Source organism: Tinamus guttatus, unplaced genomic scaffold (assembly GCF_059628265.1).
Source record: "Tinamus guttatus ecotype Peru unplaced genomic scaffold, ASM5962826v1 Tinamus_guttatus_pri_ptg000058l, whole genome shotgun sequence".
Lineage (NCBI taxonomy): Eukaryota > Metazoa > Chordata > Aves > Tinamiformes > Tinamidae > Tinamus > Tinamus guttatus.
Genome location: NW_028288592.1, coordinates 3,129,590 through 3,408,093, shown reverse-complemented (window position 1 = coordinate 3,408,093; position 278,504 = coordinate 3,129,590). Strand labels below are relative to the sequence as shown.

Sequence of the window (278,504 nt, the reverse complement as noted above, 5' to 3'; positions counted from 1 at the left end):
AGCAATATGGAAGGAACACCACCAAATACTTTTTAAGTACGTGACTGAGCCTTTAAATACCAAGCAACTGAGAACACTGCAATGGGGCACCATCGAGATGAGCTTGGAAAGATAAGATGTGCTGCTGCTTCGCAGTGAATTCTGCCTGGAAACACTTGAAAGGCCTGGCAAGCGCCTTCAAGGATTTGGTGAATATATATGTTTGCATAAAGATAATTTAAAAGTGTTGGCTTTCTGAATTCTACCTCAATTTATACCCAAGCTTATTCGTAGGCCTAGAGTTCTGTTTCTTTGTACTTCAAAAAGTTGCAGATGCGCTATTTCCTACTAAAGCTGATTTATAATACATAGCAAGTAAGTAGCATGTAGAGTGCAATCTGACCTGCAGTCATCAGTGAGTAATAAACACAACATCTGCCCATTTTTACGGGCTACTGCTTAATGGAGCAACCTCTCGTAACACAGAGCAGAGTGCCAGGAAAGTCTGTTCATCTCATCTCACAAAAAGTCAAAACAAGGCCTCTCTCCAATGCTTTTACAGAGCCAAAATAAATTCTACACAGCTTCTGTTTAGGGAAAACAAAAAGAAGAACAAAAAAGAAAGAGTCCTCATCTGTTTGGAAGAAAGTTATTTGCCTAATTATGATTATTCAGTCCAACAGAAAGAGATTAAATTCAACGATCCCAGGAAGAGTTTCAATAGGTCTCCTCAAAACCTTGTTTTAAGTATTTTGAAAATAGGCAGCAGCAGCACATGCACCTCAACTTTTGATGAGCATGCTCCACACATTCCAGGAAATAAGTACTCACAGCCTTAGCCAGGACTTCATGCATTTATTCTTCATATATCCTCAGGTTCCTGTTAAATTGTAAGGCAGAGCAAGGCTGAATTGTGTTTCTACAGCTTCCATTTTTCATTTCCCATTTCACAGAATGAAACTACTAAAATAAGGGTGCAGCATAACAGAACACCACAACACTCATTTTTCCTCATGTTTGGAAACAGAGCAGCCTTACAAAAGGCAAGACTTGAATTCAGTGTTGCCTGCTTTTAGATAACTCCTGCCCCTTGGCACTACATTTGCAGAGGCATTTATCTCAGTTCCTGCTAAGAGGCAGTATCTGCAGTAATTTACTGGGAGCTCTTTAGGACTGCTAGGAATTTACAGAAGGCTCCTGGCACTCAAGCAGTTCTGCCCCATCCCCAACATCATGAGGGATGGAGGGACAATATTGAGAAAGGACATCATCAAACAGAGAAAACATGTTCAGCGGCCTTCCTTTCCTTGGAGGTACAGACATGCAGTGCTTAAACTTCCTTCCTCATCTCACATATCTAATCCTCTCAAAGGAACATAGAGCTCCTCAGTTCCCACACTGCAAGAGGACAGAGAAGAAAATGCCTATTTACTTAGAAGAGAGCTAAAGACTCTACCAGGAGCTTCCATCCTACTTTGGCAACTTTCACTTGCTTTAGTAATGGATCATGTTGTATTGGCTGGTTTCTCATGCTGACAAGTTACAAACCTCAATCGTAGGAGCCATGACTAGTCCATCTGGTTCCATGTGAAACCATTTGCAGGCAGCTTCTAAATCTCATTTCCTAGATAAGCAAGATTTATGAACTGCATTATCATATCTTCTCCATAAGCTTCCAAGACCCAAATCTCCCACTAACTTTGGCAGTGAAGCGGTGTCTGAGAAGTGCCGTTTAATTTTAAATTCTTCCTTCGAGAGAAGGGAAGAACAGAAAGTCACTGGATAAGTCAGAGACACCCACACGAAGGAGAGCTGTTGAGCATTTACTCATAGCATAAACAAAACATACACCCAAGGCATCTGTCCTCCTTAGCTGGCCAATACACGTACAAAACTAAGTGCAAAACAAGTATCAGCTCCAGCTGAAAAACACTGCTTCCTGCCCAAAGTAACTGGGGATGCAGAAGACCTAAAAAATCAGAATATTTAAAACCAACAATAACAAGAACACTTTGTTTCACAATGCTGTATATGAAAGAGTTTATACAAAGCTTATCGGATGTTTTATTCATGTCTTTCTCCCTCACTCTTAGTTGTACTTCATCTCACTAGATGATTTTACCTTCTATTCTACCTACCTTTACAGGAAATGCTGCATCCAAGCGGGTTTTGAAGATCTCAAAAAGTAGACTCCACAACCTCTCAGGGCAAATGCTGAAGGCCCTGCTGAGCTCTCCATCAAAAGAGAAATCTTGTGCCATTGTAGTAAAAACAACTTCTTACTGAATAATTTCATGCGAACAGTACCACATTATTCATCATTTCAGGCACGATGAAAAACATTTCGCTTTGCAAGTTCAATTCCTCTTCCCTACTCCCTCAGACCCACATGTTGGACTGATCATACTTTCATAGCTCTCTACAGTGTAACCCAAGTGATTCAGCTAAAGAGACCACCACACAATATTACAGTTAAACTGTTCCATCGGGATCCACTACAAACAACAAACACACAAATACATACAAGCACACAAACCTTGTTTGCAAGAATCCATCTGCTGGCTTACGATTCCCTCAGTTTTGTACAACAGTGACATCTATTAGGGTGTAGAGCTAGCTGGTTAAGCAAGTCCCTGCAAAGCTGACTGAAAGGTGACAGAAATAGCAAGGCTCTTTTATTCCAAGTGTTCTCTTTCCCTCTCGCTCATACACTACTTACTAGTGAGTTTTCATGGTAAACTGCAAGTTGCTTCCAGATAAAAGGACAAAAGAAATGAACACTTCTCCCAGATCTAACACTTAAGAGATGTTAGTCAGTGCCACACAGAGAATTCAAATCTCTCCAGATCTGGAAGGACTAAGGATGGAGCTGAAGTCAGCTCTCAGGCCCGCAAGGAGGAAGGATAACACACCTTGCACAGTGCCCTAGTGAGCTCCGACCATGAAGCCCCAGTAAAGCCACCCTGCAGGCTTGTACTCCTCACAGCTACCTACTGGCCACCCAGTAACTAGGAAATATTCCTCCTCACTAACCCCACACTAGTTTCAGGTATTTAGCATGACCTGTTTCTACATGTAGTAGCGTGTCATTCAACACTACCTAAGAACACTGAAGTCACCTCACCGTGTTTCCCCAGCTTGGATACTGCCTCCAAAGGCAGATCAACTGCAACGGCTACAGTCTGTCCTTCCAACAAAGGCTTCCTCTGAGGAGCAACCAGGTGGACGCGTCTCCACAGTGGCACACCAGTGAGCCCAACACATCTCTACTAGCACAGCTTGCACGGTCTGGGGAGGCTGCTGGGCTTTAAAACTTGGCATTTTCTGAAAATGCAACAACTAGCCTCACTTCCAGTCCCTACAGTATTTTCAAGGATAAGCAGCACTTCACTAGTAAGATGGAATATCTACTGCATGCCAAAAAACCTGATGTGCTCATGAATTTGAGTTTAAAGACTTTTATGCAATGCCCATGCATTCAAACAATCCTTAAACTCTGACAGAGACCACAAGTATCTTGTAAGAAAAATACAGCACCACAGCTACTTAAAATAGAGTCAAGTTCAATACTAAAAAAGAGATGGGTCTTACTGAGGTATTTGTTTTTCCATAGAAAGATGAACTACTCCAAACAGCACGTAATGCATAGATGGACTCAGTCATGGTAGCTTAGTCGGTGGTCTTCAAATTCTAGATAGTTTGCTGTTTAAAAATGTTAGGCAAAATCTCACACAGATTATTTTTGATGAAACAGTTTTGATGAACAGTTCATGCACACATGCAATGTTTCTGGGACTCTCAGTCAAAGTGAGATGCCTCAAGCCTTCAATGAGACTATCATAGGTAAAGAGACTGGATTAATAATTCAGTGTGTGATAAATAAAAGATGGAGAAGAGTTTTATTACAACATGTGAATTGGGTATCAATCAGCAAACATCTGATATAGGGCATAAAGAATATTAATGCTATTATTTCAGCATTTCTGCTTTTTTCTTTTATTTTAGACACAGCAGAGTATATCAGACCCGGAAAGAAAGACTCGAATACTCAGACTCAGGAGGTCTGCAGAAGATAAGCCTTGCCAAAGGCAGGTACCTCTCTCTCAATTGATTCAGCCTTTCCCCTTCCCTCACCTCCCCCCCTCCAAATTCTTGGGGATAGAAAGACTCTTGATCTGAAGGGGAAAAATATCCCATAGGTTCAAGTTTTCAGAGCAACTGCAGAGTTTTTCTTACTCAAAGAAGAGATTGTGTTGGCAATTTCATTACTGACAATGGAACAAATTATGGAGGTAGAGGGGGGAAAATACAAAAGAGGTCAGTGAGAGGCAGCTACTGTGATGACAATACAGTAACCTGTAGGACAGAACAGAGCCTGTTCACTGGAGGTGGTTTGATACTACAGAGTCAACCTGAGCATCTTCTAACACATCCACCTGGAAAACAAGACATAGCTAAGGCCCCAGCTAATAGAGCTAAACACACCAGTTGACTCTCTCTCAAAGTGCCGTTACTCAAGTATGTCAGTACATGTATCACCACCTGAAGTAACTTCAGTAGGCTTTTTGCACCCCTTTTTTCCCGTGTCCCTCATCAACACAAGTAGAAGACACTCTCCTATGACAGCTTGGTTGCCAAGAGGAACAAGGACCTAACAATGAGTAGGTACCCAGGGTTTTATCTCCAAAAACATTATTTATGCATATTATATAGGCTTAGACCTTTCCTAAGACAGTCTTTCAGCAAATCTTAAGGCAAGAGGCAAAAGATGCTGTTACAAAGCACTGCAAAGTTTAATGAGGGATCTGGTTTCCAGTGGAGGAAGAGCGGGCAAGGAGACCAGCTCTCCAGGAGCGCCCGTTCTGACGCAAAGTGGGCACAAGGGGCTCTTCACAGCTCTTATTTAAAGGCCTCCGTGAACAGTGTTGCTACTTCTAAAAGTCGCACCTATGACACAACATTACCTACCTGGACTTTGTTCTTGAAAACAGTAACGAGTCCAGAGGAGAGGGAAAAAAAAAATCTTGTTATGTTATAAAATATTATTACTACAACAGTGATTCAGACTGACAGCCTTTCCAAAACCATCTACATAGACCAAAGAGGCCTTGTGCACCAAGGAGCAAGACTGATAAAGGTAAGCAACATGGCTTCAATTGCAACATGCAAACTAAAGTACCCCAAACAAAAGTGTTTTCAGACAGACTGAAGCAAGGCAAGTTAATTCTTGCTGATGGAACATTTATTCTCATGCGTGTGAAACAATGTTTTAACAATAACTTGCTTAAATTGTTATATTAGGACTAAGAAGGTCAGAGCCACACGACACCCAGTCAGTGGAGCCTTTTAAAACCCTTCTTTAAGACCCACGCTTGCATCTAAGTACCTGAAAGGAAACATGCAGCCTCCCTCGAGGATGGGAAATAGTTTTTGGCATAAGTGACTAATTCAAAGTAAATGCCCAAAACCAGGGGATCACATTAGACAGCCTGATCACATATTGGGCCAGAAGGGTTCCTAATGAAAAAAATCATTCTCTAGTCTTTTCTCCTGCCCTTTTGAGTCAAAGTGTATTACCAAAGAGGCTCAAAATCTCAACAGAAGCAGACTTAAGACTCTTAAGTAGCTCAAATAGCAAGGCGAGCGCACCTCCCCATTGCACTGTTATGAGGCAGCACTGGCCTTCCCTGCTGTTTCTGCACCACGGGCATGCCCGTGGCTCTGCGTGCTGACACAGTCACCCTGTGCCAGCTGAGGCAGGTTACACCTTGTGCATTGCTGCTTTGAGTAAAGACCTGCCATGGTGACGTTTCCGTAGAGCTGTCAGGACGCCAGCACTTCTGCTGCAAAACAGAGAAATCTGAGCATGGCCTGGAAGAAGCCATGCTCCAGCCTGCACCTAGGAGAGACACAGGTGGACTTCAAGGCTTCCCACGCAGCCACCAACAACCAAGGAAAGAGAGGGCAGGTTTGAGACGTACTCAAACATCTACTAGCTCCGAGGATCCCAGGCACCCACTATGCACACCAGGAATACGGCTGCCATTCAGCCAAGCCTCTTCTGTGGGAAACCAGGCAGCAGAAGGGGAAAGAAGAGGAGGAGTCTTGTCACCTTTCACTTAATGCCAAGACAATAACAGCATACCTGAACTCAAGAGACCTTCAATCTACCACCCCCAATGTAAAGAAATTGGTCCTCTACCTGGGAGCAGAGTGAACACTGCCCTGCTCTTTTCCTAGAAATACCATAGTTGCCCAACTTACCTTCTTCCTCTTACAAAGTCAGAGGGATCTACATTTGAAGTTTAATTAAAATCATTCTTCTTAAAAAGTTATTTTACTGTTTCTAAGCATAGTAGGTATTAAAACAATGGGGAGGGGGAAGAAAACAGGAGAGAAGAAAGTATTTTGTGCTTTAGCTGCCAGAAGGCGCTGAACAGAAATATCCTGTCATCTTTCTCTTCCCTTGAAAACCTGTACCTACTGCAAACCACAGACTAGTCCCACTGAACACCAGAGAGGTTCCATTCTACTGAGTACAAATCATAGAATAAATCGTGAATGCTTAAGGTTGGAAGGGACCTCTAGAGGTCATCTAGTCCAACCCCCCTGCACACGCAGGGTCACCTAGAGCACGTGGCACAGGACTGCATCCAAGCGGGTTTTGAAGACGTCCAGAGAAGGAGACTCCACAACCTCTCTGGGCAGCCTGTTCCAGTGCCAATAGACATCATGCAAGTTTATGGAGTCAGTTATTCAACAAAGAACTCCATGTGCATGGTGTCACAAGTGATTAGTCACATGGTGCCCCTCAATTTCTTCATTTTGGGACAGGTTGATGAGGACCACCACATCACACTCACCTTTGGTGATGGCTGTGTAAAGAACAACATACACCAGACGGGTGACCGCTGCTAATGTTCACCAAGAAAAATCCCCTTCGAGCTCCCAAATACTGCCAACATTTTTATTTTTTTGTTACACAACTGCAAGAAGCAGTTCAGCTCCTGCTGTTTGTGGATTTTCTCTGCTGACAATTGCTAGAGACTTTTTCCTACTGTGTTGTGCAACAATGGGAATGATGAACGCACCCAAGAGCAATATTTGAGTCTGAGACTTGTGATGTCAAGTGCTGGAGCTTGGCATGAGATGAGCCGAGTTCTGCTGCATTATAGACAGCTTCTCTCTGCCAAAACCCTAACCTCATTTTCTAGAAAACAAAGCAAGCAAACAAAAAAACAGTATAAGTAAAGCACTCTATTGAAGGTTTTCCATTTGAAAGATATAGCTAGTCCTCATTATTTGTTAGGCATTGACAACTGAACCCTTGCATTAGTATAAAGTTGAGAGAAAATGAGTAGCATAAAGACTTGAGCTTTACACAGGAACGCTGCTCTGCTAGTATGGGGCAGTAATGGTCACTAGTGTGCTTTGCTTGACTTGCTTTTTAAACGGAGGCTGTTTGTTTACGCAGCCCTTAGGAACTGGGTGAAAGTACAGCTCTGCTTAGGCAAACTCCAGTCACCATCAGCTCTCCCCTGGGAATCATTGTTCGCAACCGCAAAATTTGCTTATCTTAATATTTCAGTATATTCTCCCATTTGTACTGAACATCCTTGATATCAAAAGGCACACATACCGGCGTGTTATTTGAAGCACTTCAAAGCATTGCTGTCTAAAAGCAGCTACACAGGCAGATACCAGTGGCAAGCAGCAGCTCTGGGCTCTTCTGATCCAGCGTGGGAAGCACCTCGGCCCCTTGTCCAGGCAGGAGGGCAGCACTGGGAGAGGACATAGGAGGGACCCACTGCTTTATCAGGACAAGGATGATCCCCAGCAAGGTAGAGAGGGAGAAGGCTCAAGAGGAGTGACACACAGGCTGTGTTAAGGACTTGCATTTAACATTTACTGCTCAAGTGACATAAACCTATACAACTGCTTACTGACTGTGTTAAATACTAAATACAAGCCACTGCTAAAAAAACAGATACAGAGCATGAGATGCACGAGAACAGGACATGTTTCAACTAAGGTAGCTAGAAGTTCTTCATTTCTGATGAATGATGTACTCATTCTTTAGCATATCCACAGGTTGAAACCCTTCAGCTTAAGTCATTTCATATGAAACAGTAGTTTAGGCTATAGACTCAACTGCTGTTAGATGTGCCTAGTTCTCTCGCTTCCCAACTTCATACGGAGCTCTCCCCAAGCACCTAGAAACTTAGCTGTGATTAATTCACTTGTTTGCTCCTCATACATGGCTACAACTGCCTCCAAGCTCCACTCGAAAAATTCACTCACTTGGAAACAGCGTGCTGGACCTTTTCAGCAGAAGACAACCTACAACACAAGGACGAACCCCCCACGAGGGAATGGCAGGTAATGACATCTAGATGCTCTTGAGGCAGAGCAGACTGTATACTGCAGTAACTGAATCCACATGGCTTTATTTTTATTCAAACAGAATACTGAAAACGCTATGCATTTAGTAATAACTTTTTTAGCCTTCTCTCTCTAAAACAAACTCTTAATTTCTACAGATTTTACCTTTAGAGAAGATATTTTACATCATTACAGTTTCATTTCAAGTAAAAGCTACCAACTGGATGCTGTTCTAATACAAAATCTAAAAACAGAGTTGAAAAAAAAAAAACACTAGAAAGAGTTAATACTGCTTACATGTTCAAAAATAATGTTGGTTATTTTTCTGTAATCATTTTCTCCATGTATAATGTAGATGTCGACTACCGCAAAGCGCCCTCTGGGCACCTATATCTTGCCTGCCAGCCTCACCATCCCTCTCCTCAAATGGGCTCTCAACAAATTTGATTTGGTAGAACGTGTCTTGTCAGCTATGGAAGACACTGGCGGCAGTTAGAAGACTCTGAGCTGGACCCTCCCACTGCACATGGCGTGCATTGCCCACTTCTGAGATTACTTGCTTTCTCGTTTCTTTTAACAGTTAACTAAAAAGATCTCTTTTGAGCTACTTTAAAGTCTCTGAAGAGCACCTTCAGTAATTTACTTCCCATCCTTCACATCATTTAGCATCTTTCTTTCACCCAGCGAGGTTAAGTAGTTGGCAAGGTATTTCATCATGCTCTGAAGGCCACTGAAGTAAAATCCCTTGAAAACTGTTTTCAGATGCCTTTCAGTTTGACTCCACTTCCAATTTCCCCCCGCAGTCTCATCCTTGCTCACCCACACTGTGCACACAGACCTGCTTTCAGGCCCCCATCGGTGCCAGGCAATCTTGCCTGGTCTGCTTCATGTCTCACATTGGAGCAGGCTATGAATAACCTGCTGCATGGCCCCTTTGAGATAAGGGGCAACAGCAAGACCACATCTGATTTGATGCCTTCCCCTCTAAAATCAGCAACAGCAGCTGTCAATTGCGGGTTTGCACCTCCAGTCACCCCTTACCCTCCCTTGGCCAAATCTCAGGATGTTATGGCCACCTCAACATCACCAAGGCACTCTGGCGGCTGGAACCCCCAACCTCATGTTTGAGGACCTGTGAACCACACAAAGCACCTATTCCTGGGGTACCCTCGGAACACCTATTCCTAGGCACCCACAAACCCCCCAAACCACCACACAACAAGGGCACAGCCAGGGAGCCACAAGGACGAGTGTGAAGTCAGGACTCGAGCCTGCTTGGTGGTTCAGTCCAGAACCACCTCCCAGGGTGGATGCCTTTAGCAGGATGTGTGTTAATTCATACTGGAAGCTCTTCAAGGACAACCTCATGCCTTTGTTATGCCTGCACAGAACTCACTGCAATGCAGCACTGACTAGCATCTTAGCTGTTTTGCTGTGCATCAGCTACACTGTAATTAAATCTGTCACTCAAAACAGTACTCCACACAGAACACTCCCACATCCAGCAAGGGGCATGCTAATCACAGTGTCATTACTTTCAAAGAACATAATACTAGTGATGCCTTCACATGCTTCTCGGTATCAATGCATTTAACATTCACCCTTTCCAGAAGTGTTTAGGCATTTTTGTTCTTGAAGAAGGAGTACAAAAGAACAGGAGACTGAACAGCAGCCACTGAATTTAAGGGGAACAAGTACCCACAGACCTGAGCTCTGCTGCTATCCAAACACTGAAAGGTTGTTTTGATGAACTGCTGCACCCTGTGCCCTTGATTAAGGTGGCATTTCATAAAGGCAGTGCTTTGTGAACTACAATAACAGCAGGGCAGGGGAGGAAACACTACTCTGCATGCTCCAATCTGACATCCCAGATATCGCAAGGGTTGCTCTTTGAGCCAAAGACAGTATTAAAAAAAAAAAAAAAAAAAAAAAAAAACAAGCAATAACTTGGCCCACTGAAACCTACATCTCTGAACCACAGCAGAGTCATTTCTGGTGTTAGCTTTTGCCATCTGCCAGTACTAGGGGAATGAAGGACTTAAAGGAACATGGGTCTTCTTCCCAGCCCACTGAGCTTGGGTTGGTGGTCAAGGGCACTCCACAAGTCCCTTGCATCTCCAGGGCACGGCAGCAGGAAGGCTTTTGGACAGAGGGTCAACATTCTACAGATCTCTGAATGGAGAAGAGGGGTCTCCATTGACAAGATTTCACTTTATGGTGTGGGCAGCCTTTAAACGTGTGCTTAAACCTTAACCTTCTCCTTAGCCCAAACACATCTGGGGAACTGCAATCTTCCCTTTCTCTCGTTTTCATAAATTTGAGGCACTAGTTTCATCGCACTGATTCTCAGCTCCAGAAGATACCTCAGCATGACCTTCCCTGATATCTGTGCACAAGGCACACAGCAACTCCCGATTTAAGCAAACACAAATACTTACCTATGCAGACATAGGTTTGCTCTGACTTTTGCATTTATCTTTGCTTTTTCTTGTTTATGCCCACCCCTGCTTTACTCAACAGAAAATAATTTTCCATCGTTGTTGTAAATATGGAGCCCCATCAACACAGCTATTCCTGTCAGGGCTTCCTATTAAAGGACAACTGATTTTAGAATTGCTCTCCAGAGGGGCTACTCCAGAGCACTTTATTTATAAGCACAACCCCCACAGCAAGCTGTTCTGAAGAGCCCAATCTACCACCAAGATCCCAAACAGTTTTACCAGGAAAACCATGACACAGAAATTTAGTAACAGGCCAAACAGAAAAACAAAGGCAACTGCAGAAAACCAAGAAATAACAGCTTTATGGCAGAGTATAGATTGTTGTTTTGGAGCTCCAATGCAAAAACTGATACAAGCAGTCTCCATGACTCTATCACATTTTTTTGTTTGTTGGCTTTTTTTTTTTTTTTTTTTTGCCTTTTAAACAGCTTCAGTCCCTCTTTGGGGCAATAATGACTTGGCTGGAAAATCCTATGCATAAAAACCATTAATATTTATGTTTTTATTCTTCCCTAAGGGCTTTATAGTTGACAAAGCAAGCCAAGGTTTAGCCACTTATTGCCAAGGGCAAATGTTAGTTTGCATGAAGACAAACGCTGCACAGATGGGAGTAAGAGACACACCTCGATAGAGTATCATCATTAACAAAAGAGCTAGCTGGAAAAGGGGGGAAGTGAAATAAATAGGGACACAACATCAATTAACTGCAGGAACATTCTAGCTAACTAGAATAATCTTTAACATCTGACACCTTGTTAAAAAGCAACTACTAACCCCAGAGAGTTTCTTTGATTTTCTATTTTTCTGTACTTTACAAAGTCTGCACTTAAACACAAAACAGAATAACAAAAAAGGGGGAGCGGGGGGGCAAAAACTTACTTTTGGAAAAGATGCTTTTTTATACCTATTGATATATTGAAAAACACCATAAATTTCCATTTGAAACATACCTAGGAAATAAACAGAAAGAAGCTCCTGTACTTACAAATAGACTACTACACCAGCCTAACACATAGCCTGGCTCTCTTCAGGACTGCTAGCCCTTGAGAAGGGCATTAAGGACGTGGAGTTAAGTCCTCATATAGAAAACACCTGATATCACCTTCAAAGGCTTAAATAAAGCATTTCCTACAGGTGATACTTGTTTAAGATTTATTCTTTATTAATCATTTTTCATTGTTTTTGGTTTTTGTTTCCTTTTTATATATTTATTGACTTTTTTTTTCCCCTCTCTCCTTTCTTATTCCTCCTCCTTGATTTTTGTTTCTCTCTTTAGGTACCAGAATTAATTCCAAAAACATACAATGCTTCAGTTCTCTGAACTAGAAACTCATGGATTAGTCTTAATTTTGTTTTAAAAATAATGAAATAATGATTTGTTTTTGTAAATGAGATTACTTTCAATGCTTAGTGATGATAAGATAGCCAGAAAATGACTTTCCTTAAATTTCTGTGGAAATATATTGACATAAGGCCTACTGTTACATCCCTAAACAGCCAGGTCTAACTTTGTGTTAGTAGCCAAAATCTAGCTCAAGTCATCATGAAATCATAAATACTATTGCTTTCTAGTTTTGAGAATGGGAGCTTATATCTGAATGATACTTTGCATGTTTTAAAAGCCTGTTTTTTACACTAGAGTGCCATGGGTCTTCCTGACTTGCTCTGTACTAGTTGCAAACTGTACCTGGCTTGTACTGGGTAGATGAAAGACCTAATGTGTCTCAGGTGTTTAGAATGATGCTAACAGATCTCTCTTTTTTTTTTTGTTTTTCCAGATTGATGAGTTTGCATGACTGGTCTTATGCTATCTGATATCCTGTCTAACTTTTTAATCCTTTCTGAAAAACAACTACCATGTTATACCGTGTATATGTGTTTCAGTAAGTTCTCCTTTACTTCAGTTGGTCTTCTGAGCAGCTAAATGATTCTATGCAGTCCTGGAGTTACTCTTAGTGTACATTAGGGTTTAAAAAACAAAAACAAAACCACTTTCTCCTATTGCACAGCTTGATGCGTGTGCTACAGCGACAAGTCAATGTGCTACAAAGACCTGCGGATTACACTGACCAAATCTCAAAGCCTTCTAAAAACCAACCTATGGAGTTAGAGCATTTCTCATTAATTGCTCTCAAAAACTGCCGTGCTATGCTTGTTATAAAAACTTGTTTACCTTCTCTCCTTTTGCACAAAATCAGGCTCTAATAATCACTATAAAGGTGTGCTTGATCTTTTCCCACCACGGAGCATGGGATCTTGGATCAGTAGGCTCTTGTCCCATGCTCTGTTCTGGGAGCTGGTGATCATGGATCTGTATTGCTGTGGTATTCCAAATTAGATACTAAACCTGAAGAAACATCTAAAGCTGAAAAACAATATATTTGGCCGCAAATTCACAGATGATAGTGCACAGAAAGCTCTAGCTTGGAAAAGATGAATAATCTCAAAATATGGCTAGCATAATTTTATTTACTATATGATGAATCAACAAATGATGACTTGATAAGAGCTGTTTCTGTTAAAAAAAAAAAAAAAAAAAAAAAGACATCAACTTCCAACAGTTATCATCAATGACAAATTTACAGGTTCTAACAGAAAACACCCCACAAGCCTACAAAAGTAAACACTGTTTTCTTAAGCTAACTTTAATGCTGTTATGCAAGAGATTACAGATGATCAAAGTCTTGCTATACAGAGCTTTGCCTACAAAGGCTTAAAATTGAGGACGAAGTAGTAGAAACCAACTGGAAAAGCTGGAGGAAAGGAAATTTACACTGAAAGAAAAGCTGCAGGTGTTTTTTGTGGATTTACTTTTAACTGAAAAGGAAAATTCTGCCAAGCTTCTGCAGCGTATTGTCCTATAGCTGTGGGTTCTGCCTGGAGCTTCATCAGAGGCACCAAGGGCAGAGCCTGCAGAGCCCAGATACCCTTAACCTTGCCCACCCGGGAGGCACAGCAGAGCCATTCTCTCCAGTCGCCAGTCGGCCTCTCCAAATATTCTGAATATTCCATCGATTGTGTGTTGGGTTACAGCAACCTGACTGTCCTTGCTTTGCAGCTGCTGCTCGAGCCCTGTCTGCAGGGACCTTTTCACCGCAAGGCCAGACGGAGAGCTCTGCTGCAGGCAGGGCACAGAACAGAGGGTCCGAGCCCAGGCCCCAGCAAGGTCCTACCGCAGCGGCCAGGGTGCAGCAAACCCTCATGCTTCATCTAAACCAAAAAGGCTACAGCCTGCATTAGAAAAAGTTGTACCATCCAGAAAAAGAAGCTTGGGTGGATGGTCCTTGCTCATTTAGCAATTTTAAGGCAAACTGCCTGCTGTAAGTATCTTACAGACATGCGAGATGTGGTAAAATACAGAAAATGATAAGGCACCATAAAAGCTTTGGGTTCAATTAAAGTTAAAAAATGTCACCATCTTTTGTAGTTTAATGTCTGGACTTCTATTCATCTATTGCTGTCTGTGGAGAGGCTCAGCTAGTAGGTTATATTAACCTACTCCATCTAAACTTAGATGTGAACATCCCTTACGTTTTTCTCGTTTCTTTAGATGTCCCAGAACTCTTTTTTTTTTTTTTTTGCATTTTCTGTTGCTGTCTTGGCTGTTCTGCATCACACCTTCTCTCCCTACAATTCGGTCTCTTCCTAAAAAACACCAAAGTTTTTAAAAAAGTATTATAATAGATACTTAACAGTAGTAGCAATAATAATAATAATAAAGCTGAAATGAATGATACTATTCCCTGATTGTTTTTGTCTTACTTTTTTTTTTTTCTTCATTTCTAATAGAAACATGTTGCTTTTCCTGGGCTTCTTTTTGTGGAAACTAGCAAAATGCACACTTTTGTTGTTTTGCAATTATGCAGTTAAAGCTATTGCATTATATTAAATAACTAGCTAGCTAATCTGAGAGTTACTATTTTAGCATTTTTAATCCAGTAGGAGAAATGCTTTGATGAATGTTTTTTAGATCACAGAGACTAGGAGCATGTCTGCAGTCGCAAAAAGCGCAGAACCTTTCAAGAAGTCTTAAAATTGCAATTCATGCCACATATAATAATCTACAAATCCAGATATTTCAAAAAATGTGCCTATCTGCTAACATTTTCTCTAAGCACACTACTTTAATGCTTACTGTCAAAATTAATCCTGCCTAACCATCAGTCATGGCATAATTTACCTGGCTTTTCCAGGAAATAACAGCACTATGTTATTGCTTAAAAGCATCATGTGTCATCTTGCAGTTGTATTCCAACTAGAGTTTAAACTGCAATGTAACTAAATATAGGAGCAGATGGGACATAAATAACTTCAAATGAATGACTATAGAAGAAACATCTTCATGGTTTATCTTTATTTTATACAGCTTTAGATTTAAAAATGTCAAGTCACCATTCAATGTATTTTGCTGACGCAAGGCCTTAAGCCTGCTTGAGAATCTGTCTTATTGTAAATAAAATGAAGTTCAGCAACGGAGAGAAACAGCTGGAGAAATATATCTGAAATAGCTGTTTAATACCTACATCCCAGTGCTGTATTAGTGCAACTAACATCAGTGTTAAAGTAGATTAAATTTCTGATAAAACCTTGGAGGAAGTCTTAAATAGCTGGATCCTTCCCCTCCAGTCCAGATACGATAGCTTAGATTATACCCAAATTGAAACACCACAACCAACAGCCTACTGACAATTAGAAATATTGGGAGCTTTAACACAGAGTGCCAGCCTTTCAGACGACGTTTTCACTGCAAAGGAGTTTGAAGGGAAGAAAGCACAATGATACTTGGCATTTCTTTTTTATCTACCTTCCCAAGGTGAAGGTCTCTCCAAAATATTTTTCTCATAAAATCCTTATGGATATTTCTAATTCCTCCAAAGGAGAAGCAGCATATAGCTTGTGATAGGAAGGCATTCAAATACAGGTGGAATTAGTAAGCAATGTAATACACGCTTGCCACAGCTTCCCCTAAGCAGCTGCTACTGTTACTGGATGGAAAAACACCCTAAGGAACCACTGCCTCTAAATGCCCAGGACTTGGGTGTTTCTCCAAACAAGGTGCTGTTGTCCTCGTTTAAATCGACGTGTCAAGGAACGAGGTGGTCTTGGAAGTGCCTGCATCATTTCTGCAGGAAGGTGACCAAAGCAGTGAAAAATCCTAACTTTCTAGCAATGAAGAAGCTGTATGTGAGAAAAAGCAAGCTGTGCTGGGCTAATGCTCCATGTAACTCTGCCTTCACAACTGTTCATGCGCAGAGTTACATTTAATCACTTCAAAGAAACCTCTGGGGTGTAACTGGCAAGTTTCTGTTCCGCTTCTGAGAGACTGACACTCATTTTGCCAGTAAAAGACCCTGTTATAGCTGATCATTAGCAAAGACACCAACAGCTTGAGCAAATCAAGAAATACACATACCTGTGACTTCTGTCACGTTTGAACATGCCAAAGAAAGGCCAGCAGGCTTAATTTTTCTTGCACCATGCCTTCTCTAACTACATTTTGTTCTTTTCATTAGTTTTTTAAGAGCTATATGGCATCTCAGAACTTTAACACTTGCAAAACACCCATTTGGAAATCTGACTATCACACTTCTGAATTGCATTTAGCGAAAATCCTTCTGAAGGTACTCCTGACATTCTTGCTCATCCTCTTACCTCTTCTTTACCATTTTTTTGCTAATTTGTTGTGTTTTATGTCAAATGTAAGCTTAGCTTTGAAACCTAGCTTCATGGGAACTTAAAAATGCAAGATTTCAAAATAAGCAATGCTTTTGCTTCTCAGTCCATGCTCTTGCCACAGATACCAAAAAAAACTTATCAGAATAAATGTTTCCTTGATTTTTTTTTCCCTAATAATTCTGGCACAATTCTGGCATATGGATATAGTAGGCTTCTTCCTTTATTTCTCCTGTTCACTCTTTTTAATTTGGAAATGTTCATAGTCTATGTAGCAGCTCCATCTGTTTTGATACCTTACTGGTGGAACAAACTATTCTATGTGTATAATCTTATGGTTTTTGATCTGAGATCATTTGTGCTAGAGCTACTACTTCACAGTGAGTTATCTACGTCTATCTGAACCTTGCTACCTAACACTGTGCCTTAGCCTGAAATGACCATTTAGCCCAAAATGCAGTATGCTAATACAGCAAAAATCGGGAGTGCATGGCTTGTGCCTTAAAGCATCAACTTTAGAATTAAAGTGTCAGGAATAAAGTACTTTGAGTCTGGGAAAGATATTTGACTTCTTTAAAAATATATACATTTTCAAGTGTAATTAACGTATTTTTTTTCTAGATTAATAAATATTTTCATCAGCCAGAATGATTACCCGTGCTCAGCACTAAAGTAGAAAAATGGAAAAGTGGCCTTATCAGCACAGGATATTTATCCACGATTAACTTTCTGCAAAGATGTTAATCTTTAATTAATTAGAAATAGTTCTCGCATAGCACAATACTTGTCCGTGGTGCATGGAGGTTATGTTCTATAAACATACTATGCTGTAGGTTATGTTCTATAAACATGTTCCTAAAAAAAACACTTAAGCACTATATAGACACAGAAACCCTAAAAACAAAAGAGCTACACGGTCAACATTGAATCACGGCACCGAAGATGATGATAGCAGGAGGTTTTTCAGAGAAGATGCAACTGAGTAAGGTATATGTATATTATTATATTATGTAGATATTACATGTATAATACACACAACTCTTTCTTGTACCCCATTGTACCATGTGAATGCTGGCCCTAAGGAAATACATGTCATGAATTCTCCTGCTCTGACTCACTGTCCCGAAGACAGGACTAATGCCTGGGGGACCAGCATCAGCTCCAGCTGACGAAAATTAGCTTGGGAATTAGCTTGGATCTTTCCATGCTGGGAATCAGGGAGTGGCTGGTTGCCAAACATCTGCTTTCAAAACAGGCCGAAAGTAGAAAAAAAAATCTTCTGATAAGAGAGTAATTACAATTTCTGAGCAAGAGGGAATTATTTTAGTATGCCTGGTTTCCAAAGACAGACTCTTCTCCTTGAACACGCAACAAGATAACATGTAACACAACAAATCCAATCTGCAAGGTGGCTTTGTTCCACGTGCCCTCTGAAGTCCAAGTCTAGCTAAACCTTCAGATGTTGGTGTCTACTGGTGGAGCTCTCCTCCTGCCCTGGCAGCTTTATACATAGTAAAAAATTAATAATGTAGGAGTTGGAGGGAGGAATGCAGACCTGGAACACATGGACAAAATATCCCATAATCATGAGCTCTGAAACACGCCCGAGTCTCCCGTATTGTAAGCACCAGCAACGAAGCAGCATGCTTTTTGGACATCAAAAAGTAATCCCTATGGATTTGTCCTTGTGAAGACAAACGCATTACTCACCTTCCATCTGAAAAATAGGGGGCCTAAATTGCGCAGCTTATTTATGCAAGACAGATCTTTTGCGTAATTTATGCTATGGAAACACTATAGAAAGCTTGTATCAAACAACTGAAATAAAGAGGGATTCTTCTGGATATGTAGGGCAATCTCCCCCCAAAATTTTCTTCATGCTGAAATCCTAATTCAAAATATGTGCTAATAAATCACTATTCATTTCTCAACTGTCCCAATCATGCTGTCTATTCAAAGGTTTCTAAATCAAATCAGCACTACAGAAGCCTTAATGGATGAAATATGTTTCATCTCTTCATATCCCATGGTTCAGGCACACATACATATATACATTTAAGTCACTTACATGTATATCCACCCACTTAGGCTGAGACAGAAATGCGACTTGTGGCAGTTTTGACGGAAAGACTCTTGCTTGGTGGGTGAGGATGTGGGGTTTTTTTGTAGTAGGATGCTGGATGCTAGACAAAGTGCCACACTATCTTCTCATAATGGCATGCGCTCCATAGCACAATTCTCACATTTCTCAAAAGTTAAGAAATGTGAAGAACCATCAAGCCTATATTATGTTTTCATGAAGTGCTCACTCTTTGCAGCGTTGTCAGACTCAATCATGCTATCTCTGTGAGAGAGCTGTTTCTGCTTATTTCCAAACTTTTCATTTGTTTTCATCTAGTTAGACTAGTTTTTTAATTATTTTAGATAGTAGTTAAGCTGGAATCGTAAAAAACTACCTTTTCTACGACTTCAAAAGAATTTATATTCATGGATTCAGATGCTTCTGGCTAAGCCAATACATATAATTACTGCCTGGTTTCAGTCTGGTCCAAAAAGGAGCTTTTCAGGAGGACTCTGTTACGTTGTAATGCAGCCTTGGCACTGCAATGACAAGGGATGCTTTGTCACCTGCTGTTTGTTCAGAAATAAAATCAGAGACGCTGGGCGAGGGGATTACCAACTTCCCCAACATCTTCTGTCCTTCCTAGAGATACAGTTGTTGCTCAAAGCGTCACAAATCACAAAATTCTGGCCCTAAAAAAATGTCTGGAAACGATGCTTCTGGAGAGACAAATCTGAGCAGCACTGGAAGCTCCCTGCTTGCAGCAAGCTGAATGTTTGATAAGTCAGACACTAACCCCCAAGGAATGAAACGTGGCTTGTCCACCAAACCCACGGGTTTTGGCTATGAAGGTGCCGGGCCCGGCAGAGAGGAGAGGAAAATGGCCCCTCTCCCCACTGTGTTTAAAGCTAACTTGTATGTTCCTTTGTCAGTTCCAAAACACAAAAGGCACCTACAGGCTTCGGTATTGAACAGCTGTCTTTTAAGTGGAAAAGCGGGGTGGGTTTCTTGCCTTTCTCGTTTTCACATTTGGGCAGTACCCTGCCGTATTTGCCGTCGGTCAGTGACATGGGAGCACATGCCTCTCTCCTGTACCCGAGGCTGCAGGCCTCGCCGTGGCGGGCATCAGGGAGAACCAACACTCTGCCTCTCTCTGCCTTAGAAAAACACCTGCAAACATCTGGACTCCGAGGAAGGCTTAAAGATCAGTTACGTGTCTTCTAATCTGCCTATCTCTCTGTAGGTGCCCCTTCCATTTATCATTCACTTTGAAGTGAGCCGAAACTATATCCCTATCTGACCACAGGATGGCCATTCCTCTATGAAATAATAAAGCTTTTGAATTATTTTTCCTTATCAGTAGCATTTCAAATATTGGTTTATCATTTTGTGTTACAGACTTGTAAGCACTAGTTATCTAAAAGAGAAAGACAGGATCTTTTATTAATGCCTGTTTGCATAGGATTGGAATTGTGGACAGAAATCTTTGTCTAATACTGCAAGTAATACCAGGAAATAGCAGATCTTTAAATTCTAAACCCTTTCAAATGCTGTCTCTTCCATTATAACTTCAAGCACAAAATGGAAACATTCACTTTGTTAAATCTGGATGCTTTCAGCATACATAATTGCTCATTTTCATATACCCATGTCTGCGACTAAATTAATTCATAACAAATTTGGCTTCATTTGCCTTTTTTTCATATTTTTGGTAAAATTCTCGTCACTTCTGAATAGAAAATATCTTACAGAAAAAGGCTTTCCTTCTCCCCACCCTGCACAAGAACCAGATGATACATTCCCATCTAATTCTCCAAGAACTAGATGACACATTTGATCATTTTAAGGACTTAAAGTGCTCTGCACATTGTGCTCCATATTGCCCAGATAAACTACTTCACACCTGGCAAGCTCTACTCAACTGGGTAAATCCAAAGAACAATTCAAGGAAGGAAGAGAATCTTTTCCTCAACTTGTCTCTTAGGAGAATTCCTAATCTACTTGTCTGCGTGTGTGTGTCAATGTAATGCACATTCCCCTGTAGAAAAACATCACCTTGGATTGTTTTTTCCCAGTCAATAATTTTAAAATAAAGACTACATATCATAGAACCATTAAGGTGGGAAGGGACCTCTAGAGATCATCTAGTCCAACCCCCCTGCACACGCAGGGTCACCTAGAGCACGTGGCACAGGACTGCATCCAAGCGGGTTTTGAAGACGTCCAGAGAAGGAGACTCCACAACCTCTCTGGGCAGCCTGTTCCAGGGCTCTGTCACCCTCACTGTCAAGAAACTCTTCCTTAAGTTCCTGTGGAATGTTCGATGCTTCAGTTTCTGGCCATTTCCTCCTCTTGCCCTATCGGTGGCCACTATTGAAAACACACTGGCCTCATCCTCCTCACTGCCTCCCCTGAGGTATTTATATACACTGATTAGATCCCCTCTCAGCCTTCTCTTCTCCAGGCTGAACAGGCCCAGCTCCCTCAGCCTCTCCTCACAGGGCAGATGTTCCAGGCCCCTGATCATCCTTGTAGCCCTGTGCTGGACTCTCTCCAGCAGCTCCACATCCCTCTTGTACTGTGGAGCCCAGAACTGGACACAATACTCCAGATGTGGCCTCACCAGGGCTGAGTAGAGGGGCAGGATCACCTCCCTCGATCTGCTGGAGACGCTCTTCTTAATGCACCCCAGGATCCCATTGGCCTTCTTGGCCACATTTACAAAAATAAAAGAATGCTCAGGTTAGACATGCTGTAAGGCTCTAGTTTTACATTGCTAGTTTGCCAAGATTTCTGGACCAAATCTTCAAAATAGTTCAGTCACTGGTAAGAAAAAAAAAATGCATTTTTCTTTGTTTCTTGGCTCCTGTTGAAAATCACTATAACTGACTTCACTAAGACATCTGGATACTCAAACTCTTTAATTTGGCTTTTCTGTGTCGTTCATATTTCTTGTCTGCACTAAAACCTTTCCAAGTGATAAATCTCTGCAATATGTCGGCTAACAGGTGTTCATAATAAATATATCTAAGTCATTGGATTCCCTGGATACTAACCAGGCTGAAAATACTCTCACTCAAACTTAGAGTGTTTCTACCTGAAATGAGAATGCAAAGTCAAAATGGAATTTGTCACGGTCAGGTATCCACTCCAAGAGTTTACCTTCCGAAGAGTGACTTTCCAGTTAGGTCTATGAAAAAGCATTTGGTGATTTGAGGGCTGTAGGGACAAGATCTGAATCCAAAAGGCAGAGAGAGAAGGTAGAAAGAAAGTATAAATAGGAGGAAGAAAATTAGTAGGAGTAGGAGGAAGAAATGGAAAGATGTGCGATGTGTGAGACAGGGATGTAAAGACAAAAGGAGGCAAAAACAAGGAATAGAGATTGATGAGGACCAAGGCTTGTAAGGACCAAGTATTGGGAAAAACACAGAGAACAGAAAAAAATCCAAGAAGTGAGAGTCACGTTAAGAGCAAAGGAGCATTGGAAATGCAAGCAGCAGAAACCTGCAGACTGGGAAGGTGTTGTGATGGCAAACCAACAGTGTTAGGCAAAGATGAGCTGGACATGCTATGTGAGATGCAGCAGATTTTTTTTCTTCTTATTCCAGCATCTGTAATGTTTTATCTCAGCAAACATCCGCGAAAAATTATCAAAACTTTTTTTTCATTGGCACTGGAAGATGAGTCTTCTACTGCAATCAGTGAAGTAACTCAAGAGAAATAGAGGTGTGGATATGGTAGGATTGTTGACAATTTGTGTAGGTATAACCTTTTTCTTTCATGAAACTGTTTTTTTTTTTCATTTTTTTTTACCTAGTTTACTGCATCCAAAGGTGTTAGTGATGAATACAAAAAGACAGGTATAAAAAGAAAACCACCTAGCTCCTGGAGTCAGCATTTAAGACAGCACCCCATCTTGCCTGTACCTCTACCGGACTTTGTGTAAGTGCATTATGATTGTGATAGTTAAAAACTGATACTTTTTTCTCTGCAGGACTCCTGGTTCATTCACATCAATTGATGGGCGAGATCTGGGAATGAACTAAAGTGGTAGGGGCAGAAAATGTTTGTATTAAAATGGCCTGAAGTCTGGAAAGCAGAAAATGACTTTGTAGTTACAGAAGATAAGCTGTGGTAAATGAGATCCTAACTCTTCTATCACAGCGGTTCTTTGTCATGCTAGACAAAAACACTTAAATCAAACTTTTCTTAAGCGTCCAACACTTGTCTGCTCCTCAGATTTCAAATGCCTGATTTAAGATCCTGATGTTTGATTAGCTGGAAGGCTGGGTATTGCAGCTGGAGCAGAAGTCAGTATAAGCTCTGGGTATATAAATTATTCCAACAAGATGATTCCAAAACGCCTTTCTATTTTTATTCTGTTGAAAATTCCCCACTGTAAAATTAAAATACCACATCCCTTCCCTCACAACTGTGAAAATAAATTTAATGTTTTGTAAAACATTCAGATGCTGTTGAGATATGTATCTCAGAGCACCCTTTGAAGAAAAGTGTATCAGTGCATAATATGTTTGTAACACTTGGTAAAAATAACAAGCATACAAGAAACTGTCCATGTTTCTACATATTTGTATGTCTCCTGCTGTCCACAAAGAAAAAAAAAAAAAAAAAAGGACTTTGTAAAAGCATGCTACACTTTCCCTCATACCTCTAGTAAAATGGCATTTTTTCAGCAGATCCCCAAAGCTATCAAAATGCCATAAAAGATTTGTAATATACTAAAGAAAAGTATTTAGGTGAAAAGCACAACACCAGGCTCTTCAGTACCCAAGTCTTTGGTAAATCAAGTAACAATATTCCCTTTTTTCAATAATTCAGTGATTAAAATACTTCATAGTGAAATGAAAAACATCTGCAGGAAGAAGAGAGGTGGCATTCTAGATATTTTAAAGCAAGTTCTAAAACAACTGACAAATAAGTGAAAACTTTAAAAGTCTCTATGAAGTTAAAATGGACAATAACACTTAAAAATCTAATGGCCTTCACATGGAAATGAGACCTCAGTACAGTCTTCTTCAGTTTAATCCTCTGAAGCAAATTCTGGACTTAGAGAGGATTCCTGGAAAATGTATGTACATGAGTAAATTCATGAAGGCAACAAGAATTATGCAAGAATATCTGAGACACTGAATTTTTGGAAATCAAATTTGAAAAAGCTGTCACTTCTAAGTATGTATGCATATAAACATTACCAAAATAGCAGAGTTCTGTGGAATAACCAGTATCTTTAATGTCATCACAGTGGTATCAGAGGATAACTCTGTTCTGTGTTACATCAGAAACTGAAGCTCCGAGCAGACTGCATGACTGCAAGGTCACAGAGGAAGGTTATTCCTAAGATAAAATTGAATACATTCTGTCAGGGAAAACCAAGATTATTTCAAGTGTGATTTAATAGACATTTTATATTGCATTATAGTTAAATATAAGCTGAAGAGACGAAAGTCAGAAATTCTTTTTGATACCATGTTCAAGACAACATGGTAACGGAAGTCTAAAAATACAAGTTTTATGCTTCTAAATTTAAATCTCTTACAGCCTCACGCAGTAATATTTTTATTGCTCATCTACACATTTGAACAATCTAAGGATTTTGTTTCTCGGCATAACTTAGGGTGAACGATCCTCCCTGTTTACCCAGTACACACTAACAGAGATGCTTTTGATGGAAACTATTATGCTATAATTTCCAATAGGAATAAGTCTGGGTGAGCTGTAGTGACCATCTATCAAATATCAATCTTGAACTTTGATCAATTCTTAAACATCGGATGAAAACAACCTGAAGTGGCACACACGATCCCAGCTGCGTATTCTCAGCAAGAGATTTAGATCACTATATAAATGACAAAAAATATTTGTATAATATTGCTAGACATTTTAAGAAGATCTGCTCCAAAAAAGTGGGTCTATGTTTCTCTAAATTAGACTTATTTTGTTCAAAGCAGCCATCAGTGTCACATTTGCAGATTCTTTCATAGGAAACTATGGAACTAGCCATAAAAATACAGCACACAAAATTGCACTTAAATTTAATTAAAAAGTCTGTATGTTCCAATGCATTTGTTGGTGCAAGGCACGGAAGCTTCTGTTTTATCATACCGTGTTGGGTGCACAGGACAAGGTGTAATTCCTATTAGAGTTTAGTTTGTAAAGTCTCAACGCTGCATTTATCAGCAAACTGTCAGCCTGACCCTGTTTGCTTTTAGGAAGACTATGATTCAAGAAGCAGAAGGAACATATTTGTCATGTCACGCATGCAGCACATGCTGGAAGCTTCCTCACCATTCAAACTGCAGCTTGAATCTGGCAGAGAACAAGGACTCCCAATGTAGCCGCTGCCTAATGGGGAAGGGGCCGAGGAGGACAGGGCACCTGCTACGTCCCTCTGCCCCGGCCTTCCCCCGTGCTGCCATATCCACCTCCAAAATGCAACGAGATGCCTCAAAACGGTGCGATTCGCACTTCCTGCAGCCTAGGAACTCCCCTGTTTCTTGGAGGATAGTGAAAGAAGAGAGGGCTCATTAAAAACTCTACTCAGCCACCTTTTACCACAGTGCACTGGGGTGGCAACTTTTAAAATATTCTTTATGCAGAGTTTGGGGTGTGCTGGCTTGGAAAGTACATTTGGGAGTGGTACTATTAAGGAAGGCACAAGTCTTCTTCAAATCAGACTTCAAGTGGCATCTTAAATATGAAAACAGAGAATTGATAGTTAATGGAATGCCTATCATTAGGAGTTAAACATGCTTTAAAACCTCTTCATTAGCTAATCTATGAAAAGCTTCTTTCAATAGAGACAATATTCAAAGACCTCAAACTGAACTATATAAATTTTTGAAGGGATTAATCTTGCACAGTGGTAAGGAGAGCATGCTCTGAGGCTCACATTAAGCACATTTAAACCTCATTAGATGCATAAAAGATCAGTAAAGTGACCTACAGTAATCGCTTTGTACTATATTAAGATGCATAGAAATACTAGTCAAAGCACTTTCAAGAACAGAGGTTAAGTTTCTGGTTTGATGTATGAACCATAACTGAATTAACAGTAAAAAAAAAGTGTCCTCTGGTGCTACTTCTAGTGGACGCATATGGAAGATTAAACCAGAAATCCCCGATTAGCTCAATGTCATGAACATGTTTGCACATTTAAAAGGTTGTGCCATTAGAGAACGTTGCTGAACCAATTACATGTTTTAAAGATTAACGTACACTTATCTCGAGTTTACTTTTTCCACAGCAACTCACGCTGGGCTCAAGTTTACTCTGCTCTCACCACGGCCTCCTACCAGCTGTAGCCGCGGCCGCGCAGGAACAGGCCTCCTTCAGCAGGCAGTGGCCTCAGGAGCGGCTGTAAGTGACTCAGCTGCTCCTGTAACGCTCCAGGAGTGACTCTGCTAAGAGCAGAGCCTCTCACCACGCGGCACCACATCCCTTTCCTCCACAGGGAGGTTTGTTTTTGCCTGCACGTTCCCTTGGAAGCGCTGATGTCTGGCCTGCGCTCGAGGGGAGCTTCCCTGCGCCCCCTCGGCTCAAAAACAGCACCTCAAAGACACAGGAGCTCGGAGCTCCTCCGAACGCCTCTATCAAAATCAAAATTCTCAGGAACTCTTATTTCACTTTTAAGACCAAATTGGCTGTTCAAACTGTCATTCCATAAACGGCTGTTATTAGAATACAGATTAGAGAAAGAGGGAGACAGAGGAGCCAGTCCTGGCGATGGTTCCAGAATGTGAAACTTGGAATCAGGAATAAGATAAGCAATAATCCAAAATTGTTATAATCTTGATACTTTCTAGAAGATACAACCCCAAACCTAGCTTTTACTGTTTTGTGGTTGTTCTAATTTCTCTCAGTCCTCATTATTCTTATGTTACTGTTCCTAACCTTGATGTCACTGTTTTCATCTATAGGCACCAGCTACAGAAAGTACCACTATGAAGATGTGTTCCCCCAGTATACGCTCTTGGCGCATACAGCAAACAAGACCAGCAAATCTGCATGCCAAAGAAACTGCTGTGTTTTCTTAGGTCTCTGCAAGACACCCAGTGAGAGCAGCATCATGTACCAAACCTGAACTAAGGATGTCTGTGACATCCTTAGTTCCTACCTGCTTATTAAATTGAGCTCATATCTTGACACTTCAGTGGGAACAGTACTAGCAGGAACAAGAAACTTCCAGACTATCAATTTTATAAAATAATAATACTAAGAGAATACTTAACAGCGGGACAAAACCTGAAAGGTTCCAGACCAGTCAGACCCAGTTACGATCCCACACTTTTAGTAACCGATGACCCTAATAGAAAATATTTCGCAATTTTCCCTGAATGATTCCCACATTTTTTTTTTTTTTAAATGCAAGAGCAGGACTCTCGAGACCACGGTTGACTGCATAGTCCTCTGAAACCAACGCAAAGCAGTTAAGCCCAGGCCAAAAGCATGAAGCATATCCTGCATAGTTTTGTGGGGGGTACATAATGCCAGCCCTACCAGGGGCAATGACCCATTGCAGTTTATGTGAGCTGCTCTCCGTGACACGGCTGAGGAGGCCACGGACCACGGAGCGCTCCAGTGAGTCCTTACTTCTGTAACAGGATATAACTTTTCTCATAAAACTGGCCCAGGTAGGGTAGAAAGGAAGTATTATCCATATATTAAAGAGGTAACAGACTTCACTTTATAGATGATGGAAAGAAGATTAGGCTGAAATAAAATCTGAGCTTTCTGTAAAGAAGCTCTGATGGTCCTGAGTTTCAACCTCACTTTATGCAGCATTGCTTCAGTCGGTAACCTAATCCAGTTCCAAGGTATTCCACAGACGTGAGCGTTCCGAGTCCTTGCTTAGAAGGCTAACATATGTGGCAAAGTTAAGCATTTTTGCCAATGTGTTTTTGTATTATTAGGTGTAAATGTGGCATGTTTGAACCGGGTGCTGTGCTTGCATATGGAGGGCAGCCGTCTGTGGGACTTGGCAGGTTATTCTGAGCTCCAGCAAGAGTGTCAAAATCAGCAAAATAAGTACCAAAGCCTGTCACCTGAGGATGGGTTTTCAGGTGATCACGTACTATGCACATAAAATCTAGTAATACAGCTGCAAAGCATAAAAGGATTAAATTATGCACATTAAATATCTAAAAATACTTAAGTATTATATACTGGGGTGAAGTGGCATAAGCATTGCCACATTTCCCTCTGATACTTTTCTTCAATTTCAAATCCAGCGTGTTGGAAAAGTTTATGCTCTACCAGTTTTATTATGAGATTCTTGAAGATGCATCATTGGGTGCCTGGTATGTAGTTAATATCAGCCTATATATCCCTCACTTGAGTGGTGATGGAGCTGCTAGATAAAGGAGAATGCAGCAGAAGTAACCACTCTGTTGTGCCATAAAGACTCTTTCTACTGCAGAAATCAACTTTGAATCATCTGCTAGAAATTCAACCTCCTTCTAGTGGTCAGGTAAGAACTCAAAACAGAAGCACATCAAATAAGTCACATCTGAAAAATTCAGACTCAGATAAGAAATAATGTGCCACTAAGTCACACTTCTATTTGGTAATTAAAAGATAAGTTAAGTAAAAATCTAGAAATATTTTTAAAAAGAATTGATGAAGTTTTAATCTGTAATTACTTCTGAATGACTTGAATATTAATGTACTTATCTCCTCCAGAAACTTGCACTGGAGTGCACTTATGTACCTTTCAAATTCCCACATAACAGCAAAAAAAGCAAGGGTATGATAGTAAGTAAAAGACTGGTGGCTGAACACCTGGGAAAAAAAAAAAAAAAAGGGATATATAAGATATACCAGGCTTTTTAACATAGCATTTGGGGCTGGTCTCCCCATTTGTCATGCTCCCAACTGCGATGCTGTATATTTTAAGAACAACCTGGAGACTGAGCAAAGCAAAAATCAGTTAACGTTCATATGCATCTATTGACAAGTTCACAGTTTGTTTCCTCTCATGATTCTGTGGTGACTTTGCAGAGAGAAGGGCACTTTAGAGGAAAGACATTTATTCGGCAAACCTCACCCCTCCAAACTGCAGACCTTATTTTTAGTTCTCCCTTGCACTACACGCACCAGGGACCACGAAGCCCAGGAGGCTTCGTGCCAGGATGCAAACCCACTCCTTCCAGGCTGGCTTTAAGCACGTTGTCATGTTTAGGTCAGCGAGTTTCCTCAGAGCTAAATCTGAACGCAGGCACACGCGCCCCGCGGGTAACTTGGGTGTGCTTCTTCATGAATAATTCAGATACAGCAGCATGTGCTGCTCCAGCTCAAAGGCGCCCTTGGTTTGCTGTTTTGACAAACTTTGCCCGAAGAAGTGCTACTGAACAGTAGCCAAGCTCTTGCCTCTATTTATAATGCAGTTGGCTTATATATATATTAAAAATAAATAAATAAATAAATAAAGCGGCTCTTCTTTGCAAACTGTTTTGTAGTACTTGAGCTTACAGCCCTCCAACACAGAAAAGAAACTGGCTCTCATTGAGCTTAACCACAAAGGCAGGCCAGAAGGCGTTTCTACAAAAGGCAGCCTTGTTCAAAATCTTTCTCCTTTAGAAAACAAAGTCCTGTACATATAGTTAAGCCAGGAAACTAAATCTTCTGCATTAAAAGATAATGGGCTTTAGGGGTCCTCCCATCTGCCCCTGCAGATCCTTGCCAAGGTCTCAAGCATCCATCCGTGTGTTGGTCTTACTCTGTGCAGAAAGCTCATGTGCGTAACTCAAATTTATGTGCTGTTTTCTTCCTATGCACCCAAGTGTGCAGCCCTCAAGGAAGCGAGTGGTTCCTCTCTAGCAAGTACAGCCGTTAAATACATAGTACCCTGACTTCGCTTTTTATTTAGGAATTATGCCATAACTCGGGAGCAAGTTGTAAGCATAATCAAACCAAGAGAGGAACTACAAGAAGACATAAAAATTCGTTTAAATGAGTTAGCATTGCATATCTAGGCTTTTACTGCTCTGTTATTGCATATTTATTCTAGTTTAGAAATAGTCAAGAACCACAGACCACTAACTATTCCCCAAGTTCCCGGGGCATTTCTTTTTATACCGAGCATAACAGGAAACCCATGCCAGCGTCACAGAGGGCATGAAGTATATTTAACATCGCAATTCTGAAAAGCATAAAATAAATATTTATTACCCTTGCTAGGAAAAAAACAAAGCTGTGAACTATCCGCAGGGCAGTCCCTGCTATGCCCCAGAGGGCAACAGCCCGACTCCCCACCACCCGCTCGAGACCCCCAGGCAGCACTGCGCAACGCCAAGAGGAATAACAAGATAAAAGATACTCCAGGGCATTCCAACTGATCAAGCTGCAGGCTAAGGCTTATCAACACGCAAAAACTAACTGCACGACTGAAACACACTTTATTTAATGGCAGGGAGCAAAAACCACAGTGTCAGGGATGAAGGAGTAGGGGAAAAGGCACCCTTTGGTCTGCTCTTGGTTTTATCTTATCTAATAGCTTCTACAAGCCTTTTCCCATGGCCTTAGAACAAGGATCTTCTCTCATGTTTGCATCACAAACCAACTTGATTTTTCAGAAAAGTGCCCAAAAGGGCCTTGGGCTGCAGGATCCTGCTTGTGCTGAATGGTTTCCAAGAGGTAGGACACGGGAAACCTTTCCATGCTACCCTTCCAAATTTCCAAAGCAGATCATTTTAAAGGTTCGTCTAATTGAGATGAGATAAAATGAAAGGTCCTCCTCCCTCTTTCTTTTTAAAGGAAATCATTGATTTGTGGAGAAAGCAACCAGATTTGACTGAGATGAAGGCAAGTCACTATTATGAGTGACTCATAAAGTCAGGAAACTTGTTTAATATATAAAATTCCTCCAAAGTACTACTCAGAATTTAAAAATGGAATAAAGAGGCCAATAGCCCATTATAAAAAAAAAAAAAAAGTTATTTTTGCAGTGGTTCAAGTGAAAGGTTTTACTTCCTTTACGGAGAATTCAAGTTGAAAGGAATTGTAATGCATCCATGCAATTTCTCTCAGATTTGTGATATCTTTCAGAAACTCTGAGCAGAAAAACATAAATTTAAAACCTGTTTTTAAATGCACTTACTCTATGTTACTTGCCCCCATCAGGACAGTCTTCAGGTCATGACATGTTTTGAAGCACACAGTCTCAGTTTTTGTATATGGGGCTTTAGTAGTTAAAAATGGATAGAAACGCACCAAATCTATGTTTATGTACTGCAGCTAAAGCCCAAGGCCAACATTTCACTTTGGATAGGTGAAAAGAGATCTAGAGCCCCCACTGGAGATGGATTTCGCCTTCCAAGAGCCCCGCCGCACCATGTGCTCCGGAGGAGAACCCAGGAATCGGCGTACACTGCAAGGCAGGGAAAGCAATAAGAAACTGACTTCATATATGAGCAGGACGGCTTTAAGCAAGCGTCACTTCAGACAGCAGGACACAAAACTGCTCTTTCCAGAGCTGCAGGGAAGCACAGGTGAGCGAGCACAGCTCCGTACGCAGGTAAACTTGGTGCTGGGGAAGCACGAGTGTGTTTGGAATGAAGCCCGGCTGGTTTCTTCAAGCCCTGAAAGCATACAAAGATCCAGGAGTTAAGACCCAACGCTCCACTCTCATTTGGGCTGCCGTCAGCCCTGCGGGTCTCTGCATGTGCGTTTTTGCGCTAGCGGTATTCCGGTTTATTTTGGAACCCGGGTTATTGCATACACCCTGATGTACCTATTTGTGTTGGCACCCAACGCGCCAGACTGCCATGTCGTACCTATACGGGCCAGAGAAGCACAGAACCACAGGATCACAGAACGGGTGAGGTTGGAAGGGACCTCTAGAGATCATCCAGTCCAACCCCCCTGCTCCAGCAGGGACACCTAGAGCACGTGGCACAGGGGGGCACCCAGGCGGGTTTGGAAGATCTCCAGAGAAGGAGACCCCACAACCTCCTTGGGTTCTGCTTCAGGACTACGTTATTTGCCTCTTTTTGCCCTCTGCCTTGAGTTAGTTGTCAGGCTGCCCTCAGACACTCTGGGATTTATGACCCATAGAGACTTCCATTGGCTCTGGCCCTTTTATCCCCTGCCTTCTTCATGGTCTCTAGCAACGTATCACAACAACGCGGAAAGCAAAGGTAGATGATGTGGGACAATGAGGGAGAAATGAAAAAAGCCATGGCCCAAATTCTTCTTTTTCTTCCCCCTCCTGTTTCTAACTTGAAAGCACAGCTGGAACCACACCAAGCACGAGACACAAAGGCAGGTGGCAGAGCAGAGCTGGTGCCACGAGGAGCCAACGTGCTGCAAGCGCCGCATGCCCTACGGGCCAAACAAACAGCAGCCTCATGGCAGAAATCACCACCTCGCCCCTGGGAAACCAAAGAAACAGGGTGGTGCAGGCAAATTCGGAAAAGAGATGAAAGAAAATGCAAAGAGTAGTGACCTGTACACCTTAAACGCTACACCAGTCCCTAGTGAAGGGCAGACACAGGTCTAAGCCAGTCACACTACTGTGCTTGCTTAGGAATTCAGTTTTGGTAGTGCTCGCTTTTCTGAACACCAACTTCAAGTCTGGGATTTTTATCAACCCTAAAAATCAGACTCTCCTCAGCACTAAGACATGCAGAAACTAGCCAAGCTTTTCTCAAGGAAGCTGCACCATCATTTGAAAAACAGCAAAGAAAAACGTACAAGTAGATCTTCATCTGCAAAAGAGGAGGTTTGATTTTGTGTGCAGAGGCTAAAATATTCAAGCTGTTTTCATCACACCGCCTTATTTTCTGCTCTTGTATCTCCTACAACCACTCTTAAACAAGCATGTATCATCTCATATATTTACCATTTAATACTTTATTTTCCCCTTCTGAAAATACTATTTTCAATGTTGTGCCTTCTATTCCCAGAAAAATGAGGGTTTTTTTTTTTCAGGAACTGCAAAAGGAAAAAATAATGAATTCCTCCCATGAACACAGCACAGAAAAAGCTAAATAGCAGCAATTAGTGAAGAAGTTTAATGTTTTCATTATGCCTTCTATCTGAGACTCAGTGAAGAATTATCACAGTCCACAATTTCAAAACTGGATCTTAAAGATAGCTTCACAATCTAAGTCTAAACAGTCTAAATCTAAAATGAGAAGCTCTCATTTCAAAAAAAAAAAAAAAAAAAAACCTGAGTGTCATCAAGAAAAACCAAAAAGAAACCTTAAGACCCCAGCTTTCAGTTCTAATTACAAGAACTTTAATTCAGACACATTTTAGGCGAGAGGTGGTGAGACTGTTTGTGGAGCAGCACTGTGTTCACAGGAAGCCTTCAGCATCCACGCTCTGCTTTAAGTCATTGCTTTGCAGCTTCTCGTGCCATCAATAAAATTCTGACCTGCACAAACTCAGAGAAAACACTGTTTTTGTCTTGTCAAGACTTGTCTTCCTGACAAAACTGGACGAAAATGTCCTTCTCATGGAAAGTAGTGTCACCTCTTCCCCCTGAGATCACAGCCCATTAGTTAACATCCACACTGCGCCTCTGATCTCGTGCAAAACCCTTCAAAACCCAGAGCCCATCTTTTTTTCATGACAGTTGTTATACCAAGTGAAAATACAGCAGATATTGAGACAACTCAAACAGTGCAAATTTTAATATGAGCGAAGACAAAGCTGTACAAATGTACTTAATAGGATTTAGCCTGCGCTCCTGCGAAATGTAAACATCTAAGCACAAAAAGAAAACAAAAGAATCTGAGTGTAAAGTTCAGTGACATTTTGCTACAGATACTTCTAACTGACATTCTGCAGTAACGAGCTTCATGGAATGTTATTGTATTTATGCTATTATAGCATAAAAGCCTCCTTCAGATCGCTAAAGGTTTTGCACTGCTCTCAGACTTTCAGAACAAGCTGCTGTAATGGCCTTGTTGCACAACAAGAAGAGCTTTTGAGCGTCTACAACAGTTCACTGGGATCACTCCTTGCAAGGTTTCTGAAAGAAATACAAAACCCATTAACCTTGCTTTACTGGAGAAGGCAGAACTATCTTTACTAGTTAGAACCAATTATACTGCAATTAGACTTAAGATGCTAGTTCAGGCTGAAAAAAAAATGAAAAAAAAGAAAAAAGAAAAACAGGGTTACTCGTGTTTCCAGAAAATGTATGCTCTAGGTCAACATAATAAGAATGTGAAGAAGCAGATCAAACTTTAACTCCTTTCCCCAGAGAAAAGGTGATTCAAGGCAACCATCAAACAGCGTTGATCTGTTTTATAGAATAAATCTAGTATTTCTTGATATAAGTGAGTTGAGCTTGAAAATATTACTCAAAAGGGCTTTTCTTAGAGGCTGGGAGGAAGGTACACCAGCTGTATTTATAATCTCTAACTTTCAGCTAAAAAAGAAAAAAAAAATCTGTTCGTGTGGCTGTGAAGAAAGTCTGCCAAATATGAAAGGAGGCAGAGCTGTCGTCTCATGCCTGCACACAGACTCGGTGCATCCTACAGACCTCGCCGGTGACACCCTGCAGAGCTGGCAAACCCCCGGCTGCTCCCACGGAGCTGCTGGCCAGACCGGAGCGGGAGACGGCCACGGCCGCGCGGCAGCCTGTGCTTTGCAAGGGCAAGAAGGACAGCACGTGTGCAGAGATCTGGGAAGAGCCAGGAGACTCGCTGCCCAGCTCCACCAGGCACAAAGTGCAGAAGTTCTCTCCCCCCTGGTAGATAAAGAGCTTCCTCTTCCCCCCAGAATTAGCATCCCTGCTTCCACCCCCACACCAACAGCGGAGCTCCGGGTTTGACACGGTGCCAAAACACTGCTCAAGAATGTGAGCCGATCCGCTGCCTCCATCTACAATTGCCAGGTTTTCCAATGGCATCCAAAAGAGGTTTTCTTTCATCTCGGTCTCATGTCTTTCCTCGGTCATGATAAATTAACATTATTCATGTAACCTTGCTACCCGACCTTATCAGTTGCATTGGCTTTTCATCTACTGCACGCTGTAGCAAAACGTCTCACCAATCCTTGCAGATTTTCTTTCTTCTGTGAATAACAGCCCATCGCGGGGCAATGGTGAGACCACATGCAGGTGAGACCCAAAGAGCATGTCGAGTGGGCAGAGCAACAAGCTTGAAGCCAAAAATGTTAGTTCTCCACTGTGTTGGTTCTTCAGCTGCTGCACTCGCTCTAATCTCTTGCAAGTCAGTTATTATCATCTTACCTTCATAACTTCTATCCATTACTAAAATTATGGCTAGCTGCTTTGTATCTTGAAGCCTCACTACAACTTGAACACCTATCTTCCACTCTAGAACATTTTAGTTGAATGCAATACCAACATTGATAATACCACGGATATATGGTTTGCCACCTTATGCTGCTCTGAAGCCGGTAGCTCCACTGAAAAGGCTGATTCCACCCTACCCTTCTTAGACACTCATCCCCCTATCTTGTGCCAAGAGAAGCAATATTAGGGCTGCAAACTAAAACCAACTGAACCAACTGGGAATCGAACCAGTCTGGCAAAGGGAGAGCAAAAGTGGGGTTTTCCCTCCCGCCAGTTCCCGATCGCGCTCACACGCAGCCGCGCAGATGTGCGCCGAGACACGGGCGAAGAGGGAGCAGGGGGCCCGGGCTGCAAGAGGGCAGGGGTGCTTCGCTCGCCAGCTGCTGCCGGCTGGAAGCAGCGCTGCCCCAGCATCGAAAACGAGGTCATCTTAAAATAACAGCTGTGAGAAATACCTTTCTAAGTTAATACGCGCCATGAGGCTCACATAACCAGCGTGAATCAGCACCGCGCACTTGAGGCTCTTGTAGGAGGGCAGGAACTACACGGGTCATACAGCAAAACGCTCGGAGATTCAAAAGATTTTCTGGGCTCGCTACCTGCAGCCTGGTGTCATCCACGCAGAACCTGGGGTAAGCACCGATCGGCAGCCAGGCACCAGCAGAGACTTGGCCAACCAAATATCTCCCGTTGGCAACAGAACTTAGCAGGAAGAAAAAAAAAAAAGACCTGCCTTCTCCTTCTGATACCTTAAAAACATCGCCCATGGTCAGATAACTGTGAGTCATAGGGCTGGCTGTGCATCTATTATCCTTTATTCAATTCTTTATCTTAAGATCCTATGCTAAGTAACTTTCATTCCAAGACCTTTTATTCTTAATTAAGTTATTACTTATATTAATGTTATACATTTTTACATTTATTATTATATTAATTCTTAAAAATATATTTCCATACAAAATTTAGGCTACATTGTCAGAACAGGTTAGGAGTTTAAAGTAGAAAGCTTGTTCATGCTAACAACTTCCTTTGACAAGAAACATTTATCTGCAGTTCCCATGTGATTTAACTCCGTATAATGACATTTTCATCCATGGGAAAAGAGGGGCCGACATATGCCAAAAAAAAAAAAAAAGTTTAGTCATGCCCAAGCATAAATGTGAACATGAGAAATACTATATGCACTACGGGTTCTTTGGATCCACTACTTTACTGCACGCGGTCGTCTTTCAAGTGGTGGTACCAGACCAGACCTAACAAAGCCAGACATTTGAGTTACCGTCGGCTGCCAACCAGTCCCCTTCGGGCCATATGGTCAGCCTCATAACAGGGTATTTTGGCTCCTCCCTTGGCAGACGCCATCCCCTCGGTTGCACGCGCCTTCTGCGTGCTGTTTCCTGCCTCTCCATTCCCTTTTCCTGGCAGGGCACAGCGGTGGCAGAGCTTGCCAACGCGTTACATGGAGTTACCTCCGCTCGGGATACCTCTTGCTCTATTTTTAATGATGGCTCAAGCCACAGCTATGTGCACAAACTCAACCCCTCCGCTGTCACAATCTCCAGCAGGATATTTGCTCAAGTACTCATACAAATAGACTAAAGACTTCTCTGTCTTTTTTACACTTCCTAACCCCTCCACAGAAACAAACAACCACCACCACCAAAACCCCCAGTATACAGTGAATTTAGGACATGAGCTAAGTGGTTTCAATGAGCTCCAGTGTATCCTTCCTCTTAACGTACCCATGAAAACTTACGGGAAGGCCTCTCTACTCGCTCCATCTCCACTTACCGCACGGAAGCAATCCTCCTGAAATCCCTATTCCTTGCTGCCAGCACGCTAAGCTAAACCCACGCTCACACCTATTCGCCTAAAACCTCCACCTCTCCCGCAGCCTATAGCGGCAGGAGAGAGGAGTCAGCTATACGTCCGCTATACATCCAACACGCGAGCCAAAGCCTGTGGAAGCATCGGAAAAACCCAGCGGTGCTGCCAGGGATGCTCTTCCCCCAGTTGGCGCTCAGTCAACAACATCTCCACCAAACCTACGGCCGTCTTCGAGGCTGCCGCGTGCGCCGCGCGCAGCCCGGCATCCTCGGCACGACGACCCGCACGCGCCGTGCGGCCCGCGGGCAGCCGAGCGCTGCGGGAAGGCGCCACGTCCTTCCCGAGCGTCCACGCGCAGCGGGCAGCGGGGCTTGCCTGGTTGGGGTCGGTGGCGCGGAAGACGTGGCAGGCCATCTGCGAGTCGGGGTTGTCGGGCTGCGCCTTGATGAGGTACGCGAAGTAGGTGAGGTCGTGGCTGTTGTGGATGAAGCGGGCGATGTGCTGCGCCTTGTGCTCGAAGATGAAGACGGCGGCGCCGGGGCTGGCGGGCCGGCCCGCGGCGGCGGGCGCGGGCACGCAGCGCAGCGTGGGCGAGCCCAGCAGCAGCAGCACCTCGCGGGCCGCCTCCTGCCGCTGCCCGCGCCGCCGGATCTCGGCCACGAGCCAGGGCAGCATGGGCAGCGTGGTGCGCCGGTCCAGGCACGACGAGCCCACGTACCACAGCCGGAACCGCTTCTCCGCCGGCGGCGGCGGCGGCGGCTCCAGCGGGTGCGAGAGCGGCGGCTCCATGGCGGAGCCTCGGTGCTGCCGCAGCGGCGCTGCCCGGGCCGGCGGCCGCGCTAGGGGCGCATCGCGCCGCTCCGCGCCGCTCCGCCGAGGACGCCGCTTCCCTGCGCGCCCGTCCTCCGCGGGCCGGCCGCGGGCGCGGGAGGCCGCCGCCTCCGCAACGCCCCGGGGAGGAGCGCGGGGACGGCGCCCGCCCCCGGCCGCGTCCCCGCCTGCGCTGCGGCCGCCGCCGGCCGCAGGGGTCGGGGCGCTTCGGGCTCGCAGATCAATATTCTTCACTCCTATAAGATGTTCCCCCCCACACACGCGCGTCTCTTTCCCGATGGAGCTTTTGGGGTTTGTTTCAGTTTTGCTCTTTCCCACTAGCCCCCACCCCGCGCCCTTCGCTATCGCGATAACATCGCTTTTGTTAATGTAAAATCTGCCACCTACTGTAAATGCCTGTAACTGGTCTCCTTTAAGTGAAAAAAAAAAAAAAACGGAATCGCCGCGGAGCTTTCCCGGCCTTACAGCACCTGCATCTGCGGAGCAAGTGGCACCGTGCCGCCCGCATTAGCCCCGATGCCATGGAACTATGTGGAGCTGTGCGGTGTTACACGGAGTTCATGGTGTTACAGCAGCCGCCTCAGCCATGCCCAATGCCGCCGGGAGAAAACCTGGCCGCTGGGCTGAGGACACGTAGAGGCCAGGCAGGTCATTTGGGCAGGTCACGCACCAGGACACTAGGCCTCACGCTCATATAGCTGTTTGTTGAGTAAATCCATCTTGTTTAGGGATTGTGGGTTCACTTTGAGCATTCTGACCTCTTCTCGTAGCCCTCTGAAAATGCTCTTCCGTAATGGGGTCACTGATGGGTAGATGGGATGGACATGGGCTAGAAAGGTGAACATTAAAGCGAGTAATGCTGAAATCACATTCGGATTCTCGGCAGTATTCGCTAATCGGAATAGTGCCGAGTTGGCAGTTTTCTCACACATGACCATCTGAACTGCACCGCTATATAGTAGATTTATGACTGGGGTAGTTAGAAAAATAATTCCCCAAATTTTTGGAACACAGGCCCATCGGTCCTAAAAATCTCATGCTGTTAGTAGTCCACACACTCAGCACTGGCCCTTTTGTTAGAGATGCTCTGCTGCCACCCTGCATTTTCGTGCCCTAGTGCAGGAAAGAAGCTGCCTAGGGGGAAGGCCGCAACATACTGAGTTGTTGCAGATGCTTAGGAACACCACCACCGAGACAATTAGTTCAGTAAATAAGGTTGGTATAAGAGTTATCCAAAACAGCTGGTAAGCAATGACCCTTATGTGCTATGGTAATGTAAGAACAGCAATAACAACAACAACAATAAAAACAAAAGTACCAGGAAAGGTGAAGATGGTCATGGGGATGTATATATATAGTTTTCTACTTAAAAGAGGCTGAAATTCAATTTTTGCAATCGCAGATCTGCTCACATTCTCACACTGTCAATTGGAATGAGAAGTTTTCACTTGAAGATGCTATAGAGTTTTTTTTTTTGGTCTTTTGGGTTTTTTTTTTGAGGTGGGGCTCAAGGCACACTTCAATTTTTACGAATAATTTTGTCAGATGGAAGTGTGAGAAACAAAATATAAAGAATGAATCTGAAATTCTTAAATTGTTGCCGTTATGGCAGTTATATAAAGCTGCTTGGTTTTCTCTTTCACTTGAGCGATTTGCTTAATATTATGAGATCTGGCTATTTTGATTTACCTGATTTAATGCTGAGTTCTCTATACTTTTATTTTAAGACTAAATTAATCTATATAAACTGTGCCACTGTTATTTTTAGCTATCTTTAAGATAAAATTCTCAAATGTTAATCCAAACAGTTTTCAAGCTATCTTTCCTCCTCTCTTCTACTTTTCACATGTCTCTCTGCATCAGTTCTCCATAGTAATCCTTCTTAGCTGCCTATTAACTTTATCCATGCACTTAATCATTACTTTATCCTTTAATTTGCCTATCACTTTTTATCCCCCCATCTTGTTAATAGTGGTTCATTAGAAACTCTGTCCTTTAGTTACATAACTTTGGTTCCTGAGAACTTTTTCATATTTCTTTGCAGTCCTAACACCTTAATCACCTGGAAGTTAAGCTTCCTGACTTAACTTGCATTGAACTGTGCCTTCACCCGTGAACAAGTCTTTTCACCTTTTTGCATTGCTCTTAATTTCTTCCCTAGATAATTTCTTCCCCTATAGTGGTAACAAAACCATCACCGTCCGATACCTTGAACTGCATAGTCAGGAATTAGCTAAAATGCTGGATAATCCTTATAGGTTGGTCCAGAAGCTCTGGTGCAGAGTGTAAGACAATTTCCATAGCCCATGGTGATTTATCCATAGAGCTCTGAAAATACATTGCAGCTCTTGATGAGAGAGCAGTTTCTCTCCATATCATCTCAAGAGGAAAAAACACAAGATACATCACAGATAAAGTGCCCAGTGAGAGGCTACATATAGGCTCCCTGTTCCTGCTTTATTTTTGGGCAAGTTTATTGAAATAAATCCTAAAATTCAAAGTAAAAGCAACATTGGAAGATCTAAAGTTCAGAAAAAATAGTTTTTATTATATTTTAATTTATTTATATTATATTTTTAAATGTGACCAATTACAGATATATTTGCAGCAAATGGGTTATTTGATCAATTTGTTTTTTTGAACTATTGATAACTGTTATTTGTGTTGACTAAATAGACATTAGATGGAAGATTTCTCAAAATAAGGTATTTTATTCAAGTGATGAAACCTGGATACAGTTAACTAAATTCAGGTAAATATCTCTGAATATTTTGGATTTGATTGTCAATGGAGCACTACAAATAAATTCTGATATATTATTAGATTCCATATGAAATAGATACTATGAAACAGGATAAGTAAAATAGGTAAGTCAAAAATATTCTCTTCCTAACCAGCTTTGGAGACCTGAATTTTAGGCATTTTAAAGAAATATGTATTTCTTCTGTTTATTAAAGCAAATGTTTTGATGATTCAGATAAGACCTCGATAATGTGCAGTTTCTATACATGGCACCAGAGGAGCCATTTCCTGTATTGTATCTGGATCATCACTTCGTTCTCCATGTTAAAGGACTTAAAACTGCAAAAAGGTAGAGAACCACAGTTCTCAATAATTTCTGTGGGAGTGCAGAGGGTTCAGCATCTCACATGATCAGACTGTTAATTACCAGTGATTATCCATCCGCCCAAGCTTTTAACCACAATTATAATTGCAGAAAAATATGAAGTTATTAATGGAGCTGTAGATTTTATTTTATAATCCCATAACTTTTTGCATAACTGTAAGCACCTTGGACTAGAATATTTTATTTCAGTAATTCCCTATAATTGGAATTTCTTATCCTATTGCTTTTCTAAGAATGCTGTCACTTAGTTTTCTGTGATTTTAAGATCCTCTGTTTACATTATTTTTAGAAAGTGAAATTTCATTTTCTCTCAAATGACCTTTTAGTAAGATCTGAGATGTGGACTTTTTATTTATTTATTTATTTTAGAAAACATTGTATTAATTTAATCAATCTTACTCAAAGACACTAATGAAGTAACCTTTGATGATGATAACTCCAGTATTAGAAAGTAAGTTCAGTAGCCTGAGACTATTACCAAGGCTTTAAACTTTGGCTGCTAGAGAAAACTCTGATGTCTCCTCTATAATTGTAACAAGACAGAAATACATGCAGTGTATAAAACACCACTAGAAATAATAAAAAATTGATATTTTGCAGGATGTATAGAGGTTATTATAGTTTAAAATATAATGCCAAAGGACTGAGTAAGATATATCACTCTTGTAAAGACAAGTCAATAACAGAAGACACTCAAAAAGACACTCACTGTAGTTTGTACACAATAAAAAATGATGAAAAATTAATCTGACGAGGCTCCCCCCCCCTCTGATGGCACTAATCTTTTTTGATCAGAACAACAAATTACAATTTGTTCTGCCAAGGAGAACCATTTCAAAGCAGATTTCAGGGAACTGGGCTGGGCGGAGTTCATAAACTACAAAAGAACAATCCCTGGCTGAAGATTCTGCAGACATCTCTAGAACATCTAGAACTCCACACTTACATCTACGTTCAGTGCATACATACTCATTTTGATATACCACTAATTAAAAGAGAGAATGCACTGTAGTATTATACTTGCCTTCCTAAAAGAAACATTTGACTGAGGAAGATAATCTGTTTCTGACATTTTTTTCATCTAAAGAAACTTGCTAGCAGAGAAGATCTTGAATTCTGTGAAGAGAAATATTGCTTTCTGTTTACAAGGAAAAGTTTTCACAATCTTGTAAGTATTTTGGCTAGTACAGTTGATAAATGGCGTGCTTTTGCTTTCATAGAGAAGAACTCAAGTTTCTTGGAGTCCACAGAAAGATTTTGTGTGTAATGCAGGGCGAGCAAATTCTGAAGATATATTCCTTAGACTTCCCCCAAATCTTCAGCCCTACGCACTCGTGTGTGATCTCAGCAGACTAGCAATTCCTCCTCCCTGACACACACACACTCTTTTCCTCTCTTTACGTTCTCCCTCCAAGCCATTGGGGGAAATCAACTTACTAAATCCAGATCAACTTACTAAAATTCTTGTAGTTGAGATGACAGAGAGTTGAAGCTGCTATTAGCCACTCAGGCCAGTCGCAAAGCTAGTTATGGCCGAGGATGAACTTCGGCAGCAAGAACTTCCACATTCCCAACTATTTCTGTTTTTATGTAAAGGATACATTTGCTTCCCTACTACTCGCCAACAACTGCAGTAACATAATAAGAGAAGAAATAAGGAAGAAAAGAGTTGTGGCATCTGCTTCTCTTCTCCAATGGTGCCTGCTTGCTGAGCCTTGTTTGGGGGTTTGGAAGAGCTCCTGATTCTCCCCAGCTCTCCTGAAATGGAAACCAAGACCAAGGAATTCCTCAAGTAGGTTATGACAAAGATGGAGCACAGGCTAGAAAGGTTGAGAGATCTGTAGCATAGCATACAATAAGAAATGGAGTTGCTTTGGGAGGCAAAAGCTGCGAAAGTGACAAATTATATCTAGTTCCAGAGGAAAACGTAAACAAATGCCTTAAAGACTTCAAAGTGTATCACCAGTGAAACATTACTAGAATTTCTGAAGACAACTAAAAGCACAGCTTGGTGCTGTATGTCTGGTGACAGAAGAAACAACTTACTGTGATCAGTGGGGCACTTGTAATCCCAGAATTGTACCAATATAGCAATAAAAAAATAAATAAATCAGACAATAGATGGGAACCCCGATCCTTCTTCCCTTCCCTTGAATCCTTTGCAGATAAATCTGCGCCTGTTGTCCCAGCTATGGAGACTGCCGAACACCTCTCTTCTCCCCACATTCCCAACTGTGAGAATAGTAACTACTGCACAGCACACCAGTAATTCATGTGAGACATGCACTTACATTCCTCTATGCATTTAAAATGTAGACTTTAACACCCTTTCCAAGGTGCACATGTGGTTATAGCATCCACTACTTGACAGTTTGGGTGCATCAGTGGGAAGGAGGCCTGATGGTTTTACTTGGCCTAACTCTCACACAAACGAGTTTTAAGAAACACTCATGACCTCCTGCCTAAAACAATAGTGATGAAATCCTGGCCCCATTAGCAGTAAGCAGAAAAAATTCTAACAACTTCAGCAGTTCTGAGAAAATCAGGACATTATCTTCCAGATTCAGAGGTAACTAAGGGGAATTAAACAACGATGCCACTTTCATATTTTCACATATTCTTATGTGCAATCAATATGGCATAAGGACAATGAAAAGTAAGCTGCATAATAAAAAAACGGAAAAGAAACCTAAGAAAAGCTTAGAGAAGCTAAGAAAGCTACCACAAAAAGTGACTAAGTGTGGGAAAACAGAGAGAAGAGCAGGCAACAACCACGGAGAGGCCCCACCACCTCTTCTTGTGGCTCACACAATCTTCTAGATTTTCTCTCATCATCCAGGTCAGGTCCCTGCTCAGGCACCGTTTGTGGGAAAACAGAGAGGGAGCAGGCAACAACAACCAAGAGGCCCCACCACCTCTTCTCCATCCAGGGTTCCTCTCCTTTTCCCCTTCTCAGCAGTCTTCCCAGGCAATCCTTGTGGTCTTACCTTTACCATAACCTTCCTAGGTGCTGCTTATATCTCACCAAGCATTCCTTGTTAACCTCTAATGGTTGGCCTCAGAAAATCCTTTTATCCATCGAGCAATCAGCATTATTACTTTCATCCCTGGCTAACCTTTCCTCCTATTCCTTATTCCTACAACTAAGTAGCTAAGAAGGCTAGGAATAAGAAAGCCGGAGTAGTAAAGCTTCATAAAAAATCTTGGATAGGGAAACGCTTATCCAGATCTAGGAAGATCTATTTCAGATATGGACATATCCAGAACGATGTAAAACTAGAATAGGCCCCAATAAAAATGTAACATGGTACTATTTAAAGAGCCAGCCATAACGTGCAAATGCTGCTATAATTATATAACTATTTTAAGTTACTGCACAGTTGTATGATACGGTATACATTATCATCATTAACATGCTGAATTTTAACGTAGCTGGAAATTTTGATGTGCATCATTTGAGGAACTAGCGCAAAAGTTATTTTCACACCATTTAAGAAGTGGCATCGAAGTGACAGTAGCGTGAACGCGTAGTTAGAGGTGCAAGTTACCCGAAGAGACCGAGAGGGCTGCCCTAGTGTCAGACACGCTCTAAAGCCTTTCTGTGGAGCAAGACCCGAGGTAGCAGTGCCACCCGGTGGCCACTTCCACAACAGCATGAAATGGCATCCACGGGGAAATTTATTAAGCCCCAAGAAGGGCTATGGGGCCCTAAGATTTTTCCTTTTTTTTTTTTTTTTTTTTTCCTTTGTAGTACATATATACGAATATTACAGCTTCCTGTTCCAAAGGTAAGTATGTGAAGTACAAAAAAGACAAATACTGAAATTGCAAAAGGACAACGAAGCTGGTGAAGGGGCTGCAGCACAGGCCTTATGAGGAGCGGCTGAGGGAGCTGGGGTTATTTAGCTGGAGGAGGCTCGGGGGAGACCTTGTCGCTCTCTACAACCACCTGAAAAGAAGCTATAGTGAGGCAAGGGCCGATCTCTTTTCCAGAATAACGGCAGATGGAACAAGAGGAAACGGCCTCAAGTTGCACCAGGTTAGATGTTAGGAAGAATTTATCCATTGAAAGAGTGGTGAAGCCTTGGAACAGGCTGCCCAAGACGGTAGTGGAGTCCCTATCCCTCAGTGTTCAAGAAATGTGTAGATGAGGCACTTAGGGACATGACTTAGCAGGCAGGGTGTTAAGGGGTTTACAGCTGGACTCAATGATCTTGAAGGTTTTTTTCCAAGCACCATGATTCTATGATTTTATGATATTTTGCAATGTAAATGCTAGCAGATTACTAGGGAACTGTAGCACATGCACATGCTGAACAGAAACGGTTCTCACCAACAAGGCAGGTGGAGGGTCATAGGAGAAAATAGAGGAAAGGAAAGAGGAAACGTAAAAGCAAATATCCACAGCCTCAGGGAACTGATAGATAATATCCAACTGGGCACATATTTCATTTCCAAATTCCGCTTTGTTACTGCCTCAAGGGGACAGGAAGACACAGACCATTATGAGGCAGATCCCAGCCGCTCAGGTCGAAGGGCAGCGCGTTTCTTCACCTTGGTGCAGGAAGAGGGTTAAAACAACGCTCAAAGCTGTTCAGAGCACCCCCAGCTGGGTACGGTGCCCGAGTCACCCTCCTGCGGCAGGCAGACGTGCATGTCCAGCACTAAAAGCAGGACTTGGGAGGGAGCCCAGCCCTGGAAGGGGGAGCGAGGAGCGTGCGGAGCCGCTCCGGGCTCTCCTGGCCCGGCCCCTCTGCTCAGCTCCTGCTCCGGAACGGAGGGAACGCACAGCTAGCTGGCTGCCCACACACAAGGCATTGGCCCTTGTAGCAGGGGATTAACGCAGGAATCAGTCTGGCTCTGAGGAAGGGAAAAGGAGGAGGGAAAAAACAGAGGGCAAATAACCAACAGGTACTAGGTAGGATGGGCACCACAGAGTTTTAAGTCCTCCTCCCGTTTGTGAAGTTTGTTAAAGGATGGGGCACTCTTGCTGCAGGAGATGGAGTGACTTTGTCAGCTTTGCATGTTATTCTAGTGTCAGCAACTGCTAAACAGAATAATCCTGCATGACTCTCTCGTTATAGCTACAGTAATAGGATAATATCCAAAGACTGCAGGAAAGACAGCAAGCAGAAAGGGAACAGGGGAAAAAATTACCTTTGATGACTACTTCCCCCCCCCCTTTTTTTTTTCTCTCCTCTGAATTAGCCCTAGCTAGCAGCTCTTTAAACAATGTAGCAAATCTTGAAAATAGGAAGGTTAAAAAAAATTAAAAGGGGAGGAATACAGGCTCACACTAAACAGGTCACCCAGGTTTGAAACACAGTTGAAGAAAAGCAACACAGCTTTGCAGGAAAGGCAAAGGCCAGCACACACCGGCTTTCTACTGGGGCAGTAACTGCATCAAAGCAAATGAGCAGAAGCTAAAACTAGTGTGCAGATGAGATTACCATTTCTGTCAGCTGTGGACTTGAACACACACACACAAAAAAGGCATTCTGTAAAGAACTAGTATGTTTTGAACTAATAAAAAACATCAGGTGGTGAAGGAGAAATGTAGCTGCTGCCAAGATTTCTTCCTCTTTCAGCTTTGTCTTGTCTACATCAAGGCAATTGTTGAAAAGAAAAACTGGATGTAGCTTTCTTCTAAATAGGAGGTTCAGAAAGTGAAGACACTTGCATGTAATTTCTTGAAAATGTTCATTTATTGCACACTTATTTTTCAGGCTTAATAGTGTTTTGTCCAGCTGTTACTGATCCATGTAAATATTCTTTGAAGCCTGCGGCTACCCCTCAGCTTTTTGGTACCCCACCCCAGGAGGAGACTGTGTGAACTTCATTCTGATTTTAATAAAGAAGTTTCATCATAAACTAGCTTTAAACCTTACCCATTATAGTGTTTGCAACTGTTTTATGCAGCAGACTTGAAATAAAATACAGACCATCTCTACCTTTGTGTCACCTTTGTGTTTAATGATTGTTTGTGGACTTACAAAAATATTCATGTTATACAATTTTGTATCAATCAACAAGTAGAGCAAACCAGGACTTCTGATTTGCTTTAAAAAGTTCTGGATCCTGCACAAATAGATGAGCATGATTCAACAACTTGTTTGAGCAAGTTAGTATTGCCATCCTGCAAGCTGCTAGGCTTTTACTTATTTCTATACTGCTTAATTCTTGCCTTGTTTAGTAAATGGAGATATATTGTTAGGGATCAGGGCAAATCCCATCAGTTTGGCTCCATAGCCAACTCCTAATCACATCTCTTGGATTCCCATAAGGATCTCTCAGAATTTGCACAGGGTTCTGCTAGGAGAGCAAACGCACCCAGGCACCTTCCAGCCAGTTCCAACATGCTGGAACGTGGGGACGCTTCAAGAATGTTCATTAGTATTTCTGACATATGTAACTTGACAAAAGTAACAGGAACGCTTTTCAGATGCTGCCAACTTTCTGTTCTTGGTGATGGACCAAGCAGAAACGATAACAAGTTCTCATTACCTTCCCAATCTTCAAAATTACTCTTTCTTAAAGTTAAGACTTTGTTGATTAAATCTTCTCCATGCAGTTCCATTGAAGGCACAACTATTTCCAGCCATAAAAAGAACTTCAGAGCGTTAGAACAAACTGAAGTATTTGTAAGACTCCAGCTTCACTCTTGCCAACAGAAATAATTTCCCCAGAACTCCTGCACTGACCTGAACCAGTTAACTCACAATGCCAAAGCATGACAGTGTTTTCCCAGTTAGAGTTACCTTACATTACAACTTGCACAGACCAATTCCAAGCACTGGCTCATTGTATGGAACAAACAGTAATAACACTCCCAAGAGTGGAGGTTGTATCTCTCTCTTCAAAGCACAAAAGTAAGAGACTTACGCGGCTTAGAAAGGCAGATGTTCCCTCATACAGAGCTTGAAATCACCCAAGGATCTGTTCCAACAAAATCTATTTTCATTCACTATGTTGCCAAAGTTGCAACACAAATTTCAGCTTGCTTAACTGTATTAAACTGTCCATCTTCAGACTTATTAGACCATCAGCCTATCTTGAAATGCAACAGTATTGTTTATTGAAGTCAACTGTGTAGTTTGCCTTTTGTTTGTGAAAAACTTGAGAAGAAAAAAAGAAGAGTACATAAAATTCAGTGTGCTTATCACTCGCACTTTGAAAATGCCTCCATTCTCAGAATCAAAAATCAAGATTTTAGTGGACAGGACATTAGCCCAAGGGGCAACATAGTCCTATGGGCTCCTGTCACAAAATATAACAAGCCTCTCCCTACCCCAAAATTTTACTGTCTTCTAGTGTGATCATCTCTCTGGTGTGCTTGGCTAACACAAGCCTTGAATTCTCAAGGCTGCTTTTTTCTCTCAAGACTTTTGGTTCAGGGGATGAAGTGAGACAACTACATCAATACCCTAATTTAATTAGAAAGCAAATTGCTGAGCAAAACATCAAGCAGTGCACCACAGATTAGAGCTGGATTAACTGCAAGGGCAAAACATAGTAAAATGCTTCTGAATTAAATTAACTTTTTGTCCTACATTTCAAATTTGCCTGCAGGCTTCATTTCAGAGATTAAGTTTTGAATCTCCAGAACATTTTACTTCACTAACTCAGCTTTCATAAGCTTAGGCAGTGGAAAATAAGTATGTGAAATAAGCTGTTAGATAAAGTACATTCTCTAGCAATTAAACAGAGACTGGAAGACAGGTCTGCAGATATCTGCAAACAACTACCTGATGCTGCTGTTCTTGAAGACTAACTGTATGCTTGCTATGTGTAATTTTATGTACTCTTCATTGTTAATATTGTTTCATCCATATCATCTCAATTTTATCACAATTTTATCTCAATTTCATCTCAATTTCACACATAAAAGAGTTAACACAAGATTTACACTTCTCTCAACTCTTCAGTGCAGAAAGATATGTGGAAGTATTAATTTGACTGGGTAATATTATGTGTAGTTTCTTGCTCTTGGATAATACAAAAGATCTGCAGTGGTACATCTCCTTCCACATCCTGACCTTTTATCTGTCCAGATGGATGAAGCTGAACACACTTCACAGATACCACAGAATTGGTCTCCAGGGTTCAAAAGCCAAGAGGTCTTTAGGGTGATTGAAGGAGGATGTTGACCAATACTCTTCAGGAAGGCGAGTATACACACCTGGCTTGAGCAATGGCACTGCATTTGCTGCTTAGAACAAAGTTGACCCAATCCAAGTCCATCAGAAACTTTGGGGGAAATTAAAAGAGTTTGATTCAAACTGTTTCAAGAACTGCTGCCATTTCCTTGAACTGCCTGGAAAAGTTCTGGGAAAAAAAAAAAAAAAAAAAGAGAGAGAGAGTTATGGTAAGTTTCAACTGCATGATTAATGGCCTCAACAGCGATTCAAACGAGCAGGGTAGACAACAACTTCACTTAATCCAGGTTTCTCACATACTCTCTATCCTCTGGTTATAATTTACAGTATGAACTAAAAGGTTTTTTCTATTATTTTTTTGCAGGCTGGCTGCCGTTTGGTTTGACTAATAGGAAAAAGATGCTAAAAATAACAACAAAAAATAGCAGTACTTAAAAAGATAAAAATTAATGTTTGGGACAAAAACTTCTAGCATCAGCTGAAACCATCCACACTTCTCTACACAGCACCCCTTTCTTATAATAGGGGAAAAGCAAGTTATTAAATAGACTTCATCCGAGAGAAATACAAAACCTCAAAATAGACAAAGGTTCAGAATATCCTACTCAAAACTCCTTCCAGTGTTATCACATTGATGTAAGTTTTAGGCTGAACTCAAGTTTTAAATTCTCAGGCTGGGAAAGAGTTCCATAGATTTTTCTGATGAAGGAGATAAGACGACAAAACAAAAAGTCTTTATATCTTAAGTTCTAAGTTTATTTGGGAGAGGTTAGTCTACCAATAACTAAATCTGTCAAGAAAAGCAGTATAGAGTTGTATGTTATGAAAACGGTATTTAGTTTCTGCGGTTTAAAGAATTATTTAATGCTTCATTTCTAAACTATCATATTAACAATTAATCACGACAAACATATGCATCATTTACACATCTGATTCTTTAAACAGTATCACAGTTGTTCAAGAATTAACAGCAGATACATACCTTGAACTGTGGAACTGTCATTTCAAAAGACTTGTTTGTTATTTGTCCTGAAGGCTCTGCCACTTTTAATGTCACTGTAACGTAAGGATACTTGAGAGACCTGCAGGTGTCAGAGCTCATTGCAACTCCCAGTTTCCAACTAATATCTATAAACTACAAAGAACACCGCAATTACTGGGATCAGTAACTAAGGAAAAGATCTAACCTACTCTTACAATTCTGTTGTACAGACGTTTTCCAAGTGACACAGCCCATATCCAAATGCGAAACAAACATCCAAACACTATTGTGAAAATTCCGTTTACAATAAAGTCATCTGCCCTTCCTTATAAAGGAAAAAAGTTATGTTTTACTTCACTTAAATCTGCTTATAGTTGAAGTTGAATTCAAATACACAGTTCACAAAAAGTGTACAACAGAAGAAATTAAGAAAACCAGGGTATTTGAAAACTATTATAGATAAACCATGGTATGCCAATTATTTTAGATGGGTAAACTATAAATATAAAAGACTGAAAATGTCAAGAACTAGAGCTGCTAAATAAGAAAAAGAATATGCAAAAAGCTATTTCCTACTTAGTATCAAGTTATTATTTTTAATTCTGCACTCTGACTGTTAGTGCTGGAAAAGAGATCTCAAAAATGCAGGTGCACTTTGCAAAACAGGCAACCCTCATTACACCTCAATGGGATCATAAGGAGTGAATGAAACTACCTTGGGAAAACAAAAACAAACCTGTTCACCTGCATATGAGGAAGAACTTTTTTACTGTGAGGGTGGCAGAGCCCTGGAACAGGCTGCCCAGAGAGGTTGTGGAGTCTCCTTCTCTGGAGATCTTCCAAACGCGCCTGGATGCCACCCTGTGCCACGTGCTCTAGGTGACCCTGCGTGTGCAGGGGGGTTGGACTAGATGATCTCTAGAGGTCCCTTCCAACCTCAACCATTCTGTGATAGTTTCGGGCAGTCAAGATACCATTATGTGTCTCACAACACTAAAAGAAACACTGATATTTCGGAAGAGTTAACTCAGCTCGACTACACTTGTTTAGTTACCTGCCCCACTGTGTCCATATCTCTTGCATCTTCTGATGCACTAACAGCTTTGCCCTGCTCATTCCACACATGACGAATGACTTGAACCGCGTGTTTCGGCAGCGCGCCGACTTCACTGCCCAGAGCCACGACAAGCTCTTCCGTGGAAAGATGGTTTCTGGCTGCTGTGCTATAGGTATAACCAAAGAACACCACATCAATTGCATTTTCTAAGAATTGAATAATGCTTCTCACTTCAAACAGGCAAAAAGCCTTTCTGCTTTTTTTCCTTATTTCTTTTTAAATAATTAGGCAGGCTGCGACTTGTTTTTAAAAAATTTTCACTCATCTGGAAATATGACTTTCATATCCATACATAAGAAACAATATGTGACTTTTTAGCGTATCTTAAGATAAGGAAACAGAGACCAAGCTTCAATCTGTTTGTACAAATTCCAAATTTAAAGCAGAAATAGTCTCGTCTCCAAGTGCTGTTGCAGCTGTAGAAAAAGGGGCCTAAGTGAGTGAAGAATGTACATACACATAGAGCAGTTAAGACTATTACATAAAATTATTACTTTAGAAACAAAGTAATTTAATTAAACGTTTAAGAAAGGTAATTTAAGTACCACCAAAGGGCTAATAAGGACCTCAAGGTAGTTGTAAAATTGCTAAAAAGATTAGGCAAATGATGCAAACATACAAATGAAACAGCAACAAGTCTAGATAAAAAGGAAGAAAGTGCCACTCAGGAAGTATGATTTAAGACTTTGTATTTTACAAAGGAAAGATTTGTAAGTTACGTTTATTTTAGCACATTTTCTATAGTCTGATTAATGATGAATGAAATGTTTAGATTCTAGATTTTGAAAGAATAAGCAAGGTCTTGAAAGTTTTCCGAAAAACAGAAAAGCTTCTAGTTAAACAGCAGTAGAAAATGCTGCTAAAAGCTATGCTCTGCAGCTAGCAGACACGTTTTTAAAAGAACAATCCCTCTGTTTTTTTATTATGAAAATACAGCCCAATCAATATGTTACTCTGCAATTTTCTTACAAGTCCTTGTCGCATACCACAAGTTATAATTTTTTCCCTTTTTCCCCACATTCATTTTCTTTTATACTCACATTCACTGTTTTTCACTTTGTTAACACTGCTAATAAGTAGAGGGAAAAAAGAGAACTAAAGAAAATAATATATTGTGCTTACCTAAATAAAAAGGAGATAATATTAGCTAGTTTCGCCAGTTCACTGACAGTGATCTCAATCCCAGACATCTGAAGTCTCTAAAAATAGGATGTTCAAACAATTAGAAAGTATGACACAGTTATGTAAGACAGTTATATCTAAGTGACCTGTGGAATGTAATCTCCACAGCGTAGCCAGCCACTTAACTTGCTTTTTACTAATACTCAGACTTACCTGACACAATTCCACTGTGTTTACACCGGCGATCTTACGGTTCAGATGTTGAATTACTTGCTCACACTGCAAAGAAGAGAAGTTTAAAACATTCCTCATGCATATTTTAATATATGAGACAAGGTTGGACCAGCTAGTGGTCTGAATACAGTACTCAGATTACACAACTAGAAAAAGCATGGTTAATGAAAAAAAAAATTAAATGTAAAATGAAGGAAACAGTGTGCCATGTAGGGGACTCATCTTAACACTACATCAAAACAGCCTTAGTGTTTAGCTGTTATCTCGCCTGCATTTACTACTTGGCAAACTATCTTCATGCTAACTAAAAAGCCATTCTGCCCAAGCCTGCACTGCTTCTTTGGGTAGACTTTTTTAAAAAGGAAACTGAAGCATTCATAAGCAAGACAAAATTAAACCAATCCTGTCATTTCATAAGCGATGTAAATCCACACAACCACACGCACAAACCTCACTTCCCAAAAGTGCTGGGAAGCACCAAAGCATAACAGCTAAGAGAAGCTTTCAGGATGCAAAGGGTTCCAAGAAGTTCTTCCACAACTTATTTATTAGCCAACTTACTAGTTCTGCAAAGAAGTCTTGGGGTATTAAGTCAATCTTATCTGCTGCACCACTGAGATCTGAAAAACAGAAGCAGCAGAGATGAGGTGAACCTTGAATTGCTGCTCATAGTAGGTCTCCTCTCTCTCGGAGTAATTCCTAGGCTTACACTCGCATTCACCTTTTAAACAAGGCTTTGTTTAAGGGAATAAAAGCCATTCCTAAACCCTCCCAGCAGCCAAATGCCCCCGAGCGCCGCCTCTAACGGCTCCCAACGGCCCTCCCGCGAGGCGGGACGCGGCCTCGCCCCGCTCGCGGCCTCCCTTCGCGGCCTCCCCACGCACCCCCCGGCCCCGGCCCTCACCGAGCGCCTCCAACGCGCGGGCGAGCCCCGCCACGGAACCGCCGGCCATGGCTCCGCACCCCCACCAAAGCGCCACTTCCGCCACACAGCGCCCGCCGCCCTCATTGGCTGCGGCTCCGGCGAGGCCTCGCGCTGATTGGCTGCCGGGCGGCGCGCATGCGTTGTCGCCAACCTGCCCCGCGCCGCTCCAAGCGGCGCCGCGGCCTCGCGTGAGGGTGCGAGGGCGTTTTGGGAGCTCCCCCCTCGGAGGAAAGGGGGTCTCACTCACGCAGTTTTCCTATGTAGCAGGCGTTTACCAAAAATACAGCTAAAACCGCGCTCACTAAGCTTTTCGGGCGCGGTTCGGGTGTATCTGGGGGCCTGAAACAGCAGTGGTCGCACTTTTAAAAGCAGCAAACGTGCTCAGGTCTTCTAGTCAGAGGTGTTGTGAACTTCCTCACTCCTTTGTGTGTGTGTATATATACATATATATGCATATAATCAACGTTAGGACTTCAGGTTGATCAACAGTAAAGCTTGATGTTGAAAGCTGCTGAATAGTAAAACATAACTAGTCACACAGAAACACTGGCTAGCTTCAAATGACTTTTTTTTTTTTCAAATCCAGATGTGCCCTTTAAGTAAATTTACATTAGATCATTGCTGTTTCTGGGAAAGGAGATATTATCCCAGCGCGTTGCATGCATGTTTATGAGCCTTATTGCGCTTGTGGCTCCCTGATCTTGCGTTTCCCTTTTGAAGCATCCGATTGCATGTGCAAATGTTTCTGATTAAAACGTACTTTGGTGACCTCCTGCTTGCCCAAACGCTTGCCAGGTACAAAGGAGATGTGCCAGTGATTGCAGGGATGTGACTTAACCATCCTTAACACAAATGTTCTCCAGCTTAGGTAACTCTGTTGCATACCTGTCTGTTCTATCCGGAGGACTTTGCATGCAAAGTCGTGTTGCAATTTCATCACATCTCTTAGTAGTGCCTTTAGCAACATGACTAATATCTCTGTGTTTTTTCATTCTTATTTTTTCACATGGAGAGGTACAGATAGGTATGAAGTTGCGCGTCTTGTTCTCACAGGGTGGTTTGGCAATTGCAGAATGATTGTTACTTTGCTTAGAGTTATGTGGAGATTATCAAAGTTAGCACGTACTTAGTTCCTTCAGCCTGCAACAGAAGGTGGTTAAAGGCTCTCATGATTGAGTTTATGGCCTTCCCACCTGTAATCTGACATTGCATATTTTTAGCAAACTCCATCTTCTGCAAGCTTGCTCTATGAAGGTTTTTGGGGTGGAATAAAGCAGATAGCAGACTGATCATCATTTCACAGTACAGCTCTACATTTTAGCTGAAGAAGGACTGCAAAATTAATATGAGGAGACATTTTGTATAGTAACTGGAAGGCAAATCCCATAAACTAGAATTGCTCAGAAGATAGGCTACAGTGTTTGGTATCACCACTGTACAGTTGACGATCACTGTAGTCAGTAAAGATGCAGTAAAGAACTATACCAAGTTCTTCAAAAGCTTTCGGGGCAGAAAGGAGAAAGAACTTGCGTTTGAAAATCAGTGTGTTTTGGCAGTGCCCGAGCTGTTCCGAGGCCGCCTGCAAGACGAAGCCGCGTTCCTGGGGACAGAGCTCCCGCGGGAACCACGAACGGCTGCAGTAATGGAGCTGCGGGACGATGCTCCGGCAGCACCGCGCACAACCCGCGGGGCGGGCGGGCGGGCAGGCAGCAGCCGCTGTTTGTAAGACAAACCGCCAGCGAGCGGGCTCCCGGCGGCAGCAGGGAGGCCTGGAAGGGAGACGCGACTCGGGGAACACCCGAGAAGCGGCACATGGCGCCCCTTTCCTTATTTATTTCCTTATTTTATTTCCTTATTATTCATTTTTACTGCGGTTTTAACCGTTTGTGCCGAAACGGGCGTTGCTGCGGCCGTTGGCGCGGAGGGGCGGGGCGCAGCCGCCTTCCGCCCCCCGCGGCGGCTCCCGTGCGCGGTGCCGCCCTGGCCGAGTCCATTGCCGGCCGCGGGGGGAGCCAGCGCAGGCTGCGGCCGCCCCGCCGGGCCGCGAGCGGCGGGGCCGTGCGTGGCGGGGTCGCGCGGGGCCGCACGGGGCGGCAGCGGGGCCGGGGCCGCCGCCGCGCGCCTCCCTGCCCGGTCCCGCGGGGCCGGGGCCGCGCGCGCCTCCCCGGGCGCCCCCGCGGCGCGGTGGGGCGGGCCAGGCCCGGGGCGGGCGAGGCGCTGCGAGGGCCGCGCCGCCGCCTCAGCCTCCGCGCCGCCGCGGCCACCATGGAGCAGCAGCGCTGGCTGCCCCTCGAGGCCAACCCCGACGTGAGTACCCGCCGCGGCGGGAGAGGGCCCGGGCCCTGCGGTGCGGGGGGCTCGCGGTGCCTAACGCCCCTCTCTGCTTCCCCGCAGGTCACGAACCAGGTAAGCGGCCCTGCCCGCAGGCAGCCCCTGCCCGCCGCTTCCCGGCAGCTCCACGTACGCAGCGCAGGGCCAGGCCCTCCCCGGCACGGAGACGGCGAGGGAAGGAGGACAGCGCGCTGCGCAGCGGCGGGGCGGCCTGGCCGGCGCTGCGGGCGCTCGTGCACTGCAGCGGGGCCATTAATTCCCTGAGCATCGGGTAGAGCAGCGCCGCGCTCTAGGCCGGCGTGCCAGGTGCATTCCCAAGGGTCTCCTTATATAAAGCGTGTATAACTTCAGTGTTCTGCCCGGGAGACCGCTCATCCTACTGTGTTTGTGGTGTGCTGCTTACTCATGGCAGTGGCTGCCTGGTTAGGTGTAAAATGAAGATCTGTTGCCCTCGTTTTTGTTAGCATAGTAGAAGCAATAGAACAGGAATCTTGTTTTAGGCGTAAAAGTGATAGGTAAGCTCTACCTTAAGTAAAATGCAGGTCCTCTAGCTCTGCATTATGCTCCCAGTGATAATTTTATCCTCAGATGCCAGACTTTGATTCTAGCAGGTCTCTTGAAGCTGTTACTAATGTCTGAGCCCCAAGAGTCTAATGTCTCCAGCAGTAAAGTGACATTCCTAAAACTTCTAGGCTGCCAAAATGTTCTGGAAATTAGGAGTTTGCTTAGGAATCTGTGTATGTACAAAGAATATATTTTGTTGTAGTTTGTAATACAGTAACTGAGCCTATAGGAGAGTGAAAGGTTGTTTGTTACTGGGTCGCTTTCCATTTTACAATTCTTACAGTATAGCTGCTGTGGCACAACCTGCAAAGACTTCATTCCTGGCTCTGAATTAAAAGAAACACCCCCAGTCACCAAGTTTTTAATGGGGAATAGTCTGTAAATCCCTCATGTTTGCCAGTATGGTGTAATAACTTACTCATCTTGAAATTCGAAGATTAAATTCCAGCTTGGAAAAGAATAGGTGTGAATAATCGTATAGTTGCATTTCAAGTCTTCTGGCTGTTGAAATGTGCTCGCCATGGTACAAAAAAGCCTTACAAACTATAAACTAGAAAGTGAGGAGAAAATAGATATTTTGAAGCAATCATTAGCATTATCCTATATCATTACAGTCTTAGCTTCATTTACTGTCCTTCTTGAATTTTCTATGTGTAACAGTTTAAGTGTGTTCAGAACCTGTCTTGCCCCAGAACCTGGTATTTGAAGGTATGGGGTGTCAGGATAATGGGCACTTCCATTCAGTAGAGAGCTTTTCATTAGTATTTCTGTTCAGAAAATGCAATTTTAGGTTAGTTAGACTTTATTTGGTGCATTTTGCCATTGTCTAATCAGTGGGTGTAGTTAATACCTAGAATGATAAGCTTTAAAAAGTCTAAAATGAATACACCTTGTCTCATTAGTAATTGCTCTTTAGTCATATAAAAATTACTGGTTACCTGGACAACAGCAGGGCTGTTAGTCAGCAGTTACTCGGATCTTATGTGTCATGTAATAATTTGAGATTTAAATGGAGCTGTAAACGTACAAAAAAACTTGTTGAGTCGATTGCAAGGACTGACTTTACAATACCCTGTAATGAAGAGAATTGTGAAGAATTTTTCAGGATAAGAAGTTAGGATATGATCCTAATGGATGTAGTGCATATATCTCAGTAATTTCATACATGTATCTCATTAGTTAGGCAGATATCCACCTTTTTTTTTTTTCTTTTTTACTTGGGTATTAAACCATCCTTGGAACAGTGTGTTGGATGTACTGATAGTATTGCTATTGGTTGTATAACTATTATAACTACTAGCTTTTTAAACCAACACACTTTCAATCAAATGCAAGATGCATGGATTTCTTAGCAGTATGTTATAATCAAAGCACTTAGAGTTTAACAACTCCTTAGTCTGTTTTGGTTATTTTATTGATTATTTCATTTTATTGTTAAAGCAAATCAAAAGGGAGAAGTGCTAAATACATTTCAAAACAAGACCACAAGCCTTGTGTTAAGAACATAGTAAAGGCAAATGAGCGTATATATTGCCAAAGACTCCCTCATTCTTTATGGTGGAAATTCATATGTTAATCTGGAAGTGGGAAAAGTCAGGATTCCCTAGCTGCAAACATTGCTGCGAGGTTGTTCAGGTGTGAAATCTTTCCAAAATACCTTAAGCCTTTCTCCATCTGATGAAAACATTATAATTTGAGTCTAGGAGTTTCTAATTTCTTAATGCATAGGATCTCTGTTGGTGTATTGGAATTATTTGCGAGTTTAGAAATAGCCTGGTGAGGGTAAATAAAAATACTGTCAGCACTAAAGATTTCCAGTTACCATGACTTGCTGAGGACAGCATTACCACTTATCTGTAGTGATCTCGAGAAGTCAGCACAGTCAAGTGCACCATAAAATGCTTATTTGATTCTGTCACAGTGATCTTTTTAAAATCATTATCAGGATATTGTTAGTCTAGCTCTGGTTTACAAACAGGTGATAATCCAGCATGCACAAAGGTCCAGCTATATACAGTGATTCCATGGTGATGGGGAAATGGCTTCTTCTGTTCTTGATCTGTTCTAGGAAATGACCTTACTTGCTGCAGAAGGTACCATGTCAATACCTGCCTTTTTGTATCCAGAGAGGCTAAAACAATTCATGGAACTTGATGAGGTAGCTCCAGCTCTGGCTACAGGTTAATCCAGGATTTAGCTGCTTGGCTTATTTGGCAGCCAGTTGGCTGTGGCTTGGGTTGCTGTGAACGTACAAGGCTTAAGAACTAGTTTCTAGTTGCTTTCCACAATTATTTTCAAGCCTTTAATTCTGTGCTTCATATAACTGATTCTCAGCACATGAATGGCTTAGTAAAGTAGTTTTGATGTGTGGATCCCCTTGACAACTGTGACTTTGGGGGACAATAAAGCTCCCAGCATAGAACAAAATAGCAGGAACTGGGTATAGCCCATCTTCCTCCAATTGGGGAGCACATTGCTCATTTGCTAAGGCAAATATAGTGATTAACTGTTTTGAAGATATTAACTTCACTCTTCCTAAGAGAAAGTTCTCTTATAAGCTCAGTTAGCATCACTAGCTTTCCCAAAAGAAAACCCGACCAATGATCCTGCTATGAAAAGGCAGTTACAGGGATTCTGGGAGCACATTGGTGGTAGTGGTCGTCTTGGGTGAACCATTGCATTGGAGAGGGAGCATGCCTACTGTGGGGAAACTGAAGTAATCTTCTGAAAATGCTTAGCCAAGCTGTTGTTACTATTATTTATTTGAAAGAAAAGCTTAGCTTTCCTGAAAACAGGGCTGCAATACTGGAGGTGTATGCAGTCTTGGAAGTCAATTATTAGGAGTGTAACCTCTGCAAGTAGAAGACTAAGACTCAGTTTGAGGTTTCTTATAATGAGTGTCCTCCGTAGAGTCAGCTAAGGGAAAGTGTTGAGGCTGTGCACCTACATAACAAAGAATGGAAGATTATAAACACAGGGGCAAATATGAAGGTGCCAGTCACACAAGATCAGTTGTTGAATGTTTTTATTATTATTATTATTTAAAATATCTCGAGCTATTGAGAGAGCATGGCTAATCTGCACAGGGAAAATTGTAGCTTGTGTTTGACTTCAGAATATTGCTTTCATGAATAGTAGAAAGGCTAACTTATAGGTCTGTCTTGGTATGCTCTTCAGTTACTGGAAATTAAGGAAAGCGTGCATGTCATCCCTTTATAGGTAACTGCTGTTGTTGGCCTTTTAGTCTGCTCTTAGTTTGCTTCATTGTTTCTGTTTCAATCAAATAAATTGAAAACTGTAATAAGGACACTCTTACTGCTAGGAACTGAAGTACCTCCTGGCAGCCAAGGATAATTAAGTCTGTTTAATGAGTAACAACAAATGCTGTGCTGTACAGTGGAAAACAAGTGATAGTGGTTAGTGTGATAAATTACCTTGTTTCATTCAGTAGCATGACAGAAAATATAAAATTCTTCATTTCCCTGTTTTCCTTGGCCTATAGTGGTAATGGGATCAGTATAACAAGTGAATTCTACATATTATTTACAGTGTACTAAAATAACTGCTTATCTGAAAGACTGGATTGATCAGGCCCATTATTCAGAATATTTAGATAATACAAGCAAGTTTCTTGATGCTTTTTGAACAATGTAACATAGTGTCTTATTATGAATCGCTGACTGTATAACCAGATTTCATTTAATCTACAGCTTGTACTCAATAGAAACAGTTTCAGAAGAAGCCTGAATTGCCTGATTAGTCCAATTTTGTGTGCTTTGCATCACCATCTCTGGGATGATCTGTCCGTGTTTAATACACACATCACAATACTGAGTAGTAAGGTTTGGAACTGATTGATGAGTATTGATAGATACAGAGATACCTCTTGTTCTGAAGATCAGGAGCTAAAACCACAAATATTGTTCCCTTTAGACACAGTGAAGAAATTAATATAACTGGAAAACGATAAAAGTTGTGTTTGGAAAAGTTTTCATATTTCAGTCGAAGTGTTCTCTTGGTTTTTCTACTTCAAACTGAGGGAAGAAAAGGTGATGGGATTTGGGTTTTATTCCTTGAACCTTTTCTGAGAGATCTTTAAATATGAGGCTGGAAGATATTAAAGAGTTTTTGATCAATAAGTTAAACATTTGTCCTTAGTGTCAACCCTGGTAGCTGTCACTGCCAGTTGGACTTCACAGTGCTGATTACCACTCTTTGAACTTGAGAGTCTAGGTAGTTTTCTACCTACGTTGCACTTGCATCCAGCTCATATTGTCCAGCTTGGCAAGAAGGATGTTCTGGGGGCTGTGTTGGAGCCCTTGCTAAGGTCATTGCTGCTGCTCCCCTCCTTGCCTGCACGTTGTAGAAAACTTGCAGGTCAGTCAGGCCGGAGCCCCAGTGTGTGCGTGCACCCACACACGCTGCTGGTTGTTCTACTTGCCATTCCTGTTCTTCATGTGCTTGGAAGTAGCTTCAGGATGCTGCACTCCGAAACCTCCCCGGGGTGGAGGTGAGGCTGACCTGGGTCCTCCTCCTTGCCCTTCTTGGAGATAGCTGTGAGGGTTCTCCAGTCAGGAGCTATGCTGTGCATCCTGCTGGCCTTGTGTCACAGCCACTTGACTTTCTGCTCTTGCAACAGGTTGCAACCTTTGAGGAGGTTGTCCTTGAACAGTGGACTCCAGCCCATTTGTTCTTACACTCTCCCGTGAGATTTTTGTGAGTCAGATCCCCAAATAAGTCAAAATCTGTTCTCAAGTCCAGAGCTGTGAATCTGCTATTTCTCTTACCTATTTAATTCAGGTTTTCAAACTGCACAATCTTGTGATCAGGGCAGTCATGGCTGCTCTCGGCCTCTTATCAGTTCCTCCTTGTTTGTGGATAGCTTAATACCATTTGCGTTAGTTATTAATGCAATTTAAGAAGCTCTTGCTCTTATAAGGCAATTTTAAAGAACATGGGGATCCTGCTTTACTATTTGTCTGCTTGAAAACTGGATCCACCAGTGCGGACTTGCTGCCACAAAGGGTCATATATTCTTTAACATACCTGCTAATGGGCATAGTTCCAGCTCAAGGGTAATGGATATTGAAGCAACTGTGAAAACTTCCACAAGGATGTTTTTCAGGAAGATAGTTTAATAGAACAGCAAATGAGACAACTGAAAATATGACTACAGTTGGTGAAAATAAAGCTTTGCAAAAGTTACTAAATTAGATATACAGATATACATTGTTTTTTGTGACCAAGCGTTTTTCAGTTATGTCTTTTAGCCCTTCCTTCATATTAATTCAAACTAATGAGCAAGGTGATAACAAAATGTGAAACTGAGTATATAACTGAAAAAGAGCAAATTAACCTCTTAATCTGATAAGTACTAAAAGCAGTTGCAAGCGAGTCTTCCAGATTCAAAGTGCCCTAACTGCCCTGTCTGCAAGGATCTGTAGGCTAGAATTACTTGCAAAATCACTGAATAATTGGGTTGCAAAGCAGCAGAAGTCCCTCAGTTTGCATGGCACTGTCTAAAAGGCCTATAGAATTGTCTGCTGGTCTAGACCAGGGATGCTTTGGTCGATATGGAGGGGCTTGCTTCACCTCTTGGTGCATAACTCATTGCATTTTGTACTAGCTGCTTTGGCTGGCCTAGGAGAGAGCTGTTAGAGGACTGAAGGAGGAAAAAGTAGGTTTAATTTAGTTATAACTAAAGTACTGGAATAGTTGAAGCTGTTTAGGACATCCCTATTCTGACCTTTCTGTGTCATGTCTAATACAAATCCAGAGAGAGTTTTGGCTCTCAAAACTTTATCTGGTTATTAACTCCCATGTTTTTATATCACCAGCATTTTTTCCTGTCTTGTCCCATCCAAAACACAGTCAAAAAAGATTATTTTTTTAGCTTCTTGTATTGGTAGCCATCTCTTACGAGCCAACTCATGATGTATTGAAATGTTTAACTTCATACTTTGTAAAGTTCCTAGGTGCTGTGGTAATGGGAGTGCCAAAAGCTCTTTCTGTGAAAATTTGTCCTCACTTAATTCTCCCTTGTTTGTCCTGGGTTTTGATCTTAGGTCATGCAGGGTAAGACGAAAGCAGTGGATGTTGTATTTTGTTATTTTTCCCTTACCTCAAAAGACTGGCTTAATTCTCTTCATAATAAACGTGATAGTATGTATATTTCCTGTTATTTTACCCCTTGTAAAAGCTACTCCTAAATGTTGCTGATTAAAATTTTGCTCATTCCTTTTGAATGCATGTGCTTCATACATGCGCCTCTGTATGTCTGGAAGAGACTGTCTCCTTTTGTCAACAGCCCAAGATGAAATGAGGAGTTGGTATTTGAATGAGTCTCATGTTTGAAATAGACCTTTTGTGTTTTACTTTACTTAAACATTCATTTGGGGTAAGTAGATCTAGGTAAAAGATCCAAAAGGTGATGGGTCCAAGGTGGGTCTGTGCACAATTCCTCCCCCAACACATACTGGTGTATGCAGGTAGCCCTACTGGTATAAGGGGTTGCCGGGTGCTCCTGGAGTCAAATACTGTCATAAGCTTATTAACATAAATCCTGGCCCACTATTACTGGTTAAAGTTAATGTTCAGTGTTCTTCTATACTGGTTTAAAAAAAACAAACAAACAAACTCACACTTTCAAAATGGTTAGAATGCTTTAATGCTCAATAAACAGTGCTGGGGATGAAATTTCACTTCCCTTTTGCTGAGCTGTTTAAACAGGCTAGAGATAGGGGTTTTATATATCTTTGTGAACATGAATTTTATTTAGTGTTTCTTAGTTATTTTATTAAAAATATATTTTATATTAAAAAAAAGTGTTTTAGTATTTTCTAATTAAAAACTGAATCTCATCTTTTTTTGGATTGGTGGAAAGTCTGTACTGTTACAATGTATTTCATCTTGAAACTAGTCCTTTGTGCTTCTGAAAAGATCAGCTCATGAGCGCACTAATTTATTTTGTTTATTTATATATATATATGTATATATATATTTTGTTTTGCAGTTTCTGAAACAGTTAGGTATACATCCTGACTGGCAATTTGTAGATGTTTATGGCATGGAACCCGAACTGCTTAGCATGGTGCCGAGACCTGTCTGTGCTGTGCTGCTTCTCTTTCCAGTAACAGAAAAGGTAAATGGTTATTTAATAATCAGTGATTTTTTTTTTTTCCGTAAATGGAATGGGGAGTAAAAACATTGAGTCTTGTACTTCTCTGTCATAACAGAATCAAAGAGAGACTGAGACCTTATTCAGAGGCTTAAAAATAAATTCCTTCAGAACTTTTCTTTTGACAACCTTGTTTGCATATTGCCAGTTTCTTTTAGAGTATTCTAATTAGAATAGGAAAATTTAACGCAGAAGCAAAGAACAGATGGCTCATACCTTGCTCTTTTAAACAATTTCAAGATGGACAATTTCAACAATTTCATTTTTTTTAAATAATTGCACTATGAAATAGTGGATTTTTTTCTACTTTTAGAAGGAAGCCACAATAATGTAAGCCAAATGACATGGGGTGTGAGAATATACCAAATGCAGCTACATCTTTTTTTAATGCAGCTACTTTTTTTTTTTTTTTTTTAGTTTTGGCACTGTTACACTGATCAAACCTCAGCTATTTTTAGTTCATCATTAGTACAGTGTGGCTTTGGCTTCTTTGACAGATGAGGCATATTTTTAAGATAAAAGTGTATATATTTTCTTGCTATCCTCCTTCTCCTGCTCCTTCCTGACTGCTTGTGCTCTTTGAAAGAGAAAAAATAAGTTCCCATGTGTTAGGCAGGAATTTGAAATGTCTTAATTTAAATAAGTCTTTAAGTCTGGCTATTCTGTGCAGTTATGTATTTCTACATAAAGATCATATGGATCTATTCATTGAAAGCTGGATGCCTATAGATCAAAATGTGCTATTCATATTATCTCGGCTTGAAAAAGTCTTAGGTGATTGTGGAAAGACCTAAGTCAGCCAAAAAATTTAAGGTCAGTTTTCTTCAACTTCCTCCTTTTAGTGTTCCTTCGAAAGAACAAATGTTTCTTTGTACATCCATTCGTCCATATGTGTATCCACATACATTTGTCCAAATACATAAGGACAAGTAGAACTAAACAGAAGAGGATCAACCTAGTTGCCTTTTGACCCTGAAGCCTTGTGCAAAACCTTGACACAGTCAGTCCCTCTCAGGCTTGATTTCAGCCAGCTGGATGGCCTGATGGACGTAAATGCCTCTTTCAGCTATACAGCAACTCCCTGAACATAGGAGCCGGACTTTCATGTTAAGCCTTTAAGTTCTTAAACGTATTTTTCTCAGTGTCAACTCCAAGAGTTGGGCACTGTTGTGTATTTTTGGAGTGTTTCCTCCCTCTTCCATTGCCCTTCCAATATCGTCCACCATATTGTGCTTGTATATTAGCTTATTGGTTTTTTTTTTGCCTATGCTTATGAAATCATACCTCTAAATTAGTTTTTCTGACTCTGTAAATGTTATTCCATCATATTTTTATTCTTTGGTTTAGAGCCTCCTCTTCCCCCTTATTTTTCTGTCCTTCCTGTGTATCAGTTTGCTTGAACTTGCTTTCAGGTTTAGATACAAGCCATCTGTGCGCATCTGGTCCAAGTAAGGGTTAGTGACTTGCTTGGTTTGCATCATAGCTTCTGGGCGGACTGAGTACTGTGTGTGGTAGGAGCTTTGGGCATGATCCACCAAACACATCTCATGGGGTAACTAAAGTTGGAAGGGACACCTAGAGGTTATCTGGTCCAACTCCTGTGCAAAATTACAATTTTGGTGCTTCCAAAAATGAATCTCTCTTTCTTTCTTTTTTTTTCTTCTTATTTACTCTTTTTTTCCCCTTGGGGTTCATTTTGGCTGGCCAGGAATGAATGGCAGCTGTGTATCAATATTATACCCTCCTTAGTCTGCCCTTTGTCCAGTAGGCTTTGTGAAGTCTCTGAGTAAGTCTCCACTGTTGCAAGCTTGTAACTAAGCGGCTGAGATACCTCCTAAATGCCCTTGCCGTTGCTGCAAACATTTGGACAAAGCTGTAGATGTGGGACCAGAGTGCTGGAAAAAAAAACAAAAAAAAACAAAAAAAAAAAAAACAGGTTTCTCTATCACTGGCTGTGTAGAGTATGAGTGAAATTTCTCAAAGTTGTTCAGAGAGAGTTCTTTGATAAATTCTACATGCAAGCTTCAGGCTTGCCATACTTTATATCAAAATCCAGATACTTCAGTGTTGGATTTTTGTTGTTGTTTGTTTGCTTTTCTAAAAAAGGAATTAGTAGAAGAGGCTAAGCCAAGGAGCAAGAAATGTAGTGTTTTCTGGAACAGTCTCGCTCCCTGATTGCAGCATCAGCATCACTGTGATTCTCAAAGATGAGTCTTCATGGTGCTGTGAGATTGGTCGTTTTCTTTGATTTATATTTCCCATTCATTAATTCATACGACTCATAGATTCTTACTAGTCTTTGATGTTTGAATATAGTATTACTGAATCTATCTAAATCTGTTGTGCACATTCTTGGCATACTCTTGCATAGTGTTTCATAGCTTTTTTTGATGTGCAATTTGGAGTGTTCTCCTCCAACCCCAAGGCTGAGCCGTTTCCAGCACTTTAGCCTCTTGCTGACAGGTTACTACTTTGGAAGCCTGTCTTTTGTTTTCCTATCTAATTTAATGTTAAGAAGAACTACAAAACCACATTCACATACTATTAATATGCTACAGTGGGTTATGTGGGTCAGTACTGCTTTAGTATGCCCTGATTTTGGAGTATCAGCATGAATGGTTGGAAGCTCCTTTTACTTTGCTGCTAAACAGACATTTAATGGGGGAGGTCAGTATTTCCAGAAAACAGAATTCCTGCAGTCACTGAAAGAATGGAATGTCCTGTAATTGGCAAAACCAGATGTCTAGCACTTACAAGTTTGCTGTCTTCTCTGATAAAAAACAATTATTGGGGCACACAAAGAAGGTGCCAGTATTTAAAATGAGAATATAATTTCATAGTCTGGAGTAAAAACACTGACTGTCAGATTAACCCCTTTTTGGGGTTGTAGACAGCAGGCTTTTTGTTATTTTTCTCTTTTTGTGTTATTTTTACCCAGCTCACAACATTCAACATCTTTTGTCCTCCTAGTTTAATCTGCCTACTGCCAAGTGGAGCACATGAATGATACTCTGGGCACAGGTGTCTGCATGAGGACTTGCATGAAGTACTCTTACAGCAAAGCACTTCAGTTTCAGGAGTCATTTCATGCAACAGTGCCGAAGGCCCTGGACTGGATGCAGTTTGCTTTAGCTGAGACAGTTATTTCCAATGCAGAAGTAAATGGTGGCAGCCGTATTGTTTCCTAATAAATTTAAACCAGCGTGGCTGGCATCTCAAGATCCCTTCAAGTTATTTCCCTCAGAAAGGAAAAGAAGAAACTCCACAAAATAAACAAGTGTCTTATTCTCAAGGCTTCTTTCCTAAGTTAGAATTTTCTTTTATTCTCTTTTAGATAAGCAAAAAAAAAAAAAAAAAAAAAAAAGCCTATTGCACAGGTTGATAGGTTTTCTTCACCTGTTCTTAGTCAATGAGAATTTTACTAACTAGCTCAAACTAAATTTTATCTATTCTGGAAATAAATCATGACCTTATAAATAAGCTTTTGAAGGTCCATTTTCAGACAATGAGCATTGTATGAGTCTTATTTTATCTTTCTGGAAAAAAAAAAGGCTAAATAGGTAGAGCTTGTAATAATGTTTTATGTTGATAAACACTTGAAGTATTAGGGTTTGCTGGATAGAATTTAAAATCTTAAACTTCTTTCTGTTGTTGTTGCAGATAGGTGGTGACGTGCACAAGTCAGAGAAACATTTTGAATATTCTTGAAATTATGTTAAGTAAACTCATAATTCAAAGTGATGGATTAAGGATGACTGTTCTCTGGCTAGTGACAAGACATTAAGATACAATATAAAGATTTTCAATTAAGTCTGCAAATACTCTTTGAATCACTTGTTAAGCGCTTCAAGTTGGTTTGGGGGAAAGGGGAGTACTTTCCACTTTTTTTTTTTTTTTTTTCCTGATTGGGAGAAGTAAACAATTAGTACTTTTTGCAGAGTTTTTTTGGTAACTTTCCTTCTAGTATGAAACCTTCAGGACGGAAGAAGAGGAGAGAATAAAAGCCACGGGGCAAGATGTCAAATCCTCCGTGTATTTCATGAAGCAGACCATCAACAACGCCTGTGGAACGATTGGGCTAATTCATGCGATTGCCAATAACAGAGAGAAAATGAACTTTGGTAAAGCTTTTTTCTTAATGTTGTGGAGAAGAAGGGGAGGGAAGGATAGGTTATGTGTAATTTCTCTGACTTTAAACATCTGTAAAGATCAATTTCTACTCATAATGCATTTTTACTGATCACTGTGAAAACAGTCTTTTGTACTAATCAAAAAACTAAGGCACTTAAAATATTGAATAATGCAGCAGATAACAATGTCTCTGGCCTTTAGTGTTTTAATTGTATCTTTATATCTTTTTTGGAATATAAGCATGCTGTAAGCTGTCAGTGGTGGTGGAGTAAAAGCATGAATCCAAACTTTTGTCATGTAATGTTCAGGTAATTTATTGAGGTGCAAAGAACAGATAAGAAAATTATTAATGTTATGTCTTATTTTTATTTTTTTTAAGAAACCAATTCATCATTGAAAAAGTTCCTGGAAGATTCATTATCTATGACTCCTGAAGAGAGGGCCAAATATCTAGAAACTTACGAAGTTAGTATCATGCTTTTTACTTTTGTATCTACTCGCACAAATAATTTCTATATGGTTTAAACAGTCACTAGGACTTAAGCCAATACAGTTTTGGAATAATCTAACTTTGCATGGGGACCTGTGATCAGACAGTTGCTGTGAGGAAAAAATGCTGTGGTAGTTTAAGGGATTATTGCTCAGTCATGCTGACTTCAGATTTTCGGTTTAATCTTATTATGATACCCTCAGGAATAAGGGTGATAACTTAAGGCCCAAGGACGTGATTTGTAATAGGAACTGTGGAGAGTTGGAAACATCTTGTGTCTATCACTTCTGCAGGCATGTCTGATCACAGCTTCTGCTAAAGTACATTGTGTAATCCAGCCATTGTGTAAGCACAGAATCACAGAATGGTTGAGGTTGGAAGGGACCTCTAGAGACCATCTAGTCCAACCCCCCTGCTGCAGCAGGGACACCTAGAGCACGTGACACAGGGTGGCATCCAGGTGGGTTTGGAAGATCTCCAGAGAGGAGACTCTACAACCTCTCTGGGCAACCCGTTCTAGGGCTCAGAACTTCTTTTCTGTGAGGATGCCTTTCTCATACATAAACACTTGCCATTAGTGTTGTCTGGGTGTTAAAAGTGTGTTTACTACCTGTTAGATATTTGTTTTGATTTGGATTTAATGAAATATTTAATTGAAATTTTGCCCTCTTGACACCTTTGTAAGTGGAGATTATTTGTTGATGAGTTTTTGAAAAGCTATGGCTTTTGTAATATGAAGAGCATAAAAGCTCTGTTAAAGTCTGATTGAAATATGTTTTAATTACAGGCTATTCGTGTCACTCATGAATCCAGTGCCCATGAAGGTCAGACTGAGGTACTCATTTTTTAAGAACCTTTAATTAGTAACTGCTCTTAGCTGAATATAACTGTGGTCAAAGCAAGCAATCATATATAAAGATTTTCAGTAAAATGGAAATTACTGTTTTGTGTTCAGTACTGAGTTGTTAGTTAAAAATCAGACTTGGAATCAAGTAGTCTTGTTGTGGGGGGCACTTGAAGCATTTTGGTCTCTCTATTTTTTTTAAAAAAAGTTTTGTATAAATATAGATGTTTTCAAGCTTTTTTTAAAGTAATAAAAGTGACAAAAATAATATTTTTAAAGAAAACTGAGATTTTCATGTTGCAAATCAGTAACTGTGACTGTAAGATCTGTAGTAAACATATAAGCTGAGCAAACATTATTATAAATGACTGAGAAGTTTTATTTCAGGAAAGCAAATGGTGCAATATTTGGTTTGCTATTGTATATATGCTGTTTATATGTAGACATTACTTAGGATAAATTTCTACTAGCGCATATATTCATAAGCGTCATCTGCAACAGATTGGATAATGTTGGTTTAAAATATGTGTATACATTTGCAGGTTTAGCAGGAAAGACGTTTACTGTGATACTTGTCGTGAAATTTAATCAACATAAGACAATGCTGTAGATACGTGATAGACCCATTACTGCTTTGTCTGTAAAACCAGTCTGCTCTTTGCATTGTGCTTTGTCACATGGTAATGAATTTAAGCACAGAGCCTCAGAACTGAGTGCGTTTTGGCATATGGCAGGATCTGTATGGTGTGTTTATTTTCATTGGGCTAAATGGAAAGTTAAGACTTGTAGAAAACTGGGTTAGTAACTGACCTATGAAGTTTTAGGAAGAAGATTTAAGTATTGTAGGTGAGCTTTGTTTTTCTCTTTATGACCTATGCTGCTGTTTGCACACTCCAGAAGAAAGCAGAGCAGATCTTTCTGCTGTAATGAGTTGGCAGCAAGAGTTTTTCCTCTGCACAGGAGGAATAGCTTTTATCTAAAGCATAATTCTTTCTAACCAAAATGAAGTGCATGAAACCTGGATATGCTGAGTAGAACTGGGAGTTAGGGTGAGCTCTTCTCTCCTCATCGCTGCCAGTGGTACATTTGAATGTTGCTGTGTATTCCTGTACAGGAAATGTGGAATGGGCTGGTAGGCAGCCGTGCTCTTGATGTTACTGAAATAGCTGCAGGCACATAAGGCAAGGAATGTCGACTTAACCTGAAGGCCAGGCTGATAATGTCTAACACCCTTGGAACAAGAGAGAGGATCCAAGAGCTTCCTTTGAGGACACTAGGACAGGAAGCATCTGCCTTGCTGTGTCTTTGCTGGGTTTTGCTGCCTTTTTTTTTTTTTCCCCCCCCCTGCCCTAGAACAGTGAGGCCATTTTGCCCAGAAATCCTTCCTTTGAATAAGGTGGCAAAGGTAATTTCCTAGTGATGGCAAGTGCTGTCACTTACCAAGCTGGGTGTCTCCCCAGTACCCAACAGAGTTAAGGGTTAAGCACAACCATGTGGGGCTGTTCTTTGGCTGGGCTGCCTCCTGGGCTCAACCTGCTCTCCCGTGGCTTTGGTCTCCCAGGTGGGTGCCATGCACTAATATCCACACAAGTTCCTCTGAAAATGTTGCTTAAAATCAGCAGGCTTAGGGCAGGACCCTGAAAGAAGCATGTGGAGCGGTCAGGTGTGCTGGCTCTGTTGAGAGTTAACGCAGCTGCGTTTGAGGTGCTGCCTGTCTTCTTTCCCCATGCAGAACACAGCATCATGTATTGATCTACAGTGTCAGGAGAGGAAAGTAAATATTTTCTGGAGGTTTGAGATGTGGAAGGTTTGAAATAGCAAAGGATACGGGCAGGTTTTTGTCTGATAATGTTTTTTTTTCTGTGCTTCAATTTCTGAGTTGATGCAGATGGTTTGGTGACTCAGCATCTAATGCTGTAAGTAAAACTTTCATTTTTTGATTGCTCCAGAGTAAATCTTCAAACTTTTTTTTAAATAATTTTGGTGGAATTGTGATTTAAGATATGCTAGTGGATTTTCTGCTTTTACTTCTGTTCCATGTACGCAGATATTTCAAACCTGGAAATAAAGCAAGTCCACCTAAAAAGAAAAGGTTAAAAGTAATGCAAGTAAAATGGTTCCATCCTTCCAGTATCTATGTACTTCAGATAATCATTTATCTGATTAGGACTCAGTTCTATTTTAAAGTAACCTATAATCAGGCCTATATTTTAATTTCTTAAAGAAAAATGATACTAAAAATATATTTGATGAGAAATTATTCTGGCCTATCTGAATCTCCATGTCAATTAGTGACTCCTGGAAGAGTTACAGTGTGGTTTATCACTGTGTGCTCTACTTAGATTAAATATTATGTTGAATTGCTAAACAAAGGGATGGTTGAAATGTGCTGCCTTGGTGGATGCTTTAAGAAGCTTACCAAGTTTGTTAGTTCAGATTCATTTACTTAGCTTTAAAAGGGATGTGTTTGTATCCAATTTGTGTAATTTTTGGCAACAAATGCAATTTTTATTTGCTGGCAAACTATAGACAGGATTAGAACAGAGTATTTTTTTTAATCAAAAGTGCCCTGAAGTTTTGTTAAACTACTTATTTTTTCTTATGATTAGAGCAGTCTTTTTGGCCTTTCAAAGATCATATTTTGAAGAAAAGTAGATTTTTTTTCATTGAATTAATTTTCTTCAGGTTTATTACTTAAGTATTGTTAACTCGAGCCAGATTTTAGGCTGCTTTTGATTCCAAGTTCTTCAAGACTTCTGAAATCTGTAGCTCCATGACTACTACATCTGTTGGAATAGAAGAAACAGATAGATAAAACAGGCCTAAAGCAGGTATGTTCATATTAGGAAATGTAAATCTGCTTAAAGTTTATTTTAAGCTAGCCAAGAGGAAGCTCTGTGGTTATTCTGTTGGAGAAGCACGGTGTTATTCTTAGAGTTTGGGCGTTTTTTTAGGGTGATTTGAGAGGGCTGGTCCCATGTTCAGACACTCTGTTTGTTTAGGAGTGAGAAAGTTTCATTTTCTGCAGCATCAAGTGTCAGGTGTTTCATATCCAAAGCAGCCAAAAAGAAATGAAGCTGGGTAGGTGCAGTGGGAAAAGGGCAGGTTTTCTGGGTGATTATTTTGGCTGAAGCTGGACTTTTTTTTCCCTCCCTTTCTTTGAGCATGGATACTTTGCTGGAAACAACGGACAGTGCTCTTGGGAACAAAAAGGGAAACATTATGTGCCAGATTGCCACCTTTTTAGTCTATATTTTCTTTTTTTTCTCTGTGCTAAGCCCTGAAAGGCAGCTATTGGTGAGGGTAGAAAAGTTGCCAGCTACTCGAGATCTTTCCCCTGAAAAGTCGTCATTCATCTTTCATGGTCTTCTGCTGGCCTTTTTATAATATCTCTGATACTTGACAGTGCACAAAATCAAAAGTATTTGAATTATAGTCCGTGTTTTTATTGTTGTTGTTCTTCCTGTGACCCTAGAGAGTTCAGAACCTGTTGAAACTATATCCTGCCTCAAGTCTTATTTTCTCATATGCTCTCTTAAGAACTTTATTCAACAATAATAAGAAAGCAGTGCAGTCTGTGGATGCTAGACCGACAGGACGCTAACTTGTAGCAATCATTAATGAAAGAAAATTGCACCAAAATTGGGAGGAGGGGTAGTAATTACATTGCATATTGATCAGGACTAGGTTATTTCTAACGTTTTTGTCTTGGTCCTGGATTGCTTTCTGCCTGGACATTCATAGTAACTGCCCTTCCCTGCCCTGCCCTTCCCTGCCCTGCCCTTCAACAGGTCAGAAGATGTGAGGGGGAGCTTAGTGAAAGCAGGAAACCATTTCAGTAGAGTGCGGTGTGGTTTCCAGGTTTGCATCCTTCTGCAGAGTACCTAGACCTTGTGAAATTAGAGTTGGAGGAAAAAACTAAATTTATATCCTACCCCCTCACTTTGATTAATAATTAAGGGTGACTCCAGAGCTTTCAGGGAGGGTGAAAGAGGAGGAGGAAATTGCCAAGCTACATGTTACAGAAATAATCCAGTAGAAATTGTTTAGGCAATTGCTGTGGCAGCCTGAGAACAGTAATTCCAGAGAGAAAATAATGCCTCTGCGCATTCTTAAAATACATGATTCTTTTTAATGCTAGACTGTAGTAATATGAGTAGGGAGATGTTTTGTCCTGCTCCTACAGTCGCAAAGTAGCTGAAGTAGCTGTGGATGTCAGTAAGATGCTTCCTGACAGCTCAAGTCGACGCCATGGAAAAAGAAAAGTTATACCACATAAAGTACTTTTTAAGAGACTGATGTAGTTAAGGAAGTCTGTCTAGAGAATACTCTGTACTCGGTCTCTGCATTAGTAAAGGTTTGAAATGTTTGTCTTGTGTCCGTATGGGTAACAGGACTTGAAGTTTCAGCAGGCTCTGTGCGTCTGCGGCAGCTTAAATCAATCTGGTCTGGATTTTCATGGTATTTTCTGTCCTCCACCAACTTCCTGAACCAGTTCATCCTATGGTCTCCCTGGAGCCCCTCCTGGCACGGCAGTGTTGGGAGCACATTTCTGGGAAAGCAGAAAAGGAAACTTAATAGCCTGGCCTTGGATCAGTGTTTGCTGTTTACTGCACTGTGACTCAAAATACATCTAACGGTGCAGCCAACCAAATAAATACAAGTTAAATGGCCCCTTGAAATACCTGTGTGTTTGCTACTGATTAGAGTGTCTTAAGAGCTTTTATTTTAATGCTGCAAATCCTTGAGTGAAAACTGGGAGCCCTCAAGAGCTATTTTCCTTTCTTAGAAGCTATTGGGAATGTCCAATTAGGTGAAGTTTAACTTACAGTGGTTCAGTTACTAGTTATTGTGGAGGACATAAGAAAACAGAGCTCTTTGAATGCTTTATATATAAAACACATTGTTATACATTCTATTATGTCAGCTCTTTTGGGGAGCAGAGAAAATACTGCCTCTGATTAATGCTTAAAACGTCCCTATACCATCCAGCAGCTTCAGCTGCAAGAACTTTGCTCAGCTGAGCGAGGGGAGCTGTGGACTGAGCAGCATGAGGTGCTCCCTGAGCTGCCTCTTCCACTGCAAACAGCATCTTGTGCCTCCTTGGACACTGATCTGAAATACTGGTGGTGGAAAAACAGCCTTGGAAAATTCAAACGACTCTTTGTCATTTTAAGAGTAATAAGCAAGAAGTGGTCTCGGATGCTTACGAAAGAATGAAATCGTTTTGCACATCAATATGTGTACTCAGATATACTAAAGGCTCACAAGTATAGCCAGCAATGTTTTTCACAAGAGTTGAAGTTGGCAACCACTAAAAAAAGCTACCACAGCTTCATTTCTTCCCTAACTCAAACCGTAGCTGCCAGCTGTAGCCCGTGAACTCGCGGAGCGCCCCGAGAGCTCTAATCTTGTTGGGAATGCACCGACGCGGGCTCTGATCGCAGCAGCAGACGTTAGCGTTGGCAGGAATGGAGCGGAGTCCGTGTGCTCTGTTCTCAGCTGCTCTAAAGGTTGAGGCTCCAAAGGCCTCGGCCTCCCAGGGCGTTGCAGCTTAGTGTTAGAGAAGAAACATAAGGAGCTTCCTGGTAGCTCTTGCCAAGAACATATGGTAGGGGTTTTTATGAGGTCCTCTGTATTTCTTGATGTTTCTGCTGAATAATTCATACTGTCTTGTAAAGAATAGTTGTATCTCGGAATATAAAATCAGTTATTTAGCTTTCTAAAATGATTTTTGTCTAGTTCATCATTGCATTACGAGTATTTAATTTTTCCCATGAAGGGGATGATATGGCCTACAAATGTTAACTTAGGTTTTACTCCTGTGCAGCCTACTCGGTAAACAGTTGTGAGCATGAGCTTACTAGAAGCTCGTGTGAAATGCTTGGGAAGTTGCATTTGGTTTGTCATTTGATCCATTGCATTGCCCTGGTGGCTCTGTCAGCCTCTGAGATATGCATCAATGAGACTCCTAGACTCTACTGAGCAAATAACTAATAAGGTATTAATATAATATTGCTCTGAGATGCCGTTTTGAGTATCACGGTTAACACTGCAAAATTTGTATAAACAAATGCCAATTCTTAGGATGAAACAGAGCTACGGAGGATATTCGCACCCATAAAGCAGATCATGAATTTTAAAAATCAAGTATGAAAGAAAAAAATTGCAAATGAAAGTAAGAAAATGCTTTTACACTTCTGCATCCTCCATTTCTACCAACCAACTGCCATAAGTTTTTCTGCATCTCTCCAGCCCATGACACTTCAGAGCTGTTCTGCACTCCGTGCAGAGGAGGTAGCAAGTAGCAGGTTCCAGCTGCATGTTTGTGCACTGATATTTAAAGAAGCTGTTTGAGACAGTGATGAGTGGGTTCACACTGAAGCCTTTTCCCTCAGCTAAGAGGAAAAACTGATTTGGCTCTCTCCTTTACCCAACCACTAATTTTGGGGAAAAGAAAAAAAACTTGTCAGTGGGCTAAAATTACTTGGAGAACTGATGTTGCATCAGTTGGGTTTCTTTAAGGAAACACACTAAAATTAAGACAGTTGGTGTGCAGCATTGCTGTTCAATTTAAGAAGCATATATAAACTAGTTAGCTAATTTTAAAATTTGCAGAGCTCCCTAGCCTCTGAATATATGTATATTTTAAAATTTTTTGATCACAGAAGTCACCATTGTGATAATCTAGCTTGACTTTTGCCTAACATGGGCCATAGAACTTAAGTTTGGATCTTCAGAGGAAGATTCTTTTGAGAGCATATAGTAAGTTGTAACCAGTTTTGAAAAGGGTTTTATAGGTGCTCTGATCTCCAGTTAGGCTCTTAGCTCATGGTCTAGCCAAGATATCCTCTCTTGCTCTCCATATACTCTCTATATCCTTTCCGTTCTTAATTATGGATGGAATTATGGATGGAATTGGCATCCTATGAAGATTTGCTTTGATGGCTGCAGAAACACTAATTACACTTATTGTTGAATAAGCTATTCAGCTGGCATATGCAGCCCTGCTCACTTTAAAAAACATAATCCAGGTTCTAATATGTATTAACAGTGCTAACCGGAATGTTGACAGCACCAGTAGCTGCGTGAGCAGTGGAATTCACTGCCTTCCTGAGGATTTGCAAGCTCTGTAGGTTGCTCTTGGAGCTAGTGAAGCTCTAGCCAGGGCACGAGGCTTTTCCTGAAGCTGAAACATTCGTGATGTCTCCTGCTTGGGGGCAGTTTGTGGTGCGCTGCTACAGGTGAGCGCATTGGGGCTGCAGCACAGGCCTTACGAGGAGCGGCTGAGGGAGCCGGGGTTATTTGGCTGGAGAAGAGGAGGCTCAGGGGAGACCTTGTCGCTCTCTACCAGTACCTGAAAGGAGGCTGTGGTGAGGTGGGGGTCGATCTCTTCTCCAGAATAACTGCAGATGGAACAAGAAGAAATGGCTCAAGTTGCACCAGAGGAGAATCAGGTCAGACATTAGGAAGGAGTCCTTCCTCACGGAGGGAGTGTTGAAGCCTTGGAACAGTCTGCCCAGGGAAGTGGTGGAGTCACCGTTCCTGGCAGCGTTCAAGAAACGTGTAGATGAGGCACTTAGGGACATGGTTTAGCAGGCAGGGTGGTGAAGGACTTAGTTGGTTTCGTTGATCTTGAAGGTCTTTTCCAACCAAAACGACTCTATGGTTCTATGAAGCAGCATCTGGTTCTGTGGAACACTTGGTTCCAAAGGCAGTGCTCCCCTGTCTGCCTGCCTTTGCTTTTATAAAAGGAACTTAACATCCCCCGAGATTTTGCCGCCACCACCAAAAATAACTTAATGTTGTCTAAAAATGTTGAAAATTTGTGTAGGAGGAAGAGGATGACATTTTCAGCCCATGGGAGGCATGGATTTAATTTACGTGGGGGGAAAAATGGGTCAGTGACTCCCAAGGAGGAAAAAATATATGTATTACTTTCTGAACTAAAATGCAGACATTTCATTTAAGCATTTGGGAGCAGTTGCTTTGGCAGAACAGATAAAGCCCTCAAAAAGTGTGTGTGGGAGTGGAAGAAGACAAAGTTAGCACACTTTTTCTAAATACAATCTTAACGCTAAAGCAATTCTTAAGCAGCCCATGTACTTGGAAATTTTGCACATTTTATTGTCAGTTCGACCTTCCCTTATCTTTGCTATTGAGTTTGTTGTGTGAGTGAGAGGGTGTCCTGAATTTGAGCGTCTGAATGGACAGATTTTTGTAATCACTAGCAAATTCAACAGTGTTAAATAATCTCTACTTGCAAATAAAGATTATGAAATGGCGCTTTTACACTTTGATAAGTGTAATCCTGTCAGGCCTTAGGTGCGTTAGATGTGGACTAGGGTATTTTGCTGGCTTGCGTTCCCCAAGCGAGAGGAGCAGGCAGATGCCCCGTTTCTGCAGCCTGATGGGCCCAGTCGTGAACCGGCTCCCGAGATAGTCGGCACCATCCAAGTGCTGCACTCCTGGCACGCAGGGAGGAGCAGCCCTGGGGCCTCCAGAGCTCCCTGGGTGCTTCTTGGCATCTGAGTAAAACAGCTTCAGGCTTTCAGAGCAGGTATGCATATGAATGAGTTTGGGTTGAGGCAGAAGTTGGGTGAGCGCCGTCTGGACAAGTTCCATGAAATTCAATTTCATCATGTATTTTTACTTGACAAACTATCATGTATGATAATAACGTACAATTCTATTTTAGAGGGTTTTTTTTCTGTTTCACCATTTCAGCAGTTTGATGTGCTACAATTTTCTAAACTGGAGCATACTGCTGTGATCTTCCTGTGTCGTGAAGTTGGTCTGCAATTCTCTTGGCTGCAGTTTGCTGGCTTTTAATAGGTTTTGTTTGAGTAGCATATAAAGTTACAGTTGTCTTCCTTGGTTTGAATTAAATGTAAAATGTAGACCTTGCATCTCCAAATTCAGCATTTAACATTCAACTAGAATGTTAAATTTAATTTCATATTAATATTGAAAAATGTGTTTCTATTTCTGTACATGTAATAGTTGAAAACCGCCTCGCTTAACTTATGCTTATTATTCAAACAGTAGATAGAAATTAACTTTGAATGAAATGTTATGGCTTTTGCAGCCATGTTAGTTAGACCAAGTCCCGTAGCAGCTCTGCCTCATGAGGGCTCCAAAGTACTGTCCCTCTGTGAAAACTTCACTCTGGAAATGCACAAGTGCCTTTTCAGGTGGAGCAACTTGCTTCAAGCCTTGGCCAATGGTCACTAGGGGACCTCCTAATATAGGAAATAAGAGATGAGACGATTCAGCAAAGGAGTTTTAGGGAAGATGCTGACTTAGAAATAGTAAGTTGTTTTAGTTTATTAATAGTTGTAGTAGATGGCATTTTGACATTTGGTTTTGAGAATATTAAAGCCTTTTTGGTCTCAGTATTAAGGGGCATTTAATATTCTCATTATTTTAACAAAATCAGACTTAGGCACTAAGGATGGTACAAGTGGGGCACTATTTTTGCAAAGCCTTTTGGACTTTTGTTACCATGTTTAACATATCTTTCAAGATACTTGTCTATCCCTGGAATATGAAACAAATCTCAAATTTGGTATCATTCAGTTTCTTATTCCTGATCTCGTACCAATTATACTTGGAGTGCTAAGCAATAGTTTTTCAGAGCAAATGTGTGCAGTTAAACAATTTCCTGTCAATGGAATGTACCAAAGCCAGAGTAAATTCTTCTCTCAAGCTTTTGTTTTGTATTAAATTTTATTTCTTTTACTATTTCTAAGTAAGTATTTACTGTTCTTGTAGATTCCAGGAAGACTTGTCCATTTTGACAGCGAAATTGTAAAACATAATGTAGTCCATCTAGGAGCAGTTTTTTTGAGTTATCTTTCAGAGTTTTCTTAGGCATGCTGGGCATGAATAGCATTAGACATGTGATATTTTATCAAAACGCAAAATGTTTAGTTTTAAATCAATTCTTCATGTGAAGAATTTGGAAAGAAAACAAACCTTCAGTGTTAGCCCTGAAGTGTAATAGCCATTAACTCCTCCAAGTTTCACTGACTCTATGCAGCACTGTCACTGCTAAATTCCTCTTGCTTCATTTCTTCATATGGTTACATTTGGGGTTGGATTTATTTATTTATTTTTTCAGTTTTAGTCCTCATTTCTGTGAGATTGCTGAGATCTAGGAAGAGATCAGAATGCTTGAAAATCCTATTTTATGTGAGGATCTAATAGAAGAGAACTTCTGCCTAACTTGTAGGAAACTGTGTGTTCTCTAGGCAGGTTTTAAGACTTGGTAATGTCATGTACGCTTAGCTCTGAACTCTGCAATTGTTCTCATACTTTGGGCTTATTCTCTGTGAAGAACTCCTGTCCTTGTCCTTGTTCTTTAAGGACAAAAGCATGGCACCAGAGAAGAAACATATTGCCCCAGTCTTTGCAGGAAATGGAGAAAAAAAAATGAACAGGAAAAATGCTTAAAAAATAATGCAAAAAAAAAAAATTCAAGCTGTTGCTTTCTGATTAAATCAAGTGGAAAAAAATATCTGAGTAAGTATGTTTTCTAATGAGGCCTTGCAGGGATTAGTGCTAGGACTTGTGCTGTGAAACAACTTCTGCCAGTGACGTGGATACTTGAAAATTCACCTCAGAATCTGCAGATGCGGTGAAGATCAGGAGACAGTGAGTTAAGGGTGAACACAAGACTTTGACACAGGACAATCTGAGTTGCCGTTAAGTTAGCTTCAAACACAATTATTTTTCTGCCGGAGTCAATAGACCATTAAGCTTGACCTTGTTTTGCTTTGGAAATATGTTCTAGTTCAAACAAAAGTTGATTGGTCCTGTGGTCCATGTAGGACAGAAGATCAAAACTAAATCATCACAATGGTTCTTTCTGATCTTAATATTTTACTATAATTTTGTCAGTTGCAACTGAGAGTCATTTTTAATACTTCTGTGGTCTTTCTCCTAATAGTAACTATTTGAATGGTTTAACATAGCCCTACTGCTTCCACGGATACTAAAGGGATGCTGAATGTTAATGGCAATACTGCCAATGGCCTGCTATTTTAGAAGAATAGGTGAAAAACTTAGGAAGTTGCATACCTCACCACGGTAAGCTTCCCTTTGCCTTCCTTTCATTTTAGAAATGGAACAGTAAAAAAAAAAAAAAAAAAAGAAACTCTGGGATCCATTACAATAGTTGTTTCATTTGAAATCCCAGAGTAGCACAAGCTAGCTCTCTTATATTGACAAAAATTATACACAAGTAGTTTCTGTGGCTGTAGACAGGATCGATCACTCTTTCTCAACTATTCTTTCCATGAGTTATTTCAGTCCTCTTCTTTCTCACTCTGTCTGGCCCGTGAATTGGTTAACTTGGGTTCGTATTGTGAAGTCCACTGGGTGTGAATAACCTCTAGCTTACCTGATGGTAAACTGCAGATAGGGACCATGTCCTTCCTTATTTTCACTGCTCTTTTGTCATCTCCCTCAACTACAACATATTCTTGATTATTTTCTGCGTAGACTTTATCAGTTAAAGCACAGTGTATTGAACAGGGGACGTCTTTGCAGTCTTTGCAGTTGCCTTTTTAGGTGTGCTAATTCGAGTTTAAGTCGGCTAAGTATGTTCTTTTTTAATATTTATGTAGTCGTCATCGTCCTCGCTGCCTTCACCACCATCCTCATCGCAGCCTCAGGTTAGCCACAGCAGAACGAAGGCTTCACCATTGTGTCACTCTGCATCCCTCTCCTGGGCCAAACGTAATCATGTAGGTCCTGCCAAAGCTACCAGTCCTTCAGTCCGTCTCCGTCGTTGGCGGCCCTTGATACGCCTTCCATCTGTGGGGCTTCATTCTGTTGTAAGTGTAGTCCATCTTCAGTCTTTTCTTACTCTGGCATGACTGGCGTTCTGCCATGTAACCTTCAGTCTTCAAAGCATCATTTTTTTTTTTTGTTGGGGTCTTTTCTCAACCATTCTTAGAGTTTTTTCTTTCTTTCTCTTTTCTTTCCCTTGCCTTGGACAGGCAAAGTTCATCACTGCATGCTTTGCTGTCCAAGTATTTTTGATTCAGCACGTGTATCAAATCATTATCAGAGCATAGATGAAGTTTGCTGTTCATGAAGTGCCTTTTTTCCCCCCTCCCCGTAGGCTTTACATCCGGCCTCTTCACCTCATCTTCATGATCTTTCATTTAGATCTGCTAAACCAAGGGGCTTCCAATTCTTTGTCATACGATATTATTTCTTCTGTGTTTGAGATCTGGTTTATGTTCTGGTATCCCAAACCTAGTCTCATTTTCTTCCATTCCAAGTCTTGCTTGATCGTCCCTTGCTGCTTCACCACAGATTAAGTGTTTTTCTGTTATCTCAAGGGACTGGCTTTCCCTTCTCACTTGACATCTGTTTCCTTATCCAGTTTTTAGAACTCCCTTTCTGGTTGAAGGTGAAGATGTCCTAACAGATAGGAGCTTTTCAGCAAATACCTTTAGCTTTTTTTTTTTTCCTTCACCCTTGGGAAATGTATCTGGAAAAAGCAGGAAAAAATGGCATGTGCACAGAGTAGCTCATATTTCTAAAATGCGCTATGACCACCATCAGAATCACTGAACTGAAAAGAGTACTTTGGAGAGATTTCATACAGCTTTTAAAGTCATCACTCTTTCTGTATGCAACAATAATAAAAAAAAAAGCATATTTTGAACTCAGTGTGCTTAAAAGTGGGACTTTTTTAATAGCCATGTTATGTCCCTAGAAATTCCTATTTGAGGTATGTGTTATCTTCTACAGAGGTGAAACAAATATTCTGACTGTGGCCCAAATAATTCCCTAGTCTGTACAGATCTGTCTTTCCAGATGTGGAAATTCTTAATCTATTTATTACTATTTAAAACAGTCCCAGAATACTTCTAGTTCTATTTAGCTTTTATACTTCTATCCTGATAAGTGTCTCAGGATGAACCTTTTCCAGTCTGCTTTCTCCTCATATGAATTATAATTGCTATTATTAATGTCTAGCTAGGAACCACGATATTATCCTTTGGAGCTAGCTAAGTGATTTAGGATTTTAGGAAACACAGAGCTACATATGGAGTTAAGTTGTCCCCAACTCATGCTTGTATTTATTTATTTATTTATTTATTTTGCTGCTTTAAACATTTTTTGCCATGGACATTGGCAAACCTCTGACTTTTTTTTTTTTTCTGGGGATTTTTTGTTTGCTAACACAACTTGGAAAATTCGACAATGTTAAATTTTTGTGATTTGAAACCGGGATCTCCTATGAATATAACCTATGGAAGCTTGGTGTGAACAAATGACTTATCAAGAAAACTTATAGATAATGAATCTATCTAACATTAAATAAGCCATGACTTGACCAGGGGTGGAAGTTACAGTGTAGTCTGTTGCGCTGGTATTGGACAACCGATGTTAGGGACTCCAGTCTGTCAAGTTTTTAAGTAAAGTGGCCTTCAACACATTGTGTCTGACAATACAAAAAGTTGCTGCCGAAGTAGATGTTAAGCTATTACTTGTTAATTCCACTTAGATTGATATAGCAAAGATTTTATTTAGCAAAGACTTGGGATGGAATACAACGCGCAGCCTGATGCTTATCGATAACTTGTTAACTGAAGACAGGGTTGTTATTATTTTTACGCTTTTGTACAGCGCACCATCAAGAAGAAATGAACTATATGTGAAGTAGTGTAACTTGGAGAAAATAGGCTTTTGGTCACTGGAGTGATTCTAGCTGGTTTAGTGGAGGGAGAGAGGAGAATACCTTCACGTTCAACCCTGTGCTCCCTGTGTCCCTAGAGCCTCGCAGCTGAGGCAGAGCGATGTTGCTGCAGAGCTGCTGGTTCTGCGGGACGTGCCGTGCAGCTGCCTGGGTCTGAGTGCGGTGGGAAGAGGTTTTAGCATTGCTCTTGCTCAGAATGCTCAGAATCCCGTGCCCTCTGAAAATTGAGGGCGGGAAAGGCATTCTGTGCACTAGGTTTGAAGTAAAAATGAACCTCCTTGTGGCTATGAGTACATTTCTCCTACTAAGTATTAATGGGTAGGCAGTAAATTCCTTCAAAATTGAGAGCAAAAGTGAATGGTGAGCTTCTGTTCCTTAAATAAATTCTGACCTGACCTTCTGCTCCTTAAATAAAACTTTCTCCTCCCAAAAGATACTTTTTTTTTTTCTCACTTGATGAAATCTCCAGATAGCTAAGGACCTGTAATAGAGAAATATGCTGAAAATACTGTACTACTGAAATACTCTGTGCAAGCCTGCTAAATTGCAGTAGGTGCAGTGAATTTTTAAGCTGTAGATAACAACATGCTTCATTGTTGTAGACTCTTCCTCAACCCATGTTATCTCTTAATTTTTCTACCTCCTCTGTTCTTTCAGTTTAGAATCTCTACTTGCCTTGGGGATGATCTTTTTTTTTGCCTCTGGTCATGGTAATCTCCTAATTTTATCTTCTTCCTCACTCTTCTCAAATGAGAAAACATGCTCTGTTGTGGGTTTTTTTTTTTTTTTTCTCTCTCTCCTCTCTCTTATCTCAGCTGCTCAAACTTTAATTTCTGTGCTGGGCTGAAGTTGCTGTTTAGCACAGCTGAATAATCAGAAAACACAGTTACTGAATAATCCTCCTGAATGCAGATGCTTTGGGCCCACCTCAGGGTTTCAGTTTCTTACTTGACATCCTCCCATGGAAAACTGAATGCTTCCATCCAGAAACTTGGATCCTATTTAGCTTGGAACTTGCGCCTTTGAGGTACAGGGAGGACATAAAGCAGTCAATAGGCTTTAAGGAGAGGGCATGGTAGAAAAGTCTGCAACAGAGCACTTGGCAGAGGAACTCCACAGGCACTGGGTGGGTCAGCACTCCCAGCTTTTCCCTTGGCATCTTTCTTTCCTAAATTCTTTTTTTTTCTGTAGGGCCACATAGGTGTGAAGGTAGCTGTAATGTGTATGTGAGGCTGCGAAGGCTCCCACATAGGGCCTTGCAGATACAGCCAACCTAGTGCAGGTTGAGCAGAAATTGAGATGGCCCTGTTCAGTGAAAATAAGCCAAAAATCATCTTGCTGAAACTTGTGATCATCGTTCCGGAGGTCTGTGTTTTAACTGAAGTGTTTTTAACCAGGTTCCAAATGCCTTTCAGAGGAATAAAAAGGAAATTTGCCGAAGGATAGTGTTAGTGTTTTCTGCACTTCAAAATGGAAACGTTACAAAGGCCTGATCAATGCCCTGTGAATTGCATCACTTTTCTTTCTTTGCTTCAAAATCTACTGAACCCAAACCACATCCACAAGTCTTCTGTGCAAATGTCTATTTGAATAGGTGTTTTTTTTTTTTTTTTTTTACTTTTTCTCATAACCCCTTGTGAGTAAAACTGTACATTTAAACCCCTATTGTTTTTTTTCTTAGATCTATTAGTTACTTTTGTCTTGATCTTTGAATTTGATGCATCTGTATCTTTTCAGTCCTCAAAGTTCTGCAAAATTGTCTTCTTGTCAGTTGTTACCACTTTTCTTCCAGAACCTGAGACTCTTGATACCAGTCTTAACTTACCCAACTTTGTTTTCTTTTGGTCACTACCTGACTATCTGTAACACAAAATACTCTTCTAACCTGGTTTGAGATTTATTGCTTCATTTCATTCTCTCAAGAGCAAGTGTAAGAGGAATAATCGGTAGATAAGATTTAGTATAAGAAACTTCCTGAAATCTGTCACGCAATATTGAGCCGGAGTTTTATACTGTGGTACTTCAGCAAAGTTCTGAGCTGAGTGAGGTGGGCGCTTGGCCAGTTTATCTGTGGGAGCAAAACAGGAATATTCTTGCCCATTTGTGCACTTGTCCCCAGAATGTTTTTTTGGGGAAAAGACATCAAATCTAGATGGAACCGGATAAACAGTTTTGTCCTAAATTAGCAACATTTGAAAACCAAAATGTTTCAAATGTATGAAAATTGAATACTGTCTTTTAGATGCTAATGGTCTAGGAATATTAACTGCGTAGGAGATGAAATGTACATTGCTAGACCAGATAATATAATTATTCTAAGAGTAGACAAGCTTCTCAACATAAATTTGTGCCATGAGGTTTCTGAAGGTTAATGCAACAGCAAGAATGCAGATTGTAGCAGCTCCTGTATGGAGGGCAGCATGCGGGACAGTGGTAAGAGGTGAAAACAAGAAATTCCCCAGAACAACAGGAGATAATGTGAATTAACAGTATGCACCTGAGAGCAGTCTGGTAAAACTGACTTTTCAGAACTGTCAGCAATAGTTCATTATTTAATCTCAATATGCAGTGGAAGGCTAGTCACATCCTCTGAAAAGTCAAGACTCAAGTCAAGACACAGGTGCCTTTAATTTAGCATCCAAAATCAGGCTGCAGAGCATCTCTGGCTCTTGTTTGAGAGCCTTGGAATGCCATTAATAATGGAGAGAAGGTTGGGATTTTTTTTTTCCTTTAATTATTTTTATTTTTCATCTTAAATCACTCTGAAGCTTGCTGGCTGTTATTTTTCAGGCTACTTTTTCCCTTAAACAGATTAAATCAGAAAGGTCGTGTTCTTGCAGTATGGGTTTTTCTAAGCCTGAAACCACAGTGCAAGCTACCTAAGCTGCTTCAGGCATTGTTGTCTTTCTGTCTTGCAGGATGGAAGAGAAATAGGAATTTTCTTTGAGTGCTGTAGCTGTTCAGAAGACTTGAAATTTGTCTTGAATCCCAGAGATTAGTTCCAAATCCTGAACAGAGAATGAATCTTTCTCAGACTCATGTGCCTTTCCCCTTCCTGATGCGTCTTCCATGTGATCATTCAAATCCGCTTTTCCCTTCTGCACATTAAGTCCTGCACACTAAGTGAAAATCGGAGGGATAGGAAATCCCCGTGCTGATACTGCTGTGACACTGCTCAAGAAGAGTGATCAAGAGGCTCCTTTGTAGCTGCTCTGAAAATACTACCTAGGGATGACCATGCAGATTGGCTTCCTCGGTCTGTGCTCCCTTGTTCTGCTAAGCATTTCTGCAGGCTGTTTATGAAAAGCAGAAAGCTTTACCAAAGATGTAGCTTCTCATGGAAACCACAAGAGACATCTTCCTGAAAGTGCTATTCCCCCTTTTTTCCCTCCCCTTGACATGTGAAATTTTCTGCCTCTAGTGCTAGAATTGCTAGAACTCAGTGCAATAGAAGTTGGCCTGAAAAGTTAATTTGCTCCTTTGGCACATGCTGATGCGGGCACGCGCCTAAACGGCTGCTTTATCCACCCAGGGAGGGCTGGAGAGATTCTAAATCAGACCTATCATATGGGAAAGGTTGAATCAGGCCCCTGTATTGCCTAAATCCTAAGCAACATATTTTTATAATGCAAAACTGACATCAGCTGGATTCGGAGCTTATTGACTCTATGTATTATGCAAAAAATTGCCAGACGAAAATACTTCTTATTTTCAAGAAATGGAATAGATGGAATAGATCTACTTCTAGTATTGTAACATTTACTAGTACCTGCATTACATGAAGAGAAATAACAGGTGAAGGAAGCTACGCATGTGATAGAAATGAAACTTTAATAATGAGATGGATCTTTCTTTCTCCCCGGGGGTGTGTATTTATTTTATGACAACTGGGAATTTAAAACACAAGAATAGCATTTCTTGCATTAAAGTAAATGGTAATAGCACTTAATGGAGGCAACTTATTTAGATTTGATGAGTTCAAAAACAACCATGACTATATTCTATGGGAATAGCGATCACTTTAAATATATTCTGTGAAAACTCAAAGGTATTTCTCTTGATGGCTCCACTGCCTCTCTTGCAGTTGTAGGTTCAGCATTTTGCACTTACAGGTTCAGCATTGAAGGCAAGGCTGAAGGCAACACATAGCTAGTCAGGGCCCTCAGTAGAGGGCAAGATAAAGGAGGGTTCAGACAGGTCCTCCTGAAGCAGCAGCTCAATCACGCCTTGCAAGTCAAGAGTCACAGAATGGTTAAGGTTGGAAGGGACCTCTAGAGATCGTCTAGTCCAACCCCTCTGCTCCAGCAGGGACACCTAGAGCACGTGGCACAGGGTGGCATCCAGGCAGGTTTGGAAGATCTCCAGAGAAGGAGACTCCACAACCTCTCTGGGCAGCCTGTTCCAGGGCTCTGTCACCCTCACTGTTACGAAATTTTTCCCTAAGTTCCTGTGGAACTTTTGGTCCTTCAGTTTGTGGCTGTTTCCTCTTGTCCTGTCACTGGCCACTACTGAAGAGAGGCTGGCCCCAGATGTTGGGAATCCCAAATGTTGGGAGTCTCAGAGATTTGTCCTCTGAAAATAGACTGGAGATTCTTGTCCTGTCTAGTCAAGTCCGGTTGCGCCCAAGGAGTCAGAAACCAAACATTAGGCATTAAGGAGTTTTTCCTCATAAAGTGGGTCTAGATGGTAGCAGTTGTTCCATTCACTGTGGCACTTCCTCAGCCCAGATTTCCTAGCTAGCAGCTTTGGGGTGATGCAGTTGGCAGCAGCTGGCATGAGGACGCCTGCGAGGTCTTTGCCTGGGCTGGGATGAGGTGGCCGGCGTGGGCCTGGGCATGGGCTCCGTTTTTCCAGCCCTTGGGCTCCTGTAGCCCCACACGTGGGTGTGCGCCGGGGCTGGAGGCTGCCCCTCGCTCTCGTGTGGGGCTCGAGCGCTGCCAGCCACCGTTTTGGGGGGTTCCCAGGAACTCGCCGAAGCCTGCGGCTTTTCCAGCGACGGAGCTACGAGCATCTCTGGGGATTTGCCCCTCCGTCTGCCTAGCACATGCCCAAGAGGGAGCACGAGCCCTGGGAATGTCTGGGGGGGAGGACGTGGCGACTGTCACAGAAGTGACTGGCAAGCAGGACTAACCTGCCCGAGGCAATGCAGGACAGGGCTCAGCCCGGGAGCTGCTCTTTGTATAAATGCCTGTTTTTAACCCTGATGTATCTGAGACGACCCTACTTGTAATCCGGTAGTGAAAAAAGAAGCTTCTACGTAAACCTACTGTTGGAAACCCCTTCAGCTGCCTTACTGAAATGGTTCTTACTGATGAATGCATTTGCAGGAAGCAATTTTATATTTCAAAATGTCCTGCTCTCTGCATAGGGCCACAATGTGCTGCTCCATGTGAGCTTCATCCTTCTGCTCGCCGGGGTTTGTGTGTTGTGATGTGCATTCTGGTAAACTGCCTTGGAATAAGGGTGTTGGTGAGCACAATATGTTTTTTGTTTTGTTTTGCAGGCACCAAGTATAGATGAAAAAGTAGATCTTCACTTTATTGCATTAGTTAATGTAGGTGGTCATCTCTATGAATTGGGTAAGAACATTTTTTATTCTTACTTTCTATTTATTTGAATTGAATATGAGTTGTATTTAAAAAAAAATCATTTGTTTTATATTATTTGGTATCTTGAAGGGCTTAGGTTCTTTTCAACTGCCTCCTAGGTTTTGTTTGAGAGTATTGGGGGGACTTTTTGTCAAATAATTGGAACCAAGAAGAATTCTTTCTTGGAAGCAATCACACTTTCAGAGAGGAAAATACTGTTATAGCGATGTCCCTGAATTGCTTGGGGAAGCAATTAATAGATTCCATGCAACTGCAGGAGCTATAGCTAAGTTATTGAATAGTGCTATAGTTAATGGCGGTCAAAATACTAGTAGATGCTAATATGTTGCAAATTATTATTTATATATATTAATAAATATATAATATTTATTATGTATAGGCTGGTTATTCTCTTTATTTCCCTTTCTGTGGTCGCTAGACAGTTAATTCTAAACAGCAGCCTCTGTTTTTCAAATTACTTACAGCTATTTTTCCCCCCTTTTCATATGGTGTGGCACCAAGTTCTGTTCAGATACTCTGTAATGATTCTAATCTTAAACATGTTGCTGGGCAACTAGGTTTTGCTGCAGACGCTTCAGGAAACTAGTGGGGAGATTAGGATTTAAAAACTGCAAGTCACTCTGGTCTTTCCTGAAGTAATTTCTGCAATATTTTATGGTAGGGACATCTGCTATTTCTGGGCATTTAAAGCCTCCTGAAAAGCAACATGTTACTAAGCAATGCCCGTGACAGAGGACAAATAATTAAAACCTAGGGCATAAGTAATATGTAAGACATGCTTTTTTTAATACGAAGGTGAATATAAGAACTGAGAACAGTGATCAACATTAAGAATTGATGATCAGTAGGCGCAGATTTCTGCTTTGCTATGGTGCAGTATAGGTGATGTCAGTGGACTAGATGAACTAGGCAACTTCTGTGGGTTGTAGGTATTTTGTGACAATGAGTTTAAGCACATGTTGCACGTGATGATGGCTGGCTCATTTCCTCTTAGTGTGCATTAATTGCAGCACCCTGCAAACAATGATTACATATTTATCTAATTTCCACTCCATAAGAATGATGCAAGCTAAAATTCCCTTTCTTTTCCTGCTAAAACTGAAAATGAGCTCCACCGTGTAGCGGAATGCTAGTACTATTTCCTTTCTGCCTAAAATAACTTGTCTCTGTGCTGGCGGAAGCAAGTAAAAAGCCCTTGGAAGCAGGGAAGGGGCGAAGGTTTTTCCGTTCACTCGCTGGCTTCAAGCAGTGCGGCGGCTCGAGGGAACCGTGTGGACATGAAACGCTCGCCGTGGTTTTGCCATGGAGAGCATGTTGCTGATAGGCAGATGGAATTAAAGCGCTGCTGTGCCCAGGTGTATATAAAAATTGCAGGGGCCCTTGGCCTGGCGCAGCGCAGGGCGTTGGGTCCTGCCCGCTGCCGTGGTCGGGGGGCTTTGCCTTGTTCCCGTTCCATCACGCTGCCTCTCTGAGCAGGAGGGCGTCTGCTCTGGTGAGAGCGCAAGTGCTCGAGCCGAGAACCTATTTTTAGTTGGGGAAAATGTAGTGTAGGCGCCCTGCCAAATTCAGGGGAATCTTTGGGGAGGGGAGACTCCCGTCAAAGAGAGGATGGAGCCAAGGGGAATCTGAGCTAGTAAATACTTGAGATATCCTGACGTGTTCTCATACTGTTGCCTCTTCACAAGTAATCTGAAACTTTTTAAGAGTTTCCTGCAGACAAAAGCATAAAAATAGATGGTAGCAGCACTATTATCTTGCAAATAATAATTTAAAAAATGGCTATAGCAACTATTTTAAATGTTATGAACTTACTTAATATCTAAATCCTTGGGGTTTTGTTCACTGTCCTTTTTAATTAGAACAGTATTTCAGTTATGCCGCTGGCTCTCCAAGCTCTCGGAGAGAGTGAGGGGTTTGGTAGGAGGCCTTGGTGCCAGTTGTCAAAGACCACGAACCCCAGCAGTCTGTCTGCACACAGCCTCTAAGAGGAGCTGCACTCGTTCTTCTCTGCTTGGGACACCGAAGTACCACGCCAGCGCTAAAGCAAGTGCAAATCACAACTTAAAAGAAGAAAAAAACTAAAATAATTAAATACCCTGTACAGATTGCACATAACAGTATCTTGTGAAGCAGTAAGCTGTGAGGGAGAGATCAGGCAGTAGTTGCACATTATAATTTGTAATTTTTTTTTAATGAAAAATCAGGTGGAACTTATGTAGGTAGAGAGAAAAGTCTATTTAAATTATTCTTTCTGCAGAAAACCATCTTTTATGTTTTCATTTTTTTAAATGCTTTGTTTAATCCTGTTCCAACAGATGGGCGCAAGCCATTTCCAGTAAACCATGGGGAAACCAGTGACGACTCTTTCTTAGAGGTAGGACCAGAAAGCCCTGCTAGGTGGTGCTAAACAGAATTCAGACCTGCTGTATTTATGCTTGTCTTGGTTTAGAGTGAGTGGGATGGTGAGACCAGCAGGTTCACTCCGTTTTAAAATGGATATATCAGAATGCACGTGGTGTGACTGTGGATGAGAGAGTATCACAATGTAAAAGCAAGAAATGTCTGGAGGGTTGATGATAAAAGATGAGCAGGCAATTCAGCATGTGTACCAAGAGCTTCCTATCTACTGGTGACACATGAGGTGAAGAGATCACCTAATAGTAATTTTTCATTAGCTTTGCTTTAGTTATAGGTTAATGGGTGCCCTGCTGGACATAGACCGAATCCTTTTCCAGCACTTCTCGTCTCTTGTCCTTTCTTCCTTGCCAAGTTGAGTTTCAGCTGAGAAATGAATTCAAAAGGATCACACCTAATTGGGGGAATACACCCTCATCCCAAGAGAGGGATACCAAGCTGAAGCTGCGAGAGTGCAAAGTCTAGGTCTGACTACTAGAGTATCCAGTCTGGATTAGCTTTAGAAAAAGAAGGAACTAGGGAAACTCAAAAAGAAACAAACCTCTTCGAGTTTAATAGTGTTCCCTTAATCCCTGAAAAGTGCGTGCGATTCGTGCCTGTTCGGAGTTGGGGCGGAAGTTGGGTAAAGCTTTTATTCCTTCATATGTGGTGCTTTTTTTTCTATTTTACTGATAACATGTGCTCTCCATATTGCACCCTAAAGCTAGAGGAGGGCGTTATTTATCATCCTTCCCTTACCCCACACAGCTTAGGTTCTGCTTGAGACAAACAAATGAAGTTTCTGAATACAGCAGGACTGGTAAAGGCAAGCCTGAGTTGCCCTGGGAAAGTCAGAACAGCACAGGCCTGATGCAAAAAGCAGCATTCAGTAACAAGAACTGATAAGGTCCCGTATACAACTTCTGCTCTCTTCTGCTGCTTTCATGAGCACTATAAATATATCTTGAGTAGGGACAACTTGAATGAGAAATACAGTTAAAATCAATTTGTCTCATGAGTCATCCTCTAGGGAAAGGTTGGTATTTGGTTGCATTTCACTTTCTTTTTGAAGTAAGGCTGTTCGTTTGTTTTCTTTCAGGATGCAATAGAAGTTTGCAAGAAATTCATGGAACGTGACCCAGAAGAATTAAGATTTAATGCAATTGCACTGTCTGCAGCTTAAGCCTTTTTCAGTTGGGCTCATCTGTCACCATGTATTGTAACAATAAAACTCTTGCCATATGTTAATAGTAGAGATTTTGATACTTCCCTAACGTTCTGATTAACTGTAGCACATGTGGAATAAACTTTGGATTTGTCCTTGCTCTATCTTGCTGCTCGTTCCTAAAGCAAATGGGGTACCTGCATACACACACATGCCCTTCGTGTAAGACATTTGTGTTCAGGAGTGGCTTTCTGTTTTCTCTCAGTCCCCCTTAGAAGGTTTGTGAGTTGCTGTCTGTCATGTTCCATGCCAAGTCATCAGCATAGTAGTGATGCAGTGAATTTAGAGCAGGATTATCATTCACACCTAACACTTGGAGGAGAGCGTGTGCTATGGTAATGGCTAGAAACTTTGCAGTCTGAGGCTGTGCCTCTTACTTCTAGCTCAAGCAATACAGGTAATAAATACAGTGTAAGAACTTTTCAGGTGACTCAAAAGGTAAAGGCGTTTTTTCACTACATGACTTGTTAATAAAGAAACAGAATTTTAAAAAGCCTAAACAGAGGACAATTTCTATTTGCTGTTGGTGAGCACTTATCATTTGAAAGCTATCTTATCTCTAAGTTTTAAATAAGAAATTAATTTTGCTTTTCAAGCCTAATGACCTAAATAAACTGCTGAAAGCTTTAGTTAAACCACTGCTTGCTATTTTGGGGGGAAAATGAATTTTTACTAAAAAAAAAAAAAAAAAAAGCCATTGTAGTAGTAAGTACAAGTTCAAATACTAGGGCTGGGAACCCACAGATGAATACAACAGTGTGGGATATCTCACATAACTGAAACAAATGATAGAAAAGTAGTGTTTTTTAATGAAACCTGTGTCACGGGACCAAAAGCCATCCCATTGATTTTAAGACAGATGTGATGGTTGCCTGTCACAGGGTGATGATGTGATGGTCATATTGTTCTCCTTTAGGGGACACCTGCTGGGAATTTCTCCAGTGGTGCCACTGGCTGCTGCGTGATGCCCTCCCCTCCACTCCCCTCCCTCCTAGCAGTGACCGATTTCTTTGCTGACTTTAATAATGCTCTTGAGGAGGGCTGAACAACCTTAACGCTTTGGGATTCTTGTAAAGAAGGTGTTGGGGGTTTGTTTGTTTGTTTTTGAGATTTTGTGGTATTACTCCTTGATTTGTTGCTTTGAAGGGGAAGGATTCGGCTTGGCTTCCTGGGCAGGCAGTTGGCGAGAGCGGCTGCTCCTGGGTGTCCCCGCGCTGCTCTCAGCTCTTGCTGTCCCTCCTCTGCCCGTGCAGGTGCTCGTGCTGCAGCCCTCTGGCACAGTTCTCCTTCTTTACAGAAAAGCAACAGGCCTGGGAGGCTCTCTTATCACTTAAGAACATCTTTTGCACTCTGAAGAAAAACAGTATCTGTTTAATAAAGTCACCTACAGAGTCCTCTGACAACAGAGTGTTTTCTGTGAGCGAGCTGTTGGAAAAGAGCAGAGAGCAACACTGATGAGCTGCCACATGCAGAATGTTTTTCTCCCAATAAAATGTAGTAGTGTTCAGAAAACTTGTGCTACAGAAGCTTGCTTTGCCTTGCCATGCTCAGCCCTAAAGCCCTGAACTTTCCTTTTACAGAGCTGTCAGTTTTTATTAAGCAGACCCAACTGCCCTGTTTTCCTGCTGCAAACAGAAAATCCAATCAAAGTTGCCACAGTGTAATTGGGCCATTGCATATTTTGTGCTAAAGATGACTCGGAAGATTCTAGTTAGGAAACAGAGCCATAACTCAGATAAAAATAATGCCAGGAAATACCCACACCCGTCAGCGTTCAGGTGGTGCCTGTATTTTTAGGTGCCAAATGTGGGATGCTAAACACTTCTAGGAGCAGAGCATTTTTGTAAATATTTATTGCATACCCAAAACAACTTCAGGACTGCACTTTTATCAGGTATCACGGAGGGTAGAGTAGCAGAAGCGGGGCAGCCCCCTCCGCCTCCCGACGCATCCAGTTATGGAAGCAGTGCCCGGAGGAGGGAAGGGAGGGAGCGTGTCCAGCCCCTCCGCGTGGAGCTGGTGTCCTCCTCGCGGCTCAGCAGTGCCCAACCTTTCGAGTGTATCACCACACATTTCTCCACCGCATCACAAGCATTTTGTTGGGAAACAGTAAGGAGTTAAGGGACGGAGTAATGTGGGTTTTTTTTTTTTTCCTTTTAATCATGGCTGTGTTATTAAAACAAGGTGAGAAGGAAAAAAAATGCCTATGTCATATTTAGAAAATAAATAACAGCTCCCATTTAGAAAATAAATAGTGTCTTGTGTTAAGAAGGGAAAAAAAGACTGCCTTGATGGAAAATATTTTGGCGCCAAGTATTTTGGGAACACTTTAGGAAGAGAATATGACATCAGCTGTTGCTTGACTTACCCTGGGTAGGCACACCCAGGGAAAGGCTCTATTTTGCAGATCAGTGTTTGCTACTCACGTCACCATTAACTAGCAGTTGTGCCTGGGGTCTACAATCCTTTTCTGATCTACAAAGCCAATAACTTACTTTGTTGGTGCAAAGGAATCCTGAACTGTCTTGCTGGGTTTTCCTTACCTAGGAGAGCCAATAATTTAAAATTCACTTTGAAGAAGAAACGTATATCCTGGAATTCAGCGTTTTTACTCATGTAGACTGAACAGCTCCTGCATGAAAGCTGCTGTGGTCCTCCTAGAAGGAGGATTTACTGAGATGCTTCATGTAAAAAGTTGCACGCTTTAATCATATGGAAGGTCATCTGATTCGCCTCAAGTTGTCATAAAACAACCACAAGCAGGTGTGAAAACTTGGGAACCATTTTCTTCAACATGACTTCTTTTACTAAACTTTTTCCATAGAAATTTATTTCCAAATAAATAATTTCCATGATGCTCTTGGTTATTACTGCCTTTTCCTCCTACCTAAGGTTGAACATCCTGCTTTATACTAGGTGAAAGGGAGGCCTTGATGGGAAATGCCAGAGTAGGTCTCCAAGCAAAGCTTTTAGTGAGGACAACTCATGCGACCTGCTGTTGGTCAGCAGCAGCACCTGCCCACTGACATTTTTAAGGTTTGTAGTGAAGAGTGATAAATACTGAGAGGAGAGGGTAGTTTTGCTTCATTCACACATTTCACAAAAGAAATACATGTTCTTGGTTTATATTTGGTCTTACGATGGAGCCAGCATGGAGCAGGAAAGAGGAGTAAAGAGAGAAATACCGCAGCTTTCATTGCTACTTTGTCCATGGCTGCCTCCCTAGCACTGAGCTCTTAACTCATACCCCACCCTGAGGAGCTAATTACGTGATTTCTGTGTATTTACCACTTAAATAAATCTCCAGTGCATCTGGTGGAATTAACTCCGATGTGAATAGCGGGGTTTTCATTTGCGTACTGCACAAGGCAGAGGTTGGCACACCGCACACACCACACCATGTCAGCAGGAGACGGAATCGACGGGAGATGCCCAGTCCTGCGCTGAGCAGGACGTGCTCGGAGCACGACGGGGAGCGACCCGCACCCCGGGCCAGCAGGCCCAGGAGAGCACCGCGCGCGCGGGGCAATCCCAGGTCTCCAAGTCGCCTTTTCTTCACATCCCGTAACCCTACGCGGCGCTCCGGCCCAGCCCTTGCCCGGGGAAAGGAAAAAGGACCGAGCTGGGCCGAGGAGGAGCGGAGGGGCCCGCGCGGGCGCCCGTCCCGCGCCCTCCCCGCGGGGCCGGCGCCGTGGGCGGCGCGCGGCGGGGCGGGGCGGGGCGGCCGGGCCGCGCGGGGCGTTAAAAGGCGGCGGCCCCAGCGCGCGGGGCTGCCCGCGCCGCCGCCGCCCGCTCCGCTGCCCTCGCCGCGGCCGCCATGGAGGGCGCTGAGGCGGAGGGCGAGCGCCGCTGCGAGGCCGCCTTCGCCGAGGCGCGCCGCTGGGTCGAGGTGAGCGCCGCGCCGCCGTCACCCTCCCTCCTGCTCCTCCTCGTCCCGCCGGGCGGCTGGGCATGGGCACGGGCACGGGGCGGCCCTGTCCTTCCCCGCTCCCGTGACGAGCGCGCGGCTCCGCGCTGCCTGCCGCGGCACGCGTGGGCCCCCCGCGCTCCCCCGGGCCGCGGCGCGCGTGGGCGACGCGGCGCTTCGGGGAACGGCGGCAGCGCCCGTTTCCCCGCGCGCTCCCGGAGCGCGCCCGGGCGTTCCCCGTCACGCGTATTTTAACGGCAGGAGGACTCCGGGCTCGCGCTGCACGTGCCGCCGCTCGCCCGAGGTGACAGTCGTGTTGCCAGAAGCGCCTCTCCAGCAAGTGGCATCAGGAGAGTAAATAGTCGCAGAAATCCCCATTCTTTGCAAACTTATTTCCCGGGCCCTGAGCTCGGGCGTCTTCTCCTTCTCCGGCAGAGGCGATGCCCTGGAGGGCAGCAGCACGGGGGGCAACAGGGCTCAGCAGCGTGTGCAGTGTGTCCCCCTGTGCAGGGGGAAACGGCGTGTTGGGCTCCCGCTGCATCCCCCGGGGCCGCGCGCTGTGCCTGCCCTGCGCGATGGGAAGAGCTGCCGCCGTGTACAGCAACGTTTCGGCTTACCCTATGGGTAAACTTCGTATTTAAAATAGGTTAACTTAAAAAAGGAGGTATTGGTGAACAGGATGTTCAGTGTTCTGTAATGGAGAAGGGAAATGTAAATATTTATTCCTGTAGGAAACAAGGTTTGCATTTCCGAGAGTACTTTGCATTTCTCTACTTTTTAAATGCAGATTTTTTTTTTTTTTTTTTTTAAACTGTTTACGTTGTCCTTTTAGAGGAATAATTTTTTTTTTTTTTTTTTTTTTTTTAAGATGAGACTTAGGTGGAAGTTTTGTGACTCTCAGTACGATAGTGGTTGAGAGCAAAACCTGAAATAGTGAGTCCTCTAAATTAAGCCATTACCTCTGAAGGTGAGGTAATGGCTGTTCAGGATCTTCACGTTTTTGTGTTTTGGTAGGATTTTATGTGCCTCTGACAGAGGACGATGAAGACATCCAAGCACGAGCTGGCATATGTATGTTTAAAATGGCTGGAGAAATCTCTGTGTAAACTGTTGATAATTCTCTGTGCTGAGGAAATCTGCAGCAGCAAATACTCTACCGTTTTCGCACAGAGCTTTGCAGAATTTGGGATTGAAAAGCTTCAGGAAACCTCTGCTCAGATGCTGAAACTGAGGGGCTTGTTGTATTGGCATTTGGTAGCTGCATTTATCGTATCTGGATGGGTGGGTAAAAATGAGAATAGATATGCAGAAAATATCTGAAGCTTTAGGTGAAGATTCTGGTAAGGGTGAGCAGAGCCCTTGGGTGGGATCCCAGGTGGGAGCTGGTGACCCCTGTCCTGCCTGTTCCCAACTGGGCTCCCACCGTGAGGGGAGCGGTGCCGCTTGTCTGGGCCTTACGCTAGGCAGAAGGAAGCACCCCTGATTGATAACAGTGAAGCTTTTTAGCTAGTCCTAGTCAATGAGCAGAAGGAAGGATGTTGTGGCTTGTCCCAGCATTGAGCGCTCCCGTGGGAGGTGGTTGATGGTTGTTGGCGAGGTGGCTGTCCAACATATCAGCTTATCTTGGAGAGAGAGCAGTCACTTCCTGGGCCAGGCTTGTCGGGAGCCCCTGTGCCGGCGGTTTGCTGAGCCAGCCTGGCAGGGAACCGCGTTGGCACGTTCCTGCATCCGTGATTTCTGGGGTGTGTGGAGTGGTGCGTGAGAGCCAATGCTGAGGAAAACCACGCACAGCTGGACCTCGACTTGGCACCTTGCCTGGGCCTGTGGTGTGTGCCGGCAGTTGAATAAAACACCGAAATAGCCCGACTTCAAAATTATCTAGTGTAGCGTAACGCTTGCCAAAGCTAGAAATAGTTCAGTTTTAAAGATGATTTGGTTAGCTCTGTTCCATATTACAGCTTCAGAAAGCCAGAAGCTGCCCCTCCAAACGCTCTTGAACGCCCCGGATGGCGAGGCCTGCTTCCCCACGGCGGGGCCGCCTCGAGGCGTGCGGGAGCCGTCCTCCCGCCTCGTCCTGGCCGCTTCCCCGAGGCAGGGCTGCCTCGAGGCGTGCGGGAGCCGTCCTCCCGCCTGGTCCTCGCCGCTTCCTGAGGCAGGGCTGCCTCGAGGCGTGCGGGAGCCGTCCTCCCGCCTGGTCCTCGCCGCTTCCCGAGGCAGGGCCGCCTCGAGGCGTGCGGGAGCCGTCCTCCCGCCTCGTCCTGGCCGGTGCCCCTGTGAGCGAGGGGAGATGCTGTGCTGCCGCTCCTCCCCGAAGCCTCCTCTCGGGGTGGAGGAGGGACAGTGAGGAGGAAGCCGTGTCGCATGTGCTGCGTTTTTGTGCAGCCGCTCTGCTCGCATCCCCCGTCTCGCCTGAACCCGCATCGTCAGGTGAACGTCTCTAGCTTGAAACTGTTTGTGGAGGCAGCTTGAAACCTGACCTGGGATGTCTGTAAATGTTTAGTTAGAGGGCCCGGAGGCAAATAACGCTGCTTGTGGGTGTGTGTTTTCCCTCTTTCTCCCAAAGTAGCTGGGTCTGGCGTGCGGGTGCTGTGTGAGGGGGCGGGTAGTGTGTGTTCCCCTATGAGGAGCCACAAGGGCTGCTTGGCCAGCACCGCTGAAGGGGTGAAATGGTGCTGGGCCCAAGGCCTTCTGTGATTGCAGAGATTCCTGGGGCTTCTCACAAGTGGGATTTCCTCCCTTAAGGACCTGATTTGTCTGGGTGCTCTTGTGCGAGTAGTGGCCCCTTGGTTACTGAGCTCCTTGAGACTCTTCATGTGAGTCATCTTCCTTGGTGGTTTAGAACTATCTAGTGCACGTGGGATATTTGCAAAAATTTTCCCTGAAAAAACCCTCAAGCTCCCTGCCTGTAAAACTTGGAGAGCAAATTTGCAGGGTGTCCAAGTACAAGGTGTCACTTGAAGGTAAAACCTGAGGGCTAGGGCTGCTCACTGAAGTCTTTTGGTTTGTGCAGGCAGCACAGCAGTCAAGCGCAGTGCAGGTCTTTGACATGTGGTCGCCAAATGTTTCTGTTTGTTGAAATAGCTCTAAGCCTGCCTTTCTACTGTATATTTTTACGGCTTCTGAAAATGTAGCAAGAGGTCCAGAAATGTTTTTCGTGCGTTTGCACAAAGATCTTACCTTGGTGAGTTTTAGCTGTGGTTTTTCCCTCCAAGCATGAGTGCAGCATGTGCTGCATGTGAGCTGGGAGCAGCTTCCACATCCACAGTTAGTTTCCCCATCTTGGGCATCTTTATTTCAATTGCACTCAGCTTTATGAGCAGTTTTCTCTTGAATCCAAGCACGGTGCGCTCAGATGGGGAGCAGCCAGACGGCCCGTGCCCTGGATGTTTTCAAAAGGAAAACTCTCGTTTAACCAAGGAGGCCAAGTCTCAATATATTGCGTTGCCTAAACCGTATCTAATACTGAGTAATTCTATCAAGTCATAAAACCTGGGTGGGCTGGTTTCTGGAGAGCTTCTTAGAGTGCTGCTGCCAGAGCCTTGCCTGCCTCCTTAATGTCTGTGTAAGGGACATGCTTAGGCTCCCATTAAGCAGATGCATCAATATTTCATTATTGTATGTAGTTTCTTGGCAGTAAGCCCTTGCTAGAATAAGTGTATCCAATTAATATATAAACACAAATGGATACAGAAGTGTACGTAGTGTTAAATAAATACTATGGGGATGTAAATCCTAGAGTTAATGTTCTCACTGGCTGCAGACTGAGTGCTGTGTCAAACTGCCATATAACAGCAATAACTTTTTGAAAGGGGAAGAGTAATATGTGTTTGTGTGTATATCCATCTATATGTTTTCTTAACCTGGTTAAGCATTTTTCTCTCTTTTCTTTCCAGAGATTGGAAGGAAGACAAGTTATCCATGGTATCCATGGAGGGCTGGGCAAGGGAGAAATGGGACTTTTTTGAGAATAAAATCATTTTACTCATTCCTGCAAAGTGTTTTTTTTTTCCTCGCGTTGTTGGCTTTCTTTTTATTTATGTTCATTACATATTAAGATTTCTTCAAGCCTGTCTTTACCTGCTGGATGATGTGTATGAGCAGCTGAGGTCCCAGTGCGGCTGCTCCCTTTGCAGGTGGCTGCCAGCTCAGGAGTTTGCAGAGTTATTTTCAAGTTGTGCATTAAATTAGCATCTGCAGGCACTTTAAGAGAAATAATTAACTTGCTGAGAATGTCTTGTGTGCTGCAGAAATGTAATGCTGCTGAAAATGATCTATGGACTAGCAAAGAATCCAAGCGAGTTTTTGTTTTTTCATGCTCTGAATGTTGAGGCTACCAACTAGAGTCAGCCATGGAGCTACTATTGCTCTTTCTTCATTGTTCCTTTTGAGAGCTATGGCCTGATCCTTTCTTTTTTGGTTGTGTATGTCTTTTCCCCCATAGTTTGGGGGAGAGGTGCTCATGTCATCCATCTTCACCCCCTGCATCACTGTGAACTGCCTTCTAGCACCTTCTCTTTGTCAAACACTTTTTTTTTTTCCCCCCCAGTGTTTTAAGTTCTTAACAAGCACTTGGGTGTATTATATTAGGCTGTGACCTTGCTGAGCTTTGGAAAACACTTGGTTTTTATTGTGTTTTAAGAACCAGATACATTCCAGCTGTTTCTTGTACCTACCACTCTTTGTCTCTAAAGTTTCTTAGAGCTCTAATCTTCTGCAGGAGTGAAGGGGGGAGGGGAAGAAATAAAAATAAAAAATAAAAAAAAAAACCTTTTTTGCTTAATGAGACTAACATAACTTTAAGTATTGTTTTTAAAATGGACTTTCCAACTTGAGCTATTTAATGAAAGCCACCATGTGTTCTCAGCCTTAGTATACTGGAAACGTGTGTGCTGATTTAAGGTGTGCTTAGCACACCTCGTGTACCATACGAGTGACCTTAGGAGGGGGGCTTGGGTGAGGCTGGTTTTCACATATTTCATTACTGTGAATCCAAGTGAAAATCTATCTTTAAAGGAATGTAGTGATTAAACTATTTTAAAATGGATTCTTTGGTCTATCTTACCACAGAACTTCTGTAAGCAGTCGTATATTTAGCATTTTATGAATAATGCTATTTTTGTCAATGAAAAGAAAGTCATATGGATCCAATTCTCTGCATGCTATCTTCCAATTGGACATTTAGCTGTAAAGCTCTCATTTGTGCTGCACTGAAAAGGGAAACTTGACTTCAGCTGTTTTGCATGTGTGGTGCAAGACTTGGGATATTCTTAAAAGCGCATGAGATGTGAGTTATGTGGTTGGGTTTTTTGTACCAACTAAAGTGAAGGTCCTAAGTGATCAGGAGATGATTCAGCTCTGAATCCTGTTAGAAAATAACCCAATGCTAAGCAGAGGAGACACCTCTTAACTCTGATGGGCACTGGTAGGTGTTGGGTTGACCTGTCCTCCCAGAGGAGGTGCTGTGAGGCTGGGCTTTGGTGTTTGCTGGAGATAGGTGGTATGGAAGCCCCTTCTCCCACCTCCTTTTGGGGTGGCAACAGCCTTTGTCTGCCCCTCTGGTGACTTGGTGGCAGCAGTGAACCCGGTGGGTCTTGGCCACCTGTCTGGCTGTACCTGCGCCTCGTGGGAGGCAGGGAGGACCCCGGGCCCTGCAGGGGAGCCGTGGGGAGCCAGGGCTGCTGCTCGGTTGCAAGCTGTCTGGGCAGGCAGTGAGGAGAGGCAAACACCTGAGTTTAGGCAAATGGCCTCTCTCCTGGAGGCCTCGAGTCACCTGCCCCATTCATTGCCCTGTTCCCTTCCTTGCCTGGCTTGGGAGTTGCCTGCCAGTGCCTGGAGCTTAGCTCCGAGTGAGACACCCGAGTGCAGGAGGCTGGGTTCCCTCTGTCCCCAGCCTCTTTAGGATGAGCTTCATCAGACTTATAAATAGATTTGAAATTGCTTTAAGTAGATACTCTGCCAGGAATCTCTGGGCCAAAGCTTTTGAAAGCATCTGATTCATGCCTGTAAACTGATTTGGGCTATGGCAGAAAAGGTCCTGACGTCTCACGAGAGTTTCTTTGCTTGGTAGATGGTCCATTAGGCATATGGGGCCATCTGGCCCAACAGTTCTTGTGACTGCTTGCCATTCCAGGGTGCAATCTAACCCCAGATCTAATCTCCAGTGTCACTTGCAAATTCTTTCCTGAAAGTGCTTTATTGGCTCTATTTTTTTTTTTTGGGTCCTCCTTCAGGAAGGAATTTGAAAAATTCAGCTCGTGGAGTTTGTTCAGAGACTTTCTACATGGTCAAATGATCATATTAGTTTGTAAATTGTCATGTGAACTTTTTTCTTTTTAAGAAAAAACTTTTCTTCATCGCCACAGTCCCTTTGACATCTGTTTTAAGATTCTAGATTGACATTATTTATGTATTTACTTAGTAGCAACAGCTGTCCTACTGCCTTGAAGTGTTTCTTTGGATGTTGCTCCAGGTTAGGTAGAGGACAAAACTAGAAATTACTGTGCTTCTATAGGAAAAAATCTTTCCCATTTGTCATTCTGCCCCGTGTATAATTGCCACCAGACAAAATGCATATATCTGATTTATCTTGGAAGGAAATCCTGAGGCAAAAATGAGCTAGATACTTGCTTGGAGATTCCTTTTGCAAACAGAGAAGGGTTGTAACACGGTGATGTTGATTATCTTGGCCAACTAAGAAGCCCTCACTTCTGTAGAGCTCTTGTTTGAAGTGGCACGTGGGCCTCCTCACCGAGTTCTGATCATTCGGGAAAGTCTCTCTGGTCTGGAGAGTGACATGAAGGAAGAACGTGAGGGCTCTGGGTACTGATGGGTATCTGCCACAGACTGAATTTAAAAAAACAGCTGATAAAATAAACATGGGCTTGATGCTTATTCAAGCAGGTATTTCCTCACAACTGAATCTTATGTGTAGACAGGCTTTTTCACAGACAAATCCCCATTAAGATGCACAGACTTGGTTGCTCACTGTTCATTTAGCTTTAATGCATCTGATAAAATCCCAAAGTCTTCCGTGACTTTGGTACAGGTCCTGGCGACGTGGGCTGTGATCTTAGAGAGCCTCGCTGAAGTCTCCAGCCAGTTCTGCGCAGCAAGAGCTGGTGTGTGGGGTTGAGGACAGTGTGTGGGGCAGGAATGATGGGGAGATGCTTGGGGTGCAGAGATGAGAAAAGTGCTCCTGAGGTTATCTGCAAATAACTACTTGTGACCAGAGTGGATTTCTTACTGGGTGAGTGTTTCTATTATGAAATTCTGTAGAGCGTGGGGTAGTTTTAAAATCTAGGTGTGTTTCTTCTTGCTTAAAAGATGCAGGAGTAAATGTGTCAGGCTTAATATATTGGGCAACTATACCTATCAACCTTATTTTGCAAGCATCTAAATACTAAAAAAGTCAGTTTCATCTGCTTTAGAAGTAATTGAAAAAATGTGCCTGTATATGTATGGTTAACTCTTGTCATCTTTCTCACCTTCCCAGCTGAAACTTTCAGTATTTTTTTTAACTCAGCAACTCGGATATTGTGGCTTTCAGTCTTCCAGTTTAAACACTTTTGTGTGTGGAAAACAGACTTTCCCACAAGTTAATGCTAAATAGCCAACATTCTTTTCCTAAAGTTGTGCTGATATTTCTTACTTCAGAAGAGTGCTATAGTGGGAGGTTGCACTAGATGATCTCTAGAGGTCCCTTCCAACCTCGACCATTTTGTGCTTCTGTGATAATCTCATCTGGTTCTTGTTATAATGGTTGATCTTGTACAAATGCAAAATACATAGTGTGCAAGGGGTATTTTTATCTAGTGGAACACAACTGGTAAAGAGCAATTGGTGATGTTGAAGCAGATGTATTTGGGCAACAAGATGTGGTCCCTGTGCAGGGACCACCTCTGGAAGGAACCGAGCCTGCTAGTTGCTGTAGTGAAGCTGGAGGTTGGAGCAGTGTTTTCCAGTGCCGACACAGCTCTGGCAGGGAGGCGGGTGTTAATGGAGTTTTCCATGCTGGATGATCCATGTTTCCAGCCCTGCAGGCTGACAGCAGCAACTCCTGAGGCTGTGGCCATCCTCTGTCCTTGTCCCGAGAGGTGCAATAGCACAGGGAGTGTTGTGTGCACTGGGAGGCATCTGCTATGTCCTGCTTCCTTTCACATTTGGGGGAGCAGAATATTAAATGGTGTGTGTGTGTTTTGTTGTTGTTCAATGTTTTTGTCCTTACAACTTTTGTCTTAAGCACCCATGCTGTCGTGTCTGGTTCTCTCTGTTGTTACCTTATTGCAATATCTCAGATCATGAGTAGTGATGAAACCACGGAAAGCTCAGTTTCATAGTAATTTTTACTGCAGGGAAGATGTAGAGATGAAATCCTGATCTCAGGATCCTGCTCACCCCAAGTTGAACACCTGCTGCTTCTCTCGGGGGAAGAAGTAAATGTGCCTCAGTTTTCCTCTCAAGTTAAGAGGGACTCCAGTTTGGGAAGGGGTACTTTTCACTCTGAAACTCAATGTGACGTGCACCAGTTTTTAGCCTAGGACTCTTTGGTGTCTCACTTTGGTATTGGTTGATTCAGAACGTGGTACAAATACTCTCTGACTGTAGCCTGATTTCATTTTCCTGTTTGTGCTGTTGTATGTTCTGTTTGTTTGTTTTTGTTTTTTCTTTTGATGTTCAAAGGTGCATAATGTTGCTTAGATTGCATGTAATGGTTTTAATCTTTGATGGTGACTCAGATTTAAGACCCTTAGGTGCGTTAGCTCTCTGCCTGCCTGGTCTAGGCTGGGTACTTGAAGCAGTCTAGCTATGCTAACAGAAAAACATCAGCCAGTTCAGCTCCAGCAGGAATATTCCTGAATTTCCTAGCTGTGTCCAGCACGTGCTTTGGGACAGGGCTGCTGAGAGTGAATGTCAGCAGGATGCAGTTGCTCCTTCTCCTCATCTGAAGAATCTGGGTATTGCTCCCCACTTTTTGACTTTGTTGGAAAAGATTTAAAGTGTGAAACTTGCCCCTCTAACCTGTTCTCCTGTCTCTCAGCAAGGCTGTTTCCCAGAGCAGTATTAGCACACAGGCCTCCATAATGGCTGTTCATCTTAACAACCTTAGTCACAGAGATAAGTATCCTCACCATGAAAAGCGGGCATCAGGGAAGCTGTTTTTAAAAGCTCATTTAAACCCTCTCATGTTTAAAGTAGGTGTGTGGATCTTGCATGTCTCTTTCTGCCCTGCATTAGAGGTGCAGTACCATGGTATAAGAGTTAAAAACTTAGTTACATGTCCTATCCTGTGTGGTTTTAAAACAGTATTGATTTTGTGATTTAGAAGAAAAATCTTCTAAGGAGAAATCTTTGGGAGCTTGAGAGAGATGGGTTTAAAAAAAGTATCCTGTGTTTGACTAGTGTGGCCAGCATGATTTATTGAGCATTTTAACATGCAATAAAAACCCTCTGGGGTTTCGATGATACTTTAACACTAACGATCCGATACTGAATGTCACTGTATATGTGTGCATTGCTGTCACGTTCCCTAACTTAGTGAGAGAAGTTTTAGCCCTCTGTTCAATGTCCATGAACATCTCCCATTTACCGGTCCAGCTTAAATCATCATGTGTGTATTAGTGTAGGTTTTTATGGTCATAATATACTTTTTGGTTTTCTGCCAAGAAAATCTGGTTTTAGTCTTGAGTTTTAAGCTGCATTTCTGGGAGACCCTCAGAAGTAAGAATGAATCTTCAGTGTGAACTTAATGTTTGATGGTTTCCTGGATCTCCAAGTGCCAGGATACTTTCTACCTTACACTGTATTTGACCAGAGTCTGGTGCAGCAACTCCCAGTGATCATTAAAACATGGAAGCATCATTTTTTTGCTGCTGATGGTTGTGTTTTGCATCGAATTCAACAGATGTATTTCAGAATATTTACACAGTGTAACTTCTGTTTTAAACTTTTGGCATAATTAAACTGCAGCACTGTCAGGAAAACATGGTTTTGGTTGATACCACAAAGACTGATGATACAATCTTTAAGAGGGCTTAAACGGTGTTCTAGAAGTCAGTAAATCAGAGTGGTCGGGCTAGAGCTGTGAAGTCTCGGCAGTCGGGAGAGCCTTCTTGAGCAGTCAGCAAATACGTGTCATGCTATTTTAGATGCCCAAGTCCTCTCTTTTCCCCCAAGTCCATATGGTATCACGCAATACTTGCTGGTGGTGCTTGTGCAGATACTGCCTGTTTTTAGTCTCAGGCAATGGGGAAAAAGCTGCCTAAAATGCTGCAGCAGCTCATGCTCCCATGTTCCCTGCACAGCTGCATTACCCTGGCCAAGCTACCTGCTTGTGCACAGCCTGGGAAGACAAGGTGCCTTTGATCTCCAAAACTTAATGTTTGCAAATGCAAATGATACACTTCTTTTGATCTGCTTTTTAAATTATATGATAATTGTGGAAATTGCATTAGGCAGCTTTCCACTTAAAGGCTTGTTCTCTTCATGTCACAGGATGTTAATTTTTAAGGCAAGTGCCATTGCTCTTTTTCATCAGTGAATGCTGTTTAGGGAAAGATTCTTCTGTCTCTTTGTGGCCTAAAAATCAGCAGCATCTTTACTTAGTGCTAGAGAAATTGCATGTTAGGATCTATCACTGACTCTGAGGATCATGAGTTTTGCATGTGTGCATGCATATATATTCCTAACCAGGGAAATTAGAGTCCTCAAAGCTGAGCAGTAGCATAAACAGTTTTAGCCATGTGTGCTTGGGACAGGGGGAACAGATTTGCTCCCTTAAGTTGGCAGGAAGTCCCTGGCATGGGCCGCTCTGGAATGCGGTGATGTGTCTGCCCAAGCATCTGTTGATAGCCAAGTAGCAGAAACTTCTGTCTGGGTTTTTCCATGTTACAGACCTCCTTGCTGGTTCACTTCCAAATTACTGTCAGCTTCGATTCAAACACCTGGATAACGCCAGGTTCTTAAAGTGTTCATGAAGCTCATGCAAAATTTGGTACAACAGTCTTCTAATACACAGTGGACTTGTTTTATTTACTCCAAATGAAGTGGAGACCTGCTTGCCCTTTCTGCTTCCCTCCCTGTTTTTCCCCAAAGAGCCCTTTGAAGTCTGAAGGCTGCATCAGGCTGCCAGCTTAATAACTCGCAGGCTTATTCGGAGCCTCACCTGGATAATAGTTTCTTTTAAGTTTCAGTTGCATTAAGGGCAACTAAAAATCAGCAGCTAAACTGAAACGGAGGCACAAATTACCACCATAATAAAAGCACTCTGTATGTTTTTCAGTTGTTAATATTTGTTTTCACTGCGCAGAGAACGAGTTTGTGGGGGTGAAAGGGAGAGGTCAGAAAAAATTCAAGATGGTGAGTGCTGAATATGTCTTTCTTTAGAAAAGTGCATTTGGTCTGTTCAGTGGTTATGGCAGCTGCCTGCGTGTCCCAATGCTTTAACTTTTTTGGTTGGTTTCAGTGTGCACTTTTTTCCCCCTGAGAGAGAATGAGAATATCTCTGACCAGGGATTTAAAGATATTTGCTAAGGAAAAGAAATTTGTAATCACTTTTCTCATATTCTAGAAATGGTCTATGTTGGGTTCTGTGCTTCAGTGAGATACCTTCCTCATTAAAATTTTTAGGTGTATAAAGACCTAAACTTCCAAATAATTGTTCTAGTTAAAAATGAGCTCTTGTCTGACTTTATTTGGAAATTGGACACTTAAATTTCTTACTCCTTTATTTAATCGGGAGAACTTCCAATCATCCTTAAAGTTTATCTTCCCCTCCGAGTTTATCTTGCCCTCCATGCAGCTTTGGCTTGTGCATCCTCCTGAAGAAGGAAGACTCACTGCAAAGGATGAGTTCTCGAGTAGCTGTGAGTTACCTGACTAAAGTGTTTCTCTTTCCATGAAACTGAGTTAGAGATGGGAGGATGAGCTCTGTCCTTCCGCTGCCCTGAGGGCAGGCACTTCCAGCACAAGGCATTGCCTGCAAATGTTAAACCTGGCCAGTGTTAACTGCTTGTGCAGGTGGATTTTAACCCTCTCGTTGCCCGTGTCTGACTTGTGTTCATGTAGCTCCTGCTTATTTTCTGTCCTTTAAGCCTGCTGTGACATGGGTGCCCTGTGACTCGAAGGGGCCGATCACCCAGGTCTGTACCATGTCACAGCTGATGCTTGCAAACATCCATGATGCAGAGCTGTCTTTTGGCTTCCCTCTTCGGGTTTAAACTCGTTTGAATTCAAACTGGAGCAAGGCATTACTAGAGTAGGAAATTATGAAGTTCCTCAAACATGAACTGGAAACAAAGATATTCCATAATAGCCCAAGAACGAACTTGAATTTCCTGGTGGACGATGCATGAAAACCTGTTACTGCTGCTTTAAGGTTGGCCGAGAACTAGAAAGAAAGAACCTTGAACTTCAGACCAAAGCTTAGACATTTAATGGATTGTTTGGAAATGATGAGGAAAAAGTCATAGGTGTGTTTTGTTTCGGAGTTCTAAAATAAATAAACCCAAGCAATGTAATGTCTGTGCTGGCACAACCAGAGCTGTCTGTTCTTGTAAGAGCTTCTCACAAGATGGTTAGATCCGAGCTCCCACAAACTTTCTGTGGCTCCTCACTTCTTTTCCTGTCTAACTTTGTCTTCCAGTGAGTTTGGGACGTCTCGTGACCTCTTGCGAGCTGAAAGCTCTTATAGAGACCATCTTGGGGCTGCAACATTCCTGCAACCCTTCCTGCACCCTGGAGGATGGAGCAGGGCGGCCGGACATCTGCCACTTCCCATAAATCCTAACGGGAACAGAAAAATCTCACAGCAGAAGAATCTTCCCTGTTTAATGCCTGCTGTTAAATATTCACGTATTTATCTCTTGGGACCAGGACAATAGCTATTCAAATAGTGTTACATTTAATCAAATTCTTCCTCCCTCCCCTCATTATTAAGCAGTGACAACTGAAGCTCAACTCATCCCTCCAGGGTGTATTTATCTACAGAGATGTAGGTACTTGTCAGGGGGAATGAAAATTAGTTAGGAAACTATAAAGGGGCCAACTTCTAGGCTTAAATGAAGGTGGTTTTGCCTTCCTGCAGCTGTTTATCATGCATCCAGCTTTTTTTGTGTGTGTGTATATATATGTCTAAGATAGCTTACCCTACCTTTTGGCATTAGGTCTCGAAATTGTGTTTAAATTAAATGTTAATAGTTTGATGAAATGGGCTTAGACAGGCTTTCCTTTGTTTCAGTGCTTTAGAGCTAATCGTTTACAAATTGCAGAGCTAAGGGGCACAGATTAATGACATTCCAACATCTTAAAATAATCCTTGCTATGTCATCCTGGAAAAATGTGTATTTGAAGTTCAGATGCTATGAATTTAACAAATGTTTCATTTATGTGAAGGAAAAAAAAGTAAGATCAAGGCAGTGAAGGAACTGATATTTTGTGTTGACTGCTTTCTGTTAAACTGCACGCTATGGTGCATCCTCAAGTACCACAATTGCAGAGTGACTTTATGGTAAGAATTATGAAGAACTTGGAGCCCCATCGTGTTCTTTTTAGCAGTGGTTTTGGTATCCTAAGTTTGCTCACAAGAGCTTTCATTAGCTGGCAAAATGCTTATCACTTCATCCAGTTTCCCTTTGTGTAAAGTCTTCAGATTTCATTAAAATAGCAATGCCTTACATTGCTGTGTACTGTGGTGTTCAATAACTTAAGGTTTCAAAAAATATTTTGTAGGGATTCTAAACTTAACATTAAAGTTGTTTTCCAAGGGAAATCTTTCTTTGCAAGCTGAGATGTTTGAAAAAATTGTGGGAGTGCAAGTTTCAGGATTGTTTTGGTAAAGTGTTTTGGGAAACTACATTGTAGACTTACTTGTGCATGGAAGGATGGAAAAATATTAGTAAACTTTGCTAGATGTCCTGGGCATCATTGAAGTTCAAGTGACTTGAAAGTCGCAAGTTAAAATTCTTCCTAAGCTACTGAAAGAAAGATGGGCCATTTGCTTGCGTTTGCTTTACTGATCCAAAATCTGTCCTTTGGTCATGGCTGATAAAGCTGATAGTCCCAGCTGACAGCCCTTTTTCATTAGGTTTATCTTACTGCTGTCAGTGTTTCCATAGGTAATTGTTACGTGTTTGAGAACTGACATTACCTTGTGATTTGTTGTCCTCAGTTGAGTTTTAGGGGCCTGTTTCAGCCCCAGGGCAGTTGGCTAGAGCTGGGGCTGAGCTGTGATCCCCTGCTTGGCCCTGTGCCTTGAGCTCACTGCCCAACAAGGTTGATTTCTGTTCTCAGAGCTCAGAGATTTTGTATGGGATTGAATAAACCAATTGGGTTCCAAAATGCCTCCGCAAAGCTGCTTGCTCTCTTCAGTAGCTACCTATGGTAGCCGTGAGTAAAAGCCAGCAGGACTGAATGGCCTGTTTGACTGAAGCATCTTGCCAAGCCCAGGAGTAAAAGGAACAGTGTGAGGAAAACTTAGGCCAACAACATCAGAGATGTCCAAAACAGATGTTAATGTTGGCTAATCTGACCATTTTATGGTCCATAGTTCTCTTAAAATGTAATGATGGAGGGAAGTAGAAGATCTAGAATAAAAATAGTTTCAATATGAGCAGATTTGAAATTCATCAATGGGCTTTAACCCTGTGACAGAAAGACTTATCTATATGACTTTGGCCTATGTTAAAGTGCCTTGACTGTGCTCTATTTTTTATGTGTATAATTTGAAACATGTGAGCCTGCTGTGTTTTTTAAAAGCTCCGGAGAGCCAGCTCTAGATGAGCAGCTTTTGAATTTCCTATTTGGAAGAGCTGGTGGTTCTCAGCTCTCTTACCTGGTTTTAGGAGGTATCTCGGTTTGAGGCCAAAAGAGGAACTCAGCTCATCTCTGAAGACCCACTCTAACCTGTGTAACATTAATATCATGCGGTAATTAACAACTAGGTGGTTCTGAGTGTTCTCACTAACACACATCAGCCTATTCCTTCTCATCACCAGCAAGTGACAGGAGTGATCAGGCCAGATGGAAGAATTTATTTTGCAGTAGAACTTTTGAGAGTTTATAGGGTAGACATAACCAGTGTATTAATCTCCAAAATTTGAATAAATGATCATTTTCTATGTAATTTTGACCATAACATTAGGGTTACAAAAGGTCTGGTGTTTGTTTGGGTTTTGTATGGTAGTATAAGTGCCCCTTAAACTATGATTCTTCAAAGATGGTAATTATCTTGATTTGTCTAATTATGGATAATTGTGAGAGAGGAAAAACACCTGTGTGGTTTTTGTTTTGCTTGGATATACAGCTGTCGTGCTACTGATGTCAGATCGTGGTAGGTGTTGTAGGTGTGAATTTGTCTTGCTGCGCTGTACATCCTAAAGCTGATTCATGTGCAGACGTTTTGTGCTTGTAGTTGAGCATTTTTTTTTGAGCTGGAGTTAAAGTGGTCGATTTCTAAAATGACAACAAAAAAGACTTGCTCTGTTCTGTCTTATGCCCTCAATCCTGCAAATGTGTACACGCTTAGCTGAGAATTTGCTCTCTTAGTTTGGCATTTGGATGGAGTGACTGAATGAGGAATAAGCTCTCTGATGTGGAAATTGCATTTTGTGCTGTAAGGAGCTCATAGGTCAAGTAATTCATGACTACTCTGTTGTAAGCTTGGATATTCTTATACCTAGGCTATTTTGGGCATATATTTCTTAAATATATTTTCAATATATTTTTAAGAACAGGCTTAAGAACATAACTCTTACATTTTTTCCCCCCTAACACTTGATCTTTGCTGAAAATTAAGCCTCTTAGTATGACTTCTTTTCTAGGAGGCTTGGCAATGAAGTAATCTCAGTCCCATCTCTTCTTTATAATTATAATTCACTTCTTCCAGCTCTTCCTTATGTATTTCCTCCTTGTTCTTATTTAGATGCTATTAGATTTTCTTGAGGTGAAATGCCTGCAACTGGCTCCATTTTTGCTGGGTCCCAGCAAAACCAGCAATTGCTGAGCCAATACAAATGGGCAAGTAACCAGGCAAGGCAGCAGCACCGCATAAAATGATATGGGGTTGATAACTGAGCACAACCTGTGCCTGTGTGTGACTTGTTTTTTTTAACATTTTCTGAGATGCATGAGCATGTGTACAGTTTTTTGTCCTGTTTTAAGAATAAGCTTTTTACCAAACCCTGATAGTTTCTTTTGTTACTCTTCAGATGACTACTCCAATTTTTCAGTAGAAGAGTGAATTCTAATCTTTCTTGCATGAAGCTTGCACAGCTTCTTGGCTTGGATTTCAAATTTTTATGGTCTTAGTCAGTCACCTAATTCTATAGTGACCCTACTGAAGCACCCTGGAAATTTAAGTCACTTCTGGCTCCTGTTTTGTGCATCATCGCAGGCTGATGTCACTCAGCAGCTGCTCTTCAAAGGCATGTTCTTTTCTTCCCACTACACTGTGGCCTTTCAGTCTTATCTAGACTGTGCTTCCATAATATGTTTTCAGATAAATGAAATAGCAAGGCTTTTTGCCATTTCTATAACCTAAACCCATCTGTAGCACATCCTATTGCTTTTTCTCTTTGTGTACTAGGCCAGTTACACTGGTAAAGCAGGAATATATTATTTTTATGTGACCTTGTTACTTGCAATGAATCTGACAGTCCTTTATCTGAACATCTTAGCCCTCTTTCATTAACCATTTCTATAGCTTCCTTGTACTTGACTGCCCTTTGGGGGAGGGTTTTCCACTCTGGAGTGGCTAGGGAGTTCCTCTCTTGTCCTTGCTGACTGTTTTTCAATGCAACTGCCTAGATTTACCTTTTTGTGCCAGTTGGGTATTTTCACTTTTTTTTTCACTTTTAATAGTTTCAATTCTGGTTTCTTAGTTGCCATTGAATCATAGCACTACTTGCTTAATGCTGCTCAGCTGCTTGTCATGTGCTTGATAGGACTCTCTTGTACCCAGAGTTAAACTGACATCATTCCTATGCTGCTTTTGAATAAGCTTAACAGTTTCTATAATAGCTTTTAAAACAGTAAATAAAATTTTGAGCCCAGTTTCGGGATAGTTCTGACTAGTTCTGCGTATTTTCACAGATAGTTTCTGCACACTGAGAGCAGGGTAGCAGCTTCTGTCTTGTATCACAGAAAAATGCCCTTGTTGGTAAACTGTTTGAGTAGGAAAGTGAGTTATGTCGTCCCTTACAGTCATTCCATGCTTTAAAATGTTAATTTTAACGTTAAAGCCTATGGGACACTTCTGGTATTTTGTACCAGGTACTGCTTTGCATCCTCACTGCTGTTAATAGCAGGATATTTGTTGCAGTAACATTCTTGGAGACCCCTCCTGTTTTGTTGCAGCAGGTGGTTGTGGTTGAAGGCAAGAGAAACCCCGGGAGGATCCTGAGGGGAATGGGGGTGTTAACCAGCGGGCTGTCCTCAGGGCATCTGTGTGGTGAAGTAAGGAGCTGGGCTGCCTTTCAGCTGGGCTGTTTGCTCTAGTGGAGAATCTTTCAGGGTTTAGTGACTTATTTGTGTTAGGCTGTAGCATTTCCCTTCTAATAACAAGCCTCCATGTGTTTGCCCAAGCTCAAGATCTTATTTAGGAGAAGGAGAACAAAACAACTGAAAAAGTTCACTTAACTATATGCGTGAAGGTAGAAATAGTTTGTGCATTTAAAAAAAAACTCTTTAATTCTAGTATTGCTGGTAAAGATCACAACATAGACCTTTTTGGAAATAAATTATTGCCTAAGAAATGGCTCTTCCTACTTAGTGTACATCTAGTGACTGTTTGCGATAATATATATCTCAAAGCTCTCCTCAAGCTACAAAGTAGATGAGTTCTTGGCATAGGGGTGAACCTGCTGATTTGGGATTAGTGTCTCTCCTAATGACCCACAAGGATAGAAAGAACATGGTGCTAAAGCACTCTCTCTTCCTGCCACTGTCTTTGTTTCCTAGTCAAAGACGTTCTCTGGCTGGAAGACATGGCTGGTCTGAGATTCCTTCTGGTTATATATATATTTGATCAAATACTTTATCTCCTAAGCCAGTGGTAATCAGGAAGTCTCACAGAAATAACACAAGCTGTAGATGCAGTTTTATTTTGAAGTGCAGGTGGTTTAGCTGGGAAAGGAAGAGCACATGTTCTTTGAGCGTTTGTGATGGGTACAATAGACGTGTGCCTTAATTGTCAAGATCAAAGCCTGCAAGGAGACTCCTTAGCCAAAAGAGTAAAGGAAGCTGAAAAGTAGCCCTGATCTTCATCTTTGAGCTTGATCTTGACAGATCTGGAGCTTGATCAGAACTTGATCTTTTTTCTATTCTGCTTTTTCTCCTCTTCTTGCATACTTGTAATTTAAGAAGTAGTGGTGTTCTGCTGCCCCTAAACCTTGTCAGTCAATACAGCAGTAGTTAATTGGATTTGCACTTTATTTGCTGTTTATGCCTAGGGTCCTTTGAACATGATTTCTTTGCTAACCAGGCCTGTGCAAATCCAACAAATACCCTTAGACTTGTGAATAACTAGAGCTTGCTGCTCTAGCAGCAGAGCACTTCTCTAGCAAAATACACCTTACACTGATAAAGAACATGGTCAGCATAAATCCAGCTGCTTGAACAGGCCCCTGTTAGTGAAGCAGAGTCTGTTTGTTGGTATCCAAGAGGTTTCTGGCAAAATGCAGAGCCGTTCAAGCCTCAACTGGGGTGTTTTTGGGCAGGGAAACTCCTTGGCAACTCAGTAGCAATAGGCTGAGTCTGGATACCAAAGGAAACCTTAAGGGTGCATGTATTTATACAGTAATCAAGTCTGCAATAATAAGTAATGTGAGCTCTCGACTGTCCAAATACTTGTTAATTTCTCTTCTTACCTTAAAATCTTCTTGCCTTAAAACAAAACTTCAGGATGATAGAAATACAGCATGGGGAGAAGCTCACGTTTTCTTCTGCAGTGTAAATTAAAACACAATTCTCCCATCCTTTATTTGCTCAGGATAATTTAAGAATAACTTTGTCCACTTGGTTCCATAGGATACTCTCATGGGGTTTTAAAAAACTGCTTCAGCTGAGCAAGTATTTTAAGAAAAAAATAATTCTCAAAATAAGTTCCACATTGTAACAGCAGAGGTCAGAATACGTCAGGAGAAGTGGCGGGTGGATTTTGTGACCGTGCACATCGTGTGTGAATCCTGCTTGGTGTAAATGCAGGCGCTTCAACTGAGGTACCTGCCTTGGAGATGACTCGCCCATGCAAGATGTGTGTGTGTTTAATAGCGTGCTTATGTATCTTAGTTAAGAATATGAGCTTCTACAGAAGCTCATAACTTTTATTATTCAGTAACTAGCTGAAAGGGCTAGTAACATTACATGTTTCTTTAGCTTTTAAATGAAGAGTCTCTGGAGAAGGAAATCACTTTAGCAAGATTTCACTTAAATTCCACTTATTCTAATGCAAGTTCAGCTTTTCTTTTGGTTGTTATGACTTCAATAAGTGGTATGTATTCAGGAAATAGTGTTCCAAAACTCAGTAGACTTCTAGCTTTATAATAAAAACACGGCATGCTTGTGTTCTGTGTCACTGCATAGTTAGATTCCCCAAGCTGATGACTGTAACTTGTACTTGGGAAGCAATCATTACATACTAGTCCCACATCCTCCTGCTCTTTCTTCTAATCATAAAGTTTGAGTCCCAAGGATTTCTCTGGCCTGATTTGTGGTTCCTGAGCTCTTCCTACAGCTGAAACATGCTGCAATTTGGATAAAATGTATTATTTCATTATTTCAAGAAGCTGAGACCGCATCTGAAAAGTAAAGGGAACATCTCATATTTGCACTAAGCGTTGGTAAAAGAAAGCCTAAGTCTTGACTTGAATCATGTAAATAGGGTGAAGTTGTGATATTTTGAGGTCAATGGAAGCCTGATCCCTGATTGCTACTGGAAATGAGATTTTATTTTTGTAGAGGCAAATAGGCTCAAATTTAGATCTTCTTAGTGAAGAACATCTACTTAGGAATAACAGATGAATATTTACATAGTGATGATTTAACTTTTTTGTTAATTCTAGCTTTTCCTGAATACGAGTTTCATATACTACTACATGCAGCAGACAGGCTATGCATGAAGCTGAAGTATTTTTTCCCACGTGGGGGCTGGAGGATGGTGGATGATATTTCTCCTTTACTGGAATGATTTCCCTTTCAGGAAAACTACTGAAAAAGGTTTGCTGGTCTCCCTATCTGTGTGCTTTGAAACATGTAGAAGGCTGTGCCATAAATCCTGGATAAAAGTGCTGGGAGACTCCATCCCTCCCTCCTCCTGTCCTGTGAACATGTGAGATACTGGGGATGCTGGGTGAGGTGGACAACTGGCCCCACGCTCTGGGATAATTTCCTCTGCAAATAACAGTGTGTGTGTGTCTGGTGGATGCTTCATGCTGAAGGTGTGCCCAACCTCTTCTTCTGACAGAAAATGTTTATGAGGGTGTGTGTATCCCATAAGGTGCATAATTTGGTGATGCTCCCAAATAAAATTAAACCTTACACTGGGAACGGCACTGCTGATGCAAAATGCCATTATTTTCTTAACTAGTTCTCAAATGAAAAACATGCACATTGCTGTGCTTCAGTGAACCAAGCATGTATGCAAGTTCTGCTTTTGTTGTCTTCAACTGCTCTATCGAGCTATAAACAAAATGATAAAAATCATAATATAGAAATGACATTTACCAGATCAAACTGCAGCAATTGGCTTAAGTTCAAGAAATACGTGTAGAGGGAAATGTGGAAACCTGCGCTTGGTCTTGGTTGCTGGACGAGGCTTTGAGCTCCCTGAAGCCTGCAAGCCACAAAAGGCGGAAACTGTTGTGGCTCCAACATGGAATCAGAGAATCATTATGGCTGGAAAAGACCTTTGAGATGGAGTCCAACACTAAGCCCTTCATCGCCATGCCTGCCAAACCACATCCTGGAGTGCCTCATCTACAAGTTTATTGAACGCTGCCAGGGATGGTAGAAATGCTGAAGGCCCCCCCGCCCCAGTAGAGGGAAAACTTGCTCTTGTGTGACATAGGTATGCTCCAACTACAGGGATTGTAGGTCATTTTTACTCATTTAACACACTCCTCTTAAGACAAAAGGATGCTAAACAAGACATGAAAATGACCTCAAATATATGCATGTATAATCCAAAAGGTCTTTCCTGTGTTAAAATATATAATCATCATGCTACAACTGAATGGGACTGAGTCTTTTGTAGCTCTCAACTTTTTTGGTATGATCTTTCTCTGTGTCTTTTAGAACTTCTTGGTGCAAGTTATCTGAGGTTGCTTTATCCATAGGTGTGAGGAGAGTTTGAGAAGTGAGCCAGCCCACTACAGCTTGGAAGCTCTGTGCTTCTATAACAGGGCTTGAGTTCCTTGCTTTGAGGAAGCATGTGTCTACTAGTTGTTGCGAAAATCTTTTGTCCCTTTTTCATTTTCTTTAGAAAAGAATGCATGACACTTGGTGGCATGGTGTTCTCTACTGCTACTGGAAAAACAGCTCAGTTTGAGTGATATTGAGGATTCAGCTTTTAGATGTTTAAATGGTGTGAATGTGAAAACTGCATGGAAAAAATCTGCCTCACCCTTGCAGGGTATGGGATTGTTTATGTAGACACACTAACATTTCTGTGAGGATGTCATAATAAATATAAGCTAATTATTATTGTCTCCTGTAATAACGAGGGGGGTTGGCTACCTCTGACTAGTAATTAAATCCTACCTCTGGGCACTGCACATAGCAACCATGTGTAGCTGCTATGATAGCCAGGCTTATCTTGGGTTCCTCTAAACACACCCTGGTGAGGTGGTAAGAGCTCTGTCAAACCAGTCTGACTCCTTAAAAAAATAAAATAAGAGAACTACACCTGCAGTGAAGCAATGAAATGGCTGCAAGAAGTGTTGGGCAACACTGGGATCATATCAATGTTCGGCCTGAATCAAAAGGTGAATTGTGAGAATTCAGGAGAAAAGAAGGGAAAGGGAAAGTAGGAAGGAGAAGCCATTCGGGAATTCCTCGGCAGCAGTGGTTGTTCACTGCTTCCCTTTGGAACAGTCCCCTATTCCCTTTTCACCTTTAATGAAACCCAGCAGTTAATCTCTGTGCTGGCCTCCTTACAACTTTGCTACCTGTAAGCACTTGTCTTGGATATTGCAAAGGGAAATGCCGAGAAGACCTCTCTGCAGAGCAAGAGTTTGACAGTGGTATTTTTCATTTAATAAATACTTAAATGTTGCCCAGTGGAAACATGGATAGCAAGGAGGCAGACATCAGAGCAGTATAGAGTGCATAAGAGGGGCTTTTCAGTCTTATCTCAGTTTTAGCTTATGAAATGTTAAACACTGCTACTGCCATCAGCTCTGCTCATGCATGGTACTCATCAGAAGCTGTCATAAAATCTTTATTTTTTTGGTTCTAGAATAACATTGTTAATGTGGAAGTTAGGTCTTGGTCCCAGGTTACTACAATGGTGTTGACCTATTGATTATTTCATAGGTAAAGCAATAAAAGTGATCTGAGAGCTAGAGAGATTTCTTATGAAGAATGATGTACACTTAATCTGTTGCACACTAAATGTTGACCAAAAAGTCCAAGTCTTGACTTATTTGAATCACGTAAGTAGGGTGGAGTCTCGATTGAGGCCAATGGAAGCCTGATTTCTGATGGAAATGAGATTTTGTTTTTGTAGAGGCAAATAGACTCAAATAGTTAGACTTCTGTCTTGGTGAAGATCTAATCAGGAATTATAGATGAGTAGTTTAGCCCACTATTCAGGCTGGGACCGTATCTAATATCTGATTATAGAATGGCTTTGAAAGAAAGGTGATAGGAAAGGTGGTAGGAGCCCTTGGAAGGCTCCTAGCCATGTGATAAAGCATAACCTATTAATGTCTTAGGTTAGAGGGAGTCTCTAAATATTGTAGAGACTTCAGTGACTTTGGAAATGTTCCTGACACCTTCATATTTTAAAGGGCAATGCTCATACTTGAGAATTTCTCAAAGACAAAATGAGACAGGAATTGGTTGGAGAAGTTTACTTGACTGTTAATGTTGTGATTCTTTCAGATGTTTATTGCTACCTAAATGTAGACACAATTAGTTATTGAACAATTAACTAACACTAAGACCTTTTATATCTATTAGGTAATAGCTGTATGTGTAACAAAATAACTATGCATTAGCAAAAAGATCTTAAATATTAGCAAAGTTTTCATTAGTGAATAGTTAGGCTGTTTTGCTGGTTCTCTCACCAGTATTTTGGGGTGTTTTTTGCTTGGTTTCTTCATGTCTGCTCCCGTCTGAGCTGCGAATTGTCCTTCTGCAGCTCTCGTGGACTTCAGTTTCCTCCTTCGCCATCCTTCCTCTGCTGACTGCAGTGACTGAATCTCTCTGCCAGAGGCGCCTCCTTTCATCCCCTGCTCAGGAGCAGGGCCTCGGTGCGAGCAGGCCGCCCCGGCCCTGTGCTGTAGCTGCGTCTCACAAGATGGTGCCGTGTGGCAGCTGCTACACGAAACCCTGGGCTACGCGTTGCCCGCAGCGCCAGTTCTTGCTGTGATCTGGGGGGAAACGGCACCTTCAGAGACCTCTTATTCTAATCCTTTCCTACCAGAGGTAGTGCAGGGCAAGAGAAGAGCATTGTGTTTCTACAGTGGATGGCAGCAGAGCTGGCATTAATATCAGCAGCTCCCGCCTCATGGGTTATTTCCGCATAACCCTTTGTGAGGTTGTGTTGGCACTTCTAAATGCCCTCATTTAGCACTCCCCCACCCCAAATAAATGCCAAGTGCCACAGTTATTGGGACCTGGTGTCACTGTGACTTTCAGACTCTGTATGTGGTACTGACTGGATTTATGGTATCTCTTGACCCTGGCAAATTATAGTTTCACAGAATCACAGAAGAGTTGAGGTTGGAAGAGACTTCTAGAGATCATCTAGTCCAACCCCCCTGCTCCAGCAGGGACACCTAGAGCACGTGGCACCCAGCAGTGTTTGGAAGATCTCCAGAGAAGGAGACTCCACAACTTCTCTGGGCAGCCTGTTCTAGGGCCCTGTTACCCCCACAAGCAATGACCCTCACCTCTTCCAAACAATGTCTTAGCTTGTTGTCCATCTGTTGACTTGGTACAGAGTGAAGCAGACCTGTTGAAATGGTGTGGAAAGCAGCGTCTGTCTAGAAGGAGGTGTGAAAGTCTGGGAGCGCGGGATGGGTAAGGGGGCAGCTCGGGTTGGGTTCCCCACGTGGGATGTGTGGACGTGCCATGCGAGGCGCCTTGTGTTGGTGACTGGAGTTTGCTTAGATGTCTGCGCGCTGCTGGAAACGCAGCTTCCAATAACCGCTGCAAATCCCCAAACCCTGAAAAAGCTCCAGCAATAAGAAGCAATGGTTTTTACATGCGTGAATAGCCTTTCAGAGCATGAGAAAGCAATTATGTTAAGCACTTTCTTGTTGTGTGCATATTCTATCAGCCCATCTTTTTTTTTTTTTCTCCCCTCTTTAACCATTGAATGTATTTAATATTACTATAAAATCATATAGTCCTGTCCCTGGCTACTGATGACAGTGGCATTGCCTTCTACAGAACCAATATCTTTACAGTGTTAAAGATCTAAAATATATATAAAAAACAGGTATTTAAATAGACGCAGGACTAGCAAAGTCCTTTTACACTTAGACTACAATGGTAATCTGGGACTGAAGTGTGCCCTGTCTATGGCTATTTAGCTGTGGCTAGCTCACTTTTCCTGTCACCTATGTAAGTAATCCCCAAAAGGATCTGTTTGCAAATATCAGCTGAGTTTTAGCATGTTTTTCTTCACTGGTGTAGGCAAAGAAGCTGCTTTCTTTTAAAATCCTTCCAAAATAAGTGCTAACTGATTGAAGGTTTGTTTTGAACCGTGCAGCATGTACTCTGCTGGATTAACAAGAAGAGTAAAATGGAGCTATAAATTCCTACTGCCTGAATTAGTGCTTTTTGTGGCTTGTGTTTAATCTTCGATTTGAACTGAACTAGAACAAAATATTTGAAGATTCAGTTATATTGAAGGGAAGACAGCAGTTAAGTAATGTTAGACAAATGTTATTTTAGGACCTCTATTTGCTTTGATCCTTTAAATACATAAATATTTTTTCTCTAGATAAATTTGATAATTTGATTTTTAGTATCTCCAATATGGCTACTTCAAGTGATGTCCTACTTTAATTGAAGCATGTAAAAGTAAAACATCTTGTTCTTGTTCATCTGAAACCGAAGTGCTGTCTCCCTTGGTGTAAGCTTTGTTTTCCCTCTAGGAAAATTAACGCTATGGGTAGATTTCTGCCTAGCTGGTTGTGTGCTTTTGGCTTTTTTCTCTTTTCCTCCTTGCGTTTACATTAGTTGCCTAGGCTGGAGGCTCTTGCTGGCGGAATGCGGCCGATCTCCTCCTTAGTCACATTCTGTCTGTCAGCTGAGTCACTTGATCTGGTCAACCTCAACAGTCTGAACGAAGCCCAAGTGGTAGGCTTATCTCCAACATGCCATAGGTACAGACCTATGCCATGCTTTTCTTTTTGATGCTTGGAATGCAGGGTTCAATTGAGTAGTTGTGTGGAAGGACTTGGATGTGAGGTTTTTTGTTATCATATTAAAGTTGTGTTTCTGCAAAAGCTTCTTCTGCCTCTGTGGGTGCGTGTGTATCTTCTCACCATTCCCACAAGGCCTCCTGTGTAAGCTGCTTTGTTACTATTATTTTTCTTGGCATTTTTATTTCAGCCTCCTAAGGAGCTGTTGAGAGTTTGTTGATCCCTCTGTTCAGGGAAACCTCTTTTGCTGTCTGCTTTGCTTTACCCGGGTTGATGCTAGAGAGGAGTCCGGCTGCAACTGCTCTGCACTGATTCATTGAGCTCTTCTGCACTCAGTGCTGGGCTGAGGAGTTACATGGTTCAGGAAAAAAATGAGATGACATGGAAAGATTACAATTGGACTCGATCTTGAAGGTCTTTTCCAACCATGATTCCATGATTTACTTCCAAAATATGTAAATTAAAAATTCGGCTAGAATGGGAGCACATAAGCTATGAAGCACAGATGTCAAGACATCTAAGCAGTGAGAATGGAATCTCTGTTCACCGTTTTGTTACTTAAAAAAAAAAAAAAAAAAAAAAAAAAGTTTCCTCAAACTTCCTTCTCTGGGTAAGCTGAACGTTTTTGCAGTGTGCCACCATTATGATTTGAATTCCTTTGAAAAACTTCTTTCAGTAATCCCTTTTTAAAAACATGTTTGACAGCAAAGTTTTTTAAGGATAAATTGAATATTTGGTGTGTTGTTCTTAAAGGGCGACTTTTTTTTTCAATTTCTCTGCTTAACTAGGAGCAGTTCAGGCTAAGGCCACTCTATAACCAACTAAGAACTACTAATGTGCAGTCTATCTGTCAAATTTTGAAATAATGTTACTCTTATTGTTTCAGAAAGGTATATAAATATCCACTTTTACATGACTGGAATTTATCACAGGGTGAAAAAGGAGAAGTTTTGCTGAAGTTGGAATGGGCACAAAACAATTAATATGGTAGCATTAGAACTAGTTCACATTTAAACTGGTTACAGAATTAATGGTTATCTGATTACCTGGATTTTACATTGTTACCTTCAAACTTAAAATTGAAGTGGTTTCTAGTCATTCAAATTCTACTGTGCCATTGCAAGTCTTCGTTCCTGCTGGAACATCCATTTCCTTTTATTTTATAGCACCCATCTGCCTTTACAATAAGGCATCTTTATCAGGCAAACCACATAATGTATATTTATTCTTACGTTGATAGTTAACAATGGTGTAATCAGTATAAAGAACAGCTTGCTAGTATCTGTGGGATGTTTCTCAGAAATATCCTCGCACTTTTCCTGCAATTCATTAAGCCAGGGAAACTGCCCCATGGTCCTAAGGGAGGAAAAATTTTACTGCCATACCTGAGATTTTTGTCCACTGTTCTGTCAAATTACATGTAAAAAAAAAAAAAAAATCAGGGTGGAAGCAGCTGATGGCACAGGGACCCATGCTTCTCATACCTACCATGCCACTAGTGTTATACTCTCTTTGCTTTCTCTTTGCTCATTGCTTTTGTTCATCTTTTGTAAAAATTTAATTATATGTTCTTTAGAGAGGCTTGGCATGTTGTTTTGAGGTGCATACCACAGTAAGACCTCATCATTATGATGATCATAATATAAAATAACAGTAAGGCTTTGTCAATAATCAGTTTTCCTCTAAAAATATCTTTTCTGATTTATCAAAAGCAGTTTTGGCTGAAGGCTGGAAAACAATGCCCTGAACAGGAATTATGTTTAGGTAGTTAGGATGTAGCATAAAATAGGACAACTTTGCATTGAGCAGGAATTATTCCAACAACAAAAAAAAAAGGCAAATCTTATGGATCCAGCCTATTTACTTTTGCTGTGGAGTCAGCTTATACAGTGACTTTTTTCTTTTTTTTTTCCTGCCACCCCAGCTCTTTTCCTAACTGGAGCCATGTCTGACATGGATTTTAGTAGCAAATTGTGAGAATTTAAAATGAGTAGCCTCCCTCTGTAGTCTTTGAAATCCAGGCCCTGCTCTTGACTTGTGCTATCGCATTAGGGTGGGCAGCAAATTCCTGGCTGGCCAGGTCACTGGGAAAGCTGCTGTGGCCACCAGGCTCCTGAGCACTTGCTGGCATGTCGGGTGCCTGCTGGCCCATGAGTTCACTTGGCAATTGCAAAGGAAGGGAGCAGAACAGTTTCCTCTGACCTTTACTTTTGGACCGGACACCGCTCCAGGTGAAATGCCAGCAAGGTGGTCTTATCAGGGAAGATAGAGCAAGTATAAATACCCTTTCTGGACAGCTTCCTGTGGTGTAGAATATAGAATATAGTCCTTTCATGCTTCAGAAAGGACTTGTTTTCCACTGCTTGCCCTTGAGACCTCCCCAGGGCTTTAGATAGTATATCTGCAGGTAGTGTGTGTTAGTGAGTCAAAAAGCATGTGGCATGAAATGGCCTCAAGATCTTTGTACTGAACGTGTTGTGCATCTACTCCAGGTCCTGCCAGACACTCTGGGTACATAGGTGTAGCATATGTATCTCCCCATGCATCCTGCAGTGCTTGGGAACAGTGCAGTTCTGGAGTGATGTAAGGGCTGCTAGAGCCACCTGGGTGCTGCCCATGGAGCTGCCTAAGGCCAGGATTGCAAAATGATGGAGCCAATGGCACTCATCTGGTCTGGGTTTGGGCTAATTGGCGACAGGCCATTAGTAAGGTGGTAATTCAGATATTTGTGTGGATCTTTCTTGAGCTAATGGCACAGGGCCAGCCCTACCTAGGTGGGCACCGAGACAGGCTCAGGGAGGCTGGCACAGCTCTAACTCTAGTGGAGGCTGTACTGTACCATCAGGTTTGCCATGTCCTAGTTTGTGTGTGGCCATGTTATTGCACTTTTAAAAAGTACTTTAGCAATCCTCCCCCCCCACCATGAGCAACTTGGCTTTTGCTGCTGTAGGCTGAGCTGGGGACCTGAGGATCATAAATCAATTTGGTATCTTGAGGTCCCTGCCTGATAAATTGCTCACCTAGCGACATCCTGGTGTGACCCAATATTAAGGATATTTGTCACGCAGTGCTCAGTGTCTTGACTCTTCCATTCCTAAGCTACCACCCTACATCAAGCAGTGGTGTCTTATGCTCCTGCATTGCTCAAATAGGGACATGGTTTGAGCTGACACAGCCTAAATGGGGCTTTATGGAGGGAGCTTTGAATGAGACGGAGAGATCGGAACTGGACTGGCGGGGAGACTCCAGCTTGGGTGTCTTCCTCATGGCAAAATTAGAAGCCTGCTGCCTCCTTGCGTCTCATGACCTATGGCCTATGCACGTATGAAAAGCAAGCTCATTAAAAGTTTCTGCAATCTTACAGGAAAGCTGCTTCTCTTTTGAAAGCCATTCATAATGCTAGAAACCATGGAAGCAATTTGAAAAGAACTGCATTAATACTTTTATTAGTACAAAAAAAAGAAACTTCTGCTGCCTTAATTCTTTTAAGACAAGAAAAGACTATTAGTAGCAGTTGCATTTGGCCTTAAGTGGGACAAGTCAAAGTAATGTGCTCAATATTAAATTTTGGCCTGAGGCTTGTAATTAGTATATTCTTCTATGCATTGTGCTTTTTGTTCAATATACTTGTGATTTCAATTTTGTGCCACATTGAGTGGCTAATCTTAGTTATTTCCTCTTGATTTGCTTTCTCCTACAGAAATTACAGTGAACTTTAAATTAGACTGACCCTATATGCATAAGGATTTTTAAAATGCTTACATTTTTGTGAAGACTTGATTTGCATGCTATTTAAAGTAAAATGCTTGCATCTAGCAATAGCAAGTTACTAAAATTTTAGGGCATGCTTTCTTCCAAAAATTAAATCAAGCTGTTTTATAGTAGCAATCAAGTGTAATTTATTATATAGTCTTCTAAGTCACTCCCCTCTCTAGTAACAAGCAGAAAAGGGGAACACGAAGCAGAAGAGAGCGACTTGCAATTTGCAAAGGTGGTGTTCAAAGATGGCTAAAATTGCTTTTGCAAGGTATTTCCTGTAGTGTTTGCTGGATCATCTGGTCCAAGTGGTTGAAAAATTGTCCAAAATCAATTATGTCTATTACATAAGTGCACCGCACCCTGTGAAACCTGCTTTAATGAATAAACAGTGACTCAGAAATCACAGACCTTGTTTGAAGATGTAATATCTGAGGGTGGGATTCGTTTCGTCTTGCTCAGGTTCTTAAAAGCTATGGAGCTCTGAGCAAGTCAATGAATACTTGGGCTTTTTGTTTTGCTTCTAAATGATACCTGCTTCCTGTAGAGGCCATGATGGCCTTCATGTGCTTCATCTCTTGCAGCATGGGCAAACTGTACAATGGTTCTGTCTCAGAAAATTTCTGTTTCTGCTTGGTTTAAAAACCTGGTTTAAAATAGAGTATTTCCTTCCGTGACCTCAGCAAATTCGTGGTGTTGCACAATTTGGAAGATGCTTCGGTTTCAAGCCATCGGTATTAAGTTGTTCCCTACAAAATACGTTTTAATTACTTAATTATCAGTTATCCTTTGAAAGGCAGCAGTAGCAAAGCCTTCTGTGGCAGCACTGGTGCTTCACTTGAACGTCCACTCGCCACGGAGTCCGCAGAATCGTGAGATCGGAACAACAGCACCATCCTCTCATTTGTGGCAGCCTGCAATGATCAATAACCTAGTTGAGATGCCTCCAGGGTCTCAGGTCTTATTTTTTCCTAATTTAGCAATGAGGACATCATGTACCTTGAGCCTGCGCTGTGCTGCTGGGCACCACCTCTGTGTCCTGGGGGGCCAGTGCTGAAGCACAGGGAGTTGTCAGCAACACGTGTCACTTGCCTCCTTGAGAGTCCCCTCTCAGGGGTGACCTCCTTGGGTACGAGCAGTTCCAAATTACTGAGGTATTTGAACCTGAGGCCTGTTTGTGGCCCCAGGAGACATTCCCCTGTGGGGCAGGGCCTGGCTGGAGCAGGCTGCGTTGCCTGAAGGAAACGTGTGGCCTTGCTGCGCACGGGCCTTGTGTGGCGGGACCCTGTAGACCAGAGGGAATTCATAAAACCAGGCCAGCCCTTGTATTCTGCAAGGGGATGTGAGCTTGAAACCCCATCCTAAAGCCAGATGGAGTCTTGCAGCTCCCATAATAACACAATTCTGTTGCAAAGCATGTAAACTTTAAGTTTCTTATCTGTAGAATGAAGGAATTAATTTATAAACTAACCTTGGGAACACAAATATTTGCATTTACCCTTTTAATGCCCTTTTAAAGGGGGCTACTTTCCTCAATTATCATGAAGCATAGCAACTTTCTATACAAGCTTGGATGCAAAAGGCTATTGCCTTTTTTATTATTTTTATTATTTTTTTATTTTTATTTATTGATTTTTATTATTTGAAATAGCAATAATTTTAGGATGCTCTGTTTAAGTGATTCTTGAAAATGGTATCCCTACAATGCAATACCTACTCTTCTAACAATAGTCTGTTTCTATAGAAAACTGTATAAACTACAATTCACCCAGGAGAATCAGTTCTTTGCTAAATGTCTCTTTTTTTTTTTTTTTTTCAACTGAATGGTGGAATCTTTCATGTCTCGAGTTGATCTTTCATTATTTTTTCTGTCTCCTTTTTCGTTAAAGGCAAAAATCAAGTTTTCAACACGAGCTCTTTGTCATATCTATTTTTTCAATAGGGAGATTACAATTAGGTATTGGATTTTAAAAAAGTGAAAAAAAATTAAGTTTTAAGATTTCTGGTACTAATATACATGCCTTCTACAAGTGTGTGGGGAGTGATAATCTAACATGTCTTGAGTAGCCTTCTCCCTTGCTCTTCTCCCAAGTGAGCACAAACTGTTGTTCATTTCTTTCACCACTTATTTCTTTAATTATCACAGTAACCAGTGACTTTGGTGTGGATACCCACAGCTTCCCCAGCACTTTTAAAGTATCTTGTGCAGTGCCGGGCACAGATTTAACATCACAAAAAGGGGCTCATAACAATGAGGTGGCTGAACCTGGAGACATCTAAACTAAGCCTGATGAAATGTGATGCTTAGTATTTCATTCCTACATAACTGGGATAAAACCCTCTTTTGGACTGTTTTGGCAGTATTTCCCAAGCTACATCTTCTTATACCTCCAGTTTGGTGGTTGTACTAGCAAAACAGCAATACATATTCCCATAGAATTGAGCTGGGGAGTGATCTACAATGAAGGAAACTATTGGGAGATGTTAAGTTAGACTTTCTGAGACTGAACTCAAGTTGTTCTTTTGTGTGTTTTGTTTTGTGTGTGTATGTCAAATTAACTCCTAATTATTATTTTTATAGACTGTTACCGGGAAAAGCTTTGGAACCAAAGACTTCCGAGCTGCTCTGGAAAATGGAGTCCTGTTGTGTGAGTGAGTATTGTGATCAAGGCACTCAGCTACCTGCAGACCCACTGCCTTTTTGTTTGCTTTTGTTACAGCAAATTACCACAATCATAGTTCTCTCCATCATGTGATATAGAGCTATGTAGTCTCATAGGTCTTTTAAAAGAGCAGTTTACTTCAGAAATGTATATTATGAAGCTGTAAATTAAAGATGGCCTGCATGTTTTCATGTATATGCTGCTTATTAATACTGTTCTACATCCTGAAGCATGAGAGCAGTGGTTTGGCCTTCTGAGGTTTCATCAAAATATCTCAGTTATGTAGACTGTATTGGATGCCATTTAGGGATATGTATACTCTAAAAATCTGGATGTTTTTAAAAAGCACTTTAAGATAATAAAAAAATTAATTGCTGCTCAGCAGAATGCAGAAATACTGATTTGTATGTTCATATGTAATCTTGGTGTCAGTACTCTGCGGAATTACTAATTTCAGTAACAGGATTCAGTAACAGGACTTACGATTTTTCTAGACTTTTCTAGAAAGCTTCCTTGTGCTTCCATATTCTGGGCCTGGCAATAATGGGACTTGCCTGGCTTGGTTGCTGCCCTGAGTCAGAGGTGTAAAATGGCCTTCTGTCAGGTGTGTTGCATGCGGTTGCAAATGGCTTTGTCCTTATTAGAGCGAGGTTCCTGGGCTGCCAGCAGCCCTAATTCCACAGGGCCTTAAGGAAGGGGAGGTATAAACCTTATTTGAATGCCACTAAGCAAAATCTCATTATGGGACTCTATGGGAAATTTAAAGTTCCTTGGAATCTGAGTCATTCCTAGGTCAAGAACATTCATCTAAGTTAGAACTTTGAGAAGCTTTTTGAATGATAGTATATAAAGAAAATGACCAAATTAAATGCAAATAAGCAAGTCTGCTGCATCCTTCCTCCTGCAGATATTACTGTCTTTGCTCTGTCTGTTCTGGCCTTTACTTCCTTCCTTGGGCATTTCTCCTTTCAGCCTCTTCTGCCCGTGCTTCTGCACTCACTTTCAGGCATCCATTCATATAATGGAGTTGAGTTGTTTTAATGATTAGATACTGTTGTAGAGAGAAAAACTATCTTGATCACTGATGTAATCAAATATCAGCTAGAGTGAATATTGTAATAAAACAGTTTATACTTCGAGAAGAGCTACTTTAGGTATGTGTTTAGTGGGATGTGTGTGTTATGCTCGGCTGTAACTTTAAAGTAGTATTTTAAGAATTGGCACTGAACTGCTATTTTCTAATGCTCTGTCTTCATTGTTGACACTTCTTTGGCAAAGGAGTGTGAGTTTCCATCTGCCAAATGCAAATCAGTTAAATTTATATGTAATTAACAGCTATATGCAAGAAACATCCTGTAATTTCTTCAGCTGAGCAGCTCGCCTTAGGAGGCATACAACTTTCTGTAAAGGAAAAGTTGCCTAATTATCTTGCACTAAATTATATCGGTGTCCCCCTGCACTGTTTCAAATTTGACATACTTGAGGTAAAAGTGGTTTCCAGAGAAATTCTCTGGAAACAGAAAAGAGCAAGGTGTGAAAGGCTTTCAGATGTCTGATTTCCACCAGAGTAAACAGAATACAAGATCTTTCACAGAGACAAACTAGACCCAGCACTGCTTATTAGTCTGGTTCAGCTCTCCCATGGCTACTTGAACTTCCAGAGAGAGATTGTCTCTAGGAATGATACCTTGGACTGAAACTACTTGAGACTTCTGAAGTCCTAAGACTAAGATCAGCCTTCCACAATGTCCCTATGGCAGCCCAATCTCTTTGGTGTGCTGGGTGACCAAGTATGCATGTTGACTGGTTAGCTCAGCAGTAGCTGACAAAAATCCCATTACAGAATAGTAGATCTGTACATACGGTAGCAGTCATTCAAGTTATCCTAGTTACATGTTATTTCATGTTTTAAAGCTTTTAAAAAAAAAGATTAAACACTTTTTAACATTCTGCTCAAAACAGAACACTCTCTTATTTTGTGGGAAAGCCATCAGAAGTATTGTGCTTCATCAATTGTTTGATGCAATTAGAAATCCCAGTATCTGCAGCCATTCTTTCTTTTCCTGCAAGCACTTAGAAATCCATCCTCCAATCCATTTTGTTTGCAGCAACTCCATTATTTTTGTTTGTTTTCCAAATAAATTTGCTGTTTGAGCAGAAAAAGTTCCTTTTCCCACATACAGCTTTAAACCCCAGGTCCTGACTGCCTTGGTGTGGGTAGATCACAAAACCTCCTCAATGCTTTATGTGGGCAAAGGGTCTAGCCAGACTTGCATCAACAAGATGAGGGAGTAAGGCCAAAATCCACCAAGGTATTGAGGCAGATGGAGTCTCCAGGGTGTCCTGAGGTTCTAGGCCTGTTTTGATCGTGTGGTCTGCATGTACTTAAGTGAACCATGGGTTTTCCCTACCTCCATGACTGAAAACCAAAGTGTATAGATGTAAAGAATCCTCTGCATCTTTGCCTCATCTTCATTGCAGAGCAAGATGTGTGTTTGGGCTTGTGCACCTCAGTGGTGATGTCCATCTAATCTTCTTGCTTTAATTATGAGTCCTAGATAATGTAGGGTAGCAGTTAACATAAAGAAAAATAAATGTTTCTGGCTGAGATTGAAACTAACTTGCACATCTTGGAACAAAAATGGTGGTTGTACACATGTTGGGACTGACAGTGACACAAATTCTTATGCTTATAGGAATTTCAGAACTTGCACACTGAAAATTAGTGTTTAGATTTTTTCCAATGTCTGCTACATCTGAACTTTTATCAGAAGAAAAAAAAAAACTTTAAATAGGAAATTTAAGTCTTTAAGTTTAACATTTCTACCCATGCATCTAATATATGGAACCATTCCTTCCTACAGCTAACCTTGCATCTCTAATTTATTTCCTTACTTATCACCTTGCCATTCTCAGCAACCTTTATTTTTGTGGCTTGTCCTACTTTTTGCTTCTGCAATCTGTTGTTGTTTGTTGCACTTCGGGAAGCATTAAAAGTGTATTACCAATTAAAATATATATTTGGGTTTACATGTTCACATTTTCTTAGTACAAGCTACATAAACTAACAATATCAGCAAAATATTTCTTAATAAACATTAGTATTCATGCTCAAAGTTGATTATATAACAGAAAATCATATGACTTCCTTTTAGTTTGATTAACAAGATCAAGCCTGGCATCATTAAGAAGATCAATCGCCTATCAACTCCAATAGCTGGCTTGGTAAGTAATGACATCAGATCTGCAAAATTCTGCTTTTATTTTTTAATGAGTAGTCTTTTACCTTTTGTTCTTAGTCTCGCACACAAACCATTCCAGCAATCCTTCTGCTGGGGAATGGGCAGACTAAGGAACATTCTGTCTAACCCAAGTATTTTTAGAATTTTCTTCTGCCCAACCCCACTAAAGCTCAGGTTGCACTAAAGTTACTTGGATCATGTGGAGATCTTTGGGCTTCAGTTAAGGGATTTCACAATATTTTGGCTGTAAATCACATTGTCCATGAAAGAAAAAAACAATATACAGAATCACTTTATTTTTGCAATAATTTTAAAGGATTTCCTATGTATTGTTAACTAACTTGATGGTTAGGCACTGTTGGATAAGTTTGGTAGCCACTTGGCATCATAAAAAAACAACATAAAATTCCAAGAAATTTCTCTACCAGTCTCTCCTCAGAAGGTAGCCCTATTGGCTGTTCTTGTCCCCAGCAATGTCTCTTACCCCTATGGTTAGAACTGTTGTTCCCACTTTAAAGGATCAAGGGTAAACAGGGACATATGTGTGACTTCTGTAAAAAGCAGATCTTCCTTATGGCTGGTATGCAACCATAATGCTGGGGAAAGATATTTAGCTTGCTAATGCTAGTAAAATGTGAAACATCTGCATGATACTTGCAATTACATATTTTAAAGGCCTGAGTTTGCTTTTGCAGGTCAACTCTATAGCTCTCTAGAGAAGGTGGCATCCTCTTGGTGGCTTGGCTGATGGCTCTAGGAGTGGATTAACTTGCCACATGTTTGTGCAAGCTCAGAATGTGCCTTTCCACATCAAATGTCTGTGCAAAGTCTTAGTCCCCCTTCTCCCAGAGAAGCTCAGGGTCTTGGACTTGGGAATCATGTGGGCTGCACATTCTTTTCCTGTGAGGCATCCAGGAAAGAATTCAAATCAAACCAAAATATTCTTGGGGAACACAGAACAGTTATTCTATCACTCTGGCCTACATGGCTCCTGTAGCCATTAATCCAAACCAGAAAACCATGGAATAGATTTCAGTTTTGTGGTGGCTTAAGTGTTGCCCTGAATCATAGCTGTGTCAACACCCAGTTTTACCTTCTTACTTGGATCCAAAAATTTGGAGTGTTCCCTAGGTCATGTAGTTCATATCTTGCCACTTACTTGTGCTATATTATTGTTCCTTCAAGTTGTTTCTAGTTCCTGCAAGCCTGCAAAAATTAAAAAAAAAAGAGAGGAAGGGTGAATGAATCCAGTAAACCGAGATTATCCAGTGGTATCATTGGTCTTAAAGCACCACTTGAAGATAATCATTAGGAGAGCTGATGTTTTGTGTAAACAGATGGAGAAGGTTTTGCATAACTATATAAACTTCAGGAGATTGCGATTAGGCTGCCCATAATGGGAGGGAGGGGAGGTTTGTCCTCCTTGATTTAGGAGGACCGTACTCCATTCTACCAGCTCTCATCCCTGCATGCAAACCTTGTTTTAGAAACCATGGTCTTGTGCATTTGGAGAAATGGTACCTTTCAGCCTCATGATATGGTGAACCCACAGGGTTTCAAGATGGAAAGGACCCACTCTTGCTCTTGAGAAGCAATTCCTTGAGTAACTGCCTTTGCTGGTAACTGCTTTGTTTTACTTTAAAGTGTAGAAGAGCAAGGTTTACAGTGCTCCTAGATGTACAGCTTGCTATGAAGTTATCTAGTAAGCTTCTGTTATGTGCTGCAAATACTTTCATCATTAAGTTTGTTTTTTTCCAAGCATCTTCCTCTAGGCTGTGTTCTTTATGGCTCTGTATATGCTTCTGTGGCTTACATTTCTCTTGTATCCAGTGTTTTTCAGTCTTAATTTAATTGCTGTTTCTCAGGCCTGTATGAGGTGTACAAATACTCTTGGCAGTGGAACCTTTTTTAACCAACTTATCTTTCTTTGAGTGTACTTTTTTCTTTTTTTTTTTTTTTTTTTTTCTTTTTCCTCTTAAGGACTAAACAGATGCTGTGACTTGAACATGAGTTTTGTAATTCCAGTGATATCTTTTCTGGATAGATTATCACTTTCTTCCTATAGCCTCTTGCGCGTTGTTCTTTGCACTCATCATGCTCAGTTAATGTATTTGACTTCATCTTAGTGCTTTTAAAAAAGATTTCAAACACTCTCTTCGAATACTAGGTTTTGAAAAGTGCAGAAAGAATCAATAAGCATGTTTGGTTTAATCTCCAGCATGATTGTATTGTGTTGCTTATTAGACTATTAAAAATCTTGAGTTAAAGCAGGCAATGAATATGAATTTGAATAAAAACCAGGAAGCTTCATTATATATGCTATTGTGTCCCATACTTTTTGTGTGGAAATCAGAATTTGAGGTGCACTACTGCTCAATTAAATCATTGTGTCACTTGGTTTTGTAATATGTTAATTCTCATGGAATGTACAAGAGATTTCTTATTAGCTGGATCACTTAAATTCCAAGCTTACTTTAAACAACTGAAAATAAGCTTTCATCTTTAGCTTGGCTATACCTGAACCTTGGTAATTCACAACTAAATCTTGTATGCTGTAGTATGCTAGGATGGAAAGATAAATGTGTGTTGAGTTAATACCTAAGTGGAACTTGGCCTTTTTGGTCATCGAATGCCACGTATGGTACTAGTCCAACTTAAATTGATGTAACCTGCTATACTTCATCTGTGAACCCAAAGCGTTGGGCTGCAGCTTGTGAAGTCTAATGGTTGGCTCCTGTAGTCCTGCTTTTTCTGGTGCTCTTCTCAGCTATGTTCCTCCTATGGTTCGTGTAAGATACAACAATTGTGTGTGTGTACACATATATAGATGTATATACATGCGCTTTGAAAGCTGAACTGATCACAACGGGTTAAGACTGACAGGAAGCAGGGAGCAGAGCAGACCTGTCCGTTAGCTCAGGGCCTCCCACTGCCCAGCTCTTCCCCACACAGCACTGAGCAGGAAGAAGGGCAGCTGGGCGGCCCTGCTCCTGCCCAGCATGCCCCCTTGGCAGTCTGGAGCCTTGCGTGTGGCGAGCCCTAAATCCCTGCCTGCTTGTGGGGCCCAGGGCTGCCTCGCTGCGAGCTGAGCCCATGGCCCGAGGGCTCCGGCTGCAGTTACAGGCCGGCCCGTCACCCGCGCTGTGGGGAGCCGCCATGGCGGCAGGCGGGGGGCTCACGAGCACCGGGGCGCGCAGGCCGCTGGGGGCCGAGGAGCGGCTCCATGAGCCGTGTTCCAGGTTGGTCCTCAACGAGGCACAGCGGGGTGCAGCCCTGGTGGAGCTCTAGGTCTCCTGGAGGGAGCTTGGGTGCCGTGTTTGTCTTCATTATTTTTAGTTTTTAACTGGGAGAGCACTGAAGGAGAGATGCTTGGATGCTTGATTAGTTGACCAAGTTAATGCTTTTCTTAGAACCACTGCATTTAACATGAGAGGATGCTGTTTGTTCAAAAATTCTGCATGTCACAGGAATTATGTGAGCGGAAAGTTAATATGCTTCTATTTCTAACTTTTGCTCTGTAAGATCCACAGCTTTTATGAGAAGTCCGTATGTTTTCCATAGTGTAGCCATGTAGGCAGAAGCTAAATGGGTACAAAGTGGCCGTTCCTGGTTCTTTGTGATTTTAGAGGAAAACAGTAGTTGCAATGGAAAGTCAGAATTGTGGAGGCTTGGATTTCACTACCCAAGAACAAATGTGCAGCTAGCCTAAAAAAATCCATCTTCAGTCCATACTTAAATGAGATAGACCTATATCGTGGAGATGTGCTTAAAAAGCAAGCAAGCAAACAAAACCCTCTCTTACATGGCAGATTTTATGCCATTGTTTGCTTCTGTAACAGAGCAAACCCTGTTTATACTAGTTCTAGAATGGCCCACGCTATATCCAGAAAAAGAACTTGAAATTAAGCAGTGTGCTCAATCTCCCATCATGATACAGCTGCACCTAAGTACAGAAAAGCAATGTCAGACCTTTCGGTGCTTCTCAAGTGTGTTGAAGTGGGCACTGCTCTTTACACACTTTCTCCTCTCTTCTTATGTTGTGGGCTAAGTGACTGTGGTTTCTGGATGTTTTCTTTTTTGTTCTTCTTGCCAAGTGTTTTTTCCCAAAACTTTGCTGAAGAGGAAAAAATCTCAAATCTTATTTTTCTACAATAAATATGTTTTTCCAAAAGCTTAGTTGTAGTAGTAGCAATGGAGGGCAGTTACATTATTTCTGTCTGGATGTTTTGATTAAGATGTTTTTTTACAGCTTGACTACTTTTTCTTCTTTATTCCCATTTTCTTAGTAAAACGGGGAAAAAGGAAAAAGACTTGAGACAGATATCATAGTCTCATGAAATTAGGTAAATCAAAAGTTGCAAAATTATTTTGCTTGGAGTTGCTGTGGAGTGAGGGAATCAGTACTGTGCAAAAGCAAACCCAAAGAAATCCCAGTTTTCCATGGGGGTGCCCTGCCTTTTAGCTTGAAAACCAGTTTGCAGCCATCCACACAAAGGGAAAGATCTCATATGGGCTGACAACACATCTTCTAGCAAGGCTCTACCCAGCATTTTAAGAGATGGTCTCGCTGAGGAACCTTGTGTTTCTGACACAGTTGGCTGAAGGCAAAGGTAGCATCATACGCTGGGTTGAAGCCTTAAGAAAACCCACTTCACCAGTAGAAGATGAATGAGTTTTATGTAGTGCATTATACACAGCCTTGATGCATCTGTCAGTTCATTGCTCAAGATAAATAAGTGTGCCCAGCAGCAAGGCAAAATTTTAATAAGCAAAAGTTTCTGTTAAAGGTCAGGTAGCAAGTTCAGAATAAGAGTCAATATCTCCATCACCAAGCAGTGATTCATGGTCAGCCTGCCTTGCAACTTCCTAATTTAGGCCTTTAAGACCATGCATTTCCCCTGGCAGATTCTGGTAATAAGGTGGAAGTGCAACCCTGGGAAATGCAGTCACACTGAAGGCCTGAGGGCTATGGTCAAGCCACAGGATAGAGAAGGTGGTTGTTGGGTTTATTGGATTTAAAATGAAATGCCCCTAGTCTTTCTGTGTCTTTAGGTCTTTGGTTCTTTATTAACTGATCATTCATTTTGATGAAGCAGAGCTGTTGCTCTTTCCTTCCAAATATGCCAATTAGTGCTGCATGAAAAAGAGCACAAAATAGCTTATTCACAGAAAATTCCTTGTGCCAGCTTTGGCATACTTTTAGTGAGCTCTCATTTTACCTCTCATGTATAAAACTGTTCATCTTTAGGCCATCACAGATTTCACTGTGTGCATTCAGAAAAGAATATACTTTTCTAGTAGAGAATGGGGGGAACCTTCTAGGGTGAAGAATATTGTAGTAATTTTCCACAGAGTTTTTTCCAACCACTTATTTTCCTGGTTGATTGAGGCCCAACATGCCATTCTGTCAAGTCTGTATTCAAATTTCTTTCCATCTCTTTGATATAATCCACTATAACAGCACTGTATTATATAACTTAATAATATAGAAGGAATTAATTCCACTTGCACCAAAGCAGGCAACAAAAATAGTGAAGGGGAGAGATTTTTTAATGTGGATTATTAACACAAACCTCATAAACCAGTGAAGTAGGTAATAAAGGCAAGAAGGATGAAATGGGAGAAAACATCTAAAAAGAGGGAGATAAAGACAAGGGTGGAGAAGAACAAATGCTGCTGCTAAGATTACTTTTCTGAGCCTTTGTGCTTAATACCTCGTAAAACATGGAACCGCCCTGGTACATCCTTATCTTCTATCATCAAATATAGCTGGCCAAAAATATCTTTTATGTGGGATAATTTTCTTGATGCAGTTCTTGCTGTAGGAGACAGGCATTCACATGTCAAATTCCCACTTCTGGAGGACAGTTTTTAGGGGGTAGAATCTTGTGGTTGTGATAGAGACTGGTGATGAAAAAAATCATTTTTGATGTTTTATTTAGGACTTGGCTACAAAGATCACTATTCAGATAGTTTATATTTGAGTTAGTTAAGTCTTGCATTTAGAAAATCCTAAAATCTGAAGGTAATATACATTTTTAATTAAAAAGATCTTTTATTCTCCCTGCTTCTTCACCCTCTCCCAACAGCTCTGCTTCCAAAGTAGTTCCTACTGAAATCCTGCCTGCACTGACCTTTTTTCTACTATCCAAATCCTTATGTTTACTAAAATGTTTGCATTGGTTAATGTTTTCTGTCATCTTGCATTTTTGAGATGGTCATCTTGTTTATCTGGTTTCATAACTAGTATCTTTTTTTCTCCCCCTATTAATCTTTAAGAGTTTACATTTTTCGTTGTTATTTGTGTGTTGAGGGAGGTTGTTTGTCTTAGTTTGTGGCTTTTAAAAAACCTTTTCCAGCTTCTAATCTGTGAATGTGACTAGAATGGGCTAGATGAATATTAGCATTGCTAATATTCATTTGTGTGACGAGAGAGTGAATAGCAGAAGAGGTGGTTCCTCCTCTATTTTCTCATTAAAACTGAGGAAGGATAAAAGGCAAGTATGTGGAATACATTACATAAAACTAGTGGTGTTGACCTTGCTTTGCTAGCAAGCACCAGTTAAAAAAAGCAGATGGCGCTCACTAATATTATCCAAAAACTCTCACATGAAATGGCCAGCCCCATAAATTTTGGTCAGGAGCTGACTAATAAGCTAAAACCATCTAAGCGCTTGCTCTGTTTGTTTGTCTAATGTTCCTTTTAGCAGTGATAAGAGGGTTGGAAGCGCTGAGGAAGCGCAATGTAGAGTCACTTGAAGCACGGCTGTTTCTCTTGAAGTTTTAAGGAGCCTTTTTGACAATTCCCAGCCCATGTAACAGCTAAGGGAGCAGTGAGCTCTACCTCAAGTCCTGCCTTCCACTTCCTTCATGGCTGAGCCACGGCCGGGGCTTTTCACTTTGATCCTTGGACCGTCAATTCCGAGGTCAAGGGCGAGTGTTGATGTAGCCCTTCTGCCAAGGGTAAAATCTGATGCGTTTTCACCAAGAAGCTGATTTGTCCCTCCCTGGTAGTGTTTCTTATAGGCAAGACACAAGATGATGCACATCCTTTTTGAGAAGGCCTTTTAGTTACCTGGCATAGTCTTCACTTCCACAAATGCTGGTTTTGCTTTTATGGATCAGTTAGTGTTTCTTGAGATTTTTACTCTGAACTTCAGTATGTTGAAAACTGAAAAGTGGGGAGATAGATGCAATGCAGTTTGTTCTCTTTGACTATCTTGTGCATTTTTCCAAATTCCCATGTATGCTTTCCTTTATATGAAACCCTGCTAATTTTCTGCAGGCTCAGGAACATTTCAAGTGACAAAGATGAAATTGGTTTCCTCTTTTTAACAGCAGTTATTTACCTTTCTTCATTTAATACCGTTTTATGCTGCATTATGTTGGTAACATAATGCCTTCAGTAAAGTAATTTTTGTTTTTCCTGTAGGAAGCAAGAGGTTTTTATTGGATAAATTTTAATAGCCAGAAAGGACAGTATAATTCTAAGTAATAACATTTTAAAAAACAAAATTAAACAGGCTGAGATGCTATATTGCTCATGCTTTTTGTCCCTTTTTTCTCCTTTTTCCTTTTGGTATTCCAGACTGATGTTACTTAGCTGGAAACTTGTCTATGACAAATAGAATATTAAAAAAAAGGCATTGAGGAGCATTTTGTTGTGTAGCATTGTTTATTGCACTGTTTTTTAAGTTAGAGCCATAACATCTTCGGTTTCTTACAGCGTTTAAACTAGGTGAGGACTTTGACTGGTGCTACCTTAAGTTTTGTTCTGACAGGTAAAATCATGTGGGAGGGGAAGCATTTCTTTTTCTTTGATCAGTGGTCCAGCTGAAGTGCTCCAACAAGTTTCCTGGACCTGAAAGAAATGTGCACATTAGTTTGAGAAAAGACCTGTGAGCTTGCACAGCCTTTGAAATGTGCCAATCAATGTGTAAATTTCTTCTGTTAATCTGAGATTGGTCAGTACTATGAAAATGTAATCAAATATTAATGTGTATTTTCAGCATAGCTTTTCAGCTGCCATTACTTAAGACTCCTAAGCAAACATTGCTTCAAATTTAGGAGAATGAACACACAAACTGTGGCATGAAAATAATGAATTTAAAAGGAAAAGCACAGAATGTGACCTTATTTGGTCTTCGTTAACTATGAAATGTTGCAGAAATCAGCTCACTGTCCCTCATAATTTAAATGAAGGCTATTGTTAAAGCTTTTAAAAATGTTGGATCTCAAAGTACTTAGGTCCTTCCCACTGTTTCATTCCTACAGCCGAAGGACGTGAGTGCAAGCGGAGAGCAGAGCTTAAGCAACTTCTCTTGAGGTCAACCAGTGAGTCAGGGCAGAGAAAATCGTGAATCTTGGTCTCCTTCTCTCGTAGCCCATACCGCAAAACCAGAAAAGTTTGAGCTGACTTCTGGGAGCCCAGAGGGATAAATCAATAGATGACAGCCAGGAATGATATAGGGCTTGATAAGTATGTGTGCAGAACTGTAAATCAGCTCTTGGATTCTTTCTGCTGCCTTACTGAAAATAGGAATATGACTTGTATGAAAACACCTTCAGACAACTGAGGAAGAGGGCTATATGCTGGAAAGGAAGTCTGGCTATTAATAGTTATGGGTGACATTGTTATATAGTTTTTTCAATGCCTGATAGCAGGAGTATGCAATCATGGCAGAGGTTTACTAATGTTTTGTGCCCTTCTCCTTGAAAATGTATGGTGCATGTCAGCCTTAGCTATGAATTTCCTTTAATTGTCTTATTTTGTTGTTGCTGCCTAAATGCTTTGAAATGTAGGGTGTGGAGAAGGGGTAGGTTGATGCAAACTCTTTGTGACATTTTTAGTAGCTGCTTGAGATTTCTATCAGGCAGCACAAACCCCAGCTGCTGTATTAAACTGACAGTTTTTCAGTAGGTGGTGACGATGTGAAAGGTATCAAGGAGACCAACTGGGGAGAAGTTGCATGTGTGCAAACCCCAACGTGCATTCCTCACATCAGTAATGATGCTTCAGCTCCTAGCCCTGGTCGCCCCTCTCGGGGCCATTAAGTGCTGTGCATATTTGTTGATCTCAACCCAAATATCCCCCAAATACTGTTTTTGTTTCAGGTAGAGAGAACGTGTTCCAAACTGACATTTCCAAGAATTACTGAGTCAAAATGGTAATTAAGGGAATTAAAAAAAAAACTTAATGTCAATCATGCTGCTTTACAGTTGGTTTACAGTAATTTTAACGTTGAAATTTTTCTTCCCTCCTCCTCGCTTCAAATACTATGACTTTTCCATGAACTTGCCGGCACTCGGTAAGGTTCATAAGTGTGGTTGCCAAATAAACTGCAAGAAATCTCAATTTATCAGCTCAATTAGCTGTAGTTTGTGGTTCACCTAGTCACTTGTATGCTTTTTTTCCCCTTAAATAGCTGATGACTATTTCTGTGTTTGTAAAGAAACATTCCTTGCCGGCAGGAAAAAATGGCAGCCATGTAGAAAAGGTACACACCTTAAATTATGCTTGTGACACCTGTTACTTAATTTGCCCTGCTTTGGCTGAGGAAATGCACTTTTGAGGTTTCATGTGGCAGTCAATACTTCTCTGTTAAATCTCTACAAGCTGGAGACTGCCATGACTTTTCCTGGTTTATCAGATTTTTTATATGTAAAGTTTAAAATTTATAGCAGTTTCCAAAGAAAATAGTTATTAATTGCGGAAGTGATGGCTTTTTTTGCAGGATCAGTGCTGGAGGTTCATAGTTGTGCAACTCGCTTCTCCTTTTGGAACAAGACTGCTGCCACATCTCCCAAGGCCTGTGCAGACATCTCCACATCCATAGTGCCTGTACTGAATTGCCCTCCTCTGGTGATGGGTGTAGAAGAGCAATAAATGAAAAGGCAGCCTTAAGTTGACTGTGAGGATGACAGAGCCCTGGAACAGGCTGCCCAGAGAGGCTGTGGAGTCCCTTTCTCTGGAGATCTTCCCAACCCACCTGGATGCCACCCTGTGCCACGTGCTCTAGGTGTCCCTGCTGGAGCAGGAGGGTTGGACTAGGCGATCTCTAGTGGTCCCTTCCAACCTTAGCCATTCTGTGATTCCAAAATGCTGTCTAACATGGCTGCAGCATGTTCAGCAGGATGCAAGGAAGCTTGGCCCAAAGGCAGGAGTTCAGGCGGGCTGAGATGCAGGCAATCTCTAAACCCACCCGGTGATCAGGATGCACTGGGACGTTGTCTCTATGTCGTGGGATAAGCCCAGGTAGGGCCATGAGGTTAAAGGAAGTAGCTTGCAGCTCCTCTCAGAAAACAGAAGATGACTGTGTGGATCTGCTGAAGGAGCCCTTCAAAATTTTCTCTTAAGAAAATGGGGTACTGATTTATAGCCTGGAATCAGATACCAAGGATCTGAGCATACTGTTGGGGTTTTATCCATACCAAATTGTTAATCTGTGAGCAAAATGGAGGAGGAAGAAAAAAAAAAGCACTGTATACAAAACAAAAAGGGAGCTCTGCCAGAGCTTTCTGTTTCAAGAGCAAGAGTTCTTTGCTTATTTATTACTCATTAGGCTTCAGGGAGTTTCACCTCTAAGTGGATTACTGTCCCTCCTGCTCTGTGTAGTGGCTGACCTGGTGCTGGAGCGTTTCACACACTTGCTTGCAAAGGCTCTCCAGAGTGAAAAGCAATCGCTCTGTTTTCTTGGCTTGGACTGGAATGTGAATAACTGGTGGGAGAGCTAAGGCTTGTCTAAACAAGGAAATGGCCGTGGATGGTTCTTCTGTACCTGCTTTTGGAGTGTGTACTTGTTTTGCATTAAAATGTCTGCGAGGGAATTACCTTAATGCCCTTTGTGTGGTCCAAAGTGGGAGCAAGCTCTGCTTGGTGAGGAGGCAGGTCTGCCCAGGCTGCCCAAGTGCAGGGACTTTGGCCCTCCTCATTTACAGCTCACCTTACTTGGTGACAAGTGCCATCCCAGAAACTGCACCTGCAGCTGAGTTCGGTTACTCCCTGCCTCTTATCAAGGTAGTGTTCGTTTGGCATGCTGCTGCCCTTAGACACAGCTATATTATCTTAGGTGAGTTTACCCTACAGCCCAATAAAGGCAGCGGTGAGATTTCACGTCACTGAGGACAGTTGGTCCCTTGCCATGTCAAGTACTTTGAACTCCATAAACTCGGTTTCATTTAAAAAAAAAAAAAGTTTCTATTTTTCTTTGTTACGCCCATGGCAGTTTTTCTGAGGAGCTCAATGCCATGAGAGATTGCAGGTGAAGAGGTGACCTCTATGGACAGGTCTTCTGCTGGCCCAGGTGGGCCCTGCCTGGAGCTGAGAGCTGACACTGGGGAGGGCTTTGCAGCCTGTACCTTGTCCTCACAGGCTCCTGCCACCAGCTGCTGGGACAGCTCCGTCACCCAGCGAGGTCTCGGTGTCGGTGTCGGACTGCTGTCGATGTGAGAGCTGACGAAGGGGATGTGCAGGGCAAAGCAGCGGGCACCCTGGTGGTCGTTGGCCAGTATGGAGCCCTTGTGAGCTGTTACAGGTGAGATCACTTCCCGAGCAGGCCTGAGGCTGCTCTAAGCTGGATTATGCCCCCAGTTATTCTGCTCTGGGGCCCAAAAGCGCATGTGTGTGGGGGGAGATGCAGTTTAACTGCTCCACCTGCCCCTCTTCTGATTGCAGTTCACGACAGAACCCGCTAGCAGCACTTGTGTGGAAAACAGACCCCATGCTGCTGCAGAGGATCGAAACGTGGCTCTGTCAACGGCAGCGAGTCGCCCAACTCGTTAGACAAGATCCTTCCCCTTACCCCACCTTTGAGTATCAACAACACAGCGCTTCCGTGATGCTGGTGCAAGGGACAGCTCTGAATTCATCATTAAACCAATTCCAGCAGGCTTTAATGGCTGGTGTAACGCGGAGGAGCGTGTGAAAATGACTGTATGCTCTCTGAAATACCTGCTTGCCTTGGGAATATGCCTTGAGGGAGAGCTGGGGAGCTGCTGCTGCCAGTGCCTGCAGAATTACAGTACTGAGAAGCAAGGCTGTTCAGCACAAACCATTCACAAGGCGATATTTAGCATAGTGTGGAAAAGCAAGAAAAAAATCAGTCTATTCCAAAATGTCACAAGCTTTGTTGCTAGGCACTGTAGGTATTGGGTGGCCTGTGTGTTTTTTGAGTAGATAGAAAAGAGTTTCTGGCATCAAGGCCCCATCTGGGTGATGCTGTGATGCTTTGGTGAAAACCTGCATCATGGTCCTTGTGATCCTCTGCTCCCTTCCTTCAGCCCTCTGAAGAGAGCAGGGAGGAAACCAGCCGCCTTTGCGTGGTTGCTGTTCGGATTAGCCAGAATGGTACTACTGCGATAGAGGTATTAGGCAACCTGATGTGCAGGACCCTCTTCATCTAGGCAGCCTGCGAGAAACCCAAACCAAAGCAACTGGCCAGGTGTGTTACTTGGACTTGTTTTTCACCCAGGTGCCCATTGAGTGGAGGAAGATGGGCCCTGTGTCCTTGTGTCCCTGGAGCAGCCTCTCAGCGTGTCACGGAGCTTGTGTGGAGCTCAGAAACAGTAGCCTGAGATGGTCTCAGCACACAGCACCGCTGTGTCCCAAGAAAGGAAATGTGTTGGCACATTTGTTTAATATTCCCACCCCACCCTGATCTTGATAACTGAGGGATTTATTTTTTAATTAAATTGCAGGCTATATATGCAAGCTTAATTATTTGTACATAAATAATCTAAGTAAAACAGCAATTCCTTGATCTCATGGAGACCTCTTTTAATTGCCCTATACTTCATGCTCATTGATTTTTTTTTTTATTCCATAAGTGTATTTATATTTTTGTATTCTACCATTTCTGTTTTTTCCCTATTTAATGTCAGTCTTTCTTGCTGCTTTTTCATCTCCACTTTTGCCTCTTCCTTCCCTGTCCTAATGCTCACACTGTTTTCTTCCACTTTAGAAGGCTTCTTCCTTTTTCTCTTTTTTTCCCCCTTCTTCCCCTCCTGTCTTAGGTGTTGAGGACCCTGGGTGCCTTCCTGTCCCCGGTACTCTGCATGGATCCTGTGTTTAAAGGCCCCCCAAGGAGCCGGGGTTCTGCCGTGAGCAGACGCTGGGAATCCGTGTGGCTGGCGCAAAACTGTTGTGCTTGGAGAGTCTCAAGTGCTTTGCTGTATCCTCGTGCATCTGCTTGGAAGGGAGTGGGGACATAATCCCCCTCTCCATCTCCCTACCCTTCCCTCAGATCTTTAGGAGTAATAACATGCAAAAACAAACTGTGTTTGAATTCTGTGGTTAGCACTTCAGGCTTTATTTTTGTTATGACTTGAGACATGTAATTGTATGATGCTAATTCCGACTTCAGATGCTCAAGGATATGGATTGATCGAGCTCTGTTAAAAGCATCTAGTTAATTTTGTCCCGTTACTCCTGTTAGTCTCTTCAGAACCTGCTTTTTTGATGGTTACATTACATGTAAGCAGGGAAGTATTTGGTCTGTGTGAACAAGTATTCCTGTGTCCTGTTGCTCTTGGACTAGGTAGCTCTTCCCTCTCCTCGGTGTTCTTCCCCTCGTGCTCCTAGAGGGCACCAGTGCTGCCTCTCATGCTCTGCTTTATCAGCATAACCAAGCACTCCCATTTTTCCTCATTTTATAGGGTCCTTCATGGGTTTTTTGTTTGTGTTTTCCTCACCTTCTTTCTCTGTGACTCTGCTGATTTGAATCTTTCCTAAATTTAAGTGGCCTGCTGTCATATCTTTGGGTGCTCATTGGGAACACCTGGATGGCAGAGGAGCTAGCACAGAAGTGCACAGGAAACCTTTTTATTCTCAAATGTAGGTGACTTGTTGCCACTGGGAGAGAGACCTGATGTACTGTGCTTCTCCATGCTTTTAATTACTGAGCTCAATTTTTAGAGGAATCCTGGCTGCAGTGTACAATGAGATGAGGATTGCAGCATATGCTTTGCAGTGAGACAGCCGCTAGCCTTATTAAAGTACAGTTATATTCCAAGAAATAACTCGGTAAAAGGAATAGTATGATAGTTTCTATATTTGAGCACATTAATCACCAAACACTGTTCCTGTTCACATTGCTCATGATAACTCTAATCGCAAGGTTGACAGCTTGTCACTTTTTCCACTTATTTTTGTGGTACTATTTAAAATTCATTCTGAAGTTCATTATTCTGTTACAGTTGAAAATGGCTGCTATTTTGAGACTTCTGACTTTGGTGATTGATGATAATGATTTGGGATGGTCAAGAATAACTGCCCAAGGGCAGTATCATGTAAGTGCTGATTTGCCAGAACTGTAACTTTTGGTGGGGATGTGCACAGGTTTGGGTAAGTTTTATTGGGGTGCTGCTGTGAATTCCAGGCCTAAACTGAAGCTGGGGCAGCTGGAGCCCTGGGACTCTTGTCTGAAAATGTGGGGCAGGAGGGGAAGCCGGCCAAAAATCCTTCAATATTGCCAGCCTTGGGGATGCTACCCTGTGCTCTAGGTATCCCTGCTTGGAGCAGGGGGGTTGGACTAGACAATCTCTAGAGGTCCCTTCCAACGTCAACCATTCTGTGACTCTGTGACTTGCAAGGTGTGATGGAGCTGCTGCCGCTTCAGGAACTTGAGAGGACCCGTTTGAACCCTCCTTTATCTTGCCCTCTAGTGAGGGCCCTGACTAGCTGTGTTACCTCCTGCTTCGTTTCCCATATTCTCCAGCCTGTTTCTAAGCTGAAGCATTTCTGAAGGTCTTGACTCATGTCAGAGCCGGCATCCTCATGCACTGTCAGGGAAGTTATTTATCAGAACGCTTTTAGCTGACTGAAGATGCTGCAGCAATTAAATCCGAGCTAATTCTCTTGTGTGCAGTCGGGTACTGATGCCCATGTGCTGTGGCCTGTTTGGGCTGCACGTAGGGCGGAGGCAGAATCCCTCTTTCTTACTCTCCGACTCGCCTGTCTTGTTCATCTGCACAATGCGATCGCTCTCTGTACCCGGGCTGATGCGACCCACCAGTTTGTGCATTTCTCCTGTTTGTGGTGACGCGTGGGGCCCGTTGGAGCGTGCCGCTTCTGCGGGTGTTGGTGCTGCTTGTGCTCGTTACCCTGTGACCGCCCGTTCCTTCGGGTCTGCTGTGCAGGTAGCTGCATAGCAGCTTCCCCTGCGGGTTCCTGGGGCTCTCCAGGTCCCTAAGCTTGGACCATCCCTGCAGGAAGGCACAGGGCCCTCCGCCTCAGCACCTGTCACACGTGGGGCTGCTCCAGGGAAACTGCTGCTTTCCAGGGATGCCGGGGGCTCAGCCTGCAGCCTTCTGCAAATATTTCCCTCGAGTGAAAGCATGTTTACAGATTGATAAGAAATGCTAGAGTCTTAGGGACCTTCAAAACAGAAAGCTGTGTGGATATTTGTTTTTCTAGCAAGCATTACAAGCAGCATATACTACTTCGGTAGGTTTTGCTTTGCTGGATTTGTAAATGTGTTTAAAGCAGTGTTATATCACACGGCAGTGGTTCTGCACAGCTCTGCCCCAGACCCTTGACCGCAGAGGCTTTGGGCAGCCGGGCTCGCTAGCTGGGACACCGAGTACCTCCGTGTCCCTCTGCCCGTGACTTTCGCCGGAGCGGTGCATGAGAGGGCACATTCCTCTGTCGTCGGTAGCATTCCGCGTTAAGGAATTTCTTGCCCATTGTTTATGCCCTGCAAGGAGATCCGGGTGGGTTGCGTAATGCTTCCCTCTGTTACCGGGTTGACTTGGTTTCGTGATTTCGTGGAAAGCCTGGTCGCCGCTCGGCTGCGCGGCAGGTGCCGCGCACGGGTGCTGTGGGGCACCCCACCTGTACGTTTGTTACGGACCGGGGTGGGGGGCGCGCGGGGGAGGAGGAGGAAGGGGAGGAACGCGGAGCAGGGAGAGCCCCATAAGCGAGGCAGCAGCAGCAGCGCTGGGCGCAGTTTGGTTCCTCTCGCCCGCGCAGCAGCCGAGCCCGCATTCCAGGTGCCCTATCCCCGCGTCGGGCTGGGCTCGGGAAACGGAATGTTCCTCCTCCTCCTCTTCCTGCGCTGCCAAGAGCCTCGGGGCGGCGGGCGGCGGTAGCCCGCGTTATTTTGGCAGGCGGGAGGTGAGGCCGGTGGCAGAGCCGCGCTGGGAGGAGGGCGCCTGTGTGCGGAGCCCGGCCGACATCAAAGCGCCGGCGGCCGCCGCGCGCTGCCGGGTAATGGTTAACGTTGGACCCACCTGCCCGCCCGCCTGAAACACGAGCCGCGCTCGCCGCCCGCGAGAGCGCCGTTTTATTATTATTTCCATGAGCTGGACTTTGACATTTCGAGGTTCAGGCTGATCGCCTTGCAAAACCTGCTCGGTGCTTTTTAACTAAGCGGCTGCTCTCTGCCTCTCTCCGCAGGATAATATAAATGTTTTTTTGAAAGCTTGCGAGAATATCGGACTGAAGGAAGCTCAGCTTTTTCATCCAGGGGATCTTCAGGACTTGTCCAATCGAGTTACAGTCAAGTAAGTTTTGTGGTTTTGTTTTTTTCTCTCCCCTTCTCTCCCTAAGTTGGTCATAAAGCTTGTTGAAAATGTATTTCACAGTTCATCTTTTAAAAGTGTTTGCTTATGGAAAAATCTTGTCTTAGTCTGGTAAGAGCTGTTTTGAATGCTGTGGTGAAGATTTTGCACAAACTTAATTTGGAAAGTGAAATGATTAATCTGGTATTTGAACCTCACGCACAGGCAAATTAATTCTTAATGAATATTTACAGCATTTAGTAATGAAACAGAAGCTGTTCAGGCTTCTTTGAAAAGATGAATATTAGTTGTTAGTCTGTGAAAAGCATGACTGTGCTTTATGCTTTGAGGTTATCGATGTAAAATGGTCCTGTTGACACGTACGTGGGTAGCTCCGAGGCTTGGACTTGGTGGCCCTGCGGGACTCTCCTCTCACCTCTCCGTGTACTCACAGATGTTCCTCACAGAAAGTCGCATCTCCCACCAAGGGGTGTCCGAGCACAAACCAAGCACTGCATGGCACAAGGAGTAACGGTCACCTTTACAAAGGGCTGTTTTCCTCTGGAATCAAAGTGGTTCAGTTCTGGTATGCAGTTAGTGGGCTGTCAAGTATCTGGACTGTTGAGTGTCCCAATATGAGCTTGTCGCTAGTTTGAGAGATTGAGAGGGAGTTTTAAGTAGATGCTTCATGAGTAGATGCTAAGCATTGAGGGAAAAATATCTCCTTGAGGTTCTTTAAAACAATGTTAGGTTAATGGGTCCGTAGGACTTTTCTTATTCAGCTTCCAAACAAGAAAGGCTCAGTGGCTTGTGCAGTAAATCTACTGGGTTAAATGTTAAGAAATAATTCCTGTCCTAAATTACCAGCTTGCTTAAAAAAAAAAAAAAAGGCACAGGCAGTAATCCTTCTGTAAATACATGAAAAAAACATTGTGAAATGGCATGTAACTAGCTCATTAATTAGAAAGAAAGCTCCTGTAGGTGGATTGGATGGTAGTGTGCTGACATATCCTCTGCTTGGTTTCAGACCAGAAGTTAATACCTATTGAGCTGTAACACTTCAGATGGCAACACTTTTTCCAATGTTTGACTCATACCTGAAACATAATTTCTTGCAAATGTGGTGTTTAGGATTTGGCACCCTTTCAGAAGGCTGCTGTTCCTTATGCTGCTTTGTCCAGAATGCTGCAAGCCAGAGCAGTGGTAACCCTATCATGCTTTAGTTATTCACAAAAGCTGTATTAAAGCCCTTTTTACTAGGGATTTGCTCGGAAGATATAGCAGAGAATGGTTGGAGACTGTCAGGAGCTGGGGATCAACAGGTTAAATAATGGCAAAACGAAACCCAGGGAGGTCGGGTAGGTAGAGTTAGCAAACTGTTGTGCAAGGTGTTGGCCAGCTTGTCCCCACGCAGAGCCAGGGAGGGCAGCTCTGAAATGAACCTGGTGCATCTCTGACTGGATTTCTTCTTTTGTGGAGCCTTGCAGCTCCACAAGTCCCCTTCTTGGCTCCAGGAGCCAAGAAAAAGACTGGAATTTGGATTTGTTGGAAGGCGGTTGGAGTATTATGTTATATCCACTGGGCAATAGATTAAATGGATTAATCTGTGTCCTCCCCAGCACCCCTACCATCACCAAAAAAAAAGTTAACTCTTGATCACTTCTCAGTGTACGGACTCTCTGGGCTAGAGTGGAGAGAGCTGCCAGTGCTGTAGCTGTGCTCTTGTTTCAGTATAAGTTAATTTTTCCACATGTTATGTATCATATAACAGTTCTCCAGCATGTTTAAATGCTTGCAGAGTAATTTGAAATGTCTGAATCTGACCACAGGGTAAAGCAGTAGCATGTTGTGACATGTTCAGGAGTTGGGGAAGGGACAGAGGAGGGGATGTCCATTCCTTCATCTTCTGGACCAAAAGGTGTGCCAAGAGAGCCTCCTCTGAACAGGGATTGTGTGTCAGGAGTGTGGAGTGGCTCAGAGCCTCTCAGAGCAAGCGGAGGGTCAAGAAAGAAATGCAGTCTAGCTAGAAACTTTAACTTGTTTCTGGTAGGTTTTTTATTTTTTTCTTCAAAGTTCATAGGATGCTAGGCTAGGATCAGAGCACCAGTTTCTTGTCTTGCTTATGTATTACCCTATGATAAGCTTGGTGTCAGCACTAAGGGTAAATTTCTAGCTGTGAAGAGGGAAAAATCTTTATACCTTCATTTCTACAAAGATAACTCTTTAAAAAATAAAATATTTTGGGGGTCTTGGATTTCTGGCATTGGTAAGCCACTGTGTTTTGCGTCTACCACCTGAGGCCAGTTTGCCCCCACGCTCAGTGAGCTGCAATAGCTCTGCCCCTGCGCTCAGCTTGTCCAGAGCTGTTGAACCCCTGGCGCCTCCGGCCCTCTGAAACACCCTGCAGCGAGAAGGGACCTTCTTGTGCAGTGCAGAAGTGTGGTGGTTCCTCTCTGTGTCACTGCAGCCCTTCTGGGCTACCTTGTGTATGCCCGTTGCTCTGCCATCACTGATGGGGCCTTATCTCTGTCACCAGCAGCCTCTGGCGATGGTGCCTGGCCTGTAAGGCTTTCTAAAGAATGTTTTATTTATTTTTAAGAGCTTTTACTCACAAGTAATGCAACGTGGTCATGGTAGCAGAGCTAAGGATAAGACCCTCTGCTATCCAAATCTTACAAGAAGCTTTACCAAGAAATAACAGCTATCATTTTATCTTCCTTTTTGATAATGAGGTTGCAACTTTTTATTTTGTGTTTTATTACAAATGAGATTATGTGCAGCTATAATGCAAAATCCCTTTCTCTAATTACTACTTACATCTGGCCAGGAAAGGTAGGAGACCTCTTAAATTTCCAGTGTGTTGGTCTGTCTCTGTTAAAAGGGATTACATGATTATCCTTTGCCAAAGAAAAAGCTCCTTTAAAAGGTTGTTGTTTAGGAGTGTTTTTGAGGAGGGTGGGTTGGAAGTGCTTTTTGCTGTTCGGAGGACTGCAAACCTTAGGCTTTGCCACATCGCCCATGAGGTTGGTAGTCGTGTGGAGTGGAAAAAGATCCTGGCATGGATGAATTGCCTTCTGCCAGCAGAAGTGAGTGTGTAGATTAATGTCTGAAACTTATAGGTCAGTCCTTCTGCAAATCTGCAGATGCTACTGCTCCCTGATCTGGTGTTTCCTGTGTCCTAATAAAAAGTGTGCATGTGGAATTACTCCTCATGGACCAGGTCTGGCAGTTAGGAGCCTATTTCCTTGTTTTGCAGCTAGTTGTTTCTATGAATCCTTGTGTCCATCTCTAGTCCTTTCAGTAGATGTGATTTAGTCCCTTTTCTTCAGGGTTTTTATTATTTTTAATCAGAGGGGATATTTCAAAATCCATCAAATCCTCTTTTTTATGGTAATTGCAGGTTGTCGTAACACTTCATGTAATTCTTTTCTAGCTATATCTAAGTAAGGCTGTAACATGAATTGAATGGCTTTGATTTGTCAGTGCAGTTGCTATTTAAAAATGCAGGGCACTTCCTTACCCTGCTCCTTGGAAGCGACGCACACAGCCTTTCCCAACTGTGGAAGGGCTTCCTAGGGAAATAGTGCAAGAGAGAGTTTGTACAGACACATACCAAGCTTTAGGTCTGATTGAATTCATTATCCCCATTAGCAGGTTTAAAGGAGGCTAATTGAGTGATGGGGCTGGTGGAATAACAGGAGTTGTCTTTTAAGCACACTAATTCTTCCATCGGGATAAATCCTGCTGTTCTAGGATGATATATTCACTTCAAGAACTTCATTATGTACTAATACAGCCTAACAAGACAGGAAAGCATTAAAAAGGCACTCAGCCAACAACTTGTGAAAGAGTTTGCTGTGTTAATTGTAAATGGGCAACATTTTAAAACACTGTCACCTGCCTCTGAACCCAGATGTTAACTTTATTTTATTGTTTTCATTCTTCAGTGAAATATGAAATCGAAGTATTTAACTTCTGTAAAAAATATTACTATAAGGTTTCACTTAGTGTAGGTCTTGACTGAAATTCAAAAACTCATCTCCTAAGCTGGAAGGTCTCTTTCTACCTTTTGGCACTTAATATTTGGATAAGGCCTTCAGCTTTTTGGTACTCCTTCCTTTTTGGCTTGCTTGTTATTAATCCTGCACACTAAGCGAAGTTGAGTATAAAGCAATCAGAAAGGGCTGCCTGAAAAGTCTTGGTGAAGGGGGATTAAGTGCACAAGTGGCCTGGAGTAACAGAGCTCTGATTCGGTTCTTGGCACTTCTAACTTTTGGAGAGCTTTTTCTATTCATTTAATGTTCCTTAAGCACAATTATTTTGTTTGAAATTGGTTTTGCTTTAGGAAATTGTACAAATTTGGATGTAGCATAAAGCTCAGAGCTTTAAAATTAGAGCTACCCAGACACAGGTAACACCATAACCTGTCATTGATCCTTGTGCTTGTGCGTTTCGGCAGCTTAATTTGAGACCTACTCTTCACTTCAGAAGTAGTATTTTCTGAATTTAAAATGCCATGAAAAAGTTGTTCAAAGTTCAATAAGTAAAAGTAAAGCCCAAGATCAAATAGCTCCAAAGTGATGTGGCTGTAACGCTTGCTCTGCTAGCCTTCATCCATTCAGAGCAGGGCATGTTTTGTGGGATTTTCTTATGATGAAACTTGGAAAAAGTATGATTGATACCAACATAAAGTAGTTTTAACATGTGCAGAATCACTGCCACCCACACTGCAACTGTTGTCGCTTCCTGAGCAGCCCTCTTCATATAGCAAAGGATAACAGGAAGCTTTATAATGTTCTTGAGTTTAGCCAAACACAAAACCTCCTTTAATACCTACTATCTTTATGCCCTGAATAAGGTTACAGCCATGCCAATTGCCTCACTTGTCTGTTTGGGCTATGGCTGCTCCATATGCAACTATAACTGAGCGCCTAAAATACCAGTGCAGGAGGAGGAGGAGAAGAGGTGGGTTGAAGGCAGATGTAGCATCTTCCACTTCTGTGTCCAAGCCATTATCAACTACTTGTTCTGTTACTCATGTGGTAGCAGAATAACTGCTCACTACCTAGCAGACTTTTATCTTCTAAGAAAAGAACTTATATAAAAAGTTGATGTTTCTCATGATTTTAATGTTCTTCCTGCCTGGTCCGTGGGGAATACGCCGGCTTTCCTGATTCTGCTTGTGTTTCCTGCTCGTGATGCAGGATTTGTTTAACAGAAGTGTAGTGATGTGGAGGGACGGAGGGTCTCCAACTCTCTGAATGCCCATGATTCAGTCAGGAACATGGGACAGCCAGGTAATAGGAGAAAGGATGTGGAGGTGGTATGGGAGCAATATATTTAGAAAGGAGAGCTTCCAAAATCGAGGCTCTCCTTTCTAAATATGTTCTACATCTCAATACCTGGGTAGTATTTTAGGTATGCTGTGCTGATAACATTCCCCTCTCTTGGGTAGTTTGAGGTATAATGATGAGAAACCCTTTTGAGAGTCGTATCCCTGTTTGTGCTTCAGCTTTGATGAGGGAGGTAGTCAAATATCCTGTGTGTGTGTTTTCTTTTAAAAAAAAAAAAAAAAAAAAGTTTACCGGTGAATTTGTGGACAAGTTGCTCAGAGTTAATGTTTGTTATTGATAATACTGAGATCATACTTCAGACTTCTTGCATATCCAAGGTACTTGCAACTGTATCACCTTGAATTCCTTTTTGCTGACGAGTTTCAGTGTTATAATGCGATTGCATCATGGAACTGAGTCTGGTTTTGCTCTAGTGCTGCTTCCACCCCTCTAAGAAACACACAAATATGAGATGAGGAAATAAAACTTTAATTTGGTTAAAGTGTGCACACTGAATCACCCTTCCCTGCCTTTCTATTCTGTGCAGAATAGAATATTGTGAGCTAGGTAGAGACATATGGCAGCAGTTAGCCCTGTGTTTATACCTGTGTAAGCCCTATGGATTACACCTGTGCTGCTGAAAAGCCAGGTACCCCAAGGGGCTGGGCATGGGGTTTTAAGAAATTACATTAAAGAAACTATTTTTGTATTTCAGTTGAGATGAAAGGATTAAGGAACAGGATTTAATGGCACTTGAAAACTGAAATGAGGATAAACATATGCCTGAGAACTTTGTAACCAAAAATTAATTAGAATAATGAATGCTGCTTTTTTTTTTCCTGGCATCCAAGAAAATACCATTCTTATCATACGGTTGTAATAGGGTTTTATTGTGGTAACAAGTTTCCTAGTGACACTTCACTGAAGTGGAAAGGGGAAGAACCTGCATTTCAGAATCACTCTAGAAATGTTCTTCTGGCCCTAAGTGGGGATTATATTGATATATGTCCAATAATATGGAGGGAGGATGCAAAGCCATTTACTAGTAAAAGCTTTTTAAATGCTTTTCACTTTTCCTGTGTGTTAGGAAGAGGAGTGTCTGAGCTACTAGGATTCGCATGGGGAATCCATCTGAATCTTTAGGTGTCTGTATTGATTTGCCAGCATGCCTGTGAGTCCCCTGAAGTCCTGGAATAAAATGCAGTTTGTAAAACAGTGCAGTAGAGGGAATATTACTACTGAATTACTGAAGTCATTAGTTTTTCAGTAGACAGAATAACTTAAGAGGAGATCCTGTTTTACATGTTGGGGGAATCTGAGGTTTTTTTTGAAGCTTCCTGTGGATACAGGAGACAGTCAATTCATCCTATTCAGCAAACAGAAAAAGTGAAGATGAACAATATGTTGGCAAGTCTAGATTCTGCCTGCCAGAAAAGCTTGATTGTGGCCATATTTTATTACTAAGCTGTGATTAGTACTGCAATTCAAAGATGACAACTCTATTTGTTATCACTGTTTCTTAGTTGGATCGCTCAAATAGTATCTTTGAAGTGACTTGAACAGGTTTTCTTCTACCAGTACAGAAGAAAACTGTTAATGCAATTTTTATCATGTCACTGAAAACTGTTAAATCGCAGAATAGCTGAGGTTGGAAGGGACCTCTAGAGACCATCTGGTCCAACCCCCCTGCTCCAGCAGGGACACCTAGAGCACGTGGCACAGGGTGGCATCCAGGTGGGTTTGGAAGATCTCCAGAGAAGGAGACTCCACAGCCTCTCTGGGCAGCCTGTTCCAGGGTCTGTCACCCTCACAGGAAAGTAGTTCTTCCTCACATGGAGGTGGAACTTTCTGTGTTTCAACCTGTACTCATTAAATAAGTTCTTGGAGAACTCGCCTAAGATACTGGCCATAATCCCTGTGAAGTGTTAGAGTCACTGCAATCCCCATGAGGAGAGGTTAACCGAGGTGGGGAGGGAGCTCGGGAGCTCCCTGCTGCAGCCCCCTGCTCAAGGCAGGGTCACGGCCGAGCTCGGACCAGGTCCCTCAGCCCCGAGGGCCTCCCCGGGGCCACCAGCACCCATGTTGGTCCCTGGGCCGTATCGGCCGCTGCCTCCGCGTGTTCCCGGGAGCGAGCGCCGTGTCGGCACCGGAGCCGCGAGGGAGAACGGGCCGGGCGCTGGGGCCACTTACTCACCGCGAGTTGACTAACGCGGGTGATATTTCCTCTTTCCCTTCCCTTCTAGAAAAACCGTCCTGCGAATGTAAACACGTCCACACCTTTGAACCCAGTATGTAAAGGTACACATCAACTGACGTGGGTGCCAGCGATACGTGATAAAATAGTTCCCTGGGGTGGGGATGGGGAAGGGAAGTTCAAAATACTTGTGCTTTTGCAAAGGGTAGTAAATTATGGGTATTTACCATGAATAAGTGCTCAAATATGCTTGTCAGAAAGAATGTATCACTGCGTCAGATTTAGCTCTGTCACCTGGTATTGGTGGTGAGACTTTGTATAGAATACTCTCGACCTTTATTTCCTGGATTATTTCCTGGGAAGGCTGATGTATTGGAAAACCCTAGCTGAAATGCCCATGTTAATGGAAGGTATGGTATGCCTTTGTGGTTGGCTTTAAGGTGTGATTTTTTTTTTTTTTAAATCACAGATCTATGCAGTTAGGGAATTACTCTACAATTCCACAAACTAATCTTAATCTACCCTCGCTTAATGGTATTCACTAGTCCAGTAAGCATCTTAATGGTTCTGTGGGCTAATTTTCTAAAGTGGTACTATATATGTACTTATATTGTGTGTGTTTATATGTGTACATACACACACCATATACATATGGGAAACATGATATATATACGTGGGAAAATTCGAACCTTGCATATCAGGTAATGAGTTCTGGAATGACTACTGCTGTTTGGGGCTGAGATCTTGGGAGCAGAAGCTTTGTGGAGAGTTTGGTGAGAGCACTACCCCAGTGTTCAGTGCCAGTCGTTCCCTCCATCCTCACCCATCTTTCCACCCTCTCCAATAAAAGGCTTTTGAAAGTGTTCTGCTGCGCTGTATCTGGTGTTGTACATGTCAGGGTCCAAAGATTCATGTGGCCCTTTTCCCTTTCTTCCTTTTCTCATGTCACCCTGTAATAAACCACAGAAAACAAGTACTGTGGAGGTAGAAAATCCTCATCCTCCCAGCCCTTCTCTGACCTAGAGGATCGAGTTGCTTCTCCAGGTTTGGTCAAGCAACTTAAGAGTCTAGAGCCTGAAAGAGGGTGGATGAACAGAGCCTGGGAGAGATGGTGGTGGACAGACTAATGAGCTTAATATTACTTGTGTCCTATAAGAAATGAAGGAAGCAAAGGAAAGGGCTCTCTTGTCAGATAATTTGGATGATTAAAGCTTGCTTCAGCTCAGGGGTGAGTGGAGAAGGTCACAGCAGGGAAGTCTCATAGGAGTTACTATGAGACAGAGAAAACCCCATCCAGCTCAGGAGGCCCCCAAGCAAATAAGCTGGTATATCGTATACTTTCAGCATCTTGACCTGTTTTTTCCTTCAAAATAATTGACTAATTCAAAAGCTTTTGTTACCGACTTTGGCGTGGGTAATACCGGCTGGAAGACACTGCAGGATCGCGCATCAGATGGCTGCGCAGAAGGCGCTCCCACCCAGGTTGTGTAAGCACGGAGTGTGATGCATCACTAATGATACATTCCTCTGCTGTGCACTTCCTAGAAAAACATTCACTTTTCACTGTGTGGAACACTTCATTTTGTGGAATCTGAGCTCATCTTTTGTGCTGCATGTTGTTTGCTGCTGAGAAGTCTTACGGAGGTCGCTAGGTGCTAGTGATTCACTAGTATAATTTGCCATTTCATTGCAATGTTTTCATTCTGTCATTGGGAGGAGAAAAATAGATTTGATAGATTTTTCTTTTCATAAACAACACTTTGTTTTACTGAGGCATTTTCTTCTTTGAGCTGGGACTAAGTTTTTTAGTCTAACTCATTTTTCTAGTACCGGTAGAATAATTTGAGTGCACTCAACAAGTTTGCTTCTTTTTAACCATTACATAATCTAAGGAGGCTTCCAGTTATTCCTGTTGGTATAGTCAGTTTGAGGTGGTGGTTGTCACCCAAATTGAGTGACTTTATTTCTTCATTACTTTATATGTTTTTTCTTTATGTAGTGCTCTGCTTAGTTCATCTGGCAGGATTTTAAAGCTATCGGTGCATGGGATGATAGCACCAGGAGGGAGCTCCCGAGCTGTGTTGGCTGGGTACCCAGAAGGACCAGCTCAGCCCGCAGTCTGGCTCTTCAGCAGCACTTTGGGGCAGCGGGTGCTGTTTGGTGCTGCCCCAAATGACGTGGGGTCAGTGCCCCGTATTTGCAGTGCCAGGTGGGTGCTAGAGCTGCATGGCTAATTTGGTGCCTCTAATGGATGGCAGGAACTTCCTCAGGGGAAATAAAAAAAAGATGGAATAAAGTCTTGATGTGTGTCTCATTCCTCAGAAAATGCACAAGGAGGCATTGCAGTGAAGTAAGCGAGAAGCACAGGATCAAGGCTAGGGAAGGCAAAATCAAAGAGAATCTAAAGCCAAACAGGTTTCAGAATCTTTCCTCAAACTAGAGGTTGCTTTGAGCTTAAATCTTCACTGAACTCAAAGTTGAACTGAAATAGGGCTGGGAAGAAAGGAAACTTTAATTGATTAAAAAAAGCAGACTTAGATCATATTGTTTCACTTTCTATGTTTCCTTTAAAGCTTTTACTATGTGCTTTTTCCCAAAGGGTGATGATAGCCTGTTTCTTTTGCGATGAAAAATACAAGGGCTTAAAATCAGTGTAAATAGAAATATAAACTGAACAAACGATAGACGAGAAGGAAGTTAAAGGCTCGGTTCTCAAGCAGCTCAAGTGTGAGCACCTTTCCTTCCCCACCAGAGCCTGGGTATTTCCACGTCATGGTGCTGGGCATGGCCATCCATCTTCAGCTCCACCTCAGGAGCTGTGCTGCTCTTCAGAGCTTCCTTGACGGTAGCAGAGCAAGAGCAGAAGTGACTTACAGCAACACTTCCTTCAAAGCTAATGTAGGAGGATTGATCCCTTTATTTGTAATAGCCTTTAAAAACTGTGGCAGAGAAGTGGATTTCAGCTGGTTGCTGATACCAAGAGGTGTTGCAGACTGTCAGCATCACTGGAATACTTTTTGCCACCTCCTGGTGAGGTATTTCATAGTGCAGAACAGCTTGAGCTTGCCACACCTGCAGGTGTTTTTCCAGGTCTGTTGAGGAATCTGGGCTAAAGAAGTCTACTGGTTTAATTCCAGTCTGGGGAGGTTGGCAAGCAGGGAGAGCTCCTAAGACACACATACACACGCACCCCAAGAGTTTTCTTGTCCCCTGCTGCCCAGGAATGTGTCTGTGGTTTCCATGCTGTGAAAATGGCGTATTGCTGTCTGCTGTCTCAAGGGAGAGAGAAAAGCTGGTGTTTCTCCTGTGGCCACAGCCTTTCTGGTGGCAGTGCACCCATTCACGCAAGGGGTAGGTGCTTCTGTAAGGAGCTTTTGTGTGCCGTGTTTTTGTCAGGAAAGCAACTATGTTGAATCTGTGAGAAAGTGTTTGGTCAGACTTAATTGCATGTAGGTTTTGGCATGCAGCACTTAATGGAACATGTTCCTGCTACTTGTGCTTGTGTAGTCATAGGAGAAGCTGAGTTTCCTATAAACTGAAGTAAGGGGCAGTGAGAAAGTTGGAAGAAAGCTACTACAGGAGGGTTTTTCTTATTTTTCTTTTTTCCTGACTTCACACCAAAGAATTCTCCAGCCAATTATTTTGGGTTCCTTTAGCTCCTGATCCCCAGAGCCACTTGTCAATGCTTTGTTTAATTATAAAGGCTCACTTCCTTTCAAAGCAGATGTATGAAAGTGAATATTTGTCAGGAAGGTCTTCTCATGTCCATGTTCCTCTGAATGAAGAGGCAGGGTGGTCTGAGCACTCTGTTCCTCTCAGCTTTCAGTGTTTCAGTTCCTGTGCCAATGCTGTCCTGGTTGGAAATAGCCTTCCGGTAACTCCCTGGTTCGCTTGGAATACCTGGTGCTATTTTTATTCTCCATTGCTGAGAGTTTTGTGCTAGGCAACTTGCAAAACAAACAGCACCATGGGCTCGGCCTCCAAGAGCGTGTGGTTTGATGTGCGAGGAAGAGGCTTGCTGCGAGAAGCTGGTCTTTGATGGCAATGTAATAAAAGAATCATAGAATCCTTAAGGTTGGAAGAGACCTCCAGGGATCACCTAGTCCAACCCCCCTGCATACGCAGGGACACCTAGAGCACGTGGCACAGGGTGGCATCCAAGCGGGTTTGGAAGATCTCCAGAGAAGGAGACTCCACAACCTCTCTGGGCAGCCTGTTGCAGGGCTCTGTCACCCTCACTGTCAGGAAGCTTTTCCTTAAGTTCCTGTGGAACTTCTGGTGCTTCAGTTTGTGGCTGTTTCCTCTTGTCCTGTTGCAGGCCACTACTGAGAAGAGGCCAGCCCCATCCCCCTCGCTCCCTCCAGATACCGACACTGATTAGATCCCCTCTCAGCCTTCTCCTCAGGCCGAACAGGCCCAGCTCTCTGTCTCTCCTCATAGGGCAGATGTTCAGGCCCCTGATCATCCTCATAGTGTTAAAGGTTTGTGCTTTATCTTCTAGAAGTGTGTAATGCCCTAGTCCTTTCATACAGAAGGTTGTTAGTGGGTAATTGTTAGAAAAAACACCTTGTTTTCTTTGGTTGTAGAGACCCTACCAGGAAGTTGTTCATAGCCAGGACTTGAAAGCGCCTGGTTTTCGAAACTGCTTGGTCTTTGGAGGGCTGGTCAACACAAGAAACAGGGGCACGAACGAGGGCATAAGGCAAGCTGAGTAAAGATGGCTTCAGAAGGCATGGGACAGGAAAAAGAAGTCAATTCACTGTGAAGTAAAACAAATTGCAGCTTGTACTAATCTCTAACAAAGAGCTCTTAGTAATTACACTGATAGTTACTTAGGAGGGCGAATGCTACATTACTGTAGTCATCGCACAATTAATGTTTAGCTGTTCGTATGGAGCTGTTCTTGGTTTAGCTGCTGCTCCAAAGTTGTCTTGCCCCTGGTGATTGACACGAGCAAGTGCTCCACTTAGGCAAACGCTTTGGCATGACGTGCAAAATCTTCTGTGCAAACCCAAACCAGCAAGATGAAAAAGCCCTTTAAAGCAAGCATGATTTCAAAATAGTTTTCATCGCTAAATGTGGCTCTGAAATGAGGAGCATTTCCATGAACGTGTTTTGGGGTTGGTTGCGGTGAGGGTGTTGGTTCCAGCACGCGGGAGGAGTGCATTTAGATTTTGGTGCTTGCAACTTAGTTGTATTTTCAATTAATGCATTTGCAAAGGTGTGTTTACTTCACATGCAGGCTGCTGATCTCCATGCTCTTAACGGCCTTCATCAATGCTCGGTTTCCAATGTCATTGCTTAAAATAGAAGGAATTCGAGTGCTGTTGGCATGAGCTTCTTTTATCTCTTTTCAAAGGATGATATCTCAGCACCTTTAATTTATTGTTCTTTGCCCCTGTGTAATACAGCCTGTCTTTTGGTAATGATAGCGAAAATAGCTCCATTATAGAGCTATATTACTTGTGTACTCTTCCTGCATATGTGCATTTTTTCTCCTTAAAGATTTGAGTTTGCATTACTCATATTAATAAGATCAAAATAATTGTGTACTTGACGTTCTATTTAAAGTTCATGCAATACTTCTGCATTTCCTTGTGCAGTGAAAGCTCCTACCAGTTCCCTCCAACCTGAAAAATTTGGGGGGATGTATTTTTACAGGGGATGCTCTATGTGCTGTTTTCCAAGATGTTTCATTGCAGTGTGGTGGAGGACTTTAGCACTCACTTTGGTTCTTTTTTGACTGTGAACAAATGCGTGACTACACAGTGGCTCCAAATTGGTGCCTTGCCCTAAATCAGCATCAAACAGATGGTAGATCTGTTGCTTCATGAGCTGTTTTTGATGGAACTGGTTTATATTTTTGTAGATGAGGCTTACATAACTTGTACTGCAATATGAGATATTTTAAAGTGTGTTTAAACTAGAAGTTTGTATGCTGTATAATTCTGCCATAAGCCATGTCTTTGACAATGGCTGTTGCATAACTTCTTGTCTTTGCTTGCTGAAAAACAACTAGAAATACTGATTTTTATTAAACTTATTTTTAAAACATATACTAGCAAAACTTCTATCTGCTTCCCTGACAGGCAGAGAAGGTAAAGCAACAGGTTAGAAGTAGACCAGATACTTTGCTGTGGGCAATTGCTCTTCGCATATTTATTGCCATGCATCAAGAAAGGAAAAATGTATTGCAAAGCACTTGGTGTCCATCTTCATTGCCAGCTGGCAATGTGTGGGTGGTGTGGCCAGCAGTTTGCCGCTTGGCAACCCAGAGCAGCGCCGCCCCGTTGGGTTTTCTCCCACATCTCTATCTCTGGGTCAGAGGAGGAAGGTGTCTCCATGCTGTTCCCTCCTCCTGTGCTCTGTGATTGTTGTGTCCCTGTCAAGAACCACCCGAGTTTCCCCACTCTTCATTAACCATCCACAGAGATTTTCTTGTAGCTCCATTAGCCTGGGTGTGAAATGGGAGATGGAGAGTTTAATCTGTCTCACTTGTTGCAATGTTCTTCCTGAGTGGTGGCTTCCTCTGTGGCTTTCCTGAGATTTTATTTATTTTGTGGCCTAGCAGCTCAAGGATTAAATGTAATTGGAGGAAGAATATCCAGTTAGTTTTATCAAGCTGCTTCTGTGTTTCAGAGCCTTTATGGATTAGAGGTCTTACCTGGGGGTGATAAGAGCTTTCACTGAATTGTGAAGCGGTGGCCCTAGTGCCAGCAGTGTCACCAGGGAGATTTCCAGGTCACACAGAGGAAAAAATGGGCGCCTCCAGAGGAGGCGGGTCTGAATTGAGCAGCCACTCGTGCAACCTGTAACTGTCACCTTAGGAAGCTGAGGCTTCCTGTTAGCTCCCTGGTGGGGCGGCACACTCGGCAGTTTAATCATTACCCTGATTTACTCTTTGTCGTGGTTAAATGCAATAGTGATTGCAATTCACAGCTTCTTCAAGGGACCTTTAATCTCCCAGAACCCAGTGCTTCCCAGAGGGGAGTCTCAATGTAGATGCAGAGTTAACCTTGCTGTGGTCAAACAACTGTCAGGTCTTCCTGTGGGAATTACAATGACCGATGGAGGAAGGATTCTTGAATTTCTAGCTGCCTCTGGACCCTGAGGAGCGTTACTTCTGTCAGCCAGCCTCTCCATTTTGATGGATTTCTGGGAAGAATGGCTTACAAGCACCATGTGTATTTTAAGGAGCCTACTTGGCCAGTGCTTAATTGAGCTAAACAGTAGGTGAAATTCTGCAGATGGCTAACTGCACTTTCCAAGAGTTAGTGCATATAGTATCTCCTTTCTCTGGAGGAGAGGAAAGATTCCTAATTTAGCATTGACTCATACACTCATTAAGATGTTGGGAATACTGCCATGGCTTCAGTTGGAGCAGAATCGGATCCTTTTGTTCCACTCCCTCCCTGCCACCAGATTTAGCTGTAAAGGCCTGTTGGAGCGTTTTGGTGGTGTCTTAATTGGTACATTAAGCTTTTTTCCTCAGTCATCAGTTTTGTGGTACAAATTACCTAGTTCACGAGTGCCGGTGAGAGGGAGGGTGTGAGATCATCTATATTTCTCTAGCTGGGGTTACTTTCCTGTATCATTAATTTTGTTCGAGTTCTTATTCTCAGTCTCCTCTGACTTTACAAGCAAAACTCCCAAGTGACTAATAGTGCATTAGGTTTCAGAAGTCTGGGATACTCGGAGTTTTGCTTGATGTAAATTCTCTAGCTTCAGAGGTGTATGGCCAGGCTAGCATGATTTTTTATTTTTTTCATTTTTTTCCCCTTCCCTGTTTTTTTCTCCCACACAGACTTTCTAATGTTTCTGGCAAAGTAACTAGTTGGACTTTTACCCATTCTCTCACTTTGCAATAAAGTAGCATTCATTTTTCCAACATTGAGTACTTGTCCAGAATACCTGGCCCAAAAAACGTAATGTTTTGAACAAATGTTTAAGAACACCCTGTATCTGACTTGCCACCTTAAGATAGTGTTAAAGTACTTAAGATCCTCACTGAGGTGGGTGGGTTTTTTGTATGTTTGCCCCCAAGAAAGCTAATGTGCCAGTGAAAATGGTCATTAGAAATTGAATTTAGTTATTCTAAGTATTGCAAAATAACTCTGAGGCCATAAGAACTAGATGAAGAATAACTGCATATTTAAGAAGCTCCATGAAAATGTTGTAAAAACAGAGGCGTTTGAAAGTGGGACTGGCAGCAGGCCTAACTTGCATTTTATCCCTTCCTCGGCACAAGAGGACATGCTTTTACTGACAGTGGTTTATTATGTAAAATTCAAGTTTGCATTTTGTTTCGTTCTAAATTATGTTGCTGTTTCACATCATGTTTTCTAGTAGAGTTGACTGAAGGAAATGCTGTTTTCTCTCCCTGCCCCAATAAGAGTTTTGATCTGTGTTGAGTGAATGTTCTCTCGTGGCTCAGTCTGTTTTACCAAATGAAGGCAAGTTAAGGCCACCTAGGAAATAGTTTGGCTGTATTTTTGTGATGTATGTGCTCATTTCTCTTGGCATATACACCTCAAACCACTTTACCAGGGAAAGGTTGGGTTCAGTGTCAGTTTTGGTTTCATGCTTTTGTACTCAGTGTCATGGTTGCTAGAGTAACTCAAAAAAACAAAAGGAAATAAGGTAAATTTTCATAAAGGAAGTGTTTTAACTTCACTGCTTCTTATCTGCTTGCGAAATATTTTTCCTAGGAAATATTCCGGTAAAAAAATACTGTAGCCCTTTAAAGCTTTCATACCATTTGTAGAGGCTAAACAAAACGATGCAGTCATGCAGTAGTGATATATCTCTATTTGAGGACAAGTTCCAGCATAGCTTTAATCCGTTTCCACGGAATAAATTGCATTTACTTTGTACCTCCATCTTGTCATCTTCAGTCCATCTTTATAAATAAATCTAAATTTTTTCCAAAATCTTTATCCTATAAGATTTTCGCAAAAACTATGCTCTCAGTAATCTCAGTTTAAAGCTGTTAAAGCATTTGTTCCTGAATAGTGTGGCAAAAACTTAGAATAAAATGAGGAGCTGGGGTTTACACTGCCCCAATTCTCAGTCTAAGGCTTCATCCTCAGCCAGCAATCCCAAGGATGGACAGAATTCCTGTCGATATTCACGGTGTGCAGGCTAGTAGATATTCTGTCAAGCTCAGGTTTTGTCATTTTGATTACCCTGTGGTGCCAACCAAGGGGAAATCCCAACCTTTATAGCTGGGCTGGCTGCCTGTTTTCATCTGGCTGCAGGCAGGGGTGAAAGGCACATCACCTTATACGCAACTAAACCATCCAAAATATAACATTGCCACCTGAAGTAACATAACACGTCTGTATGTGTGAATGCATCATTTATTCAGAAATTCTGCAGGAAATACTTTCTTTGAATGCGAAACCTGTGTTGTCCTTGCGTGCAACAGTTTTGCCAGCCCTAAGAGGGGGAAAAAGACAGCTGCCTTGCAGGCATTTCTGATGGCCATCCCAGGAGCTATGTTTTTGGGATACCCAGGCCACGAGCTGCCTACCTGTGGAGCACGTTGGTGCCATTGCCAGGAACTGCTCTTGGTGCTGTGGTCCTGCGAGGAGCCGGTGGCTGCATCGTGGCCAGCGCGTCTGGAGTAGCTGCTCTGGGCTCCGAGTGAGTCATTGCTGTGCGCTCACTTGCTCTTTGCTGTGTGTACCTTGGAATAACAGCACCTGAGTGCTGTTTGGGCTGGTGACACTCAATATTGGCACAGACATGAGCACTGGAGTACCCAGGGTAGGTTACTGTCAGTGTTGTTTTCAAAATACAATCCTTTATCTTCCTGTTAAGCATCTCCCCTGGGCTTGCACCAAGGTAGGGAATCTCTTCTCCTGCTTCATGACACGAGCAACAAAAATCCCTCTGGTTAAGCCAAGATGCCTCCCTGCCAACTCCCAGCTGATGCTCAGCAGCTGCCTCGGAGAGCTGCATCCTGATTGCACTAGCTCATGAACCAGCGGGTTGAGGGTAGGAAAGGTCACAGGCTGCTGCTGTGGTGCCCAGGGAATGACAAAGGGCAGAGGCTCTCCTGAAGACTTCCCGCTGGTATCTGCACATGTGGGAAGAGGGGATGGCAAAATGCATCCCTATAAGAGGAAGGTGACAAGGGGCAGCTGGTGTGGAAATGCTTAATCATGTCAAGGAGGCGTTGGGCAAGAAAGGGAAATGTGGATATGTCTTGAGAGGGGGGAAAAAACATGGTTGCTGCAGTTTAGCTAAATAAAGTAATATGCTTTATTCAGAGTAGTTTTTTAGTAACATTGTTGAACCATTTGTTACCTGAGAGCTGTACTTGTATGTGTTCTCATTTATACACCTTTATATGCATATTTATATATACCCTTTCGAAGCTATAAAAATCTGGATTATTTATAAATAGTAGTATTATAGCTATTTATCTAAATAGTTTTGAAGCTGTTTTTTCACATAAGTAATTGATTTCTTCTCTGAAATTAAAACATCTTTGTAAATTAAGCACTTCATTTGCTTTGAGAATGACAAACGTCTCTGTGAGCTTAGAGCTGACTCTGCAGCTTGTAATTCCTTGCAGAGAGAATCCATCATTTCCCACAGAATTTCCCCGTTCTCTTGCATTTTGGCCAGAACGTGACCTGTCATTCCAGGAACAAAATATCTGGTAGTTATTTTTGTCCAGATATCAATCTGGATGTGAAACTTACAAGTCCCTAGTGTCAAGTGGAGGGAAAGGTTCTGTATTTGCAGTTAAAAGCAGCAGAAATGCCCGACTTTATTACCTGGGGCCGGCCAAGGGAAGCGAAAGCTGCAGGTAACAGAGTCACCGCTCCGGTGTTCCCGGGGCTGCCCCTGCGCCCGGGCTCGATATCCCGGCCGGTGTCTGCTGCTGCTGTTGGTAGCTGTGCCCCGCACCCCGCAGTGTGCGGAGGGGTGTTCCTCTCTCGAGGGGAGCCCGTGCCCCTGGGTGAGATAAGGGGAAGCTGGCGGAGATGGACGGCGCAGGGAGGGGTTGGAAAGGAGCCCGAGGAAGCGGGTCATGGGCCTGCGCGGTACCTTGCCTGGGCTGATGCATCTAGAAGTGGCTGTTTTTGTTTTGATAAGAGATTTAAGAATAGCGTGGGAGGGTAACGGATGAGATCAGCAAGGAGGGCCCGCGCGTCGGAGGGACGTGGGGCCGCGTTCCCACGGAGGGTGTTGGCTGCCTGGTCCCCTCCCTGGCTTTCCTCTCTCCGGAGCCTCTCAGGCCCTTCCTCGCAGTGCTCCGTACTGTTACGGCAGCATTGGTAATAGAGAGTGGTCCCAGGGCTATGGAGAAAACTCACAAGTCTTATATTTATAGAACAGATAGAAAAGTACATTTAAAGTGTATTTTCCAAAGCTGCCCTTGAGCTGCTGAGTAGTATTGCGATTGCTTTATTTCCAGTAATCTCACCAGTGAAATGTGGCTATCAGGGTTGAATATCAGCTTGGTAAGAACCCGAGTGCTAGAAGAATGTCCTCATGTTTCCCTACCCACGTAACGGTCCCATCCTCCATTGACGCCTTTCTATTCCGAGAGCAGCATGTGGGAATGGGGTGAAATCTGATAACTGGAGTATTAATAGCAGTTGAGTAGGTGTCCAGGGAGGTTAACATTTAGCACGAGCCCGCTGCGAGTTGGGCGCGCGGTGCTGGTCTCCCTCGCCGGGGTGGAGAATCCTGCAGAGCCCGTGCCGCCCTCCCGGGAAGCGCGGGTGAATCCGTGGGTCCAGGTGAGCGCCGGGAGCCCTGTGGGGAGGCGGGCGCCGGCGTGAGGCCCCCTCGCAGCGAGGCTGTGCCCAGGCCTAGGACCCACGTCTGGGAGGTGGAAGCCCTGCCCTGGGGCTGGACGGTCGCAAGGAGAAGGCTGGTACTTCTGAAAAGGAGCTTTTCTGTTTGCTTTAAGCCCTGTGGTGGTAAGATGTGTAGTGTGGAGAATAGGGGGGAAGCAGATAGCGGTGGCCGCTGCTGGGGTTTCTGGGGTGTTTGGCACTAAGGGAGGGACTTGGCAGTGGAAATGGTGCCCTTGTCACGGGCACATTCCCTTTTCCCGGAGTGAGGGTCTGCATCCCTTCCTGCACACATGGATTCAAACTCTCCTCCCCTCTCTCCTCTTGCTGCCTGGCCATGTGGCTGCTTCACAGCAGGTGACTCCCATTTAGGAGAGGGGGGCTCCCTGGTCTACCTAGACTTTACTTGATTATTTTCTCTTTTAGCCATAGGCATATATGTATAGTTTAAATAACTTTCTCTGCTAGATACATGCACTTTCAGACAGTCCCACTTTCAGAAAGAGATGCCATTAAGTCGTCTTCCTGAGCAGTGCTTCAATTTCTGGTATCTTGCTTTTGGTCTTCAGCTCTGTGTTGATGTTTGCTCTGGAAAATAACAAAATTTCCAAGTACATCTGCCATCATGTATTGATAGATTCTGCAATTTAACAGGTATTAGGGGGCTAGGGAACTAAGCAGAATAACACATTGAGAGAAATATCCACTACCGGGTATATTTATTAGCTGGATTGCAATAAGTCAATGTGAATATGGCTACTTAAAATACGCTGCTGTTCTGGGAGGAAGCAATGAAGAAGTACAAGTGCAAGTGTTAGCATTGCCAATGGTGGTTCAATTCTAGTTTGTGGTTCCTTAAAATACTGTAGTGTACAGGCCAGGTGACTATTTTGTAAGCCATTTTTAGAATCTCAAAATTAATTTTAAAATCTTCAAGGGGTGTCTAAAAATATTATGTTAAAATAATGCTCACCAGCTTCCTCACTCCTCAAAGCGAGGCATCAGTAGCTGAGTACATGAGTACCTCATGGTGTCCCCCTCCCGCAAGCTCCTGCTGTGACAAGCGCAGGGCCTTGGCAGTTGTTCTGTGGGACTGGGCTGTTGTGCAGGTGAGTGACTTAAAATGGGGCTTTCTTTAAAAGGGGACACTTAGCTCCCAACAAAGCAGTTGGCACAGCCTTCGGTCCCGCGTCCCCGCGCGGAGCTGCGGAGTGATTCAGCGCGTGTTGGCATAACCACGGGTGCAGCAAACAAGTGGCTCCAAGGGAAGGGAGAGCAGGAAATCCTGAGGGCAGAAGTGTTGCCAAAGCCTTTGTGTTGTCAAGCTGCGGCCTTAGTGACTAATTTTGCTACTTAACCTTCAGCAAACAGTCGAACTGTGAATAAATTCCTCCAGTTGCAACTCAGTCTTCTGGCCTGCCCTATCGCTGTGTCTTATTCTTGTGTGCTGGTCCTCGTTAAAGTAACTTTTGCTGGTCGGTGCTGAGTGGGTTGTGTATAAATGGTGTTCCTGAAATGACACTTTTCTCAAATGTAACCGAGTTGCTTTGGTGTAATCTAAGTTTATCATCTACCAACAAGTTAGAGCTATTTCTGTCTCATTTGCCTCGTTCCATTTGCTACATGATTGACGTAGATGAAATGATGCTTTATTCAGAAGGCATTATTTTTCCATGGATAATGAATTCATATATTTTTGTATGGATTTTGTCAGCATTTTGGCTCAGCGGTCAACTTACAATTGTGCTTCATGATTACAACAATACCCCCCCACCGCGTTGTTTGTTATCGTGTGGCCTTTAGACTCTCTTGCTTGGAGATAGGCATTTTGATAGGCATTTCCCAGCATGGCCGACCTTCAAGTTACAGATAATTTTTATTGAAAGCACTGCTAGCTACTAAGGTTCAAAGCTTGTGCATTATAATTTGCACTGCGTGAATTCAGGGGGCCTCTTAAGCAGTTGTTGGGATTTGATTAGGTAACTGGAAGGATCAGCTTTCCATTAAACTGTAAAATGGATGCTAAGAGTTTTGTATACCACACTAGGAGTGGGTTGGGGGGTTTGTTTGTTTGTTTTTTTTTTTTTCTCCCCTCTACATCTTCCCTGCTCTCACTAGCTTAGTTGCTCTCATTTGCTTAGTTCAGACATCTTTAGTGAAATGAGATCTGTAGAAACCTTTGGAAAAGCAGAAGGTAATGCTTGAAGTGACATGAAGTGGTTGGGTAGCTGGTGGTGTGTTGTCATTTGCACAGGAACACCCTTCCTTCAGCAGATGATGTTTAGGTGCAGCCTTGGTACCCTGCAGAGCAGCAGCATCCTGCTTAAATTTCAGCACACTGCCCATCGCTTATTCAGGCCACTAATTTGATTACTTGGAAGAGTCATATTCCTGAAGAGCATTATCTGTACTGACTAGGTGCCAGTACGTCATCTTCCATCATGATTTTTGGAAGAAAACACCAAAAGGCAGACTACTTCATAACTGTCCCTTATAGGACTGCTGTTTATTTGCATTGGTGAAGGTACTTTGGGAAGTTGGTTACCTTTTCAGTTTCGAAAACAGCTTTTGTAGGACAAACATTTGAGATTAGTGTTGTGTGTGCATTTTGACCCTGTACGTGTGTGTTTGAAATAATTATGAAGATCCAGCAGTGTTAAAAAGCTTACCGGGCACGTTGCTGAAGTTCTTACCTTTCATCCTCAAATGTCTTTTGTGTTTTTTGTTTTGTTTTTTTCTCCTTCAAACACAGCGTGAGAAACTGGGTGGTTTGGGCCTGCTTGGAGGTAGGAGAGCAGCAGCTGGGCATGCTGCTGGGTAGCGAGGGGCTGTCGGGGGAGACAGATCGTTGCCTTTTCACAAGCATCACCCAACGTAACATGCTTCTGAAAACACTGCTGCTGCCTGTGACTTCTTCCACCTTGGCCGTGGTGGTGTAAACCGTAGGTGCTGGGATCTATGGATGAGATCCCAACCAAATGCTTTGTGTGGTACTGCATTGTACTGGCACTTTGAGGGGAGCACTTCATTAAGGGCAACTTCCCTTTCATCTGATTAGGTCTTTCACGTTGCACTCATTTATTGCATTTCAGCTGAAATCTTGCCTTTTTTAAGTTGGTGTTGACAAGCAAAAGCAAATATTCATGTTAAAAGATCCCTTTGAGTTTGCAGCACATGTGTATCCAGTAGGCATTTTCCAGACTCTTTTAGATGTGATATTCCGGATAGTAACTAGGCAGTGGTTTGTGCATGCATTACTCAGAGCTGTATTTTGAGCTTGGGCAGGATGTACACGTACAGTGTTTCACTCAGGAAGGCAGTGGGAGGTTTTGGAGCCAGTGGATCCAAAGTGCATCTTCTGCAAGGTGCAAACACGTGGAGGGGAGGCAGCTGTGAAGTCTCTAGGTAACTGGTGACCTCCCCGGCCTTCCTGTCAGACGGCAGCATGGCCTTTTTACTCAGAGTTTTGCTAGGCAGGAATTATAATGGCTTATGTCCTACGCAAATTCCAGGACAACACATGAATTATGCAGAATTATTTCCCTTTTCCCTTCACTCCCCACTTCTCCCTCCCTTACTTGAGACCATCATGGTCCTAGCCAGAGGAGGAAGTGATGGCTGTAATCCAGGAGTTTTGGCAGTGGGAGGCTCTTTTGCTCTTGTAGTAAATTTGCATCTATTGTGGCAAGATGCTTTAAAGATGGAGACTAATAGGCCTGATTCAGAGAAGGAGAGTGTGTGTTCAGTTTTGGGCCCCTCGCTACAAGAAGGACATGCAGGTGCTGGAGCAGGTCCAGGGGAGGGCCACGAAGCTGGTGAAGGGGCTGCAGCACAGACCTTACAAGGAGCGGCTGAGGGAGCCGGGGTTATTTAGCTGCAGGAGAGGAGGCTCAGGGCAGACCTTGTTGCTCTCTACCAGTACCTGAAAGGAGGCTGTGGTGGGGGTCACAGAATGGTTAAGGTTGGAAGGGACTTAGAGATCACCTAGTCCAACCCTCCTGCTCCAGCAGGGCCACCTAGAGCACGTGGCACAGGGTGACATCCAGGTGGGTTGGGAAGATCTGCAGAGAAGGAGACTCCACACTTGAACACAGGCTCTAGCTGATGAGAGTGACGTGTATGTGACTTCTCCCACTGTCTGCAATTACAAAAGCAGAAGTCCTGTCTTGCAGAAAACTTCCAGGATCTTGAACCTGAAGCATATAAACCTTTAAAATGTGCCCTGCATCAGCTGCAGAAAGTGTACTAGTGATGCAACCGCTAGGAAAACTGTTACCTGTGCTCTGCTTGGAACGGGACTGATAGCACCCGTGTGCAAGCAGCACATCGGGTAGCAGCCACAGCGGGCCACAACGTGAACATCTGGGAGGAATGCCCAATGCTGAGGGAAGGGAGAAGGATAATTTCTTCAGTATCAAGTTTATTTAAAACAAGGGCAACAAGGTATTTGGGAAAGGAGAGTAGAAAATAGATGTAAATGTTTCACATTAAAGGAAAAGTGTTCCTCCATATCCATAGGATATAGGCTGCTTGCTGCAGAAGCAGCAAGATCTGGGGGATGGGATGTTAAGGAAGTGGCAGGTGGGGATACTGGGGGTCAGATGTCTCATGACGTTATATTACTGGCAACTTGATTTGCGAGTGATGTTGGACCTACCATGCCCATTCCCTGTTGAGCTGGGTGAGAAGAGCAGGCTGGCCCAGATGAGGAAGAAGGTAGGAGGGGAGCTCTGTGTCCCAGCTAGTTAATAGACTGCATTGAGTTTCCATCAGTGACCTTGCCCTGGTCCTGCTGTGGCCGTGCCACCTCCTGACTGCCCCCGACCAATTTCTTATAACTTTCCTGTACAACTTTTAATCAACTTGTTCCCAAGCAGCTGGGAACAGGAGGTGACCTAATAAATTATTGGTCTGATCCATTACCAGATCCTGTGTAGGTGTTTCTGCTGCTGCATATTAGCTTTCTGTGAATTCCCATGGTGTCAAACCAACGGTTTCTGCTGCTGATAGTGTCATTTAGGTGTGGGGGAAGTGATTTGCCTCCCTGACCTGCTGGTGATGCTGGTGAGAGGGTTTTACAGCTGCTCTTGGGGCCTGGCTGGGGACACCTATAGCTGCAGACTGAGCACTGGTGCCCGCATGTGGGAAGGACGTGTGGGTGCACTGAGGAAACACACCACAAATGAGTAAATTAGAGAAGAAAAAAACACTTACCAATGTTAATACTTGCATTCTTTAAGGTGTTCTATTTTTCCCTTTAGAAATATACATCCCGCTTAAAAGCAACCCAAATCTTCCTTCCAAGCCTGCAATACCTCTGCCCTGATGTCCCCGTTTTAGTTGCTCAGTTTTTGTCTGAAAATTTCTGCCTGGTTAAAACATTGACACCAATATTTCAGAAAATGTCATAGCTGGGAAAAAAAGGGAACATAGGGAGCTGAAGATCTTAGTCTGCAGCCAAGAGAGTTCATAGAGATTGACCATGACCAAAATTGTTAGCTGCTTTTCACTTTTATTTTACTGGTAACTAAAAAATTTGGCAAATTTTAAAAAGAAAGTTCTTACTGGGTTATAATTCCTGCGAAATCACAGACTGTAGTAGGGCAGCTGGTGTCTTGTTTCATGTAAAATGATTAATGTAGTATGGAATTACACCTGTAAATTCAAAGCTAATTGCTCTTTATTTCTTCTGGAACATTCACAGTTCTGTATTTCATTTCAGACTCTAATTGCTCTTAAAATTAAGTTGTAATCTCTATCTTATAACACTTAAAATCTGACTGAAAATTCTTTTATTCAATATTTAAAAAATATTTTTGTTTTTTCTCCTGCTTTGCTTCAGACCAGAGGAGACCGACAGAAGAGTGAAAAATGTAAGACTTGTTTATTTTAATGATTTCTAAAACAATTTCACACTGATTGCAGCTTAGTATTTTTGAAGCACTTCTGTTCATGGTATTGTGAATCTTACCTTACTATCAGCTGCTTGTTTATCTGATATACATTGGTGCCATCTTGTTATGATCACTGCAAAGCTTTCTTTCCTGGATAAATCTGCTTCATTGAGATGAGTTAAATTTCTCCAAGCCCTTTTTAATTGATTTTAATGGAGATACCAGCTAATGGTGTAGTTGAGAATTTTACACTTTGCTGTGGAAATGCTTCTAACTTCATACTGATCTACTCTTAATAGCTAATTATTGAACTTTGTATTGATGGTTTTTTTTCTAGGTTCTGATTACATTGTACTGGCTTGGCAGAAAAGCACAAAGTAACCCTCATTATAATGGTCCATACCTCAATCTTAAAGCATTTGAGAAGTTACTAGGGCAAGCATTGACTAAGGTAAGAAATTCCAGAAGAATTTTTTTAAAGCTTTTTTAAATATTATGTAGTTTGCTAAACGTTACATCATCAAGTCTAAATAATCTCTTATGTTAGGATTTAATTTTATTCGTAGTTTGGAGAGCATGGCAATCTGTTCATTTTGCTTGCTATCTGAAGACCTGTGAAAGCAATCATTTCTACCACATATGGGGTTTCCTGCTACCAGTATTATCACAGTGTCACAGAATGGTTGAGGTTGGAGGGGACCTGTGGAGATCATCTAGTCCAACCTTCCCTGCTCAAGCAGGATCACCTAGAGCATTTGTTACCCTAGTTGTCCTTTAATGAAAAAATACTCACTGTGAGGAAGAAAAACTCATGAAATTTGGAACCTTCCTGTGATCATTCATTTAGTAGATGGCAGAGAGCTCTGTTTTCATTCAGAGATGAGAGAAATTGCCTTGTGTTGAACCTGCTATCCAAGGCTGTGTGTGTGTAGCTTTTAGAGCTTTACAGTAGTCTCTGTTTAAGCTATTTGTGTACAAATGTCTTAAAATATATACCTGAATTTGAACTCTGAGGTATTGCATAGGTAAGCTATTGCAAAAGACTTTGCATGACTTGCTCCCGTAGGCACTCGAGGAGAGCAGCCACCTGAGCAGGAGCGGCAGGGACAGCGGCTACGGTGACATTTGGTACCTGGAGCGGGGCGAGCCCTTGTCACCCTCCGTCAGCCATAAGAGAGACGACTCCTTTGATAGCTTGGACTCCTTTGGTTCGAGGTCCTCTACAAGCTTCTCATCAGATATAACCTTGAAAGGTGGCAGCGAAGGTATATTTTCCCACTTGAAATCTGTGTCTTTGGAGCACGGGAGAACACGGTGCATGGCCTTCAAGTGCTCGGTATCTAAATTGGCTTGAAAGGCAGCTCTAGAGAGCCTGCTGCAGTTGCATTTAAAATGATCTAATACAGATCCTAAGCAACTGGTAGAAACACAGCAGTGCACTCCTGAATGATCCTAGGTAGAGTAGCTGAGCTTCTAGCTGTCTTTATCACACATGTATTTGGTAGGTGTTTTTTTAGCAGACAGATGATTAGAATTCAGATCCTGATGTCCATCACTTAACTTTGCAACAGTTGCATCCATGCCTTGTCTTTTCCTTAAATCAATATGATGCCAGATGTCTACAATTTCACTTTGTATTGAGTACAAATAGGCTTTTTCTCACTTGGGTTAAAAGCTGAATAGCCTAGTATTCGTTTTAATATTAGGCTTTTTTATGGAAAGAAGCATACTAAGAAGAAAGGTTATGAAATTTTTCTCTGTAGTTATGCTCTAAACGTCCTCCAAATTTTAAAATGCAACAGTAACATGTAGTCAAGGTTATGAAAATAGTGAGCTTTTGTATTTTATTCAGTGCAAATGGCGTAAAATTATTTGCAAAGGCTGCACAGAGCACATCTGATCAGAGCAAAGCAACGTGTAGCCATGCTATACGTGTGACACATACCCAGGGGAAGCCATGGGTATGAGTCTGCTGAGACAAGCATATTTTTTAATTATTTGCCAGTAAGCTCAGTGTGCGAGTAAATTTGAGTGGCAAGTGTGGCTTTTAATTAAAAGCTGCTGTGTTATTTTAGTGCTTTGCTGCAAGAGTTAGCACTCTGGGTCCTGCGTGAGCAGAGATAGGGAAGGAATGGAGTGAATGCAGCCAGCTGGGCCCAGCGCAATGGACCTTATCGCAGCTTCATGAGAGACTTCTCAAAATGCTTCTAAAAATACCTCTGCTCTTGCCCTGTCAGTAGCTCAGCAAGTTTGTGGCAGAAACATCTCAAATATGGAGCTGACTTGACCCTTTCAATCCAAGTTCTAGCTCTAAGCTTAAAACCAGGGAGTAATTTCCGCGCCTTCCCTTTCTCCCCTTTCCCTAAGGTTGTGAAAGCGACACCGACTCCGAACTGCCGTTCAAAATGCACGACTCCCACAAGGACGACAGGTCCTACCGCCGGATCGCGGTGATTGAGCCCAAGCCCACCACCGACTTCAATCGCTTCCTACCCACCAAAAACAAGCAGGCGACGTACGTGCCCGCGCCCTTGCGGAAGAAAAGGACGGAGAAGAATGAGGACAACAGGAGGAGCTGGGCAAGTCCTGTCTACACCGACTCCGATGGAACGTTTTCAAGGTACTGCTGGGCAGCCTTACTAAGGCAGGCTTCTTGACTTCTGGTGTTTTCTTTCCTAAATTCTTTCTTCATTAAAGTTGCTCTTGTTGTAATTCAAGGGAAAGCATTTGAGTTCATGTTAGTTTTTTTTTTTTTTTTTTTCTTTCTGTTTCTTTAACTCAGTCCACTAGTTCTTAAGCGGTGTTTTGAGGTTGCTCAGATCTCAAATAGAGGGCATTTAAATCATCTTCAGTGCCCTTTTAAGCTAGACATAAAATGTACGCCTTTTGTTAATAGTTTCCAAAGTGTGGTAGTGAATTGCTGTTGCCCTACTGGCAAATGGGTACGTTGAGACTTCTTGGGCAGGGCTTGAGTTTCATCGTTACCTTCTTGGCTTCCCTGTCCTCATTCTGTTCCTGTTTTGGTCAACCTCAGTGGCCGTCAAAGGAGTCCTGCTTCCTGCCAAGGCAGCGGAGCAGAAAGCGGGCTCGCAACCCCAGCTTCCCTCCGGATGCTCTATGACAGTGACAGTGACTCCGAGTCGGAAGACGAAAGGCGGCTGCCCGACGTGGTTATGGATGACTTAGCAAAACGTAGATTTCTAATCCAGAAGGGCCCTGTAAGCTCCGCTGCACCCGGACGTCATGTCGTGTTGCGCAATGACCCTGCTAAGCCTTGCTCGCAGGGAGGTTATCCGGCTGGTCCCTTAGCTGCCATGCTTGAACCACTGAGGTCAGAGATACTAATCCAAGATCCAGTGACTATTGTGCTACCTGAATTGCAGTCTATAAATAACTCCTTAAAATTAGCCTTCTAATCAGCCTTTTAACATAGCTGATAAGTTACTATGCCTTTTCTGCCAAATTGACGTTTTGGGAGAGGCAATAGGGTGCTCTTATAACCATGTAACTTTTTCTTTATTTTTTTTCTCCTTGGTGCTGCAGTGATGGAATTGAGAACTAATTAGCTTCATTCACAAGGCTGAACTCTTAAGCCAAAAGCATGCCTTTTTTTTGCGTATTTTTGTGTCAAGTTGCTCCTAAAATATCTTAACTGGTTGGGTATTTTGAACAGTAACCAGAGGAGCCAGAGGCAGTTGGATACTAAAGTGGAAAACAAGCCAAGAGCTAACCTTGCTTCCCAGTTATCTGGGTATTCTGATGAGGACGAAGAAGAATCACTAGGCGTCCCAAACATTGAAAAGGATGATCTCTATTTCCGCAAGCTAAGTTCGTCAGCACCAAGCACAGTGGTTTCTTTTGACAAATTTCTTCCTAAATTTTGGACTCCAGAAGAAGAATTGATGTGGAAAAAGATCAGGAAATCCTCTTTCAAACCCTGGTATAAAGAGATTCAAGGGTTCAGGTGCGTGTTTATGCATGCTCCTGTTTCTCTGTGTGCAAAACCTGTAAATGCAGTGTGATTTCACAACTTTTTCATTTTTGTTGCCTGTGTAGCAGCAGGCTGTTTTTGTGTCTTTTCTTATTCAAGGAAAAAATTGAGGCATTATTTCCATTCAACTCTTGCACCATTGGCACTGCGCGTTTTACTCAATTACTATATTTTCTCCTCCTCTTTCCTTCTTTGTGCTGCTGCACAGTAGAAAGAAATCAGATTCTGAGGATGAGGATTTTGCTTATAAACCAAGCTCTGCCGTTCTTGGCCATCAACCAAGACCAAGCTTTGAGTGGAACAGCAGTTACAGGAGGGATCAGAACTATAAGGCGACTGCTGAATATGTGGGAAACTCACTCTCCCAGATTGCAGAAGACAGGATCTTGGAGGATACTGATGCGCCCAGGTTGATACCGCTGCATGAGCTGTGCTCTGGCTGCCTTGCAAGGAAATTGAAGGGAAATGAAACTGCATCCTGAGTTGTCGTTCTTGGGATTTTTATTCATGTATTTATTGTTGTCTTGAACTGCTGGTCTTGCAGTGTGCGAGTGCAACAGGGTGACACGCTGCGGAGGGTTGTGGCTTCGTGGGGGCATGTGAGGGCCGCTCGGGAAGGTGAGGCTGTCGCTGTGTGCTGTGCTGGTCAATGCCAAGTGGTGCAGTGGTACTGCTTGGATCCAAATGTGTATCTCAGTACGTTGTAATCTGCTTGTCTTTTGCTAGTTAATGATATTTTACTTCCCTCCTTTTGTTTTATATGCTTCAGTCAGTTTTTGTTACTTCAGGCTCTGCAAAAGTACACTGACTACTTGTCTTCCGAAACAAAGACCAGAATTGATCCTACTTCTGGCCCTAGGCTCATAAAATGTAGAAGGAATATTTCCTTTGTACCAGGATGCAAGCAAGGAGATGATGAAAATGGATATCTGTATCCAGACTTAGAAAACGATGACCTGTTTGTTCGGAAAACGGGGGCGTTCCACGTGAATCACGTTGTTCTCCAAGACCCCGAGTATTTTAAAAAATTATCTGAGGAGGAACCTCCCCTAGAGGGTGAAATAATTCTGCAGCCTAGAGAAGGCCAACCAGTGATTCCAGATTTGGAAAAAGATGACATGATTTTTCGGAAAATCCTCTCTCAGAAAAAAGAGGTGCCTTTGTCAGGCGCTCCAGACAAGTATCACCCTGCCCTCTTTCCTGATCCTTGGAGCCTTCCTGAGGATATTCGGTCCAAATTTTTGTGCTTGCTGGAGAGAGGCCCGACGCCGGAGGACAGGCAGAGCAGCGGCAGGGTGTTGTCGCCCTCCTTGCGGCACAAGAGGGACGATATGTTGACTCGCAAGATCGAATCCTGGAAAGTGGGGGGCAACGTGCAGCCCGTGAACTTCATCCCGGGTCCGTGCAGTGAAGAAGACTGGAAGAAGTGGGAGGCCATCAGGGAAGCCAGCCAAGTTAGGCACAAGAAGCGGCAGATGGTGGAGAGGTCAGGTTGTGTCCTGCACGGGTTGCGCTCGAGTCATTTGAACTCGGAATCGCCTTGTGCTGAACCGTTTGTAGAGTGCAAAGCTGCCATTTGTTTGTGTAACCCCAGACAAGCTTTTTTTTTTTTTTTTTTTTTTTTTTTTTTTTTTTTTTTTTTTTTTTGCTTTGAGTAGAAGTTCATGACTGCAATACCATATTTTCAACAAAAGCAAGACATTTTGTAGCTTTAGGCTGCCACTTGAGAGAGAAATTGTTTTGAGTCCTTCAGCACCAAAGTCTATACAAGTTTTTTTTTTCCATGGTTGAGCAGGAATACTGATTAATCAAAAGATTATAGAGGCTGTTATAGAGGGGTTTTTTTCCTAATATAATGAGAATGCCTCTGAAATAGGTGAATTTTTTGTTAGAATCATAAAATCATTATGGTTGGAAAAGATCATCAAAGCCAACCATAAACCCACCACCACCGTGCCTGATAAACCGTGTCCCAGAGCGCCTCATCTACATGTTTTGTCAACATTGTCAGGGATTTTTAATGACAGATTCTGGAAATTGGCCCTCTATTGCTTGCATCTGAGTCTGGGAATGCTCATAATCTGTCCTGCCACCAGAGGTGAAAATCAGTAGTGTTTCTCTGACCGCCCCCCACCCCATAAGTCCTAGTGTGTACACAGTTTGTGTACATGTAACTTCCACAGAGATGTACTTATTCTACCAGTATTTTTTGCCACTTTTATCCAATCCATCCTAATCCTTTCCTTCAATCTTTCTATTCCATGTCTGCAGTCTATTCTAAACCAGGTTCTAGATTTCCTTTGGATTTTGTGTGTACTGTGGGAGAGGAGTTTAGAACATTTCCTTGGCTCTGAAAATACGGCATTGCAAGTTGCAGTTCTCCCAGCTGTGCATCCTCGCTTTGTGACTAAGGCACTTCTATGTTGATACTTTGGTGTTGCTGTATTTAATTTTTAAGCTAGATGCTGTTAACAAAGTGCAAGCTTCACTGAGAAATATATCCACAATGTGTGAAGAGTTTTCACGTTCTAAGAATTAATTCAATAGAATCAATTCATGTTCAAACGTATTAAAAATCCTTTTGGATCCCATTGGATGTATATGGGTCTCTGCTTAATGCCCTCAACTTGTATATAGAGCCCTTTTGTGCTTATGCATTCCATGTGTTATTTTCATTTAGTTGGGTGAATTAACTTGATGAGAAAAACACTTTTGAGACCCTGGCTTCTTGTTGGGACAGAAGTTGGCTTTAATTTCCTGAAATAAGTATCTTCTGAGCTTCATGCTTCCTACCCCTGGACTAAGTGATGTGGCCTTCCTACAAGGTCCTATTCATGCAGTGTTTCTAAACCTAGAAGGACGGGAAACATCAAGGGCAGCCTTCTTTTGCCAGGGTTTTCTTGCCCCACATGCACATCATGCAGGTGCTGATGTGTTTCTGACTGGTGTCAGGTCTCCACGTGCTGTTCTGTGCTGGCTGCTCCTCAACCGCTTCGAGTTCCCCTGTCCCCGTGAGGGCTGCTGTACCGATTGTGTTAATGTTGTTGTGTATATCAAGCAAGACACTGAATCTCTTCTGTTCTTTTTGGTTTCTGCTTTCTCAGACTGTTTCAAAAGCTTTCTGATGAGCAGGGGTAAGTTTTATAAAAGCTTGGAAGTTCTGAACGCTGTTTTTGCCTGTTTAAGTTCTCGTGCATGCACAGTAGCTACAAAGTATGGCTCAAAGCAACTTGTGCATGCTGCTTTGTTCTGTGCATGGGCAGTTCACATAGCAAATGTAAGAAACCCAAAGCTGCACGTTTGGCAAAAGGTCCCAGTGGCATCTGGAATATATAAGTTATGGTTCCAGTTATCAGGTGTTTCGAATATTGTCTCTTCCTGCTACTGAAGTGCTGTACTTGGAGTTCTGTCTTTAAAATTAGGCTTTAAAAGAAACAGAAATAGAAAGGAAGATTAGTAAATATTTAATCATCTTCCAGTTAGAATTCTGGATGAATTCTGAATTAATGACATGCATATTTATGATGGAAATTACATCAAGGTATGTCATTTTTTGAACTAGGACAGATGGAAATAGTAACAATTTTGAGAGTTCAAATTAATGTTGAAAAGCTTAACTTGGCAGTTGTTACTTTGTATTTAATGTTTCTGCTCTGAAACTAACACCAACTTTAGAGTTTAATTGGAGCTCTTAGTAACTCTTTGATTAAGAGGAGCATAGAGGGTGGCAGTTGAACAGAGATTAAAAAAAGCCCCATGGCAGGAGTTCTCAGGGTTATTCTGCTCTGGTTTCTGTTAAAAGTACTGAGCCTTATGGATATTTTATGGTTATCTTATGTACTCTATTTTTTTGAGTGCAGAGAGGTAAACACATTTACCTGCCAGTTAGGGCCATATTAACTTTTGTCTCGAATAGAATCTGTTGTAGCCGAAAGATGTATTTTTTTGTTTATTATCTGACAGCATTTCACATTTGTGTTCTAGCTTTTATTTTCCCTTGGTCACTCTTTGAAATCAATTATATAATCTCTCACCTTTATTTTATTATTGTTACCCTGAGGCAAAACCCTGCACATGATTGAATATTGCCAGAGGAAGCAAGAAATGTGGGTGTTTTGTGAAGAGGCTAAATGTTAGAGGAGGGGGACTTGGAAAACTTGAGATGAAGCCTAAGCCTACATTTAAAATGAACATACTCCTTGGTGCTTTTTTAGGATATACTGTTTGTAAGTCTAGATTAAAGTCAACAGCAAGAAAAGGGAACTCTAGTCATTCAAGTTTGCTTGAACAAATCTGGAATGATTCTGATACTTAAGTACAGTTTTGTTACCTGGAACTGTTTTTACATATGTTGCAACTTAACCATAAAAAGGAGGAAAGGATAGCAAACTGCTTAAGAGTTTCTGCAATAGTGACCATGGGATTTTTGTTAAATCTGGCATTCTTCCCATTCAAAAAATAAACAACTGAGCAGGAATAATGAGTTACTGCCTTAGCCCTTCTTTCTAGAGGCCAGAGTCCAAAGTCTTCTGTTACCAGTGAAAGTAAGTTGGGCCTCTTGGGAGGAAGTTAAAGAAACTGGCTTGTGAGTTAAGAGCTGTCTTAGTATGCAAGAGATTAGTTAAATACCCTGTCTGCAGCAGTTTGGTTTTGACCTGATTTTTCCATTATACCAGATCAGTGGGAATGTGGGAAAAGGAAAGGAGGAAAAGGGAGTTTTGAGAAATTTGTGTGAAGGGGAGCTAGTAAGTGGACTGTCATGGGGGTATCTGTGGAGGAATCGGTGAGAAGGTGGTGATGTTCTATCCTGACTTGGTCTGGAAGTGGCAGGGAGGCTTGGAGAGGTGCAGAGCAGGTGTGTGAGACTGAGGGTATGAATGAAGTGGCCACTTAATAGGGACCGAAACTTGGGTTTTAGAGGTGTGTTTCACTAAGAAAGTGTAAAATGATGCTGGGGCTTCTAATGGAGAGAACAAATGAGCGAGAATTCAGACTTGAGGGGAACAGAGAAGCCTTTCAGGTAAAAGAAATTAGGTAGATGAATCAATAAATACTAACAAGTTTAAGCAGAAGTCTTAGTCAAACATGAGAAGCTCAATGTGACGATCAGCGTGAATTCACTGCAGTGCTGTGGAAGCAGCTGATTCTTCCCTTTCCCTGACTATATTTGTTCAAATACATTACTGCTGTAGCAGGCTTGCTCAACTGTCTGCTCATGTGTACCCTGCTTTGTTTCTAATTAACACTTTAGAGAGCTTATTAGTACTAACGCTAATCCCTCTCGAAGGATCGCTTGTGTGAACGATGGCTAATATGTAGAAAAGCTGAATACCCTTTCTCCTTTTAGGAGCAAGTCTTTGAACGACGTCAGTGCAGAGGAATTGCAGTCATTGCGCAAAATCCGCTACGAAGAGCTCCAGAAGATAAAAAGCCAGATGCAAGAACAAGATCTTCAGTGGCAAGAAGTAAATACTCCTTTTCACTCCTGCTCTCACCTGTCGTGCCGAAGGACTTGAGCGCTGCTGGTAGTCAGCACCCCTAGAGAACAAAGTATTTTGGGTGTACTCAGTGGTGTTGGTGGCTGGGGTCTAAAATGATCCATTTCACACAGCTGCTGGTGATTTCGGGAGCATGGAGCTGAGGTTACTTTATAAATTATCAAAAGTATTTGATTAATGTTACAATATATGTATGTGTTTTACAGTAGCAACATAAAACCTTCAGAATTGATTTCTGTAGCCATGAAGACAAGTTAGGGTATAGTTTCATGTGAAATTTGAAATTTCTGAGTTCATTCTTTTGAAAAGATGGGAATGCCCAAGTATTTGGTTATGCAGGGAAACACGGGGGAGGGAAATAATATATTCACATGTAAATTCCGGAGACCTCAGAACCAGCTCCATTAACTTTGTCTCCAAACTGAGTTGGAAAACAGATATTGTAGCCTTCAACTTCTTCATAACATTATCTGAAGATCTTTTTTATTAAAATCCCTCATTTGTGAGGATTAAAAATGACTTGTTCAATGCTCGGTTGCTAATTGTCTAAGCAATGTGTAGCTGTTGAATTCATGTTAGAAGTGATAGTCAGTACTTATCTTAAAGCTGCTCTGGTGTTTCATAGAGAAAGTTGCCAGCAGACATTGTGGTTTTACAGAAATAAAGAAAATAGATGTGGATCATAGGTTTTGAGTTTAGAATTTAAATCATGGTTATTCTCAAGCTGACACATCAGTCTGACGTACTAGTGATTGGAAAAAAAGAAAAGGGAGAGGGGACTCCAAAACCAATGACAAATTCCCATGGCATTTGTGTTGATTTTAGTTCTCTGTCATTACACGAGGTATTCTGAAATAAAACTGCAAATCATAGAATCATAGAATGGTTGAGGTTGGAAGGGACCTCTAGAGGCCATCTAGTCCAACCCCCGCCCTGTGCACATGCAGGGACACCTAGAGCACGTGGCACAGGACTGCGTCCAAGCAGGTTTGGAAGATCTCCAGAGAAGGAGACTCCACAACGTCCCTGGGCAGCCTGTTCCAGTACTCTGTTACCCTCGCTGTTAAGAAATTTTTCCTTAAGTTTGTGAAGAAATACAAGACAGAAGGCTTTTAGTACAGTAATTATGCTTATTAACTTTAACAGGTAGCAGGCCTATAACCTCTGACTGAAAGACAAGAACACCTTTATCATTTAGGGGGAAGATGCATTAAAAATGGCCTTGATGCAGATGTGCCGGTCAAATAAGGACACTGGCGTTCAGGCAGCATCTAATGGGATGTCTATGAGGGTGCAAGAGGTCTTGAGAAAATCTGATGTTTGTCCATTCATGTAATTCTCTCAGGATCTAGCAAAATGGAAGAATCGTAGAAAGAGCTTCACTTCTGAACTGCAAAAGAAAAAGGAAGAGAGAGAAGAAATACAACGGCGAGCCTCTGAGACTTCTGGAAGAACTAGCAAGTCACTGAAAGAAATGCAGGAGGAGAGGTAAGGAACTGACTGAAACATGATGTTTAGTACTTAAATTCTCATCATTTCTGATTTCTTTAATTCTGGAGAAGTTTCTACTGGCAAATTGCAATTCTTTCTGCAGAAAGCTAAATTTTAGCACTAAATTATAGTGTAGAAAGCTAAGTAATTGAAGGGCAGGGCATGGTCCACAAGCACATTGTTTTTGGAGGTTGTCAAACACTTTTGTAGTGTAAAAGTTATTTTACTGAACTAAGTGCGAGTAAATGTATTGAAGCCAGTATTTGTATTCACTTTAAACAGGTTAAAATAATAGAGTATTAATCTGTATAATTGCCTTTCTAATTCTCAGTTTAATCAACTATATCTCTTTGCTCTAATATTGTATTTGCTGTTCTTCTAGCAACTGTGGGTAAGTGCAACCAGAATCTTGTGCATATCCCAGAACTGTGAACTTTTGCTTGATTTCCACTGTATTTCCAGCTGCTCCCTTTGGTATTTACAGAACAAGATTGCCAAGATTCTCTAAGGAGTAAAAGAGTAAATTTTGTAACATGATACCATTTGTCCTCCTGACAACCTTTTTTCTTCATTTTAACTTAAGTGAGTTGAATGGGCTAAAAGGTTATGCATATAGCATCTATTTGTAAATGAGGATACAAATTGTTTGAATTGCTACAAGTTGCTTGAATAACGCTATGGGTACAGCTTATATAGAATGACCGATATTGCCAACACCTAAAGAATGATGTGCTAAAGATTATTTTTGTTTCTATATGACTAAGAAATATGTAGTAAAAAAAGAAACAAAAACAAAGCTAAAACACTCTAGGACATCTTTTCATTTGTTATCTAAAGTTCCATATCACGTTCTCATAGAGTAGAGATGCCAGCAAAGCCACGGAGTTCAGGTGATATTATGTGGCCTCCTTCCTCCAACTCTTTCCTCAATAAAAGCTGAATATCTGAAGATGAGTAGCTGAATGGCTGTATCATTTTCTTGGTGATGAGTTATTTTGACCTGGTGGCAAGCTGATAATGACTGCAGTATGCTTGAGTGTTATTAGGAGTGTCAATACAGAAGCAGGGCAAAAATAAGGCAGATTAAAAAAATATACTAAAATGATGTAATTTTTTCTTTTAAGAGACAGATAAAAGAGTTTCTAAAGTCATTCCTTCTAAAACAGCTCCTATGTTTATGCTGCCTTGGTCTTCCAGTAGTTGAAATGCTCGGGGCCCACCTGTTCATGGCCTTGCTCGGCTGGTAGGTTGACACATCCTGTCTCCGTAGGGAGCTCAGAGACCAAGAGAGCCACGGGCAGCCGAAGCTGGACCGCAGATGGACGTACTCGCTGAACGACGACGTGTTCGGCGACGAGCACGCGCCCTCCGCGGAGCCGGCAGCGAAAGATCCCCTCTCTGAAAGAGCGGCCTCCCCCGGCGCCAGGGCTCCGCAGAGCGCGCCGGGCGGCAGCGCGGCGGCCGCCACACGAGGAGCTGCGCCCCAGAGCCTGCCCCAGGAGCGGAGCGCGGCGCCTTTGTCCGCTCAAACTGGGTCAGCTCGGGTTTCAGCCTCCCTCCCGAGGAGCTACCAGAAAACCGATACCTCCAGGTTAACATCTGTGGTTACGCCAAGACCCTTCGGGGTCCACTCGAGAGGAATCTCATCACTTCCCCGCTCGTTCACGGTAAAATTCTGCTTAGCTCCTGGCGTTTGGGAATGTTGCTGTCTTGGATACGTGGTCAGACTGTGGACTTCCATTTATTGCTTTTTTTTTTTTTTTTTTTTTTTTTTTTTTTTTTTTTTTTTTTTTTTTTTTTTTTTTTAAGAATCATGTGCTTCTTTAATGAAGGCTGTGTTACCAGAGTAGGCAATTCCGTCAGAGAAAGGAAAGGAGACACCTAAAGCAATGACAGAATTGCCTGCTGTTTTGCTACCATTTTAAAGGTAGCTCTTAAAAGAAGTTTAAATATATTTAGCAGAGTAATCTTTGCAGTAAGTTTCCCAGGTGCTACCTATCAGAAAACCAGGCTTTATCAAATATAATTGTCTTAAATTATTGTAATCAAATATTAAAGACAAATTTCCAGGTGGTGTAGATTTCCTCTGCAGCTTCTATAGTACTGAAGAACAGAAATTGCCTCTTTTTTTCTTCTCCCTTGTGATATAGATCTTTGTAGCTTTTTCATTAATCCCTAGTTGGCTCAGTTCTATAAGGGGTAAGAATGTGAATCCTTCTAAGCATATGACTTTTAACACATTTAATAATCTTGCATTATATGTTAGCATGCATTTCAAGGAATAAACTTCTTGCTCTTTTTTTCAAATGAATAGTTAATGATGGGTATAGTGACCAGAACTTGCATGAAAAGGAGAGACTTATTTTGTGTTAAATATTTAGGCTGCTGAAAAATTAAGGATTTTTTTCTATTAAATACACTTACCAAATTGTCATTTTTGTCCTAGATGGATGATACTCAGAAATTAAATGGAGAAGTAGAAAAAACTAAGAGAACACAAACTTTGTTCCCTAGCAGTTCATTTTCACAACCAGACTCAGCACACCCTCTTTCCACAAGTGCACTCCAAGGCAAAGGTGAGGAGGAGGAGGAGAATGAAGGTGTTAACACAACCCCTGCTCCTATATCTGTTAAATCCCAAGACCAAGATGCTGGAAGCTATATTCTTAAATCAGACTATTGTTCTCCTCCTGATTCTGTTTCACTTGCATCTCCCGCAGTAAATGCGAGTCTGCCAGAGCCCGAGGATTCAAAAACGCAGGTAAGTGTGAAATTTGTCATTACTTAGTGTAACTCAGTGCAACGTAGGCTTAAAAAAAAGTACATATCACACTAGTGTTAAACAGCTCAGAGAACTGTTACTTTATAACAGATAATTTACAAGAAATAGGATACTGTTTCTTTTTCTGTATTCTCTGTACTGTGCTTGTGTGGTTTTTGTTGTTGTGTGTTTAATTCATTCTAAATGTTCAGTTTGGTACTTGTCAGCTTCATGTTACTCTCCAAATTAGCACACTGTTGGCAAAACCAGTTTTGTCAATTAGGTGAATAATCCAAGCTACTCGTCCCATCCGTTTGCACTTTCAAACTGGTGGCAGAAAATAAAGATCCGCTTTTTGAAAGCCAACCTTAAACAGTTAAATTTTCCTTTTATCTCTGCTATGAGATACTTTGAGATACTTTAGTTAATAATAATTGTCAAGATACTTTTCTTAAATTATTTGCCTACAATTATTTAGATTCAGTATTTTCACTAACAAATCACCATTTCTGTGTGTATCTGCTTATCTGCCAATTGGGCCTTTAGTGTTTCCTCAGAGCTCTGGAATCTTCCCATGCTGTTTCCTCCAGCTGATCTCATGTTTCAAAAGCTTAATAAATGAACAGCAGTAACTTTGCTGGTACCTTCCTGCAGTCACTAATGATGTTCATGCCCCTTGCTAGGTTAGAGTTGAATTCCTTGCATTCCTGGTGCTGCTGTGCAAATCATGGCAGTTGCTTGGCTGAGGTTCATAAAACCCTGGATGTTGATTTATGAAATAGCCTCATACACGAGTTGTTTTTGTGTTTTGTTAGTCACTTTGAACTGTTCTTGCCCCTGATCAACTATGGAAAAAAGAATGGATTTCAGATTAATATTCATGATATCTGAGGTACCTGACTAGCTACCAGAATGCAGTTACAGTAGTTTGTGGAAACTGTGGTTACTGTATAAGGAAAAAGTTTGTTTTTTTCCTGTGTTAGCATTTAGATAAACAAGTAGGGATTGTAAGCAGTGGAAAAATGAGATCACATGTGGATTCTTTTGTATCACTTCTGTATGAGTAAAATGAAAGCTAAATGTATCTTATCTCTAAGTGGTTTTGAGATTATAAATTATTGCTTCCAAGTGGGGAGTATGTTTATAAATATATATGCATGCATGCTTGTGGTATGCATCAGGCAACCTGTAATTCCTGTAACTTAAGGAATATAAGTTCCATCTGGCATGTTTGTAAACCATTGCTGTGCTTGAGGCATGTAGGTCACTAATTTCAGGGCAGTAATGCCAGGTGTGGTGGGTACTGAGTGTCTGAGAGGACCTGCCCAAATGAAGTTCAGTGCCCCAAGTAGCTTTACTCCTCTCCCAAAAGGTAGTTTTGAAGAGCTGGTTTGGGATGCTGGAAATGAAAATGAGTATGTTCCTGGAAATCATTATTAAGTTCCAAAGCTTTGGGATATACTCATGCATTGCATGCTATTAGTATGGTAACTTCTAACATTTGTCTTGCACCTAATGAGTTTCATTATATAGAATAAAAAATCACAGTATAGAGTTTGCAGTATAGAGTTTTTTGCAAGCTAATAGCTGTGGTTTGAAGTAATGACTTGATAGTTTTTTCCTTGTGCTGGGGCTGTGCAGTTTGCCAGGAACGTTGCCCTAACACAGGGAGAGCCTCTGGATGTTGCCCTGCGGAGTTGCCTTCACAGGTATCCCCTGCCCAGGTGTTGCCAAAGCCTTTGCCAGCTGCCACTGCCCTGAGGTGGTGGTTATAACCTTGCTGGTTATTTGTGAAACATCTTCTGGAGATGCCCCTTTCTTTCCTGGGACCAAAACCGAAGATATTGGGAACCAGCTTAAATATCTAAACTATTAAACATTTGAAGCTGGGGAAGATGAATCCCACCCTTTGGGAGGATCGGTTCACCAGGCCGCTGAAATTTAGACATGTACTGAATGTGCACATGAGCATGTTCAGTCTTTTCCATACATGCTTTTCTGCCTCTTGTCTGTTCTAACAGTGCTTGCAAAAAGTCATCATTTTTTTTTCCTGTTTATAAAATTTGTTTCATTGTGATTAAGTGAATATCATTTGGGTGTTTTAATTGCCATCTAAAGACTTTATATTAAAATGTTAATGTACATAACATGCTATATACATATAATATATTTTGACCTTGAAAGAGTTTCCAAATGCATTCCAAATCAAATATTCATCTAATTTTAAATAAAAATGTTAAGTCTCATTCTGGTTTTGAAAGCATCTTTGAAGTCCCTTGGAATGGAAAGTTAGCATGGGAAATAGCTGGATTCCAGCTAACTTGGTGATGAGCTTTAGAGTCTAAGGCTCCCACTGCAGAATTCACAGCAAGCTAGTAGTGTTTCACACGGTTAGGAAGATGACCGCTTATGCAAGTAAACATAGTTGCAGCACTGAGCCTGAATTTCTGTAGCATGTATAAGAATGAATAAGGTGAATTACTGTTATCAAGCATTTTGACCTTTCTATTTAACTGATGCTTTGTCAGTAGGCAGTAGACTTCCTAAATTCATTAGGATATTCATGACAACTTATTTAGGACTTTAGTTTCTTCAAATTCCATGTATGTTGTGGCATTGTTTTATGGTGAAATTAGAAAAAAAGTACAGCTGAGTGTGTGTGTGCATATGTGTATATGTGTGTGTGTGTATTTATATACAGGAAAAAACAGGAAAAATAATGTGATCTAAACATAAACCAAGAATGTACCTTTTTGAATTAAAAGCAACCTAGCTAGTTAGGAGTTCAGTCCTGTTTTCTCTGTAGAAGATGCGAATAGTAGATAATTAAAGTGCACATTGTGAGCAGCCTCACTTATTTAGAGGATAAACTTTCCCTCATTTAGATTCCTGCGATACCAGATACTGTAGTGTCATGTTTTATTTTTCAGGAGCAGTACAGTGAAATGAGAATCAGTATCAACCAGAGACCTGGCCACAGTCACAACTTAGGGTTTACAACAAACTGGAGTTCTTCAGGGGCCTTTGTACAGACAGTTGAAGAAGGTAAATGTTTGTTTAACTATACAAACCTATCTCCTTACTTAAGGAACATTTGCATATATTTCTATTTCTCTTGGGTAGAAAGTAGAAAAAATCTTGTTTGTTAATGCTGTTCTGTGAATTTCCATCTCCTGAAATGTGTTCAGTTTAGAAGCATTAAACAGCATTTCCTGAAGCAAGGACAGTTTTGTAACCAAAAGTATAAATGGGGTTACCCAAAGGTTTCCTGAAACTTTTACAGAGCAATAGTATGAGGTACCTACGGGGTGGGTGGGCTGGTTGGTTTTAACATGCAGGTTGTCCCTTTGGCCTTCGCTTTCATTTTCTATCGTCTGTAAAGACAGGCAGAGGAAACTTTGGATTTAGTATTTTCACTTCAATTCTTTCTTTCTTTTTCATGTTGGATTTTGGAGGCAATATTATAAAATTTCAGTGAAATTTTTGCAGATGTGTTAAAACCAAGGACAAATATGATCGTCTTGAAATTAAACTTATGCTTATTTCTAGCTTTTATAGTTTTTCTCAGACAAGCCAATTTTTTGTTGTTTTTGTTTTTTTAAAACAAGTATATAGTATATATTTTTGCATTCTGAACAGGCATCTTGCCCCAGCAATACCTAAATGATACTTATTTGTGCCCTTCCTTATAACTAACATAAGACTGTCCCAAGGAAAAGAGAAACCACTTTCAGTTTGTCATTAGGTGGTCCTAATTAGGTAGTCATTATGCTTTTCAGAAAGGAAAACAGTACATTTAGCATTATGTATTGAGCAGCCTTGCTTTTCATTTTGAAGCTGTTTTTTAGATCTCTCTTCTTTATAGCTGGATACTTTGTATAATTAGGTTGCAATGGCTAATTGCTTTCTCTGAAGAATAGCTTTGCATCTCTTCTCCCTGGTGGGAGGCCTCTGGCTGGCTTTGATACTTGGAGGCAAAGGACAGTTTCCTTGTGCTACCAACTGTAACTGAGAAACCTGAGAGCAGCCAGTGTTCCTGCCCGTCGCTCACCAGGGTCCAAAGGAGCTCCTGGCCTGGCCCTGCAGGGTGGCCCTGTCACTGTCGCCTTGACTGAGCTTTAATGCTTCCAAAGGAGAAGCATTAAACTGAGTGCTTGGGGTGGACTGCAGAGCATGCATTTGACATATTTTTGCCATAACTGGCTAATATGTCCTTATGCAGTCGCTGTAGCTTTATTTAGGGGTGGACAGTTTTCTGGAAGAGTAAGACAGACTTTCAGCTGGGCACTTCTGAGTGTTAGGGGTCTTTTTTTTGCTAAGAGTAAGTCTTAGGGTAGTTGAGGTGGGAAGAGACCTTGGGAGATGGCATAGACCAAACTCCCCTGCTCAAGGAATTGTTGCAGCTGAACTGGGACCTAATTGTTTAGGGTTTTACCCAGCTGGGTTTGGAAACCTCCAAGGATGGAGACTGCACAGTCTTTCTGGGCAACCTGCTCCAATGCTTAGTTTTCTTCCCAGTTAATTTTTTTTTTCCTTATATCCAGTCAGAACATCCCTTGTCTTAGTTTGATCATGGTGTTTTGTTTTCCTGTCATGAACCTTAATAAAAAGCAAGCTTTCCATTCTCAGCAACTTCCCCTTGGGTGCCAGGAGTGCTGTTGGCTCCTGAAGCTGTCCCTTCTCCAGGCTGAGCAAGAGTCTCTTGGCCTCTCTTCTCAGGGCAGATGCCCCAGCTTTGACCATCCTGCTGACCCTCAGCAGAATGTGCCTAGCTCTGCAATGCCCTTCCTGAACTAGGTGTCCCAGGCTGGGTGTTGTCCCCTTGACCATGCTCTGGTGGCACCCCAGCATGGCCCTCCTTGCTGCCAGGACATGTTGCTGCCTCACAATCAGCCCAGCACCAACCAAGGTGTCCCTGTCTGGCTTCCCTTGGGCTGCCCCAGTCTCTCCTGCCTCAGGAGTTAGTTTTTCCTGGGGCAGGACGTTGCATTTGTCCTTGTTCAATGTCATGAAGTTCCTGCTCTGAAGGGCAGCCCTGCCCTCCAGTCTGATGGGACTTGCAGACTTGTTGAGGGTGTGTTTCATCTCGTCCCCCTGGTCATGGATCACAGTGTCAAGACAGACACATCCCAGGATGCATCTCTGTAGAGCCTGGAGGCTCTAACCAACCTCCAGGTAGAACATGAACCATTAACTGCTACTCTTTGAGCCTGATAGTCCAGCCAGTTTTTCACCCATCTGGTTGTGCACCCATAACATCCTAATGTGGATACCAGGAGGACCTGTTGGAGGCCAGGTCAAAAGCCTTTCTAAAGCCAGGGAGGTAAATCCCCCACCTGCCTCATCCACAGATTTGGTCACTTCATTGCAGAAGACAACCAGGTGGTGTCAGCATGATTTATGATTGGTAAATCCATATGGACTATTTGAAATCACTATTCTTCCTCCTTCGTGAGTCCAGAAATGTCTTTCAGCAAGACATTTTGAGTCTTCCTTTCTATCTTACTTATCACTTACTATCTAAAAGAATATAGTGTTCAGCATTTTCTGCCTTTATGCTAAAAATTGCTCAGAAAAAATAGAAAAATCTTGACAAGGTTCTATCGGTTTCCCCACTCTTATGACAACTTTTTTCTTTATTTTGCACATCCTGTTTGGAGCTCCTGATGGAGATAGCATTGACATAGAGGAGTACACATTTGCCATCTAACACTTGCAGGCATACAAGACGTTCTCTGCCAAATAAATTTGGTCCATTTCCTTCATGTTTTGATTTTGATGTAAAAATCTGAGTTAATACTAATGCATGGTAGTACCAACAGGTAGGGATAGGGTACGAATAAATGGATATCTGTGGAAAGCCAGAGAGAGATGAGTGGGGTGTTTGTTTTTTAGTTTTAGGGTTTTTTAAAGAGAAAGCTTTGCTACTTTCAGGAAAACATATATTTAAAAAGTAACTGTTCTGTTTGTTTAATGGGAACTAAATCCTTTACATACACAAGAAGAAACTGTCACTAAGTCATGGTGGAGCTGGAGAGAGGATGAGGCCTGACACCAGTTTTAGGCATCTGAACAGCCTACTAGACTCTGTAGGAGCCTCTTTTCCTTAGTGAAACCCAAGGTGCTTTGAAGGGTGAAGCATCCCTCTGGTATAGATGCTCAGAACTGCATTCTGGAAAGGCCCCGTCATTCGTTACGGAGGCAATATAGGAAGGCACGCCAAGTTTGGGGCCAAAAATGGTGGTGTAAGGTCTCTGTGTGTGCAAGGTCTACATGTGGAGACGGCAGCTGTTCATTCGAGTGCGTGGTTGGGATAGGTTTTGTGGTGTGATGCTATGGAGGAGGCGTGCAATCTGAAATCCCCTTCCTTCCCTACAACCTGAGTTGGGAGCCCTTCTCCCTGCCCCACCGTGTGCCTCGTGTGACTGCTGAGGCACCGTTCTCACCCCACAGCACAACCTCAGCCACTGGAACCAAGCTGTTTGAGTGAAATGAGCACCGACGTTTTTGTTTCCTAGGGTCCATTCCATGTCACAACTTCGTCTGCCCTCTTTCCTTGAGCCAGAAGTAGTCCCTTTAGTGCCTTACCATAAGCATAAAGTTTAGTTAATTGGAGATCAAACTAAATCAGTTCCAAATGTGCTCTATGTATTTTTGAAAATAGTACTTCCCCTTTGGCCTTCAATTCTATTCATTTTTATTGCATCATCTCTGCTCTAAAGAGGTACAAGTCCTTCCCATTCCACCATTGCACAGGCCTTTATTTCCTCAAAATAAAATCTCTATTTTTTTCTCCAATAAGATTGTTTGAAATTGGTATATTTTGAAAGTTTGCTGTTCAGCGCTACTGGAGCTTTCAGTCTGTACTTTCAAAAAAAAAAAAAAAAAATGTAGAACATGGTGCTTAACATGTCACTGTGGTTTTGCTTTGTGAACTATGAAATGGTTTGTAGGAGCATTAGGAAGCCTAGCCTTTCTTCATTTCTTAACTTCCTGGGGTGCCAGGAATATTAAAATCTGTCTGAATCCTCAGCAGATGATCCAGGCTTCTAATAACATTTTTCTAGTGAGTCAGAACAAGGTCAGACGAATCATGAGGGGTCTAAATTCCTCTCTCATGTTTGTCCACGCTTGTTTCTGATAATGTAATACAGCAGTGTCCTTGGTATATTTTAAATAAGGTGTATGGATTCATTCCTCTTTGGAAAAAGCTTGCATTGTTATACAAGTTGGTCTGACTTTTAACTTATTTCATGTGTTGTTTTTATTATTCTGCTAAGGAAGAGTAATGCTAATGGAAATATCCTTCAGATACAATTCATGCATGAAATCTTACTGAAGTCTGGTGGTCTCAGTATTCTGAATTAAAAAAAAAAAAAAAAGTTTAGTAACTATCTCTACATGCTGACCGTCTTTACACCAGGGGGATAACCTGCCAGTGCGTAGCAATAAATGAGGGGGGAAAAAAAAAAGTGAAGTACAGGATGTCTTGTGAAATGTATGTGGAATTCAAAGTCCAAGCTGCAATAAAATTTGTTCTCCACTGAGTTCTAGCTACCAACAAATAAATAGAGGGAAGTCTAATGATATGGCACACAACAATATCTTGAGCGAGTTCCATCTTCAGTTGATTCAGAGCTAACGATCTATTTTAAGAAAGCAATGGAGCAGGGTATTTGTGTCAGCAGAGCCCTGAAAGTAAATAAGAAAGACAGTTTATACTGGAGCTAACAAAGTAGAGTCTATTTTTCAGACAAACAAGAGGATTACCCAAACATTGGCTGGGTTTCAGGTAGCGTTGGCCACAGACACTGTGAGGCTGCCCTTTTCTCACTGTTCCAGACTATAAAGGTGAGTTAGTGAAGGCAGGAGTAGGCACGCCAGGGCCCATTTATTAAACGAGCTCAGACAGCGTGTGAATATTTGCAAATCCAAAAGCCTCTGAAGCTTCTGCCACTTTTTCATGAGGCTAATATTGAACATTATCTTGGTAGTAACAGAGTTTACTGGCTTTAAACACAGCGCAGTAAACTTTTTAAATTTTTTGCACTTTTTTTTTCCTCCCCTTCCCAACTGAGAGAAAAATAATTGTGAACAGAGACATAACTTTTCCCTGCAGGTAGCCCTGCAGCACTAGGCCAGCTGCATGTAGATGATGAGATCATTGCTATCAATGGCGCAAAGGTTTCCCACATGGACTATAGTCAGTGGGAAGAAGCCATCGCCAGAGCACTAGAAACTGGAAACCTGGTCATGGATGTCAGACGATATGGAAAGAATGGTGAGTTCCTCTGCAGGGCAGATACCTGTGCTCTGTAAGGCAAATAAGCTGTGTCTCTGTGGTGTGTGACAGCCCAGAGTCCTTATTTCCCTTACAGGAGTAGCATGTATCTGAGCTAAGTAGTTTGCTAGTGCTTGTTGCATTTTAACACAACTCAGCTGTTTTTTTTCTTTAACTGCTTCTGCATTACATGTGTCTTCACACAAGTGAGTCTTGTTGAGCTTTAAACTACTGACCTCTCCTATGCTCTGGCCTGTGCTGAAAGAAGGCACGGCTAAATTGTGCTACCGGTGCACAAGGGAACAGGAAATACTTCTCCTGCTACACCACCCAAAGGAAATAGGGTCCTTCCCTAGAGGACAGTAATTCTTGAACAACTCTATTCCTCCCCTCCTTTCTTGAGGGAATGAGGATCTCGTGACCTTTCTTCTAGGAAAGGGTGTTGGCGGCCAACAAGCTTGTAGTTGGAGTAGCTCCTCCTGCCCTTTGATTTTGACCACTGACCCAAGTACCGTGATGCCGTAACCTCTCAGTACGGTACTGCGCACTCGGGTGAGTGAGGACTCCCATCCTGGCTGAAGGCCTCATCGCGACCCCAGCCACGGCCTGGGGTGCATCAGGGACCCCTTCGTAGTCACGTTTGCCAGCGTTCCAAGTGTGACCAATGAGTTCCTTCAGAATATAATGACATGCAGTTATTTTAGTGGGAGATAGGTAGAATAGGGTATCAGGAAGTAGAAATAACAGTAGGGTGAGGAAGAGAGGGCACAGGTGAAGACTGAAGTTAGTCTGAAGAGTGGTGGTGGTGGTAGGATTGAGCTCATGACTTGTTGTCCCCTCATTTTGCCAGTTCAGTTCGGACAGCCTTTTTTGGCCTTTCCTGGGTAGTGTGGACATGAAAGACACCTTTTTCCCTCAATATTCTCTATTTCAAAATGTACCTTGTGTGAACTGAAGTTGGGAGCATTTTCTTGTTTCTTTTACTAATGGAATAATTTTCAATAACTACTAACTCTTGGTAATGGTGAGCAGCAGCAGTCTGTCAGCAATGTCTCTTGGTCAACTTCTATCCAGCTTTGACTAACCCATGTATTTTTGGGGAAGGCGGTCTGCTCATAAAAGCCCCTTTTTCTGTCTTTGCAAATTCTACCTGATTTGTACGTCTCTGTCTTTTGTTATGTGTCTTTTTGTTTTGTTTTCTGTGTTTGTATTATTTGAATGTTTTCTCTAACTCTTGTTCTGTTCTTTGAATTACTGTCTATGTTAATTTCTTGATCTCCACATACCAAAAAGATTGGGGCACAGACCAGCCTTCCCTGCCACATGTAAAGCATAAAATCCTCAATCTCACCAGTATGGCTACCAACATTATAGGTACATCTGAAAATAAATGGATTGATGCAACTTCTGGAGAACAAGTTTCAAACACTTCAACTGTATCCCCAAAAAGAGACTTCTCCAGCAGCCTTCAAAGTCCTGTGAGTTTGTTTAAAGGGTCATGGTATTTGTGGGGGAAGAAAAAAGCCAAGATTTAAGGCTCTAGAAGAGGGGAACAGGGAGACGATGATGCAATTGCTTAAATCCTCTAGTTTGTTGTTTTTGTGCTTATTTATAAGGAATTAATAGTTCTGCAGTATGCAAATAGATGAAACTATTAAGGTAAATAAAAGATGACTACTGTCTGTTCATGAATATAGGCTAAGTATTAACATATCTGCAGGCTGTGTTTTGGCTAAGTGGAAGTAAGGTATCTTTTTAAACAACCATTATTAGCTGAGATTCAGGTTGTAGTCTGGAGGAATGGAAGGTGTGCATGCTTTCAAGTTACTTGCAAATAACTTGCTACGTGCCAAGAAGGTGGGAGAATTACATCAGCTTCTGTTCTTTTCTGTTTTTCAGGATGCAGACGCAAAACTGATAAATGGGATGCAAGGAGACCTTGGCCCTAACGAACAAAGAGGTAAAGTGCCTTTGGTTTCATCTGCTAATTGCACGGGTTTGGAACAAGCATAGGTACTAAACCTGTAACAACCATGAGCTCTTTATAGAGCGGGCTCAGTGAGAGGGTAGTGACCCGCAAGGCAGACAGGGATCACAGGGATGGAATTGCAGCCAGGCCGGGGGTGGGTTCATTCCGTGGTGCACGAGGCAGGCAGGGAGCTGACAAAAGCAGTAATGAATCCCCTGCCTTAGCACTAGTGCCTGTAAATTTACTGTGGAATAGGGATGAAAGCTGTGGAGGGCACGGAGTTCATTACAGCTGCCACAGTGCTCCGTAGAGACCGAGTCAGCGTGTCAATCTGTTTATCTGGGAAAATTAGTATTCAACTTTTTTCAAATTCCAGTGTGGGGATTATTTTTGTTTGTTTTGTTAACTTTTATTCCTGGAGAAAATACTGATGGTTTGTGGTATGACAAATTATTCATGATGCTATGAACAAATCTAGCCTTACTTGATGTCAGAGAGAGAAAGCAGGTATGTTGACTTCCTCATGCAACAGTAACCCTAAGAGGGAACTTCTTATTTTATCTTGCATACGCTTGGTGGTTTATGAAGGAGCTTCCGCTAAGGGGTCTGTTGCCCTCTGGAAATGCCTTGCTGCTGACTTTGGATGGAGCCTGTTGTGAGCAGCCTCCTCATTTGGTATCTCCAAGGGGCTTAATTTGGGCAGGAGGAGCCTTGAGTCCTTGTGGGACCCTTGTCCTGTTGTCCTAGTTGGACAGTGTTAGTGCCAGTGTGAAATACTAACCAGTATATAGTGTAACCTACTAAAAACTATTTCTTGTTATGAAAGATCAGGGTTCCTCTGTGCTCCAGGTGTTTTGAAGTGCCAGTGCTGTAGATCAGAGGTCTAACAAATGTTGCTTGTTATCCAGTGGTGGTGATAACTTAGGAGAAGACAGCACCTCGTTGACTTGTTCGTATTCTTTGTATTTTTTCAAATAGCATCTGAACCTATTTCTTTGAAAAACTTAAAAAGACGGTCACAATTTTTTGAGCAAGGTAAAACCAAGAGTTAATATCTCATGTACTTCCCATGAAATTCCTGCTGCTGCTCACTCTTCCTAACAAGGCTCTGGTGCTGGGGATCGTGCCACTTCAGCATTGCTTGATGCAATTTTGATAAAGCAACGTAATTCATTTCCCTTCTTTCCCCAGGGTCATCAGGTTATTCTTACAATTCATGGGTCTACCTTTGTGGTAATGGGACTTTGTGTGTTCTCTTATATCTGAAGCTTTTTAAATCTCTTACATGTTTTTTGAGCTTTTTCATTTCTTTTTTTTTTTTTTTTTTTTTTTTGCCCACTGGGTAGGAGCAAGAAATGCAGCACTCTGTTCAACTTTGCTACTACCTACAAACCAGAAAAATAGAAAAATGCTGACCATTCCAGCAGAGGCTTAGTGCAGAATTCAGAGATATTGATAAAATATTTAACAGCAAATTGGAATTTATTTGGAGTTGCAACTCTGTACTTCAATCCAGTTTGACCAAGTGCAGCAAGTGGCTGCTCTGTTATGTGGTAATGTCACTAGATTTCAAGGAAACCAATATAAATTTTGATTGAAATATGTTATTTTTAAAGACCAAATAAGGCACTCAACTTTGGTTTTGTAGGTTGCTGTTTGGTGTTCTGCATGTCACGACTGCCATGCTCACATGCTTCCACTACTGCTCTATGTCTAATGCTGTCTTCAGGTCACGTGTGCTTTGCTCTTTGGCTGTGGCCTGTAAGAGTGAAATTCTGGCCCACTGGAAGCCCTGTGTGAATTTTGCCAGTGATTTTAGTGGAGCCAGGGCTTGTCCTCCATGGTGATGGCTTCCTTTATTCCTTTTTTTTTCCTTTTATTTCTCAAGAAGCGATATGTGAAATGCCCAAGCTTCAATCTGTGTTTATGGTTCTGTTTGCTTTCAAATATTTCCCCTATATTTGTATCTGTAATGTTGTTTGGGGGAGTGAGGTTGCTGGGTTTTTTTGCTTGATCGGATATTTAAAGACTTGTTATGAATTTGTTTTATTTCTTAGTTATATAGTAATATTTAAAGCATTTGACTTTTGCTTGAGGGGAAAAGGAGGACACCTTTTTAGACTGTTCATTCAGTGCATCTTGGTGCTTTTTCAACCTCTGACACCTTGATGCTACAGGAGAATGACAGATGGCTCTTCTGGAATATGTGTAGGCCGGCATAAATGCCTGGGCTGAGGAGAGGAGGCAGTGAGATGTCTGTTTCCTCTGCTGCTCCTCAGCATCCCCTGGGGCAGTTGCACAGGGGATCGATTCCAGTTGCCACTGTGGCTCTTCCAGCCTGATAATGAAGAGAAAACTCTGCATAAGTAGATCAGGCCACTGACCTGTGATTTTCCGGGTGCCTTTTTGGTCCAAAATCTCACCTCCCTCAGGTTCCTCTGCTCGTACTGTGAGGAAATGTTTCAACTCTTGCTGTTGCGTGAGTTGGGGCTGAGTAACAAGTTCACTAGCAACAAACAAAAATAAAGACGTAAGATGATGTTTAGGAAAAGATTACACTTAAATTTGTACTTGCCCCTATCTTACCAAATTTTATTTTGTTAGCATAACACGTGTCGTAGGCTAAAAGCAAGCACGATGGCCCCAAATAGCACAGTTCAGGGGGAGCACTGACAGGCTCTAATGCCTTTGGGAGCAGGAAAGGAGGACAGTGGTCAGGGAAGATGTGGTGTTTTGTGGAGAAGTCGCCCGTGGAAGTCTGTTGCTGTTGGTTCATGTGCTGAGCACAGCGAGGCCGCGGGAAGGCCCCAGCCAGCAGCCTCTGCTGCTGCCGCCGGAGCTGGCGCTCGCCGCGGGCCCCGAGAGCAGGTCAGGCTTCGTGGCAGCCGCACGCGGCGGCTGGAGGCACCTGCTGAGTTCTGCCCTCCAGTAAAGCAAGGAGGGTCAGATGCAAGCATGCCTTGCACAAGAAGCAAACATTAGTCTGAAGTTAAGACTCTCCACATTGAAATAAGTCTTGGAGTAACAAACAGAGTTCTAACAGTTTCTGTTTTTTTCTTTGCATTCCTTTCCTATGGCCTGCAGGAGGTCCAGAGAATGCAATGCCTGATGTAAGTACTTTTTACAAGCTGCTTACTAGCTGTATAACTTTGGTGGTTGTAGGAAACCCTCAGCTTTGTATTGCTTTTTACAATTCTGATCAACTAACTCAAATGACTGACTAAACTTTTTTTGGTGTGTAAGAGAATGGGTGCATTTTGCCTCTTTGAAAAAAGTGGAGATTTAGGTGCTTGTCACTCTTAAGCGGTGCTCTTTGTAATGACTTTTATACTTTCCATTTTGTAGGAGGGTGCATTTTAAAATATAGAGTGGTAATTATGTGGGGAAAGATAAAAGTACCTGATTTCTGTGCAATTTTAGCTCCCGGTCCCATCTATTAGTGCGCCTACTCGTCGGGTTTGGGATCAAGAAGAAGAACGAAAACGACAGGAAAAATGGCAAAAGGAGCAGGAGCGTTTACTGCAGGTAAAGTTGATCCCCATAATCATGGGTGACATCCTTTGAGGCTAGTAACTGCAAGGGAAGAAAACCCTCCTCAATTCTTGGAACTGTTGTTGTCCCAAGAAGAGTTTCAGATAGTGCTGGGCAGAACAGAAATGCACAGGAGCAACTACCCAGCAAAAAGGGGGAAAGACACCAGGGAGTTTCATGAAATCAAAATCCAGGCTGCATGTTCACTGTAGGCAGAAATGCTCCACCATTGCAAGGCTGGTAGGATCTTACTCGCAATATAATTTAAAGGGTAAGCAGAAACCTAAGTGGCAGTGGTCTAGGCTTTTGAATTTTTTTTTAATTTTTTTTAAGAAAATTCTCTAGGGTGGGGTTTACCTTCTGTTCGAGGTGCCTTGGATAGATGCCTGTTACCATCCTGTTTATTGGTCACCCTAATTCCAAGGAGTTGAGCAAGCTTAAGCTGCTGACAGGCTTACCTTCTTCCCCAGTCTGCTGAAACTGGAGGGAACTGGAGGGAATGGGTGATGTGTGTTGCTTTAAGACAGTAGTTAAAAAATAAAAATAAATAAATAAAAATGTTCCATGGTTGAATGGGTCATGTTTTGATGAGCAGTGGTCATTGCTCTAAGACTTGGGTCTGCAAATAAAGCTCAAGTTAGTTATCTAAAGTTTGTTGGCCAACAAACTCTAAATGATGATGCCTTCAGATGTCAAAAACCTTTTAGGATGCAAATGTGTTAGCAACCCCATTGCTTATAGGATAGATTATTATTTTTTCTCATTCCTCTTAGCTTGTAAACTCTGCAAGGCTAGAGCTGAACTTACCTAAAGATGTGTGTGGTTATGTTTTGGGTCCTCTATTTGAAGCTTGGAGAGATGTCTTTAAAGAATACCATTTGTCTACCTTTTTCTTCTGAGAGTAGTCTCAGCCTTTTCCCATCATTTCTTTCTTTACTTTTCTTCTTGTCTTAAAGAAATAAACATGATCAGAGCAATAATGTTCCTTTTCTTCCTCATGAGCTCGATAATTTCTTCAAATAACAAAGAATATTTTTTTTTCTGTTTACTGCTAGCATCTTAGAAGGAATACTTTTGACATTGCTAAACATTTTGCTTTAGCCAAGAACTCAGTGGTGACTAAGCCCACTAAACCATTTATGCGTGCCTTGAGTAACGCCTTAAGACAGTGCATAGATTTCACACCAAATCCAGTCATAGGACAAATTCAGAGGTCCAGAAATTGGCTTTTGTTTAGATAAGCTTCCAAAAGATCAAGTGTTCTTGCTCAAACCAAATGATTGCTTCATATTTAACTCAGAGGGCACTTTGTGTTTATCTTACTACTGTGTCCAATTCCAAGTTAAACACAATTACTCTGTCTTTCAAGAAATACCTTACATAGCTGGGGTTTGTTCAAATGGAAACTAAACTGTAAGGCAGGGAGTGTAACAGATGTCAAGATGGTTGTTAGGAGACCCAGCATGTAAACCTGGATTCTGTGAAACCCATGACCAAATTTCTTTTGACTCCATTAGGGCCAGCATTTTGCTTGCTCATGCCAGACCCAGTGTCCTTGTGGAGCTCCAGCATGTTTTTACCACACCAATTTAAGCATATTAAATATGATACTCTTTATATTTTGATGCAAATAATGTCTTTCATAGTTCTTATGTGTGTGTCAACCTTTAATCTAACCTAACAGGAGAAATACCAACGGGAACAAGAAAAACTGAGAGAAGAATGGCTACGAGCTAAGCAGGAGGCAGAAAAAGAGAGCTCCAAATACCTAGATGAGGTAGGCTATGAATATGGCTTAACCTATAACAGTACAGTTCCATGGCTTTTTTATTTTTCTCTACTCTTATCACTAATAGTAGGGAAATAGTTTGCTATGTCATCTGTCTTCTCACTCTGGAAAATCAATACTTCTAAAATAAAAATATTGTCTGCGATTTGGCTGGATGCAGAGTCATAGGATGCAAAGATAAGGAAAGAGGAAATGGAATCTTCTGCAACCTGTTTTGCCTGATAGATTGGTTAAGTAACTGATACCAGAAGTAAGTTCACAAAACGTTATTACATATAGGATGTTATTGTAACCAGAATTAGAATGATTTGAACTCAGTGATACTTAACTCCTTGTGTTACCTACTGAATTTCTGCTCTCCTGCTTCAGCATTGCACCTATTCATAAATGCCTTCCTTGTAACTGTTATTCTATTCATCTCTGTGATAAATTTACATACTAAATGAACTTTGGCATGGCAGTGTTTCAAAATATTGAATGCATCTAGTTTCTGTAGCTGTCTACTTTTGTGATTGTTGCCTACAGGAAGATGAAAGTAGGTGTTTTTTTGTTTGTTTTTCTCCTTTATGAGGGAGATGTCTGAGATCTCTGTTGCTGTAAGAGATCGAGTGCTGCTTCAAGCGTTCTCGCTGCAGCAGTTAGGTTTATAGAGAGTCATGAACAAGATGACTCAAATATGAACCTTAGGACTTCAGTAAGAAACCTCTTCGATCTGTTAGAGGACTTTGCAGCAGAAGAATGCAAGACATGTCATCTTTCTAATCATTAAAATCAAACACCGAAACGGTCTTTAATTGACATACAGTATTGTTTCATGTCAATTAAAAGACATCTGGGCCACTCTCTTGTTTGAGAGAAGTGCCATATACTGGTAGGGCTGAGGCATGACATTTAGGTGCTTGAGGGATGCAGGAGAATGGGGTCCTTCTCCACATGAAAATCATATGGGATTCATTAGTCTGGTACATGCTTGGAGTAGTTCCCTTAAGTAGATCTCAGGTTTCTGAGTAAGAAGGGTAAGAAAAAACTTTGGTATGCATTGATTTTTATTATTGTGGGCGTCACAGAAGAGTTTGTTTACAGTGGAGATGTAAGTGGAGAAGAGCTGGCTTGAAAAGTGGTTATTAGATGTTTTAGAAGAACGTTTCACATGCTAGTGGACACATCAGCCCACAGAGCTAAATAAGTCTGCTTGAAATGAATGTATGAAATAAAGCTCTTGAATGTGCCTGTAGACATTCAAAAGATGAAACCGAACTATGCAGTGTGCATTGCACTGAGAATTTTGGTTTGATTTTTATTCTAGTCTCCTGTTACAGGATAAGCAACAAACTGCAGCTTTTCTCCCTCAGCACCATCTTTTCCCCCTTCCTGCTGCAGGAGCAGACTGTCCTGACTGCAGACACGGTGTCTGTCACTGCACGGGCCCCCTCAGCGTCCAGCTGGAGGGGGAGCCCCGGCCCGAACGCTCCTGACGACCCGGCCGCGGGCTCCCTGCTCCAGGAGGAGGACAAGGAGGAGCAGCGGAGGAGGCTCCAGGAGGAACAGCGGGCCCAGGAGGAAGCAGCTCTCCGTCTGCAGCAGGAAAGGGAGCTCCGGGAACGGGAGCTGGAGAGGCAGCGTAAAGAGCAGGAGCAGCAGCGTGCGGAGGAGCAGAGGTGGCACGAGGAGAGGCAGAGGGAAGCGTCAGCGGAGACTCCTCACTACCAAAGGTTGTCAAAGGGGATGTGCTCTCTTTCTATCTGCACAGAAATTCAAAGACATTCCTAAGCAAGTGCAGAAGTCCCAGATGCACTGGGAATTCCTCCCCCCTAATACTCCTTAGCCCACTTCATTGCAAACTGTTTTACCTTAGGCAAACCTGATTTATTTTGCCCTGCAATTGATTAGGAATAATTGCATGTGCTTCTTTCTAGTTTGCCACTAGAAGCTGTTTGGTGATAGCTTGAACTGCTACAGCCTCACTACAAATGCTATAAGTGCTGTACTGACATTTTATTGCTTAAATTATCCTGCTGAGACTACTCATCTCTTAAAAAGTATAAGTATTGGGTGTAAGGCAAACCCTTTCCTCAAGTATCAAGTGTTCTTTTAATCCACTTCTGCTGATTTTTCAACAGGAAACTGAGTATAAATGCAGTAATTGCAGCCAAATCAAAGATGACCTGAAGCGCTTACTGTGAAAATTTAGAGTTTCTGTATGAGATTGTAGATTGAAAGCCAGTTGTTCAACATTATAGGACTTTAGGAAGAAATAGATAGTTAACTGTTCTCCAGCAATTGCACGTCTGATTTCAAGAGATTTCTCTCCTTTTAGTTTGACAGTGCAACTACACACTTAACTACTGTATTAATTATCCAAGAAGGGGCATCATGATATCTGAGATAACAGACACTGTCTTAAATATTGCAGCCTGATAGAAGTATCCACTGTGGGTATATTTATTCTAGATGTGAAACAGTTTTCTCCTTCAGCAGCTGATTAATTGCCCTTTTTTTTTTTTTTTTTTTTTTTTTTAGTAATCAGCTAATTTACAAACACATGTTCTTGCCCATAAAAGTCTATCTGAAAGACTAGAACAATAACTTTTTCTTGCTTCATTGTGCTCTTAGCTACTCACATGCAAGACAGTAATTTTTGTTGATTCTCTTGAGGGCTTCCCTCCTCTCCCTGCCTTGTATAAGCAAAAAGAGATGACTGAAGATAATGCTTCTTATCAAGTTCAATCTTAGGAGAAGAAAATATGATTACAAAATTGCATAGATTGTGAGATTGCTGGATAGACTGTGAGACCTGGAGTTACTTTGGCTCGTGTTAAAGGACTGCAGCTGCTGAGGTCCCCCCTGAGCAGAGCAGAGGCACAGTTGCTAAGATGGCTAAACAGGTTCTCCTTGGCAGCTGAGCCAGAGTGTCTCTACAGTCCTAGCTTGCCACAGTGGTAGGATAATAAGACTTTGTGCAGTAACTTATTAAGCTGTCATAATATAATTGCATATCTGAATCCTTGATATATGCTTCAGTCCTGGTGGGTTTCATTGCTTCCGAGATTTCCACAAAAGGATGCGTGTTGCTAAACGTGAATGGCTTTGCTTAATATGAAGTGAACAGGTCCGGGTAAACTGCACTCTTAGGTATCTGCTGTTAAATGTTTGTTTGTGCTAGCCATAGACCCCATCTGACATGTTCCATAACCATGAGGAGATATGAAAGTGTGATGCTTTCCCCAGAGAGCTGTGCTCGCTGTCAGCTAGTGGCAGAGCACTGAGGCTGGGGGCAGGCGAGTGGGAAAGAGCTTTGTCTGTCCCATTCCATTAGTATTTCTCCCTCTGAATCATAAGCTATATCCAGAAAGTTTGCTAGAATATACGCTCAGCTTGTAGGGAGCTGCAGTGCTTGGGCAAAGGTTACATCCTGGCTTTGAGACAGATAAGATAAGCACTGTCATTTACTGATACCTGGGATTTTTGCAGTGTTTCCTCAGGGATTTTCTTGTTCCTAACCAATGCACTTGAGCTTTCTTGTTTTTCTCTCTGTATGCCTACTGTTTGTGCAACTTCAATTATTTTTTGTTTGTTTAATATATATTTAATTGTGGCTCTGTTTTGCTTATAGACATTATGAGCGCTATGAAGTATCTAAAACAATAGAGGATCGACCTGGCCATCCTCTCATTGACAGGTAATAATAAATTAAATTGCTAGGTAAGTTGAAACATTATCTTCAGCGGTAGATGTTAACCTATTTGGTTATCTAAACCATGCTGAGATTTAGATTCTTTGCCACTTACAAGCAAATAGTTCCAGGCAGATTTGCCAACAAATTTATTTTGGATTTTTTGTTTGTTTGTTTCTGACTAATAAGACAAATCCTGCTTAGGAAATTCATCGTTTTTATATGCTGAAGGGTCTGCTCTGAGTATTTTTAATAGAAAATATTTGTATTTCTGTATATCTCTTTCAGTATCTGAAATTAATCCATCTTGTTTGTAGGCATTATGAGCGTTATGAGGTTTCTAAAACCATCGAGGAGCGACCTGATCAGTCATTTGCTGACAGGTATGTAGGATATTGAATTTCAGCATCATCTATAACATCTCTGTGTTTGTGTCAGAAGGCCTTGAAATGTCCAATAACTTAAACTGTGCTGATTAAGTTGATATTATGTATCACTGCTGTGTTTTGCAGTTTTCATGTCATGTTTTCATCTTAAGGAAAACAAGTAACCTAACTTTTGGCAGGTTTTAGGCTGTGTTGTAAGCAACAGTTAGCAGCATTCTAGTGGGAGAAGCAGAACTATAAGGAAGTCAATACGTGGGTGGTGCTACACTTACCTGCCTGGAAAACAATTTCAGTTAAAATTATGGCTGTGTCGTAACGTACTGTACAAACGAAGGTGCAGTTGTCCTGATGGCCATTGTGAAACCTGAGGTGGCAGCAGGGAGGGAAGGGAGAGGGAACAGTAGCACATGGAGCAGGAAGGCAGTGGCTGTGTCACACGTTAAGTTAGAGCTCTTTGACTGTTTTGTTTTAGTCTGTGCTGAGTGGTTTGATAGGTTTTGTTTGATTTTCATGTGCAGCATCCTATTATAGTTCCAAAGGATGATCTCTGCTGTATATTTCATCAGTTCTTGTAGTTTGAATCAGCATGCACCTCTGTATTATGAGGAAGTTCAGTGTTTAATAGGGCACAACTTCAAGATCTGTTTAGTTCTGAAGGATCTAAAACTTCAGAAAGTTGCCCCCATTCTGCATTTAAGAGGTAACTAGATATATTTGTGAGGAGGAAGTTCAGGTGCTAAAGCCATCCTGGGGTAGGATGCCCTGCTTTCTGCAAGTCCTGTTCACTACAGACAAGTGTGCAACTGCCTCCCCTCAGATGAGTAGGTCAGCACTGTACCTCAGATAACCAGAACTGGGGGACCAAGAAATTCAGTGCAACTTGGATATGTATCATTTACCTGTCAATAAAATACAAAACTCCCTTTATTCTGTCTTATGCAGCAAGTGTCCCAGTGCAAAAATGGTGTTGTACAGCCATCCATAGCCTCACTGTTGAGGTCATGGCCCAGGAAAGGAGATCTGTTTTGTTCTCAACTATTTTAAACTGAGAAACCAGCAAATAAGACTAATAAGATATCAGAAAGCTGTTGCTAAAGCTGCCTTTCATACTGTCAGTAAATTGCCTTTTTACCATATGTTTTCCTGTATATTTGAATGGCCTTTCTTGGCTAATACTAATTTCAAAAAGTACAATTGAAGTATGATTTCATTTTCTTACTAAGTTAGGTTGTTTTAGATACGTGCTTTCAAAGTTACCATTCTGGCTGTAGTCTTTGCAAAGCTTCCATAAGGAAGGGGCTGTGGTTTTGCCTGTTTCTGTTCAACAAATACAATGCTTGTCCTCCTGTAGCTGAAAATGTGAACTTTTGCAAGTCTTTAATACGTGACTGTCTTGGCCAATATGATGCCTTTCCTTCCCCCCCTTGCCTTAATATCCAGTTGTCTTCTGGTCTGTTCATCTCTTGGGTTGATGAGAGGGCTGGTGACAGGAAGGATTGGCTGTCTGTAATTCAGAGTGGGAAGATTGTTGTTTGTGACTGGTTTTATTAGTTGAGATACAAAAATAAATGTTTTCTGTGTCTTTAGGAATAAGTCCAAGTCAACTTCAGAACTGGATGAAGTCACAACAAACAAGAATGGTAAGTTCTGTTTAATTTTCCCTGCTCTTTAAAAGAATCTTTGTTGGAAACTGGTCCAGCACCAGCTGTAGTCATTCTAACTAGGTTAATTGTCAAAGACCTTTTTGATAGTTGCATCATGCTTCAAATTCAAAGCATGGCCCAGTTTACTATGTTTTAGCAGGAAGAGAAAATGGATACAGTCAACAGATAAATACAATTAGTTATTCTCTTGAGTGTCTTAGCAGTGATTACAAAGGAAACTTAAATGCTTAACTTTCAGATGACTGAAACTTTACAAGATAAACTGCCCTGTCGGTCTAGCACTCAGATTCTTGTACATGCTCATGCTATGTTTGCTCTGTCAATAAAAAAGCCCTGCATACCAAGATGAAAGGTGTTTGGCACAACTGCCAGCTGTTTTTAACTTGTTAGCATACTAACGCAGCCAGAATTCAGTTCTTGGTACTGTTCTGTCGCAGTAGCTTTATTTTTTTTCAGTTTTTCTCCCCCAAGATCCTGCTGCCTCTCTTGAGTTGCATTCTTCAGTTATATAAATAATTTTCAAAATATATTACACATTAGAGCAGCAAACTTATAAAAGCTATTTCTGTGTCTGAAATGTGATGGAAAAGGTTTTGCATTAGTAGCAGGTGACAATGAATGAGTGGATATGAGCAGAATCTGTAAATAAATGGCTGCAGCAAGATGACTTGAAACAGAAACGGATAAAGGAGACATAAAACTTGAGCTATGAGTTTGAGGGAAATACTGTATTAGAGGAAATATTATAAATTGACAGTAGTGCTTGAAACATGAAAACTTGAAACTAATGAGAGAATAAATGATCATCATATTGTGTAATGGTAATCTATAGCAATAAAACAAAGAAAAACTGTAACCAGGACAGAATTTAAGTGACTTGTTTCTGAGTAATTTTCTCAATTCAGTAGTTCAACTGTAAAGTATACTTATAGTGTTTAGAAAAAAACAAAGGTGCTGCCATCTAACAGTTAAACCTAAAGAAAGATAATTTGTTTGTTTCCTCTTTCAAAATTTCAGACAGGAATCAAAAGGTTTTCTATGCTACAAATGTCACTTCCCTTGGCTATTTAACAGAGCATCCAAATGATAGAGAGAATTCTGCAAGTTTTAAAGATAAATGAATGTGTATCAAGATAAGCCTTTCAAGGATAAGCAAAGTTTCTAGCACTTTGGATTGTGAAAGAGTTTTTGCAAACAGAAATCATGTAGAGAAAAAGAAAATAAAAAAACTGAAAGGCAAAGAAAATATCCCACCATTCAGTTGTGTATTCTACATGTGCTTCAGTCCTATTGGAAAGGAAGAATCTAACTTGTGGAGCTAAGTGCCATGCTCTCTTAAAAGCCTTTCAATAAAGCTGAAGGAAAATACCTATTTATAGATTAAACATCATGTAAAGGGCTACACTAATAGCAATACAAATAAAAAAATATATATATATTCTGAAGTGTGCTGGTAATTTGAAATGCAAATCTGAAAAGGGAACTAGAATAACCTGTGAACTGTGGTGAATTATTGCTTCTAGAACTGTATCCATGGTCCTGAGTCCTTGCTATCTAGTTATGTGCCTTCAGATGTCTAGCCAAAGTTTCTGCACATTGCTCAAGCAGGTACTCACAGCAAACACTCGGAAAGGTCTTGGAATACCAGCGAGTCACAGAAGGGGTCTCAGAAGGAGCACGTCCTGTCTGCAGCAGAGCTGGAGAGACAGCAAATCCTTCAGGAAATGAGGAAGAGAACATCTCTACATACGGACAGCAGCTGGATTAGGCAGCGCAGTTCCAGTGTACACAAGGAGCCCATTAGTCTGTACAGCAATAGTATGAGGAGGTAGGAAGCATATTAAAAATGAACAGTGTCTCTCATTAAGTGTTTGTGTTCAGTTGTTCAAAGCTTCAGTGCATATATTGCACTTACAGAAACATATCCAGCCTGTAAAAATGCTGTGCGGTAGCCTGGAGGCAGTACAGAAGGAAGCCTCTATGATAGGCGGGATTCAATTTCTGTGAGTAAAGACTGTGGAGATTTGACTCTGCGACTCCTTATCTCTTGGTTGATGTACCACCAGCAATAGAAATCAGTAGTGTACTTTGTCACTGACAAATTCATTTAAGAATTTCAGTATGACTATTTGTTATGGAAATTGATTATTGTAGCTATATAATACTTCTTTTACATAGAAAAGCAAATTTGGAAAGCCTGTCTTGCTTTAACATGTAAATGTTGGGTCTGTCACTTTGAAAACAGGCCGAGTTATCAGTCATGGGAGTGTGTGGCTGTTGCACCAGCACCCTGTTTCTAGATCACGTTGTTATCCAAGGGCGGGTGGATTGTTGTTTCCAAACTGGTATCCCTTGGAGAAAACAAACAAATCCACTCTGAGCTATATTGATATACAGTAGACTTGGATATAGTTCACCCCAGTAAGAGCACAGTGTGGACTGCTCTGCTGTTGTTCTCTAGTCTTGGAGGGTCCCCTTTCTTTCACTCCACCCTTGTTTTATCCCTGACACCAGCACTGGGCACAAAGGATAGTTTGCAGCTGAAACATTTTACATCAATGTAATGAAAGTATTGCTCAGGGTCATCCAACAAGAATACTCTTGCTGGAAGATCCTTAAAATGCTAGGATAATGTTTTCCTGTTTAAAATAGGAATATGGCTCTTGGATTAGCTGTCCTGCCCCTCACATTTGCGTATGGAACTATATTACAGGGGCGAGTCCTTGGACAACCTCGATTCTTCAAGAACAAGCTCGTGGAGGCCTCACTCGTGGATGAATCAGTCTGTGTCCTCCTCCTCTCTGTCATCTAGTCAAGACTTGAGTCGCCCGGTGTCCACGTCAAACCGGGCCTACATGCGCACTCCTGCCTCCAGCAAAGCCCCTCTGCCAGCCAGCTCTGCCAGAGCACCCTCCATGTCCCAGCCTGCCCCCCGGGCCCAGGCACCCAGCTCTGCTTCCCAGCCCGGCTCGCAGATGCACAGCAGGTCTGTAGTGTCCTTCTGCCACAAGTGTATGAACCCCTGGGGAACAGCAAGCTCTGTAAGACACTGAGGTTGGCAGCAGTGTTCTCACCAGTAACCTTAACTAAGAAGTTAAGTCAACTTCTTTCCTGTGAGGGTGACAGAGCCCTGGAACAGGCTGCCCAGAGAGGTTGTGGAGTCTCCATCTCTGGAGATCTTCCAAACCCGCCTGGATGCCACCCTGTACCATGTGCTCTAGGTGTCCCTGCTGGAGCAGGGGGGTTGGACTAGGTGATCCCTGGAGGTCCCTTCCAACCTCAACCATTTTGTGACTCTGAAAAATGCCTTGAGTTTTCTGAAAGGGATGTTGGAACTATGAGCTGGGATTACCTCTCTGTTCCTTGCAGCCAACTTCCCCCGGCTTTGTCATTTACTGCTTTAGACTAGCCCAATAATAAATCACCAGTCTCTAAGCGGTTTGATGATCACCAAAATGATTAGTAAAAGCTTTTTCCAGATGGCATGTCAGGCATTTATTTTCTTAGGCTTCTTTTAACAAAAGATTCCTCAAACCCACAGTTTCCTGCCTTCATCTTCATTGCCTCTCCACCTGCTTTCTGACTTGTGGTCAGTATCTTTCAAGGAGCACTCAGGAATGCTCATAACCAATGACCATGGAGAATTAGAATAGGATGTGGTCTTTAATACTGGAAGGAGAACAAGAATTGCAACATGTTTTGAAATAAAAAAGGAATTCAGTTGTTGCAGGGTAGATAACTGCTGTCTTACACACTTGATACATTTTAAAAGTACCTTGACATAAGACTGTAGAGTCTCATCCACACAAAATTACATGTATTCTATAGAATAATGCTGTAAAAACTCCTCTTGCATTCTCAGTCACTTGATAAATTCACTAATTTCCTTAAAGCTAGGCTCCTGTACTCTTTATACTATAAGGAAATGACTCTTTTAAACATGTTTGCTCATCTTGTTCTCATTTCCACTTTCTGGTTTGCTAGCATCCCTGTGGATCTGTGGAAAGTGACCTCAGTGTGGCATACTTTCAAGGAGCTACCGTAGTACTGCGTGTCCAGGATTGGCCTTCTGCTATCTAATAAGGTGCAGATGGTGGCACTTGGCAGGGAGCTTGCTGTAATACAGCCTTTAATGATTTCCTAGGAATAAGAAGTGAGGCAGGAGCAGAGAAAAAATGTGCGTCTGTACACTCCAATCTTAACAATATCCTTTTTTTTAGGTTTATTTGTGCAATGCATGCTATGCAACAGAACATCTCCTGGGAATCTGACACAATTTTTATTTGTTCCTATGTAACTTTCATTTAAATTAACTTTAGCTTTCTCTAGCTCTCATCTCTACAGAATACTCATTTCCAGCCCATTTTCCCTAAGCAGCCTAACCAACAGTCCACTCATTACCAGTATTCTGTTTTTTACCAGTATTCTTTGTTTTTAACTCAAAAAGCCTTCGATAACTTATCTTTGCCTTTTAAACCTCCTCGAGCCGACTTTTAAGGATTTTCGTTCTGTATTTAGGTCAGTCAGTGGGAAGAAAATCTGCTCATACTGTAATAACGTTCTGGGCAAAGGAGCAGCCATGATCATTGAGTCTCTGGGTCTTTGTTACCATTTGCATTGCTTCAAGGTGAGCGCCCGGCGTCCTGCCGCGGAGGAGCGGCTGGCAGGAGCACGCGTGGCTGTTGGGGGCACGCTCACAGGGGCTCTACTAACCTCCTGCTTTGCCTTCTGCTCGGCCAGCGCGCTGCAGGCACCTTTCCATGGGGCAGGCCCCTCTGCAGGCGTTCAGCACTCCCCTCCGGGGCTGTGCTTCAAGTGGCAGAGTGAGCGAGGTGACTGGCGTGACGCGGTGGTTCCTCCTTTGGGCAGACGGCAAAAAATCAGAAGGTGTTGAGCCACCTCTCCTAGAGAAACCACGTTCTTTCAGAAGATCTCAAGTTTGAGAGATCTGAATATTCTGAATAGCCTGGAGTGACTGATCGCTTCTAGCTGAAGATATGGAGCTCTGTTTTGCCCCACACTGCAGAGCTGATGGTAGCAGCCAATGCCACTTTGGGGCATGCATAATTCTTTTAGCTCTATGTTCTTCTAAAAACATGTAGAAGCTAGTTTCCTTATTTAAGGACCAGGTGAGGAATTAGCCTCTGAATTGGTGACCTCCTTGGAGCCTGCTTCCTCCAGCAGGTTTAGGAGGACCTCTTCTGTGTCTGCATGAGAACATTCTCCCTCTGTGCCCAGCTCAAATGCATCAGCCAGAAACTCACAAGGGATTAGAAGCCTTTTACTGTTCCTGCCCACCTGAGGAGGAAGCATTTCAGTCACCTGGAGAAGTTGTTCTTCACTCCCTTTCCACAGACCTTACATTTTCTGCAAGAGGATCAATCAGTAGATTTTTGACCAAGCCAAGAAAATTACAAATTTGTCTTCTCTAAATTTCTTAAGATTAATGAAGCTTTGAACAAACTGCCACCCAAAAGATTAATTTCCCATTTAAGCAGGCTATATCTCCTTCTGGAGACACCCAACAGTTAGTGTGAAAGTTATCCAGCTGTTCATGTGTTTATCCAGGGGAAAAAAATGTAACTGCCACGCTCTCTCCAGAGAAGAGCATGTTAAAATGATGCAAAACCCAGGAAAATGGGATTACACGAGTGTTTGCTGCTTTGAGTGCCAAAGGGCTGGGGAGCCCCGAGCCGCATGGAAGCTGCCGCAGCGCGCCCAGGTGCTCTGTGCCAAACCCACCGCTGCCGCCTCAACAACACGTGTTCTCATGCTGAGCCAGCCCCAGTTTTCAGAGAAACTGAGGTTCACATTAGATATAACAAACTAATCTCTGAACAGCTTCTGCTTTGTATTTGTTTAGTTTGTGTGTACGTGTCTCTGCTATTTGTTGTCCAGTCATCGCCCTAAAATTTCTCAAGGCTGGTTACGTTTTGATCTACTAATTGTCACACGTTTGCTTTTAGTGGTTGTGGGTCTATGGCTCAAGCTTTCTGCATTTTACTCCAAGCTGCTTTTGAGTACTGTTTTCTCTTTAGCATTTCGTAAGGATTTGCTAACCTTTGGTGTATCGTGCAGTGCGTCGCCTGCGGGTGCGACCTCGGGGGATCCCGCTCCGGAGCTGAAGTCAGAATCCGAAACAACGAGCTCTACTGCAATGATTGCTATCTCCGATTCAAAGGTAAGCTGCTCGCTCTGCAGTCTGCACCACTGTAGGTTGTCTTTGTGGTCAAGTGTTTCGTGCTGAAGTACAAAAAAAGTAAGGAATTCAAGTGTTTGTACAGCTGAGCCAGCCAATAGGTTTCCTATTTAAGTTGGGGTATTAGTGAATAGCTTCAATAGGGTTTGATTGGCAGTTCCCCTTTCTCAAAGGTGGTGACTCCTCACTTTTAACCTGCTGGTAGCTGGCTTTACTGCCTTGTTACGAAGCAGTTTCAAACAGCCGAAGCAGTACAGTCATCCCGCTTTCTTAATGGATCTAAGAAAGTGGTGTGTGTCTAGGAGTCGTCAGCTGCTGAACAGGCTCATCTTGATAAGAGAACTCATTTTGAAAAATGATCTGAATTTATAAAAAACTAATCTGAGTATGTATTTAATTCAATCCTAACTCACGCTAGGAAAGCTGTTAGTATATCCTGTGCAGGTGGCAGAAATGCTGTTTTCTCTCCTCGATACTGTTTTTTGAATTATAGCTTTGTGATTGGTTGTTCATTTAAGTCAGCAGGAAATTGATTTCTTACAGATCTTAATTGAAAGATGCAATATAATTTCTTTTCCTTTATTACAGTTTGCAGAATTCTGACTTACTGGAGCATGATGTTAAGACTTTGAGTAATAGGGTGGTCTTTTTTTCTCTCTCTCTTTTTTCTTTTTTCTTTTTTCTTTTTTCTTTTCTCTCTGGTGCTGTAGGAGATGCTAGGCAATTTCCTAAGTTTTAGAAATGGCTTCATGGAATTTATGTAGCTCTATTTTTAATGTAGCAAATGCAGAATTCTTCAGAATTATAACTTCAGAGAAGGGGTTTCCAAATGATGTGCAGAAATGTGGACAGTTTTCCTAGCTAGAGTCCAGCCCATTTTGCTGGTCCAGGAGGTAGCCAAGGGAGTGGGCTACTTGGACTGAGATGAGGAGCAGACCTTGAGCCTCTGCTGACTGAGGAGCCCAGCTCAACATGGATAATTAGTTGGCCCATATACTACTTACGGGGGTATAGTTGTGTTAAATCCACATTTTTATTCTTCATGCGTTAAATATCTATTGAAAATGCTAGCAGCAAAAATGTAAAGTTAGCATAGTCTGTTAATTCTTAAATTGAAAATTGACTTTTTTCCCCTAAGCTGCTTCAATGGCTAGAATTTAATTAGTTTCCCCTGTCTCTCTCTTAACAGCTGGACATCCAACCTCCATGTGAAACAAATGTAGATATGAAACCACTGTTGCAGATAGAAGAAGTGATTGCTGCTGATGTAGATCTATAAATATATATATTGTGTGTATGTGTGTGTTTTTCATGAGTAACTCTTGCTTGTCTAGTCTTCATAGCAATGCATTGTATCCCCAATATAACTGTATTTTTATTTATGAGAAAGTAATTGTACTACAGAAGCGTCTGGGAAAAATGCTTTCACTTTTCAGCTTCAAGTACTGAAAGAACAAGGGAGAAAACATATTTTCAGTAATAACTTCAGAATATTTTTGAGGCTTATAATCAACTAGCTAACTTTCCAATGGTATATAAAGAGGGTATTTTGTTCCTGAGCTCTTGAAATGAGCATTAGAGAAATAGTTAATATAAATATATATTTGCAATTGCTGTCTCTATTTTTGACATATACTGAAAGCGAATTCTCTAGGTTAATATGAAGTTGCACTTAAATGCACACAATGTGTTTGCTTTTCATATGGTGGTTTCTAAAACTAAGTGCTTTTTGAAACTTAAATACAAAGTATAATCTGTTTGCTCAGTGGTGATGGCGTAATATTTTGTGGAATCCAGCAAAGGGGAAGAGTTCTCCCTTTTGCTTCCCATGTGAAAAATGTAACTGTCACTTTTTCCTCCATCCACCGAGTGGAGGACAGTTGTTCAATTACAGTATATTTGTAAATAAATTTTCTGATAATGCATTTATTAGAAGTTTCTTTTCTTCCTATCCAGCAAAATATGTCCATAAGGTGATTTGTTGAAAAAAAAATAAAATCTGTTTGAATTTTGCTTTGGTAAAACATTTTTAAAAAAGGATTAAAACATCACCTTAACTATGCTTAAGAGCTCTTGCTCGTGTGTGTGTGTGGTTCTGCTCATGTTAGACTTCAGTTTTTGTAGATGATGCCAGGCTACTCCTGTCCTCCCCTTCAGCATTTACTGCAGCTGTGAGGTTGTTTGAACTGCAGGCGCAGCCCTGCAGGGCCAGGGTCGGGAGGGGTGGCAGCCCCCTGGGTTTCTCCTGTGTGGTGAGAAATGGAGCCCTGAGGCGATGCGGGGGCTGGGCCCTGAGGAGATGCTGAGGCCCCACAGCCGTGTGCACTCGGCTCCTGGCTGCACCTCCCACACTGTGCCCCTCGAGGGGGCCTTCCCACATCCTTCCATGCGTCTTTCACATCCTGTCCTTGCAAGTCACAAGGACAGCATAGGGTGGCCCAGAGTCACAGAATGGTTGAGGTTAGAAGCGACCACTTGTCATCACAAGTGTCCAGCTGGGTAGATGAGGGGAGAGGGGCAGATGTCATCTATCTCGACTTCGCCAAGGCTTTTGACACTGTCTTTCACAACATCCTCCTGGATGGATGACATATGACCTGGTCGCTAGAGGTCATAGAATCATAGAATGCTTAGGGTTGGAAGGGACCTCCAGAGGTCATCTATTCCAACCCCCCTGCACACGCAGGGTCACCTAGAGCACGTGGCACGGGACTGCGTCCAAGCAGCTTTTGAAGATCTCCAGAGAGGGAGACTCCATAACCTTTCTTGGCAACCTGTTCCAGTGCTCTGTCACCCTCACAGGAAAGAAGTTCTTCACAGGGAGGTGGAACTTCCTGTGTTTACACCCATTACTCCTTGTCTTGTCACTGGCCACCACCAGGAAGAGTTTTGCCCCAAGTGGTGTTTGGTGTGGGTGAGAAGACTTGGAGGAGGAAAGGGGCACTGCTGGGATGGGGTAGGAGGGCAGAGGGACTTGTGAGTTTTGGCTCGTGTGTGGCACCCCAAGGCCAGGCTCAGCACTGCTGCCTTGCCAGGAGCAAGGATGCCATGGTGGAACAGGGGAACCTCCCCTCTGTGCATGCTCTCATCCTATGAACTTTGCTAAATTATCTGTTTAATCTACATCTTTAGAAATATATAGCATAATATATAGCACAGGTAATAGAGTGCAATGCTAGGAAGTTGCTTTGCCCTTTAACCTCTATGGGTCTCTTGCTTGGCTTGGTTTTCTTGAGCCTTTCCTCTGGACAGATGCTGTATGCTCTTTGCCAAAGAATTCCCTGTAAATAAAGACTGGATAAGAGTTATATTTAAATGTTATTTATTTTTAAATGTTGTTTATTTATAAATGATAACTTCTTACATGTTGTTTAAAAATGCATTTATATGTATAGGAATGCCTGACCCCACCACAGCTGCCAAGCTCCTTGTTTAGTTGCATTTGTGGAATGATTGGCTTGGCCCTTGACACATTCAGTTAAGTGTCCCCTGTGAAAAAGGGTTGCAGAGGTTTCGGGGTTTGTTTCTGTTCACCAGTGTAACACAAGCTAGTAAGTAACACTGTAGGTTACACGTGTGGGCTGCAGGCTGTGAAGACTAGCCTGAAAACAGGCGAAGTGCAGAAGGCCCCTCTCTGCTCACACAGTTCTTCTAAGTCTTGGTTCTTTGCTTTTGGTTGCAGAAGATCAGGTCCCTCAGAGCCATTTCAGAGAAGGAATCAAAATTAGGTGTGGTGGAGACCTGGCTCTCATTTAGGGCATGAAATTTTGTGTTGAAGGGACACAATGTCCCTCTATGTTAGCTCTCTTTTTCAGACTTTTTTAATGGTAGGCAGTGTAGACTATGCACATAGTGGGGATTTTTTGTTTGTTTGGTTAGTTAGTTACTTTTTGTTGGTTGGGTATTTTGGTCACAGCTTGAAACTCTATCAGAGAATTTAGCAAAACTCACCTCCTGCCTCTACTGTGGAGCCAAGGCTCCCGTTCCCCAACTGGTTTTCTGCATCCTGGAGTGACTCTGAGCCAGATGGTCTTTTCCAGACTATCATCAAACATTTTGAAATGTTTGGAATGTTCTAAATTAGAAACAAATAGCAACTGTGGGCAAAATAAAGCCCCTTTTTCACCTCCACCCTTGGAGGAGAGAAGGCAGGAAAAAAAATGCCTTATGAAAATTGTTATATCTTTATATTACAGCATTTGCACTTTGAAATTCAACAAAACCCATTTTATGCTCGCAACACAAGATGGCAGTGTGGAAGTACAGCTTGCACAAAGGCTTTAATCTTCTGTGTTCCTCTTTCTGAAATGTTAAAAGCTGATGTTATCTGTACGTTAGCATCTGACATGTGAAGTGGTCCTCAGTCACGCGACCAGAGTGCGAGAGGAGCGAGGAATTGGAGAGGTCAAAATCTGAGCATGGGCGCGTTGAGTCTGGTATGCAGAAGACCAAGTTCGTGCTCTGGGTGTGTTGCTTGGAGAATGGAATTGTTTGTGTTTCCGTACAAAAATGCATATTGTGGTTGTGAGATAAAAGGAGTTTGTCTTGGTATGACAATTGCCACATCTGCTGAATAACGCAATATGTGAATGATAAGGAGAGTAGGAAAGACAAGTTTCTCTGGGGTTTTTTCCTACAGCTGGCACCATGAGGTGGGATGTACAGCTCAATCCAAGCAGTCTCCTTCGGTCTTGTCTGCCAGTTGATTAACTCTTACTTAAGCCAAGGTTAAGTAAACACATAAGCAGAACGTTTCTTATGAACAGAAATAGACTAGAGAACTTCTAGTAGAGAAGTGGTTTGGTTTTGAGATGTTGGTCGAGGGAGAACACATGCTTGTTCTGACTCCTCAGTCATTTCAGACTGTGGGTTTTTTTCTTAAGGTTAAAGTTCTTAAGTGTTGGTGTCTAAGTGGAGCTGACTGCAGATGTGCTCGGCCTCTGCATTTCTGTTCAATTCTTTAGAGATTTAGGGCTCAGTTCAGTTTCTCGGTCTATGGTGTCAAACACAGTTTGAGATCTGGTAGTGACTAGGACATCTGCCTGGGGCAGAGGATAAGATGCAAGACCTGGGGGATGCTCCTGCCCCCTGGAGTGGCAGCTGCGGGTCCCGTGAAATACCCTAGGGCATCTTCAAGGGCGCTAGATATTTATGAGCAGGGAATTGAATCAAGCTCAGGTCGTACAGACAGTGGCACCAAGGTGTAATGTGGTGGCTGCCGAAAAGGTGTCCGGCACAGGGCACAACGATTAGGGCTCTGCATTGTATCTGGTGGGAGCTTGGAGCCTCATTCACCTACAAACATGTAGCTGTTTTACACAGCTGTGTTTACTTATCTTCATGTTGACCAAAGTGCCTCAGAAATAGTGGTTCAGCTGAAGAATTTTCAGCCCTAAACCTATCCGATCCTTATGCTCACTGCCTATAACAGTAGCAAGTAGCTGGTTGCGCGGTGTCATGCAGAGGAATATGGCTTCGGTCTGCGTGGTCTGCAAAGAGAAGCTCCAGCATAGAGCAGTGGTCAAGACGAGACCTCAAAAAATGAAAGTATGTTTTCTGTAACTCTTAGTAAGAAATTAGCACAGGCCTTGTCTAACAGAGGAGGAATGAACAGCCTCTCAGAGCAACATTCAAAGTATTGCATGCGTTCCTGATTTTGCTGAGATTTCTTTAAGAATTTTTATTTTCCTTATATTTAGAGATTTCCGATAGAAATGTACAAGCTAGTTTGCCTATATGTTCACCTTTTCAGGCAAATAATAGCCAGGAATGCTGGTTATTGGCAAGATCTATGTAGCAAGCCCTGCATTAGAGCCCAGCATCCAAATTTGGCGCTCATACAAGTCTCCTTATTTTCTGAAAAGTACCTCACGGGTGAGCCCCAAGGGAGCTTTCTGCATGGTCCAAGTGATGATAGTTCATGATTTTAACAAAAACCAATTAGCAAGACACATAATTACATGGAAGAGCAGCTCCATGCTAAACATTCATCAGCATTTTTATTTTAGCTCCTTGCTGTTTGGAAGCTGGGGGCATGTATTTAAAGTAGCATAGAAGGATAATGTAGACCATTCATTCGCAATAGAAATATTCTGGGGTGATCAGTAGGGCATGGGTTTATTAAAGCAGAAGAATTTTTTAATTGACTCAAGCTCCTGGAAACAAACTTGCCTGTTACGAAGCTGCTGGAGGCAACAAACAGTCAGGAGAGGTATGCAGTGCGGTGCGAGCTATGGACGTCTGTGGCTTTGCCTGTGCAAAAAACCTAAAACACCAAAAAATACATATACCTGTGTGTGTATTCAGGCACAGACTCTCCTTATTAGTCATAATAGAAGACAGAAAAAAGGTAAGAGCTGTTGTATGAGTTGCTCATGCTGACGTCCACCAATGTACAGGTATGATGTCCTGAGCGCAGGGTTGCAGTCAGCCTCGTGTGCTCTCTGCAAGCGGCTCTGCCAGAGCAACTGTTCTGAATTCCCTGCCCTGGAATTCTCTTACCCCTTGGCCTCCCTCAGGCAGTCAACCAGATGTGCCATTTATTGGTGCATCAATTACACATGGCTCTTGGGGGACGGAAATTCGCGGATTTCGGTGTCAGGCAAGATTGGTGCAATCGTTTTATCCGACCTTCAAAGATCAGAACCTCTCACCCCAACTTCCTGGACTGAGCACGTAACTTTTGTTTGAGCAGCAGTGTGCTGGGTTTGAAAGAAGGCCACTGCAGATCTAAAGAATGCAAATGATGGAAAATCTGCCACATACCAAACTGAATTGTTCTTCTGGTTAATGATTTTTTTTAAAAATGTTCATTTTATTTTTGGCTATTTTATGTATTATTTTGTTATATTTAGATTACTATATGTATTTTTAATTCCTTTTGCTTGATCTAGGCTTATAGCACTGAATTAATTCTTCATTTTCTTTTTTTTCTCCTAGATTGCGCATGCTATTTTGATATAATAGCCTTTTTTGTTTATTATTTATGAGTATAAATAAAACACAGTAAAATATCATTCTGATAATACCATTACAATGTAAATTTTACATTACTATCTACTGACAATTATAATAGTAATTATGCAATGATATAGTATTATAATATATGTGGTAATTTATTTACTTCTTTTTCCTTGTTAACGTATCTGCACATAGAGCTTTTATTGCCTACATCATTCCAAAAATGCTGGAATGCTTCTGTAGGAGGCTACTATGGAGACAGTGGTCATCACTCAAAGAATTACAACACAAATTCCCCAGGAAATAAAAGAAGAAAAGAAAAAGAAATAATCCTTCAGAGCAATAAAAATCTGAAACTCTGTAAGATTTATGTTTTGCATATGTCATAATTTTGAAATCAGAGCTTATGTCGATGAGGGAATTTTCCAGCGTAAGTCTTCTGGCTTAATAGGTAGGGTGTCGAATTGCCTCTGTGGGAATGATTATCACAGAGTTTCGGGGTGGTGCTGCTGTTTTTTTGCTGCTTTGGGCAGATGCAAGTAGGAGATTCCCGGCTAGTGTGTCTCGGCTCCCAGGGGACACGATCATGTTTTGTTTTTTAATCCGTGGTGTCTAGCATGAGGTGCAGAAGTACAACTTGTTCCTGCTGCGTCTAGCGAGCGTGGATAGAGCGGGTCCACGCTGGGGCCCTTCATCAAAATGCACTTCTGCAAAGATAGCTATTGCTCTCTGCTGATGCTCATCTAAACAAGGCTCTTGCAGAGAGAGAGATTATTTCTACTCGCATGCGATACTTCATTTTAAGTAGCCTTCATTCCTGCTGATGTGACTTATTCCTTATATGAGGCATATCTGTCATGGGCCACAGCTCATTGCCGATGGCAGTTATGCCAGTGTGCTCTTTTCCAGGGGAACTGGAGAGGAATCACAACACAGTTGTGGGAAAAGCCCGGTTGATTACAATGGAGCAAGTCCCTAAATGGGCGGCCTTCAGCTGGTCGCAGCTCTCCCCTATTAATGAAACCTGGCCCTACAGCACAGCGTCCTGCAGAATCATCATTGCAAGACACACTTGTTTTATAGTAGGTTATGCAGAATTCCTCTTACAAAGGAGCTTGCGTTTCTACCAACAACTTGAATGCTCACCAAGAGTTTTGGCCCTCAGGAAAAATAAAAGAAATGTGACAAGTCATTTGTTTGTCCTTTGCCGTTGGGATGGTTGGATGTTTTCTGCTGAAGAACTTGCTATTCTTTGAGGCTATGACAGTTCATAGCATATCTTAACACCTGCAAAACTCAGGATTTTGCTTTTCCTCTGCTTGTCCATTCAGCATTGGAAGAACAGAGATTCTGGGCTGAAAGTCATTACTGCCAGCGTACAAAGCTACTCACATCACCCAGAACATGGTGTGCTACACCAGCCACCTTGGTTTCATCACCACCAATCTTTGTAATTTTGTCCGTATCCCCTAGCGAGGTAGCAGTAAATCAAAAAGGAAAAAAATATATGCTGTTCTGCTGTATGTCTGCTTGAAAGATGGGTAGAAGCTATATAAGAAAGGGATGTAGATCCATTTGCCCTTATTATGCTATAGTTTTCCTTGTAAAGTACTTTGAAGATTCATAGCATTGTTGTCTAGTACGTCCTTCCTATGAAAGAACTGCAGTGAGGTGGACATTCATGCTGCTATGTTTAAACTATACTTTAATAGTAAACACAGATCTGTCAAATGGAGTCGTTCCTAAGAAACGCATTGAAGGGGCTACATTCACTGAGCTTGTAAAATCAAAGCTTCCCTTCACCAGAGAACATCCCCTTCAGTGTCTCAAGGATGTGACCTTTGAAGTATGCTAATAAAGTTATCAGGGAACACAGGCACAAATGCTCTTGGGTCATTCCCTCGAGCAGCAGATATTTACACTCATACTCCTGATTTTCGTAATTATTTTTCCCCTCATTACGGCTGCTTCAGCGATTTTTTTACAGGGTAACAACAATGGTTATGTTGTTCAGTGAATATATTTATTACCCAATCAGGCTTCATGCCGAGACAGCAAAACAGATGCATTTGTAATGCTGTTCCCATGAATGTAGATCAGCTGCAATGCTTTGATTCCCTCCTTGGTTTTAAGCAGGGCCCTGTGTGCCAGCAGGGCAGGGGTTCACTTGTCCATCTGTTGCTTCTCCCAACAAGACTGGTGCTTTGAAAGGCCACTGCTGCTCTCAAGCCTGAGAAGGTTTCCCTGTGCAACCCGCTGGTGCCAGGTATGTTTTGCTCTTCAGTTAACTCCAGTGACTTGCACGAAAGGGGAGTCTGCCCCGCTGGAGATTTGCTTTGTTCTTGGCCAGTCTGAACAAGAGTATGACTCAGCCCTACAAGGTGATTAGTAAGATTGAAGAGAGAACCTTGCCTGAGCTGACTACTCAAGGCAGGCTATGTTGTTGGCTGTGTTGGTGGTAAAATTAGCTTCATAGATGTGAGCAGAGCTGCACAGGCCTGCCTCAGCTAGGCACGTCCCCGGCTGCAGGCAAAATTAATGTTACCTTCCAAATTTCACCTCTGCTTTTGACTGATGGCCCCATATGGGGCCACATAAGGCCTATATGGATCGCGCAGGTACTACTTACCAGTTTGAGAGGAGATCTGGAGAAGTGAGCGTGTGCTGAAATATGCTCTGGTGCTGTGGAGAAGCCAAATGCTCACCTGCTTTTGTCGAATTAAAAATCTGCTTTGAACTGTTTTGGAAGTCTCTAATTTCAAGCTCTCTGATTATGCAGTATTTTTTTTACAAGCCAAGTGGCCTTTCTTTCTTCCTTTAAAGTAAGCAGATGATAAGAGCAGACCCCGTAGTTCAATAAAAAATTAACTTCTCTTGGCGTTACTTCAGCTCTACAGGGTGTGAAGAGCTCTTAATAGATGTTGATAGATGACTGCTTCTCCAAAAAAAAAAAAAAAAAAAAAAAAAAAGCCAAGGTTGATGGCATTTTCTTAAATAATAAAATCAATCTCAGACAATCTGTTGGTCCTGGACTTTGAGTGATGGGTTCGTTCTTCCTCGCTACTTTTCAAGGAGACTGTATGCAATATTTTCCAACTTACCTAGCTAGATGGTTGCAATACTCATCTGTGTAGCTGTACTGGCTATTATCTTCCATGTAAGGTATTGGGTTTTATTTTTCAGACATACTGGCTGCACCCATCAGCTGCTTGTAAGCTTCAGTTTTGAAGTAACTAACACAGGAGAATGCTTAGTCATAAATGTTTTTATTTAATTTTGGGTTAGGTCTATGTGGATGGGGGGACTGTGACAGGATGTTTAATTTCCAGCAGTAGTGGAAGGTTTTGGGACTCGAATCTGTTGCCAGGCTTTTTCTTTATGCTTGAGTCAGACTAGAAAAAGTGCTGTGTTTTTGTTTGTTTGTTTGTTTGTTTTGTGTTTTGTTGTTTTTGTTTGTTTGTTTGTTTTCTTTTTCTTGTTATTGTTTTTCCTGTGCCCAGATATTATGGATTTGGACTCTCAGATCTAGGTGACTAGTTGAAAGCTGTGATAGGCAGGCAACAGCTTTTCAATACAATGTTGGAGTATGGACTGTCTTCTTCGTGCCAGAAGGTCATCTTTATGGGTCACAGTGGGCAGAAGTTGATGCATTTCCCTCATTGCTTTTCTGAGCAAAACAGCACTTTCCGGTGCTTGCTGTTCACTCATGGTTCTGGCCAAGAAAGCTGGACACCCTTACACTCTGGACCTGCTGGTTTTATCTTCCCTATGTTCGTGTTCCAGCATTAAGGACACATTTGGCATTCCTGGAAGAGAAACCTGACGTTCAGTGTCCCCCCTGAAATGTCAGTGACTAAAGGGAGCGTTTCCGTGGGGCTCTCGCAGGCTGGGGAGCGGTGTGGGGCGCTGTCCTCGGGCCCTGCCGCGCTGTCGGGATGGCTCAGTGCGTATCGGCCCATGGCGAGTGCTGCTGGCAGGACTGATGACTCCTTGGCAGCGAGCCCATGCGTGACTTGCTGCTTAATTCATTCTTTCAGTCCCCCAGCCCTGCTTCAGTAGCTTTTGCAGATTCACGCAGGGGTCAGGGTCCTTTTCTGCACACAGTATGCAGAGGGCAGAGTATAAGAGGGTCTCATCCCCAGTCAGCTGGTAACTAAATCAAGTTGTCTTAAATGCAAAGCAGTTTTGAAGTATTCTGATTTCCATCAGAACTTGATGACTGTTTGCCACCATGGAGCGAAAGTCACGTCTTTTCAACAGAACTCTCTCAGGACTCCAGAGTGGGCTTCTCGTGGCCCTTTGGCTGTCTGAATCAGATCCTGTAAAGACAGTATAAACTTCTAAGTAATTGGAGTACAGGAACAGTCAAGCAGGGGAGTTTTCTATCCTTTGTATCCCACTCCCCAAAAAAGCAGGGATATGAAGAGGTTTATGAAATGTTTCTTCCCATTTTTAGTTGATACTACGATGAGTGTGTTAAGCTTTGTGTGTTTGCTGGAATTTGAAGGAAGTCAGAGTTGTGGAAACGGATGGACATGAAATATAGGAAGGGGGCTATCAACTTCTCTGCTCAAAGTCATTCAAAACTATTCCCTGTATCATAGCTTAAGTTATGTCTCTTTGGCTAAAGAAGAATTAGAGCTCAAAGGATGGTGAGGTGATGCAAAACAATTGCCATTTTTTGTCATGTTCTTTTGACAGATCAACTGAATACCTCTTTTTAAAGGTTTAAGCAGTCTAGTGAAATCCTGACTCTACTACAGGGCTTTGTGGTGGCATTATAACTGGCATGAAGTATGTGAGGTGGTGGACAACTGTGTGAAAAACTGTTTATATTATTTACTTTTTCAGAGAATACTATAGCATATACATATACTTTTTTCAGTCTGAGCTAAAGCATTGTTTTTGTGTTTCAGTCAAATGGGACCATTTCTAGAAGCCTTTTACTGAGGCATTTTTCAGCTGGGAGCAGAAACTGACTCAGCAACAGCAGTAGTTGATTCTTTTGCACTGGAGTAATGCAAGAGATGAATTTAGAGAATTTCCTCAGAGAAAGTAAGCAGTTTTTCTGCACTTCATGAAAATTGTGCTGGATTTAGGTTGTATCTAATTGACATTTTTTGGCCTAGATGGTGGATTTTCTCTGAGGCTTTCTATCCAGGCTCTTCGTAGGCTTGAACTTGCTTTGCTTGTGGCATTTGAACTGATGCTTCTGATTTTGCAGACTCATACCTTGATTAAAGATTTAGACATGCCTTTTAATTAATTTTTAATTAAAATGAAGGAAGAAAAGAAGAAAAGAGGGGGAGGAAATTCTGAAAAGCTGAAATCTTTGGTCTGCTTTGAATTGGCTTCCACTCTTGTTATGTTTGAGCACTGCAGCTGGTTCAGTCTTTTCAGTTTTGTTAAGGACTGACCAAAGTATATTGATATTTCTTGCAAGGAGCATCTGAACTTTGAGTTCTCTGTTGTCCATGTGTGCTCTGTTGGCATCCTAAATTCAGAAACCACTGACCAGAAGTCAGAACATGTCCAAAGAGGCTCACAGAATGTAGTGGCCATTTGTAGCGTATTTAATGTCAAAATAATTTTACAAGACTACAGCCATTAACACAAAGTGATATGCATTGTTTTTTCTGTGTAGTAATTACCTTTCACCTTTTCCTCACCCTCAAAAATCTTGTCAGGCAACAGCAATCTTATCTGCTCCAGCTAAGCACATTAAGAATATTTAATAAAAGGTCATGCTCTTTTTCATAAATACATTTTGTGCACTGCTTTGAAGATTTTTCGTTAAAAGGATGTTGTACTTAATTGCCTTTTTATGCTGAGTAGCTTTATTGGAGTTAACAAAGTGCTTTCATAGCTCAGTATAATATTCAATTAGGTAAACATACTAATTTCTATTTTATTTGCTATCCATCGGTCTCTTTTTAAGATTGAGTTTTGTTTCTGGTTTGACTTCTGACATCACCAATTATATTTCCTTCAAATACGTTTGGAATCCTAATAACTGGATGATGAGCAGACTACATCTTCTAAATTATGATCAAAAGACAATTTGTTACAGATCCAATGTGATTATTAGGGCACATGGCGATGCCATGTGAGGCAACTCGTCTGACTCATATTCTCTTTTTAATCAAAAGTACTCTATGCACTACTTTGTCCATTTGCTTCTAGATTTGTTTAGCTTAGCAAAAGGCAGGAAGAGAATGTGATGATTCACTTATGAATTCAGGAGAGGGAGGGAATTAAACGCTAAGAAGAAGATATGTTTAAGTTAACAGAATACTGGCATGAGATCAAAGGCTTATAAATGGGTCATAAGTGGGTCACACAGGAAATTAGAACAAGATTGCTGACCATTTGAAGAATGATGTCTGAGCTAGGGCATGGCATAGAGACAAGAAGGACTTTCAGAGATTTATGGAGGCATGTGTGTGACAGAAAATAGAGCAGTTCCTGCATTACCTTATTGTCCAAATCTCCAGACTCACTGAGCAGTTTAGGGTGGAAGGGACCTTCAGAGATCACCTCAACCAACCCCCTTCCCCCTTTCTCAAGCAGGATCACCTGGAGCAGGTAGACCAGGACCTTGTCCAGATGACTTTTTAATGACTCTAAGGATGGAGATCCCTTTGCATCTGACATATTGCATCTTCTATGGTCGTTGAAAGGAATGCTGTGACAGTATTTGGTATCTGATTCTTCTTTTTTATTAACTGGTAGGGCCAAGATTTCCTTATTGGCTCCCCTGCTTGTTTCTGAGGTGGTGTAGTTTACCAGCAAGGGCAGGGTGTGTTAGTGCATCTGATGGCATTTGTACATATTGCAGTTCCTCATCTGTGTGCTTCGATCACACGCAGGATTGAAGGGATGGCCACATTTGAGACTGAGGCAGGCCTTCTCCTCCGCCACGTTCAGTTAGCAGGGTTTTGCCAATGTTTGGAACATGCTAGGAGAGCAGGGGAGCTTTATAAAGTAAGTGCCTTGTTGCTGGCAGGATTATGGGTATTGGCAACTACTTGATCTTTCCTGTTCTGTTTCCACAGCACATTAGAGTTGTGTTCCTTGGCTGGGTTCGTTCTTAGACACTGGGGCACTAGGTCCTTTTTGCTCCTTACAGGTACAAGGGTGCACGTGGGCATTTACCACACTCCTGCCTAGCTGAGCCTGTGTCATGTATTCACTTATCTCAGAGCTCTCTCTTCCTGCTGCAATTTGCTGGCCTCTTTCTAATGTTGGTAAGGCCAATGCTGGCCAACTCTCTAAGAACTGTTGCTCACTGTTTCCCATCATTACTAGAGGTCATAAGAACACCCATCTAAAATATGTACCTTCACTCAGATTCCATATACTCTATTTTCCAGGTCATTAAAGAGACTGCAAAGCAATTTCTGCAGCATTTGCAATTAACTTCTTATTAGAATTCTTCCAGTCTTTCAGTTCATAGCACAGAAAACCCATACAAATTAATTTTTCAGATACGATAGTGAAATGTGATATTTAGAGTTTCACTAAAGTGTGTTACTTCATGAAGTCTCTACTCAGTTTCTCTACTCATGGTCATTTTATCTCTGTGTGCAGCAGACCTAACTATTTCTTCCCAGAATGCAGTCATGTGGCAAACTGCATCAAAGCTATGACTCAATTAACTCCGAATATGTGTATAGATTTACTCTTTTATCCTTTTCCTGTGCAGCATTATGAGATGCCTGGACCAGATTCTCAACTTGGTTCTGACACCTTTGAAAATTAAGAGTAGTGACTGTTTCTCAACAGTTTGCCACTCTATTTTTTATGTACAGAAATTAATTCCATAACTGGATTTATTTACTTGCTATGTGAAGGACAATTATTGCCAATGAATGGATATTAAAAATAAAACACTTTAAAAATCATTTTTCTTTTTATATTGCTCAATGAAAATAATGCAGACACTTTTTAGTCAGTTTGTGAGATTCATTTTTCAAGTATAATGCCACAAAAAAAAAATCAGGAAATGCTTAGATGCTTCCAAAAAATTCAGCTTTGAAATTGTAAGTAAAATCATAAAATCAAATAGACAGATCATATACCAATACCTTGCTGCTCTCAAGCAGTTTTTTAGTTTAGGTATTAGTCTATTTCATTTATTTAAGGGTTACTCAAAGTAGAGATCTTGCAGATAAGGCATTAGTGTTTCATTTTAGAATTTGATCTTTGGAGTCAAAAAAAGAGAAGTGTTTCTATTCCCTGATGGTCCATATTAAGGGGCAGTAGTAACTTTTAAAAACAATCTTTTATAGTCTTATTTTGAAATAAGGATATCCCCGATAGAGGCTGATGGATCTGATCTTTCATTAATTCCGATGCAAGGCCTCTTCAGAAGAAAATGTATCATCTTTGGAAGAAAATGTCTGAGGTTTTTCCCAGGAGCTTTGAAGATTATTTCCAAACATGAAATGATCTATAAATTGAAATAGCAATTAGGAAATTTTCCTCTGCATTTTAATATTCCAGCTGTTAGTCACAGAGTAGGATGACTACCTATAACGTTTTTCCTTTTATTTTTAGTAAATGAGGAATTAGTGAGTTTAGCAATAGAAGCTGGTGTTTATTGGTTACCGTGGCAACCTATTCTGCATCATACCCTTCAAGAAATACCTTTTAATTTGCTGTGTCCTAAAGGATATGCCAAGCAGTTTACTGCGTCCTAATGAACATGTATTTAACGCTACCTTATGATTAACACGTTAAACTATCTATGGAATTTTTGTCTAGTGTTAAAACTGAACTTGTTAGAGAGACCTTTAATTCACTAGGAATATATAAAAATAGTTTTTTTTTTTTACTCTGCTTATGCAGTTATTTTAAGTATAAAACCCTAAATATCATTTTCTGTCTTCTCCATTATTTAATTTGGGGTAAGATGTTTACTGGGGCCCCTTGTTTTCTAAAGTAGCTGACTCTCCCCTGCTCCTCCTCTCCATGCCACTTAGTACTTCTACTGAGATATCTGCAGTAATATTATTACAGCTTAATGTGATTTTAGTGATAAACTGGTGTATATATTGTCAGATTTACATAATTTAGCTATGATTTAGCATGATTTAAATACTGTGTTCCTGAGGAGTGCAGAGTCTGCAAAAGAAAAAAAAAAACGAAGGCCAAATACATTCAAAATTATTTGGCAATAATATGCTGAAAATTACTTTTTGGCGCTAGGCAGTAGGGGTAGTTTCCACTCGTGTATATCCATGAAATTATTTTAGCATCTGGAGATTTGGGTTTGTCATTCAGGCCTGGATCATCTCATTTTAGAAAAGCATGAAAATCATACAACTGGAATGCGATGGCAGCATGTGTTTTACTGTAACTTGTAACTCAAGGCACAAATGGAAATATATATTTGAACAGTGGAATTATATGCAAGATTGCTTTGGCTCGGTTTATTATATCATTAATATAGAATATTATAGTTGTGACAAATGTATACATTGTTTTATAAATTAATCAGGGCAGAGTTGTGGTGCCAGGAATGTTTGATTTACCCTTTTACTTTCAATTCTGCACTCTATTAATCTGCCTCTGATGCTGCTGAGCCAGGGTCTTCCTGTTCCTCTAGCAGAGTCCCTAAGGTAGTATGGGATTTTATTGCCTCTAAAACCATCACGGCACTAGTCTCTGTTCAAGCATATCCTTGTAATGCTCTGACTATCTCAGTGGACAGTGGTATAACTCAGCCAAAAGCATTTCTGCTCACTTCTCTTCACAACAGCACATCATTACGGCCCAGAGGCTCCTCTCTGTTCTTTGGATCTCCCTTGAGGTGCTGTTTGAGAGTAGTTGCTCTCCTTTGAACATTGTTTTTTCTGAAGATTGAAAAAGGTGTGGGTTTTTTTCTGATTTTTTTTGAAAATGATGACAAGGTTTGACTGTTTAAAATCTTTTTTTTTTTTTTCTTAAAGTCTTTCTATTCCTAATCTTTTCTTCACACTGCTTAATACTGGGGATCTCTCTCATAGTAGACAACAGCGCTATAATAAAAAAACTCTACTGGACAATGGACAAGCTCATCTTTATTTACTTGCAGACAAAGTAAACATTTTTACTGCCCAATTTTATCATATAGGCTTTCCCTGAGTCTTGAAGAGGGATGCATATGTGTAGAGAGCATTTGTCTGCATCACGCTTATGTAAATAGCACTTGCTTAATGACCTCTGATGCTACCAGGATCTTTTTATCTTATGGCTGTTTTTAGGAAAAGACAACAGTCATGTTTAGGTGTGGACTCCTCCTCTTATTGGGAACACCAGCATGTGAGGGATATGTGCAGGGAAGGGCTTGCTCAAAATGCTCCTCACTTACATGGCTCGATCGTGTCCTCCATAGCAGAGTGGATGTTCAAACTTGACAATCTTTCTGCATGAGAAATCTCTAACTTCAATGAGATATTTAGTGAATAACAAAAGAATACTGTAATGAGTCTCTAGCCTAAATTTCTCTTCTGGCTGAAATCTTTTGCCAGCTGCTTGGAAAATCTGTTGCTGAAGACACTCCAGTAATAGAAAAATCAGTAGGTTGCAGCTGTTCCTCACAGAATCATTTATGTTGTGCTGGACAGAGATATAGAAAAGGAATCATAGTGTTTTAGTAGGTGTAAGTGGAAACCTCTCAGAGAGAATGGGACGGAAAAATCTGTGATTTCTTCATTGCCCCAAAATAATAAAAGAAAATAAGTGTTATTCAGCTCATGGCCATCCATCATCATCCATAGTCATCCTAACGACTGCTCATCTAAACATGACTGAATTTTCTTACAGTGTTTTATCTGTCTTGGAATATGGGCACTGTACAATTAAAGCATTCCCGGATACAATTGGCACTGCCAACATACCTATGGATCATTTTTAGGAAATAATAAATAAATCATAATTTAGGGAAAAAAAATCTCTACAAGCATGAAAACATTAATTCAGCTAGCCTCTGTGATACTCATTTAAACACTGCCCAGTTCTCTTCATGCAACAATGAGTTGCAAGGACTTGAAGAGACCATATCCTCTAATAGCTGATACGCTCCTAAACACTTGACTACTTACTTAAGCGAAGAAAACTCCTTGCCTGCAAAATCATTGCCTAGTTAGTAAGTGAAGCTCACCACATCTTGGCATGATAGTTTCTTTGAAATGTTTCTGTGGGCTGGTATACAGTGTAATTCAAGGGACTGACAAGTCATTTGTTTTTCTACCTCTATTTAAAGGTTTTATTTATTTTTTTAAAAGTTCATTGTCAAAAAGATCTTAGAAGATTTCACTAATACCAAGATAATGATCATCCTGTCAAATAATGTTTCAGTGTAGAAATGCATCACTGGATAACTGCAATGTAGAATAAGCTGTTGAGAGGAAAGAAAGAAAGGAAAAAGTGTAATTGCAAAAGTTCTTCGTTGCTTCTTTTGCTTTGGAAAATTTTGTTCTAGCTTTACCTTGAACCTGGTACAAATGAATTACTGCATGACATGTTGTTCATATAAGGATCACTGAAGTATTTTCTAGCTTAATATTTGCAAAGACCAACCCCAATTAAACTGGAAAACAAATATCATGTAATTTTCAAATATGTTAAGTTGTATAGTACTCTATTAAAAATATCTTGTAAATCTGAGGCAAAATTCCATTCCCTAGTAGTCAGTAGGGTTTGGATAAAGAGTAGTTTGGGTAAAGAGATGATGGAAGTTTCGTGTAAGTTATTAGAACACTAAAAGTGACAGTTTTTCTCCTCTCATAACCCATAGGGGGGGAAAAATCAAGCACAGTTTCCTGCTCATGCACCAAATAGATGCCAGGCTCTTCTCCGTGGAGGCCGCTAACAGGACGAGGGGCAACAGGTGTAAGCTGAGGCACAGGAAGTTTCACCTCCATGTGAGGAAGAACTTCTTTCCTGTGAGGCTGACAGAGCTCTGGAACAGGCTGCCCAGAGAGGCTGTGGAGTCTCCTTCTCTGGAGATCTTCCAAACCCACCTGGATGCCACCCTGTGCCACGTGCTCTAGGTGTCCCTGCTGGAGAAGGGGGGTTGGACTAGATGATTTCTAGAGATCCCTTCCAACCTCAACCATTCTGTGATTCTCTGATTCTGTGTGCTTAGGGGAGCACTATGAGGGAATTCGTGAAGTGCTGCCAAGTTTTGAGTTTTCTTCATCCAATGCAAGTGCCATAACTACAGAGCTACTGAATATTCATAGGGGTGGCTGGGGTTTGCAATTTTTTAGCAGTTATGATACTATTCTCACTTGGAAATGATCAATCACTAGGAAAAGAAGCTTTTGAATGATCTGAAATTCTTTTCTGACAAGCCAGCTTGGTTCTTATTGACATCTTACTCTTGCTGTATTCATGGAAATTGTTTTTCCTCTTTTCTTTGCCAATATGTAACAAAGCTGTAAAGAAATACTGGACTTTAAGACTGACTTTTCCTAACTGAAACATCTTACTTGACTCAGAATTTTGTCTAATTGTCTAAACTATAAAATAGGAACACAATAGTTTCTCCCTAGTTCTCCTTTCCTCTCTTTTATTACTTACTTGCTGGCTTTGAAAATCTTCTTCCAAACCACAGAAGTGCTCCTTGTCTTCCATCAGTTCTGAAAGGATTACAGTTAAATGCAAATATAGTCACTTACTTCCCTTTCTCTTCTTCTTTTTTAATGGTAAGTATGATATAGTAAGTTTGTGCTCCTTGACTTTCCCCATGAAACAATCTATTCCCAAATTTGAGATGAAATGTAAGGATTTTTTTTTGTGCAATATACAATTTGACAAAGTATCCAAGTGGAAAACAAAACAAAAGCAAATGGAAAACTCAGTATTTGCATGGTTGTGATTTATTTTAATGCAGCTATTCATGTGCTGTTTATGTGCTGGTCCTGGAGTTAGCTTTGAAATCTCTTTTGTCTCCTTTCCTAAGAATAAAAAACCTTGTGTCTCTGCCTTTTGTCAGCTAACATTAGCCTAACCTGACAAAGATCTGGAAATCTCAACAGAATTTACATTCCTAGAAATTCTGAGCGGAGGAAAGACCTAAAAAGTGCCTGCATTGAAAAAAAAGATGGGGAGAATTTGGCTACTACATGCCCCATGCATGAGCTGCTAGCAATCGTGTATCTACTGGGTGGCTCTCAACCAGATGAGGCTCTTTTAGCAGAGATCCTACAGGGTGTGAGGGAAACTGGAGCTGTGGTGAAGAGATTTGGCGGACAGGGGACACAAACCCCAGTGATGGGCCCTTTCTGCTGCTCTAGTAATTTTGAACGAGGACTGAAATATCTTTGTGGGGTGTTGCGAAGTCTCATCACTTGGCTGTCTGTTTGGCGATCTTTTTCTGTCATCCCTCCTGCTTTTCGCAGGAGTTCATGTTCAAAGCTGGGGAAATTGTTCCTGAATTCTTCAGCTTAAGCAACCCTGCAGCCAGATGAGATAATGTGGAAAGCAAACACAATCCTTTTCAAATAGTCTGCACAAGAGTGTCTGGAAAGTATCCGTGACTAACTGGCTAATGCGCAGCTGATGTTGAGGAGAGGTGATAGAAACTACGTTTAATCATAGACTTAAAGACTTACTTAAGTAGATGTTTGTGACATTGCTCCAAGGTTTGAGGTGTCTTTGACCTTTGTGAGACATATACTTATATATGTTGCACATTCCTGTTAAAAGTAGGTACAAAACCCAGTATAATCCACCAGGATACCAAATCGCGCACACACACACACACAAAAAAAAAAAAAGGAATGAATGATTTTTTTTCTTTTTAAAATACCCTGCTTGTAAATGCCTTTCTTTCACCTTCCTCTCTATAGTAACCACTAGTGTTATGATAAACACTAGCAATCCATGAAAAAAAAAAAAAAAAAAAACTGTGGAGGATCTTGGGCATCAGCCGGTTGAATCTGAGAGGAGTTCATTCTGATTTTGGGATCCTCTCTTCTTTGAACTGAGAAGAGTGGTCAAAGCACAACACTAAGGTGGGATTTAGCTTCAGATCAATCTCTTAATGTCCACCTGTGTGCAAAGTCTCTGTCTGCCCACTGAAGTCCAGAGAGAAGCAATCGATATGGTCGGTGGGTTCAAGAAGGCTGGCTGTTCATTTTATTCTGTGCCAGAAACCTGGAGCTCAATTCCGCTGCTCACTTTTAGGCATTTGATACCTTTATAAAAGCCCATGAATTTCTGTATCATGTGCATGGGCCTGACAGCTATGAAAGTTGACTGCCAGAGATAACTGAATTGAGTCCCCACACTTGGTCAGCTGAGCTGCTCTTTTGATTCCCCTGGTTGTAATGGCAAGGTCTCCACTGACACCAAGCGTAGACATCCATGTAGGCACCTATGCAGCAATCCTTGAATATGGGGTGGACTGCAGGCATCCTCTCAAATGAGCTGGTCATAAACCATGAAGGCCTTCATGCTGCAAAATCAGCACTTTAAACAATATGTAGATAGCAGACAGATGCTGTGGAAATCCCAGAGCATGAGTAACACGGTAGAGAGCTTCATCAAGCACCTAATCAGCTTCCCATGTGGGCACTCGAATGCAATGCAATGCAGATAGAAGCCATTTTTAGAAGATTTTGGATGGATCAGTTCTGCACATAAATAGTTAGTATCTAAGTTCTTGTTTCTGCTTTTGTGGTCTCACTTCATCCAACTGTAACGTATTGCATTTGCTCTGTTAGCATTTTCTGCCCCTGCTGTTGCTGGATCTGCCTCTTTCTTGGGATTAGATCATCAGTTTCTACCTCATTTTTCTTACGCCTGTTTGGTTTGCTTCCTGTTTTGTTATCCTAGAGGTGCTGTTTAATATAACTAACTGCCTTGCTCCATCTCAACTAAGATTAATAAGACATTTCACCTTACAACAAACAGTATGTAAAACTGAGAATGAAGAGAATGAGCTTTTCATGACAGCCATGAAAAAAAGAAAAAGAAATTGAAAGCTGCCTTGTAAGAAGATGAGATAACAGTGCAGTACCTAGGCTGATTTTAAGATTTTTAGGAATTCCTACTCATCTCTCTCACTCACATGAAAAGAAATGGAGATCTCCGCAGCATTGAAACTTGGACTTTATGCACAAACTATGCAATCCTGTCATTTGCAAAGTCAATGGGCATTTTGCCATTGATTTTTTTTTAGAGGGAGCCTGATAGCGACCTGCTACCACAGCTTTGTGTATCACGCTCTTCCTAGGGTGTTAGGTCTTTTCTCACACTGCATAGGATGAGTCTGGCATGAGCTGCTTATAACAGGGCCACCAGCAAAGCAGGGAGCTGATGTACAAAGAAATCAAAGCAAGTGGAGTCTCCCAGCCCCTGGGGCTAGGTATGATCAGCAAATAACAGCAGGCAGTTCTCCTCAGGTTTAGGGCATGAGGCATTGAAGTGTTTTGTTTAGTGTTTTCGATCTCTTTGCTTTAGTTCTGCTATTTTCTCTCTCATGTGGGGCAGCAGCAGGAGTGCCACTGGCAAATGTCTATATGACTACCAAAAGGAAGTTGATATGCATTATTAAAATCATTAGCTTGGCTTTTGGAAAAAGACCAGGGTCTGAATGCTCCCATGGGTTTTTGGTGCCACTTGGATGCCTGAAACAGCAGGCTATATATCCCAAGGACAGGTGCATGGTACTTGTGGAGCAAAGCCCCTTTAGAGGAAGGTTGCCTAGGAATGAGTCTCTTAGCAGGACTTGTTCCTTTTTAAAATGCAGACATCTTTGTATTGGAAAAAGCAGCTTGAAGCAGCTTTTTGGACGGAGGACAAGGTTCAGGAACTGGGGCCCCCATCCCTCTTGCACAAGCCAAGGGAGAAGATGCCAAAAAAGCATGTGCTGATGTTTTTCCTTTAGCTTCTGTTACTGGAAGCCTTCCCTGAATGCACCTCTGAGTTAGACAGGACTACTGGGAATCACAGACCAATTCCAGGGACAACCACTCCACCTGCAGGAAACAGGCTGGATGTATTCATTTCTCAGGGCTAAATAGAAAGCAGAAGTCAATATGTAAGAGTGCGTGAATAAAATGTAAAATACGCTAAAGAAAAGTGGGGGTTTTTTTGTTGTTTGTTTGTTTGTTTGTTTTTACTTATAAATGCTTCATATAACTTCAGAATTTGCTACAGCCAAGATTTGCTACAGTCTCTATGGAAAGTAAGCCCTGCTTAAAGGATGGCAGAAATGGCTGTAGCCATAGCACAGTAGTAAAGGAACCTGAGTACTGAATTGCAATACTCTCTAGCGATTTTTCACTCATGCTTTTCTACCCTAGGTACACTAGAAAATTTATAGCTGATCAAGCCTTGAAATGTTAAGTTAACCACTGGGTGGAAGTGGATTTCTATTTCTAATAAGGATTTTCTGAGCAGAACTCTGTGCTTTTTATATTATCTATGTAAAAATAATTCAAGGGTATTTTGTGGTCCATCTGATACTAAAATGACGTTTAACGTGGAATTTTAACTATACAGCAGGGAGCAAGAGCTCTGCTTCTCCTCAGTTAGGAGGCTAATAAACACTTTATCAAATTCATGGATGTATATCTGGAGAAGATGCTAATAGTTCGAACAGACCAATACACTAGATTTTTAAAAATCCCTATATACGCATTTGCCTAATGTGTTTTTCCAATATTATGCATAAAAATTGAGTTATTGAACTGTCTTTCACTTCCCGCTTTGTACAGAGCCTGCTGCATTATAAAAGGCACTGAGTTACCCTACTGGTAGCAAAACCAGCAGCAAAGTGAAGGGTATCACTAAAAGTTACTGCTTTCAACTTTGGAAACTTAGAAATGGATCAAGGGCTTCCAAAGGATTTGTTCTACTGTTGATGAAGCAGAGTGTATTGCTTGTAGCAACAGGTGAGAGGACTTATACTGTGCTTTTACACTTCTCTTTTAAAAGATACTCGTAGTAGGTTAAGCCCCCAAATCTTACTTATTGCTTGGACTTTAAGTTCCTGGATGCCTTCTCTATCTCCATTGCCCACTCCTTCCTTATTTCTCCTGTTCTGATCTTAGGGGTTAAGATGTAAAACACAGCAAATGTGCTGAAACAAGAGACCAAAGGCCTCTGTGTCTGTGGTTTGAGCCAGGTATTAGCTAATCCCTTTGGGGAGGATTTGAAGAATTCTTCGAGTTATTTGTCGTGATATGTGTTACCCATATTCCACATGACTCACTAGTAATCTCATAATATTATTCAGAAATAGTTTCCTAGAGTCTCATGTTTGGAATAAATAATTCAGTGTGGTATTAGATATGTTTTGTGTTTAAATTCTTTGTTGGATTATCAGCAAAAGAAACCTGAAACGCCTCTTCTGGCAAAGCCAGCTGGTCACCAGGAAGCTTTCAGAAAGATATTTGACACAAATTTTGGTGGCGTTTTTTACATAGATAAATCTTAGAGGATTTGGTAATTAATTAATAAGCTGCTACGAGCTTATTAATTATTAATTAATCATTGCTAAATACACGTTAGATGATACATCATGGTAATGGATGGCTTAATGCACAGTACCCTGAAAGTCACTGCTAACCTTGTTACTGATTCAAGGGGGACTGTGATCAAACTCTTAGCTCTCTAAGACTGAAGATATAAAACCAAAGCCAAGAGTATGGTTGTAAAAATATATATATATATATATATTTACAGAATCTAAATTCCAAGCAAAGCTGAGCTGTCTGCTTTAAATCCCTGCCATAACCCAGCTGTAGGTGTTTTTCAACAGCCTTGATTTTTAATGACTTCTTAGCTGGGGAATGGCTGGCCCTGTGTGAGCTTTCCTACTGCTGCAGGGGAATAAGGGGATGTCTCTCTGCTTTCTGCTGCTGACTTGTTTTCAGGAAGGCTCGTAAGAAAGCAGAATCTTCTCTCTCATAAATCTGTTTGCCTGTGTTTCTTTTCTTTTCTTTTGTTTTTAGCTGATTTTGAACTTGTCCTTTCTTGTGTGGTTTCACCCAGCCTTAGTAAGAGTGTTATTTTCCCTGAACTTTTTGTCCAATTTACATGAGCAGGGATTAAGCTGTGCCATAGGGCTAGCAGGGATTCCCATTCTTGATGTCCAAGCGGTCTAGAAGGAAACTTGGGAAAGCCCTGATCTGAGAGTCCTGGCCTCCTTTGGGCACCCTTTCAGAATCAGTATAGCAAAAGGACTTCAAACCCCTCGCCACTATGCTCATCTTATAGTTATAGGTTTTGGCAGGTGGTGGAGAGAGAAAAAGCTTATCAAGCAAGCTCCTATGCTCTGGGTTTTCATGTATTTTCAGCAGGCTCTGGTCCGAAAATCCAGTGGGGACCTACAGCAATTTGTGTCTGCTGGGCAGCGATTTCCCGCAATTGCAATACGTTCATTTTTTCTGACTATGGATGCATAGCACATAAACACAGAAAACAGCTAACCTAAAGCACGGGCTCCTGCACAGCACACACTGTCTTGTTATAGTGGAGTGTTATAGGATTTTAAGCATGGGTGCTGACACTTCTTCTGCATATCGGTTGCAAGACAAACATAATCCGTGTCAAATCTTCTAAATTCCCATTTGCTTGCCGTGCATTTACCATATTAAGTTGGCCATTGCTGCATTAACCCTGAGAGTACTTCAGGGACCTCATTAATTGGATAAGTAACTCATGCAATTTTTAGGTGTTCCATGTGTTTTAATCCTTGAAACGGGCTGGGGTTCTCATCTGACCTTGGGTATTACTGACTTGTCCGGGCATGCTTTGAGTTGCTTTTGTAACAGACACCTGGTAATGTTGGGGTTGTGATTCACCTCACTGAATATTCTGCTCTAAGCAGCAGGACAAGACTAGCAGGGAAGGCTGGAGGCTCGGGACCACCAGCAGCAGGGAGCTGAGGGTGTGTGAGAAAAGTGTCTTCACGAGCTGGCAGCCCACGTGGCCTGGTATTAAAAATGTGATAGCCCGCGGTGCTGGCTTGTCCCTTGTTCGGTTTCATGTCCTTGTGTAACATGTTGGCCTGTTTTCCTCCGCTCAGCAGGACGCAGATGGCAGGAGAGACTCCAAAAGAAAACCTGTCGTCATGCACTTCTCATCTCTGCGGAGCTCAGAGTGCTTGGGAAGGCCCTGTTGAGTGGAAAACGCTCATTTGTTAAATGTCTTGTGTGTCTTGGCTGCTATCATAACTACTGCAAATATGAGTGGTATGGCCTCGGGGTGTCTAGCAAGGAAAGACTGAAGGGTGTTTTCTAAAATGATTTATTTACACTGCACTGAGTGCACCTCAGGATTTATTTTTAGAATGAGCCACACAACACTCAGAATAGTGCTTCTCTGAATGAAAATAAGACTACCAGAATAATTTTCCACCTTTGTACTGTAAAATCTAGACTGATGCGTTGTTTACTGTTTTTGACGTATTTTGTCCATTATATAGCCATTTCATTTATTAACTTGGTTATTAGTGTGGCATTTAAAGCAATTCAGAGGAGATTGAATGAATTAAGTGCTAGGGCATGGGAGTTTATTGCTATGTGACTAGCACCAATATTTAGGGCTCACCTTGATGCAGTAGTTTACATTAAAGTGTGTGAAGAAAAGTGCTGAAGAGTGATTTGGATCCTTCAAAAATTGTTGGCGTTCATTTTAGTTTTAGACTTATGTTAATCCATTTAAAAACTGGTTTTGTCCAAACATCATATCAGAGAATGGGAATGCTCTGACGTTCAAAACTGGTGCTGAAGAAAGTGGTTTTCTTTCCTCAAACCATGTTGCTATTCTTTCCATTGCACAGCACTGGCTGTGCAGAGTAAAACAAAACAAAACAAAGAAATAAACAACCAACCAACCAAACAAACAAACAAAAAATTTACTCAGTTATGTGTTCTCCTCTGCTCAGTCTTTTGATCTCATCTGCCTTTATCATTTTCAAACAGTCTGATGGACGCAATGGGGACTGAGATCTCAGTTCTCACATTTAAGTCAACTTTTCTCCACTTAAATCAGTTAGTATGTATAAACATAGCAGAACAGAATTTAGTCCTATGTGTATCTGCTCTTTCTTTCCTTCTTTCCCTCTTTCCTTGTTTCCTTCTTTCTTTTCTTAATAGAGTACTAATATGATAACTGTCTAAGATATCTCATAGAAGGAAGTGAATTGAAGGCAGGGAATTGGAGTGAATGGCAGGTGACTGAGATAAGCCTGAAATAGCAGCTCAGAAGAGTGACAGTGGAAGATTAAAAGATAAAATGAAGGCAACTGCCAACAACCCATGGAATCTAGGACACAAAGTGAGCTAGAAAGAAAGTTTAGAGGAGAAAGCTATTCAGACAAGACAAGAGTGAAAGTGGAACTGTTAAGGTTTTTTAGTATTTTCTTCCTAGTATAGGGAAAAAAATTAACATTTTGATAATACTTGATGGGGAAAGAGAGAACAGAATGAATAAGCTCCTGTCAGACAGAGATATAAGGAAAGGGAGAATGAGAGAAAGTGAGGTTTCTGCAATCAGAAGTTCCGTAGTCTGAACTTTTATTCAGAGGGGATTGCAGTCAGAACCACTGGATTTGGTGGAGTTCAAAGGCTGCAGCACTAGAGACAACCTGGAGGTAATTCCTGATATTTTCAAGGGCATAATGAATAGTATTCATATAGCTTCTCTTCCTTACTCTTTTCTACTTGAATGGGCTATGAGGTGAGTGATTCATTAATCAAAGTGTAAGATTATGTATATGTTCAGCAACATGCTTGTGGAGATGAAAGGTTGTCACAGACACGAGCACAACAATTGTTCAAATGGGATGCAAAGCAGCCATATACGACAAATTTGACAAAAAATGCTAGCCCAACTCCTTCCTTCCTTTCTGCCTGAAACTTCTATGTAGCAAAAAATTAACTCTTGGAGTAGCTATTGACAGAAAAGGAATCACTTGTTGGTTCTCATAGTACAGGCAGTTTTGTGAAAAAATATGGACATGGACTAGAGTCTCTGCTATCACATCTCTAAGAATGGAAATAAAAGGGTTATAGTATTGTATCTAGACCCAGATCAGTCTCATGGGGATTCTGAGATGTAATTCATCCAACAATCTCCAACGAGGTTATTAACATCAGTGGGAACAGTTTTATGCTTCCTTCTTGCAGAGTGAAGAGGAAGAGGGAGAATTCATCTCACCCTAATTCAAACACCTAAAACTGATAAATGCATCATCTCTCTCTCCTTTTTTTCTTTTTTTTTATGACAGTTTTTCTCCTTTGCCTGCCTAGAGAGCTTAGGGTGACTTAGGCTTCTGAAGTTAAGTGAGATGAATCCTACTCCAAGAACAGAGATTCCCTTTTCTCTCCCAGGCTTCTTGTCTGTTTTTTGATAGACCACTGACCTCCACAGTGCTGCATGGGCTTTGTTGTACATCTTGACAAATGGATCCAGGACAGAGATCATGGCTCAGCCAGTTTCCTAGCCATCTAGACTCCTACCGTTGCTAGTGTGGAGAAAGGTAAGTGCTCCAGGGCAGGGGACAATTCAGCTTCCTGTGGGGTGGGTATGGTTGTGTTATGAATCTCCTTTGGGATATTAAAGTAGTCTATGTGAATAGCTAAGGTTAGATTTCTTTATAGACAAGATTTATCTCAGTGAACTTTAGCTAAGTGTATTGCATTTGAAACCCCACTGAAGTGGCATTTGAACTAGTATTTAAGATCAGTAAGATTATTTTGTGCTTCCCCTACCAGAGGACCAGACCGCTTTTTTCTTTTTCTCATACAAGTAATTTCTTTGTATATTCTAGGGAGAGATACTTTTCCATTTAGAGTATATGTTAAAACAAATATTCAAAGTAAACAAAAATACATAAAATGTTGCCACTTTCTTTATTGAAGGGACTGCTGTCATGGAGATAATTAATAATATCCTTGACTCCATCTGGGCAATCCTGTGACAGAAATTTATATTTGTGTCTGGATATTCCTGGCAGAATCCCACCTGAATTGTCCCTCAAGCATTCTTCCAGTAACACGAATTGCCCTTTCAATTTCTGTGCTTTGAACATATCCTTTTTCTGTCTTCTCCTTACAGCTATGCCCCAAGCCAAAGAATAACTTTATATCATTAACCACTAGCTAACTCATGGAAGTGTGAAGGATTTTCCATTTTCTTTTCACTTTTTCAGTTACAGTATAGTAAACTAAGAAACACATACCTATAACCCATATGTAACTCAGTTTACTGTGCATTAAAAATACACTGAAGCACCATTAATATCACCTGACTTTAACATGACTGTTTACCGAATTCATTTATTCATTGAATTCAATTATGAATTAAAAAAAAATTGGAAGTTTCAATCTTGAGTATCTTCAAGTGATTTACTTGTAGTAACAATCAGGACACTGTTAGACAATAAGCATCAAAGTGAGTACATTTGGTTTTGGCATGTTGAATGCTTCATTTCTAATTGCAATGTTAGAGATATTTTTAACCTGTGATTTGATCCCTTCTGAGTTTCAAGCAAAAAGATTTTATAGTAGACTATAGGAGGAAGGAGAAAATTATTAACCTTTACAATTTTTCCATCCTGTGTTAGATATTTTTATTCCTTATCTGTAGGATTATTTGATCGCCAAGTCCAAGACATTACCATGACCATAAGATGTCAGAGCATCAGTGCATGTCTGTGTTGACTATACCTACCCAGCATCAGAGCTATTGCTAGCTGTCAATATTTTTACCTATAGGTGTCCTCCCCTGCAGGTGAACCAAAGGGAAATATTCAGCTGCAGGAAGGACAACCTGAGCTGCTCGTGTCTGTGGAGGAAATGCTTTCCCAGGTCTTAGCAGAGTGTTGCTGCTTGCAAAGCAAGCTTCAAATACAGAACCAGGGAAAGTAATACAACAGTTACTACAACAGAGCAATGCAACAGTGCTCCGGGGCTGTCGATGAAGGCACTAAGTGATTCTCACTGACACGGCTGTATCGCTGCCTGCCAAGCTGTGCTGTGCACCCGAGGTCACATCTTTAGCTGGTGACATTTGGAAAAGCTTTCAGCAAAGTGATTCTGCTCACTGACGCCCTGACCTATGATTTCCAGTGTCACACGTCAGGCAAACAGGGATATTTGCTCATTCTTGGAGCAAGCTATATGTAAAAGTACTGAAACTATGTAGTTCAGAAATGCAAGACTTTTTATTTGATTGCTTTGTTTTTTTAACTTGCAGCACTAGCTGTGTAGTGGAAGAACAGACTGATTTTTCTCTGCACAGCAAATGAACTTGGCTCTGGCCTGTAGCTTAGTGGATATTAAATTACCCGAGCTATTCCTCTGAATAATACTTAATACCACACAGGAATTTGCTCTTTTCTAATTGAGCTAAGGATGAATATGGGATGATACTTCTCTGCAAAATGAAGTGCAAACACGTAAGTGAGGAGCAATGATTAATTTTTTATTATTCAGCAAGAACCTCTCTCCCTCCTACCTTTCTTCTTCTTTCAGTTCCTCTGTGTAATCTTTCCCCTTGGAGATTTAAGATGCGGTAGATAATAATCTTTTGTTCCTTAGTATTATCACTTTGTCAGTGCTAGATTTCTTTATTTACTGGGTTTCTGCAAGTGGTAGACAGATAGTGACTATTTCTTTCAAACAGGGAACACTGAAGGTATCTAAAAAGAAACAAAATAAAATATTTGTTTGAAAAATAAAAAGCATAAAATAGACAGGGGAGCAGAAAACATGAGCAGAAAGCATGCCAGCTGTTGCTCAGTAATTTTATTATCATTTTTATTTTATTATTTTTATTTTATTTTATTTTATTATTATTTTAAGTTTATGGCAGAGACCCACAGCATTAACCAAAATCAACCTCTGCCCTTTCACTCTCTACAGTCGCAGACAATATGAGTTACTTTTAAGAATTATGCAAGCTCAAGGATGAATTTGCATTGACACAAGAGTAACAGTTGCAACAAGAGTGGGGAAAGCTGCATCTTGGCATTTCTCCTCAGGAAGCATTACTACTAAATAAACCCACATTGCACAAGCATGGATGGGGATGTGCAGTCTGGGTTCGTGAGAAACTGTGACCTTCAGTCAGCAATTAGCTCCTAAATTTCTGAATATTGCCTTTCTGCTCTTCTTTGGCAGGTTTGGCCAAGTGAGAACGGCAGATATGGTTAGTGAGGGTCTGGGGTTTTCTGATGACAAAGGGATGAGAGGGAATAACGGCTAGATTTTGATCAGAGCCTGCACCATACCACACAGCAGCGATAATACCTACCCAGATCCTGAGCGTGTCCTTGGTTTCATAAAAGCATGGAGAAGCCTGCAGGAGAATTCGTGGTCCAAATAACAGAAATTGATCTGGTTTGTTGAGCAGAACGCTGTGTGCTTTTGGCTTTGCAAGGCTTCACATCTCCCCCCACCCAGCCTTTCAACATTTCTGTGCGTTAGAGTTGTCTTTAGGAATACAGAGGCTACCTGCAATCTATATGTTTCGAAGTCAGAGAGAGCTGCAAGCTGTAACTGGATCCCCCTGCTAGACCTGGTGGCCTGTGGCTCTCTGTATTGGGTCAGGGACCAAACCAGAGAAGACGGTTTCTGCCCATGGGACTCCGGGTTGACCCTGCAGCTAGTGGACAAGTGAGGCATGCAGCATGGTGATCATCTGGATCGTGAAAGTCAAAGTACTACCCGTTTCTGGAGTAGGCCAGTGGCTTCACTGACAAAATGTTTACATTCTGCTTAATGCAGATAGCTTTGGAAAAGTAAAATTAATGCAAATCTGCGTAAAGTGAAGTGAAAATTAAATCTGAGGTATAGCAGTTCCTTTATGCCCTCTTGTTTGCTTAATTTGATTATCCTCTTAGCTGCACTGGGATAACTCAGATTTTCAGTAGCTTAAAACAGATGCTTTTCTCTGACATGAATGTAGTTACTGTGTGCACATCAACAGCACCAGATCCCAAGGCCCTTTTTTTTTACTAACAATTTATAACTCAATCTACTAATTCAATCCATAACTCTGATTTACCATGACGAAGCAAAACCTCGTTCTCCGGAGATTAATTCCACATAACACTTTTGTAACTGCTAAAGCTTTTTTATTTTAATTTATTTTATTTTCATTTTGTTTTCCTAGAGAGGTGGAAAAGCTTCACAGGTTTCTTTAATGAACAATAATAGATGTTGTTTCAATAAAAGTCTTGAGTAATTGAACTCAATCAGACATGCCCTCATGGTAATAGCTTTTTGCTATAAATATGTGACAGTTCACAAATGATGCTGTTGAGAAGGATTTGGAGAGCCTGAAAATCACATTTCAGCATCCTAAGACTGGAACATGCAACTCAGAAAGGGTCTCAAATGACCATAAACAGTAGTAAAAAGCCTAAGCAAACTTTTTTTTTTTTTTTTTTTTTTTTTTTGCTGTGTAAGGGTGATTATCTATTTGTTACTGAAAGTGTACTTGAAGGTACTTGTATATTCAAGGATTGCGAGCTCAACCTATTAATGCTGTGTTTTTATCAAAAAGAATTTTAGCTAATTGTAATTATTGGTATTCCTGAAAGGAAAAATAATAATTAAAAAAATAGAGGAGATTCATAATACAGTTTATGCAGCAGTAGCTTTTTCTAGAAGAAGTTAAACAGATTTTTAAAGCCTAGCAACCAAGTTGTTGCCAACAGGACTATGCTAATAACAGCTTTGCTAATTTAGCTTTTTTTCAGTGTGTCAGAACTGTATTTTGTTCCAAGCAAATGAAAGATTTCTGTGGTCACAGTTCTGCTATGGTTACTCTTAGATTATATTAGATATATCTTTTCATTTTAATGGGATCTAAAATCGTATTACACATATTTCTTTGTAATAGAGTGTATGAAAATAATAAGATCAAGCTTATTCATTGTCAAAAAGTTCACAGATGGCTGCAAGAAAAAGATTTTACTCTTTTTTGAAAAATGAGTTAGTTTAGTGCCTGGAAAAGACTGATGTAGGACAACATTGAAAGGAGAAAGGTATTTAGTCCTTTGGGAAGATCTTCCTCTCTCTTAGATATAACCGTAGATATTTTTCCAAGTAAATATTACTGTTAGGGCTATCACTGTTGCTTAATATTTATTTTGCAAGACCACACAGATCTCAGCCCTCCCAGGTGCTCTCCGAATGAGCGTGAAGACACATTTCATACTCCTACACCTTTGGAGCCGAGCCATTAAACACCCTGCAAGGGGCAGGTGGTAAAGCTGCAGCTCCGCGACATGAGGGCAGACAGCTACGTGAATTATGATAAAGCGTGGACAGACTAACGAGCAGACGTGGTGGTTGCTCAGCTCAGTGGTGTCCGTGCTATCCCAAAGAAACCCCCAAGGCCCAAGTTTTAGATGTCTCAGCTCTTGAAGGAGACAAGTGCACTCTTCTCCTGAGCTTAGCTCCAATATTATCTTGCACATGTATTCAGTGAAAAATACTCCAGTTCTGCAGAAACCAAATCATTCAAACTCCAGACTCTGTACCTGGGCTTCCTCCTGCTTGTTTCCACTTGTAGGGTTAACATCAGATTGACTCTCCTGGCTTTATGAGGGGAAACTGTGCATGATCACAAAGGAAGTGAACAATGATGGGAAAATACAACAGAAATTCTACAGCTTTTGTTGTACAATTTAGAACATTTTTTTTTTTTGTACAACTGTTGTACAGCTATTACTCCTGCAGCCTGTAGGAAACTGAGCAATGTGGAACTGCAAGGTTTAGCTTCCACACTCGCTCTCAGGCTCTTTTGGATAGCGTAGATGTGCCCCTTTGGAGTGCCACAGTTTTTGCTAAGACATCAGTGCATATATGCATTAAATCATATTTGCCTTGCTGAGAGTTGTCTCCTTGGATTAGTCACGTGAGTGAGGATAAAAAGAATTCTGGCTTATATTTCATGAAATAATTATACATATATCAAACACCATTTGTTGTTGTCCTTTTTCTTCCTCCTTTTAACTGGTGGGTGATATGTAGGCTTTTAAATGTATTTCTAGGAACAAAGTGTAAGTATTCTCAGTGAATTCCAATTTAATATTGTTTCTTGTCAAGTTTGATCTTCTTTTTGATTACAGATCCAAATAGCTTCTTTTTCAATGGAATACATGAAAGGAACATTTTTGTGGATCTTAAAGGACTCTCCTTTTTGTAGGCTCCAGATACTTCACTAAGTCATGCCAGAATTGCACCAATGCATAAGCGTTTATTTCTGTGGTGGGATTCATCTCTCTGGGTATGGAGATCTCAGGACTGAGCATCCAACTCACATACCTCACCAGCTCTTGTTCCTCTCTGTGTGGAGAACCTGATTTTTTTAAGAAAAGACAGCTCATAAGGTCTATATATTCCCAGAAGACAGTCCATGGCATCCGAAGGAAGGTATCAAAGAGGGCCTTTAGAGGAGGCCTTGTTTCTCTCTGCAAGCTATAAAGGGTGACTATTTCAACTTAAGACACTTGAAATTTAAAAATACACTTATCAGTGTGTATGAACACTTCCATATATTTTTTACCTCATAGCATAAATATATAGTGTAAAATAAATATTCAGGGAAGAATGATAACTACCAAACTAAGCCCCAACACAAACCTTCCAGTACAAGCAAGGAATTCATTTGTTGGCTCATTTTAAAAATATTTTCTTTTTACATTTTGTATTGTCATTTGAGAACACATTGGAACATTATTGACATTTTGAGCAATAAAGAAACAGAAACAGCTAGATAACTGTTATTCACCTGTCATTTTCCCCCTAATATTATACAGAAAAGTTTAGAAAGGGTAAAATACTGTAATGTTTCCACTGGTGTGTTGGAAATAGTTCACACAACTTCTTGGGAGTCCCTTATTAAAGCTCTGCTAATAGACTAAAACATTTTATTCCCCTGCATCTGGAAAAAAAAAGAAATTGTTTCAGGCCAATTACAATCTGACTGATATTCATTAAAATACTTTTGATAGACAACCTTTTTTCTTTGGGACTGAATTAGTTTGTCCTAAACCACAGGTATGCGCAGAATATTTCCTAACACTGTGTATGTATTACCTTGTTATTACAACATAACACCTGCTTTAAATAATAATTGAAATTGTGCTATGCTTTCAAATATTGTTAATATATTCTCGTTAGTCATGAAGCCATTTTTCTAGCAATATGCAGAGTGTCTGTATGCTTAATAGAAGATTCTCTGTTACTGGTGCGTGACTATGAAAATGTGCTGCATTAACTAGAAAATGTGTTGACAGCTATAGGATCTGTGGAAGAAAACAAATATACATCAGTCAAATGTAATGGATAGACTTGAATATTATGCAAAACAGAACTCATGTTGGTGAATAGAAATGAGATTGAAGGAAATTCTGTGGTAATAAAGTCAGAGTTGAGATTACCAAATGAGTTTTTGCCCTGTCAAGTTTTCTTTGCAGGGCGCTCAGAAAAAAAAAAATAATTGGAAAATTTCAAAAGGATGTTTTTCTCTAAATTATATTTAAAAGTTTCTTTTAGTGAGATGCAGCAGAATGGAAACTTTTGATGAGTGAAGAATTAAACAAAGAGGGAAAAAAATGAAAGCAGTGCAGTTTTTTTCATTGTAAGATATGAGCAAAACAGGAGTTTCTCATCTTTCAACTATTTGCTTTTCTGAGATCATCTGTTTATGAAATCGAGAATGGCAAGCATAGGAGAAACCAGGGAGATTTTTCACTGCAGTTCCAGATAGTTCCAGATAGTCCCAGATGTAAGTTCTGGTCCTAGATGTAGACAGTCTGTAGGGTGAATATCTTGAAGCTGGCCCTGGAATCAAGGCTGGAGGATGTAGAAATTTTAAGAAGTTTCTTTATGTAAGTAAGTAAGTTAAAGAAGACTGCATGAGAAAAAATGTTTTATTATTAACTCTAGCTGACATGTTTCTTTCATTTATTAGCAATACACTAACACTAGGAAAAAATTGAGAATCTTCAAAGTATTGAAACAAGAAAAGATGCAACTGAAGACAAAGACTGCCAAGAAACAGAGCTTTACAATTTTCTTATCCAACTTTGCATGTGGTTATGTGTAAATATAGTGTATAAATATAATATATAAAGGAAATAATAAAAGGAAGGAGAAGACCATCAGAGAGAACTTTGGAAGTGCTGGGAAGAGTAGAAAAATTATACGTATATATTCTAAAACCTACCCTGTTTGTGCAGGTAAGAAGCTATCCTATCTGATTTGCTGCTGTTATCTTATCTCTTGGCATTGTCAGTTCCTGCCTTCAGGTGGTGCTTGCTGAGTCCTGCTATTTCTGAGTTCAAAACCAGCCTTGCCTGCAGTTGGACGGATAAATGCATGGGACAGACAGACACTTCAGCCTTTATTTAAATACCTATGACTCATTTAGGCTGTGTGCTGGCAGTGACTCTTCTCCTGTCACCCTGACATGCTGCACAAGGACTCAATGGTGTCCACGGCTGAACACTTGGCAGCAGTTTCTCTCAAGAATATAGTTTAGGAGGCTTCTAGTCTACTATGAAATACTAGAGCTGCTATTCAGTATGGGCAATGCAGGATACGTAGTCTTCTCCAGTCCATCTCTGCTTGGACGGATCCAAAGTTCAGATCATCCCTGGGGCCAAGGGTCTTCTCCAGAAAGCTGGCTGAGTTGTAGAAAAAAACAAGCTTCTCTTTTTCTATTATGGAATAACTTTTTAATTATATCAATGATCACTGAACCATCAGCTTCTTCGGCAATCACACAGCTGAATGGTGACCAACAGGAGGCAATCAGAATCTGTCACCTGCTTCTGCAGTGGGGTATCTGCAAGACCACATAGATTCCCTCCTTAATTCTGCTCTTCTGGGAGGAATCGAGGTGCATGCACAAGTTCTTTTGGAAATGTACGTTGTAAGGGTGTTGGAAATGTGAGAGCAGCTGTTTATTAAGGGTATCAGAGCAAGGACATTTTCAATTCAAAAGGGATAATAAGCAAAGCTGGAAGTCACACAGGCGCAAACCTGACTAATAGGCAGGAGAGAGAAAATGACAATGATCAAAAGTCACCAAGCGATGGGCCATTAGGAAACTACAGGCAAGCTGTGGAAATGGCCAACCTGGACTTTGCTGCTCATAAGAAGGCAGAAATCTTTCTCTCTGAAGAGGAGGAAGGGGTGGGACTGTCTGTACTTAGGTTTTATGTAAGCTCTGGTAGCATTATGTGTGCGTGTTGTGGTAGGCAGTGCCATGTCTCTAGCAGTCTTATGCCTCCAGGCATCTCTTAAAGTACGTGATCTTGTCAAGGGCAGAACTGGCACAGGACAGGGAGAGCTCACGTGGAAGGTACGTACACGATACGTTTGCTAGCTCTATAGAGGGAGGAGGAGCTCCCTAATGCTCAGGAATGGTAAAATGCTCTTTGCTTTTACTGTTTTTTTTTTTTTTTTTTTTTTGGGGGGGGGGGCGGGGGGCCTTCTTGTGGGCTTTAGATGACTATGCTGCACTGAGGCAGCATTTTAGAGTATTGTCATGCAAACTATTAAAGGACTGCATTTGCATTCATTCGGTGAAAATATGATTGTGTTTTTTGAGACAAAATCTTCTGAGCTTAACTTTAGTAATGTTCTGTTATTTCTCTCCCCCAAAATGCTGAAGCATAAATATCAAAGTTAAGCCTTAGAAATACTGTTGTCCTTCTTGCTTAATATTAATATAAATATAAATCTTGCTTCCTCTCTCCACCATTCATACATCCCATCTCCCAAAAATCTGTTCTTGGTTTTAACAGGAAAATTACAAACTATATCAATGAACATAATATATATTCTATGATTTTATCAGCGATAAGCAGGAAATGAATGTAACAAAACTCAGTAAGAGATCTTACAGAAAATTGGAAAGTGTTATTTATTTTAAATGACCAATTGAGATAGATTGACTTTCAGGTCGTTCCCTCATGGATTTCACTCATTCTCTCTCATACCTACTGTCAAGTCCCAAGACAAATGTCTGAGTGGTCTGTCCAAAACTGCTTGTTTGTGACACAGAGGAAAAGTGACACCAACTGTTGGGTTGTAAACATCACCTTGGTTCTTCTTGCCTGGCACTGACAAGCTGGGTTTTGATACACATTTCAGGAAGTAACAACTTTTACAATGTGATCTCTTGCCTCAGAATATTGTGGGCTTCGGCCTCCCTAAGATGGAGCAAAGTTTTGTCCTTATTTCCATATTTTTGATGCCGTCACAGCTGCACCGTGTCTTCCAGCTTGGACGAGAAGAGAGACGCCATTACCTCACTGTGGTGTCACCTCGTTGCCACCTTCCTGTGGTCAGCACACAGATCCTCTGCTGACAGGCCATCTGTGCTGTGGCCTTATCAGACCATGGACCTGCTGATCTTGATGTGGACAGTGACATATTCCTGGGTATGTACCAGTTTATTACTGTCAGTCACAGCCTTGGTTATTAATACATGCTGTTCTTTTAGTCCTTGCTCATATAGTGTCTTCTTTTTTTTTTTTTTTCCACAGTTATTTCCATTTGTCCTTCATTCATACCAATCAATATTTCTGTTACTATTTCCACAAATGAATGCTTAGGAGCATATTCTCTGGTTCTGATTCTTATTGTCATTTTTCCCCCTATTTCCAGTGTTTCTAAGAGTTTTCCTGATGTATCCTTGTGCTTTATCATACACCTAGTTTTTGCATCAGCTCAGTGTATGGTTTCAGATATTCTTGCTATTCGAGTAATTAAGAAATCCCCTCTCAGCTGAGAAATCCCAGCCGATATATTAGAAATTTTTATCTGGACAAAGGGGAAAAAAAATGAAGCCAGACTTATCACGGCTTACAAAATGTGATCTCTCTCTGTTGTTCCTGGGTCATTAGTAATGTAAATTAATAATGCAAATTATATATTTAGTGCCAGCGAACACACAAGTTTTTTATCTGTTTGATGGGTCTCCTCTTTACTGAGTTTGTAATGTCTTTGTGACAGAGGGCTGGGTTAAAACAATAGAGTGCAGGGACTGTTCTCTGGCTCCCTTCAGACCTATTGAAATGCAGAGAAAATTCTTCTAATAAAACCTTTAGATTTTGTAAGAACTTCTCTTATTTTGAGAGGTTGCTACAGAGCTCAAATTATTCACCAGTGTACCCCAATCTGTTTAAAAATAATTTTATTATGTTATTAATATATGAAAAATCTCAGAATTTATTATACAATACATTGTTTTGTAGATCTACCACTGAATTACTAGATACATGATACATCTCTGTTAGGATTGCAAAATAGCCAAGTAGCCACCACTGTCTTTTGGTTCTGAATATGCTTATGCTTCTGTTCCTAAATGCTTCTCTATGATTTTCTTTTTTTTTGCTATTAAGTTTCATGAAAAGAGGTATCTACTCTGAAATCCATTTGTTTAGAAGCTTAATTTGTAAGATCATTCCAGTACATAAAAACACATAGGTGTTTGCTTGATATAAAATAAATAAATAAATAAAAGGTTTATATGCGTAATAAAAGCTCTGCCAGATAGCAGTGATACCCAGAATGGCTTAGAGATTTTCATCCTGTAGCTGGGAATGCCATTAGTACATAGATCACCTTTGTTCCTTTTTTCTTTTAAGCTCCTCAGTCCAAGTAAATACAGTACATGTACTGCAGTGTAGGTAATTAAACATAAAGAGCTCAGGAAATCTATTCCACTTAATGGCTAAAATAGCATCTAGCACTTCTAAACATCACGTTGTATTTTGTAGGAACATAAGAAAATGCCGAAGCAGAAAATAATACTGATGACTTCAAAAGTAATTATGTTTTCAACAAACCAATGAAAACATTAGTAATTAGAATAACAACTGGATCATTAATTACTTTAAATTCTCTTTTTTAAAACAACTTTTGTAATATTGCTATTTGGCAGATGTTCTTGTGCATTCAGTGTGAGCTGTTTATTCACTGCTCATATAATTCTGCTTACTGGGGCTCCCTTATTCTGGCTCATTAGACATGAACAAGAGCAGTGTACTTGTACTGGATAGTATCACCACATGGTGTGAAAATTGTATGTCTCATCGAGCAGCTACTCTAGTATAGGTCATAACATACATAATGCCCCATGCATTATGCAGCATTCTGGGCTTATATTTTCAATTGGGGTTCTGCAATGAAATTGCAAGTCAATGTTTTGAAAAAGTTCCTACTATGAAGTCATTGATTTATTCACGTGCAATGGGAAATGCTCTGCTAGTGTAAACTGGCATTCCTCCATCATCTACAACAGTTGTGAGTCTTGTCATTTGGCTGCAGGTGTGCCAAGGGGAGTGGAAAAAATGAAAGGCAGAGAAGAGGAAGGGGTGATAGCTAAAATAATTAAAAAATCTTAAAGGACTCTGATCATCTCTTGTATTGCTACTTCACACAGCTCACCAGTAGTTCCATGCACAGTTCCACTCAACTGCACAAGTAAGTTATTGAAATAACAGAAAAAAAGGAGAAAAGAAAATTAGAAACTTTCACTGAGAACACATTGAGCTATACCAGGTGTGTCTATGTCCTTTTCAATTTAATTTATATGTAAAATATTAGAAAGGCATAAAGTCACAGAACTACAAGGCAAACAAAGATTCTATTATAGCATCAGTGAAAGCTGTATAGAATATTTTTGATGAATGCAACTCTTTGTTAAATAGATGTAGTTTCAGCAAAACAGAAATATTTGTTGGGAGTGTTTTGAATTCTTCAAAGATTTTCAGGAGAAAATATTTGGTAGAGGGTGAAAAGCAAAGTGAATATGCTTCTACTTTTTTGGCAGGAAAAACCTGAATATGTATGTAACTGTATCTTGACAAAAATAAAGGCAAACGAAATTCAATGTAGATTAATGTAAAGCAATGCACATGAGAAAAAGACCTGTCCTGTCATTGTATAAAATGATGAGTTCTGAAGTAGTCATTACCACTGAGGAAACAGACCTTGGGTTTGATGAGCTAGCTAGAAGAAAACAAGCTCGACAGCCATGATAAAGCAGATCAAGTATTAGGAATTATTAAGAAGGTAATACACAAGGAGAAAAATAATCTTGCTGCTGTATAAATCCATGTTTTTCCAATGGTTAATACACTGCATGCAGTCCTTGTCCTTTCATCTTTAACGCATACATCAGAACCAGAAAAGTGGAACCGCATATGTACAGCGTGGCAGAGGTCTGCCAAAATGAGAGTGGCATAGGAGTGGGTAGAAGACAGGTTCCTGTCTCTTTGTGTAAGGTCAAAGGACTATTAAATGGTGGTAGCCAGCTTCAAAACAACTGTAAGGACCTAATTCTTCCTGAAACGTGTAGTAGACCTGTGAAACTACTTGCTGGGGCTGCAACTCTCTGTATGCAGCACTTGGAGGCTGTACATCAGGTGATTTTTTACAGATGACTATTCAAACAACTACATATCCTACTTTTGGCCTTCATTAGATCAGGTCCTTTATTTTGTGGACTTTATTATTATTTATGATTGACCATCTGTTCCAAATATTTTTTTCAATGACAAAGGAGTAATTTGATTTTCCTCATATTTGTTACATTCAGTATTCAAAACAAGATTTCACTCGCTCACTCTGCTTGTGTTTCCAGGTCTGTCTGAACTGCGTATAACTGTGGTGATAGTTTTAGAGTGGAGTAAGGAGGTCAGAGCACCTGGTTTCTGTTCACAATTTATTTGTTGAGACGTGAGTGGAGGTAGTTAGTTAAACTATTCTCTTTTCTGTCCTCATCAGTTTACCTATTTGCAGGTAAGTGTAAGAACAAACCTCAAAGTGGGAGAACAGAGGTGTGATGTATTTTTTTGCTTCTATTCTTCCCAGACATGCTCACTACTTTTGATGGGAGGCAAACACCTTTCTGTTTTCCTTTCTCTCTCATCTTGTCTTTGTCAGTAAACTATAAACCTCTTACTGAGCTATAAAAAAGAGTGAAGGCTGAAATAAACAGATATTGCAGATGTTAAACAATTTCAAGAGCACTCTTTCTTTCAAAAGCCTAGTATATTACAAATTCCATAGATGTTCTTTTCACTTGGAAAACCATACAAAAAGTCTGCTGCAAAGCCATAAAATAAGTTATCACTATTTTTTAAGATTTTTTTTAAAGCTACTGGCTCTGATGGCTCCCTGACCTTAGCTCTCAAAGAGTAAATATAGTTGAGTCAGTAAGATTGTCAATATCCGAGTGAAAATAGCCTGAGGGAAGTTTATCTCTGAAAAAAATTGTAGTAGGATTCATTGAAAGGAGGTATTCTAGCTGTATATGCACTGAAATAATAGTTCAGTGTGTAGTAGTAGTTTTATGTATCCTGAACCGTGTAAATGATCATGCCCAAACAATTTGAAAAAATCACACTCATCTTTCCTCCTAGACTACCATAGTTCATACAGGGAGGTATGGGTTTTCTGGGATAAATTTTTGCTTTCTCCTCTGGATTTTTAGTAAGTATGAATGTTTTCTTATAATTCATGGATTTTACTCCTGTGAGAAAAAAATCCTGTATAATCTATGCGACTGACCAAAGTTCCATGTGGCTCATCAGATATTTGCAATATTGGAAAGTACTGGCCACACACTATCACAGATCGTGTGTCCCAAGCTTGGACTGAGATCAGCAAAAACACCCTCAAAAAAAACTCTCAGTCGTGCTGTTCACAGATCCAACTCAAGACTTTCCAAATCTGCAGGTTTCTCATAATCTACCAAACAGTATCAAAGTTGTGAAAAAAAATTTTGGAGTTACTTACCAGTGGTGACAATGGAATCTGGAAGGGTTACATTTGGAAGCATTTACTGGGCACAGAAAAATTACATGTACTGTAGTCTTCAAATATTCAGATTTTGTGTTTGATGGGTATAATTTTTTGTATGTCTGCAAGTTAGTGAACTTCAGTGCTAGTGATCTGCCAAAGGGAATTCTTAGGAGGGTTGTTAAAATTCTCCTACCAAGTTAAATAGGAAGATAGATTGATGGCCTAGCATCTGATTCGTAATACATCATACAGCCCATCTCCAGGCTACTGCTTAATCACATTGCCAAGACACATAAATATTTTACCAAAGAGCAAATGTTTTGCTTGTGAAATGGACCGAACTGAAGTCACCAAGAATCTTCGAATAAATTAGGAATCCTCAAAAACATTTGCAGCAGGACAACTATAAACAGTCCTTTACAAGGTCCTCTATGGACTAAGCAGAGATAGAACATAAAAAAATCCTTTAGTTTTAGATAAGTCATATTGTTGTTCCAAATATAGGACTTTACATCCTGACTTGGATACTTTAATCCCACTATATATTATAGGGAGATTTTGATACTTTGGAAAGGGAATCAAAGTGGATATCATTCTGTAGGCAGCCACAAGAAGGGACAAATGAGGAAAATGAGCACAAGTCAAGTCTGGAGTGAAAATGAGCACAAGTCAAGGTGTCTTCATCTGATATGTCTTCACTCACACAGGATTCATTTTTTCGTAACCATTGTAGAACGTTAAGGACAATTGCTGATGTACTCATTTTGAAAGCAATGATGCTTCCAAGATGGCAGAATTCCAGAATCATGGCATAGATCAGGTTGGAAGGGACCTCTAGAGATCATCTGGTCTAATCCTCCCTACAGCAAGTTGCTCAGCATTGTATCTAGTCAAATTCTGAATATCTCCCAAGGTGGAGACTCCACAAGCTGTGAGAAACCATCGCAGTGCTCAACCTTCCTCACAGCGAAGTTTTTCCTCATGTTCGGAGGGAACTTCCTGTGTTTAAGTTTGTGCCAGTTGACTCTTGTCACTGGACACCACTGACAGGAGTCTGACTCTATCTTCTTATGGGAACAATTTTGCAGGGTCTTTCTGTGTACTCATTATTATACTAGAAAAGTCTAATAGTCAAGGTAATCTCAGGAGGACACAGGAAGTAGATCTCAGTCTCTCTTCTCTTGGATATTTGACTTAACCATTGAGCTTTTATGCAAATTTGGGGTGAAGGCTGGGGAGTGAGAATGGCAGCAGCAGCAATTTAAAAGAAAATTATTACCACCATATAATGTATCTGTGGATTTGTTGCAGTTGTTTTCAATATACATTTACTGTACTGAAAGAGGCACACAATGCTGGAACTATTAATTTCTAGATCCTGAGTGATTCTGGGCATAATGTGCTGAAATGCACTGAGTGTGAAGCACGAGCATGAGACGTTTTCCAACTGCCTGAAGAGGACCTCATCTATTTCTTCTAGTTGATCAGGTGCCTGTATCCGTCATCCACTACAAGGCCACCCATGCTGGTCTGCCTGATCCTGATCCTGATACATGAGTTCTTTGCTGGTGCATCAACTCATAAAGGACAATTCTCCCTCCTCACATTCCTGATCTGTCCTTCAAAGAGCCTGTATCCATGCATTGCATCACTCCAGTCATGCCCCCACCACATCTCTGCAATCCCAAGGAGATTGAGCCCTGTAACCACATGCAGATTTCTAATTCTTTTTCTTTTTTTTCCCCTCCATGCTGTGTGCAGGCACTTCAGAGTGTACTATCTTCCCAGAAGGGGCATGAAGGCTTTTCCCATAACATGATCCCATAGGGACTTCCTTATTTACTTGCATACACTTGGGGTGATTCCACTTCAGCCCTATTTTGTTGATATTGCCATTTTGTGATTTTGTTGTTTTACAGATTAAGAAGTTCCCTTTTGTCTACTTCACCCCAGACCCTTTGGCTGCCAGTCAAGTCCACCACATCCTTCCTTGGTTGTTGGTCATTCTCTCCTCCATCATTCCTAATTGAAAGCCTAAGTAGCAGCTAAACAGAGATGTTTGAGGACTGTCATTTTGAATTCAGGGAACATAAATTCTATCTAAAAGCATTTTTTTTTCTATTTCCAAATGAAGGTCATGTTAAATGATATGTTTTCATATTCTCAGTAAACTCCTCTTGTGAAATGGTTACTGTCCTTGACAGCACTGGGAGGCTGAACCAAAAATATTGAAAATGAAAGGTTGTAAATGCTTATAAATTTCTAATCTGGACTTTTGCTGACCTGTATCCTTTTGCATCTGGCACCAGAAGCCTGTGCTTACCCTAGCTGTGTCATGGACTGCATCTGCATCACTGTGTTTCTTTGGCCTCCTACCAATCTATCTTTCAGACCAAAAAACACAAATTGCCAGCCAAAGCCATTTTCAAATGACTCTTTCCCTGTTTGTGGCTCTTCCTGCAGAACTGAAAGAGATTTTTTTGCTTAAATGGAAAAAGATTTTTGTAGCCTTATGTCTGTGAAGCTCACGATCCATGAAGCTTAGCATGAGCAAAGGGGGACATTTTATTATAGTTCCCTGTTAGAATATTGGCAGCACATCACCAAACAGCACACATCTTTCCTTCATCTTTACAGCATGCTTCAAAAGAGAACGTTTATTATTGTAACACAGATTTGCAAGCCAAATTTATTTTCTACATTTAACTATAAATGGTTCCCTATGGGGGAAGATCTGATTAACAAGTTTAATACATGATTTCTAAGCACTTAAGTTACTGAGGAGAAAAGGTCTGTAGACTTTACCCAAAAGTTAGTATTATCTCTACATACAATTATCTTAAATATTACTTTTACATGTTCTATGAACTCTTTTGTAGACAATGTGTTTTGCTGTCAAAGGAACTATTCATTAATTGGAATTTTAATTGATAATCCAATCCTAAAATAAGAATCATTGTGGCTGCTAAGAGGGGGACTGTGATACAGAGGTCAAACGGAATCAATATATAGTCTTTAATCAGAAAAAAAAGATCTAATTGCTTTGCTTATTGGAGCAGTAAGAATTTATATAGGCATATTATTAATAAAATAATATTCCAATTAATTTCTGGATAACTAGAATTCTCTCGAAGGCATAAAATTTCTACTTTATAACTTTTATGTTATTCCCTTTCACAGTCCGTTGGAAATTCTTCCTTCATGTGTATCCTAGGTGTTGCCCAACTTTCTCAATTTTTTTCTAGAACTGTTTTTATAAACCTATCTCGATCTCACTGAAGTGTCATCTTTTCCATCAGGCAAATTGAAGATCCCAGTAAATCTGCTGTCAGCTACAAGAGACAAAACTCTCCTGCTGATGTATTTTCAGACATAGTCCCTGAGACCATTTTTCTAGTTTAATGGAATGCTTAAGGTTGTGATTATACCAGGGCTGAAAGGTCAACCTACTATTTCCATAGCAATGTAATTATCTTGCTTACTAGAAAGAACCAGCTTTAATGAACTACCACCTCTGGGGCCAAAAAAAGCATATTTTGTTAGCAATGGAAAGGTTAAATATTACTACTCAACTTGCATTTTTGTCAGTTCTTTTACATCATTGTTTATTTGACTAATAATACTGTTACAGAGTGAGCTAGAAAAGAAAATCTTTTTTTTTTTTTTTTTTTTTTTTTTCCCAATTACAGTTCAGTAAATACATCAAGGAAATTGTTTTCAGCTGTATTCTTTATGGCAAAGAACCACAAAAAAATGTGCATTCAGCTAAAATTTTCCCTGACTTGGGAAAATATTTTCAAGGTGCCAGAAGTGCTCGCGCCCTTAACATTTATGTTTCTTTGTTTAAGAAACAATCAGGTTTCTACCTACGTCTTTTCTCATTGCTTTTATTTTCTGTTTCCAAAATTCTTATTTCATACAGTGATTACCTTTTAAATATCTGTTGATCTCAGAGCCTCTCTCTCTGCCAATTAATAGGTTGCTTTAGGACAGCCTGACTTTATTTCTTGCTGAGAACTAAGTCCATACATTTTTTGAGCATAAATTTGGGGAAATTCAGACTTTCACGTCCCGATATACTGCCTTGCAGTTTTCCAGAGCAAAACATCTACTATGTCCATTAAGATTTGCTTGCAAAGCCACTGTCAGTATGAGAGGCACCATCTAAACAGAGAAATTTGCTATCCCCTCTAGCCAAAAAGGATTCCACCTGGAATAACCAGACAAAAAGAGGATAAGAGGGAAGAATGCAACCAAAAAGTTAAAAAAAAAATTTAAATTTCCCACATTTTCCCTTCTCCTCAATGCTAGGTTTTGTTGGTGCTGCCCTCAGCAGGAGACATAAATGTGGAGAGAATCCTAGCTGCAAACTTTAATTCAGCTGATATAGATGGTCACTGAGTGGTCATCCCTGACGGAGGAGGGATAGCAGAACAGACAAATAGAAAGAGTCAGCATTATATGGGACAGAGAAAGCAAGGGGAAGTGTCTTGCTTCGTAAGTGCTAGACTAGAGCAAGAGAATTCACAGCAGAGGAAAAAAGGGTCAAACCAAAGAACAAGGAAGTTGACTCTGGGTGTATATACAGACATACATACATATATATACATGCATATTCACATACATTTACATATATGTTGGTTATGAATTGTGAGAAAATGAATGTTGAAAGAGGCCTAAGAGTAGTAGAGAGCGGTCATCAAAGTGATGGAAGTATTTGACCAAGCACTTTACCTGCCTTTAAATGAGAGGTCTGAGCTTTTTCAATTCATATATCTGTTTGACTTATATTAATATCCATGCCCTTTTCTTCTGTGTTACCTCACCTTTTAAGTAGCTAAGCATTTGTGACTCTATGGGAAAGCCAGCAAGGAGAAATCTTGGTATTAGATAACTCCAAAAAACAGAGAGTTCCCTTATTTACTAGTTTGGTTTTGAGTATCAAAATGTGAAGGTATTAATGCTGAAGCTCCAGTTGTTCTTACATTTTTCCTCTTTTTCTCCTCTCATTCTTTTTATTTTTCTTTCTCAGTTAAATAAATTTTCTTTTCTTGTAGTCGCCTTTATTTCTTACCAGATGAATCCTGGGGTTGTGATGTTTATGCTCCGTGTTAATCCCAGGCCAGATATTTGGCATATAATTACTGAGCCATCCTTTCTGTTTTTGCAGTCAGTGTATCTCTCTCACCTTATACTTTGTACAGTGAGCATAGGCAAAATGTTCTCTTGGCTCCTCACGGTGCTCTTCTGGCAGCTTCTTTTCTTCCAGTTAAGGGAACTGCAAGATGCGAAGGAGTTTTATGGCACTAGGCAAGTGAACTGAGGATGAGAAATACGTATGACAATGGGCATCAGAGAAATAAGGAAGCAGGTAGATATATAAACATACAAAAGTGTTTAGAAGCATGTGCCAGGACCTAGGAGCAGGCAAGGAACCACATGCCATGGGGAGAACAGCATCGTAACCCAGCAGTGCTCAACGTGGCTTCTAATCCAAAACCTGGCAGCTTCAACTCAATGTGTTCAAAGCTAGTGACTTTTTATAATCATCCAGACCAGCAGTTGTGTGTGGCAAAGCATCAAAGGAAAGTGTTGCTTTCTTTTTATTCTTGCTGTCATGATTTATAGAGAAGACCCTCCGGAGATCAAAGTAGTGTTTGATACCAGACACCTTGCTAACATAGAAGATGAAAATGGGAGAGCTCGGAAAATCACTGCTTTTTTCATATGCTGATGAGATACTTTCATCTGTGTTCTTTTTTTATTATTATTTATTTTTTTATTTCCCTCACAATTGGTGGCTTTAAAAGATGAAACATCAGTAATCTGTTGAAAACTGGAAACATTTTTACAAGACCAAAATCTCCCGATGCTTGGAAGGCTTATAATAAATTATGGTCCCTGCCCTTTGTCTGTTTCCTCTCTATATGTGTGCTGAAATCAAATATTTATTAAACATAGTTATTTAAGAAGATAGCCAACAACCAGCAGAGAACTCGATAAATAAAAACTTTGTATTATGACATGCCTGAAATAAATACCCATTTTTTACTGTGCTATTTGTATGTTGTGACATACTTCAGTGTGTATGTTCCTAGTTCTGTATTTTTACTGGAGGAGTTAACATTTCTTGCATGGACAACCACTATCAGAAAGAACTCTAAAACCCCTTGGAAACCTCTGTATGTAACAAGAAACAGCAGTGGTTCATGCTCCATAAACTTTACAGTTTTCCTCCAATTTCAAACCAAATGAAGTCACAGTTACATTTAAGAGACTCCAAATGTGATTAGCAATCACTCTTGCTCATACATTATTTATGACACTAGCATTGCATATGCCAATTATAGGCATTGATACACTATATCATATGTTCTTCTGAACTGGCAACTGATTTTAAGTTTTACCCCATAATTTTGCATTAGAGGAGATGATCCATGGAAATAAATTTCTGTCATGACCCTAAGTGTGATGAACATGTTTTTGTTGGAAGAAAGTTATCTGAAATCTATGCATTTTTCCAACAGCAGCTATACTACACTATGCTTTAACCTCTTGAGGGCAGTGCCAATGGAGTTTTCCTAACAAGTATAATACTCATCATCTATCCCAAAACTTAATAATCAGTCCTTTGACTCTCAACTGAGAGGCTATTTCAACTTTGCATTATTAAAAACACATTAAAATGTGTATTTCCAAACAGAACTTACTTGATAATAAAATTCAGTCTTGTATCACTGAGTTTATGACATCTAACACTGCCACATAGCTGGAGATCTCTTTTGTTTACCCTGATGGCAATATAAATAAAAGATTTGAGAGGGAAGAACTGATGCTGAAAAATATCTTTTGCAGCCTTGGGTATTAAAAGTAAAAACCATCATGTTGACCTAAACTCTCCTCTCCCACATACTGAAAGGAAAAGCTCTTCCACTTCTGAAAGTTCCTCACATCTCCATAGCACAGGAAAAGGAGAAGGAGAACTCTTCTCCTTGAGGCCCACTGATAGGATGAGAGGCAATGGACACAAGCAGAAGTAGAGGAAATTCTATCTGAACATCAGAAAGCTCTTCTTCACTGTGAGGGTGGCTGAGCACAGGTTGCCCAGAGAGGCTGTGGCATCTCCATGCTTGGAGATATTCAGAACCCAGATAGACATGGTCCTGGGCCATCTGCTGTAGTGGATCCTGCTGGAGTAGTGGTTGGACAAGATGACATGTGTAGGTGCCTATAGACATCAACTATTCTCTGATTCTGGTTTGGCACCTAGTTCAACCTAATTACAGAGGACTACAGACAGACTATGTCTATCGTAGTATGGAACAGTCTTGGTGATAGTGACTGTTTTCTAGAAGAAAAAATGTCCCTGAAGTTAATAATTGGTATATGCTATGTAGAAATAATATGTGCAATGATTTACTCACGCTGACATTTGTGTCTGATTAACAATAGGACATTACTACTGAAGCGATACTGAAGCTTCTTAATTGCTTTCCACACACTAGAAAACAGTAACTATTTGAACAGCTTTCTAATGTGACTGCTCATATTGCTGTTGTGCTGTTAGACTGGCAAAGCCATTTACAGATGACATCCAAGAAGAGTGTTTAAATAATAGCAAGGCAGTTATTTTCCCAAGATGATACAAATAAAAAGAAGCAAGCATTTTGTTAGGTAGGTTGGTAGAAAATGTTGATTTGACTGATTCATGATTTGACTGATTCATGGAAACACCTTGCTACAGTTTCTTCCTTAGCTGTTCAAGTGCCTGAAAGCCAATAGAGAATTTTTGTATGATGCTGTTAGTGCTGCATGAACGAGAAAAGTCTTCAAAGCTGTAAAGTACAGCTCACTGGAGCACTAGAGAATCAGGAAGGTGGGAGGAGGTCTCTCTTTCAGTTACCCAGCTCAGAGCAAGGGCAACTAGAGCAAGTTACTCAGAGCTGTATCCAATCTATCCGATCTAATGAACTTTGCTTATGGTTTAAAAGGCTCATTTATTGGGTGTCAGCAGCAAGCCCAAAGAATTTTCTTAGATCATCTTCCAAAACTTCTTTTGAAACTCCTACTCTCTTTTAGAAATAGTAAAATATGTGTGTGCGATTGCATGCAGGTGCATCCATACACTTGTGAATGCATATATACGCAACCAGATTTCTGTGCTTCCCACTGAGATCCACTAAAAGACACAAGCAAACAAATAAAAACGTCTATCTATTTGTAAAAGAGCCACTAGGAACATAAAAGTAAATTAGTATAAGGTCTGTTAATCATGACAATATCCTCTTGATTACAGCATAATGAATGTGATGCCTAAATATTGTGAAATTCAACTGTGGTGACGACTGCTAGATATTCACTTACTCTGTTGCGTATTTTTGAAGCAAGTAAAGTTTAACAACATTTGTAATATAATGTAAAACAATTGATGAATGATTCAGATCAAATATTCTAGTATTAATAATGCTATTAATAGATAAACAATAAGAACAATAGCTACCACAGGATTAAGTTGCATACTACGTTTTGAAAAGTTCACTAGATCTGTCTTCTGCGAATATGGTCAACATAGTATCCCTTGTCCTTCTTCCTTGTAAAAGCAATGGCACTATCTGCAGACTAGGAGCCTGTGCATTTGGAGCTCATTGCAGATTGAAGATTCATGCATTAAGACCATGATCTATCACGTGAAATCCTGAACTCATTGAGGTTGATGGTATAAGTCCTGCTGATTCAATCAATCAAGCTTGATTTTCATTTCTGGAGCTTCCTGTGAGCGCTTATACAAGTTGATGCAAATGTCAGCTAAATAAGAAAAGTAATATTTTCTCATTAGCAGAAATTCATTCAATCTTCATGCTGCACTTGAACCCAAAGAGATGTTAGTGTTCCAAGCTGTAATAAGTCTTTGAAATGGTTTAAAAACACAGGAGAAGAGACGGAGAAGCTTCAGGGCATGCCATGCCTCTATCATCCTATGGCAAGAAAACAATTATTAACTAGCCTGGCTTCCATGGGGGATAGTGTATATGTGTGTTTTGTGGGGTTGAGAGATTTATAAGTTGACAGTAAGCAAAGAATCATATCCCTTTAAAGTTCATATTCATAAGAAACAATACCTGTGCAAAGCAGTGTCTTTTTAAGGAGTTTTGGAGAACTATAAGCTAGGCTCACAAAAGCCTGCCAGCCTCCAGTAGGAATGTAATCCTCCAGCAAGCCAAGGGAAAGGAATTTTCACATTGCTGAGAGGGCCAAAGTGATAAAATCTGCTCACAGGTGACCTTTCATGATATAAAACAGCAGATGGCAGCCTACAGCCGATATTTTTTGGTGCTCTGTTTGGTAGTGTAATTACTAAACAGAACCTCTCAGAGAGAGGTTTCTGTAGGAAAAGTTACTATCTATTTAGATACACGAATATATGAAGACTGTTTCTGTTCTTCCTTCCTTCTTTGCCCCTGTGACACAACTGTGTAAATTTGTATTGTATGGGAAAGAGGAGTCTTCATTTCTTCCCCGTCCAGCTGATAAAATTTATGCTGTAAATTCAGGTCCTTTTTCAGTGGAAAAGAATATCCAGCCAGTTTTCTAGGGTTGTGAGAGCTTGTTTGTAGTTTGAGAAGATCATAGAATCACAGAATGCTTAAGGTTGGAAGGGGCCTCGAGGTCATCTAGTCCAACCCCCCTGCACAGGAAGGGTCACCTAGAGCACGTGGCACAGGGTTGCGTCCAGGCAGGTTTTGAATGCAGCTTTTGATCCTGCATTGCTTTTGTGGCTGAGCAAAAAAACAAAACTCTCTATCCAGAGGGAAGATTTATGCAAATGTGGAGTTATTGCTTTGCCAATATACTTAGCATTTGGATGTAAATACTTAAAACAAATGCAAAGTAAAAAACTGCTCCTGCTGAAGTCAGGGGGATCTCTGTCTCTGATTTCAGTATAGTCATGGCTTTGCCTATAGATTTTAAGCAAGGTTTTTAAAGAGGTTTTTTTTATTGGAGGTGAGAAATGTCTTGTGCAAAAATTTTTACACAAGTAGTCGATACAACAGTTGTTCATTTCACATGAAAATGACTACCATTATTTACCTGTTACCATTCAAGAATCTCAGAGGACAGACAGTTTGAAAAAAAAATGTAATCCACAGTTAGAAGCGTTGAATGTTGCAGAATGTGACCTTTCCACACATTTTGGCATGAAATTTTATGTACATTCATTGGGAGAACTATAAGCCTACTTTTTATGTAATTCACTGAAGAAAAATGTGATCACTGAGAGTCTTTTTAACAGATTTTTTTTTAAAAAAGAAAAGAACATTGCCAAAGGATATTACATCAATATTTCAGGAAATTTTTTACAACGATACAGAAAATTTTTTAGACCCTCTAAAACAAAGATAGTCTCATAAGGTCTGATAAGTTTCATAAGGAAGTCACTTTGATGCTTTTCACGGCATCTGCTCTTAATAGGAACTGTGATCTGCCTTTTCCAGTGCTAGACTTTGCCTTCTTTGCCTGGATAAGTAGAGCCATGAGACCAACTCTCATCTTTTGGTGATAGTAAGGACGATAAGACTATAACTATCCATGTTAGTGGAGGCTGATTTTCCCTCAATATATCCTATAACATGGTAACAAAGTAATCAGAAACCTGGATTACTAATATGATGTTGTTAGCTTCTGTTAGTGGAAGGTAGCTGAAATATGACTAGAAAGTAGAAGCAAATATCCTCAAACTCTACGGCACATATAGATGCTCCAGGCCACACTGATCTTCACAGAACTGTTTTGAAGTAAATGTCAGTTTGCAAGGGCTTATGTAAGTGCCGGAGTTATTAGATTAGGCCTCTAATTTTCCTCATTATCCCTCTCCCTAATTCTGATATTTATATTTCATGTTGCTGGAACAAACTTTAGCTGGTAGCACAGTATGTCCCTTAATTGACAACATGTGCAGTAACGAAGAACTTAATTCCTAGAAAATATGTTTACAGTTAGTAGCCTGGCAATGGCTGAAAGAGAATGCGAAATTTTCACTGACACAGCTCTTCTTTATCAGTGTAGGAGAATCTCTATATGAGGAATACTGGAAGGAAAAATGAGGGAAGAAGGAAGACGAAGCGATGAGAAGAGTAGGCTGAGCGTATTGGATATGTGATTAGAGAGAATCAAAAAGAGACACCTTTGGGTATTCCTAAAATTTTTGAAGACTTGGACTTTCAGATTGCTTCTACGGGTGCTGATAACTAAATTTATGCAGGTGTGTGCATGAAAAAGACAAGCGCAAATACCACCGCTGTACTGCACAGACCTTACCATAGGTCATCTATGGTTAAAACCACTGAGACAATGTCTGTAAAGACAGTTTTTTTTCATTGTGGGCAAGAAGAATGGAGACTTGTTCATAGCACTGTAGTCAAAGCTGTCTAGCAGAGATGGTAAAAGACTCTTTACTGGGCTTGGAGAAAAGCATAATGGTGTTTTATGTTAAAAGTCAGAAAGCAGGAGTGTTAGAGAAACAGTTAGAGAACCTAGAGAACAGGTTCTTCACAAGTGTGATTCTTCTTTCAGTCCTCTTCATTAAATTTTACCCTTTAGGACACATTATTTGCTTATTTAAGTTACTTCATGTAAAACTCAGTGCACCGCACATGTACAGCAGCAAATTCTTAAAACTTCTTAAAACTTAAAACCTAAAATCTTCTTTTTCTTAACATGCATTGAATCAAGACTAGCTTTTTATTTGAATAACATCTAGACACAGTTAGTCTTTTAGATTTGCACGGGCAGTATTGTTAGAGTTCATGATCTAGACATAGCAGTATTTCACTGAGTTTGGTCCTTTAACGATTACATTAAGGTATGAGACTGTGTTTCTGATGTCTGTATTCATTTGTTTCAGGTTTCCTGATTTAGCCACAGTGCCTCATTCATTACCTGTGTTTCTGTGGTAACCAAAAATCCCATAATAGCTCTGTTTCAATGCTGTAAATGTTTCAATTTAAGATAATCTTATGTCATTATACTGCAGCACTGTCAGAGATGACGTTACAGCTTTTTCTGTCTTCTTTTTAAGCTTGTTTTTTATTCAGAAAATAAAGAAAAAAAGACACACACACAAAAAAAAGTCTTTCTGAATAAGAAGATCTGGGATGTCCATGCATTGAAGAATGCTTTTGTAGCTGTCTGGCATCTAAATCCAGTTTTGTGAACAAGTTTTGTGAACTTGTGGCCTCACAACTGTATCCTACAATTGATTTTTGCCTTGAAAAAACAATACAGTCCTGCTTTGATTCCCCTGTGTCCTTGTTTTTCTCTCTTGTATTTTGGATATTTTAAGTTTTCTGTATGAAAAGAAAGCTTTCAATCTTTTACTACTATATGAACCCTCATACTTAAAAAGTAATGTTTTTTATACTCTTGATTAATGTAAGACTCATTTGAGCACTGTGATCAAAACAATCTCATGTAGGGGATAAACCCCATTTCTAGCGGCACGTTTCAAGAATTTAGCACTAGCTAGGTATTGTAGCCTTAACACTGTGACTATTTAACACACATCTAAGACCAAGTTACATTTTTGTTTTCTGTTTTTATGTGATCAGTGAGTAGAGCAATGGACAAATATAAGTCTTTCTCAGTACAGTTCCGTCTGGTACAAAAAGAAGTCGCTAGTATTTCAACGTGATGACTTTGTATTAGTAAGTGATACTGCTCTTTCCCCCGATATATCTATCTGTTCAGTATTCCTCCTGATTTCCCCTGGGATTCTCTGAGACTGAAAAACTTCTGTCCTGATATGAACAAAATTGATGCAGGAATCATTTCAGTGTTGTGTGACTACACATTCCTGTTATTGCAGTACTGAAAAAACCTTCTGTTTTGATGAAATTAGGCAGAGCAAAAAAACCTGTTTACAATTCCTGTGACTGCAACTAGTAAGTGTGCTTTGTTACGTGGGCTTGACAAGATGAATAACATCAGCAGAAGTGAAGGTGAAGAATCGAGAGGATGGAGTGATTTTCAACGCCGGTATTGAATTAAGAACAAATACATATTTTCGTAGGAGCAACAGATAAGATGAACTACACGAATATGTAAAACACGTTCAGTGCAGCAACTGTACGATGATGATGTACATATACCTGGCAGATTGGCTGTAGGTGGGTGTGCAACGAAGGCAGACTGACAGTGTCACACTTGCACAGTGTGGCTGATGGACAGGCGCTATCTCGCTGCCAAGGCAGGGACAGGCAGCATGTCTGGAATTGCTCAGGCTCCTAATGCTGGAGGATATATTATGCCTATGTGGTGTCCTTGCCCTTACTGTGGCTGAATACAGACCGGCAGAGGCAAGGAATACTGGGTTTTGGTGGCTGGGCTTTTCTAAAGGGGAGGAGGGTCAGAAGCTTTATGCACATGCTCCTTTCATGAGAAAGGAGGTAAGTAATTTCCTTTTTTTCTTTTTTTCTATTTTAGATCACTTGCCTGAAAAAGCCGTCTGTTGCTTCCATTTTTCCCACAGTTTTGGATTGCTTTTTCCTTCCTCCTTCCTTCCTTTTCTGTCCCCTGTGATGACTGAGTTGGGTAAAACACATTATTTTTAGCTTCCTCGTTCAACCATCACCCCAAGAAGGTGGCAGAGCTGCTCCTTTTCCATCAGTGGTGGCATCATGAACAGTGCTAGCATTTTGACACTGGTGACACCAGCTCAAAGCAAACTTCCCCAACCGTGTCTTGGGCAGGCTTCAGAAAACAAGGCACATCTCATTCCTGTCCTTAAACACCTGATGCATCAAAAGCAATTGAACTCATAAAACTTTAAAACTGCCTGAAAACCCCTGCATCCATTAAATTATCCCCCAAGAATATTATAGAACAAACTGGTAAAGGCACAAAGGATATACCAAAAATACTGAGGTTTATAACCTATTATTACTTTATATTTCTCAGACAGTGCTACCAAGCTTATTTGCTATGTTACAACCAATATTGTAACAAACAGCCTTATAAGACGGGGATGTTAAACACTGCATGCTGTACATAATCTAACCAAGAGCTGTTTCCTACCTTTCATGTGAGGACATCTCCTAAAGAGAATATTGATATGCTTGTTTTCAGTGTTTTCTCATGACTGAGTATGATTTTTGGTTTGTACCAGAAACATCACTGATAATGCAGTAATACGAATGAAAATTACAGAAAATTTATCCATGCACAAGCTCTTTGAGCACTGCCAAAACCCAAGTGCAACAATTCTCTAGGATGCACAGAAAAAGATAATAAAATAAAATGAAAATTACATTCTTCATGGTCCTTGAAAATGATATCTCTGGCAATTTATTTAGAGGCACATACTGTTAGAGCAGAGGCTTATTCTTCTCTTAGAAGACTGTTCTTCCCTTTGGCTATAATACCCTTGTTCAGCAGGATCTCTGGGGAAAAGGGTAGAGCATTCCCTATGTCTCACATCAGGCTGAGCGTGCAGCTTCTGTATGTTCCCCCCACCCTCACCACGCCACAGAATTTAGCATTGCCAACATCTGCTGCTTTGGTTGTGGGTGACTGACATGACAAAACAACAACAGCAACAAAATTCAGTTTTTAAATCTGGATATTTGTACACAGAACAAGTAAGCAACTTAGGCTCTGCCTACACAATGATTGCATAAGTGTGAGTGTAGAGAGATGTACAGCATCTCTGCTATAGTTAGCAGCGCACAGGCTGCTTTTTCAAAGCGTAGTATTTGCAACAGCAATGCCATTTCCCCTGAGATTTCCCTGCTTCCTCATGCGTTCCTGAGAGGCAGTGCGGAGATAGAAAGTGCGGCAAGTAGGCGATTTTAATTGCTAGGGCACGAGGCTCATCACACTCGTAAGAGTGCAGAGATTTCCCTTATGATGGTGACGCAGAACACGGCTCCTTTCTTCAACCACGCGAGGGTTTGCTGCTTTCCTACAGGAGTTAATAGGAGCCGAAGCTCCTAAAAGAAAGCGAACAGGGGCTTTAGCGGCTTCACACTGCTCGCTGGAGGACTTGTGCTGCTGTTTCTCCTTTTGCAGCCCAGGCTAGACAGAGATGGTGAGAAAGAACCTGGTATGGTTCCTATTCTGCAGGTGGAGACCTGTAACAAAAGCAGCTATCCAGAGACTTACCAAAAGGCAACCACACTGCAGAAGTCAAAGCCAGGCTTACAGGCACTGCTGACCAATGCCTCCCCTTTCTGTGTGGGCTCAGCAACTGCAACTCAGGCTCCAAGCACCCCAGAAGCTTGGAAAAAGTCAAACGTAAGATACTTGCTGGTGGATTTAGCTGTAGCATGATCTGGCCTGTTATGCCATTAATTTGCATGGTATGGGCAAGGGCATGGGCTGTTCCCTGAGATATATCACAGAACTTAGTCTAAGTTTGGGATTGAATGTGTTTTTGTGAGTGTTTTGGAAGGCAATGATCTGGAGGCAAGTAGGACTCCCACCTCCACGCAGCTGACGCTGCACACACATGACCCCATGGAAAGCCTATGCTGGGATCCAAGGCCAGATTTCCCATACTCCAATTTAGAGGACAAACAGGCCACGAGAAACAGCATTAACTTTTCTTTAACTGCTCCCGGCTGGAAAATAATTCAGAGTTTGCAATGAGTCACACAAGCTGACTCACAAAACTAGGGAGAACCTGAAAGAGTGGCTCTACTTGCATATTTGCTCCTGCACCTTAATATGGTTTCTGCCATATATGCACTAAAAATAATGAAGAAGTAGAATTAGGTATAAAAAACACATGGAAAGAGTGCAAGGGTACTCAATCATGGAAAGATGGTAAGATGGCCAATTATCATCGCGGATGTCAATCTCACTGGTCTACCATGATTCGGGAGGATGGATTAGGATGGCAGTTTTGGGTAAAAGATGTTTTCATAACAAGAACCTGATCAAGTTCCTGGATAAGGCAGAAGACTCAGAAAGATATGTAGTAGTGAAGCAAATAGGAAGGCATGGCTATGAAAAAGGAGGGAGAAGCAAGGAGAACATTCTTCAAACTTTGGGGAAGAGTTTTTTTTGTGCTAAGAGAATGCATATTTACTTGTAACTGTTCACTAAAAGCATGTGATATTTTCACGGAAAGTGTTATAAAATTCAAAATGATTAGATTTTCTGCATCAAAAGGCTTTCAAATGACAACATCAACAGATATATTTGTATATATTTGTACAAAGTTTTTCTTTTTTTTTTTCCCTAAAAAATTACAGATTCAGTCCTGACCTTACTTGACTAAAGACTGTTCAACTTACCTTCCACCTTACCTTCCATTTACGGACAACATCATTTTCCATTACCCACTTGATAAAATCTCAAATGGGCATATTAGTCCTTGCCGCCAGCCTGCATGATCTCATAACTGAGAACAGCTCCCCAAAATAATCAACAAAACCAGTCCATTTCTCTCATTTGTGTAACAACCCAGCCTGTGCCTCTTCTTTATTGTGATTCCTACAGAAATTTGACAAAAGTTAGCTGGTGATATTCTGAGCCCTTGAGATTCATCTCCTCTAATTTTAGATGTCTGTAAAGTGGATCTATGGATTTGAGATCCTTATCATCCCTGAGATCCCTCTGCAGTCTATGGAAATAAAAGGACACTTTGCAGAGCACAATTGACCTCACTGTAAAGTGGGTGTGCATTTTTAGAGTGGCCATCTTATTGTGTATCCTTCCATCTGGTATAATTTGTACCTGACCTCTGGTTGTGTCTGTAATCTCTCGTTGAGGCTGTATGTTTCTAAGGACAGAGATGATGATTGTTTTTTCTGTGCTGGTGTAGACATTAGCACAACAGGATCAAGACTGAAGCTATTACATATTACAGTCACGTGCATAAGAAATAGCAAGAAAAGCACACAGCAGTGCGTACAGTCTAAGCAGATAATGTATCTCTTTCAATTTCAGACAATAATTTGAGCACTTCTGAGCTCCTAGATGCAAGATGTACATGGCTCAGAGTCCAAAAATGTGATGTTTTGGGTCCTTCTTTCTTGTGACACAGTGACTACAAGAGCAAATCTGTGTTCACAAAGAGAAGTCTCGCACAACACCCTCTCTACTACAGCTAATGAAAACAGCTCTAAGGTGAAACAACCTGAATAGTAGCATAAAGCTGTTTTTTTTTTCCCCTGAATAAATCATAGCACATAGTCATATGTCACTCTGGCTACACAATTAGAAAAGTTTCCTCTGCTCCAGGAAATTTGAGTTTTATGTCCAGCATAAGTCTTATGAGCATACTTTAAGCACATTAAAATGCATTTCAGCAATCCTCATCTAATATTCCGTTCAGTCACTCATTTTATTTTTATAGCATCCTCCATACAAGTGCCACAGAGAGTTTAACAGCAAAGCACACTTAATTAAAAACACAGCTAAGTAAATAGGATTGAGTTTTATAAACCACAAGACACCTATCATTTTAATCACACACTGAAATACAGTCCACACAAAAGAGGCATAGGCTGTTATCCAGAAAAACTGAAAAAACCTTCCTACTTTTATTTTTACCCAGTTTCAATAGATATGCTAAAAAAAAAGATACTTCATATACAATGCATAAAGTGCTGAGCATCTGGTGCTTAATGCTCAAATAACTAATTATGGAAAAATAATTTTGTGTGTCTTCTAAAGCAGGCTGCAAAAGCCAAAATGTGATTCCTCTTTCAGGCAAGAGAATAAAATTAACGCTTTCCCTCCCTGCTGCCAGAAAACCTGCTTTTCATCTTGGAATCTTCATCAGCAGAGTAATATTGCCATTTATTATTTTTTTCTAATTACATGAATTGCACTTGTATTTTTATCATTCTGCTACATCTCTGGATACTATAGTTATGTATGCTGTGAGATGTACAAGAAATGAGCTGGATAATTATGGGTAAGCTGAACCAGCTGCAAACACAGATTATGTACATTCATTATGCCATAATAAGAAGACTCCGTGTGTATGTAAAGCTCTGTGTATTGTGGCCATGCCTGTTATTTTAGCTCTTGCTCCTGCTCTGGGATGTGTTTGGCAAGGTTTTCATACTGAGGCAGAGCGATGTTGCCACTTTGGGGACTCTGTGTGACCAGATAGCTCTGCACTGGTGGGCTTTAGGGCAGCACTTTGTGTCTTCATCTGTAAATCTATCTGGAGTCACAAATATCTGTCTCACAGCATGAGCATGAGCGCCTAGCCACTGTGGCCCTGATCCTAAGAAAAGCCAGCATGCTAAGAATAAATAATGAATGGAATTTAAATGATTGTGGTACTCATTAAAATAACTCATTTCTTGCTAAGAATGTCATTTTTCACCATAAATGACAACTGCAATAAACAGAACATAGACCTCTTGCATGTGAAAGAAAAAAAATAATAAAATTACTTACTAAATTGCTTTTCTACAGGTGAATGGAAAGCTTAGTGCATTTGCACTTGACAGCTATTGCTGTTGTCATGAAATGAATTTGACATTTAAATGTCAAAATTATTTATATCGTATGCTATTCTAACAAAATTCGCATTGTCTCTGACCGTTCTGGTATTTCCATTCCCATTGTTTTGTGTTCCAACAACAGTTTAATTTCACTGGGGATTTATGGCTGCAAGGTGCTTCATGTCCATTATTATCCCTATACACTTTGTAGGGTATTGAGAAAACAGCTCTCTAGCACCTCTGCTCAGTCAGTGCTCAGGTCACGCTCTCTCCTTCCATGCACACTTTTCTTTTAATTCAGCCCCTTCTTTCTCCTTTTCCCATCATTCTTACTTACATATTTCTTCATTCACTGGATATTCCATAAGCACCTTCTGGGAAGCCAAGGCAAAATGTTCATCCCTCATAGTTGGGCACCTGGAGGTCAGACAAACATGTGCTTACTGCTATGGCCACACAAAACACTGAATGCAATCATGCTTCCACCCCGATGCCCCATGCAAGGAGGGACGGATAGATCCAAGATGCCCATCCAAAAAGTTGGTTTGGACCACATTCTTTTTTTTGCAAGAAGGACTCAAAAGGCACTGCTTCATCGCAGATTAATTGTGTTTCTTTGCATGTATCATTTGTTACATGCTCAAAGCAACTTTGCTGGACCTTGGGTCTGTCAGGAGGAAATAGGTCAGGAGGGAATAATTTCTATGCGTTTTTTCTTCTTTTACCTTTAAAAACAAGCCCTATTCAATGGCCTAAAGGGAGAAATATGTCTCCTTCAATGTGTTTTCTTATAGTCCTATGTATGTAGCTTTTAACTGCATTTCATTCTACTTCATTTAAATAAAATATGGCCTTTGTAACCAAGAAGATAATTAGTAACTGGTGGAAGCTCATTTGTAATTATGTTGAGATGAAACTACTAATTATTACATTGCTTCATATATACAATGTTTTTCCTCCCAAATCCCCACTGATTCCCTCAGAGAATGCCCATGAATGCCCATGAATTCTGCAGCAGTTCTTAAATCAGTGAACACAGTTGTGAGAGACAGGAGATCCCAGCAGCTCCTTGTTGCCTTTCTGTTGCTGCGGAAACAAACAAACAAAACAAAACACAACAAAATAAAAACACACACACAAAAAAAAAGAAAAGAAAAATAGTTTCTCAGTGGTGAGGATGTTACCCTTCTCTAGGCCATAATTTTAATCTGACATGATTCATTGCTGGGATTCATAGACCTTGTTTTACACTTCCCCAGCTATTTTAAATGCTATGGGTTTGGTTTTGATTTTTTAGTCATTCCTGAGGTCATCCATAATATCTTCAGTCTTACTCCTAATTAGCAATTTATCATGTTAAATGCTGTGATGTGCTTCCTACCAGTTTTACTTCTTATATGGCTTTGGGGAGGTTGGATTTTCTCTAGAAGATAAAGGAAAAACACTGTCAGCAAGATGCACTTTGGCCTCTGTCCTCTCTGCTAGTGTCTTGCCCAAGGTCTGTGATGTCTCACCCCCCAAGCCTGAGGGTATTTCTGGGGCAGTTACATTTTGACATACTAATGCCATCAGACAGAACCAAAGTCTCATAGCTACAGAAGACTTATTGGCTCTCTAGTAGGACCTCCTGAAGAACCCTTATGATTCAACATGAAAACTAATAATCCTAGAGGATGTCTATGAAAAAGCTAGACAAGCCTAAGTTCAAAAGTCTCCACCTCTATATGCTATTTTTCCTTCTACTTACAGAAATATTGTTTGAATTTCTCAGTCGCTAGCTTTCAAACATGGTGCCTTTTGGAATTTTTTTTCTACTAGTTTATAGAATTCTGCTGCCATAAATTGATTTCCATATAAACAGCTGTAGACACTGACAATTTTACATGGTGATATTTCTTCTTTCTCTTAATAAGAGTGTCTCTCATTAAGTGCTGCTTAATCTATGCTGATTTCTCTATGAAATCTTTTCTCTTTTTTTTTTCATTGTATTTTTTAAGTGTAGACAACAGAGCTATAAATGGGATTGTGTGTGATGCAGAGAATTATCACCACTCTACGCCTGCCATTTGTTACCATTTGACCTGTTTGATGCCATTTGCCCTGCAAGCTATCACACCACACCAGCTAATCGCCATGATGTCTAATGTGTTTTCTGTGTCCCTACACTGAAAAACAAAAAATGTGACGTTTTTTCCTTACGACCTCTTTTTTTCCTTGAATGGTGGTGACTATCTGGTGAGATTCACTTCAGAAATAAGATTAAGGTGTCTACAGAGGTGACTTTATTTCACTGAGTTATTTAGATGACCATCATGAGGGCTGTGATTCATTCACCCAACAGAGGCATTAATGCTGATTTCTACATCCTTTTTTATCCTACTGAGCTTCCAACTACTGCTCCAGAAGGGCACAAGTCCCCCATAGATCCGCTGGATGACATGCACACCTCAAATCCTCACAATATGGAGGCCAGTGTTTAGGCAGCAATCTTCTAGATATCTATTCTATGAAGAGCTTAACTGCTTTCTAGGCACCATCGGCTATAATAGGACTTTAAACACCTAAGAACACACAGCAACATTCTAGGTTTCTTAATCTGCAACTGAACTGGGCCCAAAGGCCATTTCTTTGATCTCAGATCAGCATGCCCCTGCTTTTCTTTCAAGTTGCTGTCTGTAGACTGGAAGTGGAGAGAGTCCAGCAATTACGATACTCCTGGGCAAAAGATCTGTGGTTCTGCAGGCTTTAGAACATTGAGCTTTTATAGTCCCAAAGATTAAATGTTACAAAGTTACCAAAGAACAGACGATATTTCATTAAGGCTGGAAAATGTAAGAGCATTTTTCATGTTTCTTTCCAGATAAGGACCAGATTAATCTGTTGAATACATCTGCCTACAAATCATCACTGGCAACCGTGTCAGTGCTGCCTAGTTTCAGGGCCTGAGCTAGGATTTCACTTGAACACTGTCTGCTGTATAAGTAATGCGTCTTGGGTATTTTAACATTCCAGGCATGTGACTCTGAACTTCAGAAATACCAGTATTATCATTTTTTCCACCAGAAATGAACAATACCAATTCCTTATGTTTATATCCTAGGCTGCTAGCATTGGTATATAATATAGCAATTAAATTTTTGTCTCTCTCTACCAAATGTTGTCATAATCTTTGGCCTTCATGGTCTTATTAATAGAGCAAAATGACATTCTGCTTCTCTCTCACAGTTCCTTGCAAAATAATAGCAGTGAGATTGTTGTGATTAATACTGGAAAATATGACAGCCTTTCATTTTTGCTTGGACTGCGAAATTCGTATTTCGACTTTGTTCTTGGCTAAAGACAGAATATGCTGCAGAATCAGCCTGCATTAGTGAGCCAGGGTTTAGCTCTATCTCTGATTACTAGTTTTGGATATAATGTCTGTAATGTTTTACATGCAATTTAACATATTGCTCACTTTCTTTATTTCTTTTCTTTAT

At 41.5% G+C, this 278,504-nt stretch overlaps 4 protein-coding genes and 1 long non-coding RNA gene across 5 annotated transcripts; 3 read left to right on the top strand and 2 right to left on the bottom strand.

Moving 5' to 3' along the window:
• Positions 1-48,722: 48,722 nt before the first annotated feature.
• COMMD6 (COMM domain containing 6) lies at positions 48,723-53,289 on the bottom strand. The gene is made up of 7 exons (XM_088540298.1): positions 53,186-53,289; positions 52,843-52,901; positions 52,261-52,326; positions 52,048-52,124; positions 50,863-51,031; positions 49,809-49,961; positions 48,723-48,995 (listed from the first exon to the last, which is right to left on the bottom strand). Exons 1-7 carry the CDS (start codon positions 53,232-53,234, stop codon positions 48,945-48,947), a joined length of 624 nt encoding a protein of 207 aa, XP_088396424.1. The 5' UTR covers positions 53,235-53,289; the 3' UTR covers positions 48,723-48,944.
• A 2,302-nt stretch (positions 53,290-55,591) lies between these two features.
• Positions 55,592-91,795, top strand: UCHL3 (ubiquitin C-terminal hydrolase L3). The gene is made up of 8 exons (XM_088540299.1): positions 55,592-55,612; positions 63,114-63,242; positions 67,243-67,399; positions 67,789-67,874; positions 68,687-68,734; positions 87,967-88,042; positions 90,388-90,446; positions 91,566-91,795. Exons 2-8 carry the CDS (start codon positions 63,168-63,170, stop codon positions 91,647-91,649), a joined length of 585 nt encoding a protein of 194 aa, XP_088396425.1. The 5' UTR covers positions 55,592-55,612; positions 63,114-63,167; the 3' UTR covers positions 91,650-91,795.
• Positions 91,796-95,501: 3,706 nt separating this feature from the next.
• LOC148595794 (LIM and calponin homology domains-containing protein 1-like) lies at positions 95,502-172,659 on the top strand. The gene is made up of 5 exons (XM_088540300.1): positions 95,502-95,580; positions 127,525-127,595; positions 130,762-130,831; positions 147,242-147,348; positions 172,531-172,659. The coding sequence occupies exons 1-5, from the start codon at positions 95,509-95,511 to the stop codon at positions 172,589-172,591; spliced, it is 381 nt and encodes a 126-aa protein (XP_088396426.1). The 5' UTR covers positions 95,502-95,508; the 3' UTR covers positions 172,592-172,659.
• A 260-nt stretch (positions 172,660-172,919) lies between these two features.
• LMO7 (LIM domain 7) lies at positions 172,920-213,875 on the top strand. The gene is made up of 29 exons (XM_088540302.1): positions 172,920-173,033; positions 173,649-173,847; positions 174,950-175,202; positions 175,617-175,913; positions 176,256-176,546; positions 176,782-176,982; positions 177,343-178,059; positions 179,678-179,707; positions 181,921-182,038; positions 183,417-183,559; positions 184,833-185,229; positions 186,009-186,323; positions 189,254-189,368; positions 194,443-194,604; positions 195,898-196,082; positions 196,504-196,564; positions 197,552-197,608; positions 197,765-197,806; positions 199,658-199,683; positions 199,994-200,098; positions 201,789-201,881; positions 203,274-203,605; positions 205,507-205,572; positions 205,884-205,949; positions 207,540-207,592; positions 209,225-209,444; positions 210,330-210,602; positions 212,135-212,243; positions 213,695-213,875. Exons 3-29 carry the CDS (start codon positions 174,988-174,990, stop codon positions 213,830-213,832), a joined length of 4,827 nt encoding a protein of 1,608 aa, XP_088396428.1. The 5' UTR covers positions 172,920-173,033; positions 173,649-173,847; positions 174,950-174,987; the 3' UTR covers positions 213,833-213,875.
• Positions 213,876-262,321: 48,446 nt separating this feature from the next.
• On the bottom strand, positions 262,322-263,020 carry LOC148595793 (uncharacterized). Its single transcript, XR_015914419.1, has 2 exons — positions 262,756-263,020; positions 262,322-262,465 (listed from the first exon to the last, which is right to left on the bottom strand). It is a non-coding gene; the product is annotated as an uncharacterized LOC148595793 (long non-coding RNA).
• Positions 263,021-278,504: the final 15,484 nt, after the last annotated feature.

Coding starts and splice junctions, on each gene's coding strand:
- COMMD6 (XM_088540298.1), bottom strand. CDS start 53,234: ATGGCCGGCGGTTCCGTGGCGGGGCTCGCCCGCGCGTTGGAGGCGCTC. Junction 52,902..53,185: donor CCGCGCGTTGGAGGCGCTCG/GTGAGGGCCGGG, acceptor TCTGTTTTTCAG/ATCTCAGTGGTGCAGCAGAT. Junction 52,125..52,260: donor ACACAGTGGAATTGTGTCAG/GTAAGTCTGAGT, acceptor TCCTATTTTTAG/AGACTTCAGATGTCTGGGAT.
- UCHL3 (XM_088540299.1), top strand. CDS start 63,168: ATGGAACCCGAACTGCTTAGCATGGTGCCGAGACCTGTCTGTGCTGTG. Junction 68,735..87,966: donor CCCATGAAGGTCAGACTGAG/GTACTCATTTTT, acceptor TTTGTTTTGCAG/GCACCAAGTATAGATGAAAA. Junction 90,447..91,565: donor GTGACGACTCTTTCTTAGAG/GTAGGACCAGAA, acceptor GTTTTCTTTCAG/GATGCAATAGAAGTTTGCAA.
- LOC148595794 (XM_088540300.1), top strand. CDS start 95,509: ATGGAGGGCGCTGAGGCGGAGGGCGAGCGCCGCTGCGAGGCCGCCTTC. Junction 95,581..127,524: donor AGGCGCGCCGCTGGGTCGAG/GTGAGCGCCGCG, acceptor TTATTTTTATAG/ACTGTTACCGGGAAAAGCTT. Junction 127,596..130,761: donor AATGGAGTCCTGTTGTGTGA/GTGAGTATTGTG, acceptor ACTTCCTTTTAG/TTTGATTAACAAGATCAAGC.
- LMO7 (XM_088540302.1), top strand. CDS start 174,988: ATGCACGACTCCCACAAGGACGACAGGTCCTACCGCCGGATCGCGGTG. Junction 197,609..197,764: donor GTCACAATTTTTTGAGCAAG/GTAAAACCAAGA, acceptor TTCTTTCCCCAG/GGTCATCAGGTTATTCTTAC. Junction 205,950..207,539: donor GATCAGTCATTTGCTGACAG/GTATGTAGGATA, acceptor CTGTGTCTTTAG/GAATAAGTCCAAGTCAACTT.